The sequence below is a fragment of the Melanerpes formicivorus genome, unplaced genomic scaffold (genome assembly GCF_026170545.1).
Source record: "Melanerpes formicivorus ecotype bairdi unplaced genomic scaffold, bMelFor1.0.p_v2 SCAF_21, whole genome shotgun sequence".
In the NCBI taxonomy this organism is placed as follows: domain Eukaryota; kingdom Metazoa; phylum Chordata; class Aves; order Piciformes; family Picidae; genus Melanerpes; species Melanerpes formicivorus.
This window is the reverse complement of record NW_027142373.1, coordinates 6,050,022-6,283,922: the sequence shown is the minus strand read 5'-3', so window position 1 is coordinate 6,283,922 and position 233,901 is coordinate 6,050,022. Positions and strand designations below refer to the sequence as shown.

Sequence of the window (233,901 nt, the reverse complement as noted above, 5' to 3'; positions counted from 1 at the left end):
CGCTCCTTTTTTGCAGCATCTCAGCATTGGTGGCCATTGGGACATTAGTGGCAACCTACCCATGCCCTTCACTCCCCACCTGCAGCACTGTTAACTCCAGCCCAGCCCAGGAGAGCCCCTGGATGCAAAGGGGGCAGGGAAGGAGTATTTGAGATCACAGCCCCCTGGCACAGCTCTGAGCTGACAGAATGTCACTGCCTGGGGTGGTTTGCCAGACCAAAGCTGACCTGGGCACATGTAGTGCTGGGCATGGGTCCTTCCCAGGACTAGGAAGCTGGGCTTTCCATATCTGCAATGTTAAACTAGCAGAGAGGAGATGCTCCCTGCTGGGGAGTCCTGCTGGGGATTCCCATGGGTATGTGGCTGGAAATTGGCATCTTCCCCTGCCATTGGTCTGGGCTGTTGCATGGTCAGGACTGCTCATTGGTCTGGCTCTGGCTCTGCTGCAGGTGAGTGCTGGGGGGTGTGAACATCAAGAAGCTCAGGACACCTCCTTTCCCACTGCCTCCCCTGCTTTCCACACAGCTGACTCCTTCACCACCCACCAGGTATGAAATACCCAAAGCCTTGCTGACGCATGCCCGCAACGCTGACACTGAAGCCTTCTCCTAACAGAGGGCTTTGGTTGCAGCAGGTCTGGCTATCACCAGCCAGTATTTCTCTTTAGCATGACATGCTGCTCATGTTTGAATTCCTGCAGCATCAGCAGGGCTGCCTGCATTGCCTCAGAGCCACGTTTGGCTTTGCTTCCCTTCACGGAGCCGGTGCAGAGGCACTGGGTGAGCAGCTGCCCATACAGCGTGGTACAGGCAGCGAGGGCCAGGCAGGTGCCCGCTCAGTGCTGAGCCCACAAGGTGCCCCTGAGCAGACACATGTTCCTTGGAGGAGCAGCAGAGTTAAAAGCAAATAAATGCTGACAACGCCCCACAGAAAGTCCTCCCTGAGCCTTGGGCTGTGTCTCCAGTGCTGGAGCCAGGGTCCAAAAGAGCTGTGCCAGGGAGCAGGCATGAAGTCTGGCACTGAGCCTTTTTTTGGGGGCTGGTAGAGGGGCACAGGATGCTGGGGTGGCACAGCATCATGGGTGTGATTATCTGGGCAGAAATTCTCTGCAGGGGCCTGGCAGAGCCACAAGAAAACTTGTCCCAGAACTGGTGCTCTCAGAGCATTGACTGGGGGTATGTGGCTGAGCAAGGTGGTACCCCAAGGCCAGTGGGTGGCATCTCGTGGGCAACACTCATCCTTATCCCCTGCATGGCTAGGAGTGTGAGGCAAAAGCTCCGTGTCTGCTGGTGATGGAGCTGGTGTAAGGATGTCAGGGTGGGATGGGAAAGGGAAGAGTGAGCAGGACCCGGTTGTTTTCTCCACCTAAACCGCTGCGTTCCCACGGCAGGAGCCTGTGAACAGAGCCTGGCCTCTGGCACAGAGGCTGCTCCGGGTGCTCTGGCAGGAAGACAGCTCTTCTCCTGCTCCCCTGGGCTTTTCCTCAGCTCTCCTGCTGCGCTGGCCAAGGAGGGCGGCTGTGCCGGGATGGGAGCAAGGCGGTCAGGGCTCCTGAGCCCCGGGTTGTGTGCTGAGCTGGGAAAGGGGACAGGGACAGAACTGAGCGCTCCAGTACAGTCTTGAGAAGCTAAATGTAGTCGATGTCAGGCCAGACCCACCAACCTGACACTGAACTGCACTTCGTGTCCCCCCTTTTCCACATTGTGATGCAGTAAAGGGACTGGGGGGGCTGGACGCATGCTGCTCTACCCTTCCTCATGCCATGTTGCTGGAAGCCCTGTTGTCTGCTCTGCCTGGTCCCTTCAGCTCTGGGATAAGTCCCTGGCACACCCCACCTCTTGTCCCCATCCTCTCCATCACCCCTTCCTCCAGTGTGACTTGCCTGGATGGAGCAGGGCAGATGCCACCAGCGACGTCACCGGCAGCCAGTCAATGCTTGCTCGCTGCTTGCCGCGGGGACAGCAGCCCCAGGGATCCTCAGAGTCGGGGCAGGAAGATGCAGAAGCTGTTGGCAGTGGGATGTGCTGCTTCCCATACCAGCTTGCTCCAAACCCCCTCCCCCGGTGGTTTTCTGCTGTTTAAACGCTTCCGAGGATTTCCCACCAGGAGCTGGTGCTGGGTGATAGTGCTGCCGCTGCTCAGCCAGCCCGGCCGTGGCTCGCAGGGGACAGCAGCGATTTAGGCTGCTGGCACAGCGTGGGACTGACCCCAGGAAGGAGCAGCGGTTGCTGGGGGGGGAGAGAGGGGGAGATCCTCCATCCGAGCAGAAAACCTGCGGGCAGGTGACGTCACGGCGGGAGGAGGGAAAGGGCTCTCCAGCAGCGGGAGACGGTGGGGCTGGAGGAGGCAAAATGGGACTGTGGTGGGAGCTGCCTGAGCGGCTGAACGGTTCTTGATGGGGCAGCCACCTCCATCCTGGTCCTGGCGTGCCACCTCTGGGCAGGGTGGCTGTCACAAAGGATGCAGTCAAACAGCAGCAGAGAGGCTTCAGGGAAGGTGAGGGAGTAACTTAGAAGGTGGGCAAAATGCAGCCCAAATATCTTGTCTCCTCAGGGAAGGTGACTGCAGGTATCTCCAGGGAGCTCTCACCAGGTCTTGGCCATACCATAGTTAAGCTCTGCAGTGGCATAGGTGTTGGCACGCACCTGTGGTCTTGGTTCCTCCTGAGGTTGCCTTGCTCTGTGTGTGTGTCCGTGTGCAAACATCATCCTGGGGCAGAACACTCAAAACCAATCAGCCCCGAGGGCAGCACCAGGGAAACCAGCAGAGCCACCCTGGTGATACCTGTGGCCCATGGTGGCACTTTGGTGTTGGAATGCACTGCATTGCTACAAGTTGTCTTTGTTTTCCTGGCGAGGCAGCTCCTCTTGAACAGTAGATCCTTCCCAGCACTCGAAAGCCAACTCACCAGCAGCTCAGGAGGAGCCCAGCTGAGGACCCCACCGTCCATCAGTGTGTCACCACCATCCTCTGATATGGCTTTCCTGTCCTGACTCCATACATCCCACTGCCATTTGGGAGCAAGTGGGAAGAGGAGAGTGAAGGAAGGACAACCTTGCTGTCCTCTCAGATACTCGTCTGCAGGTCACCATTGAGCAGGGTCCTCTGGGTTTCTGTGGTCTCGTTGAGCCTGGATTTGTCCTGCTTGCTGTCACTCCGGTCTGCCTCGTCCATGCCGCTGACCTTCACCAGACAGAGGACGTTTTGAAAGCTCTTCTTGAAATTGTCAGACAAGAAGGCATAAAGGATGGGGTTGGCACAGCTGTTGGCGTAGCTGAGGACCACCACAAAGTCGAACATGCCCTTGAGAACAGGTGTGGGCACAATCAGGATGGAGACTGAGGAGACATTGAAGATGTAGAAAGGAAGCCAGCAGAAGATGAAGACAGCAACCACAATGGAGACCATCCTGGTGACTTTCTTCTCTGACTTTTTCCTCTTGGATGAGCCTACTCTGATGCCTGAGGACTTGACTTTGATAATGATGAACAAGTAGCAAAGGCAGATAATGGTGAGAGGCACCAGGAAGCCCAGGATGAAGGCATAGATGATGAAGCCTGTGTACCAGGCACCCGACTCTCCTGGCCAGATGATAGTGCAACTACTTCTGCCGTGATTATGCTGCACCCCAGCATAAATCATGATGGGCATGATCACCAACAGGGAGACACCCCAGACGGCCACATTGATCATTTTGGCTGTCCTGGGCCGCCTCCACTTGGCAGATTTAATGGGGTGGACAACAGCCAGGTACCGGTCAACGCTCATAACCGTCAAGCAGAAGATACTGGTGAACTGATTGATCCCATCCACTGTCATGACAATTCTGCAGATGGCTTTGCCAAAGGGCCAGTGCACCAAGGCAACCTGCATGGCCAGGAAGGGCAGACCCAGCATGAACAGCTCATCTGCAATGGCCAGATTGAGGATGTAGATGTTGGTGATGGTCTTCATCTTGGCATAACGAAGGATGACGTATATCACCAGGGTGTTGCCACACAGCCCTATGATGCAGACCACGAAGTAGATGAAGGTGAGGATGGCATTGCTGGTCAGGTCAAAGTGCTGGCCTGTGGCGTTCTGCGACGTGTTGGTGGCTGCCTCCACGGAGAAGTTGTCAAAGGAGGAAGCTGGGGAGAACCAGAATGCGGTGGCATTGGGCAGCTCATATTCCAGCTCCATGGCTCTGCTGGTCCTTGGGTACTGCTGGTTCAGAGGAGCCAAGATGTCATCTTCCCTTGCTCTGGGGATAAAGGAGAAGATTCTAGAAATCAGAGATGGAAGTGACAGGATTCCTGGGGAGGACTTGCCCACCCTGCTGTCAGGCTCGGTGGGAGAGATGCTTCCCACAGGGGCTTTCCCCAAACCACCTACCCCATGCCCGCTCCGGAGCCCATGCAATGCCAGCAGTCAGCTCCGGACATACCACAGCTCCTGCTGACTGGAGCTACTGGGAGTCCCAAAACCCAGCCGGGGAGTCCCCGACTGATGCCCGGAGCACCAAGTACGGGGCAAAACCTGCCAGTCCCTTTCCCTCCCGGCCACGACCCAAACCGGGACAGGCACACCGAGCCCGGACGACTCCGATGGGCGCTGAGGAGAGCAACCCTCGCTCCCCAGTACCCACCCTGCACTCCCCGCCGCTGTAAGGGGCACGGGGGCGGTGCTGTCCACCCTCCATCCCGGCTTACCTGCTCTCGCCGCTGCACCCCGGGCCGGAGGGCAGCGAGGGGGTCACCGGCAGCTTTCCGCTCTGAACAGCCCCGCACTGAACAGCTCCGCTGTGCTCCGCACCGCTCCGCACCGCGCTCCCGGCGCTCCCGACGCGGCTCCGCTGCTGGACCCAGCGCACCGGCTGCGCCCCGCCCCGTGCGGGGCGGCTCTGCTGGGCCGGGGCGGGGACAGCCCGAACAGCCGCTCTCTGCCCACCCTGCCCTGCTCTGCCCACCTTGCTAGTACCCCTCCCCGCCTGCACTGCTCTGTTGCCCACCCGGCCAGCTGTCCTCCCTGACCACCTTGTACCTCCCACCTTCCTCTGCTTTCCCTGCCTGCTCCTGCCCGCTCTGCACTGCTCTCCTTCGCCCACCTCGCCGGCTCCCCTCCCTGCCTGCGCCGTCCACCCTGCCTGCCTGCACTGCCTTCCTTGCCTGCTCTGTTCCGCCCACCCTGCCTGCTCACCTCCCTGCTATTCTGCCCACCCTCCTCTGCCCTGCCCACGCTGCCCACATTGCTCTGCCCACCCACACCCCCTCCCCTGCCTGCCCTGCCATGCTCACCCTGCAGTGCCCACCCAGCCTCCTGCCATGTCAGCAGCCTGTGAGCCAAGCAGGGCACCCGGGCTGCCTGTGGCTCTGCGGGCTGCTCGCAGAGGTCCGGCCGGCCATGCAGTCCCAGGATTTGTGCCTGGGAGTGGAGCATCTCTTTCAGCAGAGGCTGCTGATGTGTGGCAAAGGGTGCCCAAAACCAGGGGCTCACGGGGAGTCCAACGGACGTGTTCTGGAGGGGATGTGCAGGTGACAGCATGGGTGCAGGGACCCTGCTCCACCTCGGAGCATGGGACGATCTGTCTGGCTCCATGCGGCTTCCCACAGAAGAGACCCCACATGGCCATGTGTCTCTCGCTCTTTCCTTTTCTTTGCTGCCTGGCTCCTGCTGCAGAAGCTGACTATCCCCAGTTTGATTCTAATGGTGATGCAAAGACCTCTGCTTCCAGGGTCACCAGTGGGGAGGGATGGAGCAGAGTAATGGCAACATAATGGCCATGCTGGGACCCCAATCGGAACTCCCCAAGAGGTGTGTGGGAGACCCAAAGTCTCCTGGGCAGCTGGGAGCATCTTGACCTCAGGATTTTGGACCTTCCCACCAAAGGCAAGGCAAGGCAAGTCCTTGCTGGCTTGTCACAGTCTGGGGGGAGGTGAGAAGGTGAAGGGGGGCTGCTCACAGCTTTGGAGCCTCTGGGTAGTTGAGCAATACAGGTGGCTACTGCCTCAGCCTCTCCTTCTGCAGTTACCCAGTAACGATGACTAGAGGAGGAAGACCAAAAAAGAGAGGTTTGGGGCAGATAACCTCTGCTCTGGTTTGTTTGAGATCTTGAAAGCAATTAAATAATAGCTATTAGTTCCCTCTCCCCTTTCCATCACATACCAAAGAGACAATAGAAAGCAGGAAATTAAGAGTGACTTGGAACAAAGAGCCCAGAGCAAAGCTGCCGATTGCGGCAAGAGGGGCTGAGAGGTTCTCGTTTGCACTTAGCCATCCACTTCCCAAGGTGAATCTGAAGGCACCAGGTCCTGGAGCAAGAGTGAGAATCATGATCAGCCTCATAAATCTTTAGGAGACTGGGAGAAGCTGCTGAAGTAAATGATGTGCAAATTATTGTCTCAGTAAAAGTGTGCGAGGAGGGAGGACAGGGAAGAAGATGGTTTGGCTGGTGGAGGGGGGCTTGAGTCTCTGCAGGGTGCTATCTACTGGGGTTGGGGTGTCCCAATGAATGTGCAAGCCCTGGGGGCAGTTCCCTGCTCCAGGCAAGTGTCTACACATGGACCTGGGGACCACCACTGTGCTCTGCCTGCTGGAAACACAAGCACAGGTGCAGGCAGAGCAGAGATGTTCCCTCATGCCAGGGAGGAGGAAATGCAGCACACCAGCATGCCACAGGAGAGAGGGTTGATGCCTTGTGACCTTTTCATGGTTGTTTTATTCTCTCTTGGCTGGTTCCTGTGCCCAGGAGGGATGTCCTGACCGTGCCCTTCCCTCAGCGCTGCATCAGCAGCTGTTGCCAGTGGGGTTGGTAACATAGAGTCTTGCTGTGCTCCTTTCCAGTGCTGCCTCCTTGAATTTCCCCCCTGAACAGGTGATGCTGCCACATCCCTCCCTGGGGACCCTTGCCATGCAGCCCCTGCAGTTGACAAGTCTTGCTCGTGCTGCCATCCTGCCTTGCCCTGGCACCCAGCCCAACCCCCAGCCCAGCCCCCAGCCCAGGTTCACAGCAGTTTCTCCCAGTGTGGAGCTGAGAGTCATCTTCCCACTCAGCTGGAGGGCTGGAGCAGCAGGTGGCTGAGGCAAGATGAATGTTGAAGTCCCTGAATGCCTTCCACTGGCTGTGGGACTGCTCAGAGCTGCCTGCAGAGCCTTAGGGCTTCAGCCACCCTCTGCCCTTCACTTTCACCTCTGTGGAAAGCTGGTGTGGGAAGCAGGGGCCAGAGAGCTGCATGAATATGACCAGAAAGCTCATTTGGTTAAAATCAGATTTGAGCTTCAGCAAGAAAATACCCAAACTAATGAAATTATGGGCAGTGTGAATTAAGGGGCTGAGCTGAGCTGGTATCTACCCAGCAAGGAGCAAACAGCAGCCAGCTGAATTGGGAAGCCATGCTTGAGCCTAGCAAAGATACAGTTATTTATTTAAATTCTGCTTAGATTTAGGGCAGAATTAAAGCCTAGTGTGGAGTCTGATCTGTATCTCTGGGTGGTCCCTCAGAGATGTACCCCAGCAGCTGCTTTGGTGCTGGCAGATAAACTCCTCTTTGTCCTTTAGCCTGGGAAGCATTCGCTGCGCTGGCAGGGCTGGAGAGAGGAGAGGTGCACAGCCTCTTCCCACATGGCTTCAGTGGCCAATACAACCCCTGGGAGAGGGGCATGGGGATTACGTGACCACAAAGCGGTTTGTAAAGTCCTTCCAAGTTTTCTGCCCTCCTTTCCCAGCTGTCCTGCAAGAGTCCCCATGGAAAAGAGTGTTTTCGACCCCTGTCCTGGAAATGAGTGTTGTAAGGAGCTGGGCTTTGGCTGCCAACAGAGGGGTAGAGTGAGTTGCCCTTTCTCCCTGATACATGGAGGGGAGGCAGTGACATCTCCAGCAGCCTGCAGGAATGAAGGAGCCTGTGTTGGACCTGTGGGGGCTGTCTGATGATGAAGGGGAACTGGGGAAACTGGGCGGCAGCTGTCATTCCCTAGCAGTCAGGATTTACTCCTGTGTGCAGCTCACCCTGCAATTTGCTCCTCCTGTGCTCTGCTCACTTGCAGCGTCCTATGCTGCTGGGGCAAGAAATGGGGGGTGGGGGGTGGGGCCAGTCACACACTTTTGGGTCTCAAATGGGTGCCAGAGGCTCCCTGCACACATTCTGCTTGTCTCAGCCCTATCCATTGCTGTCCTCATGACTGCTCCACCCACAGTCCTTCTACTGGTCTCCCCCATTGCCTCTGTTAATGACTGATGGCAAAAATGACTCTGGATCCTGCATGTGCTGGGGGACAGGACCCTGCAAGTTGAAGCTTCCTCTCATCTCCTTTCCTCTGGGTACGTGGCTGCAGTGTCCCATGGTGTGGTGGGAGGGAGTGAAGCGATGCCACACAGCCTAACCGGCCCCACTCCTAGTGTTCAGGGTGCGGTTCCAGCCTGAGGAGCCCCAGGGCTTCTCATCAACTTGGAGAGAAGTGCCCCCAGGCAGCTCTGACTTCATGCATAGAGCATCCATGGCCAAGCTCACTGCCCTTAGAGAGACTCCACTGCTCCCTGTGGCTGTAGGGACAGCACAGCACAGGCAGAGATGGCTGAGCAATGGTTTTAAACTAGAACAGGGTAGGTTTAGATTGGTCATTAGCGAGGAGTTCTTTACTAGGAGGGTGGTGAGACACTGGAATGGGTTACTCAGAGAAATTGTGGATGCCTCATCATTGGAAGTGTTTAAGGCCAGGATGGATGAGGCTTTGAGCAACCTGGTCTAGTGGGAGGACTAGACATCTTCCTGGCAGGGATTTGCAACTAGATGATAGATGATAGATGTGGCAGGGAGGTTGGAACTTGATGATATTTAAGGCCCTTTCCAACCCAAGCTGTTCTGTGATATGACTGTGGTGTATCTTCTCCCATGAGCACTTCAGGTGGTACTACTCCTTCCCTACCCTTTCCCTTTCCATCTCCAGCCCAGCAGATCTGAGCAGCTTTGGTGGCTCTGCTGACGCCAGGCTGGAGGCTGCCTGGCTCAATTACAGAGCTGTCTGTGATGGGGGAGGCTTAGCTTTCTGATAATCATCCAGACAAACGGGCCTGGACCATCTCCCTGCAACCCCGAGGCAGGGCAGAACCTGGCTGGTTGAGGCTGGACAGACATGATCTCATCGGGCAGCAGTGATGGATGGGGAGGGAGAGGAGCTCCAGTCTTCACCTGCAGCCAGGATGGGCAGCAGCATCCAGACCCTGTGGGATGCAGCTTTCTTTGCAGCCCTGGAAGGTCGGAAGCTCTCCCATGGGAGCTCCACATCCTCCCCATACGGCTCCTTCCTCCCACTCCCTCCTCTTCCCTTCTCACCCGGCCATTATTTGCCTCTGTAATGACTTTATCGATCTCTCCGAGGGTACTGGGGCTGGGCTGCAGTGAGAGCTGCTGCACACACTCCCTGTGAATCATCTTGCTAAACCCTTGACGCTAATGAGCCTTTGGCAACCGCAACCCAAAACCTCTGCTCCTGCCTGTGCCTCTCCCCGCTGTGCTTGCCTTGTCGGAGGCTCATGTGCATTAAATAGGGACTTAACAGCTCTCTCTGCATTTGGCAGCCAGGCTCCCTGCTCCAGCCTGAAGTGTCAGGGTTAGTTACAGCAGGCACCCATCTGCTGGTGCCCACATCCCCTCTGGTTCCAAGCACCCATGGGTTGTAGCTCAGTTCTGGGGTGACTTAGAGCTTCCCTAGCCTTGCACCACGTCCATCAGATCTCTCATGTGATTTCAAACCCAGTGGAGAAGCATAAAGCTGTCACTTTGTTCTCTGTGCCCTTAGATGTGTCAAATAGTTTCCACTAGCTGGTGGGATGGAGATGGTGTGGTTTTGCCTGGTGCTGCCTTTGAAACCGCTCTCCTATACTCTGTCCTCTGGGATGGTTCTGGATGTTCTCATTCCCCTGCTCTCTCATTCTCCTGCCTTCATGCAGGTCCAAGCTGGCTCCATCCACTGCACCAGCTTGACACAAATGAATTTGGGTTGGGAAAGAGCCCAGCCATGAGCCTAGACTGCACAAAGGGAACACAGAATGGGAGCAGAGGGACCCTGCTTGCTTTGCCCTGTGACAGGCACCGCTGGGGCATCTCCAGACTTGCCTCAGCCTGCTGTGCCCTGAGCCATCACTGAGCTGAGCTGTGTCTCTCTTCACTTTCTGCCTGGCACAACTGCCCCAGACATCACCAAGGAGTATTATTGCAAGAGAAGAAGACATTTGGGTCTGTCTGTTGGCCCCAGAGCTCCCAGGAATCAGGGCTCTGGTGCTGCTCCTTTCAGCATCTCACACACCTTGAGGAGATTGCACAAGAATTTGTGCCCCTTTTGTTGTTTAAGATGTATTTTAGGGACTCCAGGGAACACAGGGATGTGACTTCAGTCTTGTCTTTCCTGGTGCTGCCCAGACAGGGGCCATGGAGGACTAACTCCCCATCTGCCTGGCGTGGGGAAGGGGCTAGACTGGACCCTGTCCCCATCCCTCTGTCATCCTGGAAAAGGTTACACAGAGGTGTCCCTGCATACAGAAGTTACACTGGGCAAAGTGGGCCGTGTGTTGTCTCTGCTGATGTTCTGCACCTGGCCTCGATGTCACCACAACTGTCCCCATCTCCTGGGTCTGCCCCTAAGTCCCCAGTCAGGGACATCATTGCCAGCTGCCCTCAGTCCATAGCAGTGTGCAGGGCAGGCTCTTGTGTCAGCGGTGTCCCCAAGGCCAGTTCTGCCTGCTCACCAGCTGTCCCCAGCCCTGCCAGAGCCTCTGTCACCCTGGGGCAGTGAGTAGAGCTGCTTGCCCTGTCCCCATGTCCCTCCCAGCTGGCACCTCGAGCTGCATATGCCTTGTTGTGGGAGCTAATGAAGGATGGAGGCAATTTCAGGGGCGATTGATTAAATCCTGAATCAGGGAGGTTTCAAATGGCCTTGACCTTTCCCAGCTGTGGCAGGGGAGGCTGATCAAAGGCTGTTAAGAGAGAAGCACTCTAATAAAGACGTGTTATGCTGCAAAAGAGCTGGATGTGTCCTTTGGCCACCCCCTTGTATCTTCTGGCATGGCACAAGTAGGAGGCACCAGCAAGCCCCAAGGCTGGGCTGGCTCCCTCTGTGCTGTGGCTGTCCTCTCCGTCTTGCCAACAGGGCTGTGCTACTAGGGAGGTGCTGGAGCTGCTTCTGCAGGCAGCCCGTCCATCCAGGGCTGCAGTCTTGGTCACTGTGTGGTCCCACGATGGGACTTTGAGAAGACATCAACGAGAGTTGGAGGACATGGTGGTGCCCAGTGCCATCTGAAGGCAGTGATAAGGACGGATGCCAGCAATAATGGGGGTGAGGGTGTGTTGTTTCCATCAGACTGCCATGTGCCGATCATTAAGGTACAACCCATGGGCTGTTGTGCATGGCTGATTGCGTTGTGTGGACACAACTCGTCACACCGGTGGCAGGGACATGCTTTGGGTGGCAGGAAGGGATGCTCTCAGGGCATCCACCCTAAACACCAGGAGCTGCTTTTGAGAAGCCCAGCAGGAAGTCCGGGGTGGGGGCGGCGGGGGCTGGAGGGGCAGTGCTGTGCCCTGGGGGGGGGCAGTAGCAGTGACAGCGCTTGCCGCGCCCGCCCGAGCAGCCCGCCCGCTTCACTTTCTCACCGCCTCTCGCGCCCGAACCGAAGAGCCGAGGGCGGCCCGCCCCCGCCGCGCTCCCATTGGTGGAGGCCGCGGTGGTGGGCGGGGCGGCGGCGGCGACACGTGCGGCGGCACCAGGAAGTGGCGGCGGGGCCGTGGTGGGGAGTGCCGGGCGGTGAGCGGGGACTGGAGGCTGCGGCCGCTTCGGGGGCAGCACGGCGGCTGCAGGGACCGGGGGACGGAGGGCGACGGCACCAGGGTTGAGGTGTCCCCGGTAAGGTTTGGGGAGAGGCTGGTGGGGTGTCCGTGGCCCCTGCTTTGGGGCCCAGGGGGGTGTTTGGGTCTCACCTTCGGGCCCAGGAGGGTGTTGGGAACTCCCTTTTGGAGCCCAGGAGGGTATTTGGGTCTCACCTTGGGGCCTGGTGGAGTGTTTGGGATCACCCTTTGAGGCCGGAGAGGGTATTTGGATCCCACCTTGGGGTATGGTGGGGTGTTTGGGGCCACCCTTTTGGGCTCAGGAAGGTGCTGGAGTCCCACCTTAGGGCCCTGTGAGGTGTTGGGGTTCCCCTTGGGGCCCGAGGGGACTCGGGGCGCTGGAGAGTGGGGGCTGTAGGAAGGGGAGAGTCCTTCTCTTTGGAGTCGGGCATCTGAGGGAGAGTCAGACCCACGCACCCACCCTACAGGGTTTGATAGCAACCCTGGGGCATGGTTGGGGGTCTGAGAGAGCCTTAGAGGGGTTAAGAAAGCATCGGTGCGTGTATTTCTGTTGTGTTTTTATATGAATGTATAAATACGTCTGTGTTTAGATATATTTATGTATAAACGTATAAATATTTGATATATTTCTATGTCTATTTTTATACACGTGTGTGTTTTGTCAGCAGTGCTGCTCCCTGGGCCCTTTTCCCAGTGCAGTGTGCTCAGATAACCTTCATCTGGTCCTCAGCAGCCACTTGGACACAGCCCTGAGCCATATTTCCCTAGGACTTGGTCCTGTTTTGCTTAGTCCCAGGACAGCTTTAGCCAGATGCTGTGGGGGTGTTCGCCTTCAGCACAAGCAAAATTGGGTTTCAGCACAAAGAAGTGCCACCAACAAGTGGAACATGACTCATGTGCCCAGAAACTGCCCCAGGGATGTGGGACAAAGCATCCCCCTCACTTGGTGAGGTTTGAGCACCACTTCTTCCTGCTCTGTCCTGGTGCTGGCTTGGGGAGCTGAGCTCAAAGTCACCCTGGGGTTGTGCACTGTATGGGTTGTAGTGGATTGCAGCCCTCCTTGGCCCCTCTTGCTCCTCTGAGCTTGGATTAAGTTGCAACGCCTTCCTTAGGGCAGCCGCTTAGACAGTGGGGGAAGGATGATTAGGCTTGTTCTGCCCTCTTTGGTATGGAGGGGTTCTTGGGGCACTCCCCCAATAGCCAGGGAAGAGTTTGTTACTCTCTGTCTTGAAACACCAGGGTCTCCTAATGCACCTTGTCTCTCCTAGGTCAGCATGATCCCGGGGCATGGGCCGGTGATCCAGTCGGTGCTGGGAACTTTCCTCACGTGGGGGCTGACAGCTGCTGGCTCAGCACTGGTGTTTGTGTTTTCCAGCGGGCAGGTGGGTGCTGGGATCGTGTCCTCCACCCCCCAGGAAGAGAACAAGGTCTGGGATGGAGGGCTGCACCGTGCTTGTGGGTGGGTTTATTGCTTGGTCCTAAGCATAAGGGACTTGATGTCCTGGGGCGGGAGGAAAGAAAAACCCAGTTTAATTTCTCTCCTGTGTCAACACAGAATAGGAGAAGGAAATCAAATTCCTGAGGCTGGGCTGTGGTATGTGCTGTAGCAAAGCTCATGGTGCTCAGGAGATGGGGCAGAGCTGCAGGCAGGGCTCTGTGTTTGGAACACCAGGTGGTTCTCCTTAACCTGGTTTTGCTGCCAGGCCTCCAGTGCCAGATCTGGGTCAGAAGCAGCAAAGTGCTGCTGGTTAAGGCATCTTGTATTCCAAAATTAGAGGCCTCTCTTGCTGCTCTGCTCAAAAGTTGCCCGGATGGATTTATTATTTATGCCTCTCTTGTGATGATTTATTCAGGAGTTCGTTGCAAAGTGAGATTCCCTCTGCAGCAGCACTTTGGTTTTCTTCCTGGGGGAGGGTGATGTGCTAAAGAAATAAAACTCTGCTGGGGTACTGGAAGAGTAATGGCTTTGTTTATAGCAGCCTCTAATCAGAGGAATTGAAATCTTCAAGAGGGGAAATGCAGGGCAGCCTGCATGGGTGGGCAGGGGAGCTTCTGGTTTGCCTTTCCGCGTCCTTTGATGTGGGCACCGGGTGGGCCAAGCCCGGTCTAGGGAGTGCTGGTGGGCTGAGAAAGCCAGGATGCTCTTGGTGGTCGTGGGGTGCCATCACCCCAGGATGCTGGCTCCGCTGCCAGAGCGGCATGGCTCTTGCCTCAAAGCACAGAGACCACTTGGAGTGCAGAAATGGGGAGAAGAAAGTCACCTGAGCGTGGCAGCAATGCAGCTGGCTTCACCCCTCTGCATGCTGGTTGCACTCTGCAGCCTCTGCCTGGAGCCAGTGGTGGCAGTTAGTAACTGGTGTGGTTTGTGTTTGTGTTTTTGCAGAGGCGGATTCTGGATGGGAGCTTAGGCTTTGCTGCAGGGGTAAGTACAGCATCCTGCTACTCCTTATCTCTGCCTGTGTTCTCCTGCCCACTCCTCTGAAGCCACATCATGCTTCATTTGGTTGCCCACTCACATTAGTGTTTCTTGGGTAATTGCCTGAGGTGCAGGTGGAGCAGGGAAGAGCACAGTGGCAGCAGTGGTGGTGATCAGGTCCTGTGATGCCTCTTTAGTGAGGGTGGTGGTGGCACGAGGAAGGTCATGAGCTGTCCACGCTGGATTTGGCTTTCTTGAATTAAACTCTTCTCATTGCCTTGGGTTTCTGTATCACTCTTGGGTTTCTTCATTGCTCTTGTGATGAAGATAGGCAGAAGAGGCTTTGTCCTGGAGGCTAAATGTGCAAAGCTTGCTTTGAGCTTCTTGCTGTCCTGCGCAACATTGGTGCTTTAAGCCCTTGGGCAAAGGGACAGTAAAGACACTGCAGCTCTACATCCAGACTGCACACTAAATGTGGGGATTATTGCATCTTCCTTGAAGGGAGATGTGAAATTTTGTGGCTTGGAATTGTGTTTGGGCTGGTGAATGTAGCTCTTCTCCTGCTGCCCAGCTGTTACCGTGATGGGGAGCAGGTGAAGGCTCATTCAGACTTGTTAGATCACATTTGTTTTCCTTCAGCAGAGCTCAGGGGATGTGCTCTGTGTGGAAGATGCATCTTCCCAGGGGGCATGGTGGGTGCAGAGAGCTCTGCCTGGTGCCACTCGCTATGTCCTGGCTGTGTAGCTGCCGCCTGGAACGTGAGTGATGCTGTCAGCTCTTGGGTGAACCACAAGCTCAGCAGCGTGGGTGATGTGTCCAGCAGAGCCTGGCAACTCTGCTCATGCCATGGCTGGGTGTGGAGCAGGGCTCCTTCCTCCCTGTGCCCCCCCCAGACATTGTGATGCCTCTAATGAAGGCACAGTTTGAGTGGTTGCAGCCCCGGAGCTCATAGATCTTCTGCTGTTCCCAGTGCTGGGAGCAAACCAGCTGCCTGCCCTGGTGGTTGACATGAAAGGCTACAAAGCTCTCTGACAAGCTTCCCTGGAACGTACCTGCAACCTGCTCATGGTGTGAATAATTCATCTTGCCTTCTGGATGGAGTGGATTCTTGTGCCATCGTTTGTAAATTAATCTCCCGCGTTAGGAATTGTCTGCTCCGGAGCTTTCCTCCCAGCTTGGGGTTTCTGAGCTGCGTGTCTCTGGAAGACACACCCTTGTGCCTGCAAGCCAACTCAGAGCCACTTCTGTGGTGCTTAGGAGATGCTGCTGGGGACAGGGAGGGGCTGGGCTGTCCTCTTGCTGTGGCATGCTGTCTCCTGGCACAACTGTCCTGCAGCCGGGGGGATACTGGGGCATGGCAAGGTGTTTGCCCTGGCTGAGGGCTAGCTCGGGTGCTGCCCCATCCTGGCATGATGCTGCTCTTGCTGTGGCCACTGTGTCACCCTGCCAGGCTACTGAGTCATCCCTACGTGGCAGAGGTGTGGCTTGGCTGGGGCAGCAGAAGTCCTGCAAACACTTGCTGTTCCCCCAGCTTCTTTTGATTTGCTGTGCTTGGAGCAGCAGAGGGGAGGTTTTTTCCTGGGGTTGCTGCAGTGTCTGGGTTGCAATGTCAGTGTGGACACCTTGTGATGCCAGGTCCAGCTGGCAGAAGGTGCTGCCACGCAAACCACCCACGAGCTGTGGCTTGTGAAGGTTTCTAGGCCATGTTCAAGGCCTGCAGGTGCTGGTTGGGGTGAGGTGTCTTTGTCACCCAGGGTTACTGCAGCCCTGCCCTGATCCTCTGTGGCCAGGACCAGCTCTTCCGGAGGAAGGTGCCAGGGACCCGGAGGTGATTGTACCAAGGTTGTTCCTAGGGTTGCTGTGCTCTCAGCTTGCTGTGCTCACAGGTCCTTGCTTGGTGATTGAGGGTTTGGGTGACAGTAATGTGGTGAAAGCACCAGAGTTTGGAGCTTTTATCCTCCTCCTTGCTTGGTTTGCTCCAGATGTTCCCCTAGCAGCTTGTGTCTGACAGGGGCTGGGTTATTCCCCAGCCTGGCAGGTCGGCTTCATGTAGTGGGGGAAAAAAAGCAGCTGGGTTTGATACCTGTTTGCGATGTTTTCTTTCTTCTTCACATGAAGTGTTTCTTCACACAGTGATGTTGCTCTGATTGTGGACACTGCTCTTGCTCTAAAGGAGTTTTGTTTAAAACACAATCACTTTGATGTAGATCTCTTGCAGCTACGGCCAGGCTGTTTCTCCAAGTGCTGGGATAGAGACAGAACTTTGTCTGGGCTCTGAAATCTGGGCTGCTGGGTTTAATTAAACTTCCTCTGTGCTCTGTCAGAGCCAGCAAATCTCCTTGTCCTGCACTTTTAGGGGCAGGTTGCTGCTTCAAATCTTGCTGTTTCAGTGCTTAGCTCAGGATCCCTGACAGTCTGTGTTCCAGGGAGTGAGCACAGAGCTTTCTGAGACCAGGATCACTGGGGAAATGGGATAACAGATCCTTCTCTGTCCTGTTGGTAACCATTTGCCTGCTTGTTTTCTGGGAGCTTGCAAAGCAAAATAAGCCCTGAATTACTAAAAATCTTCTCTTACCACTGCTGAGCCATGAGGAGGATATGTGACAGGGATGGCCAGGTGAGCTCAAGGAGGATGATGTGGGATGCAGAGTGTTGGTTTGGGATCCAGAAGGTTGTGGCTTGGTGCTGCCTTGACTGCAAATGCATCATCTGATCAGGAGGGAAGCCAGAGTAAGCCTGGGCACAGGGTCAAATAGCTGCATGCTGGGAGAGCTGCCTGCATGTGCTGGGAACATCCCAACCGCCAAGCAAAATCTCCTTTTGGCATGGCTCAGGCTGACCACATCTGATGGCACAAATGTCATCTAGGGTGATGGGGACCCGCGTGGCTGGTTTTAATGGCACAGAGGAGCTCAGCTTCTTCCAGCCTGGTACCTCTGCTCGAGTGTCTGAGCATTTAGCTCCTTGCTGCCTCAGTGTCCTCTCTGGAAATCATGGATAAGGGAGGGTTTGCTATGTGAAAGCCTCTGAGGTGATGTGTTTCCATGGAGACAAGACTTCACTTGCTTGGGCATCTGATGTGGGATTCTGGTTTTTATCTTAAATCTTGATATTCTGAAAGAAGACAATGCTTCAGATGTTCTCTGTTATCTTGGTGTTATCCTGGAGGTGCTGTTCTTGCAGTTCTCTTTGCCCTGCAGCCTTGCATGTCTGTGTCTCTTCCTGGGTCATGGTTTGATTTCTTCTGTCCCAGGTGAAGCAGAAAATTGAATATTTCCTCTCAGTGCTGCTTAAAACAGCATCAGCAATTTACAGGACTCTGCTGAGGCTGGCTTTCATTGTTGGAGCCTTAATGAAGTCAAGCTAAAAGGTTTGGTAGTGAAAGTGTCCTGCCCCTCACCTTCCACTTTTCCTTCCCACCCTGCCAAGGGGGGGGGGATCCTTCACTCGTAATCACCTTGAGTTTTCTGATCCACACCCTGTTGATGTGGCTGCTTGGCTTGAAGCTGCTGTTCCCATCTTGGTTGCACAGGAGTGTGTTGAGATGTTGCTGCTTCCAATGGACAGGATGAGGGCTTTAATTTGGATGCAGCAGTGTGGCCCAGCAGCACCAGCTGTGGCTGGGGATGAAGATGCTTGTCCTGTTTATTCTGCATTTGCAGAAGAGAAGCTCTGAAGCTGCATGGGATGAGCTGGGGCAGTGCTGGCTGCATGGTCTGGGTGGGGAGGAGTGTTGGCACCCCAGCATTTGGGAGAGCCCAGATAGGGCACCCACATGGAGTCCCTGCCTGGAAGGAGATGCTGGTGGCCAAGGGCCAGTGATGGAGACCTGGTGAACCTGGGGAGAGGCAGACTGTGCTTATAAATCCTGCTGCCTGCCCCATTTTGAAGGTTTTCCTTTGGGGGGGAGGACACAGACCTGGGTTCAGTCATTTTCTGTGGCACAAGGCAGTTGAGTTTTGTGCCCAGGGTTTGTCTCTGGTTATGCTGACGTGTCCTAGGGAGGGGTTTGGCTTCTCTGCAACCTGGAGTTGCTTTACATACGCAGCTGCCTTCTGAGTGCTTTTTCCTCCCCTATCTACCACAGTTTGTTCTCCCAAGAGCTGGTAGATTTGTAGTGTTGTTGCATCCTGGCTTTGGAGCACAAAGTCTCTTTGCTAAAATGTCCAAATCCGGTTTGGCAGCAGGTGTGTGTCCCAGTGCCAGCGAGCTGGTGCTGTGGGTCCCTTGCTCCCTGTCTTGGCTGGGCTGAGTGAGGGGAAGGCTTTGTGCTGAAAATTGGACCCTCTACCAAAGTGGCTTCATGGTTTATTGATCTGAGAAGAGCCCAGGCAGGATTTTTCTCTGTTCTTCCTGCCTTTGACAGCAGCTTGCTTGGTGACGTTGGTGGGCTCTGGGTTCCTGTCACCAGCTGGACGATTGCACAGACTGTTGTGATTTTTTGTGACTTCAGTCAGGTTGCTGGCAGAAGTCCCCACCCTTTCCTTAGTTCATCAGCATCATCTGATAAGGGATGCTGCTGAACCAGAGGGGCAAGTGCCAGCTCTGATGCTGAACAGGGTGGGCAGGAGCTGGCATCTTTGGGCAGAACCTTGGCTGCTTCTCTAAACCCACAGCTGAGCTCAGAGATGGATTGAGGGGAGCCTGAAGGACGTTTTCCCTTCTGTTGGCTGCTGCAGGTCAATGACTTCCAGATCCTCCATCAAGTAGGGTTAGGAAGTCCCTCTGCATAAAAAAGTGTAGGGCTTTTCCTTCCCAAACAAGGGAAGGTGCTTGCTGCATGCCAGCAGTTTGCTTCTCCAGCTGGTGAGGCTGGGGTGACTTTAAACTCCGTCATCTTCTTCCCCCGGAGCCTGTGTTCGGCAAAGCTGGTGGGAGCTCCACCTGACTTCAGTGGTGATGGGATCTGGAGGCTGAGCAGTGTCAGGCCTCTGTTTTCCGTGGGGAGATCCTATCTTAACTTAAGCTGACAACATAATTCTGCAAAGCCTTTCCTTGTTGCTTGTGTTTCCATGTTGGGGAGTGTGGTTGTTTTTTAAAGGAGGTGGCATTTGAAATATGAAGTTTGACAGCTGTGGTTAAGCCTGACTTGACAGCCTGCTTTCTTCTTACTCACAGTGAGCTGAGATTTACTCCATCCCTCAGGGACTGGTGTCTCCAGCAATTGGCTTCTCGTTCTTTAGTTAGAAGTGATTGAAAATGTAGTAGTTTATTATGCACCTCTCTCCTGCAGGAGAGGACTTGTGCTGTGCCCTGCAGCATTTCCTCTGAGCAGCCTGCAGATGGGACTTTGAGGGGTTCCTGGATGGACAGGTGGGGTCAGCTTTTCCTTGTAGCATCCCTCCTACTGCTCTCTCCAGGCTTGTTTTGTTTGTTCCCACTGGATCCTGATCCTGCACACCTTCCTTGGTGGTATCCTGGGATGTATTAAGGAGAGTGTGGCCAGCAGGGCAAGAGAGGTTCTCTTGCCCCTCTACTCTGCCATAGTGAGACTACATCTGGAGTATTGTGTCCAGTTCTGGGCTCTCAGTTCAAGAGGGACAGGAATAATGCTAGAGAGTATCCAATGGAGGGCTGCAAGGATGCTGAAGGAAGTGGAACATCTGTCTGAGGAGGAAAGGCTGAGAGACCTGGGGCTGGTTAGCTTGGAGAAGAGCAGACTGAGAGGAGATCTTATTCATGTTTATAAATATCTGAAGGGTGGGTGTCAAGAAGGGGACAGTCTTTTTTCAGTGGTGTCCTGTGATAGGACAAGGGCAATGAATACAAACTGGAACACAGGAAGTTCCACCTCAACATGAGGAAAAACTTTTTTACTGTGAGGGTGACAGAGCACAGGAACAGGCTGCCCAGAGAGGTTGTGGAGTCTGCCTCTCTGGAGACTTTAAAAACCCTTGTGGATGTGTTCCTGTGTGACCTGTCCTGTGTGATCCTGCTTTGGCAGTGGGGCTGGCCTTGGTGTTCTCCAGAGGTTCCTTCCAAACCCTACCATGCTGTGATTCCAAGAGTGGGCTGCTGTCCAGGGTCAAGGTCCTTGCAGTGTTGGCTCTCATTGCTCCCATTCTGTCTCCCAGGTCATGCTGGCTGCTTCCTACTGGTCCCTCCTGGCCCCAGCTATCGACATGGCCGAGGAGTCCGGCAGCTTCGGAGCCTTCGCTTTCCTCCCGGTGGCCGTGGGCTTTGCTCTGGGAGCAGCCTTTGTCTACATGGCTGACCTGCTCCTCCCAGCACTGGTAAGTGGATGTTCCTGGGCTGGGGAATTGTGCTCTTCCTTCAGCTCTGCCCTGGCAGGGGCTGCATTCAGATTGCTTTCTATCACAGGTTTAATAAACCCTGAGTTTTCTCCGAGCCCCAGGACGGCCTTGCCAGTGCCCGATGCAGCTTCAGGCTGGCTGCACTTGGATTTTTATTTACCTTTTTCCCCCTTTTCCTATTTTTTTTAAATTTATTTATTTTTTTTTACTTCCTTCACACTTCTGCTTTTGTTCTTTTCACTAGCAACACTTGGCAAACAGCTCAGGTGTGACCTCCTGTTTCAGCCCAGGGGTTTAATTTACAGTGCTTGCCAACCCTCTGAGTGTTTCAAAATCGAAGGAGCCATCCCACCCTTGACAAGTGTTGCTAAATAAATAACTAACTTGAAAGCTGATGTTGGGTTGGGGTTGGTTTGGTTTGGTTTGGGGTTTTTTTTTCTTTTACAGTTGAAAACACCAGAATGTCTTAGTCAGGAAAGATGCTTTCAGAAACTTTCAAAGAGCTGTGAACATTTGCTCTTTGTTTTAGTGGAAGGCAGGATTGCCTGTGGTTATGAGAAGTGTGAGGCTTTTGGTTTGAAGGGTGTTAAAGCTGTGTCCAGCCTGCAGCATCAGCTTGTCCTGCTGCCTTGCTTTCTGAGCCTCTCCTAACACCTGCAGTCAAACACGTCCTCTGCTATGAAGAAAATTGCCTGATGTTCTGGTGTGGCGCTTCCAGCGCAGATGGATGAATTAGAGTGAAGACCAAAGACATAACAGCAGTGGCAGATGGCTGAAAGCCTGGTCCTGCTCCTCACCCTCTGCCTACCCACGCCCTGCCTCTTTTCAGGGCTCCCAAACCCTTTGCAGGATGCAGTGTGGGGCTGGGGGCTGCTGCTGGGCAGCTGGAGCCTTTGGAAGGTGGTTGCTATCCCATCTGGACTTTTTCTTTTGCTGCCCCGAGGTCTCTTGCCTGTGTTGGCCCTGGCAGTGACCCTGGTTACATGGTGCTGGATGGGGCCCAGGGTGTATCTGATCAGCTTCCTGAAGCTGATGTTTCCCAACAGGGAGGATAAGCAGTTGTACCACAAACCTCACTTCTTCCTGATGCTTTGGTGTTCATCTCTGCTGCCTTTTGAAGTGGGAGAAGGAGATCAGGGGAGTGAAATTCTTTCATTGCAAAGAGCAGGATGGAGTGGTGATGAGGGTGGCCACCAGGTGTGGTGGGAGTAGTGCAATATATATGAAAAGTGCACAATTGTATCTTGCTTTAAATCCACAAAGATGGGAGAGAAGCTGTTGTGTCCTGGTTTCACAGAGCTCTTTGCACCATGCAAGGGAGGACATCCCACTGTATGCTTGTCCTGTGGGACTTACAGTAGATAGAGGGTCTACAGCCCCTGGCTAATGCTGCTGCCTGTGGCCTTTGCTTCCTGCCAAAGAGGTGTCCCTGCACTGGGGTGTCTCCTGCAGCCAGCCAGCAGGCAGGACCCACCTTGTCAGAGCTTGTACAAGTGCAAAACGCTGCTTATCCTTCCACTAGATCAGTTGGGCAGGGTCAGGAGAGATGAAGATAGATGAGCCTTCAGCTGATTCCCTGACCAGAGGCAGCAGTGATGGCATCTGGGGCTGTTCAGAAGCTCTACAATGGGCAAGGGGTGGGACTTTTGAGGTGCTTTAGGAAGAGGACAGAGTACCCTGAGACGTGGTGAAGTTATGTGGGATGCTGTGGAAGGGTAGAGCTTACAGCTGAATGTATTGAAATAAAAAAAATCAGCTGGTGCCTGGTCAGTTCTGAGCTGTCCTTGGGGCTGTGCTGGCTGGAGAATTTGGCTCAGGATACATCTCCCTTCACTTGGAGCTCAGACTTCTCCTTCAGGAGCCAGTGCTGTTCAGACAAGGATTGAACCATTGCCTTTTCACTTCTAACAAGTTCTGCTTCTTTCCAAATGAGCTGAATTCCCAGGGCTTTGTTTTTCTCTCCTCTACTTAGGTGGCAAAGTGGTGCTGGTGAGACCATAAGGCACAGTGCCCCTGGGAGGTCAGGGCAAGGGATCTGATTTTAGCAGGCTGCTCTTTGCACAGAGAGCTTGCTCTCTGCCTGGCAGTTCTCCATAATTGGTTTGCTGGATATCAACAGGTGGTAAGAGCTTCTAATGACTCCTTATCACCCCAGCCAGGCTCCCCAGGGAGGGAGCAAGGCTCTGCTCCTGCTGGAGCTCAAGGTAGTGCCCAAGTGTTTGCTTAATGTTTGAGCTGAGGGTTAAACCTCCAAGACAAACTGGTTAATGGTGCTGAACAGCTGCAGTCATTAAATTCCTTACAGAAGACAAATCTATTCAATTCCATCTTCATCTTTCACTGTTTCCTTCTGTGAAGCCTTTAAAGTGTTTGTTCACCCTTTATGGATGAGGAGATGCTGGCTTAGGAGTGCTCTGCTTAGCTGGTTGAGGACAACAAACCCCAGCAGGTCATTTGGGTGCATTTGGAGAGCAAGACCATTGCAGAAACAGACCTCAGGAGGTGTGATGAAGGGGCTCTCCTTTACTTTGGCCACTGTCTCCTGGCATGGTGTGTTCAGCCAAAGTGTGTCTTCACCAAAGTGTGTCTCCTCACATGTTGTGTGCATCAAGTGTCTTTACCAGCTGTGCTGGGTTTGGGGGCTGGGGAGGTGGTGACAGAGCCTGGTCTGCAGCAGGACATTGCTATAGTTCCTGGAATATCTTAAACCACTACTGAACAGCCCCAGCAGCCCATCTGTTTCCTCCCCCCTGGCCATGGTAATGCTGCAATGGCTTTCTCTCCTTCCTTCACTCCAGTTTAACCCTATGGCTGCTTTTTAAGTGAGACCTTGGCTTTCAGATGGTATTTGGGGAGGCTTCTGGATGGAGAGGGGCAGATGATGGAGTGGTTGAGATGCTATTGCCTTTGCTACAAAGGGTTGGGACTGAGGAGCTTCCATGTCAAGCCCTGAAGCCTTCGAGGGAGAGTTCACAACACTGCTCAGTGCAGTAGGTCCCTGATTGCTCAGTAGCTATTTTGGGTCTCCTGCACAAGAATGCTGGAATATTAAGTATTATTATTCTCATCCTTCAACTCTGTCTTGCAGCTCTGCTGACGTGGCTGGGTTTTGTTCAGAGTGGGGTGTTTTATTGGGTTTCCAGAATGGATTTCTTGCTTTGCCCTCTCTCTTCCTGGAGGAATCCAGCAAGAGCTCAGAGAATGCATTCAAGTTTTCAGACAGTCCCTGGCTGCTTTGGTTCCTCATATGCACATGTGTTGCTGTTGTCTGTGAGCTGCCAGGTCCTGCAGACCTCTCCTGACAGTGCTGTTTGAGTTTCCATGGGCATTGCCATGTCTCTGTGGTTGGCTTTGGGTGGGGTGCTGGGTCTAGGTACAGCAAAAGTGCCTGGGTTGAGGCTTTCAGGAGCTTCTTTGCTCCTGTGTTTTCCAGGTCGCTGCCTTTAAATGCTCCTCCAGGCAAGAAGGAATTCACAGGCACGAAGAGACACTGAGGTGCTGGAGTGGGTCCAGATAAGGGCAGCGAAGCTGGTGGAGGCTCTTGAGCCTAGGTTGTATGAGGAGAGGCTGAGGGACCTGGGGTTGTTTAGTCTGAAGAAAGGGAGGCTGACTCCCCCTTCTCACTCTCTACAACCATCTGAAAGGAGGTTGGAGCTAGGTGAGTGTTGGTCTCTTCTCAGACGTCATTACTGATAGGGCAAGAGGAAATGGCATCAAGTTAGGTTAGGGGAGGTTTAGTTTGGACATTAGGAAAAACATCAACACTGAAAGGGTTCTCAAAGACTGGAACAGGCTCCCAGGGAAGTGGTTGAATCACCATCCCTAGATGTAGTGAAAAGCTGTCTGAATGTGGCGCTCAAGGGTGCAGTGTAGAAGTTGCCCTGGAAGAGTTTGGTAGTGGTTGGTCTTTTCCAGCCATAGTGACTCTGTGATGGTGGTGGGGTTGGGAAGGTGACATAGACAGGGTTGAGGAGATGGCAGACTGCCACAGTGGGAGATAATGAGCCCCTCGTGGGCTGCACAGCAGCTGAGCCCTACCTGCCCACGTGCCCCCAGCTATTACCCGCCTGGTTCTTTCCGCTCCCGGCTGTGTGACGTCCTCCTGGCTCCACGATCATTACACTAAATAGCATAATGAGGCTTAATCAGCTTCATCTCCTCTACCTTGAGGCTTCATTTTGCTTGGAAGCATCTGTCCACATACAGAAAGTAGCTCTATCACTCCCACCATGCTGGCTGCAGGTCTGCAGCCAGAGCTGAGCTTGGTCCAGGAACCTAGATGGGTGTTGCAGCATTGGGGGGGGGGGGGGGGTCTAGGGTCAGCCCTGAGGTCTCCTCTGGGAGAGCTGATCACATTCTAAGGGGAGGGAGAGGAGGGCAGATGTTGCAGGAGAAGCAGGAGTTAATGTGTAATCCAGGGAGGGAGCTGATGGGCCATTACTCAGTTATAACTAGGTGCCTGCCAATACTTCTCATGTAAAAGATGATTGGGGATGGGAGTATGGGGAGCCAGGGCTGTAATTCTGTCCTGGAAATACCATCTCCATTGGACTGGCTTTTTCCTTGTCAGCAAGATGCAGGCTTTGTAATTTTGGGGCTTTTTTTTGTTTGTTTGTTTTTTCCCTCAGTACAAAGTAAATCAATAAAGCTGCATGTGGTGGTGGCTGGACAATTCCATGGATTTAAATCAAAGAGTAACTCAGTGCCCTTTACAAACCTTTCAGCTGGGTTGGTGGGTGCCAGTGCTGGCCCCTCATGCTGCAGGACAGACCAACAAGGCTGAAATCCCTTCCTGGGGGCCCAGAGGTTGCATTTCATATCCATTTGGAAATATTTTGGGCTGTGTTTTGCAGCTGGGTAATGGTTTTCAGGAGCAGGCTGGGGATCTTCACGTGGGATGGAAGAGAGTGGAGCTGCGTGTGTGTGTGTGTAGATGTTCATAGCAGGAGGCTGGATCCCATTAACCCTCTCCAAACGTAGCTGTGCTGTGCTCCTGCCCTCTTTGTCTTTTTTGCAAGTCAAGGCTTGCAAGCTTTTTTGGCATGCAGCCTGGGACTGGGCATTTTGCAGAGCGAATTTTAGGCTATTTTTGGTGAGCACCCCTGGGAAAGATTGGAGAACTTGATAAAGAGATATCTGAGGGGTACTCTCCTGCTGTAGAAGGAGGGGGGTCTCGTTCAGCTCAGCTCGTGCCTCCAGGATGTACATTTTGCCTTCTCAATCTGTGCAAGTCACGTATCAGGGGAAAGCTGAGAACAGAGTGTGGATGGTGAGGCTGCAGGAGGGGGAGGAGAGACCATCACACCCACTCCAGGCGTAGATGCACATCATTTAAAATTGTAATTTCTTTCTCAGGGCTGAACCACAGCTGGATCAGACCACGGCACAGTGTCTTGCTTTGAGGGGGCTCCCTAGATAGTGATCCCTAGCACATTCCCTGTGCCCTGGGGTAACAAGGCAGAGCAATCCTTTAGTGCCCTAGGTGTAGCTTGAGGATGTTAATGATCAGCTCAGCACTGGTAGCAGTGTGTGCTTCTACCCAGTGAAGACAGGCAGCTTTAAATCCTGCTCTGCCTTCTGATTTGCATGGAGCTGGATCTGATGGGTTAATTGTTTCAGGAGGCAGTGAAAATGTGCTGGGTCTTGTGGCTGGTGTTAATTTATAATCGGAATCAAGGTTTGTCTTAGGCAATTTGCTGATTCCTCCAAGACGTGCCCAGCACAAGTTCCCATTCTTAATGTGCCTCTTCCTGTTCATCTGCAACTCCTAGAAAGTTAATTAGCTGCACATCCTCATTGCTGTGCTAGGTAGAGGCTTTGTTGATTCCAGCATGAGCCAAGGGACATGCCTGTCTGTAGGGCAAGCTGTGTGTATTTTCTGGCTTATTAAATGTTTGAGTGGGGGATTGAAGCAGTGTCCAGAGAGCAGCCCAGGGAGCCAGGCATGGTGGCGTGGGTGGCATCTTGCTGAGCTCAGCCTAGCAGCTGCATGTCTTGGGTCTCATAACCTTGGGCATCATGTAATCTTGTGGCTCCAGTGAGGTGGTTTTGGTGGTGTTGGGGCATACAAAGTGACTCTTGACCCCTTTTTGACATGCAGGCTGTGTTCAGTCTCTCCTGGCATCGCCCTCCCGGTGAGAGCTGAGCTGGCATCAGATGATGCCTGGATGCAGACAGTGGGAATGGGCAGGTGGACAGCTGCATGGTTGCAAAGCTGTGTCTGCATCTCTCTCATGCTGCCCTGAGCTCCTCAAAGCAGAGACAATGCAGCCCTGCTGCCATCACTGCTCCCTCAGATCTCTCAGCAGATCAGTGCTGCACCAAATCCAGCTTGACCTGGGGTTTAGCTTGTGCAGGGGCTGCCTTTGCCCTGCAGGGTGGGTGAGGATGGACTGGAGGGTTGCGTGAGCTGCAGCTTGACACTTGCATTCCTGATTTGCTCTGATTTCCTTTGCTTAGGGGAAAATAAATAGCAGCCCTTCTGTTTGTTTTGGTTTGTGGCATTCTGGCCCTTTTCCACTGGCCATGAAAGGAAGGAAGGATCTGGTTCTGATGACTGAGGAAGGGAAACCTTTTTTTGGGAGACTCATAAGGCAGTGTGGCAAAGCCTTCTGTTGGGAAATGTCCTTCTCCTTCTGTGTGTAAGTAAACAGGAGTGCCTGGGCAGGAGGTTTATGATCTTCTCAAACAAACCCAACCCAACTCTGCCCTGAGGCTGGGTGTGGAAGGTTATGGATCTGTGTGGGACTGAGAGAAATACAAAATTGTTTTGGCTGGGAAAAAATCTCTCAGATCATCGAGTCCAATTGTTGACCTAAGATCACCATGGCCATTAAACAATGTCCCAGAGTGCCATGGCCACAGGTTTCTTGAACACCTCCAGGGATGGTGAGTCCACCACCTCCCTGGGTAGCCTGCTCCAATCCCTGACCACCCAGTCAAGAAATGTTCAAAATATCCAATCTAAACCTCCCCTGGTGCCACTTGGGGAGATTTCCTCTTACTCCATCACTAGATTCTAGGGAGAGGAGACCAACACCCACCTCACTACGACCTCCTTTCAGGGAGCTGTAGAAAGCAATGAGGTCTCTCCTCAGCCTCCTTTTCTCCAGACTAAACAATCCCAGTTCACTCAGCTGCTCCTCCTATACTTGGTTCCAGCTCCTGCATGTCCTGTTCCAAGGGGAGGATTCTGGACATGAAATCATCTCTGGTGCTGATCACAAAACCCACCCCTGGGATCCTCTGAAAGTGTCTCATTAGAGTCTCACTTCTTGAGGCCACCACCCAGACACCCCTAAAACTTTCTTTAAGGTCTGTTTGTCCCTATGATCCATGACAGCCTGCTGGCCTCCCACCCCTTTCCTGCCTGTGTGCAGTGGTTGTAGGGTTTGAAATCCAGTAGTTGCTGGGTAGGATGAAATTCTTTGCAGGAGGAAAAAAAAAAAAGGCATAAAATAGTAATTATCCTAATTTCTGGAAAAGCATTTTGTTTTATTAATGGAGGTAAAGAGTTATTTTCTTCCAGAGAGCAATTTGTCAGCTGCTCTTAATTATAATTCTCTCTCACTGCACATCAGGCATTTCAAAAAACCATTACATGGAAAGCAGCTCTGCAGAGAAGGACCTGGGAGTGATGGTGGACAACAAGTTCAGCAGGAGCCAACAATGTGGCCTCATGGCCAAGAAGATCAGTGATCTCCCAGGGTGCATGAAGAAGAGTGTGGCCAGCAGGCTGGAGGAAATTCTCCTCCCTCTCTACTCTGCCCTAGTGTGGCCACCCAAGGAGTCCTGGGTCCAGTTCTGGGCTCTCCAGTTCAAGTGAGACAGGGAACTACTGGAGGGAGTCCAGCAGAGGCTGCAAAGAGGGAAATGGAGCAACTGAGGACTAAAGGCTGAGAGACCTGGGGCTGTTTAGCCTGGAGAAGAACAGATTGAAAGGGGATGTTCTCAGTGCTGATCAATAGCTAAAGGGTGGAAGGCAAGAGAATGGGGCCAGATTCTTCTCTGTGGTGGCCAGTGAAAGGGCAAGGAGCAAGAGGCACAAACTGGAACCCAGGAAGTTCCCTCTGAATGTGAGGAAAAGTTTCTTTGCTGTCAGGGTGCTGGAGCCCTGGAACAGGCTGCCCAGAAAGGTTGGTTGTGGAGTCTCCTTCTCTGGAGAGATTCCAAACCTGCCTGGACATTGTGATCCTGGACAACCTGCTGTGGGTGACCCTGCCTTAGCAGGGCACTTGGACTAGATCTCCAGAGGTCCCTTCCAAGCCCCCCTGTGCTGGGATTCTGTGAGTACACAAAGCTAGAGCTAAAGAGCAGAGGAGTTTTGAATCCAGGTGCAGGTTAAATCCCTTTCCCTGTGTAAGGTTTGTGGGGACAATCCCTACCTGCTCTGGCAGCAGATGAGATGTGGAGCAGTTTGTTGGCAGTGTGGCTCTGCAGGGTCGCACAGGGAGCAAGGAGATGAAAAATCCTGTTGTGAAAAAGCAGGAATTGAGGAAACTTGGTTTAATACTTCATTCAATGAACTCCTGCAATAGAGAAATGTTTCCCTACCATTCCCTTCCTCACCCTCTGTGGGTTTTGCTGGCTGATAAAGGCTTTTCTCTCCTCCATGGCTCAGCCTTTGCTGATTGAATTTCAATTACTGCTTGGGACCTGGCTCAGAATTATAAAAGAGGATCAATTTCCCAGAAGGAAGAGCACACTGGAATAGCAGATCTCTCCTGTACCTGCCCAGGAGAGCCTGGCAGACATCACAGGGAAGGCTGCATCTCTGTCACAGAATCACAGAGTGATAGGGACTGGAAGGGCCCTCTGGAGATTGCCTAATCCAGAGTAGGTTCACCCAGAGCAGACTGCACAGCCAGGTGTCCAGGTGGGTTTTGCATGCCTTCAGAGATGGAGACTCCACCACCTTTCTGGGCAACCTGTTCCAGTGCTCCCTTAATGTAAAGAAGCTCCTCATCTTTAGATAGAACTTGTTATGTTCAAGTTTGTGCCTGTTACTGCTTGTCCTGTTGCTGGGCACCACTGAAAAAAGATTGGCCCCCATCCTCCTGATACCCATCATTCAAGTATTGATAAGCACTGATAAGATGTCCCCATCAAGTCTTCTCCAGGCTAAAAATCCCCAAGTCCCTCAGCTTTTCTTCCAAAAAGAGATGTTCTAGTCCCTTAATCATCTTTGCAGCCCTTTGCTCTACACTCTCAAGCAGTTCCCTGGCCTTCTGGAACTTGGGGGCCCAGAACTGGACACAGTACTCCAGATGTGGCCTCAGCAGGGCTGAGTAGAGGGAGAGGAGAACCTCCCTTGACCTGCTGGCCACGCTTCTCTTGATGCATCCCAAGATGCCATTGCACCTTTATACTTTTGGGGGCATTCTGGATCCTGGAGCTTTTTGCTGGTTGAATTTGAGCACTTTTTGTTATATTTGGTTGTGGACTGAGCAGAGAGCATGCAGCAAGCTGCCCAGGGAGAGCAGGGTGTGGGGTGGTGACCCACAGCTCACAGTTAAGTCTTGAGGGGATACGAGTGGTCAGAGTGCCCTGGGGTTGCACTTGTGTTTCAAGTTGGGTGGACACCTCCTGGGCTCTAAAAGCTGGTGGTGATGCTCAGGAAACATCAGTCTCCATTGTGACCACAATGCTGGTTTGTGGTAAAGATGCCCCAAGATGGCATCACCTGTTAGACTTGCTGAGGTGTCATCCATGCTCTTACACTGCACACCTGAACACAGGTGTGCCACAGGGAGCCACAGATGGTTCCTTGGCTGTTCTTTGATCTTAAATAAATCTGCCTTTGAATTTGCTCATAACATAACCCCAAATTAATGCCTCCCCTGTGAAAAGTAAACCTGCCATTAAAATGTCAAAGAAGCAGCAAGTGAGGTTGCAGTTGGTTGGGTGGTGAATGTCAGGGAGAGGAAAGCTGCTTTCATGTAGATCCCAGAAAATACATGTGCATAGATCTAGAACTGCAGCACAATGCCAGCTTGCTCTCGGGGTAAGCTCTGACTCACCCAGACTGACTTGAGAGTCAGGCAGTCTTGAGGGAGGTGCTTCTGCCCCACTGCTCCGCTGAGACCCCACCTGCAGTGCTGGGTTGAGCTCTGGAGTTGTCAGCATGAGAAGGACATGGACCTGTTGGAGTGAGGCCAGAGGAGGCCACGAAAGTGAACCTCTCTGCTGTGAGGCCAGGCTGAGAGACTTGCAGTTGTTTAGCCTGGAGAAGAGAAGGCTCCAGGGTGACCTTCCTGTGGTCTTGCAGTGCTAAGATGAGGACAGGCTTTTTAGCAGGGCCTGTTGTAACAGGACAAGGTGAGATGGTTTGAAACTAAGAGAGGGAGATTCAGACTGGAGAGAAGAAATGGTTTACATTGAGAGTGGTAAAACACTGGCACAGGCTGCCCAGAGATGTGGTAGATGTCCCATCCCTGGCAACACTCCAAGTCAGGTGGTTTGAGGCTCTGAGCAAGCTGCTGTACTTGAAGATGTCCCAGCTGGAAGTTCAGCCCTGCAGGGACAGTCCTGAGCTTCCAAAGGAAGGGAAATGAGTTAGCTTCTTGATGGTGGTAATCAGGAAGTGCCTTGTCCCTTATTATGCCTCTCTTCTGTAATGAATTAACAAATTAATTGCATTAGGTGCAGAGAAGGATGAGCCTCTCCTGTGGATTTATTGCTCTGTGCTTCAGGAAGGTGCTTGAGACTCCCCTGGCTCTGCTGCGGCTCCTGCAGACCAGCAGAGGAGTCGTTGTCTCTCCTGGGCTTTGGTGCTATTTTAGTAATTATGGGATGTGCAAGATGTGGAGAGGAGAAAATGAGCAGAAACCATGTCCTTGGGAACAGGAGCTGGCTGGGGCTGCAGTGCTGGAGGGGGCTGTGGGGAGAAGGGGAGGTGGGGAGAAGGGGCTGTGCACCAGCACTGCTGCTGCTCCAGACGTCTTCTGCACGGCCGCATCGCTAATTGCAGGTCCGAGGGAAGTTGTGCTTTAATGTGTTGTAATTAGGCAGTTCTGGCATGGTGTGGCTCTTCCTTTGAGGGTGATGGATTGATAGCCCAGCCCTCTGAGGGGCTCCTGCCATCCCACCCTGCAGCAGCAGCCGCCTGCTTTGTTCACCCTTTCCCATTAATTCCATCTGCACTGATAGCAAATCACTCCTGAGGAGAATCTTGTGTGAAAAATGAGCTGTTAATTGAAGTTTGCTCTGCTTTTTCTCTTACCCTTGGAAAAAAAAAGGGAAAAAGAGAGCCTTGCATAAGAGAGGACTGTGAAAATACATGTTGCCACGCTACGAATACACAAGGTGGGGAAGGGGGGTGGGGGACAGGGAGAGAGAAAAGAGGCAAAGCTGGACTCCATTAGACTTTAATAAGCATGTGGAGAAAAAGCTCTTGTTAATCCCATCCGAGGCTTAAAGGTTTATTGCTAACAATTAAAATCTCATCTTGGAGTGCTGACTCCGTGCCACAAACCGCTCTGCCGTGTCCTGCTGAGCAAAGCCTGCGGGCGTCAGGGTGGTGCTGATGCCGGGGGCAGGCCTTAAGAAAATAGCCCTTAGGAAAGGAAATATTCCTTAAGCAGATAGCTCTAAGGAAAAGCAAATAGCCCTTAGGACCTGGCTGTGACTCTTAACAGGCAAGCTTCCTCCCGGCAAAAACGACTGGAAGTGGATATAGATCCTAGTTGGTTTGGTGGCTGTCAGAGCCAGGCAGGGTTTGGTGGCTGTCAGAGCCAGGCAGGGTTTGGTGGCTGTCAGAGCCAGGCAGGGTTTGGTGGCTGTCAGAGCCAGGCAGGGTTTGGTGAGCTGCATTTATGAGCTCAAAAACTCCCTTTGGAGCAACCCTCCTTTGAAAAATGAATTTGGTGGCTGTGTTTGGAGGTTCCTTTAAGGGACAGGAGGTTGGTGACACAGAACCTGTCTCCTGTTACTGCTGCAGGGGTGGCTTTTGTTTGGTTAATCAGTTGTTTGTTTGGTTGTTTTTTGGGGGTAGGATCTTGCGGGCAAAAGCAGCAGAAACATTCCTGGGCTTTTGTTTTGGTAGTGGCGAAGGTTACAAAACCTCCCTCCTTTCTTGCCCTGTGAAACATCACTGTTGGAAAACATCACGTTTTGTAACAAACCTTCTGGGTTTCCCAAAGAGCCTGGGATTTACTGGTGTGTTCCTTCCTCCAGGCACTGCTTGTCCCGGCTTCATGCTGCTGGGGCTGCCTTCCCAGACCCGGTGCCAGCAACATTCTTGCTGTATTTTTACTCCCTCCTGGAAAGGCACAAGCCCCCATGTGCCAACAGGAAAAATCTGTGTGTTTGGTTTTAATATGAACGTTACTTTGGCCCAAAAAGATGGATTAGGCTGTGCCTGTCTCCCCTTGCAGCCTCTTGGTGGATCTGGGGCAGATATTGCTCTCAGGGGCTGGGGCTGGGGCTGGGGCTGGTGGCATGTACCTGCTCCATGGCACTGATGCTCTTGGGGTCCAGCCACCCGGGAGTGGGTACTCCAGCATCCTCTAGCTGGAAGGGCTGTGAGATACTTTCCTCTCACTCCTGTTGGAGGACAGATTTGGCTTATTTGAGGATTTGAGGTGAATTTTGATAAATCCACCTTCCTCCCTAGGCCTGCCAGACCTAGTTTCTGGGTGATCTCAGTGTTGTCAGGTCATGAGGTCACTGTGGGTTTTGGCACTGCCAAGGAGGTTTCCCCTCAGCTGCTGTCAGATGAGGCATCTCCCAGGGGAGCCCCTGTGGTTGGGACTGCTCCAGGTTCACCCTGCAGGACACTCTGGCTGTCCCCAGGCTCCTGGTGACACATCAGGTGGTGATTTATCCCTGCTGCCCTCACAGCCCCTCGGCAGAGGCTGGTTATTAAAGCTGCTCTTTGCAGTTTTCAAGAATTATGAGTTATCAAAGTGGCTGATAATTAGCAGTGAATAAAATGTAGTTGCAATAATATTACATTAGTAACAGATAAACTGATAGCAGCCTGCCTTAATATTCACTTAAGCTGCCCTGTTTGTGGTTATTAGGGAATGGCTCTGGTGTCATGTTGCTGCCAGCTGCACTGTCAGGACAAGAAAAGCCTCCCAGCCTCCTGTGCTCTGCTCACCAGAGAGGTTCCTGGAGCAGCTCTGCCATGGGAGTGATGAAATGGTTGTCTCTGGATGAACCTTCCCTCCCCGGCTCCCGCGGCAGTGCTGCCATAGCTACGAGCTGCGTGCCGGGCTGGGCTGGGGGAGGATGCGGGGCTGGAGGAGCCAGATGGAAGATGCTTGGTGTGGGAAGCAGGGAGCTCCCGGGCCTCCCCCTGTGGCTCTGGAAAAATGTTGGTGATCCCAGTGTGGGCAGCAGGGCTGGCACAGGGAGCACACACCAGTGAGCTGTGGGGAGAGCTGAGGCGCTTGGTGTGTTGCAGGATCAGGCCCTCAAGGTGTGTTCCTCCTTGGATGCGTGGATACTCCTGTGTTAATCAAGTACTGGACTGATCATTTGGCTCCTGGTGCCTCTGCTCAGGGTCACCCTGTTCCTACCTGGTGCTGAGCAAGCTGATGCTGGGGGATTTTCACAGGAGCTCCATCAAGCTTCATTCTTGTGGAGTCTCCTCACTGGTGGAGGAAGCAATCCAAGTCCAGCACTTGGCTCTGGAGTCTGCCTGATCAGAAGAGTTCAGGTGCTGCAGGTGGGGCCCACCTGTCACCCTGGGCAGCTGGACTGGGCTGTGTTGGGGATTTGGAGTTGTCAGGGCCCGTGGGAGTAGAAGTAAGGGAGATTTGCTTGTGTCCTTCAGCTACATATTGGATGTCATTAATCACAGCCATGACTGCACCCCCTTCAGCACAGAGAAGAGCCTTTTTTATTGTCAAGTACTTATTGTTGAGCTACCGATTTTAATGTTTCAAGTAGGGGGTTGCCAGTGGTCCTGGCTTTGAGAGGAGCTGCAATTCAAGTCTTCTTAAATGCATACCTGCTAACTCCTTCCCTTAACCCCTCCCTTTGTGCCAGGTTAATGTTGACCAAACTCATGCTTTTTGTCCCTCCAGAGAGGTGGAGGAGCACATGGTTTGGGGGATGCTGTGCTGGGAGAATGCAGAGCTGGCTGATCACCTGCCAGTGGGATACCTCGTGGCATCACGCCTTTGAACCCCATCCCTGGCACATCTTCACCTGCCTAACTCTTTCTGCTCTTCTAATGAGCACAGAAGATGCTCCAGAGCAGTCAGGTGGTGGGGGGCTGCTTTTTTTTTTTTTAATTTAATATTTTTTTTTCCAATTATTATATTTAAAATGTTGGTCAGCGATAGGACAAGAGGAAATGGCCTCGAGTTGTGCTAGCCAAAGTTTAGGCTGGGCATGAGGAAAATTTCCTTCCCCAAAAGGGTTGTCAAGCCCTGGCACAGGCTGCCCAGGGCAGTGGTGGGGTCCCCATCCCTGGAGGGATTGAAAAGCTGAGTAGATGTGGTGCTGAGGGACATGGCTGAGTGGTGACCTGGCAGTGCTGGTTTAATGGCTGGACTTGGTGATCTCAAAGGTCTTTTCCAACCCAAATGATTCTGTGATTCTGTGAAATGAGGATGGCTTTGCAGGGGTGTGGATGTGAGCAGGAGGAGTTGCCTTCTTCACTGTTGGTGGTGTGGCTGGGGCATGGTGCTGCTCCTTGAGAGCTTGGCACACCCCATGGGACTCCAGCTTCCTTGGGGATTGCTGGTGCTGTCCTTTTGGAACTTTGGGAACGATGTGAGCAGCTGAGGACTCAAGAGAAGAATCCAAAGGGTGCTGAGGGAGGGTGGGGAGCGGCTCTCGGTGGGTTACAAATGAGCGCTGCTTGCACCAGGGATCCGTAACTGATGGAGGCTCACTGGGGAGCATCCAGCCCTTGAGCTGCTGTTTCAAACAACAAAATAGCAGCTTGTGGTTTTACATGCAAATGGGAGCTCTCTGAGAACTGGGAGACTTCCAAGGGAGCTCTCTTCCTATCTGATCCTATTTCATGTTTTTAACATAAATCTGCATATCTGCCTCTGAAGAGCCAGGGCCTCCCTGCCTGGTGCCTGCACAGCCTCCCCACAGGCACAGAGCTCAGTCTGGATGTGCAGAAGTGAAGCTGAGGGAAAGATTGCAGTGAGCTCACTGGGGGCATGGGGTGTGGGGAGGTGGGGTGTCCCACAGAAACATGGGCTGGGGATGTGCAGCATCTCTCCTTCCTCTCTTTGCTCCCCAACCCTCTTTTCTTCCCCTTACAGCCTTCAGGTCTCTGATCTGTTATCACTGTCTCTCTTTTAATAAGTGTGAAATGAGGGCCTCTGGGCACCATGAAAGCATGGCTTGTTGTTGTCTTTTATTGCCTCTGTGTTAGCTCCTGGACAAGTGAGGAACATTTTTTTTTATATTTTTTTTTCTTTTAATACAGTAGTAAAATTTATTCCATTTCTTTTCCCTGTTGAGCATCTTTTTGCTGGTATTTGATGTGTTATGGTCTCTGTTTCCTGTGGCTTTTATGGAGCCTGTTCCAGGGTGTTTGCTGGGTTATAGCCAGCAGTAAGATATCCCAAGGGAAGAGCAGCATCATCAACCTTCCCAGGCAGGCAGCACCTCCAGATGGTGCACCAAGTGATCTGCCCAAAGCCAAACCATCAGCTTTTGTCATCATGATTCCTTTATTCATTTATTCTCCTTCACTGGCCAGGTGGGGAAGAGCAGGTTATTTCTCAGAGGTGTCACTCACTCTTTCTTTTCAAAATTGGATTCAGTTCAACAGGGAACTTGTGTAGGAGGTTGACTGGGCAGCAGGATGCAATCCAAGATCTTTGCTTTGTCTAAAAGCAAGTGGCTGCCTTCTCCTCCCTGCCTCCCCCTTTTGCCCAGCAATAGCAGAGTGATGCCACTGGTACTGGGGTGATGGATGCAGTGCCCAGGTGCTGGCATGAATCTTCATAGATTCATAGAGTGGTTTGGGTTTGAAGGGACCCAAAAAATTCGAGTCCAACCCCCCTGCCAGAGCAGGACCATAGGATCTAGCTCAGGTCACGGAGGAACACATCCAGACAGGCCTTGAAAGTTTCCAGAGAAGGAGATTCCACAACCTCTCTGGGGAGCCTGTGTTGAGGTGGAACCTCCTGTGCTGCAGCTGACATCCGTTGCTCCTTGTCCTATCACAGGCAGCAAGTGAGCAGAGCCTGTCCCCTCCCTCATGACCCCCAGCCCTCAGGTATTATAAACATTTATTAAATCTCCTCTAAGTCTTCTCTTCTCCAGACTAAAAAGCCCCAGGTTCCTCAGCCTCTCCTCATAAGGTATGTCCCCTAATCATCCTCGTAGCCCTTTGCTGGACCCTCTCTAGCCGATCCCTGTCCCTCCTAAAATGGGCAGGGACACCTGCCACTAGAGCAGGTCGCTCAAGGCTTCATCCAGCCTGACCTTGAACACCTCCAAGGAGGGAGCATCAGTGACCTCCCTGGGCAAGTTGTTCCTTTTGGGTAACAAAATCAGGATCTGCCCAGTTAGGGAGGCGCTCTTCTCTGCGAAGAGGCCTTCTGTTTTCTTGCCTGTGTTCACACGTGGGGGCCCTGACAATCTAATGACCTTTCAGTTGTCGCTCCGTAAGCAGAGCCGAGTGCACTGGGGGACTCCCGCATCCCAGAATAGTTTTCCTCCAAGATCTTCCTGTCCAAGTCTCTTGTTGCATCTCACTTTCTGAAATAATCAGCCTCCGTGGTTATTTCAGATAACGCTAATTGCTGGCAGGAACTAATTAATGTGGGTTGACTCTTCTCATTCTGGTGCTTTTTTAACCCACTGACACATTCCAATTAAGGGCCTCATGCAGGGACCCGACTGCAGTGACTCAGAACAGTCACAGTTGGAATAAATCCTGTGCTTCACTGAAGGTCACTGATGCTGCTTCAAACCACCAGCAGCCTGTGTGGCTACCAGGAAAGAGCTGACCTCAACCTTACCATAAGCATCTAGAGAAGAGAAGGCTCTGAGGAGACCTTATTGTGGCCTTCCAGTATCTGAAGGGGGCTACAAGAAAGCTGGGGAGGGACTTGTTAGGGTGTCAGGGAGTGATAGCACTAGGGGGAATAGAACAAAAATAGAAATGGGCAGATTCAGATTGGATGTTAGGAAGAAGCTCTTCACCATGAGGGTGGTGAGACACGGGAACAGGCTGCCCAGGGAGGTGGTGGAAGCCTCATCCTGGAGGTTTTTAAGGCCAGACTGGATGTGGCTGTGAGCAACCTGATCTAATGTGAGGTGTCCCTGCCCATGGCAGGGGTGTTGGAGCTGGATGATCCTTGAGGCCCCTTCCAACCCTAATGATTCTATGATTGCTGCCTGCTCTTCCAGCTCTTGCTCAGGAGCTGAGGTGCAGAGGTGCAGGTGTATCTCACGGGATGGTAGGATGGGTTTCCCTACGCCCAGGGGGATTTCAACAGGGCACCTCATCAGAGTTTCTCTGGGTTAATGGAGGTGAAAGCACCTTGATTAAACTGCAACAGAGAGCAGACAGCGAATCTGTGATTAGTATTAATAGTGGTGGTCAGACTGTGTTATGCAAATGATGGGAGGATAGACAATTTAGTTATTCATCTTTAACCTTTAGTTGTGTTGAAGGTGACCTTAACCCATGGAGGATCTCCTTACCCTCTCTGGCTGTTCGGTGTATGTTTGTTTAGTCTGCTGCCATCAATCCAGCAGCTAATGCTGCGTTCCAGCCTCTGATACCAGGTGTAGCCAGGACAATCCCTCCTTGTGCGTGCTCCTGGGGAGTGATTCCCAGCCCTACAAAGAGACAGGGGCTCAGGGCAGAGCTGGTTCCACTGGTTCATACAGCCACCGTGGTGGGGCGCATTCCTTTCTCTCAGCTGTGTGGTTATGCCTTTATTCTCATGTTTCCTACTGGTTTTGTGGGTTTGAGCAGCATGGGGACATCCAGAGACATCAACCTTCCTGCCTCGTGCCCAGCACTGTGGGGAGAGGCAGGAGCGGTGTTTGCTAGGGTTTGGTTGGGTGATGGAGATAAACACTCTGGCACATCCTTCAGCTGTAGCTGGTTTTGCTTGGAGCTGTGTCCAAGTTGGCAGAAATTGCACATGGGAGCAGCGTGGACGTCTGCTTGGGTTGCCTGCAGACTTTGCATGTAACTGGACAATGTTGACTTTGGCCATCTCTCTGCTTTCTGGAGGTCACAAATGGTGACAGTCCAAGTGAGTCTGAAGTTTCATTGGGCCATCTGGATGAGTCCCACTGAACTAACACTGGGTGGCTGTGAACATAGTGTCCCATTTGATGCTCACATGGATTCAGTTTTCAATGAACGAGTTCACTTGCAAGCTCAATCCATGTTGAAGATAGGGTAGCCTACTGCAAACTTTTTCTGGGGTTAACCCAGCAGCTCAACTGTCTGACAGCAGTGAATGTCCTTCCTTGTCTGCTGCTTTCCTTCAGGTTGATTTTGGAGGGAGTTGTGCTTATGGAATTGCATTTTTTTGTGCTTATGGAATTGTTTCTTGCTCTTAGTCCAGTGGAATTTTGGCTTTCTCTCTCTTCAGCCTCATGTTGCTGGGCCCACAGCTCTTGTTAACCATGTTCTTGATATTTCTGCTGGAAATGCATATTTAAATCTAGACAAGAGGGGAAGCCAGAAGATGTCCCCATGCAGCTGTTAGAAGCCGCTGTGCCGTGTGCCCTGATCAACTTCCCAACCAAGCAGATGCCAGAGTGGTCCCTCAGAATGGGGCTGGGAGAAGGTTGAAAAGGTGACTTGGGAAAGACCTTAAATTTCTCTCTTGCTTTGCAGGGTTTCAGTGGCCCTCCCCATGCAGCATTTGCCTTGAGCTGTGACCAACGAGTGGTGAAAGAAAAATCTGAGCATGACCCTGCCCAGCAGCTGGACTACGAGAGCGAGCTGTCCATCCGGATAGGTAGAGCTGGGCTCCATCCAGGCAAGCATCCTGTCATATACCAGCAGGGACAATATCCCTCTTTGTTACACTGCCACCTAGGCTGGCATGTATGTGATTGAAATTGGATTGGTTTTGACCTGTGCATGCACAATGCACCTTTTCCCCTCTCTGGGTCTGGCTCTCTGCTGGCTCTCTGGGAATCTTTCCTTCTCTCTTCCTACTTCAGTTCTCCAAACCACTTGCACGTCTGTCTGGGCCTATGAATTATTGATAATTAGAGATCTCATTCACCAGGGAAATAAAATCATCAGCTTGCTTGAGAAAAGCTTATTAGCTTATTTTCAGCGTGGGCACAGTGAGCACTAACCCTGCCCTTGCCAAGGTGCTTCACGACACTGACCCTTGGTGGCCCTCCCTAATTACAGAGTAGGACTGGCAGTCATGCTGTCACTCCTCGTTTTGGAGGTTAATAGAATTGTAGCTGCCAAAGTGTGGAATGAAATGTCTTGCTGACAGCTATTTCCTCTTTAAATAGGTTTTAAAAAGGGCACTTTTTAGGTAAGGTGGTGGAGCCTCCTGAGGTTTCTTCAGGTCCAGGGTGTCTATATGGGATGGTTGGTGACCCGCCTTGCACCCAGCTGTGTGTGGGGACACATCCTCTGAGGAACCACAGTTTTCTATTCCTCTGCTTAATGGCAGCTTTTCAGTAGACAAAGGAAGTGTAATTTAGTGAACTAATCTTATTGCTCCTCTAAATTTTCTTGGTTGGAGAGGAACTGAAATAGTGGCTGGCAGTATCTTGAGTACGATTGGGAGCAGATTGAGATGAAGAAATGCTCCTTCATTTTGCAAAGAATCCTAAATTGGGCTCTGCTATCTAACTGCATTGCTTAATTGCATGTTTGACAAAGTGATTCAAATCCCCAGGATTTTTTTTCAGAGCTCTAAATACCAACTTGACTTTTTCCAAAGGAGTGGAAGGAAGTTCTGTGGGGGACTCAGTGGGCTTTGCATCCTTGGAGTCTTTTGGCTCCTGTGACAAGTGCAGGTTTGAAGGCTGCTGCAGGGTTTTTTGATGTAGTTGTGAGGTGGAAATTTTACATCCCAGGTACAGCTTAATTTATTCTTGAAGTAAGAAGAAAAAGTAGGAAAGCCTGCAATTTTCAGAAACTTCAGCTGCTGGAGTTTTCTGGTTTGTCTTTGCTTAGTGGCAAACAATAACAGTGCAAATGGTTTTGAGAATAGAAAATTTCCATCAGACTTCATTGTTCTTCCTCTCTCTGGGGAAATGGTGTCAAGAATCTACAGCACATTAATTCTTTTATTGTCTCTTGCTATGGGGTTGGGGGGGGGGGGGGTTTGGTTTAGGTATTTTTTGGCTTACTGAAGTGAACTCAGTATTTTCACAAGATACCTCAAAGCCTTCCAAGAAAACAGCTTTCCCCAGCTCTGGATATTGCTTGGGTGTGCTCTGGGGAATGCTCTGGCAAAGTAAGGGGTATTTTCAAAGTCTAATGGGTACTAAGAGGAATATTTCAGACTTAATCACAGTTGAATCATTGACCCTTCCTTCATATTTCAGTCTTTTAAAATCGCTAAAGCCATGAAAACAAAGCAAAATCTCCAAGCACACTGCTGCCTTGTTTTGTGTTTGTCTTTGCTGCCTGGATGTGGTTGTGAAAAGCAAGGGAACTGGCATGAAGATGGTTGGAGGCTGTGTAAATGTGCAGCTCTCCAGGGCCCTGCATATCTGAGGTCTTTGCTGTAGTAGATGTACATGTGTGTTTAATATGGCTGCCTGAGACCTTGGGGGCAGAAGTGACTGTGGTCAAGCTTGGGTGGTGGGATCCTCATAGCTGCAGTTAAGCAGTGAGAAGTTTGTGGTTTGTTTCTCTTTTGTTTTTCAGAGCTGTAGAAAGGTGGAGGGGGAAGGAAATGCAATAGAATTACAAAATTGTTTTGGTTGGAAGAGACATCTGGTTTAAGATCATCCAGTCCAACCATTGACACAGCACTGCCAGGGCACCACCAAATCAGGTCCCTCAGCACCACATCTATATGGCTTCTTGATCTCTCTAGGGGTGGGAACTCCACCACTGCCCTGGGCAGCCTGTTCCAGAGCTTGACAACCTTCTGGAGAAGAAATTGCTCTTCATGTCCTATCTAAGCTGCCCCTGGCACAACATGAGAGCATTTCTTCTTGCCCTATCACTTGTAACTCAGAAGAACAGACTGCCTCCCATCTCACTACAACCTTCCTTTGTGGTGGATCTATCCCTCATCTACTCTGTTAGGAGAAAAAAGTTCTTATTCTGCTTTTTCCCTTAGTTAGCAGTGTATTGGAGTGGTTCTGTTCTTCTCCACCATCCCAAATCCTTTGGTTTTCCCATCCATGGTACATGGAAGCATGGTAGTCTAAACCTGGCTGGGAGCCCCTTTCTCCCTCCATGGCTGGGGCTCTGCTTCCCTTGTCTTCCAGCTCCTCTCCAACTTTCTGCTGCCCTGTGGTCAAAGGCAGTGTTGCTGGACTGAAACAAGAATTTTTTAATGGGTTGCCTCTTGGATGCCTGGAGTAAGGCTCAGGTATCCACGTGGAGTGGAGTATGGGCGGATTTGGTATCAATTGCAGTGCAAAGTCTGTGTCTAGACTCAGTATTTGATGAGTGGGATAATCACTAGGCTTTAATTACTACAAAGGAAAGAGAATCCAGCCTTGTCTTTAATATACCTGGGTAGGCAAGAGATGGAAATGCCTATTTCTCTGCTTCCCTTGGAGCAAATTGGGATGAAGCAGAGGAGGGTTTGTCTGTTTCTCTGGGTGCAGGTGTAGCCCCCTCATTGCTGTGAAGGGCCCCAGTGGGCTGTGACCTCCCTGCTGCTGGCTGCTCTGATCCCTGAAGCTCCCATTGCCAACACAAGGTTTTGGGTCAGCTCAACCTGCTTGTGTTGATGAACTTAAAACCAGGGGAAATAATTTTGGCAGGGTCACCGTGGGCTGTGGGGCTGGAAGGCCAGGTTTGACCCCTTGAATGGTAGCTACATGCAGGGTGTTCTTGGGTAGTTCTCAGAAAGGATTTACATATAGCAGTGCACCTTGAAACCTGAGCTGTGACTCATGCTCCTCTCAGCTGTATATTTAACAGCCAGGCATGTTGGTTCTTTATCCTGTCCTGGTGCTTAGTGATTCACGTTGCTCCAAATCAGATTACAAAGTGGAGTGGAGTGGGAGAGCAATGATGTTCCTCAGCAGCCTCCTCCGCTCTTGCTTTCACATCCTTGCTACCCTGTTGCAGGTGGAAGCTCTTCTAGTGTTCAGCGATGGACTTTCTAAGGTGTGCTGGGGCAGAGTTTACAGCAGCAGCATGGTTGTGAAGTACCCAGAGTAAAATAATCAGTATCACTTTAGTGACAAGCTGGGAGCATCCTCAGTGGTTGTCTCAACTCCAGCCCTGAGGAGTTAGAGTGGTAGTCTCTGAGCTGGCTGCTGACCCAAGCTGCAATTAAAGGTCTGCTGAACTACCTGGCTGACCAGCAGGACTTCTCCTAGCTCATTGTCCATCCCAGATGGGCAGACGTCTGTGCCAAGGGGGGTGTGATGTGCTTCTGGCATCATGCTGCCAATGCTGTTCAGCCACTGATGTTATTAAAGGGGATCAGGGTTTCTTTTAATAGCTCAATGGACGTTTGCTGTCAAATGTACTGCATGAATGTTCAGTAGGTGAATCCAAATGGGTTTAACAGTTGGAGAGATTCTGGTGTTTGAAATGGTGTGCTTAAGAAATTAAGTGGTTTGGAACTGCTTACTTTAAATGTGCCAGGGGGTTTGGAGGCATCGTAGAGAAACCTCATTACATAGAATTTGTATTTTCTTTCCCTTAAATCTGAGCTGCTGCATCAAAACAGCTGCAGAGTCACAGAGGCTTGGGTGATGTTTCAGCTGGGAAAGCTCTGGAGAAGAATAAAGGGCTGGGTTGGGGTAGCACATGAGCCTGGGGGGCCCTGGTGCCAGGGCAAAATCTCCTCCACAGAATTGGCCACTTCCCATCATAAGAGCACCACTGCTTTGCTGATGCTTCCCCTATACATTTTCTCCTTGTTCCCTTCTTCCCTGAGCAGAAGCAGAGGCCATGAAGGAGGGATGAGGATGATGTATAGTCTCTCCAGCCATGAAACTCATCTTGATTCATTGGGGAAATATTCAGCCAGAGCCTTGTGTGTGCATCCAAAAGGTTCATTAAGTCATCACAGCTTACATAATGCCAGGCTCCTCCTGCAGAGTGGGATGCTCACCAGTTTGAGATGGTTCCAGCTGTATTTGTGATAACATTGACACCTTCACACTGTACTTCATCTGGAAAACTGCTGCTTTCAAAAGGCATCAAGTCACGTTGGGGTTTAATAGCCAGGCTCAATGCTGAACGCCTCTGGCCATGCCTGCATTGATTTAGAAGATGTCCTAATGCCCTTTTCTGGCGCGATTCAAATGGTTATTGACCATCCTTGTCAGGCTGGGTTGTGTGCTTGGTTTTTATAGTCATGACTAAATGTGAAATTATATAGGCAGAGCTGCAAAAAGAAAATACTAAATAATTAAATAACATGGGAGCATGTCATGCCTCATGAGGTGATGGAATGCTGCCTTCACACAGAGATCTGGCCCCCATCCTTCTGGCCTTTCTCCTTGGATTAGGGATTTTGACTTCACAGGACTACACGCAGCCTGTGGGGGGCGGGTGTGTCATGAATCATAGAATGGCTTAGGTTCATCTACTCCAACCTCCCTGCTGTGGGCTGAGACACCTCTCAACTAGACTTAGTTGCTCAAGGCCTTATCCAACCTGGCTTTGAGTGCCCCCAGGGAGGGAGCATCCCCAACCTCCTTGGGCAGCCTGTTCCAGAGGTTTGTTCTCTTTTGCTCTTGGTCAGTGTTGTTACTGGGTCTAAAGATCTTCCCTCCTTCCGTTTTCCAAGAAGCACATAGAAATGTCTTGGTTGAATGTGCAGAGGACCCAGTTCTGCACTCCTACACTTCTGGCAGCCTGCTGTAAATAAACCACCCAGTTAAGCAGGTTGCTCTGCGTGTAAGTCATTAGGATTTTCAACTCCAAACAGCCTGATCCTCAAGGAAATGTCACCTTGGATCCTACCAGGAGACAGCCCTGGCTTTAGGTGTCCCATGCTGTGTCAGGACTGCCCAATCTCCATCTCAAAGGGCTCTCAAGATGGACATCTTTGTGTTTCATATCCCATCTGTTTCCTGCTGCTCGTTCCCACCTTGCTGGGGTGAGCAGAGCCTGTTTTCACACACTGTGGTGCTTATGTTATTACTACTAGGGAGGAGGAGAACCACCAGGCTGCAGCAGCATCGGCAGAATGACTTCCAAATTCCTTGGGTGGAATTCTTTCCTGTGAGGATGACTGAACTCTGGAGCAGGCTTCCCAGAGAAGTTGTAGAGTCTCCTCTGGAGAGATTCCAAACCTGCCCAATGTGATCCTGGGCACTCTGCTCTGGGTGACCCTGCTTTAGCAGAGGGGTTGGACTGGATGATCTCCAGAGGTCCCTTTCAGATCCCACCATGCTGGGATTCAGTGAATTCCTTAAGATACCTGTGAGTTAGCAGTAGGTCTTTAGGTTCAGCTGCCCTTTGAGAAGCCTTGAGCTGGAAGGCTGTCAGACCCATTGAAGAGAAGTCTTGAGTTGGAAAGTTGTCAGACTCTTTGAAGGGGAGGAGGTGTCTTGAGCTGGAAGGCTGGCAGAGGTTGGGGGCACTTGTGGAACTGCTCCCCAGGATGAGCCTGGCATAACGTTTGGTAGCTTTGTCCTTTGCTTCATTCTCAGTTGAACAGTGCTGGAATGGGTATGAGAGCTTCTGGCAAGTTCAAGCAGCTGCTTTAGCTGCCCAAAGAGGCATGAGCTGCCTCCACACTTGCTGCTTTAATGATTGCTTGGACAGGGAGAAGTGCTGTGCCAAGAGGAAACAACTGTCCATCCCTCTCTGCCGATGACATCTGCGCCTGTGAAGTGTGCTCTTGGCATCTCTCACTGCTTCCTGCTGTTCTTTGCAAGTGGTGTCTTTCATGACTTCTTGTTACTGCATCCTTCTTTCCTGGTCTTTATCCAGTGTCCTCCTAGAAGAAATGTGGCCAGAAGGGAATAGCCTAGCTACAGGCTTCTCTGTTTAATTCTGTTCCACTGTTAAAGTTGGAGGGGAGTTGCAGCCTTACTTCCATCATCTCCCTTTCAAGATGAAGACCCCGCAGTGAGGACCTGCAGGTGGCACTTGAGCTTTCCAAGGGAGATTGTGTGGGTGAAAGAGGCCAACACAACATTCATTTGCATGGGATTTGATGTACACCAGCACTGGTGGCATTGCTGGAGGATTGAGCTGTGCCCTGCAGGTATTGCAGTGGAGGGATGCCTCATGCTGGGCGTGGGGCACAGAAAGGGATAGGTGCTACCTGAGGACTGGAAGAGCTTTTGCCTTTGAGGTGGCTTTTCCTGTAAGCCTCTTATCCTGTCTGTGTCAACACAGGCACAGATTTAGCAGCACAAGGACATGGCTTTCCTGCTCTGCTGTTTGCTCTGGGGTCCAGCCATGTTTTTTGCCTGCAAGGATGGAGTTAGCAAGAGGAGAGGACCAGCCAGGTCCATAATGTGCTAAGGTGCCATGACGGTAGTGGAACACTGGAACAGGTTGCCCAGCGGGGTGGTTGGAGCCCCATCCCTGGAGATATTCAAGGTGAGGCTCAACCGGGCTCTAGGCAACCTGATCTAGTTGAGGGTGTCCCTGCTTACTGCAGAGGGGGTGGACCTTTGGAGGTGCCTTCCAACCCACACCTTTCTGTGATCTGCAGTGCTTGGTGGCAGAGGAGCAGGTGTCTGCATGCTGGCTGTGTGTGGTGGTGCTGCAGAGGGAGCTCCTGGGGAGACCTTCTCACCTGGCACCGTGACCTGCATGCCCAGCCTGCAAGACCGTGGGTGGTGGGATGCAGTTAGCACCATGCTATGTGTGCTTGCTGCTCCATTCTGTGCTCGTTTTGAGGTGAGTTGTTAGTCTTTGAGGTTTATTAAAGTCTGTTGAGTGATATGCTGGTTAGGATCCAGGCTCCAACATCAGCTGTGTTGGCAAGCTTGGAAGCTGCCCAGAGGCTTTCTGTGTGTGGTGCTCAGGGCCATTAATCAGAGGAGTCATTTCCCAAATTGAGCCTCGTTAACTCTGTGCAATGTTATCAAGGAGCTTTAATTTCCTGGCTATACCTGACAATCTGTTAAGTCTTTTTAATCCTCCAGCTGTATAAAACAGGCTACTCAAGCTCCTTCCCACCTTCAGCTTCTAGATGCTGGCAGCTCTGATGGCTTCTGTGTGATACTGAGGGAGTGGTGGTACTGGGGTCAGATGTGTACAGGCACTGGTGCTGTGATAAATCCTCTGGTAAGAACTCTCCTGGCTTAGCAAGGTAACAGGGTGTTAAAACATGCCCTGAGGAACATCTCCAGTTGCATGTTGAATCACAGATGGCTTGAGTTGGAAGGGACCTTTACAGATCATACAGTTTCAAACTCTCTGCTGTGGACAGGGACACTTCACACTAGACCAGGATGCTTGAAGCCTCATCCAGCCTGATTTTAAACACTTCCACAACTTCTCTGGACAGCCCATTCCAGTCTTACCACTCTCCTGATAAGGAATCTTCTCCTGATGTCCAGTCTAAATCTATCTTGTGTCTAGTGTAAAGCCATTGCCCCTTGTCCTCCCACCACAGACCTTTATGAAACATCCTTCCCTCTCTCTCCTGTAGCCCCCTTCAGGTACTAGAAGGCCACTAAAAGGTCTCCCCAAAGCCTTCTCTTCTCCAGGATGAGCAGACCCAACTCCTTCAGTCTGCTCTCATCAGAGAGGGGCTCTAGTCCTCTGATCATCTTTGTGGCTCTCTTCTGGACCCTCTCCAACAGATTCACCTTCTTCTTGTGTTGGCGTCTCCAAAGCTGGATGCAATACTCCAGGTGGAGTATCACAAACCCATATCTTGCCAGAGTTAAGGACAAAAATCCTGTCTCAGCCCAACTCCAGGCTGAAGGAGGATTAGCAGAAGTGGAGTTTGGGTGAAGCCCCTGTCCCTGCAGCTGCTTTCAGGAAATCCTGAAATTTCAAGGTTTATTAAACTGAGCTAACAGTCGGCATCCTTGCCTCCAGAGTGGGGATTGTTTTGGCTTCATTCAGTGAGCACAGTAATTCATTTATTTCCTAGCTAGAGTTCTTCACTTGAATGGGGATGGGAATATTTTCAGTTGCCCAAAGGAGGCTTTAAAGGAGTGAGATGAAAATCAGGAGCTCTAGCAGCCACCCTGTGTTATGGCAGTGATGTTAGCTGAGTTGCTGGAGCAGGTCCAGACAAGGGCAGCAAAGCTGTGGAGGGATCTGGAGAACAGGGCTGGGGAGGAGGACTGAGGGAACTGGGGGTGTTGAGTGTGGAGAAGGGGAAGCTGAGGGGAGACCTCATTGCTCCCTGCAACTCTCTGAAAAGAGATTTGAGCCAGGTGTGGGTTGGTCTCTTCTCTCTAGTATCAGGTGGTAGGATGAGATTAAATGGCCAGAAGTTGTACCAGGGGAGGTTTAGGTTGGATATCAGGAAAAATGTATTTCCTGCAAGAGTGGTCAGATACTGGAACAGGCTGCCCAGGGAGGTGGTGGAGTTACTGTCCCTGGATGGGCTCATAAAATGAGTAGATGTGGCACTCCGGGACATGGTTTAATGGCCATGGTGGTGTTAGGTGAATGGTTGGAGTCAGTTATCTTAGAGGTCTTTTCCAACCAAAGCAATTCTGTGATTGAGTGATGCCAGGGCATGTGTCATGAAGTGTAGGGAGGCCATCAGCTGTGCTTTGGAGGAAAGGGAATAAACTCCATTAAAAACAAACAATAACCAACCAAAAGGCTGTTCCCTGGATTCAAACTAAATCATCAATCATTTTGAGGGTAACAAAGTGTATCAAGAACCACAGCCCAGCTGTGTCACCAAGGATGCACTGAAGCTTTGAGTGGGGAAGTGCTTGTAATGGGTTTGCAAGGGATGGGCAGGGCTTGGAGCCATCCCAAAATGGAGCTAGGGAGGGCACTGAAGTGGTCCCCAGCCCCCTGCACATCTGTGCAGAGCAATTTGACCACATCATGGAGCCAGGCAGGTAGATAGTTCTATCTATACTATGTGTAGCTATCATATATATAGCAGCTTGCTCTGGGGTTCTGGTCATGCTTTTAGGTGACCTCTTTTCTTCTCTGCAGTGTGGCCATCAAGGGAGCTGTGTAGGTAGAAGCCTGTGCTGCTTTGGGATTTTTTAATTGGTGGTTTGAGCATGCTGGGAGCATCCTGGCTTCTGCTTTGAGTCCACTCTGAGCAAGTGCAAACCTGTGCAGCCAAGCTACAGCTGTTCTCTGGGTGCAAAGAGGGAGGTGGAGGAACACTATCGACCCTCTCTTTGTCTGCAAGCTTGAAGTGCTGGTGTGGGGCTTTCTGTCTCTGCAAGGCTGTGCAAATGGTTCCTGAGCTGCTGACAAATGGGAGAAGTTTGGCAGCACCCACTGAGGGGTTGGCACCCTGTGTCTCCTGACTGGGACCAGTGGGTATTTGGGTGCTCAAATGCCTTTGTAGAGCTGAGTCTACTCCCCCCAAAGATGGATGAATTAAGACTTTGATGGTTTGTGATTTGGAGCTGATGGGTTGGGGCTGGGAGCTCTTGGTGAAGTCTTCTGCACCACTGCTGCTGCACCTGATGGGTTTTGCTCTTGCAGGCCAGTTTAGCTCCAGTTAAATCAACAGCTGAGCAGTCAGGGAAGCTTCTGGGACAGAGCTTATCCTCTCTGGGAGCAGAGGGTCAGGAACCTTTTCTTTTCCTCTTCTGAAAGCAGTGGGTTTGTTTTCCCTAATCACTGATTCTGATGTGATTTGTGCTGGTGATTTCTTTACCATCTGATTTCAATTTCAACACGTTTTCATTTCAGTTCACTGTGTCCTGAGACAGTTGTTCATGTCCAGGCCTCTCTTTTATCCATTCCCACATGGTATATGACACAGGATGATGGAATATGCCTTTTCACTAAAAAAAAAAACCAAAAAATCCAAATAATCAATGCTTTATTTCCTTTTCCCTTGCCAGGAACCTTTCCCAGATACAAATATTGACTGTTCAGATAAAAGCTACATTTATCCTATAATTGCTCTTTAACTAGTGGGACTGGTGGGTTTACACCATAATTGCTCTTTAAATCAGTGGGACTGGTGGGTTTGTACCAAAATTGCTCTTCAAACCAGCACAATGCAGGGTGGATGCTACAGGATGGAAGCTCCTTGGATGAAGATGTTTAGACACCTGCCAAACGTTGGTGACCTGAAGTGCTTGGATAACGTTCTGAAGCAGCCTCTGCTGTTGCCCAGGTTATGCACAACAGGGAGCTGATGTGGCACATCCATCCCGTCCTGCACACCAGGGTGGCTTCAGCAGCAGCAATATTTTCAGTGTTATTTTCAGTGCATGCACACCCTGAGAGGACAGCTGGGCAGGAGAGAGACCCTGCAGTGGGAAATGACAGGGAGCTGGTGATGGTCTGCAGCAGAGGTAGGCACCTTCTAGGATCCCTGTGCCAGGATGTGGCATGGAGCCCATGGGTGTCTGCCCCAGTCCCTGTGGGGTGTGAGAGGATGGCTTCTGCCCACAGCCACGTGGGGTGGTGGTGTGGAGCCACAGAGGGTGTCTGATGCAGGAAGGCAGTATCAGGACCTTTCCAAATCATGCTTTTTACCATGAAAATCCCAGGGTGCTTTTCAGCAGCTGCTTCCACCCCTCCTCCAGGAAGGGTCTTGCTTGGTGTGGTTAATGCTGTGTGTGCACCCACTCCCAGCTGTGCAGGGCTTGGTGGCCTTTCCTGAACCAAACCAGGCTGCATTTCCCCTAGTTCTGGCTCTCTGACAGCACCCATGACCCAGGGGCACTGGGAAACCCAGAAGCAGTGGGATCTGGTCCATCACTCTCAGGATTCACACCACTCCCTGAGGAGCAGCACTGCAGTCCCTGTGTCAGGCAGGCTGGAGAGAGGGTGCTCAGAGTTGGAGCAGGAGATTCTCTGAGCTTATGGAGGGATTTTTAGGAATTTGAAGGCAAAAAGCTCTGTGAGGGGCAGAGGTAATGAGGGCTGTGCTCTGGCAGCTCCTGCCTTGTGCAGAGACCCTGCTGCCTAATAAGGCAGAGGCTGTGATTGAGGCTTTGTCAGCTCCTGCTCTTTCACAGTGCCTCGATTTCATTTGAATTTCTCAGCATCTAAAGAGAGGGAGCTCCTGCTGGTGCCGTTCCTGAGGAGGGAACTCAAACTGCAGAGCATCTTCCCCTTCATCTGCCTGTTCCCTTGAAAGGGAGAAGAGCTTTGAAGCAGCTGCTCTGCCTTCCCTGCCTCCAATCTTCCTGCTGCTGCCTGCTGCATCCCAAAGCCATTCAGTAATGTGAAAATGTGCTTTGTGGCTGGGACGTGAGGAGGGGGATGTGGACCCCTGCCCAAGCTGGGGTCCACATCCAGGAATCCCAGGTTCATGCACCAGGAATCCCAGTCTGCATGGGAGAGGTGTCTGATAAATACCCCCAATTAGAGAGTGTTTTTCTGCCTTTCACATCGGCACTGCCAGAGCAAAATGAGTTTTGGTTTCAAGCTGAGCCCATGTAATGAGTTAGTTGCTCAGACATCCTGTCCATCACATAATGTCCTTCTCAGTGGGCTGCTGTAAATAAGGGCTTTATTTCATCCCCTTACAGAGGGCAAACAGCTTTCAGCCTGGCTGGGTGGATGATTGTTTGGCTTGGGCTTGGTGTTTCCTTGATTTGCAACGTGGTACACATAGAATCAGAGAAAAATCCCAGAACCCCAGGCTGGTGGGCTCTGGAAGGCACCTCTGGAGATCTAGTCCAATCCCCTCAGGATTGTGTCCAGGCAGGTTTGGAATCTCTCCAGAGAAGACTCCATCACCTCTCTGGGCAGCCTGCTGCAGTGCTCCAGCACCCTCAGCAAAGTTTTCCCTTCATGTTCACATAAGAAATAGGCTGTTCCTAGCTCTAGCAGGATCTGGGGAAGTGGTGCTGTCCTCTTCAGGGCCTGTTCCAGGAGTTACTTCATCCAGGTTTGGATGCAGAATTGCTGCAACATATGAGCAGAGATCTCAAACCAGCCTTTTCTCTCTTATTTTGTAGCAGTGTGGAAGCGTGAGGATTGGTGAGGCTGGAACAGCCCCAGCACCTGGAGCAGGAGCCAAGCCTGGCAGCTGCCTGCAAGGGAGGTGTAATGGGAATGTGCTGCCCTGAGTGTCTCTGTCCCTAGGGCCTGGGCTTGGGTGATGAGGACTGATGGCAGCAGAGCAGGACTCGTTGCAGGGATAGATTTGGCAGTGGAATTTGGGTTAGATTGGATATTAGGGCAAATTTCCTCACAGAAGAGGTTATGAGGAATGGGAACAGGCTGGCCAGGGAGGTGGTAGAGTCACCGTCACTGGAAGTATAGAAGATGTGGTGCTTAGGGACACAGGTGGTGCTTAAGGATATGGTTTAGTGGTGGGATTATGAGCTCTAGGCAAGCAGTTGGGCTTGATCTCAAAAGTCTCTTCCAACCTCAACAGTTCTATAATTCTTGGGAGCTCAGCAGGAAAAGGTCTATTTTTTGCCCCCTGCTTTTAAAACACTTGGTGGTTTCTTTGTATCTCATGTAAGCTTCAGTTAAATCACTCTATTTTTTAGACTGTGCTACCTGCAAGTCCTAAAGCTCCAGCATATTCCTGGCCATCTGTGTGTCTCTGTAACAGCAGAGCACTTGCCCCAGGCCCCAGTTTTTCCATCCTGGTGTGAGCCAAGTGGGTGACGCCCTCTGGGGCGTGTGCTGCTCAATGATAACTCCCTTCTCCGGGGGTCTGGAGAGAGGGAGCAAAGCTGAGGCTGATTCTCTGCAAAGCCCTGGGATGTATCTGTGGCAGCAGATGGTGAGAAGTGCCTTAAAGTCAGGATGAAACAGCACTGAATTCCCAATTATCTATAATTAAAACGCTGCTTATTTATTTATTGTACTGCTGCTGGGCGGCTCCCCCTTTGTCAGGGGCTCTGACTGTGGGCTGCAGCTTGGTGCTTTCTCTGCACCTCCTGAGGGGAGTTTACAGCACCCACAAGCCATGCTCTGATTTAAAAAAATAGTCAGTAAATTGTTTGTTAGGCTCTTTCTGCACAGGAAGCTCTTCTCGGCGTGCAGGCCATAGAAGGGATTGAACTGGAAGGGTCCTTAAAGATCATCTAGTTGCAGATGGGGATTGTCTCCCAGTGCCTGTCCCAGGAACATGCAATTTGTAGAATAATTTTTTATTATTTCCTTCTAAGCTGCATATCCTTTGCTAGGTGGCCTTGGGCAGCTTTCCCAGAGTGTGACAAGGTCGGTGACACACTTGACTCTGAGCACTTCATTAGCTTCAGAGGAGAACTCGGCTTGCTCTGAGTCACAGCCGTGCCAGGCTCGGGGGTATTGGCCATGCTCAGGAAGATGCCTTGCTGCTGGGTGCAGCAGCCCTGAAAAACATTTGTCACTTTATGCACCATGTCAGTGTTTTGCTGGTGTGGTTCTAGGGGTTAGATTTGGGGAGAGCAGGGCTGGCCTCAGCACCATGTCTGCATGTTGTAGGCATTGGAGCCCTACTGTGTAGGGCTCAGAAATGCCTTCAGCTGGAAACAGGAGTTGCCTGGGAGGCTGAGTGCTGAGGGCTTTTCCATGGAAAGGCAGATAAAGGCTGCTTAAAATAATCCTTTAGTGAAATACTGGAGACAAATGTAAGAAATGGATGTTTTTCATGTCTGTGTGTGTGCTTCCCAGCTGAGCTCCCGTGTTGCAGTGGAGGAAGGAGAGCTTAGTGCCGTGCCGCCAGCTGAGTCATCCCTGGCTTCCCACCCTGGGCTGAGGGAGATCGATTTGCTTTGGATTCAAAGGAGAGAAAAACAGAACCCAGCTCTCTCCTGTCATAAACACCAGTAGTGGTTCAGATCCCTGATTTTTAAAAGTGATCCTTGAGAGGTCTTTGCTGCCTTCCCTTAGTTCCATGTCTCTGCCAAGCTGAGAGGATGGTCCTATGGATCTTCTATATACTGAGGAGCAGCAACGTGCTGGAGCATCCCCTCTGCCCCATCACCAGTGAATGCAGTGAGCTCAAGCCTGGTTGATGGGGAGGATGATGATGATGGGCACAGCTTTGTGCTCTGCATGGCCAGAGCTGTGTGCTTAACCCTCTGCAGGGGAAGATGTGGTCACACCTCTGGAAAACTGGCACATCTTTGCTGCAGGGCTTGGAGCAATCACAGAGGAGTTCTGGTGTGAAATGGACTGTCACAGAACCACAGAATGTTAGGGGTTGAAAGGGACATTGAAAGACCATCGAGTCCAACCCCCCTGCCAGGGCAGGAGCACCTAGAACAGGTCACACAGGAATGCACCCAGGTGGGTTTTGAATCCTGACCCCCCTCGAGCTGTCCAGGATGGCTGGCTTGGAGCTGAAGGCTGGAACCTGTTTCTACTTAAACTCTGCCAGAGACAGAAGGTTTTATTTCTGAGATGTTCATCCTAAATCCATAAATCAGAATTTATTGAAGGCAGAAAGCTCAGACCCTAAGCAGAGAGTCTCACCCTGAGGCTGTGGCTGAATGCTGCAGGGTGGGACCTGGTTTTGCTTTTCTGGCTTTACCCTAAGGAGTGCCTAAAATAGGAAAATGAAACATTTAAGAGGAGGCTGGATAGTGCTGTCACACAGAAGAAAAAGTCTGGGATCCTTTCAGTAACATGGAAGGGTGTCTCCTGCTCCTCTGGCTCAGTTCATATCTGTGTTCTTCCCTTTGGGCATTGCCCTGCTGCAATGGCCAAGTGCCTCAGAAGTGGGGTAAATGAAATCTGCTGCTGTCCTTTCTGGATGCTCAGCTCTCACCTGCTAAGGAGCATCCTTCAGGCATGGACTGGATTTTGGTGTGAGGGCCTGCCTGTGGGTGCTGTTGGGATCCTACCCCCTATGTGTTGGTGTCACTGCAGGATTTAGGGCAGGGTCTCATCACCTGAGTCCCTGCCAGCTCTATGTAGCAGTGGTGCTCTTCTCCAGACTCCTCTCCTTTCCACCCCACAATCCATTTAAAATGTGCTTTGTTTGCAAAAACCCTGTTGTCTGCTGGATTTTGTTCCTGTGGATTGAGGGGGTGGCTTATGTGTGATACCATCAGGACATCACACTCTGAAACTCTCCTGGCTCCGGCTGCGGGCAAGCGGGCGATGATAGATTGTGCTCCCAACAGCAGCCTGATGGTTTGGCTTTGCCAGGAGAGTTGGGCAAAAATCCAATCCTCTTATCCCTTCGGGAGGAGCTGGGATTGATTTTGTAAGTCCGAGGGCTGAGCTGCTGAGAACAAAGGAGCACTTTATTTATTTGCCTCAGAAATCGATTACTTACTCATTTTATTTCTCAGACTCAGAGTAGCCTCTTTTCCCAAGCCTGTGCTTGGGCTGCCCAGCCATGGCAGCCACAGATCCAAAGGGATCAGTGCCTTTCCCAGCTGTGGCTGGTGGGGGGTGAGGTTGGGAACACCAAATGCGTCCCTCCAGACGTGGGGTTATTGCAGAGTGTGTGGGAAGCTGCTGAGCAGCGAATGCAACCTGTGTCTTGGGGTAGTCTGTCTCTAGGAGCTGAGAAAACATCAGCATCTGCAGAAGTTGTTGCTTCACAACTTGACCCAAGTATCCTCCACCCCAGGAAGCCTCATTTTCAAATGAAAGGTTTGGGAAGATGCTATAAAGAGAAGCTGTTAGGGGCAGTCTTGCCCCTGACTCCTGCTAACAGTGTCACTTGGCTGTCACTATGGGCACTGCTCCGTTGTGCCTCTTGCATCTCTAGTTATCATAGAATGGCTGAGGTTGGAAGGGACCTTAGAGATCATCCACTTCAACTTCCCCATCACAGGCAGGGACAACTCTCATCTAGACTCAGCTGCTCAACATGTCCTTGAACAACCCCAGGGAGGCATCCACAACCTCCCTGGGAAGCCTATTCCAGAGTCGCACCACCCTTGTACTGAAGAACTTCTTCCTAAGATTCAGTCTAACCCTGCTCTTCCTCAGCTTACAACCATTCCCCCTTGTCCTATCCCTAGACACCCTTACGAAAAGTCCCTCTGCAGCCTTCCTGCAGGACCCCTTCAGTTATAGAATTGTTTGGGTTGGAAAAGACCTCTAAGATCATTAAGTCCAACTGTAAACCTGACACCCCCATGGCCATTACACCATGCCCCAGAGTGCCATGTCTGCTTATTTTTTGAGCACCTCTAGGGACGGTGACTCCACCACCTCCCTGGGCAGCCTGTTCCAGTGCCTGACCACTCTTTCAGTAATGAAATTTTTCCTAATATCCAAGATCTGGTTACAACCCTGGGCTCTAAGGCATTTATTCATTCCTTCTTATTTCCAGACAAAATTAATTTGCAAAGAGAACTTCTCTAGCTGAAGGCACTGTGCCCTTTGTGAACAGAAAAGGAGCAAGTAATGTTGAATAGTGGCTGAGCCAGGATGAAAGAGTTAGAGAAGTAATGGAGAGCAAGAGCTGAGGAGCTCATCTTGCTTGTCTCTAGTTTTGGTGTCTTGTAAGTGCTGCCAGGAGATGTCATGGTGGAAAGCAAGCAGCAGTATCCACCCTTCTGCTCTTTGGGATATTGATGGCATGGTCATGTTTGTACTCATAGCTGCTCCTGGCGGTGGTGCCAGCCTTGGTTTCTGCTCTGTGGATCTCCATGCTTTCATTCAGCTTGAATTAAAAGCAACAGGCAGCAGTGTAGAGGGAAGATGAGCCTGGGTATAATGTGGCAGTAAGAGGTGGATTGAAATGCTGAGGAGGTGTGGAGCAACTCTCTGAGGAGGAAATGCTGAGAGACCTGGGGCTAATTAGTCTGGAGAAGACTGAAAGGGGATCTTTTCAGTGCTGATCAATAGCTAAAGGCCAAACTCTCGGCACTGGTGGACGGTGAGAGGAAAAGGAACAATGGACACAAACTGGAACCTAGGAGGTTCCATCTGAATGTGAAGAGAAACTGATTTACTGTGAGGAATCTCTTCTCTGGAGAGATTCCAACCCCACCTGGACATTGTGATCCTGGGCAACCTGCTCTGGGTGACCCTGCTTTGAAGGGGGGTTGGACTGAATGATCTCCAGAGGTCCCTTCCAAGCCCCACCATGCTGGGATTCTGTGAAATTGAGGTTTGTGTATGGAGGGAACATGATGCCACAGAGCATCCTCGAGCAGGAGACAGAGGCACCTCCTTTGCAGGTGCAGCCCCAGCATGCCAGGACAGTGCTGGGACCCCTTAGTGATGGCAGCAGGGGTTTCTCCAAGCCCATGGTTGCATGCCACCATGCTGAGTTGCCTTGGGGCTGCTTGGAAGAAAGTGAGCCCCTTCTTCCTGTCTCTAAGATTATCATCTGAGCCCTAATAAGATAACTCCTGGTAAGAATCCCTGTTTTCTTTTTAATCAGGTAATGAGATTATTTACTTTTTTTCTCCCTTCAGAGATTTGCTGCCTCTGATCTTGCTCAGATCAGAAGCTGTTCCCTGCCAAGGATCAGAGACCCAAACATAGCTCAGCTACCTGAAATGATTAAATTAACTGGAATGTGCAAAACTTTCAGCATGAAATGATCCAGTGATGCACTTTATCTACTGGGAACTCTTTAAAGAGCTCTTGGAAGTTAGGATGAATTAGTTTGCTTAAGAGGACCTGGTGCATGTAATTGCAGCCAGCATCGTGCCGTTGCTCTCGCCCAAGAAATTAATCTTTAAACACCACAAACGTGGAGTGGGGAAGGTTTTGGCAATCCTCCTGTCTTCTGACGTTGGGCAATCTGTGTTGCCTAAGGGACTAGCAGCACTGTGGCCTTGCTGTTACTGCAGGTTGACACAATCTGCTTGGTTGTTTCCATCTCACCTCATGATCGCTCTGGTTTGGGTCCTTCACTGGGAGGTTAGTGGCACTATTCACTGGGAGGTCCCATGCCTTACTGGGGAAGCCTCTGCATGGTTTCTGAGGTTCTGGTGGGGTCTCCCTATAGAGCATTACCCATTCACAGTTGTTGGTTACTTGGGAGAAGATCACAGCAAATGATGGGAGATCATTTTCCTTCCAAACTTCTCCACATCCTTCTATTCCTTGCCCTTCCTTTGCTGCTGTAGCAGGAATTTATGGAATCATGGAATCACTAAGGTTGGAAAAGCCCTCTAAGATCGTTGAGTCCAACCATCCACCTAAAACCACCATGCCCATTAAATCAGGTCCCAGAGTGCCATGTCTATGTTTCTTGAGCACCTGCAGGGATGGTGACTCCATCACCTCCCTGGGCAGCCTGTTCCAATGCCTGACCACTGTTGCAGTAAAGAAATTCTTCCTAATATCCAACCTAAACCTCCCCTGGCACAATTTCAGGCCATTTTCTCTCGTTCTCTCGCCTGATAGTAGGGAGAAGAGATGAACCCCACCTCACTCCAACCTCCTTTCAGGGAGTTGTAGAGAGCAATGAGGTCTCCCCAATGCCCTGGAGCAGTTGCTGGGAGCATGGCAAGAAGGAGGTACAGAATACAGAATAAACCAGGTTGGAAAAGACTTTTGAGATCATCAAGTCCAACCTCCTAAGTGTCTCATCCCTTCTCTTTTTAAACACTTCCAGTTGTGGTGACTCCACCACCTCTTTGGGCAGCCCTCTCCAATGGCAAATCTCTCTTTTCTGTGAAGAATTTCTTCCTAACATCCAGCCTAAACCTCCCCTGGCACAGCTTGATTGATCTGGGGGACATGGCGGGGCTGGAAATGTGCTGGGCAGGGAGGCTCCCAGTGTGATGTTTGAGCTGGGGTTTGGGTATCAGACTCCCCTGATGCCCTCTTTGGAGACGGAGTGGAGAAAGGACCTGGGAGGGCCAATTCAGGGCAGGTTGGTGTGCTCCAGTCCTCTTGACTCCAAAACTTCAGACAGATCCCAGCAATGATGGTGTGTCTGGGAGCGAGTGGCAGTCAGTCATGCTGAATTAAACAACCTTTTATGAAAGCTCCTGTGCACGCTTAGATAAATGAAGGCGCCTAATAGACAGTGAGTCATGACACTCTATTTATCTTCCTTGCTGAAAGCCTGAGCAGATGCAGGGACCTCTTTTATCTGCCAGAAACATTGGAAAATGAATCTGTTACGTACGGGAGCAGGGTGGGGGGCTGGAGGGGGGAGATCATGCCAGCAGGCTGGGGCTTCAGTCACTGCAAACCAGTGTCCTGCTCCTCTGCCTGCCACAACCTCTGGCATAGTGATGTGGTTGGTGGTACTGTGCTCTGCTTGGACAGCCTGTGCTTGCTGCTTGAGCAAACTGAGCTTTTGGTAGAAGTAAAGAAATGCTATTTTTAATAATACATCCTTATTATGACCATAGTTGGGCAACTCCAAGGAGCTCCTTTTCCAGCAGCTTTTGTAGGAGCTGGATTTTTCCCTGCTTTGGGGACTCATTCCAAAGAAGAGAACCTTTTCCCTTGGCAGTTTTATTTCCAGCTCCAGCATGATTGATGCTGTCAGACCCAATAAGAGCAGAGATGTGCAACCTGGGACTCCTGCCTGCTTCCCTCTGCCTGGCTCAGAGCCTGTGGCACTCCCTATACCTACCTGTGAAGGGGAGAGCAGATATCCCTCAGAGGTGCTGTGCTTAATTACTTGCAGTAATTAAAACCTCTTCTGGAGGTGCTGGGTAAGAGCAGTGTGCCTGCATGGTGGCAGGGAGCAGATGCTCGCTAACAGCCATCTGCTCTTTAGCAGTGAGACCCTTCTGTGTTCCCTGAAACTTAGATTGGACATTAGGAAAAATTTCTTTCCTGCAAGAGTGGTCAGATATTGGAACAGGCTGCCCAGGGAGGTGGTGGAGTCACCACCCCTGGAGGTGTTCAAGAAATGTGTGGACATGGCACTTTGGGACCTGGTTTAATGGCCATGGTGGTTTGGGGTTGGTGGTTGGATTTGATGATCTTAGAGGTCTTCTCCAACCTTAGTGAGTCCATGATTCTATAAATTCTTGCTGCAGCAGCAAAAGGAGGGCAAGGAATAGAAGGATGTGGAGATGTTTAGGAGGAGAATGATCTCCCATCATTTGCTGTGATCTTCTCACAAGTAACTAACAACAGGTAGTGACCTCAAGATACACCAGAGAAGGTTTAGGTTGGACACTGGAAAGAATTTCTTTACTGAAAGTGTAGTCAAACTTTGGAACAAGCTGCCCAGGGAAGTGATGGAGTCACCAGCCCTGAAGGTGTTAAAAAAACGAGTTGGGACACTTTGGGTCATAGTCCAGTGGTCGCAGATGTGCTGGGTAAAAGGTTGAACTTGATGATCTTAGAGGTCTTTTCCAACCTTAATGGTTCTATGGTTAGCCTTAATTACATGTGTGTGTTATGGGATGGGTGGTTGGTGTCAGGGAGAGCAGTTGGACTGATGGCTTCAGAGCCAGGTGCTGCCGCTAATCCTTGAAAAAAAGCCTTTAAGAAAAGAATGATGAAATGAAGAAAGGTAATTGTGGTGTCCCCAGAAGGCAGAGTGTGCTGTTGCTGTAGTGCAGAGCGAAGCGTGGGTGCCGCTGGGAGCGTGCCTGTGTCTGGCTCCGCTTCCTGAGGGCTTGTGCTGTTGATTTTTGATGCAGTTCCTCTTCTGGGGCTTCCTCATGGTTTAAAAATGAAGGAAAATGAGAGGCTAGGGAGAAGAGGATGGTGTATGTACTGGTCTCTGTGTAGAGGAGCGTGCTGGGGAATGGTTCTGTCTGCCTCCTACAGGCACCACTGTGCTTTGTGCAGCCTTCAACCAAAGGAAGAATGCTCCTCACTGGCTCCTCTGCTCCCTTGCCTGGGGTCCCTGTGGACCCACAGAGATGCTCCCACTGCCTGGCTGTGGCCGTTTGCACCCCAGGTGAGCGGCGATGCCTTTGTGTTGCAGCGAGACTTGGAGCCTGGGGGGGATTTTTACGGAGTAGCAGCACTGATGGGACCTGTGTGCCACAGGGATGAAGCCCAACTGCCACAAAACATTTGTAACATCTGCTCAAAGTTAATGGAGCAGGGAGGGTTTACGGAGGGGAGTGGGGAAGGGGCTGGGGTTTGCTGAGAGAGTTGTTAACAGCGTCACGCTTGCAGTATGGCTGAGTGTTTCTGTGAGGGCTTGGATTGACTATCAGGCCTTTGGGAATCCTTGAAATTTTCCAAGTAATTTTGATTTATTTCAGCCATTAGGGGAGAGAATTTAATGTGCAATTATCTCCTGCACCTTGGGAAAGGGATGTCAGCTATTCGCGTTACCGTTTTCTTCAGCAAATTGTTCCTTTTTCCGCACTCCGCCCCTCCCAGACAAAGGGTCAGACTGAGCTTGTTCAGCTCTGGTTTTGAGGGAGCAGCTGTGGTGCATAATAGACATTTCCAGCTGCAAGCAAGCAGGTACTGGCAGTAGTGAGGGTGGTGTGGGGCTCAGAGGAGCTGAGAGGAATTTGGCAGCACGTTTGCTGGCGCTGAGCAGCTGCGGCTCTCCTGCTCTGTCCTGGTGCTTTGCTGTTACCTGGGCTTGGGGGCTGCTGCCCCGTGGGTGCAGTTAGAATGGATGATGTAGAAGGAGATGAGAGAGGCAAAGTGAAAGCTTTTGAAAGAAGAGTGTGTGATGCTTTTCTTCCTCTGCCTCGTCCCTGTGCGCATCAACGCCAAACCATTTTTACAACTAGCCGGCAAGTGACAGCTCATCGTAGATTTTAATAAGTCTATTGTGCATCCCTGCTTGGCACTATCTCTCCTTCCCTTCTCCCACACTTTCGAGATGGGAGCTGACAAATCTTTATAAATGAGGGTGCTATTTCATCCCTTGCAAGTTTAAACTGAAGGAAGAAACACCAGAGCTGCCAGCACGGGACTCACGTTGCTGTGAGAGCCTGGAGATCTCTGCTTTGGCTGCTGGCAGGTCCAGAGGCAGAGTCTCATTACAGGAATTTGATGGGGAGAAGATGGAAAAGGATTTTGGAGCTGTAAATGATTTTCCTTCCAATATCTTCAGCCAAGGGAGGCTCCAGATTCCTGTGAAAATGTTTGCTCCAGCATGGAGAAAGGAGATACTGGGATGCTGCTCTGGAGAGTGTTCCTGTGCCATGGCTACTGGCTTCTGCCAGCCCCCCCCCTCCCCCCCCCAAGCCCATCTGCCCTCTGGTACTATGGGGCTGGGCTGGAGGGGGAAACTTACAGCTGATGGGAGGCTGAAATGAGTCTCACAACTAAGAGGGGATGCACAGGCTCTTTGCTTTGCCAAAGAGTGAATTAAGTAGCCTCATCCTTGATTCTGCAGCCTGGTTGAGTCTTTGAGATCTGTCGGAGAGAGGCAGGACTAAGCCAGGCCTAATTAGAGGGGAGGAGGCGGAGAAGAGCTCTGAAGCAGATGTGAAAAGCTAGAGAGCTCCACAGACGTTCATTTGACTCGGGGAGCTGAAGTGCTGCAGTGAAGAGGGCTGGTTGTTTCTTTTTGTGAGCAGAGAGAGTAAATAGTGTATTCATCTGTTTGTGTACCCCTTCTGAGCGCAATAAAGCTGAGCTCACGGCTAATGCAAACAGTTTTCATTAAGAAATAATCAAAAATAAAAAGCCATTTCAGATGCTGATAAGAAGCCAGTTGGTTTTTATATTTCACCAGCAGTTTAAGCCATACTCAAAGCCATTTATCTTTTTCCAGTGCTGGCTGCAGAGGATATGAAAAATGCAGCAAGCTGCACACATGTAATTAAACTTTTGGCAGAATCTTTGCCCTGCAGCTTCACTAAAAAACTCAATAATGATAAATTGAGTAGAATCTATAGAGGACTCTCTTTTTGTTGGTGGTTGTTGTGATCAAGCTTTAAAATAATGTATGTGGCACAGATAATGATTTGCCACATAATAGCCTTGGCATCGTTCTTGCCATTCCCCTTGTGTCAGCTATTCTTTAAAAAGCACCCCTTGTCCTGCTCTTATCACTGCTCCAATTTGCTATTGAAGCTTTTCTGATTTCCAGCCAAGCCTCTGTTTAGCCCTAATTAGTGTTTTGTTCCCCTCAGCCCGTGCGCGATGCGGCGTTTCAAGCTGGGAGCGCTCTGGGTGCCGCGTGTTGTGTGACAGCCCCGTGAGTCCCCCTCCCATGCCGTGGCTGAGGCTGGGAGCTGGTACCAGCACTCCACTGTGATTATCCTTTTCTTTCTTAAATCTTTTCCCACACCACCTGAAGTAAAACACATCACTTGACCCGCGTGCTGTTTGTAGTTCTCCCTGTTAGATGCGACACTACTGGGAAAATAATGCTGCGGCTGGTTTTGGTGGTGCTGCCTTTATCCTCTGCTAATGCACTGCTAATTTGTACAAGAGGCAATTTTGTGTTCCACTTGTCCATCCAAACCACCCTCAGCACTTCCCCTCTAAAAGCTGCATCTATCTTGTTTATCCTCTACAGATTTTCCTCCCTGCTTGCAGCCGGTAGGAGCAAAGCTCCTCACCCCTGTGGGCACTGTGGCATCTCCCTGTCTTTTGTCACCACTGTCCTCAGAGGAACTTCAAATATGCTTGTGAGAAGTCTTAATTTCCATCAAAAGGTTTTGTTTTTTTTCAGTAGTAGCAAGCAGACTGCTTGTGAGTAAAATAAAATGATAAAAAGATATCTGGCAGAAGTAATATCTGTGTGAATGGATCCCTTAGCAGGTGGCAGGGTCATGCCCAGCAGTGGAGCTGGTCTGGGCATTGGCTTTTGTTAGTGAGAGGCCTAAAATCAATCTTTTCTGGTAATTTGATACTGGGTAGAGAGTGCTGTTGGAATGCTGTGGTAGTTCTTAACAGAATGGGGACATCTGCAACTTCCCCAGTTATGCAACGTGAGGAGGTGAATGTTGGTCATACATAGAATCACAAACCATGGAATGGTAGAGTGATTTGAGTTGGAAGGGACCTTTAAAGCTCATCTGGTCCAACATCCCTGCAGAGAGCAGGGACATCTGCAATTAGAGCAGGTTGCTCAAAGCCCCATCCAATGTGATCTGGAATGTTCCCGAGGATGGGACATCTACCACCACTCTGGGCAACCTGGGCCAGTGTCTCACCACTCTCAGCATAGAAAATGTCGTCTTTCTCTCTAGTTTAAATCTCCCTCTATTAGTTTCAACCCATCACCCCTTGTCCTGTCACAACAGGTCCTGTTCTGTCTGTCCCCATCTTTCTTATCAGCCCCTTTAAGCATTGAAAGGCCACCATAAGGTCTCCCTGGAGCCTTCTCTTCTCCAGGCTGAACATCCCTTGCTCTGCTCCCCTGCATTTTTGTCTGATGCTCTCAGGTATCTGGTTTCCACAGGTATAGACAGCCCTGAGCCACAGCTGTGTCACTCAGATGTTCATAGCTCCTCTCCAGGGCTTTTCCCCATGCCCATGTCCAGGCATTCAGCAAACATGCCTTTTCTTGGTGAAAATTCACCTACAAAGAGGAGTCAGGAGAGCTGAAATCAAAGCGTAGGCAAGGGAGCTGAAAAAGCTTCTCTTAGATGCTTAAATAGCAGCAAAAGCCTTGTTCTGCCTTGCTGCCAGAGTCCTGGGGGACACTTTTGTGGTGAACCCATCAAACCAGAGACAAGGGAAGTAAGAAGAAAGAACAACTGGAATAAGGCAATGAAAATCCCAATAAACCAGCAGCTCCCAGCAGTTCTGTGTGTGAGTGCATCACGATAGCTGGGATCAGCTGGGTCAAGGTGGCAGCAGGAGGTGGCTCTTCCCTTCCTGGATACTCCATGTGTGCCCTGAGGGGACAGCCACTGTTTCTGGGCATTGTGCCACCATGGGCTGTCCCTTCCCTGCTGCCAGCCCAGGGAGAGGTGCCATTCTGCAGGTAATGGTGCAGGAGGAATGGCCAAAAGGGAGAGAGAGGAGTGGCACAGCATGGGGACAAATGAATGTCTGCAAGCAGAGCAGATGCCAAGGCAGAGCTGTTCTGTTCAGAGACAGAAAGTTGGATTTTTGGAAGCGCTGATGACATTTGGTTTATCAGTTTTGTTAAGTGCCAAGCAAAAAGCAGCTGAGAGGTTTCAATTATGTTGGCTCATTATGTCTAAACCATCAGGACAGGAACTGAGACATCTGAGGTTTCTACCCATAGCTCTGTGGTGGATTTGCTATGTGGTTCTGGGTGAGGTTGTCCTGCCTCCCGTGCCTGTCCCTTGCCTGGGAGCGCACAGACATGAGCTGTACTCTTATAATCAGATCTTCCCCAACAAAATGAATCCCTTGGTTTGTTTATTTCGTTTAGTTTATCAGAGAAGATGAGGGTAATGTAGTCAAGGACTTGGCTGGACAGTGACGTGGGGTGATGGATGAGTCCTTGACTTGGCATTTTGTCTGTGCTGAGGCTGGATAAAGCCAGAGGAGGAAACTCTAGCCTGAGCCTGGTCCTGGAGCAGAGCTGGGGGCAGGTGAGAAAGAGGTAAGGGAAGATGTAAGATTGCAGAGGAGGATGTGTTGAGCACTTGCTTCTCTTGAGTCAACAGCCGGGTTTGGTTTTTAAGCCCAGAAAGAGTCAGAAACACTAAGGATGGACTGGGCCAGGTCTCACCACGAGGTGAAGGAACAGGAAAAGAAAAAATAAGATCTGCAGCAATGCAGTGCCCTGCCTGGTGTCAGTAACACCATTCTCAGCTGGTGCTGTGAGAGGTGAGAGCACAGCAGAGGTGAGGCTGCAGTGTCAACAGGCAGCCTGTTTTGGCCTGATGTAAGAAAACCCAAGTCACTCACAGGGCATTCTGCATTTTCCCTGCATTCCCCCAGCAGATACCTGAATGCCAAATGCAAAGCCTCCCCAGCAGCCATCAACACCTCTGCCTTCAGCAAGTCTCCTGTGTTTGTTCCTCCCAAAAACAGCCTCATGAGGTGACACTGCCTAGGCTGCCACAGCGTGGCAGTTGCTCCTGCTTGGATTGAATGCTTATTGCTCTCCATACAGGAAAAATATGGTGCTTTGTCACTTGGGTGTAAACACTCTTCACTAGATGTCACATAAACTGTTTTTCCTCCTCTCTGGAAAGCCCAGGATGCTGGAGGGGGATTTCTGCACCTCTCTGCATCCTCATATCGCTGTGGTTTTTGCAGCATGAGCAACATCATGAGCACAGGGGCAGCGTGGGGATGGTGCTGTGGTGCAAACCCTTGCAATGCAGGTCCATGGGTCAGTATTGGTGGCCAGAGCAGGGTCAGCTGAGGAAAACCCTGTGTGTGGGGCCAGGGGGATGTGTGCCAAGCAATTAAAATAATCCAGTGGCCTGGCAGAAGAGGAGAATTTCATCTATAAGTGGCTTCAGCCTTGGCTGCCGCATTGCTAAGGGTCTGCCGTGCCAGTGTTCCTGCGGTGAACTGGACAAGCCTCTTGGCTGGATCTGCTTGTCCTTGTTATTGCTTCAAAAAAATATTTACCCGTGTCCCTGCGGGCTGGAGTGAAGCTCTGCCATCAAATATTACTGCACATTATTGTCTGGGCTAGGGTTTGGGGACAGAAAGTGTCTGGCTCCATCCGGCCACCACCAATATTTATCTGTTTGCAGAGCGACAGCAGGCGTCACGGTTTGCAGCCCCGGTGATGCCGTGCGGGGTTCCTCCTGTCACACAAGAAGGCAGCAGGAGGGAATCCACGTGTGAGAGCTGCCCAGTCCTGCTGCCATCAAGTTTTAGTCTTTGCCTTGTTTGGGGTTTTTTTGGTACTAAAATCTGTTAAATCCTTGGGTTTATTTGCTGTGGTGTTGAGCACTGTTCGTGGGCTGCCTTCATCTCAGAGGTGGTAGGATGTGGAGTGTTGCTGACACTTCTGTTTTCCCAGGGTCACCTCCTGTGTCGGTTTGCATGGTCTCCCTTACCCTGAGGTCCTTAATTGCAGCACGAGGTGCGATGGGCAGGCATCATCCTCCTGGCACATGGCAGGGGAAGCACTTGGCATTCCTTCAGAATGCCTTCAGACAGCTCCTTGCACTCTGGCTGCAAGAAAAACATCTTGGAGTGGGTCAAGGGACGGGAGAGAGAGTTATGTAAATCCAGGGGGAGAGAATTATATTGTCTAAATGTCAAATATCTAATATGAAGCCACAGCTGTGTGAGGTTGAGGAATTTGTGCTCCTTGTTCCTTGATTTCCTGTTGCCTTTACATGCTGAAGGTGAATGGTGAAGGTCCTGGTGCGTGCAGGCTTTATTATGGTGCTGTCTGGGGCTTGTTCCACCCCTCACAGCCCTAACTGGGCTTGGGTTTTAGTGGTGTCGTTTTAAATAGCTGGTTAAAATAGAGCCGGTAGAAGTGGTCCTGCTGGGAGCAGAGGTTTGGGACAGCCTGGGGGTGTCTGGTGATGTCTTTGTAAATGGCAGTGGCAAATGTTTTGGTAGCGGAACAAATAGTTGCTAATTGTAGCTCAGTGCAGCCCTTTTGAGACCAGGGTGAAATCGAATGGAAGTGTTTGGAGCTTTTCCTCCAACTGCAAAGGCAGTGGAACTGCAGATGTGCCAGGGTTGGCCTGGGTGGGATGATGTCATTATGGGTCCCTGTGGCTGCTGCCTGGCAATTCTGTTGCAGAAACCCAGAATCCAGTCATGGTGGGGGTTGGAAGTGATCTCTGGAGAGGTTCTGGTCAAAGTGCCCTGCTCAAGCAGGGTCACCAAGGTAGTTTGGTCAGGTTTCCATCCAGGTAGGTTTGGAATCTCTAGAGAAGGAGACTTTGCAACCTCTCTGAGCAGCCTGGTCCAGTGCTCTGGCACCCTCATGGTAAATACATTTTTACTCATCATCCTCATCAATCACCAACTCCAGAGCTTGGCCCCACCAGATCAGGACTTTACAGGTGGATGTGAGCCTGGAGCTGGGGATCCATGTTGGGCCAGGACCAAGTCTCAGGATGAGGTGGCAGAGAAGGAACTTCTGTCTTAGAGTCTCCCTGGTGCTTGGGCTGTGAGATCTACATGTGGGGAAACCCCTTAGCCTGACCTGAATCAGCAGGGCCGATGCACCCCCCTGCAGCCCTGCTTTGCTCAGCGTTCTTCCTTCTCTGCGCTTTTTCCTTGCGGGAGGGGAGGCAGGAGGTGCCCAGCTGCCCATCTTGTCTCCCTCTTGGCTGACTTCTGGCTGTTCTCTGTACCCCCAGATAAAGGTGAGAATGGGGAGCCCTATCAGCGGAGAAGGGGTGCAGGGGCCAGCCTGCCAGACGCCCCCCCAGCATTCACTGTGCCCAAGGATGGAGCCCCCACGGCCGGCAGCAGCAGCTGGAGGCGAATTATGCTCATGATTCTGGCCATAACCATCCACAACATCCCAGGTGAGTCCTTACTGCTGTCTACAGCTACCTGAAGGGTGGTGGTAACCAGCTGGGGGTCGGTCTCTTCCCCCAGGCAACCATCGACAAAACAAGAGGACACAGTCTCCAGCTGTGCAGGGGGAAGTTTAGGCTGGATGTTAGGAAGAAGCCCTTCACAGAAGGAGAGATTGCCCCTTGGAATGGGCTGCCCAGGGAAGTGGTGGGGTCCACATCTCTGGAGGTGCTTAAGAACAGCCTGGATGAGGCACTTAGTGCCGTGGTCTAGTTGATTAGTTAAGGTTGAGTGATCAGTTGGATTTGATGATCTTGGAGGTCTCTTCTGATCTGGTTGATTCAGTGATTCTGTGTCCACCTGTCCATCCATCTCAACTCACAGGCAGCCCCTTCCTGGGCTTGCTGCCATCCTGGGAGGATTGCACAGGGCTGTTGCCTCCTCTCCCTCCTCCTTTCCCTTGCTGCTCGCAGATGGCACTCACCGAGTGGGTGCTGGGTGCCTTTTGACGAGGTTTAGCATATTAGATCTTCTGCTCTTGGTAGGGATGAACCATGTGAGGTCTTGGCAGCAAAACCCTGTGTGGGGAGGGGGTCGGGGGTGGGGGAGCTTGTGAGCTTGGGCTTGCTGCTGCGTTGTGAACATCTGCAGCCTCTCGTGCTGCTGCCAGGCTGTCGTGGGCGAAAGTGGTAAATCCAAGAGTATATTGAGAAAGATGAGATTGTAAAGATAACCAATTCTGGTCTCTCTTCCTTTCTCCTCTGGTCTGTGTACCAGCCAGAGATGCATTTTAAAGCGCTGCGCTTCCCAGCAGGAGCATCTGCAAATTGGGGTTTTCTTATTCAAGGGATGGAGTTTGCCAAGAGAGGGAAAGCTGCAGAGCCCTGAGTCTTGGAGGGCTGTGTCCTGCCAGGGGCTGGGCTTTGAGACTACGGAAAAAATGCCATAAAATAGAGATGAGATAAATCTGTAACAGCTGAGGACGTTTGGCTGCTCTGCAGTTCTTGGTGATATTGAGATTATTACAAGGGAACCTTTTCAAATGCTTGCTTTGCTGTTTTCTTCTCTCCTCCCTCTTCCTCCTCCCCTGTTCCTTTCTTTTGTTTTTCCTTTAACCATCAGAGCTGGGCAGGGACAGCTGCCCCATGTCCTCATGTGTGCTTGTTGATTTTGAGAGAAGCTTTTATCAGATTCCAGGGCACCCACCTTAAATCTCATCCCTGGGTGAGAAGCCTCTGTTATGGGTTTGCAGTCACAGATTCTGCGTTTCTCCCCCTGCAAGGGCACCTCAGGGTTGAATGGCAGGAGGAAATCAAAGCAAGCACACCATGAGCTGCCTTGGCGTTGCAGCTGTGCTGTGCGTGGGTGGTGTTCTCCTTGAGCACTCATGAGCCGCTGTCTCTTCCAGCCTCCCTGTGCTTGCTTGTCTCTGGGCAGGAACTGGTCAGCAGTGCCCAGCACGTTTGGGTGCTTCTGCTCTCATGGCTTGGGCTTTCCACCTTGTCAGGCTCTCATTTCTCCGATGAGAGCATTGCTGCACCTTCTGAGGGTTCTCTTCCCATGCACCAACAGTTTCTGTAAGTTAAGGCTGCTCTGGTCTTGTCATCAACAGCAAAATCCTTTTCTTGATTTCATCCCCTTTTTTAAATTATAGGTAGATAAATCAGATGCCTTAGTTCAGCTCCATGCATTGCCAAGAGAGGCGGATGCCTGGCAGATGAGGCAAGGAGGGAGCTTTGAATTAGCAACACACGCATACAAAGGGGGAAAGTGTTTGCTCTGAGTGAGCCATAATTGGATTTTACCCTTCAAATGAAGTGTCAAGGAGCTGAGGTGAAGAGTTAGGCTGTGTGTGCATCTTGCTGCCTCTGGCTGTGTCAGCTGGAGATTCCTGTCTCTGACACCAGCAGAGAAAGAAAGTTTTGTGGAGGAGTGAACAAAGTGTCACCTGTAGTGATAGGTTAATGGTGACACAGCCCTGGCTGCCACAGCGACGCCAGTCTAACCTTTCAGTGCTTCTGCAAGAGTACAAAGCCACCCTTGGAGGGCTGCAGAGGCTCAGAAATTCTCTCTTGCATCTTAAAGGTCACAGTATTAAAGCTTAATGTCCAGAAGGGTGTGTGGAAGTGATGGCTGCTGCTTGGCCTCTGCCCAGAGGCTCAGCTCAGTGAGGGTTTCTGAGTCGTGGTGGGGTGTCTGTCCCTGCCAAGCTCTGTCCCCAGAGTCTCCCTCCTGCTCTTTTCCATCTGGTCTGTGCCTTTCCAGCAGCACCACAGTACTGTTGTGGGGCTGGATGGGTGACAGTGGCTGTTTGTGCTAGTGGGGCCATTCACTGCCTGCAAAGTCCAATACCCCCCTTTCAACAAGGATTTGCCCAAAGCCATCCAGAGGTTTCAAGGTGCAGAGGTTGGACTTAAGCCTGTGGCTGCCATTGTGCTCCCCAGAGCACCAGTTTCACTGATTTCACCCTAATTAATAATTCAGATTAAAACAGGAGCTTGTGGCCTGCCCAGCTTGTCACCAGGGCCTCTGGTCTTTCATGTCAGGTAGTTACAGGACATGGAGGAATGGACCAAAAATAGAAATAGGTAGATTCAGATTGAATGTTAGGAAGAAATTCTTCCCCATGAGGGTGGTGAGACACTGGAACAGGTTGCTCAGGGAGGTGGTAGAAGCCTCATCCCTGGAGGATTTTAAGGCTAGGCTGGATGTGGCTGTGAGCAACCTGATCTAGTGTGAGGGGTTAGAACTAGATGATCCTTGAGGTCCCTTCCAACCCTAACGATTCTATGATTCTATGCATGAAGTAGAAGCTGGTCCAGTCTACGGGGTGAGGCTGGACTTGGCTGTCACCAAAGTCCTTCTGCCTTCCCAGCAAAGTCTCAGCAGTGCTGGTGGCACTTTCCCTGCGTACTGTGGAGCAGGGTTTGGCAACACTGTAATGTTCTCCCTCAATTAGCTCCCCGCAGGCGGGAGGGCTGACACTATAATTAGCACAGACTCCAGCAGCGTAATGACACCTCAGGCGGCATGGGGAGGGGGAGGCGGGAGGTGCTGAGCTGACAAGTGGGGGACGATCAGCACCTTGACACCTCGGCAGGGCTGCCAGACACGGGCTAAGGACTTGCCTGGCAGAATTGCTTGGTGCTGGTCTCAGCAGCGGTTATCTAGCTCTGCTTCCGCATCTGCCTGCTCCCCTGTGAGCCCAAGGCTCTGGTAGGGAGCCTGCCATCAGAGGCTGTCCAGGTGGTTCCCTCATCTGTATAAAGCTTCTTAATGGGGAGGAAATTTTTTTTAGCAGTTTGTCCTGTTGTGACAGGACAAGGGGTGATGGTTTGAAACTATAAGAGGAGAGATTCACACTAGATAGAAGGAAGAAATATTTTATGCTGAAGGTGAGACACTGCCCCAGGTTACTCAAAGAGGTGGTAGATGTATAGTGTATACATAGTATAAGATGTCCCTGCTGATTGCAGTGGGGATTGGACTATATGGCCTTTAAAGGTCCCTTCCAACCCAAACCATTCTATGAAACTTCACATCCCTTGGGTAGGATGCAGTAGAATAAAATAGAATAGAATTAACCAGGCTGCAGCAAGAATGATGCAACTGAGGCGTGCTCACCTTCGTGGACCTTTGGTCTGGCCAAGTGCCTCTGGATGTAGTCGTGCTCCTCTGACACCTGTGGTGTTTCATAGCTGAGCCCAAATTATACCTGGTTCCTCCCTCCAGTGATTAGAACCCTTGCAAGGACCAGATCTGGCCCTGTTCTCCTTAGTTTTTGGGGAACAGGCTCCCTCTTATTACTGAGGGAAAACTTCTCTACTTTGGGGGTAGTGCAACACTGCATGGAGGCTGCCCAGAAGTGTTGTGGAGCCTCCTTCTACGGAGCGATTCCAAACCTGCCTGGACATGACGCTGAGCAACCTGCTGTGGGTGACCCTGCTTTTAACAGTGTGGCTGGGCTAGATGATCTCCAGAGGTCCCTTCCAAGCCCCCCACCAGTCTGGGATTCTGTGATTGCCAGCAGAGAACAGTTTTATTTACTCTGAGCCCCGTTTAGGGTGAGCATGTTTGGGTTCTTGGCACTGCATCTCCCTCTGCTTTCAGGCAAACGTGCTGGAAGCCGCTTCATGTGCGGCTGAGATAATTGACCATGGAGCTCAGCCTGTGCTCACTTGAGCTCTGCCAGCAAGTGAAAGGTTTGTTAATTTGTTCCAAAGCTGGGGACTGTCAATGTAAAGAATAAATTGATAATGACAGGAGATGCCAAACTGCAGACTGTTCCTGCTAATTAATATTCATATATGCCAACGTTAGTGGAACATTAATTATGTATTTAATCAAGCCCTGTTTATTCCAGTTTATCTTTGTACCTTGGGTGGTTGTTATGCTGAAGACTTCAGATTAATTAAAACATAACTGGTGTATCACAAATAACAATTAGTGAGGTGTGAGTTGAACTGCCTTGCTCTTTGTGCTAATTTAGGAGGAGAACCTGGTAGGACACGGCTTGTGAGGCTGTGGGTCCACTGCTGGTTCCCCAGGGAGCTTCTGGAGGAGCCTGCTCTGCTTTGAGATGAGCTGTGGTGGTGTGTGGGCAGGGATGTCACTGCTGTGTGAGATCAGGGGGTTCTTCCAGTGTGGAGGTGCTGCAGGAGCTTTGAATTCTTACACCAGCCTACTTGAGGTGGGGGACAGGACCAAGGCCGTGTTCTGAGATCATGGTGGTTCTTCGTGGCGTGTTCTCAACCTTCATGTTCTTCATGCCTCAGTTCTCTCTCTGGAATCATGGTGCTTGCATGGGCTATGTAGGGGTCTGTGCCTGCCTGGGACCCATGGTGGCTTAACCAGAGCCTGGCTGGTTTTCTGGTGGGTATGTGGCAGTGGGCATGGGGGGAAAGAGTTGAAGATGTTGGGTTGTGGTGATACCCTGCCTTGCTTTCCTCTGGCAGGTGGGAAATGTGGGTTTCTCTTCCACAAAAACCACCCAGCTGATGGCAGGCACCTGGCTGAGATCCCACTGCTGTGTGAACCACCGGTGCCCCATCTCTCCCATCACCCTGAGGAGCATCTCCAGGCACACTCTTCTCTGCTGCCACTTGCTCTGGGGGCAGGCAGCAGAGCTGCTGCTGGGGCAGGTTGCTGACAGGCAGGAGGTGATGCTTCCAGCCACCCTAATGTTGCCATGGAAACCTGAATGTTCCTTTTTCTTTGCAGTGCTTTGGGGCTGGAGGGGTAGGCAGAGCAGGGTGGCCCCATCCCCAGGAGCTGTGCGGAGCCAGAGTCATTCCTGTCTTTCCTGCAAGCAGACATCTTCCTTCTCCATATTCAGTCCTATGCCTCCTTGTGCACCCTCCAGTTCCATTTCTGGGATGTTTCTGCCTCAAATGTCACTGCTAACTGAAGGTGTCCAGGAGCAGCAAATGGGATGTGGCAGCCTTGCTGTGGCATGCACAGAGCCACTGGGGCATGGCGTGAGGTGGCACTGATGTCCCCTGCTCACCTCCAAATCTCACATGGCTCCACCTGAGACTTCCTCTACCGTTGCCAGAAACCCATTAAGAAGCTGGAATTTATGATTTTTTAATGAGAAGGAATAAAGCAAGGAGCAGGACAGAGTGTGGGAGCTAAATATGGAACAGGTTCACCCTTGGCAGTGAAGGTGCTGTAGGCAGGAGGAGGAGAGGTGGTGGAGTGTTGCTTCGGGCAGGAGGGACAAGATTTCAAATGGAGAAACTTTCATGTCTGTGGGAAGGATGAATGAGCCTCCTAGGAAGCTGCACTGGCTTGGGTGGAAGGTCCCTGCACCCCCAGGTGACAGTGGCCAAGTTCATCCCCCTTGGAATGCATGTGGAGATGGCAGTGAGAGGCACTGGCTGCTGGCACCAACACCATGCTTTGGCATGTGTCAGGAATTCTGGGGACTCTCCTTCTCTGCTTGTCCAGGAGGGAAAGATTTTCCCCCAAAACTCATAGGCTGGGTTTTGGCCAATGTGAGATGATGCCTGGGGGAAGATGCAACACAGGGCTAGCACAGAAGAGAGGGTGCATGATTGCTTGTGTCACCCTGTCACCAGGCTGGCATCAGTGTCTTTGGGTGTCCTCACATCAAGGAGTAACCAAGTCCTTTACTTCAGGTGTTCCTTGTGTTGGTGATGGATTTAAGCCAGGCACCTCCTGCCCAGCCCTTTGGCAGCCCTGTGGCTCCTCTCCAGGCAAGGTGAAGGCTCTGGAAGCAAGTGCTGTCACCACTTTGTTTCATCCTGAGGGCACAGGGGTGGAAGGGATGTCTGCACCAAGGCACAATAAATGTCAGGCTGATGTGAGACAACCTCGTTTGCAGCTTCTCCTGGTAAGGAGAGGGACTCAGCTGAAGGACCTGGGGCCAGATGGCATGAGACCTGCCACTGTCCTCTCCACCACCTCTGCACAGTGGGATTTGGCTGAGCACAGTCCAGGCGTGAGAGCTGCCTGTTGAGAGGTGGGAGCTGCCTGGACACTTGCTTTGCTTTATGGCTTCCTATAGCTCGAACCAGTTTGTCCTTTGTGTCTCCTGCTTTATTGGTGTTGGGGGGAGAGGAGCAGACAGAGAGGTTTGGCTCTGGCTGTTGGCTGATGGGTCTGAGCTGCTGCCGTCTTGCAGTGCCAGCTGGAGGTGGGGGAAGCTGGTGGGAACCCCAGTGTTGTCTCTCCTTGACCCAGTCCCTTCTTGTGGACATCTCCAGTGGTGGGCTCCATCCATTGCTCCTTGCCTGACCTGTCAGCATGTCTGCTAAGCCCAGCTGCTGGCATTGAGGGCTGTAGGTGTCCAATTACTCTTTCTGGTGACCACCAAAGCCAAGTGTATCCTGGGCTGATGCTCAGCAGTGTGGGCAGCAGGTGGAGGGAGAGGATTCTGCCCCTCTGCTCCACTCTGCTGAGACCCCACCTGCACTGCTGGGGCCAGCTCTGGAGTCCTCAACACAAAAGAGATCCTTCCCTGCTCTCCTTCTGCCCTTTCTGAAACTTTTCTTCCCCTCCCACCACAGGCAGAGCTCCCTCATCCCTCCCAGGAAAAAAAAAAGAAATCCTATTTTCAGAAAGCACCAAATCACTGCTAATTTATTTTTCTTTCAAAATCCTCATCTTTTGTTTTTGAAGCCTCTCTGGTGTCGCTCCCCCCGAGCAAGGCAGGGGGAAAACCTTCCAAGAACAAAAGCAAACCTGATTGTATGGCTGGATGGGTTTTACCGCCTTCAAGGGCAGCAATTACCTGCCCAAGATGCTGGCAGCCACACGAGGGGACAGTGGGGACTCTTCAGATGAGTGTTCAGACAGGTTGAAAATGTCACTGAGGGTGTTTACCTGTGTACTGGAGGAAAAGGTCTCAGAAGAAAAGGACCTGTGTGTGTGTTTGTGGTCTTCTGAATTTCCAGTTGCCTTGGAAACACAGCATAAAAAGCAGCACTAACTTGGGTAATCACAGCATTTGCATCCTTGAGTCCAGGCCGAGAGCTGAAACACTCAGCGACTCCTCAGAGCCCTGATCTTGCGCCAAAGCTCAGGATGGGGATAGGGAAAATGACAGCAGCCATCAACCCTATGTTGACAGGGCAAGGAGAGTACAGATTGCTCCTAAAATACCACTGCTGGATGATAACTGCATCCAGTGAAACAGCCAGAGGAGCTGAGGCACACCCCGGACCCAGGAGGCATCACACACTTGTGCAAAGCTCTTGTGAAAAGCTCTCGCGCTACTCCAGCACCACTCACCCAGGAGATGACTTGCTGGTCTCCCAAGTAACAGTGACAGGACAAGAGAAAACAGCCTCAGGTTGTGCCAGAAGAGGTTTAAGTTGGACATTAGAAACTGTTTCTTCCCCTAAAGGGTTGTCAAGCCCTGGCACAGCCTGCCTGGGGCAGTGGTGGAGTCTCTGTCCTTGGAGGGATTGAGAAGTTGAGTAGATGTGGTGCTGAGGGACCTAATTTAATGGTGATCTGGCAGTGCTGGGTTAATGGTTGGAGTCAATTGATCTGAAAGGTCTTTTCCAACCTAAATGACTCTGGGGATGAGCACCTGAGGGCAGGAGCTGAGCTTCGGTGACTAAAGAGGTTGCTGATTGTGCTGGCTCTGGCGGATCTGCTCAGTGCAGCTCTGAGGCTGTGACAAAGCTCTTCCTCTGGCACTGCCCTTCCAAAAGATTTCCTTTGAAGTGAGACTTGCCCAGAGAGCAAAATGCAAGGGACAGAAGTGCTCCTTTGTCTGAATGACTAAAGGAGCTTTGACAGAGGGGAGGGAAGAACCACAAAGACTTCCCCCCTGCAAAGTGAGTCTCATGGAATAAGAAACTCAGCAGCACAATTAATGGAAGCAGGAATCACATCTACATGGAAACAAAGGATGGGGAATGAAAATCAACAGATGGTGTGTAGTGAACTGCTGATTTGGAGAGGAAGAAGCAGCCTGTGATGGAGATGCTCACTAATGTGGAGAGGAGGAGGTGACACAACAGCCTTTGGCAATGGGCTTGTCCAGGACCTCTCGTCCCATGAGAGCTGGAGCAGGATGAGTGGAACTACAAATCAGTCAACAGGCAGCTGACCCCAGAGCATCCAAAGGGACTCACAGACAAGAAAGCCTGGGGTTATGCAGGGTCCAGGGGCAGCATGGACCTCAACATGTCCCACAGTCATTGCTGAGGCTTGGGAAACCTTGGATTCTCTGCAGCAGACCTTGAGTGACACACTCAGCTCATTGCTGTGACTCCTTTCAAACATTCCATTTAGAAAAGCCTGCCAAGATGACAGAATAACTGCACTGCTTCAATAGCACAGGTTCAGCCTCTTTCAAAGAAGATGTCAAACCTCAAAATGACTCTGCTTTGCTGGTAAGCAAGAAGGTACACAAAGATTTACATGGGAAATGAACAGAAAGAGCTTGCTGCCAGTTTGCCCACACTCAAAGCTCACAGTCAGCTCAGCCTTCTGGTTGCAGCCCCTCTCGTGGGCATTCTGCACATACTCCAAAAATTGTAAGTGGCATGAGCAGATGCTTCAGGTGGGGAAAGACATAGAAAGAGAAAGGTTAATGTTTCTATGTCAGCCACTTACACATCCACTGCACTGGAGGCTCTGCAAATGTATAACCAGGACATTAGGTCACTGGAGATGGGTATGGGAAAGCAGATCTTACCCACTGAGGGCTCTGATGTCAACTTGAAAAATACACAGCTGTGTGCAACTTCTTTTTCTTGGCACCATCAAGAGCAAAGGCAAAGAGAAGCAGGGCCCTGAGCAACCCTGAATGGTGGAAGGATTTATGGTGGGCCACCACTCTGCAGAGGGCAAGGCAAAAGCCCCACAGCTTGGTGTGTGAGGGAGGGGGATAGGCAGGTGTGCACATCCCTCAGGAAAGCTTTCCATGTCAGAGAGAGGTTTTCCAAGGATTTCAGTGGCCGAAGCAGTTGTCAGCCCCTCTTGCAACCAGTGACAGAGCTGGGAGTCCACAGAACGTGGTGAAGGCACCAGGATGGGAGGGGGGGGAGGGGGCAGTTATTTTGGCATCTCTTTGCAGAGCTGCAGGACAAAGAAGATTAAAAACATGACCAATCTCGGCCACTGTCAGGAAAATGCTTCTATTTAACCCAAACAAAATGACTTTGCCTCCCTTGGGCTTCCTTGGCGTTACAATTCAAGATGCTTTATCCTGATAAGGCATTACCCAGGGATCAGACTAATCCTGCACTAACTTCAGGATCAGCTGCAAACCCTCAGTGGGCAGTGTGTGGCAGAGGCTTCTTTTCCTCTCTGCTTGTTTTCAGAGAAAACCACAAAACTTCAAAACCTGAAACTGCACAGAGATACAAGACCATGCTGGAGGGTCACCACAGAGCTTCCTCTTGTTAAGGCATGATGGTATGGAACCTGTTCGGGCAGCCTGGTGGTGGTGGTGGCAAGGGCAAAAAGCAGGATATCCTTACATGCATCTACCACCTGTCTGGGCAGCCTGGACCAGTGTTTCTCTACCCTCATGGTAAGAAGTGTCTTCCTTAGATCTAATCTATTCTCCTTCACACTCCCTTACCTTCTGGCAGGATCACCTCCCTCCTCTGCACCCTCAGAAGGCACATGCAGTGCCACATGGATGGTAGCCATGGGTACATCAGGAGAGGACCACACAGGAGCTTGGGACAGCAAGGACAAGTCCAGTGAGGATGCTGCCTGAAGCACAAAAAGCATCTTCCCAGGGAAGGCAGCCAGAAAGGAAAAGCCAAGAGGGAACATCACAGCAAGGAGGAGCCAGTGCAAAAGGAAGGGCCATGGAGAGGGGAGCAGAGCACTGAGTCATGTCAGGCCACCACGGGCAGACTGAAGGTGACAGTGTGGTACAACATGACAGCCACAGCAGGGCAGCCAAGGAGAGATTTACACAGTGCATGAAAAGTTGGCAAGGAGGACATCAGCCAAGGCAGCAAAGTGAGGGCCATGCTGCTCCCTGAGCACCTCCAACACCTTCATGCTTGGCTGGAGGTCTCCAGCTCCCCCCGTGCTCCTCTGCCAGCATTCAAACCCCAGTGAGCAGAGGGGACTGGATGTGTGCAGCAAGGTGCTGCAGCCTGGCCTTTGTTTTTACAGTAATTTGACTTCAGTGTCCCATCAGCAGAGCTGCAAACCAGCACAAGATGTTCTGTCTTGAGCCAGGAGGACAATGACAATGTTCCTGTCTGCTCTAATCCACAGGAGCACTCGAGTTGGCTGGGCTGGGCTTTGGGATGAGGCCCAGCACTGATCCATCTCTTCCTATTCACTGTGGAAAGCTTTGTATGGGAAAGCCTTCCCTTTTCCAGCTTTGCATGGAGAGCTTTGCATCCACACTGGGTTGTTCCTGAGGAGCCCAAAGCTCTGCAGCCCTGCTGGCATCATGTGGGCTTCTGAGATGCTGCATCACTGTGGTGCTCTGGGCTACAGGAGGCTGCCTTGCCTTTGGACTTTCCAGGGAACTCTTCTCCTTGGGAAGGAGGAGAGGAAGGTTTGCTCAGACAGGAGCAATGTGCTGGCATCAGTGCAGCCCACAGTAGATATGGGACAGTCCTGGGATATCTGGACATGGCTCTGTGATGCCAGTTCCTGATCAGCCCTGACACCAAAGGTCTGTATACACAAATAACTTAAAAAAGGAAAGATCAGCTGAGGAGTTGCTTCTATTTTGAAAGCAGAAGGCTCAGCCATCAAGAGACAGCTCTGGCCAGTCCAGACTTGCTGCTCTTGTTCTGTACACACTTGAGCGAAGGGGAGGAAACCCCAAACTAGGCAGAAGTTGGGAAGCCAAGAGACTGAACTCATCCAGGAAGCTTCTTTGCTTCCCCTGGTCTGAAATCCCCTTCTGCCACCACTCACAGCACTGAACATTGTTTCTTTGCCTTTGCACTGTCCAATATCTATTTTCCAACAAAACAGTTATTTTTTCCAGCTTCCAGGAGCACCCTCTCCCAGGCTCTCACCATGGCTGGGCTCATCCCACTGCACCTTGGCTGCCACTGCCACGTAAGCCTGAAGTTCAAAGGATCAACTTGAAAGCAGTGTGGCTGATCCCATCCCATCAAACCTCTCCCTTATCACCCACTGCCCGGGTCTGCAGGCGCTTGGCAAGCTGAAAGACTGGATGAAATTAAGGAGGCTGCAATTTTCAATCCTATTCAGAGCAGCTTAAGCAGCCTGGCAGGGATCACAACCCTCTGCTGCTGGCTCTCTGTCAGCAGCCAGAAACACCCCCTGCAAACCCAGGGTGCAGGCTTTGCTGGGCTCCCCAAGCTCCTGCCCTCATCACTCCTGTGCTGAGCATGAAATGAGCTTTGCAGCACTGTGGGAAGCTCCTCATAATCCTCACGAGAAGGCTTGTTCACAAAACCAACTGAAAATTAAAGCCCTTTAGAGTCCCTAGAAATCCAAATGAGTAAACAGCAAGCATTGCTCACGGGGCCTCAGTAAATTGCAGTGGCAAGAAGTTAACCCCAGTTATTGTGGTACTGATGTGCCATAAAGAGCAAGAAGATGCTTTTCATCCCAAGAGTGTGGATAGGGAACAATATCCTACAGGAATGTTAGGAAAAAAGTAAAATCCACACAACAGATTTGGGGCCCTGGCTCCAAGAAGGACACTGAGGTGCTGGAGCTGGTCCAGAGAAGGACAATGACGTTGGTGAAGAGGCTAGAGCACAAGTCTTGTGAGAAGCAGCTGAGGAAGCTGGGGTTGTTCAGCCTGGAGAAAAGGAAGCTGGAAGGAGATTGGAGTCAGCTGGGAGTTGATCTCTTCTCCCAGGGAACAGGCAATAGGACAAGGGGAAACAGCCTTAAGTTGCACCAGGGGAAGTTTAGGTTGGACGCGAGGAACAATTTCTTCCCCAAAAGGGTTGCTAAGCCATGGCACAGCCTGCCCAGGACAGTGGTGGAGTCCCCATCTCTGGAGTGACTGAGAAGCTGTGTAGATGTGGTGATGCAAGACCTGGTTTAGTGGTGATCTGGCAGTACTGGGGTAATGATTGGTCTTGATGATCTCTTCAACCAAAACAATTCTGTGATCCTGACTCACAGATCCCACAGTCTGAGTGAAGGCAAAATCTTGGTCTTGGCAGGAGGGCAAAGATGAGAGGAGAGAGGACGAGCAGGGTTTGTAAATGGCTTCTGCCTGCAGCAGCACTACCACAGCTCTGCCTGCCAGGGAGATAAGGTTTCTGGGGCAGATAAGGAGAGCACAGCTCAGTGGAGCTTTATGCCTGCTGAGCTTTGAAAACAATGGGAAGAATTCTGGATTCCACAGCAGTAATTGCCTGTCTTTGTGAGCAAAGGAAAGCACCTGCAATGATGACAATACCCTTTGCATGATCTAACACAGACCTGAAGAGCACAGGACCATGGGCACCAGCACAGATGCTGGGGCAGAGACAGTCTGGCAGGGTTCATCATGAAAGCATCCTCTGATTATCCTCTGAGGCACCTCTGCTATGAGGACAGGCTGAGGGAATTAGGATTGTTCAGCCTGGAGAAGAGAAGACTCTGGGAGGACTTCAGAGTTGCCTTCCAATACCTGAAAGGATCCTACAGGAAGACTGGAGGAGGACTTTTCATAAAGGTGTCTAGTGATAGGACAGGGAGGAATGGTTTGAAGTTGAGGAAGAGTAGGTTTAGATTGGATCTTAGGAAGAATTTCTTCAATATGAGGGTGGTGAGACTCTGGAACAGGTTGCCCAGAGATTGTGGATGCCCTCTCCCTGAAGGCCAGGTTGGATGAGGCCTTGAGCAACCAAGTCTAGTTGAGAGGCATCCCTGCCCATGGCAGAGAGGTTGGAGTAGATGATCTCTAAGGCCCCTTCCAGCCAAAGCCACTCTGTTATTCTATGATTAAAGAAAGCAAGTTCATAAATGGTTACTCGAGACCTTCTCCTTGGTCATACCAATCATCAAAAATGCTGGACTTGCATCAGTGCTCTGCACCCCCTGGCCCACACTTCACCTCCAGGCTGGGACCACACATCCCTCAGTAGCACCTCGAGCCTGGCAGCAGCATTAGCAGAGCCATGAGTGAGGTTAGCTCCCCCTGTGAGCATTACTGAAGCTAATCCTCCTGGGTCAGCAAATGAACACAGGAAGGTACTACAGATGCCAACATGTCATCAATTATTCATCCTGCTCTTTGAAGAACTGTTAAGTTCCTAGTGGGGAATTAATCTTGCTCTAATGAGGTTTGCATTGCTGTGAGAGTTTAAGCCTGTCCCTGTCGCCACTGTTCAAACTCTGTGGTTTTCCCCCTCCAACACTGAATTCCAGTTCCCTGTAGGTAACATCATTTTGCCATTACTGCACAAAAAAACCCCCAGAGATTACCCAATCTCAGAGATCTTCATGTTTCTAGATGTCCACCATTAGAAGAGGAGCAAGCAGGGGGCTGAAGTATTTTAGAAAGAGTTTTTTTCCCCTTTTCTAACTTAACCAAAGCAGAAAGCAGTGGATCTCCCTTTGATTTGAAACACAAATCATGTGGCTGCTCTGGAGGTGACCTTGCTCAGCCACCACTTGCACACACATGGCAGCACATCCCCCCAGCTCTGGTAAGTCTTGCGTTCCCCAAAGCTCCGTCTGCCCTCACTTGCACAAGACCAGAGGTCCTGGCACATCTGTGCCAGTGCTCTTCCTCTTGACCTGCTGCTCAAGGCAGGTGACCCAGCCACTCTCTGCATTGTGTTTTCTCTTCCACATCCATGACCACCGACTCTTCCGAGCGAGAGCACCTGGATTTCTGGCATGACTTCCCTATAAGAAGCTGCTTGGCTGGATCCCACCTCCCTGTGCAGCACATGACCCTTGGGACACCTCCCACTTCCCCCTTCAGCCCATGTGGCTGCTCCTTGGGGTGCTGACAGCACTCTCCCCACTTCCCAGGACTTCCAGCAAAATGCCTGGAAAAGAGAAGGTTCCAGGGAGACTTTCTGTTGGCCTTTAAGTACTTAAAGGGACATACAGGAAAGCTGGGGACAACTTCTCTGGGCAACCCATTCTGGTATCTCACCACCCTCCTAGTAAAGAACTTCTTCCTAATGACCAATCTAAACCTACCCTGCTCCAGTATAAAACCATGGCCCTTTGTCCTATCAGTAGATAGGATAGCCATGAAGAAGTCATTGTCCTGCACAGGCGCACGTGAAGAGGATCTGGGCAGCAGCAGCAGATTGTGGTGTGGACAGAGCAAACACACAGAGGTCCCTCCAGCATTACATTGCCATGAATTATTATTAAGTGGTGACAGAGTGCTTGACCTGAAGGCAGCCCTTCAGCCAAAGAGATCCCAACTCCAGCAGGAGCTGTGGCAGAGTCACATTGGCCAAGCAGGATTTCAGCTTGTTCTGTGCCTGCTGCCAGCTAACGAGGCCAGAGCGCTCCTAATTATTATCCCAACTGAAAGTCCTTTCAGCAGAGCACAAAGGCAAAATGTAAATGATTAATTTGCTGTTTATAGCAGAATGTATCATTATTTGTGGTATGAATTATTCACACGTCCCCTCTCCTCCACTGGGATCCTGACAAACAACAGCTTTTGTCTGAGGGGAGTGTGGGGGGCCAGGGAAGTGTCCTGCTCCCTTTTCCCCTGTGGATTTGCATACTGCAGCCCATGCAGTGCTTGCATCCCTGCCAGCAAACAGTGACAGGACAGAAAAAAAACCCCAAAAACCCAAGGCACCAGTGGGATTAATCTCAGACAAAGCAGTTCTGGGCAATCATTATTCCCAGGATTATTTGCAACCATGGGCAGATGCAGGCAGCAAGCAGGCAGAGCTGTGAAGCCTCACAGATCCCATCCAACAGAGTCCAAAGTGCTGACTGTGATAAAAAAGCAACAGGAGAAAAACACATTTTGGTGCTGTCTGCAGTCATAGAATTGGTTTGGTTGGAAAAGACCTCGAAGATCATTAGGTCCAACCATGAACCTGGCCATTAAACCATGTCCCAGAGTGCCATGTCTATGTATTTTTTGAACACCTCCAGGGATGGTGACTCCACCACCTCCCTGGGCAGCCTGTTCCAATGCCTGACCACTCATTCAGCAGAGAAATTTTTCCTGATATCCAACCTAAACCTCTCTTGAAACAACTTGAGGCCGTTTCCTTTTGTTGTATCACTTGATACTAGGGAGAAGACCAACACCTTACTCCAGCCTCCTTTCAGGTAGCTGAAGAGAGTGAGGAGGTCTCCCCTGAGCCTCCTTTTCTCCAGGTTAAACAATCCCAGTTCCCTCGCAGCTGCTCCTCACAACCGTTGTTCTCTAGACCCTTCATCAGCTTTGTTGCCCTTCTCTGGACCTGCTCCAGCAACTCAGTGTCCTTCTTGCAGTAACAGGGAGCCAACAACTCACACATGTGAGTGTGGCTGGGCATGTGCTGGGCACATGTGGCTGGGCAGAGTGCTGCCAGCTCCAGCACAGCTGGTGCCAATGGGAAGTGCCTGCTCAGGTAATCCCACAAATAAAAAAGGTGGGTGAGAGGAAAACCTGATAAAGGCTTGTGGGGTGACAGCAATAGGAAAGCACAGCAAAGCCAGGAAGATTGCAAATGGAGAGAAAGGACCTTTCTGGGTAGGGAACTGCAGGAAAGCCACCACAGAGCTGCCTCAGCATCACACATTGGCTCAGCCCCATTCTCCTGCTCAGGTACAGCTCTATGAACCACTCAGGAGTTCACCCAGAAGAGGCTTCACTAAAGCACCAATTCAGCAGTGTCTGAGGCCCATGACAGGCATGCACTAAGCTGAGGGAGGGTGAAACATCTCAAAAGCTTCTGACATGCCCAGACAGCTCAACCTTGCCACTTTGATTTCAAAGGATAACAACTAATGGTGCTTCCAAGTTTTCCAGGGATTCACAGATAGGTTCCATCAAGGTTATGCAAGAGGTGATGAAAACCAGCAGATGCTGACAAGGTCAAGCCAGCCATCACCTGGAAAAGCAAACAGCTCACTGGTGCTTTAAGAGCAGCTTGGGCGTGAAGAAAGCCAAACCCTACTGCTGTGTGTGACACTGTGGATTTAAAATGCCATTAAAAGGAGATTTTAAGCCCCAGTGGGCTACCAAATACCTTACTCTGGGGGACTGCCAGGCAATGCCACAGGAGTTTAGTCTGAAAAAGCCTCCAGAACTGGGTGTTCACACCGCTGTGCAAGCAGTTTGGAGGGGACCGGTGAACGAACCTGGTAGGATGTAACACAAGGTGACTCTGGGTGACCCATGGCAACAGATACAGGTGAAAAGCCAGCCCAAGAGAGGCTTGTCCATTCAACAAGGTGGAATTTGTGGAGCACAAGGCAATTTCCATAATCCCACCTCCTGGTTTACCCAGCGGGAGCCAGACCATTCATTTTCCATCCCGTTCCACTCTTCTGCCCCTTTCACCAAAGCACAATGAACGTGGAGCAAACTGTCACTTCAATCCGTCAAGCTGTGATGGCTGAACAGGAGCTGATGAGGCAGCACATGGCCGCTGCTTACCCCAGAGGTAGGTACCTGGTCTGAAAGAATTAAAGTAAGTGCCCAACATCCCAAAGCTCCTTCATCACAGAAATGCTTCTCTGGAAGAAGAAAACTCATTCCAGTATTAATAAAGCTAAAAGCAAGAGACCAACCTGTGCTGGAAAGAGGCTCTCCCTGACCCCACACAACCTGAATCCATCACAGATATTTAATGTTTCATTCCTCACACGCAAATGATTTCTCAGGCCACTGCTCACCAATGTTTAAATGCAAGAGACCTGTGAGATCTGATGGGGGAGAAAGAAAGAAAAGGAGCTTCCACATGCATATTTCAGCAGACTTTCATTCCAGCTGGTGAAAATACCACATTTAATAGGCTTTTGTCAGCTCGGTGGCTGTTACTGCTCACGAAACACTGATCGCCAGCTCAAAATGATGCTGCAGAGATAAATGGACATTATCAGTCCTCTGCTGGCTGTCCAGGTGCCTGCCTACAAATTGGTTTTTGAAATATGAGCTGCTGTCAGGAAGGTGACTCTGGTCCCCCTGCCCACGCTCTCCCCCCCTCCTTGTAATGGTGCCAGAGCGATGAGCTGTGACACCCCTGGGCTGCAGAGGAAAAACCTCCCAACCATGTCCACATAACACATGGAGTTACATTTACATCAGGCTGTTCTTGCATCGTTTCCTCAGGCACCCTGGACTTGACATCTCACCCTCTGTCTGCCCAGAAGGAGCAAGGGGAAGTCTAGAGGGACCTGAGCTGGTGGCCACAGAGCAGAAAGCAGCCCCAGGGCCTGGGCCCTTCCTGTCCCCAGGAGTGCCACAGATGGGCACCCAGCAGTGATGCACAGCACGCACAGGCTCCCAGGAGTGCCCTGCTGGTGCTTTTTCAGTTTCCACCTTTACAGGACCAGGTTTTTGCTGGTGGCATCTTTCCTTGAGCAGAGGAGTGGGACAGAGTTGTCCCACGGCTGCTGGGGCTGCCACTCACATCCTTTGCCTGTCTGCCGGCTCCTCGCCCAGCTGCCTCCCCATGCTTTCCAGCTTCTCACACAGAAGCTTAATGACTCTGAGCAAGCCCTTTCAAACCATCGAGCTGCTTAATAGATGAAAATGTCAAAATATGTGCTGATGAGGTGACAATTAAGGGGAGGTTTAATGAAAGGTTAAAGCAACCTTTCTTAGAGGAAGCGCATGTGGCCGAGCTCCTCCTGATCCCACATGAGTCATTGTCATGCCAAATGCTTCAGTTAACATTGAACACACAGCTCTGTCTTCATGGGCTGCATCCAGCCTGACCTTTCTCCTCTCCCCCTGGTTGCTCACAGGGCCATGGCAGCACAGCACCACTGCAAAAAACAGATGCCACATCCCTGATGCATCCGTGCCTGAAGGGTCCCTCTGGCAATCAGATCAGAGATGTGTTGGGCAGCAGCCTCAGAAAGCCACGTCCCAGACTGGTTTTCCTTCCCCAGAGCAGGAAACACTGTGAAAAATTAATGGCTCTTTCAGTACACTTCTTTCCATCCTTCTGGGTTTTGAGCACAGGCTGAGCCAGTCCCAGGGCCAGCATTCTCCTCTGCTTCCCTTGACCCTCTTGCAGCACTTGAACTCCATCAAACTGCTGCACAACAGATTCACCACACATAGTTTCATAGTTTCATAGTTTCATTCAGGGTTGGAAGGGACCACAAGGATCATCTAGTTCCAACCCCCCTGCCATGGGCAGGGACACCCCACACTAGATCAGGCTGGACAGAGCCTCATCCAGCCTGCTCTTAAACACCCCCAGGGACGGGGCCTCGACCACCTCCCTGGACAACCCATTCCAGGGTTTCACCACTCTCATGGTGAAGAACCTCCTCCTCACATCCAGCCTGAATCTCCCCACCTCCAGCTTCATTCCATTCCCCCTAGTCCTATCACTACCTGATATCCTGAGAAGTCCTTCCCCAGCCTTCCTGTAGGCCCCCTTCAGATACTGGAAGGCGACAATTAGGTCACCTCGGAGCCTTCTCTTCTGCAGACTGTACAGCCCCAACTCCTTCAGTCTGTCCTCATAGGAGAGGTGCTCCAGCCCTCTGATCATCCTCGTGGCCCTTCTCTGGACACGTTCCAGCACCTCCACATCCCTCTTGTAATAGGGGCTCCAGAACTGGACACAGTACTCCAGGTGGGGTCTCACCAGGGCTGAGTAGAGGGGGAGGATCACCTCCCTTGACCTGCTAGCCACACTTCTCCTGATGCAGCCCAGGATCTGATTGGCTTTGCGGGCTGCAAGTGCACACTGAGAGCTCATGTTGAGCTTTTTGTCCACCAGCACCCCCAAGTCTCTCTCCTCAGGGCTATCCTCCAGCCAGTCACTGCCCAGCCTGTATTTGTGCCTGGGATTGCCTCGACCCAGATGCAGGACCCTGCACTTGCTCTTATTGAACTTCATGAGGTTGGCCTGTGCCCACCTCTCCAGCCTGTCAAGGTCCCTCTGGATGGCCTCCCTTCCCTCCAGCGTGTCTGCTGCACCACACAGCTTGGTGTCATCAGCAAACTTGCTGAGGGTGCACTCAATGCCACATGAGAACTCCTTCCCTTGCCCACATCTTCCTTCTCACCTTCTCTGAAACTCAAGCTGCAGACAAATCTCCTCCTGTTTTTTCTCGCTGAAAACAATGCCTTTGAGCAGAAATCAAAGGTGCTCCAAGAGTGTCCAAGAACAGCCATTAAGAAGCAATGCAACCAGCAGAAGCGAGAGTGGAAGGAGCTGTTCTGCAGAGAGCAGCACCACACAGACGAGGCACAGATTAATTGGCACAGTTAAATGGCTTCCATCCTCATGCTCTGGTGAGCCCCAGTGGGTACCAAACACTTATTAAAATCAACAATTGTGAAATAGTCTCGATTTCAATAGACTACCACAAAACCCCTCATCATTCAACGTGAATGTTACCAACCTCTAATGGATCTCTGAGAATATTCATAGAAATAATCACTTGGCTTCCTAGTGGAGATGCAATATCACACTCATTGCTCCAGCCTTTCCCTCAGGAGGCTGAGTGCATGGGAGCACCTGTCCCAGGAGTATGAATTCAATCAGTTTTTGCTAATGACAAAGTAACCAGCCTGGAACTCAGCCCCTCCCAAGGAGCAGCAATCTGACAGCACAGTGTGCAACCCCTGCGCGCTGCAGCCATCTGCAGCCGTCCTCTCTCCGTGCTCTCTCCTCTGCAGCAACAAGAGATTGCATCCTAAATCCACCATCATCTGAGCACCAGCTCCACCACAGCAAATACCAGCTCTGCTTTCAGTCTGATGGACAAGCTCTACCTGAGTCTTGCTGTCTTGGTTTAAGGTTTAAAAACCTGGACTCAACCACTGCCACATGGCAGGAAGACGCTGCAGGGAGCTCCCCTGGGAGATGCCAAACCAACCCATGGCTTAGGTACAAACTTCAGCTTGAAGCTCCCTCCTCACCAGAGGGGAGATAATCCCTTTTGTTTTGGACACTCTTCACTAGCTGGCATCCAAGAAGCATATCACAGAATCAGAATATCTCAAGTTGGAAGGGATCCCTAAGGATCATCAAGTCTAGAAGTAAACCAAATGCCTAAGAGCATCATCCAGGCAGATACTCCTTGCACTCTGACAGGCTTGATGCAGTGATCACTTCCCTGGGGAGTCTGTTCCAGTGACTGACCAGCCTCTTGGTGAAGAGCCTTTTGGTAATATCCAGTCTGAACTTCCCCTGATGCAGCATTTCTGCAGGGCTGCTCTCCAGGCCTTCATCCACCAGCCTGTATTGATGCTGGGGACTGCTCTGACCCAGGTGTAGGACTTTGCATTTGGCCTTGTTGCACCTCATGAGAATCACCTGGGCCCACTTCTCCAGCTTGTCCAGGTGCCTCTGGATGAATCCTGTCCCTCAGATGTTTTATCTGCACCCTTCCCCTTGATTCCTAGGGCGGGCAGGCAGGACTTGCGCTTGGTGATTCCCAAAGGAGCTGCACAGAGGGGGCAGTGGTGGATCACAGGGCTCCTGCAGCTGCTGTTCTCCTGGGAAGGCTCCTCAGGTGGTTTTATTTGGAGTTTATGGGATTAACTGGAATCTAAAATACCCTGGAAGGTGGGAATTTTCTTGTTGAGTTTGAGTTTTCTTCTGCTTTGGAGGCTGTCTGTACAAATGTTGCACTGGTGCTTGTGCACAGGGTGACCAGAAACTGGGGAGGTGGCACTGAAGGGCTCCTGGTCTCATCTGTCCTTGCAGAGGTGACTTTCTGCAGAGAGGTTTGTTGATCCTGAACCTTTTTGAACAGACTTTGGTGGTTTGTACTGCTCAGCCCTTTGTTGAAGCAGCATTTTGGTGGGGGAGGGTCCTGATCTCCAGTGGTCTTACACATACAGAAACCTCTCCTCTCTGTGCTGGCTTCATGAGAAGCTGCTGGTTTGGGTGCATGGTGGGGAAGTACCTGGGCAGTGTGGCAGGCTCTGGCATTGATCTTAGATTAAATTGATTTAGATCTTAGATTAAATGAGAAGGGTAATGACCTGACCTGGAGTGCTGCTTTCCTGCTCTACTGGAGTGCAGGAGGAGGGATGGTCCCAGGGCTGTTGTAAGCTTTGACCTTACTGTTTTTTCTCTTCCCATTTCAGAGGGTCTGGCAGTGGGAGTTGGATTTGGGGCTATTGGAAAATCCACATCTGCAACCTTCCAAAGTGCCAGGTAAGCCAGCATGCTGCTTCTGCTCTCTGTGTCAGGTTCTGTGTGTGCCTTCACTTCTTGGAGGTTGTCTGTCTCTTCCACGTTGCTACTGAGCTGGGGTGGTTGGAGATGCATTGGCTGAAGCTTGTCTGGAGGTACAAGTGGGAGCAGAAGGAGCTGAAGAATTTCCTAGTGCTGCTGCATTTTCCTAGTGGTTTGGCTTGTCAGCTGTGACAGATAAATGCTGAGATTTTCCACAAAAGCAGCATCCCTGTGGGTAGGAGCAGCTGCTGGAGCTGTTGGAAAGTGTTTGGTGGATTTGATTTCCATCTCTGCCAAGGAGGGCCACTGAACTCTGGAACTGGTGGCAATAAAGGCTCTCAGTTCTCCTGGTGTCTCTGCCTGCCTGCTTCTGCCTCCTGCCCACCTGTTCCTGGCATCCCTGCCCACTTTCTCCAGCCCCACCAGCAGCTGCTCTTGACAGGCTGGTTTTGGCAGTGCCAGCCTTGGCCCCGTGCTACCAGGCAAACCCTTTTGTGCTTCTCCCCAGGACTGGTGTGAAAACAGGGAATTAATTCAGCTCCTCCAAACTCTCTAAGTGGGGGGCTTTGGTTGGATTTTTCACTCCAAGCAGAAGTAAAACCTGGGTGTACAGGCCGGGTGATGGCAGGCAGAGTCCTCCTGCTGTCCCACCGCCAGCCTCCCCCAGGCAGGGCTGAAATTGACCTGACTGGGCTATAGAAATGGGGTAAAAAGGAAGAAGTCTGGTGCAAAGCAGGAGCTGGAGGAGCTCTGGAAGAGCTGCTGGCACCTCTCTGTGGCTGGCTAGCAAACGGCACCCTCCTGCCCAGCCTCCTCAATGTGCTGCTGCTGAACACTTGTCTTTTTCTGTTTGAGTTTGACACTGGAGGCTCGTGGCATGACGTGGGCCCTCTGCCCTTTGTTTCCCAGCCCCATGCTGTAGTTGATGTGGTTGAGGAACACACAGCATGGTCAGGCTGTGAGTCACCTGCCCAGCCCTTACAGCTCGTGGATGAACCTGCTGTGCAAGACAAGGGATGACAGTTTGAAACTAAAAAAGGGAGATTTAGGCTAGAGGGAAGGAAGATATTTTTCACACTGAGGGTGGTGAGACACTGACCCAGGTTGCCCAGAGTGGTGGTAGATACCCCATCCCTGGAACCATTCCAGATCAGGTTGTTTGGGTCTCTGAGCATCCTGCTGTAGTTGAAGATGTCCCTGCTCACTGCAGGGGGATTAGACTGTGTGACTTTTTTTCAAGGTCCCTTCCCACCCAAACCATTCTGTGATTCTATGATTCTGTCTCAGCCACCTCATTCCTGCCAGATGATCTAGGGAGACCCAGGGCTGGTTGTGGAGCTTTCCAGGTTGTCCATCCCTTTCTCTGCCTGAGCACAAGCTGCACTTAGAAGGACTCCACAATGACAAGAAAAAAAAACTCCCTCCTGTACCCTCTTACATCCCTGGCTGATGGGGGACCCTCCCTGACAGCATGAGCCAAGCACCTGGATTGCAGCAGATACCCTCCAGATCTGTGGTGAGCCAAGTAGGATGCACCCACTCTAGACACCACATTTCTCTAACCTTTTGAAATCAAAACCTCTTCACAAAGTCTGCAGAGGCTCTAGAGATGCTTGAACAAAAGGACTTTTTTTTTCCCCATCAGCTGCTCAGTAGAAGCTAAGAAGCCAGAAGCAGCTGGTTCTTTCTCTGTATTTACAACAGCATTAATCATGTTAGATGAAAGGTGGAGCCCGCACCATGAAAATACCAATGCAAATGTAGTCAGCTGTGAAAGGAGACAAAACAGCTTCATTGCCATGAATCTGTCTGTCACTGTCATCTGTGGGCAGCCCAAAAATCACTCTGTGTAGTTGCTTCCCCGTGAAACCATTTGGAAATCTCCAAGAGTAAAGTTTTAGGTGGCTAATTGACGCTGTGCAGGCTTAAAAATAGCAGTGGAATGCTGTGAGCGGCTGTGAGAAATAGAGGCAAGTCTTGACACATCCAAAGGGCAAATTGCTCCTTGGCCAACCTCAGCTCTTAGGGGACATGACAGTTGTGACCCACTCGTGTCCATTATTATGCAACAGTGTTTTAACCTAGCAGCAGCAGGTCTTGATTTACCTCCTCCTTTCTGATCCTGCTTCCTCCAGGGTGTGACTAACCATCTTATCACCGAGCTGAGCTGGAGCTGGGGTGAGCAGCTTCTTGGGGAGCTTATTTAGAATCATAGAATTTATAGGGTTGGAAGGGACCTCAAGGAGCGTTTGGTTCCAATGCCCCTGCCATGGGCAAGTATACCTCACACTAGATCAGGTTGCTCAGAGCCACATCCAGCCTGGCCTTAAAAACCTCCAGGGATGAAGCTTCTACCACCTCCCTGGGCAAGCCTTGAGTTGTTCAAAAGTATTTTTGAACCCTCTGACTCTTAAGCAAAATATGCCAACAACATGGGGATGTTGGTAGGTATTTCCAAGGTTGGCTGTGATTTGCCCACACTACCTGAGGATCTTCCTTGCTGACTTGTGCTTGGAGAGTAAATTACAGAATAGCAGGGGTTGGAAGGGGTTTCTGGAGGTCATCTAGTGCAACCCCCCCTTCCTTAAGCAGGTTTGCACAGGAATATATTCAGGCAGGTTTTGAATATCTCCAGAAGAGGAGACTCCACAAACTGTCTGGACAGCCTGGTCCAGTACCCCAGCACCCCCAGAGGCTTTCCTCATGTTCTAATGAAACGTCCTGTGTTCTGGGCAGTGCCCATTGCTGCTCATCCTGTTGCTAGGCATCACTGAGAAGAGCTTGACCCCATTGCCTTGACATCTGTCTTTTAGATATTTATAAGTATTGATAAGATCCCCTCTGAGCCATCCCTTCTCTGGCTCTTCTGGCCTAGTTGGCTGGGGGAGCAAAGCTCTCAGGGTGAGCTCCTGTGCGCTGCAGCAGCTCAAATGTGGGTGCTGCAGGGTGCCTGCCTGCCTCAGCTGGATGCAGTGTCCCTGTGTTTTGATTTTTTTCATGAGGCACAGCAGTGCTCCCCAGCTTTGTTTGGTTAACACCTTGTTCCTGATGCCTTGCAGAGGTCCCACGAGGCTTTTCCTCAGCCGGGGACTTTGTCCTGCCCTGGGGGTTGAAAGGCTTCTTGAGGAGCTGTGGGGCTCCTGCCCCAGCTGCGCACTTGAGGCTTTGCTGGAGCAGAGATCAGCAAGATCTCCAGCATGGTGAGAGACTATTTTGGGATTTTAAAGCACGTTGGAGCCAGATGTGCTGCAGAGTCAGGGCTGTCAGGGAGCTGTGATGTACCACCATGGGTGGTGTAAGCAGAGCAGTGCAAGCACAGCCTCACAGATGATGATCCTAGTCAGGGGGATGCTGCAAGGTTTGGTTACAGTCCAAAACCCCCATGATTAGGAAGCAGGGTTTGCTTCTCACCTTCTACACTACTTGGTGCTTTGTATGTGTGGCGTCACCTCTGCCATTCCCCAGGAACAAGCAATAGGACAAAAGGACATGGCCTAAAGTTGGACTGGAGGAAGTTTAGGTCAAATGCTGGGAAGAATTTCTTCCCCAGAGGGGTTGTCAAGCCCTTGAACAGACTGCCCAGGGCAATGATGGAGTCCCCACCCCTTGAGGGGTTTCAAAGCTGTGTAGATGTGGTGCTGAGTGGCATGGTTTAGCGGTGCCCTGGAAGTGATGGATTAATGATTGGACTCAATGATCTTAAAAGTCTCTTCCAACCTAAAATACTTGATTCTGTGTCTCTCTGGACTCGGGTAGGGTCTTGCCTCACATCTTGGTGCTTGCAGGATCCACCAGCCCTCTGAGCTGCTCCATGCAGCTCGGTGCTGGCTGCCAGGCTCGTCTGCGTTTCTTTGCTGCCCCCGGGTGTGCAGGCTTCGTTCCTGCGACCTCGCTTGTCTGCCGGTGCCAGGGCTCGCCCCTGCATCACAGCCCCCTCAGCCTGAGAGGTGGTTCATGTGGGGCTTGTGGCATAGAACCCACTTCATCTGGCCTGTCCGGGGGTGTGGGTGAATTGCAGTCCTGTGCCCTTGCAGGTGGGGTCTCGGCGGTGGGGCTGGAGCTTTGCCGTTGTGGGCAGGCGGGTATTGGCGTTCCTTTGGCTGGGCACCACATGCAAGCCTTTCTTGGAAAGGTGACGTAGGTTTTATGGCAGTTTAGGTGGGGGTTAGGGTGACCTAATGTCTGCTTTTGGGGTGTTTCCCGTGGGGAGCTGAGCATCTGTTTGTCCTTGAGCAAGAGCAGGCTGTTGTAGAGCATCCCTCCCTCCCTGCTGCAGGACTGACTGCCTGCCTCTTTGTGAGGATGAAACCATCAGAAAAACATCAGGACTGGAAATAGTGGCTCAGGACAAAGCTGCTGCAGTGACAGAAAGGGAGCAAACCCCCAGTGCCCAGAGTGGAGAAGTGATGCCCATGCAGAGTAGCGGTGCCATGGGTGGGGTGTGCAGTGAGTCCATTCCAGATGTGTGCAGGGGAGCATGAGCTGCTCCTGGCTGCCTTCCAGGCAGGAAGGTAAAAAGAAGGGCAGCCATGTCTTAAAAAAGCTGTTTTACCTCCCCCCTCTTTGCATGCTGTAGCACAGAGGGAAGAAACTCTCTCCACCTTCTGTGGCTGATTTAACAAGAACCAGATGGGGCTGGAGCTGCTGAGATCAAGAGAGATTGAATGTGCACTTCCCGTGGCTGCTCTGGGGGGTGCAGAGTGGGCAGGGATTCAGGCAGGGGTGCAGACAGGGCTGTCCAACCCTGGTGCACTTTGTTGGTGGCTTCCTCAGGACTGGGTGCAGGAAGAAAAGGGCCAGGGCAGGTCTGTGCTGCTGGCCACACTCTGCACATCTCCAGTCCCCATGCAGGGGGAGTGTGTGTTGAGGTGGTTTTCCTCTCTCCCAGCCCCTGCTGTATCATTTAGAGGACAAAAGCCTCCAATACACCCTGGGGTGACCCTGAGCCCTCGTCCAGTGGGTTGTATGCCTGCAATGCTGGGCAGCTGTGATATGGAACTCAGGGCTGGCAGGGAAGAGATCCCACATGCCCATTCTGCCATCCCTTCCCTCGGGACTTGCTTTGCCGCTGTGGTATTGGCACGCAGGACCCTGCAGCATCTTCCGGTGTGCCCACGCCGCGTGAGCTCGTGTCTTGGCTGGAAACATGAGAGCAGATGGTGAGGTGAGGCCCTTGGGGACCTCTCTTCTTCTCTCCCTCAAAAGAGAATTAGCATGGGGGACCAGTTATCCTCTTCCCCATCGTGCCCAGAATCATCCCTTGGTGTGATGACTGCGCTTGGAGAGAGCCTGAGGGAGCAAAGGGAGGGCCTGGGGAAGGGAGCCTGGTTCTGCTTCTTGCCCCTTACAAATCCTCCATGTGCTGTTTGCTTTCTGAGAACAGGAGGCAGCTTGTACTCGTGCTGCAGACAAGCACACAAAAGCCAAATCCATTTTCTTACAGATTGTTGCCTCTTCCTGCAAATTCTTTTTCTGTCAGAGAGAAATTCACCATGAAATGAATTTCCTCGGTCAGGATTGCAGGAGCTGCTGAATGTACCTATGCTGTGCTGCAGAGGGAACAGAGAACTGCCAGAAAAACTCACGTTGGCAATTCTGATTTTTAGCAGGAGAGAGGTTTGGGACTGCCTTTAGGATGTGGACCCCAAGGAGGTTGCTCCATCCCCAAGGAAGATCATTGGAAAGCAGGATGGCATCAGTGGGGGGAGCCAGGGGTGAACAGTGAAAGCAGGACCACATCTGTGTCATCAATGCAGTGAGCTGTACCTGGACTCAGATAGCTCCATTGGCTGCTTAATTTGGGGAGGAAAAAGGGAATCTATTGCATAATTGCCTTTGAACTGTCTGGATTTTCTCTGCCAGTCCCTCTCTGGCTTCTCTGCTCCTCTGTAAGGAGTCACAGCACTGTGTTCCCAGCTGCTGGGACAGTCACTGGCTGGCAGCACAGGCAGGGGGTGATTCACCAGCTAGTATTCATGGCTTTCCCTTGGCTGAGCTGCTTTCCAGCTGGGATGTGAAACCTGTGCACTCAGGATGCTCTTCCAGTGGAAATGATCCCCATGTACCAGTTCCCTCTCCAGTGTTGGGTGCGCAGAGGCTAACCCCCACCCCAGTCTCTGTATGGTGTCTGTGTGGGTGTAACCTCCCAGCGCTTCATTCTGCAGCCTCATTGTTCTTTTAATACCATTTGTGTGTCTAATTTTTAAAACTTGATTAATCAAGTTTGGTTTTAAAGCTGGAAAATCAAGCCTGTAGCTCCTGGGAGATGCTGGAAACCCTGCTGGTTTCTGCAGAGCTAGAGCCATCCCCTATCCCCATTCCCACTCCTGGTCGCTGCTCGTCTCGCAGCTGACACTAGGTGGTAACATCCATGTTCCCACCAGCCTGTCTGTTCTGGCAGATTTGGAGCCGATTCCTAGTCTTGTCCTGCTGTAGGGCACGTCCTGGAGCTGACAGGGCTCCCAAAGGTGACTTTTTTTGCTGGCAAAGCACCTGCAGAGCTGCTCCTTCAGGTGTGAGAGAAGGCTCAAATGAGTGGAACAGGTATGAAGCTAAATGCAGCAAATTACTTGGAGCAGATGAACAATGGAAAGGGACTAAAGGTGTGAAACATCAAAGTGAGAGAGGTTCTGTTAAGCCCTGCGTGTTCTGGGCAGTGGCTCCTCTTAGGATGTCACCAATGCAAATCGTTTAGAGAAGATAAAAATGGTGTGTGCAAAGTTTTGGCAGAGCTGTGCCTTAGGCTGAAGCTGAGTACATGTAGGGATGGGGGCTGAGGGGCTGTCTCTTGCTGCTGCTGGTTTAAAGCAGAGAGAGCTGAGGGCTCTGTTGATGGTGATGCTGGCAGCTTCCCCTGTGTGGCTGGGGAGCAATCCGTGGGGTTCACGTGGATCCCCTTTAGCAGCTATCACAGTCAGAAGGAGAGCTGGCAGCAGAGGGGAACCCCTCAGCACTTGGGTGGGGAGCAGAGGGGTCTCCTTGCCCTGGCTGTCACCCCCTCAGCACCCTCTTTTCCACAGCTGGGTGATTTGGATCTAGATGAGTTGGACCTGCACCCAGTGAGCACCCAAGCTCCGTGGGCAGGTTTCCTTCTCCCTGCAGCAGCACCCAAATCCCACCAGTGAGTTTGCTGCATCCTCTTCTGCAGGTTGTGTTCCATGTGTGGGCTGAGCTTTGCTTACTGTGGATGCAAGGAGCGGGGGGAACTGCCTGGTTTTGTGGGTGCAGTGTTTAATCTGAGCTTGCCCTGCCCCAGCACAGCTCAACTTGCAAAGTACTTTCGGTGCTGACAGACCATAGCAGCAGAGCTCTCACCAGCATCCCACCTGCCCCAGCTATCTCCTGAATGAAAGCTCCTATTTAGGGCAGCTGGAGAGCGGGTGTGAGTGTGGAAGGGATGTAAACAGATATATATATTTTCTTTTTACCCCCTGCCCTCCCCCGACCTCGATGATGATGGTGATGTTTCCTCCACCGCAGCACAATGGTTCCCATTCATTGGCCCTTTTGCTGGGAATGTTGGCCTTGTTTTGATCTGTTGTGCCCACAGATTGTTTCCTGTCCAGCTTTGGTTAAAGCAGACAGAAAAGAGGCTTCGAGTTGACAGGCAGACTTTGACTGTGGCTTGGAAAATATTATTTCATGGGACAGCCTGTGCCTCCCACGCTGTGTCTCTCAGGCTGGAGGGGAAAAAAAAAGTGGGGGGAGGGGGGAAAAAAGGAGGGAAAAAAAGGGGGGGTTGATTAATGTAGGGAGATTGAAACCAGGCAAAATTTTTCTTTGAATGAATGGAAATCATTGTGGTCTGGGAGACAGCAGAAGACGCACTGAGTTTTTCTCTCCTTCACACACACACGCAACCTCTGTCGCCTGCTCGTGAATAGATCCTCAGTGCAGCTAATGAAGAGCTTGCTGGGGTGGGAGCAAAATGTGGGGTTGAATCCCAACCTCTTTATCAGATCGAAGTTGTGCACAGAAACACCTCATGGGGGGGAAAACAACCAACACCCACCTCCTGATGGTAGGTGAGGTGGGGCTGGAAGGGGATTTCCACCCTTCCCTGGGATCTCAGACAAGTGCTGCTCCCGCAGCCAGGCTGCTCCTGCCCTGCCTGCAGAACAAAGCCCCTGGTTACAAAACAAAACTGTTGGAAGATGCTTGTTAAGCACCTTTTAATGAGCCCCTCCTGAAGGTAATGTTTATTAAGCGAGAGTCGAGGAGTGGGGTATGTTTCTTGAGGGCTTTTCTTTGTGAATGGTCTTAAGCTGCGCCAAGAGAAGGTTTAGGCTGGGTGTTAGGAAGAAATTCTTCACAGAAGGAGTGACTGGCCATTGGAATGGGCTGCCCACGGAGGTGGTCGAGTCGCCATCCCTGGAAGTGTTTAAAAAGAGACTGGCTGAGGCACTTAGGGCCATGGTTTAGTTGATTAGATGGTGTTGGGTGATAGGTTGGACTTGATGATCTCGAAGGTCTTTTCCAGCCTGGTTAATTCTGTATTCTGATGGTATGAACCTGACATTTTCCCCATGGCTGATGCTCCGGAGAAGAAGATGGTGTGGAAGGGCTTGGTGAGCCACAGACCAAGACTCTGCTTCCTCTTTTGGTATCTTTCTCATCGGGGCAGCAGGGGCTGAAGGGATGGAGAGGAGGCTCTTGTTTGAAGCTTTAGCAGATGCTTCAGGACTGCTTCACTGTGCTTGGTTTGCAGTATGTGAAATCTCAGGAAGTAGTCCCTGGTGTGAGGCTGAACAGGGGATTGCTGTGGCCAGCAGAGCTCTCTAGGCTCCTTCCCCTCCCCTTCTCCTCAATACAGAGTTGCACCATCAGCAGACAGAAGCCAGGCTGGCCACAATGTCTTGGCTTCCTCCTCTATCCAAGAAAAATCATTACCATGTGGATAATGAAATCAGCAGGACACCAAACACCACAGTGTGTGCAGCTTCTCCTGGAGCAGCTCCAGAGCTACTGACAGCTCACATCACCTCTCAGGGCCAGGTCTGTGGGATGGGTAGAAAAAGTGTGGTGGGAAAGCTGTGTGGCCCGTGGTGGTTTTTACTGAGCTACCTTCAGTGCTGCCAGATGTTTTCCTCACCAGGAAAACATTTGTTCTCCTGCAGTGCTGGGACAGTCTATCATCCTGCAGATGGACCTGCTTCTTATTTTGGTGTGATGTAAGGAGATAAATCCAGGGTCTTGCTGCTCAGTCCCTGATGTGGAGAGGTGTGGACAGGGAGCAGAGACCTTGTTTTCCAATCTTTGGATCAGGAGCAGAGTGGAAAGATTTCTCTGAGCCTCAAAAAACTGAGGTATCTTGGTTTGGACACAGAGATCTGGGTTGCTGGAGACTGGGCTTGGGGTGAATTTAAATTTGGGAGGAGACTTCCCTGATGCACCCCAGGTCTTTGGATCCCAGCAAGGACTGTCACTTGCCTGCAGTGCCCCAGATTCCCTGGGTGATGTATGGATGGTGGGGAAGGCACATAACCCCTAACATCCTGTGGTCCTGTGTGTCCTACCATCAAGCAGACCAGCCCCCTTGGCAAAGGGAGCCCATTTTGGATCAGCAGCTGCTGTCAGGTGAGGCTCCAGCTGAGTAGCTCCTCAGTGGTTCTTGGCAGCAAACCATGTCTTGAATGGTTTACCTTGGCCTGATGATGCTGGTCCTGCCTTCTGCCAAGCTGGGGAGGTCAGGATGGGTCTGTTCCCCCCATCTCTGTGCACCAGTGCTGGGAAGATGCTTTTTGAACCTTGCAAAGTGGTCCTTGGGTGCATGGGGTGGGTTGTCCATTGCAGGGCTTCTCAGGGGCTGCTGCTCTTTCTGAGGCAGCTGGCAGTGAGGAGGTCACTCTTGGCTGATGGTGCTGCACATGAAGATGCTGAAGAGGGAATTGTGGAGTGGAGCTGTGCACCAGCTGCTGGGTCTCAGAGGTGCTGGGCAGGGAGGTGTGGAGCATCCTCCAAAAGCAGCCAACCTGGAGGGCTGCTGGAGAAAATGGGGGCTTTGTGCTGACCTGAAATTCAGAAACCAAAATGCAAGGTACTCAAAGTCAGTGTGCCTCAGCAGGGAAAACCTGCCTGGAGCAGTGCAGCCTGTGGTAGGGCCAGGCTGAGCAGAATCCCTTGGGATCTGTGGCTTCTGTCTGTGTTGGGGGTTCCTTCCCCACATAGGTGCTGGCAGGTTTGGTGGCCACCCTCCTTCTTCTTCACTTGTGTGTCCCTTGGCTGACATGGGTGGGTTGAAAGCCTGTAGCAACACAGCCTTCAGTGGGCCCCAGCTCCTGGGGCTGGATGGGTGTTGCAACCCTTTATTCATTGCCCCAGGCTGGAAGAGGGGAAGACCTCCCAAGTCAGCAGGGAGGTCTCCAAAGCCTGGCTGGGAGTTGAGCTCCTGGATACAAATCCCTTGCTGGCTGTTGGTGTTTACATCACCATTTGTATAAATAGTCTCCCTTCCTCTTCTCTCTTTTTTTTCCTTATCCCTTACTGAAGTGTCTAGACCAAGGAGGGTTTTTGGTTTGATTTGTAATGCTTAGACAGACAGCTGGCCTGCCAAACAACATCTGGCTCTGTGGAAAGTCTGTGTAACTGTTGCTTGCTTCACTTTCTGTGGTGGTCGCTGCATCTGCAGATACAACCTGAAGGACAGGGGATATGTGGAGGTCTTTGGTTTCTCATGTTCCTGAGAGAGGGCTTCACAGGGAGTTGCCTAGACCTTTCCTTGGCTGTACTGTTGGCCAACTGGAGTGGTTTCTGTCCAGCTATGGCTGGGTGCTGCAATGGCCCAGCAGCCTGTGGTAGCCCTGCAAGAGGAGAAAGCTTCAGCCCTGCATTTGCAAGAACCCCAGAGCTGTGGCTCTATGGGTTGCAATACTTCTTTGGGGCACTGAACCCCATGTTGGAGGTGAGGCACTCGTGGTTTTCAGTGCATCCATGTTGGGTGTCTGCATCATCTTCTGGTGTTATGCAGGAGAGCAGCTGGAGAGGCTGCCTGGAGTATGGGAGGACCATGGTGGGGTCCCACTCTGTGGTGGTCCAGGCTGTGTGTGAGGTTCAGAGGATGGCTAACAATGCAGACACTGCAGAGAATGGGCTAGGAGGTAGAGCTGGGGTTGATGGTTCCAGTCTGGGTAAGCATCTGCCATTGAACATGGTCCCTGCTCTCTCCAAAAGCCAAAGCCTGGCATTCACACGTTCTCCAGGCCCTTACCTCAAAGGTCTCTCCTGCCTAGCTTTGATCTGCAAAATGCACCCATTCAGTTCCTGTTCACCTTCAACTAAAAGAAAGGGCAAAGAAGTAAAAAGAGAAAGCAAAAGCCATTATTCTTGTTTATCTTACCCAGATAATGCCCAACAAAGCTCACTTTCAACACCAGGTTCATCTTTGCATCCCCAGTGGCCTATTCCTCTCTTTAGCAGCTTGTTTTAAAAATAAACCCTCTGAGGAGGGGAAATGATTTGAATGAAGACATTGTGACTGTACAGGGTGTGATAATGGGGCCTTTTATAGCTACAGCTGTTAGTAAATTGTTTAGTTCCAGGTTTTGGGGCTGCATAAAGGAGCTGCTCTGCTGCTTTCACGCTCTCCAGCTTGGTTTAACAGCCGTGCTGCAGGAGAGAGGGAAGTGGAGAAACCACTTCAAGTGCTTTTAGTTTTGCTCTTGCTTAATGATCCTCCATTAGGATGCAAACGTGGATGGGTGGAATCTTTGTGAGCCCCTCCACACACCCATGCCCTGGCCAAGCAGCTCTGCTTGTGTGGCCATTTAGCTGCCCAGGGTGGGATGGGAACCAGCAGGATGCTGAGCTCTGTCACCATGCTGCTGCAGGCACCTGAGAGAGGAGTAAATTATCTACCTGTATTTATCTAGACCTCTAGCTGGGCTTTGGCTCCCTTCAGGTTCTGTTCACCCCACAGCAGGGAGGAGGAATAATGTTGTTATTACCTACACTCATCCTTCTTCCCTTTCCTTGCTCGAGGCTTCTTTTTCTGGAAGCAGTGGGGGCTGTGTGTGTTGGCTGAATCTGGAGGAGAAGGCAAAAAACCCCACAACACCCAAACACCTGAAAAATACCCCTTGAACCATTCACCACCATCCCACCTCAGCCTGTTACTCACACTGAGGTTTCTATAGCAAGTGAAAGAATTCTTCTATGTGAAATGTCTTTACAATTTGAAGATTCATCTAGAAAGGAGAGGGCTGGGGGCGGGGGTTCTGTGAAGCTATCACCATTGCCTGGCACCTATTATTGGGAGGTTTTTATAGGGGAGGCTGTAAGCCCAGCCCTGCTTTGAGACCACCCAGCTGCTGCCTGTGTTTAATTGTTTAAAAAATATTTTAATAACCTTTAGGAGGTTTCTGTATCTCCCTCCAGCTCTAGCCCTGCCTGAGATCAATGCAGCCACATCGTTAAAATCCTGCTTTATTTATGGGTGTGTGCCTATATGAATATGTAAACATTTAAATTAGCTGCAGCCTGACACTGTTTTTAAAATAGACTAATGAGGTCTCACGTGAAGGTTGTCTTAAGGTGGCTAAAAATAGATGCTTCTGACTTGTAGGGTCTTAACTGGAGCCTCCTGATGATGCCTGGTGTGGGAAGGTGCTGCTTGCAGCTCCTCAGTGGCTGCCAGGGAAGGATGTTGTTGGTCTCTGATTAACAGTGGAGACATTTCTGTCCAAGTCATCATCTTTGGAAGTCAGCTCTAATGAGGTGTGAGCTCTCCCCATCCCTGCAAGTCTTCTCTTTGTGGTTGTTGCCATTCTGCTTGTATGGGTTTGGTGGGAATTACAGAGTGCCTCAGAGTTGGGTGGCTGCAGGGCTCAGGGAGGCCCCTAATGATGCCAAGCTCTTCTCCAAAGTTGCTTCTGAAAAGATGCTGTGAACAGTGGTGGGGGTCCTGCAACTCTGCATGCTGCTTTTTAAATGCTGCCTGCCTGTCCTTAAAGAAAAGTGAGGCAGAGGGGAACCCACTGCAGGAGCTGAGCCTCTCCCAGGGCTCACCCACCCATCTGCAGCCAGACCTTGGACAAGGTCCCTACCTCCCTGCAGGGCTGAGGACCACCTGCTGGGAGCCCATTTGTGTGTTAGTGATGCCAGGTCTGGGAATATTTGGGTCTTGTGCTGGTCCCTTTCCTGGGGCAGGAACTGAACCCAGTAAATACGATGGGGAAGCGATGCTGGGAATGGGGAGTGATGGCTCCATCCAGTCATGATAACCTGTTACCATTTTAGTTGGATAGACCAGAACTGTGCAGATGGAATTTGTCCTATGTTGGATCCTGCTTTTCATTATGTGCTGCAAGAGCAAGTAGCAGGACAAGGGCAATCACTCCTGGCTTGCATCTCCTGCCAAGGGGGTTTTGCAGGGAGTGACTCCTGGGTCTCGGTCATGTCTCCTGCTCGTTTTGCCAGATACCAACCTTGGAGAGAGAGAGAGTTGGGTGAGGCTCAGCCAAGGCTGGTTGGGTCCTGCACTCACAGGTCAGGTTCACACTCTTATCTGGCAACTGGAGAAAGCACCAGGGCTCCCTGAACCTTTCCTGCTGCGCAGCTGAGGTCAAAACATGGTGAAAAAGAGAGAGGAGAGCAGGGCCGCGGGGAGCTCGTGAAGCACCTCTTTGTGCTTCCCAGATCGGGGGAGCTGTGAACTTTTACCCTGTGCGTGAGGCTGACTCATAAATCAAACAGTTACATAAATAACCAGGTAGATAAGAATAAAGATTTTTTTTAAAGCCCAGAGGAAAAAAAAACCTAGTCACTAGACAATGGGAGCTCTCCGTGAGCTCCGGCAGTAGATCCTCACCTGCCCCAACGCGGCCAGGGCTAGCCGTGTGCAGCCAGCGCTCAGTGCTTATCACCCACCCTAATGGCTGTGACCTTGCTCTTGCCAGCAGCCACTCATGCCAGGGCATGGCTGAAATGGGTGTGTGGACGTGTGTCCTTTCATCTGAGCCTCCCCTTGCTTTGTAGAGATGGGGAGGAGGTGCCCCAGCCCCACAGAGCATCCAAGCCCAAACTGTTAGCGCTTGGCTGATGGCACTTGCTTGCAGCTTGTGTCTCGTGGGATCAGAGAATATTGGAATGGTTTGAGTTGGGAGGGACAGCTTTAAAGGTCATCTAGTCCAGCCCACCTGCAGTCCACAGGAACATCTGCAACTGAAGCATGTTGTTCAGAGCCCCAAACTACCTGACCTAGAATTGTTCCAATGATGGAGCATCTACCACCTCTCTGGGCAGCTTGGGACAGGGTCTCACCACCCACAATGTAAAACGTTTCTTCCTTAGTTACAGTCCAAATCTCCCTCTTTTAGTTTCAAACCATCACCCCTTGTCCTGTCCCTACAAGCCCTGCTAAAAGTCTGTTTTCATCTTTCTTATTGTCCCCTTTAAGAACTGAAAGGCCACCATAAGTTTTCCCTGGAGCCTTTGCGTCTTCAGGCTGAACAACCCCAGCTCTCTCATCCTGTCCTCACAGCATTGGAGTTCCAGCCCTTGGATCCATTGTTCTTCCACCCTTGGCCAGCTACATCCAAGGCCTTGCCCACCTTCCTGTGCCAGTCCCCATGAATGTATTTGGATACTTCATGCACAGACCCATCCTGATTGCCTTGGTGTGGAAGTGGCTGTGGAGGAACAGCACTGAAAGAGCCAGGCACCGGGAGAACAGGTGGTGTTTCCTTTGAGATGTGCCTAGCATGCACAGCTCTAGCAGAGACCTGACAGGAGCTTCTCTATTCCCAGGAGAAGGCTGGTAGAACAGCTTGTGCACAGGCCACATAACCCCATGCCCCTTTCATCTTCTGCTTTTGTGGGTCTCCTTGGAGATGTGTGTCTATGCAGCTGTCCAGCCCATTCCTGCCTCCAGATCTCTGCAGCTCTTCCCCTGGTTTGTGCCCCAGATTCTTTCCTGCTGCTTCTTTTCCCTTTGTTTCCTTTCAGATGCACTGGTGTCTTTGGTGCTGTTTGGAAAGCACCTTGCTCATGGCACAGTTTGAGTGGTGGTTCTGCTGTTGAATTCCAAATGAAGACATGGTGCCTGTTTTGCAGCTAGATAATCTTTAAGGTGCCTTGCAACCCAAACCATTCTATGATTTGGCTTTAAAACACCTAGAGCAAGAGTCCCCAGGAGCCCCATGTGCCCATAGGTTCATAGAATTGTTTGGGTTGCAAGGCACTTCAAAAATCATCTAGTTCCTACTTCCCCCCAGCAGGCAGGGACACCTTCCACTAGCCCGGGTTGCTCAAAGCCTCATCTAGCCTGGCTTTGGACACCACCAGGGATGGGGCATCCACAGCCTTCCTGGGCATCCTGTTCCAGTATCTCACATTCCTCACTGTAAAGAATTTCTTTCTAATATCAAGCCTAAATCTGCCCTTCTCAACTTCACTCCATTCTCGCTTGCCCTATCACTCCAAGTCCTTGTAAAAGGTCCCTTCCCAGATTTTCTATAATCCCCCTTCAGGTGCTGGAAGGCTGCTCTAAGGTTGGAGGTGTTCAAGAGGGGATTGGATGTGGCACTTGGTGCCATGGTCTAGTCACAAGGTCTGTGGTGACAGGTTGGACTCGATGATCCTCGAGGTCTCTTCCAACCTTGGTGATTCTGTGATTCCCTGGAGCCTTCTTGTCTCCAGACAGAACAGCCCCAATGCCATCCAGCTCATGTCTGGTTCAGGGTGGGATCATGGTCCAGCAAGCATCAGGGCCAGCTGTGGGGGGAACCACTACCACCCTGAGCAGCAGCTGCTGGTGGGAGAGCCTCCCATGCTGGGGGCAGAGCTGCATGGAACAGGTAGGGCAGGTCTGGGGGAAGCTCCAAGAGCCCTGCGCTCGCCGCCGAGCTCCTTCCCACCTGCCAGCGCTGATCAAACACCTCGACAGGCCGCCCGAGTGGGAGCCATGATGTAATCTTGGGAAGCCAAAACAATCAGGCCTTTCATGGCAGGCTGATAACAATCAAAACAGTATGTAAGGGCCTGCCATGCAAGAATACACATGCACATTATACACTGGAGGGAACTGAAAGCCGGAGTGAAAAGGGGCTTGTTAAGAATATGTAGCCTGCTTTCATAATCAGTTTGTAAAAGAATAGGCCCTTGAAAACAAGGGTTTAGGCTTATAGAAGGCTTTCTGTGCCTTGACCTTGCAAATATGCAGAGATGCCAACTTTTTTTTTTCTTTATTTTTTTTTTTTCTCTTTTTGAAAGTGAACTTGGAGTCTCCCAGCGTGGTGCCATAGCAGTTGGCAGGCAAGCTGGGGGTAGGAGGTCCAGCCCCAGTATGTTCCTGGGGGACATGGAGTGTTTCGCTTTTGCCACGAGGAGCTCCACCAGGAAGCTTTTCTTCCTTAAAACTGCAGCATTGGGCTCTGCTGCAGAAGAGGAGAAGCCAATGCTAGAGCAGAGCCATCCCAGCATTGCTGGTGCTCTGCAGAGCTCACGTGTAGATAGCACAGGTCCTAGCGGCGTTTCTCTTCAGTTTGAGAAGGTCATGGAGAATGTCAGTGTCATCACCACCATTTTACAGATGGGAAAGGTGAGGCAGAGAGAGGCAGAGAGCTGAGAACAGTAACATATCCAGTGCAAGTTGGCTCTTTGCTTCCAAGGACACTTGAGTCCATTGTGCCCAAATGGAAGAGACATCCAAGTGACATCCTGTACTGGCCAGGGTGCTGGTGGTAGAGCTGTTAGTAGAGCACACACATCCCCAGGCAGAGTCCAGTGTGCTTTCTCCTGGGATGCTCTTTAAACCAACGCACCTCTGTAGGCTGGGGATGAGCCACAGGTTATCCTCCTTGTCTGCAAAGCATCTTCTAGCATGGGTGACCCATCAGACCAGAAGGTACCTGCTTGTGACACCAATCATCAGGATGAAATGTTGAGAGACCCTGGGGGTCTCTACCTTCCTTGCTTTGGAGCCCCTAATGCCTCTGAACCTTTCATCCTGGTGATCATCCCTCTTGTTGGTTCCTCTCCCTGTTGTCATCTCCTCCATGTCCCATAGCTCAGAGGCTGAAGTCAGCTGGGCCAGGCTGCTCCAGTGTGTCTTTGTGCATGTGTTTTACAATGTATTTCTTTGCAGTGGGGGAAGCCTTCCAAGAATCCCCACCTATTTCCGTAATAAGGCTGCCTTTGTTTGCCTCCTACACAATGCAGCTTTGATTCAGTTGCTTTCTCACCGACCGTGTTGCCGTCAGCTCCGCACGGGAGCTATGGAGAAGGTGTGAGGTGTGCACGGCTCAGCGGCCAGTGGGGAGAGGAACATCCCTTGGGCTGGTTGTATTTCACAGTTGGAGGCACTGGAGGTAAATCTTCTTTGCTTGAGCACCCAGACATCTCCTGAGATGCTGCACTGGGTAAACAGAGGTGGTCCCTGAGCAGCAAGTGGAGATACCCTCCATGCAGTGAACCAAGGCAAGGCAAATAGGAAGGCTGTGTTCATGGCCTCCGTGTTGGCACAGAGGAGATTAGTGTCCCTGGGAGAGGCTCTAAAGGCCTCAAAGTCCAAGCAATACTCAGGGCTGTGGTGGGAGGAAATGCTGAAGGAACAAGTGGCCTTAGGAATAGGGGAATGTGGTCTCGGCAAGCAGAAGACCTTTGTGGGGATGTAGAGGATCTGGAAGCTGAGAGATGATATGGAGAGCTTCTCAGCCTGATGCTGAGCCCAGAGGTCCTTTCTGCCCTGTGGATGTGCTAAGGCAGGTAGTGAGAAGCCAGACATGCAGGGATGTCTGGTGGCCTTTGCCTCTTGCTGTGCCACACACTGAAGCTTCATGTGCCTGCACCTCATGCCCACCTCAACTGTCAGCAGCCACATGACATGATGCCATGGGGGGACAGGTTAGGGTCTTGACCTGGGAGGGAGCACACAGTGCTGCATCCCTTCCAAGGGCTGGGAGATGTGTGTGTCCTGACCCCAGCAGGTCCCCACTGGCATTGGGCAGATTGTGACCCAATGCATACTATTGCACGTTGCCTGCCATGGTGGGTGCCATGGCACATGGCATGTTGCTCACTGCAGCCAAGCTTGCTTCAGCCCTGTTTCTGGCACAGACCAGACCCACTGGGCACCTGGTGGTGGTATCCAGGTACCCCAAGCTGTAGGGCTATATCCAGTTCTTGCCTTCGGGGAGTGCTGATGGGTTTTGCTAGTGGTGTGCATAGGAAAGAGGAGGAGGAGGATAGCAGGGACAAACCCACCTTCTCCTGATAGATCTTCCCCTTGGGGTTTTCTCTGCCCTGGGGGCTGCTGCAGGGCAAGGGGTCAGAGCAGGGTTCTCCCCTCCCAGTGGGACCAGGGGGTGAGTTGGGGGCGGGGGCTGACCGCCCTTCCCGTACAGACCCCTCCATTCACACCTCCCTCTCCCACCCCATTAATTTGTTGTGGTCGGGGCCAGTAATAGCTGCTTTGTGCCGAGGCAAGGGAAGGAGGAAAAAAAAAAGCAAGCCAGGGCACAGACAGCGGCTCCAGTGTTTTCTAAAAGGGATGTTTTTTCCCCCCTCCGTTCTCTCTCTCTCTCTCTCTCTCTCTCTTTTTCCCTTGAATAATGTTTTTGATTGTAATAGGCTGTCCTGGTTAGGGAAACCCACAGCCTCTCCCCCTTCCCCCTCCCCTCTTCTGTAAACCCTGGTAGAAGTTTAAACAACCCAGAGAGATTTTTCTCACCAGTCTTATTTTACTAATAGGAAACAAGTGTTTAAAGCAGCAAAAGGAGCTTTCAGCTGCTGGCAAAGGAACAACTGACCTTGCAGAGAGGCGCTGGGGTCCTGCTTGCAGCTGTGGGCTGGGGTAGGTCACAGCCCAGCACCTTGTTGCTGGAGTTCTGAGCCTGTCCTGGACAGTCAGTGTCCTCCCAGAGATGGGTCCCAGCAAGCTCCACCAGCACACAGAGGTAAAGCCATGACAGAAGAAATCCTCCAACTGTGAGACAGGTTGTTGTTCACTCAGCCCAAGGAGCCCACTCCATAAAGCCCAGCCTCATTCAGTGTGATGCATGCAATGTTTTGTTTCTTTCAGTGAAGGAAAAAACCCTCCATCTCAAAAATCCCAAACTCCCACTGAGCTGGAAGGGACCCTGAAGCAGAAGGGAAGAACCATTCCCAAGGCTGGAGCAAATTCTTGCCACGGGTGGGCAACATGTGGCTGAGGGGTGCCAGGAGCAGCTTCTGCTCTTGGTGCCCAGAGCTGGGGTACAGCTTCCCCCAGTATAGAACAGTTAACAGACCTTCCCACTGCAAATCCAGCTTAGGTGAGTGATGGCTCTTCATGGAGTTGTTTCCATTTTGGGTGAGCTCCAGATGATGTATGTGGTGCTCCCATCATGGGAGCTGTGTGAGAGGCAGCAAGTGGGCACAGGGTGCTCTGAAGGTGGGTGCTGAAATAGGCGTTGGGTCTAAGTGTTGAAGGGGAGAGGGCAAGCAAGGAGAAGCCTCACCTAGTTCTCTGCCCTTATATGCTCCTTCAAACCTCTCCTGCCTGTCCTTCAGTTGCCAACTCTTAGAGCCATGTTTTCTGTTGCTGGGGATGTGGGGCTTTACTTGGAGCAGGTCAAGCTCACCATCCCTGCCTGCCTAGCCCCCTGTATGAGGCTTTTTACCTCTTGTGCTTGGAGAATTGGTCTTCACAGCAGCCTGCCTCCTCCTAGGCTAGTTTACTGATGAACAGAACAACTCTTCTGGATTTTGGTTCTGCAAGTCCAAGTGTTGCCTTTCTGTTGGATGCAAGAGGGGTCAAAGAGAGAGAAAGAAACAAAATCCTGTGGCAAAAAATATCCTCCTTCTCTGATGTACCCCAAGGCTTGTGCAGGGGTGGTTATGGTTAAGGACAATGCTGGTGAGAGCTGGAGCAGGTTATGAGAGAGAAACTGGCTTCACTGGGGCACTGCTAGCAAACCCCACTGGGAGGGGGGAGCCCCAAACCCAGGGCTGCTCCAGACACTGGGATCCAGTGATGCTACAGCTTCTGGGAAGCCTCAGGTTGGAAACACCTTGTAGGGCCTCCCTGGACAGGTCTTTTCTCCTCCATCTGGTCTCTGTTGCTCCCAGGGCTGATGCTGAAGCCGATGAAACACAGTGGAGCTCTTTGAAGATGAAATTTGCTGTGTTCATGTTAAATATGAGCATGACTAGCCCTGGGGCCAGCAGCACTTCTATTCAAAAGGCTCATCTTTAATAACAGCTTTTATTCTTTCTCCCCAGCTCCCAGCAGCCCACCCCAGGCTGTGCTTTCCAATTATTATCTGTACATATATTTGTGGGTTTTTTTTTGTTTGGCTTAGGAACTTAGCCATTGGGATTGGGATTCAGAACTTCCCAGAGGGCCTGGCTGTCAGCCTGCCTTTGCGTGGTGCTGGATTTTCAACGTGGAAAGCATTCTGGTAAGCCAAGTTCCTCTTCACTCCTCTTCATTCCTCTTCTCTCCTCTGCCAACAGTTCCTGATGGGTGGGTGCCTGCAGATTTCCTCCCCACATCCATTTGCTCCATTACTGAGCTGCCTTTGGGATAGGCTTGCTCCAGCCAAGAGCTGCTTCCCACAGTCTCTAGGGATTGGATGTTTTTTTCATGGGGCTGGAATTAAGTTTCAGACCTGCAAGGTTCCCTCCTGGCATCACAAAAGGCTGATGCTGGGAGCACTGCTGGTTTCCAGCTTGGAGGAAGGGCCATGAGCACTGCCCTGCTTCTGAGCCTGTAGTTCCCAAGGGATGCAGCAGTGATCCCAGTGGGTCAGCCCATCCCAACCTGCCTGCTGAGCACCTGTGGTGAGCTCCCAGATTCTGCACTAAACACAGGGCTTAATTTTTTTTTTGTTTATTTATCTAATTTTTTTACCCCCCTCTCACTTCACTCTGGGCTGGATTTCAACCTCACTTTTTATTATTTTTGCCTTTTCCCAGAGGTGAAAAAGCCAAGGGCATGAACTCTGCGAGCACAGGGCTGCGTTCCTGCCTGTGCACGTGTGCTGGGCCGGGTGATGGATGGCAAGGCAGGGGGGAAGCTTGGAAATGGCTCCAGCCAAAGCTTTGTTTTCTTTCCCTCCCACCCAGCTCCAGTTCTGTAAGTGCAGCCGGTGCTGGGACTTGCACTGGGATTGCTGCTGTTGGGAAGGGAGTTCCCATGGTCAGGAGAGTTGAAGCAGTCGTAGAGGGAAACAAAGCGAGAAGGAAGAGTGCAATTTCATCCTGGTTGAGGCTGTGGCTAGGTGTCCTCTTTGGGATTGAGCTGCAATCATTGGAGATGCTTCCTCTCTGACCCATCCCTGCCCAAGAGCTGGATCCCTGAATCACGGAGTTACAGAATTGTAGAACGGTTTGGGTTGGAAGGGACCTCCAAAAGTCATCCAGTCCAACCCCCTCTGCAACAAGCAATCCTGCAGAGCTCCTGGGGGAAGGGGTTGGATTGTGCTTTATTTCCCTTCCTGAACAAATCAGCTGGGTCAGATCAACCACTAGTCAGAGGTGATTACCTGTTGCCCATTTAAAATAATCCAGGTGGTTTGGCTTTAATGTGCTTGGGTGCCCGACTGCCTCCCAGACATGGTGGCACTAGAGAGGACCACGGAGATGAGGAAGTGCGAAAGCCCAGGGGAGGGCTCTTTTGCCTCTTCAGCCAGGACCCTGATGGCTTTTAGTCTTGGCCTTTTGCAGGTATGGGCAGCTGAGTGGCATGGTGGAGCCCTTAGCCGGCATCTTCGGTGCCTTTGCCGTGGTGGTGGCAGAGCCTCTCCTCCCCTACGCCTTGGGCTTCGCTGCTGGAGCAATGGTTTATGTGGTGATGGATGATATCATCCCCGAGGCACAGACCAGGTGAGACTGCTTGGTGACCACCACTAAAGGCAAGATAGACAGAAGGGGAAACACCAGGGACTCTGGTAGATCCCTTCCCTTGCCCAGATGAGAGATAAAGCAGCACTGCCTCATCCGAGAAGCCAACCCTGGCTCCCAGGAGCTCACACTTGCTCTTTTCTCCCTGCAGTGGCAACGGGAAGCTGGCATCCTGGACCTCCATCCTAGGATTTGTGGTGATGATGTCCCTGGATGTAGGGCTTGGGTAGGGCAGCATGCTGCTCCCCAGGAGAAGACTTCAGAGCCATTTGTGCAGCGGCATTTGGAACTGGACACACCTTACCCTCGGGACCTTTTTTTGTACATATTTTTTTCTTTTTGGATCTGGTTTGGTGTTGATTTCCTCTAATTTTATATCTCTTCATCCCCTCCAACGCCACGTTGATGGTTTTCTAAGCACAAATACGGGTGGTTCCTCGCAGGTCTTGGTTTCCTTTCGCCAACAGGATTTTCTTTTCCCTCTGGAGGGATGTTGGACAGGGTGTAGGTTGGGCTGCAGGTCACCCTCTCCTTCCCCTTCCACGCTGGGATGGTTTCTCTGAGTCAGGTGGCTCTGGGTTTTGATCATCTTTGTTCTGTAGAAGATTAGAAATTCACTGTCGTGTATGAAGCTGGTCTGTGGTTGGGTACCAAGGCATCTGAGTGGAGAAAACTCCTGACAGGGGCTCAATTTCCACCCTGTTTTCCAAAGGGCATTAGGGCTTAGATAACACCTCCAGCACTCAGTGGGATCACCCCTCTGCATCCTGCTGGTCTTTGGGAATGTTTTAGGGTAGTTGTTTTTATGGATGCAAATAGTCCAGGCAAATAAAAATGAATGTTCTTGGGATGTCTGTAAGAGGGAAATGTCTGTCCTTTTTTTCCCCCCTGGAATTTATTTCCTAAGTGGACCTTTATTCTAGTATGTTTTGTCCAGTACCCCAGGGTTTTCTCTGGGAAAAAAAAACCAAACCAGAATAACACAGGCAAGAAGGGCTTTTGTGTTTTCTAGCATGTCCACTTTACAAGGCAAGGTGTGGTCCCCCATGTTGTTGCTGATGTGCTGCCTGACTGGTGTGCAGCAGGACATGCTTCCACGTGGGCCCAGGACTGTGCCTGGCCTTACCAAGCAATTCCTGGTTTATATCTGCTGGTTCCAATGATCCATAACTCACCAAAGAGCCAGGGCAGGCTTTTCCTGGTGGTGGCCCTGGTTGCACTTCACCCCACAGGAGAGCTTGGAGCTGAGTCAGGATGGGAGTGTGCTGGGAGCTCTCATCTTCCTGAGCATCCTCAGGATGAAAAAATTCATCAAGGTGAATTAATTGTCCTGCTTGGGGAAACAGGAACATGCATGGTGTGTACCTGCCTCTTCACCCTCTGCTTTTCAAGCATCTCATGTTGAGCAGCCATTCCTGAGCAGGCAGGGTTGGTCCCTTCCAGACTGAGGAGCAAGCCCTGCCTGAGCCTCCCTGTGCTTGGAGAGTGAGCAGCCAAATGCTGAAGGTGGAAGGATGCTGCAAACCCACCTCAAGTCCATCTTCAGTAAGAAGGACTCCCTTAGACCCTTCAGCTGGAATAACTGGATCTTCTGGCTGCCACCTGCATCTCTGTCCCCCTGCAGCTGTGGGGCTTTTGGGGGAACAGTGTGATGAGTCAGGGGGGGCACAGACTGCTGTGAAGCTGCAGGAACAGCCTTGACCAAACTGAGCTAGAACCATGTGGATTTGTTTGGTTCCTTATTTTCTTTTGGTTGGATTTCATTTGTGGGTCACTCTGGATGATACAAAACTACTGTTTGCCAATGGATTTGACCTTTTAACTGTGATTGGTTTCAATAAATGGGAAATTCAGAGTTTGCACTGATAGATTTTTCTTGCCACAAACCCATAACTCTGTGTCTCTTCCCTCCGCTTCTTTTCTCCAGGCGAATTGTTCCTGGCTTGTGGAAGGTCCTGCCTCTCAACCAGGAAGCCAACCTCTGTGGGGAAGAAAATACAGGGCGGGGGGGAGGAGGGAAAGCTTTGCAGTGCCTCATCCAGGCACCCATGGGTGTGTTTTAGTGTTTACTGGGTTTGTTGCAGCCAGCCAGGTCCAACCCTGACAGTGCTTCACGCCTTGTGACTCAGAAAAGAGAAACCACAAGAAATCCCTGGGGATACAAAGCAGCATTTCTGCACCGACCTGGGCTGTGGGTGCCGCAGTCGCACAGGGGCTATACACATGGGCACACATCTGTAGGGCCATCCCTGGCACCACGTGGGAGGTTGTGACCCCATGCCACAGCCCTGGAGCAGGCTGCAGGGGTGATGCTCATTTGGGAAAGCCCAGAGTGCTGGATGGGGATCGAAGGAGGACCTGAGCTTCCTCATGGACCTGTTGAAGCAGGGCCGGGGGAGGCCACAAGCATGGTTTGAGGGCTGGAACCCCTCTGCTGTGAGAACAGGCTGAGAGAATTGGGCATTGCTCTGCTCAGAGAAGGGAAGACTCCAGGGAGAGCTTCTGTTTGCCTTTCAGTACTTAAAGGGGCTGATAAGAAAGCTGGGGACAGACTTTTAGCAGGGCCTGTAGTGACAAGACAAGATGTGACAGTATTAAACTGAAAGAGTGAGATTCAGACTGAAGAGAAGGAAGACACTTTTTTACGGTAAGGGTGATAAAACACTGGTCCAAGTTGCCCAGAGAGGTAATGCCCCATGGAGATACCCCATCCCTGGAACTATTCCAGGACAGGCTTGGGGCTCTGAGCAACCTGCTCTAGTTGCAGATGTCCCTGTTGACTGCTGGGGGGTTTGGACTAGATGACCTTTAAAGATCCCTTCCAACCTAAAGCACCCTGTGACATGGCAGGGGGGTTGGATGATCTTTAAGGTCCCTTCCAACCCAAACCATTTTGTGATTCTGTGGTTGTTTCTATTCTCCTTCCCAGTGTGACCAGTAGAAAGGTGGACCATCTCCCTTCACCTTTCTCTTCACCTTATTTCCAGACACCCTGGGAAGTGTTTTGAAGCTTTGAGCCCTGTTTTCAGCCCAACCCCTTCACCTGACCCTCCAAACACCTCAGGGGTAGCCACAGGCAGGAATTTCTCATGGGCTGCTGGGGATCTTTTCTTACTTAATTTCTGGTGTGTGGTGTAAGCTGGTACAAAAGGAAAAAAAAACCAAACCAAAACAACCCCAACACCTCAGTATAGATTTAAGGGCAGCCTTGTAATCAGAGTGCTGCAAGCTAATATCACATAAAGCATTTAATCCTGCTTGGATGTCACCAGGAGAGATAATTATGCACACTGGAGCCACGGGGAGCGAGCGGGGAGGGTGATGCAGAAAGCACACATGAAAAAATCCTTCTTTTTCTGTTTGTACCCTGGAGGTAAATGAAATTATATATCTGTTCCTTGGTGTGACTGAAAAGCTGGCTGGGGGCCAGGTCTGAAATTACCCACGGAAACAATAGCTGTCAATGGAGAGGTGGAGTTGGGAGCAAAGGCAACATAAACACAGCAAAATGGAGAGGGACTCCATTGGCCAGCTGGGAAACTGAGCTGGAGGGGAAAGAGAGAGAGGTTATCCCATGGCTGGAGCTGGTTTGAGGAGGCTGGGGGTCTGCTTGGCCTCAGTCTCTTGCCTGGATGTGATCTTCTCTAGGTGAACCTGCCTTGGCAGGGAGGGTGGATTGGATGATCTTCAGGGGTTGGAGTCCAACCCATACCCTGGGTAGGGGTTGGTATCCAGAGGTCCCTTCCAACCCCTACCATTCTGTGACTCTTGTGGTTCTGTGTGATGTGCATGCCAGGATGCACACAGGGCTTTTCCCTCCTGGGGGCTCTGGCAGCATTGTGGTCCTTCCCCATCACAAGCTGAGCTCCCTTGGTGAAGCTCTTCTGTGTCTCTGCCTCTGCAAAATGGGCACAAAGCTTTGGCCCTCAGCATGCAAATTGTGCCAGGGGAGGTTTGGTTTGGATAGTAGGAAAAATTTCTTTACTGAAAGAATGGTCAGGTGTTGGAACAGGCAGCCCAGGGAAGGGGTGGAGTGGCTGTCCCTGGAGGTATTGAAGAAACTTGTGGGCATGGCACTTTGGGATTGTGGTTTAGTGGCCGTGGTGGTGGTAGGCTGACGGCTGGACTCGATGATCTTACAGGTCTTTTCCAAACAGAACAATTCTGTGATTCTGTGGTGAGCACAGAATGAGGGAGGGAGGCAGGGAGGGAGGGGTGTTTCCTATCATTCCATCCTTTTGATGGATTGCAGATGGTCTTTGAAGAAGTGCCTGGACCAGCTGGAAATGTCCTTTGGTGGAGCAATCCACGGGGAAACTCCTCTGCAGACAGGAGAGCTTCCCAGGATGAGTGTCAAGTCATGCTTATGGCTAAGTGGTGGATGAAGAGGCTGCTGATAGCTCAGGTGTGCAGCGCTGTACCTGTGTTTGCCAGGGGATTAGGGCTGTGGAGAAGGGATTATCTGGGGCTGTGAGTGTGTAGTGCAAGGCAGGGGCTTCTCCTTTTGGACTTGCAGCTAATCCATCCTGCCCAGAGCTGTGGTGCAAGGAGAATCATAGAATTGCCCCATGCCTGCCTACCATGGGTCATGTCTGTCCACACCAGGAGTCAGGGAGGAGGAATGGGCAGCAGGGAGGAGGAATGGGTGGCAAAGAGCAGGAATGGATGGCAGGAATGGATGGCAGGGAGCAGGAATGGATGGCAGGGAGCAGGAATGGATGGCAGGAATGGGCAGTAGGAAGGAGGAATGGATAGCAGGGAGCAGGAATGGATAGCAGGAATGGATGGCAGGGAGCAGGAATGGATGGTAGGAATGGGTGTCAGGAATGAGTAACAGGGAGCAGGAATGGGTGGCAGGAATGGGCAGTAGGAAGGAGGAATAGATAGCAGGGAGCAGGAATGGATAGCAGGAATGGATGGCAGGGAGCAGGAATGGATGGCAGGAATGGATGGCAGGGAGCAGGAATGGATGGTAGGAATGGGTGTCAGGAATGAGTAACGGGGGCAGGAATGAGTAACAGGGAGCAGGAATGGGTGGCAGGGAGGAGGAATGGGCAGGAGGTCTCCGCACAGGTGCCGGCTGCTCGCCACCCCGCGTCTGGGTGCCGGGGAAGGTGAAGGCAGCTGCGGTTTGCAGGGCTGGGCGTGGGCAGCAGGAGCCCAAGCGAGGCCTTTGCACGCAAGCGAACAATAATCCCTTTCTTAGGGCCCACGCCGGCAAGCCAAACACGGTGCAGAGCGGCGGCCGGGCTTGTGAGATGCGCGCCCGGGGGAAGCTCGTAGCACCTGAGTCATTGCTTATAAAGGGATGGATTTCACCTCCCTCCCCTCCCCTTAGGAAAGGAACAATTCAAACCTCCAGACAAAATGACTTCTATTCTTTGGAGGTGGACTTTGTTGTACTTGGCAGCCAGGCTGCAATTAAAGCCGAGACGCTCGCTCTCGTGCACGCACACGCAGGCCCCCGGCTCCAGAGCAAACCTGCAGCTCCTCTTCCTGCTTGCAGCTTGGGAGGGTGGCCCAAGCACCTCATGCTGGCCTTTGCCATGCCACTTTGCCATGCTTCATCCACAGCTCAAGTGTTACATTAAGTTTCGGGCCACTCAGCTGCCTGGGGTCAGCGTCCCTGGAGGTGTTTAGGAAGTGACTGGATGAGGCACTTAGTGCCATGGTCCAGTTGATTAGATAGGGTGGGGTGATCAGTTGGACTTAATGATCTGGAAGTCTCTTCCAACCTGGTTGATTCTGTGTTGGAGTGGGTCTGGAGAAGGGCAACAAAGCTGGTGGAGGGTCTGGAGGAGAGGTCTGGTGAGGAATGGCTGACGGAACTGGGGGTGTGTAATCTTCAGAAGAGGAGGCTACGGGGAGACCTCGTTGCTCTCTACAACTACCTCAAAGAAGGATGGAGTGATATGGGTGTTGGTCCCTTCCTGCGTGCAACAAGCGATAGGGAAATAGGAAGTGGCCTCAAGTTGTGCCAAAGGAAGTTCAGGGTGGACACCAGGAAAAATTTCTTCACAGAAAGGGTTCTCAGGCATTAGAAGAGGCTGCCCAGGGAGGTGGTGGAGTCACCATCCCTGGAGGTATTTAGAAGATGCATGGATGTGGTGCTAAGCGACATGTTTAGTGATAGTGGCTTAGCAGTAGTGGTGGGATTGCAAGCTCTAGGTGATTGGTTGGACTTGATGATCTTCAAGGTCTCCTTCAGCCCTGGCAGTTCTATGATTCTATCCCCAGCATGGATCCTCTAACCTCAGAACAAGCCTGGTTTTGAAGAACCAGAGGGAAGAAGAGAAATTTGAGCTGAAGCTGCCCTTTTCCCAGGGCAGATATTATGGAAACATTGAGTTTCTAGTGGAAACTTAAACAAATTTGACCATAGGAAGTTCCATCTAAACATGAGGAGGAAGTTCTTTACTCTGAGGGTGGTGGAGCACTGGAGCAGGCTGCTCAGAGAGGTGGTGGAGTCTCCATCTCTGGAGTCATTAAAAACCTGCCTGGACACCACCCTGTGCAACCTACTCTGTGTGAACCTGCTCTGGATTGGATTAGATGATCTCCAGAGGTCCCTTCCAACCCCTATCATTCTGTGATTTAATTCCAGTCTCTCTTTTGGAGCACCCTCTAAGTACAAGTATTTAGTCTTGTGTGACCAGCCAGCCCTCAGAAAGCTGCATGCTCCTGTCCATGTTAGGTTGGTAGAGCTATAGCTCACAGATGAACCCCGTGGCTGCCCCATTCTCCTGATTGATTTAGTTAAGATACTCAATTTCAGCTGATTGATGGGAGGGTGATGACCACAGAAAAGTTCTTTGCTGCCATCTCAGAGGGATATTCTCCATGTGGTTTCTCGTGTGAGGTAGGAAAGGTTGACTTGAGGTCCAACAATGGCTCCACTACACATTTTTCAATCTAGAGGGTTGTTGCTAATGGGAAGGGAGAGAAAATGGCATGCTGTGGGGGCCTGTATTCTGCACAGCTCCATTCTTACCATCTCTTTTCTTGTTTGAAGGCTTTTACAGCATGGAGGGCTGGGGTTTGTGCAGGAACAGGGAGAAAATATTCTTAGTATGTCCTTGGTTGAGATTTCTGGGATATGTTTCTGTGCCTTATAATCCTACAAGGGAGTTCTTGGGAGGAGGAAATGTAGCCTGAAGGTTTATTTTAATATAATCTTACAAAATACTGATGATAACTGGAAAGCTATTTTTTTTTTCTTGTCTGGAGCTGGTTTCTATGAGGAATTGTTTAAATCTTTCTCTTTTGCTGTTCCCTTCTGGTGTTTTTGCAGGAACAAGGAAAGCATTACAGACCCGACACAAGCTCGCTCCCCATCCTGCCTCCTACAACCCTTCTGCTGTGCCTGAAGCAGAAAACAAAAATGCTGCTCCAAAAACCCCATGTGAGAAGAGGAGGGAAGAGAATGGCCTGGATCTGCTTTGCTTTTACTGCAAAATCATTTCCCTGCCATAAAACTACCAGTGAGAGCCAAGGGAAGATTAGGTCATAGGGAAAAATGCTGGTTGGGAAACAATGGAGGGAGGTGCTGGTAATGGCTGGGGTGCAGGACTCCCTGTTGCCCAGGGCTCACTTCAGGGACCCCCATCTCTGCTGGACACCCATCTCTGCCAGAATCCTAGCCTCTGCCAGGACCCCCAAGTGTGCTGGACACCTATCTCTGCCCAGACCCCCGTCTCTGCTGGACACCCACTTCTGCCAGGATCCCCATCTCTTCCAGGACCTCCAACTCTGCTGGACACCCATCTCTGCCAGGATCCCTGTCTCTGCCAGGACCCCCAAGTGTGCTGGACACCCACATCTGTCAGGATCCCCATCTCTGCAAAGACTTCCAACTCTGCTGGACACCCATCTCTGCCAGGATCCCTGTCTCTGCCAGGACCCCCAAGTGTGCTGGACACCCACATCTGTCAGGATCCCCATCTCTGCAAAGACTTCCAACTCTGCTGGACACCCATCTCTGCCAGGATCCTCAACTCTGCTGGACACCCTTCTCTGCCAGGATCCCTGTTTCTGCCAGGACCCCCTACCTCTTCTTGGACTCCTACCCCTGCTGTCCCCAAGCCCCAGCACTGCTGCCCCAGCTCCATGCAGGATAAGCAAACAGCATCGCCATACCCAGCCCTTTTTATTTCCCTTTCTTTCCCAAGGTTAAAATGGACAAACCCTCTTGAGGGGTTGGAAGTCTTTTCCCCTAAATCCTGAATTGCTATTGTGTCCCTGGAGGTCAGAGATCCCCAGGAATTTGGGGGAAATAGATGTCTTAAATCTTGTCTTGCTGCGGGTTTCACACACACTCTCCAGTGCTCTCCAGTTCTGGGTGGTGGCTGCCCAGTAAAATGTTTTAGAGACCCAGGAAGCAAATCCAGACAACAAGGGGGCCTCGGGGCCTCCCAAGTCATTAAACAAATTAAGTTGTTTAGAAGAAGGAGGCCCAGGTGACTGGGTGTGAAAGCCCCCCGAGGCCTCGGTAATTGCTGTGTAAAGGCAGCTCTGGTGGGTGGAAAAGAGACAAAGAGCTTTGGGGGGATTTTTCCTCCTGTCTGGTTGCCCTGGTGCTGCCAGTAGCAGCTCTAGCCCCGTTTGGCTTCATGGGGTCCTCAGGGACTTGATCACAATGGTCCTGGGAGCCTGTGCTGGGATGACTGACATGATGCTCTGGCCCAGAGAGGTCTTGTCCTGTCCCTGGGCTTAGGGATGGGGCAGGCAGAGAGATCCTCCCCCAGCCTTCCCAAGTGTGCTTCATTCCTTTAAATGGGCCTTGGCTCTGAGTCCTTTGAGGTGTTTTGCTGCCTCTGAGACTGATCCTTGCTCTTGCTGCTTCCCCAGCCTCAGAAGGAGCCCATCAGCAAAAGGGATTAAATAGTTTTTTCCTTGTCCTTGTGGAAATATTTCCCCCTTTTGCCTTGTGCAAAGGTGACCTGAGAGTCCACCTCCGGCCCAAACCACCAGCGTGGTTCACCTGAACCTCCTGTAGCTCCAGAAGGAAATAGAGGAGGTGCTGCCTGGGCTTTCCTTTCAGCCAAGGAAGACACAAAATTCCCAAGCTCAGCTCCTGATTTCCATGGTTAGCCACACGCTGTGCTCAGACAAGATGCCAAGTTGATAAGGTTGGAGCATTGCATTCTCTCTTGGCAAGATGCTGTACCTCAGAAGATGCAGGAGGGAGCAGGAACCTGAGGACCCCCAGTTCCAGCTTCCTCAACCCTGTGTGCCAGACTCTGAAGACATCAACCTTTCAAGTCCCTTTTCTTACTTGATCAGCACTTCTCAAATCAAGAAATCTGAAAATGCCAGTGGGGAACACCACCTTCTGCTGCAGGGCTGTGGGCCAGTGGGGGACAATGTCTCTTCCTGAGTCAAATGTTGAGTATTTAATCACAGCTATTGAATAAGGTCAGGACCAGCCCCACAGGGCTGCTCAGCCCCACATGCCTCAGCTCTGGCATAGCTGGGCTTGGCTTAGAGGTCCCATTTGCAAAGATTAAGATGTGGTTAACACTGAGAGGTCTCTGCAGGGTCTTGGGTTGCTGTTAATAGAACAAACCAATGTGGGAAGCACTGCTGAGCCCCAAGAAGAGCTCTGAGGTTCTTTCTCCAGTGGGCTTGGCTTCTCTCTCATCTTTTTCTTTTTTTTCTTCCCTCCCCCTCTCCCTGAAGCTCTCTGAAACAAGTGCTGTTTTATTGCAGATAATTTACCAGCTGCACAAAGGCTGCCTTGTCCTGCCCAGCTCCAGATGTTTAACATTTCACCAAAAACCTAATCATAAAGTACCTGTTTCACTGGAACTCCAGCTGACCTGGATGGGGAGAGAGCTGCCTTCCAGCCTTTGCTTCCCCTTCACAGGCAGCTGTTTGCAGATCCCAGCCTTTGACAGAGCAGGTATTACCTGGTTCAGCAGAGGTGACTTGGATATTGGTTTGTGCTGCCCTTGTTTGGGACTCGGGGTCTGCAGAGCTGAGCCAGCATGGCTTTGCCCGAGATGTGCTTTGAAGGGGCACCTTTGGGGTCTGATCTATTTTGCTGATCCCTTTGGCAGGGGCTCTCTGCAGTGGATCAGAGTGCTGTTGGAGGGTAGCTGCTGGTAGGGCCACAGGCAGGAACATCCATTTCCCATGCCCCTGCCTGTGAGAAATGGGTGTCTCCAGGACGGGAGATGCTGTCTCAGCAAAGGCTGCATGTCCTGCAAGGGGCTCCCAGGAGGAGAGCTGCAAGGGTTCATACTGGGAATTTTGTGACAATGGAGATAGTGGTCTGCAGATCTGGTTTGTCCTCAGGGGGCACAGCCATGGGTATCTGGCTACTCCATGACCCTGTGCTGAGGCTCTGTTCTTGCCATGATGCCAGAGGTGCCGGAGGTGCTGGGCTCCTTCAGGAGAAGGTGGCTCCAGACCCCCATCAGGACAGATCCTGCAAAGTCCTGTGGTCCTATGGGAGAGTGGTTACCTGCTTCTCTTCCATCCCCACCCCATTCCTTCGAGCGCAATCCCTTAATTGTTTCAAAACACCGCATGACAAAAGGCAGGGAAGTAATCACAGTCCCTAGCCCGCCCTTATCTCCAGGCAAACAGAGAATTAATTCTAGTGGTGGCTGAGGCTGGCAGGGCTGGCAGGCAGGGCTGATTTACTGACCATTGCAGCTATATTCAGCTTTTTATTGCAGCCATCACCATTGTTCTCATGAGGACCTCCCCGAGGTGTCACGCCAGCACCAGCTGTTGCCTGCTCCCATTAGCCAAGGGCTGGGCAGGTAGGGCTGCCCCTGGTATGTCCTGCCTGGGTGGAGGAGGGTGTGTGGCACTGCCTAGTGTCCCCTGGGGGCATGCTGGCTACCAGCAGTGACTGCCCCTGCCATGCCATGGGGCTACCCTGCTGATGAACTGGTGTTCCTGGGATGCCTTCTTCCCCAGAACCTGGGGCTGAGAGAAATGAATCGTAGAGTCATAGAATTGTTTTGGTTGGAAGAGACCTTTCAGGTCATCAAATCCAGCTGTTAACTCAGTATTGCCAGGTCACCACTAAACCATGGCCCTCAGCACCACATCTACATGGCTTTTCAGTCCCTCCAGGGATGATGACTCCACCACTTCCCTGAAGATGCAAGGGGCAGCCAGCCCTGGGCTGCAGGTCTCCTGTGCCCTGGACAAGTATTTTCTGTGGAAGGTTATGGTGAAGGGAGCAAACAAAGGAGGTGGTGATGGCCAGGGGAGCCTCAGGTCTTGTGTGGACAGGGCAGAGTCCAACCTATCCTTCAGCCAGATGAGGAATCTCAACTTCAAGCTCCAGGACCAGGACAAGAACAAGCCATCTGCTCTGTGATGGTGGAGGTGGGAACCTTCCAAGTCTCTCCACAACTCCCTGAAAGGACGTTGGACACAGGTGTGGGCTGGTCTCTTCTCCTAAATAACAAGTGATAGGACAAGAGGAAACAGCCTCAAGTTGTGCCAAGGGAGGTTTAAGTTGGACATGAGGAACAATTTCCTCCCCAGAAGTGTTGTCAAGCCCTGGCACAGCCTGTCAGGGCAGTGATGGAGTCCCCATCCCTGGAGGGATTGAAAAGCTGTGTAGATGTGGTGCTGAGGGGCATGGCTTAGTGGTGTCCTGGTGGTGATGGGTTAGGAATTGGACTTGATGATCTTAAAGGACCAAAATGCCTCTGTGATTCTAACCCTAGCACAGGCAGGTGCTGAGAAGGCGGGAGAAATGCTGCTCCATCCTTCTCATCACAACGCTTCACCATGGGCCAGCAGAAAGGGCAATCAGCTCTCCTGGCAGCTGGGAGGCCTCGGGAGTAGTGGCCTGACCCACTGGCAAGTGCTCCCCAGCCCAGCAGCCCCTCATTCTCATGCAAAGCGTGCGGGGGGGGGGGCAGGGAATGAATCCCTCCATTGGGGAGCAGAGCCGGGCAGCTTCCCGCAATGAAGTAATCCTCCCCCGGCACCCCGAGCATATAAAGCACCGCGGAGCACAAGTGCCTCTCTGTCCTGTCTCTTTCTTCCCTTTCCCTTTAATAATCTTACTCTTTTGTCCCCATACGTTTACCCTTCATGTCATTGTCCCCTCCTGCTCGGGTAGCTGACTGCCCATCGCGGGCCGACCCTCTGCCTGGGAGGTGCTCATGGTACCACCTGGGAGTTTTTTTTCCCCCCTCATATTTTCCAGGACACCTGATGGATTTATTTTAGTTTCGTTTTCTTTTCTCCTTTTCTTTTCCTTTCTTTCTTTTCATTTTTTATTTTTTAAACTATTTTTTTCCCCTCTGGTTTAGGGTCTATTAAGTTTACTCCTTCTTCCCCTGCCCTGGGAGCCCTGGTTAATGAGTAACCATAGCGTGCTTGGAGGCAGCTGTCTCAGACAAACTGACGGAGACTTTTTTGGAGCTGCATAAGGGAACGTTTGTTCTGCAGCTTCTCAATAGATCCTTGTGCAGGAGGCAAGAAGTGTGGGGAGAGAAAGAAAGAGACACTAAATCACTGGACTCCTTGAAAATCTCGCTGCGTGTGTGTGTGTGTGTTGTTTTTCTTCCTCCCTATAATAGATGTTAGATGAGTCACCTTTTCAGGCTGAAATAATGAATTTATCTTCAGAAGGCAGCACACAATGTACTTTTTAACAGCGTTTTCAGCTGGAAAGTTCTTTTTAAGTAACTTAAGTATAAACCACACAGCCTCATATACACACTGGCATGGGGCTAGCATCACATGAGTGTGGATTTTCTTTGTCCCAGTCCCAGCACAGAGCAGATTTTGCTCTTGCGGTTTAGAATTTTACCTGTTCCCTTCCTTTGCTTTTGTCGTACTGAGTTTTGGAGGTTTTCTCAGCTCTTTGCCCTGGTGGCTGGGGGCTAAAGGCTGTTTTGTCTTCCCCAGGATGCCTGGCTGATGGACTGGGCAGGAGATGGAGGACCCCACTGAAGAACAGATTGGGTGAGTGGGTGCTGTGCCCTGGATGTCCTGCGTGACCTTGGCAGTGCCATTTAAACCTCTCTTCCCTGCTTTGCTTTGTCACTATGCAAACAGGTGACGGATGTGCCTTCTCTCGTCCTGGCAGCAGCTTTTTCCCTCATAGCACCCAGGAAGCTTGTGGAGGGTGGATGGAATGTTGTGAGCAGGCAGAAAGCTGTGGGAACAGGGTGTGAATTGCTCTTGGTGTCTTCAAACGTCTCTCCCTCTCTCAGTGGCTTCATAATTCCTTGATTATTGTTAACCTCTGAGTTTCTTGTGGCCTGCTGTGCACCTCACATCTCCTGCATATTGAAAGCAAGAAAAAGACATTGAAATACTGGAGCAGGTCCAGAGAAGGGCAATGAAACTGGTGAAGGGTCTAGAGCACAAGTCTTGTGAGGAATGGCTGAGGGAACTAGGGTTGTTCAGCCTGGAGAAAAGGAGGCTGAGGGGAGACCTTCTCACTCTCTACAACTCCATGAAAGGAGGTTGGACACAGGTGTGGGTTGGTCTCTTCTCCCAAGTAACAAGTGATTGGACAAGAGGAAACAGCCTCAAGTTGTGCCAGGGAAGACTTAGGTTGGACATGAGGAACAATTTCTTTCCTAAAAGGTTTGTGAAGCCCTGGAACAGGGTGCCCAAAGGCTGTAGTGGAGTCACCATCCCTGGAGAGTTTGAAAAGCTGTAGAGATGTGGTGCTGAGGGATATGGTTTAGTGGTGACCTGGCAGTGCTGGGTTAATGGTGGCCAAAACAATTCTGTGATTCTCATCACGTGGCACTAGCACTTCAAGCCCCCATCATGCAACTGCCTGTGGCATCTCTTGTCTATCAGGACCAGTGATGGCAGTGAGATCCTTCCCATGTTCCTACTCTACACTTGTTTAGGACAAACTTCCCTGTACACTACAGCCCCACATCACTCAGTGTGGTTTGCACCTCACAGACCTCAGCCCAAGCAAACTGTGTTCGTGCCATCAGTGGTGGTACAGAGAGGAAAGGAGAGCTTCCCCAGGTGTAGCCATCCTCCCCTTACTCCTCCCCTGGCCAGATTCACTCCAGCTCCCTCTGAGGAAATTTCCCACTGCTCCTACAGCCAGATGAGGCAGCTGGAGCAGTGTCCATGCTGGAGCAGCCCGTCCTTCCCAGGGACCTGCTGGTGTGCGCCTGTGGTCCAGGCTGCGATCCAGCACCGGGGAGAAAACCAAAAACATGTAACCACACTTTTCCTCCTCTCCCACAAAACCTCAGGGTTGGTGTTGGTGTGGTGGGGTTTTTTTTTAACTTTTTTTTTTTTTTTACTTCTTATTATTTTGAATTTTGGGATTGGTTCAAGTTTTGGGTAAAGATTCAGGTTGTTTGTGTTTTACCTGAAACACAGCTCCCCGTTCCCTGCAGCAACAGCTCTTTACTGGCTCCCGCAGACACTTGGCACTCGCTGTGCTTGAAATAAAAAGCTTTTTGTTTCCATATTTCAATATATTTATATATATTTAACTGGTTTGAGGAGGGTATTTGCAGGTCAGAGGACTTTCAGAGGTTATGGTGCTGGCCAGGCCCTGGGAACTGCCATCCTGTGGGAACTCATTCCCAGCTTGCCCTTCTCGAATCTCTTTCTCTTTTATTTTTGCTGTTATGTGTCTTCTCTTTTATTTATTTGCTGGTGCCCATCACTAAATGCTTTTTAGGGTGGGTTTGGTTTTTTTTTGGTTGTGTTTTGGTTTGGGGTTTTTTGTTGTTTTGTTTTCAATTGTAAAGATCAACAGCAAAGTCCATGGTGAACTTCACAGATGTGCCATTCACAAACCAGTGTGGTGAAATTAACACAACCTCAGGCTGTCAACCCAACCCTGCTACCGAGAAGGTGTTTGGACAAACAAAACTTTTACAAGAAGCAGCAGTTTTGGGGCTCCACCCTCCCAGGGAAGGCTGCTGCAGCTGCAGGTTAGGGCAGGTGGGCTCCAGTCACCTCATGGTGCTTTCCCTGTTTATCTGGAGGAGTCAGCAACCCTCTTCTTTCTCCCTGCCAAAGACTGACTATTGGCAATTCAGTACCTCAAGGGTATTTGCAGCTGGCAAGAACCAGTGCCCACTCATCCCCCCAGTCCTATTTCAGCCCCATTCAGCAGTATAGGTGTGACATAGACACCCCACAGCCAGCCCTGGAGCAAGGTACAGAACTTGCCTCCCCAGCAAAACCCTCTTTCCTTTCCATTCACCATTATGCTGAGGATTTCCTCTGCTTAAAAGCTTTCACAAAACAACCCAGAGCCAGTAGCCACAGGCAGTTTTACTCTGTGTGAGGCAGCCCTTGGACCAAACTGCCCTGTCCTCCTCACCCTGAGTCCCTGCCTGGCAGGATAAAGGATGCTTTCAGCTGCTCTGAGTGGATCTGTTGGGAAACCACTGATTTTCCATGACTTGGAAACATCTGGTTGACATTCTTACATCCACAGGCTCTTGTGTAATTATCTTTATTACCCGGTCCCCATGCAGTTTATCTTGCTTTATGGGCAGCTCTGCTCTCCCTCCCTGCCCACACCACCCACCAGCATCACAGGAGCACCCGGGCCACTTTCCTAATTAAAACTTGGTGCTTTCTTTCCCTGGCTCGGGTCTCCCCTTCCCATCTCAGCAGTGGCTGAGGAATGTGAGACAGGAATGCTGTCCTCTCCAAAGGAGCTGGGGAAAGGTGGGGGCCTGGCCATCACATAAAAACAATGTCTTTGTGTTCCCAGCCTGCTGTAGTCAGGCAAGGCCATGCCTGGGTGTGCAGGGCCATCCATTCCATGCCAGCTCCCCTCCTGCCTCACCTGGCACCCACATGGCAGAGTTCAGCATCTTCCAAACCCTTTTACCATCACGTCATGTTCTTGCAAAACCAAGGCTGGGAGCATCCCATAAATCAATGCCAAGCAGCTCTGTGAATGAGTAGCTCACCTTTCCATTTCAATTCCTCCCTCAGACCAGCCTCAGAGGCTGGGTGTGGGGGGCTCTGTGTGGAGCAGAGGCATCTCACCAGCACCCAGGCACTTTGCACTTTGCATGGTCCTCTAGACCAATCAGACACAGCTGGCAAAAGCCTGGGGAACTGCAGTAGTCATTGTGAGTTGTTTCAAGTGATGATACCTAACAGCACCATGTCCTGTGGCCATGTGGCTCTGAAGGAAATGCCACTGGAAAAGGGAGCAAAGCTTCTTAATTAAGCTATAAAAATGGCCCTTTGCCTTCTGAGGTCCCAGGCCATCCAACCACACTGTGCTTCCAAGTGCTCAAACTGATGTGAGCCCTTTAAAAACCACTTTCAGGTCCTGCTGGGTCAGCAAGAGCCTTTCCACTAACTCCAGTGGAAAGTTTTGAGTCTCATCCTGCCCCTGAGCATCCCAGGTCCATGCACTCCTATCCAATCCAGCACAATGAATCTTTGCTGCAGAGCAGCTGGGCCAGTTCTGCATCCCTGTGTCTGTCTGCAACCCAGTCCTGGCTTTGTGGTTTTGAGACACTCTGGGGAGGGTGTTCCTGACTGAGACAGATGAGGGACAGTGCACCAGACTTTGGCCTGTCCAGCACCTTCCCCCTTGCTGTAAACAGCACGCTGCACTTGCCATTTGGGGTGCTGACGCTGTTATTTTCCACGCTTGTTAACCACCCCTGAAGGTTTCTCACCTCTCTGCCCGTGTTTCTCATTTGGTAGTTCAAATCCCACCACATTTAGGAAGGTGCAACCTCTTATGGGTGAAAAATTTCTAAAAGCAAAGGGAAGCTGGAGCCAAGCTGGGCTCTGGAGGAGATGGAAGAGGAGCAGGCAGCTCTTCTCCACCAGTGACTCAGAGACAGAGCAGTGAGCAGCTGCTCAGCCACAGCCAGACAGAGGAAAATCAGCTCCATCATTTTACTGACTCACGAGAAAAAAGGGAGCAAATGGGAACAGCCAAATTTCTGTGCTTGAGCAAAATCAGTAGAGGTCTTGGAGGCTGGAAGCAGGACTTTCCTGCTACTTTCTAGCAGTGAAAGCTCCTCAGGCAGACAGTGCTCTGAATCTGCAGAGACATGCAGAAGTGCAGCACTGGGCTGGCACAGGAGAACCCCAGGGGAGCAGCACCCAGGGCTCTGGGTGCTGCTCCCCTGGGGTTCTCCTGTGCCTCACAGCATCACCCCTTTGGCTCAGAGATAAAGCCTGGATGAGGTGGCTCAGGGGGGGCGTGGGGGCTGTGGCAGAGCCCAGCATCGATACATTTTCCCAGCCTGGCTCTTCGCTGCGAGTCACATTCTGCTGCTTGCCAAACAGGTTTTCGTTTCCACAACGTGGGGATGAAAAAGCAGCACCCCCCCCTCCTCCCCTGCACTAAAATATAATGTTTTTTTTCTTCTCCTTTTTAATATACCATAAACGATGACCTTTTACCTCCTTCAGAAGGCAGCCAACACAAGCACAACAATGTGATTTGTGCAGCATTTCAGCTGCGGTTTCTTCAAGAAATTCATCTGGTCGCAAGGTAATTAAGGGAAGGGAAGGGAAGGGAAGCATTTCCACTCCAGCTTTGGGCCCTGAAAACCTGCCAGAAGTAGTTTTTTTTTCCCCCTTCCCCCTCACTTTCCTTCTTTCTCCTCCAACCTTCCCCCCCCCCTCTTGCTCACTTGTCCTAGAGAACTTCTGTGGTTTCACTTTGGCAGCTCTCCTGAGCCTGTGAGGAAAAAATCCTGACCTGCTGCAGGTGGGAAGATGCTGGATCTGGATCCTTGCTGATGGGGTGGGACATTGCCCACCTGGAGCCAAGTCCAGTGGCCAGCTGGATGAGGGGTGACCAGGATTTTCCCCACTGACTGGCACCTTCTGCACACCCCACTCTCTCTCCCACCCCAAATTCAGTCTGGCAAAGGGACTGTCTTGGAGAAGGCATCAGGCATGGTGGTGCTGGCCCTGCCATTGCCACCTGTTTTGTGCTGGTGTCACTTTTAGAACATTTTCCTCTACAACCCCCTGGACAGAGTCAAAAGTACTCAGGGTTCATCAAGCAGCAGGGAAATGTGTGGGACAAGGAGCTTGTGCTGTAAGGACATAGGGGTGACTTTGCCGGGACTTGCAAGAATGAGCCTTAAATTAGCCCCAGAGCCAACAGCACAGTTAATTGCTCATTCATTCCATGGGTGGGTTAATAATTAAGTTAAATTATTAATTGGGACAATAATTAAACTAAACAATAACCAATACACGGGACAATTGAAGTGATTGCTCTCCGTGCTCAGGATTTGGTGGGGTTACTCATTTACCCAGCAGTTTATGGGACAGATTCTGCCCTCGATGGCCAGTTTGGTGTCAAACTGGTGCCAGTGCCGTTGGGATGTGACTCCCGGAGTCCCGTGAACTATGGGGGGGTGCTTTTCCATCCCAAACCACCGCCTCTTCCCGAACAATATCGGGGGCCCGGCGAGGAGCAAATCCAATCAGGACCCTGCCGCCTCCCTGGGACCTCCCCCACCGCTTGCCCCATCTCCTCCCCAGGGCTGCCGTCTAGGACAAGCGGAGGCAGGGAGAGAGGACGGCAGGAGGCGGCTCCCGGCCCCGGGAGGAGGAACTACAAGTCCCGTGAAGCCGCGCCGCCCGCCGCCGCCACCGGGGCTATATAAGCGGGGAATGGCTCGGCCGCTGCAGTCGGAGCGTTCTTGGCCGTGATGTCGCCTGTGTTGCTTATGTCCCCTGGCCACTTGCGGGCCCTGGACCTGCGGGGCCTCATCCTGCACCGGCAGCCCCGGGGCCATCACCCGCGGGGGCTCCTCCGTGCCAGGGAGAGGGGAGCGGGGCCGTGCTGGATCCCCGGAGGGGGATGTGGATATGGAGGAGCATGAAGCTGATGCCGGGGAACGCGGAGCCTCGGGACTGTAACGGTGCTGGCTGCGTGGGGCTGCAGAGAGGAGCGGCTCGGAGGTGCGGCCCGACGGAGGTGGGTGCACGGCCCAGGGGGGAAAAAAAGGGGACTACGGGGTGGGGAACTCAGGTCCCGCAGCCCATCCCTTGCTGCTCCCACCTGCACATGCTCCTGCTGCGGTTCTCCCAGTCCCGTTACTCGGCGTAGCCCCCCGGTGTGAGCCTTGGTGGGGGCTGATCCCCTCGGGTGCCCCCCAGTACCGGCACCTTTCGCTGCCCCCGTGTCGGTCCCCTTCCCCTCCCCACCTGCTTTTGTGCGCCACCGGGTCTCGGCCGTTCCCCGCACCCCGGGGGCTCGGGGCTCTGACCCGGGGATGCTCCGTGTCCATTGGGAGAGCTTGTTCTCGGCTGGCAGAGAGGATCGGTGCCTCTGCTCTCTAAAAAACCGCGTGGCTGTTATTTGCCTTTGGGATTTATTTATTTTCCCCTGGGAGAGAGAGGGGGTGCCGGGGAAGATGAGGCGCATAGCACAAGACTTTTTCCTTTTCCTTCCATGGGAAAACCTTGTTGGAAAGGCTGACGGTGACCGTGTGTGCCCGGGCACCTGCCCGTTGGGTTGATGGATGAGGTATGGTCCTGGGGACCCCTTCTGCAGTCCCTTCCCCTGCTCTGCTGGGGGGGCTGAGGGGGTCGCCTCAGCCTTTGGTGCTGTCTGGCAGGAGTCTGGGAGTGTGAAACACTTGATCGGGGTTGGTGATGCAAAGTATCTGTGATGCACAAGAGCACTTTTGTGTGAATTCTGGAAAAATATGAATGACTCCCTTCTTTTGCTCGCTACAACAAAAAGACCACACCAGTCTAGACCTGCAACCAATAACACACACAAAAATGAGTGCTGTCTGCTCTGAGGGACCCAGCGTGCTGAGAACACCAACCCTTCCAGTGTGGAGCCTGCTGATCCACATGGAGGGCAAGGGATGCCTGTCTGGGGAAAGGATGTTTGAGGTTACTTTGATATAAACAAGAGAAGCTTTTATTGCCGGGACATTGTTAGTGTTGCTCGCTGCTGGCTTGGAATGTGCTTCCTCTGAAGGGTTTGGAGACTAGAGGAATTGCTCAGCTCTTACTAATTGAGACATCTTTTTATGATCACAGTCACAGCTGGTGGGATGATGGTGGCAGGGGGGAGGGGGAGAGGCTGGTGTGCAGTGACTCAGGCCTTGGGAAGAAGCTGCATCTCTGTTTGCCTGGTAGTGTGAAGGGGAGGTTGCAGGTTGGAGGCTGAAGTAGAGTATGCAAGGACACCTTTCTTCTCTGCTGTCAGGCAGGTGATGTTTTCAGGACCCCAGCTTTCTCATTTACCTATAAAATAAAGGATGGGTGGGAAAAAAATTGTCCCAGATCTCTCCACCACACCTCAATCCTTCTCACAGGTGTGAGATCCAATATGTGTGGTGAGTTTGAGCCCCCCGACGGAGAGACATCATGGGGCAGAAAGGTATCGCAGTGGTTTTGTGCTCTCCTTTCTCAAAGGTTTGGCTACAAAGAGCCAGGACTGCCTGGACCTGCTCTTTCTGTAAAGCTGCTTGTTTACCACTTGCTTTCCATGTTTCAGGTGTCTCAAATGAAAGGTAGCTTTATCTGATGTGATGATGGTCACTTTTGTTGAATGGCAGTGAGGTTGCTCTGCAGTAGGGATATAAAGCTTTTTTTTGATGGGAAAAGGATCCCTCATCGAAATGTGGAGGTGCTTTGGAAGCACAATGTGTGCGAAGAGCAATACAATCCATGTCTTGCATTAGCAGGAGGAGGTAAACTTGCTTTTAGGGCCAGGAGCGTTCCCTTCATGGTGTCTTGAGGGCTTTGGGAGTTTGATCTCCACTTGCGTGGCAGAAACCTGCTGTGGAGCTTGGGGAAGCCTGAAGCTGGCAGGGTGAGAGGTTGGCTGTGGTGGGCACTGGCCACTGGTGGGTTCCTCTGCAGGACTCAGGTGGTGCACTCTGGCAGACTTCATTACAAGGGCTGGAGGTGCTGATGCTGCAGCTGCTTCTCCTGCTCAGTGGATCCAGAAAGGGTTGTCCTGCCTGTGACAGGGCTGGGAAAGCCATGAGGGAAAAAACGCAAAGGTTCTCAACTTCACAGCTCTTGGACAGTTCAGAGGCATTGAACTGGGGCTGTTCCTGGGCTGCTCTTCCTGACAGAAGACCCTGGCTTCTGTCATGGCCATGCTAGAGCTAGGAGCTGGGGAAGGTGGATTCCCCAGTTTTGACTGGATGTGGAAAGATGGTGTAAACCAGAAAACTGGTGGTCACACTGCCACTTCTAGTGGACATGAACTGTTTGAGGTCCAGCTTTAAATTAAACTGCACTTTACAGGAGTTTCAGTCGTCCCTAAACCAGATTCAGGTGCTGTCTCAACTATCCTACTGGACTTGGGGCACAGTGTGCTGGAGGATGTAGAATAGAGAGGTCCTGGGAGATGCTGGGACCTGGTTCTTTCCTAAGTAAATGCTTCTGCCTGCTGCAAAGCACAGCTATGAAATCTGGAAGCCCTGAGTTCCAAAGTGGCTCCTCTGAGGGCTGGGTCTTGGGGTGCATTCTTCTTGTGCTTGGTTTTAAATGTATGTGCTACAGTAGCATCACTTCTGCTCTTGATGGATGGTTTTAGTAGCAACTTGCTCAGATCTAGATTGCTTTGGACTCAAGCTCTTCTATCTGGGGATGGTTCTGTGTAAGAAGCGATCAGTGTGTCTTAAATTTTCACAGATCAAATATTTTGGGCCACACCCGCTCCCTCTTCCCCCTTCCCTCTGGCTCTCCAAGCCCCAGACAATGGGGGGATAATGCCAGGGCACAATGAAGCTTGCTGGGGGTGTGTGTGTGTTGTTTGTTTGAACTTTGAACAGAAAAGCAAAGCAACAAAGGAGAAGGGCAAGAGAAGCACAGGCGTTTGCCAGTTACCCAAGGCTGGCCAGAAAGTTATAACTGCATTACAAAGGGTGGCCTTGTTCAGAATGGCCTGTTTCATCAGAAAGATGGATTTAAAACCAAAACCAAGGGGCAAAGGCAAGAATCAAGTCCCCCGTGTTAGTATAAACACCGCATGAAAACACTTTTTATTACCTCCTATAACTTCCCAATAAATACTATTCCTTTTTGATGAAAGCTCTTAACACAGGATTAGGGTTCACAGTGCATTGCCTTATTAGTCCCTGGAGACAGAGCCCGTGTTCAGTGTGGCTTTGTGTCCTGCTCTGCTGCCTGTTTTCAGAGCTTTAAAGCTTCCCCTTTCCTTCGTTTTGGTTCCCCCCCCCCCCCACACCCTGTGGCAGCACCTGAATTGCAGGCAGTGCTTTCCTGGACTGCTACCCCAGAGGGAAACTGGAAAGAGTGTGGTCAGGGAGGTTATTCTTGCTTCTAGATAATCTCTAAGTGTGTCCTCTCCTGAACAGGGCTGATGAGGTGTGAATACCTTGCCTCCAGGGTTGTGCTGAACCCCTGGCCTAAGAAGGTAACGGTTTTCCTGGCTCTTTCAGCCAAGCCACAGATGGCTATGTTGGGGTTTTTTTTTTTTTTTGAGGGCTAAAACTTAAGCCTTTCAATGTGTTTGATCCCTGGGTGGTTGTGCAGCTTGCCTGAAAACAAAACAAAAAGCCCAGATTGAGTTTTCATGTCAGGAGTAAATGTTATCTAGTCAAGCTTTTTTCTCTGGGGCTTTCATCTTGCCTTTTCTCCCTGGGTGGGGATCAGAGATGTCATCTGTGGTATGGTTGCAGTCAAACTTTCCATGGTCTTGTGAGCAGCTGTGGCTCCTAAGCAAAGCTGAGCCTAAACCAGTCTTGAGCCTCACAAATGATGCGACTTGGTTGCTAGGACTGAAAGGTTTTTGTGTGATACTGAACAGGAGCTTTAGGGCTGCTTGTCTGTCCTGTCAGATGGAGGCAGGATGCTTTGGGACTTCAGTGTCACATCCTCTGCAGTCTGGGATGGATGGGGGCTTCACTTCAGCTCCTGCTGGTGGTACTTTAAAACTGTACTTCCAGGTCAGCCTGTGTCAGGAGTGGCTTCTGAATTCTGGGACACCCAGGATGGTGTGAGAAAACACATCCCTGGTGTGTGGGCTCATGCTGGCAGCCAGAAGGTGCAGGGGAGGACCCTTTAGGAGTTGTAGGTTGAATGCCTGTGGTGTTTCTTTTTCAGGTGGCATTCTCCTCTGCCCATCTTTGTTCTCTTCAGGTATGCTCAGCGTTAGGACTGGCACGTGCCCAGGTTGGCTGTGCTGCTGCTGGAGGGACAGGAACCTACTGCCAGCCTTTGGGACCTGGGGTGCCAGTGACACCAAGAGGCAGTCAGACAAGTTCTGTAGCTGCCTGGCCAAGTGCCTATCTTTGATGCAATGAACTTGGAAATAAATTGTAGGAAGGAGCTTCCCTACACTTCCAGCATTATGGAGAACAGGTTTCCTTTTCTGCTGAGCTGGAGTTGTGTGAGATCTATCAGCTTGCTTTATGGCCAGCTAGAACTTTGCTATGGATTTGAGTTTGCATGTGTGGTTCCAGCATCTCCTCAGCAAGTTGGAGATGAGGAGAAAATGAGGGACCTTGGTAGAATGAGGTCATGATGAGAAATTTGCACATCTGGGGTGTCAATGTGATGAGCAGGGCTTAGTTTTAGGGGTTGGAAAATGTCATCATTGTGACTTTGCTTCTGCTGGGTATGATACCAGAAATATTGCAGTGCAGCCCTTGGTGTGGGGGGCAAGTAAATGTGTCTTGCTTGGCTGTGCTTTGGAGGGGATTCAGCCACCAGTGATCATAAGGGTAGCAAGAGCTGGTAATGGTCATGCTGGAAGTGGTTGGGAGCTGTGTGGGTTCTAAGCTGGAGCTGAAACTGCTGTGTGACTTTCTCTTCTTCCTGCTCTGTGGAAGACGGTGCTCTGCGGAAGACTCTCCATCATTGTTGGAGAGGAAGAACTGCTCACCTTGAGCTGGCTGGCAGGTCTCATTCCATCCAGGTGAGTGATGGGCAGGCTGTGTTAGCTGTATAGTGCCTTCCTCTCCCTGCATGGGTATGGGGCAGGCTTGTGTCTCTGGGGCATGGGGGTGTATACAGTTGCTCCAGTATCACTGGCAGGACGGTGGCATCCTGGTCCATCGGTAGACATTTGAGTCAGATGCTATTCCTGGGAGATTCCTTTCTTTGCTGCTTATTGCTTCTGAGGCAGGAGGTCCTGGAGACAGCAAGCAGCTGGTCCTGAAGAGCTGAAGGTGGCTTATGTAACTGGTGTCTGTGGCAGGGAGGAGGACATCTCTAGCAAAGGGAAGCTAGATGGTGACCTTCGTCCTACCTCCTAATGGTGTGTGTCCAGCCTGCCCAGGGAAGGACGTGGGGAGGTGGGGGGAGGGCTTCCCAACCCAGCAGACTGGATGGGAAATAATGATCCCCTTTTTACAGCTTCTTCAATTGTTCCTGAAAATCCTTTTTAAAAGGAGGAAAGTTCCTTCCTTCCTTTCAGCTCCTGGTATCTTTAAGAATTCGCTCTATTGTGAGCCCTGGACAGAGACCCTTCTATGAAAGCTGCATAGCTGCTCTTCGAGGCCCCCTCCCCGCACTCCCTCCCACCCCATCCAACAAGCCCCCATTCTCCTCTGAAGAGGGTCCCTCTGTCTAACGCCAAGTAACTCTTAAGGGTAGCATTTATCCTCGGGCACTCAGCTCACAAAGAGTGCTGGAGTGTCAAATAAACTCACTCCAGCCTGCAAAGAGAAGAGGAAGAAAATACAAAACCCCCTTTATTTCCACCCCTGCAGGGAAACAAATACAGACTTTGTGCTGGAGAGCAGCAGTGCCCTAACGAAGCCAGGCAGAGCTCATACCACTCTATCTCTACTAAAACGGTGTGTGCCCGCACACGTGATGCTGTGTGCGTGGCCTGGCCACCGCGGACACAAATCAAAGCCCTCCAAGCAAGTGTGGGCCATCCCCTGTGCCTGCAGAGCTGGGCACTGCTGCCTGTGACAGCGTGTCCCCGAGTTCTGGGGGTTTGCTTTAGAAGAGGGGTGCAGGGAGGAAGGCGCTGGTTGTGTCCTGGGTTCTCTGGAGTTGTCAATAAAGGTAAGGGACAGTGGAAGCTGGGGCTGAAGCTTGGTCACATCTTCAGTCTTTAAGCTCTTGACATTTGAAAGGGTTGAGTTCAGCTGAGCTCTGCTGCAGGTGCTGACATTATGAAGAAACTCTTGCAGGAAGGGAATGCAGCTCCTTGTCCTGCTGTGGAGGACTTCACCGTGGGAGGTGACTGAGCTGCCATCGCTGTGATTCATCACCTCGCTGTGAGCCTGCTGCCTGTGTTTGCATTTGCCACTGCTGCTGCGCAGAGAAGATGCTGCCCTGCAAAGAAAGCATTGTCTCTTTTCTGTGCCTGGATTTAAACTGTAGTTCTGCATGTCTCAAACCAGTGAGACCAGTACTGACCAGACAACTGGGACACTAACCTCTAAGCAAGAAACTGGCCAGTGCTGCTTGCTCCCTGGGAATATGTCCAGCAGCAAGAAAAATCCTGCTCTGTGATCCTTCATCTTGACACAGTCCTGGCTGCTTTGTGCTGGATTTGGGAATATCTTGCAGCTGTGCTACATGGGATGCACTTGGATACCATCAAATGTTCCTGCAGCTGACAGCAGACCTGGAAAACAAGGTGCACCTCTGGCTGTGCTGTTGTAGCCAAGAGTCATGGCTGTTCCTTCATCCTCACACTTTCTCTACTGGTTTTGGTAGCTTGTCCTTACTGAAGGGGGCAGATGTCATCAGCCTTGATAATTGTTGGACTGTCCTTGCACCTAAAAGCAAGAAGGCAAGAGTCTGATCATGTGTAGGCTTTGGGACTTCTCCCCTTCCTCTGAACAAATGATTCTGAGCCAAAAGGATTTGTCTCTGGATGGTTTCTCTGCTGGGATCTCTCGTGGACTGCTGTGGGTTTTGGATGCTCCCTTCTGTCTGTAGTTGGGAATGTCACAGCTGGAAGGCTGCAGGCACCTGCTTCTCTCTGAACCTGGTGGATTACCCCATTGGGCATTACTCTGCCAAGTGCTGTGGTTTTTCTTGAGCTAGTGGGAACTGGCTTCATGATGTGAATTCTCCTGACTGACAGATGTGGAGAAGCAGCAGCTACAGCCCAATGCTGCTCTCCCCTAGTTGTGGCTGCTTATTCTGAGCATCGTGGCTCTGGAGGAGGAAGGAGGCCAGGTCCCTGTGTAGGACAAATCCAGCTGGTCTTAGGTGAGTCAAGAATATGGATTTTTTCTTCTCTTTTTCTAAGCATTTTTTTTCCTCAAGCTTTAATCTGGTGACCTACTACTCCAAGGGGAATAGAATGGATAGGTTCTTCCTAACAGCTGGAGTGGCTTTTTCCTCCTGTTTTAACCAAAACATTCACTTTTTAGTGCCATTTGAGCCTGAAATCCCTAATAAGAGTTTTCCTCCCAAAGGAACGGACAATGGAGTTGAAGTGAGGCAGCTCCCAAGCAGGTTTTTCTTTCCTTGGCAAGGAGGAACCCTGCTGGCTGTCCTCACTTGAGAGTGTGTCCAGGTCAGCAGTGGTGGCTCTGCAGGCAGCCTACTGCTTGTTGGGCTGACTGGGAACAGTGTGTGGCTTGTCTTGAGGGTACCACAGGGCTCCCAGTGGCTGGGCAGATGCAGGGCATGAGCTAAAATGCTCCTTCCTGTCTGAGGGGAGGGTGGTTTAAGCCTTGTTCAGGGAAACTTCCCTTTCCTGGGGAAGGAGAGGAACTGGTTTAAAATGCTTTGGATTTTGAGGGCATTTGTATCTGAATTGACATCTTGGGGACGTGATGCCCAAGGGGCTTTGCAGGAGCAGCTGTGGATGTGAGGGTTGTGTGGCCTGGGAGAATGAGAACTTGAGGGCTAAATGTGGGTACTTGTGCTTGGGGGGACCATGATCTGCTGATTTGTGTCTGGGGAAGGTGAAGTCTATCCCCACCAGCCCTGCGTGCTGCCTGTGGTCCAGAGGTAAACGGAATGGCCCTGTCTTGGCTTCCTTCTGGGACTGGCTTGCCAGTGACCCCTGGCTGCCGTGGTGCTGTGTGTTTTGGTGAGGATCTGCTTCGGTCCCTGCTCCCTCTGGAGGCTGGAAGCCTGCAGCTGCTGGGACCCTCTGCTCTGAACTAGGGATGCTCCAGCTTGGTTTGGGTACCTCCTGGGAAGGTGCTGTGGTTCACCCTGCCCAGACTGTCGTCTTGTGTACCTTTTTTTTGTAATGAGCTTTCCTCTGGGAGAAGGAGGCTGAGAAATGTGGTGAATAAAGGGAAAATTGCTGCTAAGAAAGATTTGGATCTTGAAAGTACACTTCTGGCTGTGGTTGGAGCTCATCTGGTCTTTGGTGATTGGTCAGCCCAAGAAGTCTGATGCAGGCTGGTAGGAATGTGGGGTCTACAGTAGTGTCCCTTTGGGAGCAGTACAGCTATGGCTGTGTTCTGCAGCAGCTGAGCAGTGGACTGTGTCAGTATGGTCAGAGGGAAATGGAGAAAAGCTCTAGAGCTGCTGTTCTTCCCTTTTGCTAGAGGCAGATCCAGGAGGAGCTGGTGTGTGCTCTCCTCAGAGGCAGCTCTGCCAGGTGGGTGCTCTTCAGGGTGGACAGAGATGGCAGATGCAAACCTGAAGAGCCAAGTGGCTGAAGCTCTGTTCTTCTGCACTGCAGACTTCCAGCTATTGAACAGAGCTGTGATGTTTTCATTTTCTTCCCTCCTCAGGCTCTGACTGGTGCTGCTTGAGCTCTTCCCAGACCCTTGGGATTGTGATGTTTTTCTTGAGCATCGGAATGTACCAAGTTCTTGACTTCATCTCTTTGCAACATGAGTCTCTTGGCTTCCTGGCCTCTGAGAGGCAGGGAGGAGGCATGAGCTCATGCACATCTTCTTCCTGATGGTACAGCAGTTTCTTGTCCAACATGGTTTGGAATGGTTCCAGGGATGGGGCTTCTGCTACCTCTCTGGGCAACCTCTGCCAGCACCTCACCATCCTCTTTGCAAAAAATGTCTTCCTTGTACCTAGCCTGAGCCTCCTCTCAGCTGCAGGCATCAATTCCATGTCATGCTCTCTGGCTTGTAAATTGTTCCTTGTCCAGAGACACTTTTGTCACTTTTTGTTCCTTAGTGGAGAGCAACTCTGTGTTCACCACAGAGCAGAATCTGTCCCCTGCCAGAGGTCCTGGTGAACAGTGTCCAGTACAACTGGTCTGACAGATGAAGCCCAGCACTGCTGGATGGTGGGTTTTGTGCCCAGAGAAACCCACATGTACAAGAAAGTTGTGGACCTGTTGGAGCAGGTCCAGAAATTATTAGGAGGTGGAACCCCTCTGCTGTGGGAACAGGCTGAGAGAGCTGGGGTTGTTCGGACTGGAGAAGAGAAGGCTCCAGGGAAACCTTATGGCTTTTCACTACGTAAAGGGGCCAATAAGAAAGCTGGGGACAGACTTTAGCAGGGCCTTTCGTGACAGGACAAGGGGTGATGGTTTGAAACTAAGAGAGGGAGCTTTAGACTAGAGAGAAGGAAGACATTTTTTACACTGAGGGTGGTGAAACACTGGCCAAGGTTGCCCAAAGAGGTGGTAGATGCCTGGTCCCTGGAGCCATTCCAGATCAGGTGGTTTGGGGCTCTGATCAATCTGCTCTAGTTGAAGATGTTGCTGCTGACTGCAGGGGGACTGTAGGGATGACTTTGAAAGGTTTGGGTTGGAAGGGACCATTCTGTGCTTGCAAATTGCCCCAAACCCTTCTGGACTCGCTGACCCAGCTCAGACTCCCCGGGGCTGCCCCAGTGCCTAGCCCCTGTCTGGGGGTGTCACCCCCTCTCCCGCGGGTCCCCCCGCTGGGCAGGGCTTTGCCGGGTCCCGGCCGGGACTCGCAGCGCTCCTGGGCGCGCGGTGACCCCTGCCGGTAGCGGCGGGCAGGGGCCGAGCAGCACCCCGCGGGGCCGCCAGGGGGCGGACTAGGGCAGGCGGCTCACGTAGCTGTCTCGCCGTAGGCGGGCGCACCGTGCTGCGGGCTCAGGACCGAGGGTTCGAGACCCATAAGAGCCGAAGTGGTTGGAGACGCAATTGGGGGATGCTTTGGGTTGGAAGAGACTTTAAAAATCGTCTCGTTCCACCCAGCGAGCGGTCGCTGTCTTCTGCGGCTCAGAGTTTCTGTTGTTCAGCATATGAATGGGAATTACAAATTCTAGCTGCTTTAAAAATCTGCCCATCCAGTTTTTACAGATGCAAGGGAATCACTCAGTCCTAGTGTGGCAGGAGGTGGAAAGGATCTGTGGAGATATTCCAGTCCAACTCTCTGCTAAAGCAGTGCTGCCCAGAGCAGGTTGCACAGGATTGTATTCAGGCAGGTTTGGGATGTCTCCAGAAGAGACTTCACAACCACTCTAGGTAGCCTGGTGCACTGTTCTGGCACCCCATAACTGCAGCCCCTGCTGAAGCCCAGGGGAGTTGTAACCAGGACAGTGTTTCACCAACCTCTCTGTAAAAAAAAAATAATTCTTCCTTATCTAGTCTAAATCTCCCTTTTTTAGTTAAAAGCCATCACCCCCGCTCCTGCCTTGATTAAAAAGCCTGTCCCCATCTTTCATTATCGGCCACTTTAAGTATTGAAAGGCCACCATAAAGTCTCTCTGGAGCCATCTCCTCTTGAAGCTGAGCAACTTCTAAAAAGTGTGCAAGCTTGCTGAGGGTGCCCTGGATCCCACTTGGTCATCGATAAAGATATTAAACAGCACTGGTGCCAGTATGGAGCCTTGAGGGACACTATCCTGAAGTGGAAAATTGTGTGTGTAAGACAAATACTGAAATGGTGTCCGCTATGGACAAAGTAGAGAAGGAGCTGGCAGTCAGTCACTTTCCCAGGTACCGCTGCCCGCGCCCGTCCCGCGGCCACTGGATGGCAGCGACGCTCCGCGGCATTCCCGGCCCTGCTCCCCACGCTCGGCTCCGCTGGTGGCTTTGCTCGCCTGCCCTTTCCCTCCCTCCCACCCGCACAAAATAGCTGGACTGCGGGGGAAGAGGGGCCCGACTGCTCTGCGTGGGAGTGGAGGGATGCTGCTGCTGAAGTTAGGCACTGCTGGAGCTGTGCTAAACCGGCAGGGAGACGTAATCATTCCCTCCGACTCCCCAAAAGGCTGCCAAGACTGAGCACACCCAGGGCACATGTGACATCTCTGCAAGGGTACAGCTGGCAAAGCTGGGCTTGGGGGCTTGTTTCCCTTTGGATGTGGCTGAGGACAGAGATGGAGAATGGCCGTTTGAGAGCAGGAGAATGGGAAAAGTAATTCTGGATTGGGAACATCCTTGTGCTGGCTGGAGTGTAGGATACACTGTGTTAGCTCCCAGGCTGTGCTTGGTAGGTAGCTAATCCACTGCTGAAGACACTCACTGGTGCTGTGAGACCATCTTGCTGTCTACAACTTCCTGAAAGGAGGTTAGAGCAGGGTGGGGGTTGGTCTCTTCTCCTAAGTAACAACTGATAGAATGAGAGGAAATGGACTCCAGTTGTTTCATGGGAGGTTTAAATTGGACACAAGGAACAATTTCTTCCCCCAAAGGGTTGTCAAGCCCTGGAAGTGGTGGAGTCTCCTTCTCTGGAGGGATTGAGAAGCTGTGTAGATGTGGTGCTGAGAGACATGGTTTAGTGGTGACCTGGCAGTGCTGGGTTTGCTGTTGGTCTCTTCCAATCAAAATGATTCTAGGAATCAAATCCCTTACAAGGGCACCTTTGTTAGTGGCAAGCACTCAAGTAGGCCACTCCAGAGTTTCTTCTTTAGGGGCTACCAGCAGTCCCTAATGTCCTAGGATGCTCATGGAAGTTCAACGGGAAAGGAAGTGTGCTAAGACCAGGGTGTGAAGGCAATAAGGGGTGAGGCTGGGGAGGGAGCAGATCTGGGGCTAAAACATGACATCTATGGATCTGGTTTTAGCCAACATCATTTGACACTTGGGGAAACTGTTCAGCTGTATCTAAAAAGCTGCTGATCAATGGCTATGACCATTGTAGTAACTTTGATACTTGAGGCATCACCTAGGGAATCAGGGCTGGTGCGTGCAGGGGTAGGAGGACACTGAGCTGGAGGCTGATGCTTGGGTGATGATTGCCTTAGGGGTGTGATGCAGAGGCACCTGCCTGTCTCCAGGATGCTCTGAGGAGGACTCCTACATGGCATTCCTGGAGCTGTGAGGCTGATGCAGGAAGGGTTCAACCTTTTGCCCTCCCCCAAAAGAAAAGTTGTTGGAAACCTCCTGCTCTGCCTCTCCTTTACTTGATGTCTTCCTCCTCCTTTCTCTGACTCTCCCAGGGATTGGGAGCTCTGTCTGGCTCCACTTCCATATTGCTCTGTCTGCAAGGGGATGAATTATTGCTGGATAAACCAGCACATTTGGCTGCCTTGAAAAGCACTTCCAGAGCAGTTACAGACTACTTGCTTGGCACCATTCAGGCTGAAAGGTTTCACTGTCCAGGCTGCCTCCGCGATAGCTGCAGCCAAGTGCAAATTCCACCCATGCTACCAGCCCCAGAGCTGGGTTTCCATGGTGAATGCATTTTGATTCTGCACCTAAAATCCTGGAGCTTTTGGGAAGCTTTTTGCCATGAGTGTCACAGTTTGCCCGTTGCTCTGTCCTGTGCTGAAGGAGGTCCTTTGGCTTGCCCTTGCTGGCTGCTCCCTTTGCAAGGAGAGCTGCCTGCCCAGCAGAGATGCTTTAAAGTCCTCTGACAGCTGATGCCTTGGGGACAGGCTCACCAGCTTTGTTCTCACGCTGCTGTGGGCTCCAACACACCCCTCTGCCCCTGGGGTGCTGCATGAGGCTCAGGTATGGCTCTGTCCTGGGACCTGTTTTTTCTCACGCCAGGACATGTCCCTGCCAGGACATCTGCCTGCTGCACCATGCTCCTCCTGTGCATGCCTTGTGCCTTCCACTGGCTGTTAGAAACCCCAGTAAGCTTGATTTAATTTCACAGAATATGTAAAAATCTTGACACCTGTAGTTTTCTATTCAAAGCATTAATTGAGTTGAAAGGGACCTTAGAGATCAGCTAGTTTCAACCCCCCCTGCCGTGGGCCCCTCGCAGCCTTACCTGGCCTTAAGTATTTCCAGGGATGGGGCATGCCATTTGCCAAGGTTCCAACCCTCCTGACACAGCTTGCATGAAAACCAAAGCACTGTTTATCCATTTCCACAGGGACTTTGCACTGAACGAGCTGCAGGTCGCACCTTCAAGGAAACGCAGGCGTGTGGGTGCCCGCTCCACCACTCTGCCCAGCCCTGCCTGGAGTCTCAAGCTGCCCTGCTGCTCCCGACTCCCGCCCAGCCTTGCATGTTATCAATTGTGAGACACAAAAAAATAGTTTAAAAACTTTATCTAGGCTTCCCATATGTTGCCTTGTGTGGTTTTGGTGGTGGTTTTTCTTGTTTTGGTTTGTTTGTTTTTTTTGTCTCGGTTTGGGCTTTTTTTTTTTTGTCTCTAATGCAAAGGAGGTTTTAGAGTTTCTCTATTTGCCCTTCCTCAGGGCTGCATCTGCCCAGCTGCTCTGCAAGGACATCTTGCGTGCCCTGGGAGCTGTGCTGTGCCCTTGTCCTCTGGAATGCTCTTTTCATTGATATTTTCTGAGGACAGAAAAAAAAACAAACCCCAAATGCCTGCTTTGTATCCACTGCCCCTTTCTCTCCCCACGCAGAAGGGGAGGGAGGTGAGGGAAAAAAAATGACTTGAAATATTTTCTAGCAACAAAAGGCTGAGGGCGAATCTAGATCAGCTGTTCTGATCCATTCGAGGCGAAATCTCCAGGGTTTTCAGCAGCGAAATTAAAACCCCTGGAACTTTCTCTTTTCTGCCGAAGAACAAACAGGAGCGGTTACCACTTCCTCTAGCTCATAAACAAAACCAGCCCAATGTCTCCAGGAGAAACCCTGCCAAGAGACTTTCCTTCCTAATTGTTTGATTTCCACCCCCCCCCTTCCTCCTCCCCCCCAAGTTCTGATTAGTATTCAGGAGTGCCTAGCACACAAGTGGGAAGCTTCAGGAGCAGGCTGTAGATCGGGCTTCGAGCAGATCCTACCTTCTTCTTTCTGTTGTTCTTTTCCATCCCTTGCCCTCCCTGTCTGTCCCACTCACCCTCTCCCTCCTCTCCCTGTCCTTCCTGCTTTCTTGTCCTTCATCTGCAGAACTTGGCTCCTTCCAGGGCTGGTGCCGGCTGCCCACGGTGCCGCCTGCTTTTCCTTTTGAAGCTTTGTTGCATGTGCAGGAACTGCAGCAGGGCTTTTCTTGACCTGCTCTGCTCCTCTCTGTTCCTTTCCTTTTGCTTTTGAGCTTTCTTCTGCTCCCAAGAGGGGGCTTTGGCTGCACCAGCTGCAGGGGGGGTACATCTTTCCCTGCAGCGAAGGGCACCTTGGTGCACAGACCATGCTTAATAAATGCTGTAGAAGAATAAAGGGTGCAGCTGCCTCAGTGTCCCCCAGTGCAGGGCTGATGTCTGGGATGGAGTTTGCTGCAGAGCTATTCCCACTGAGATGTCATCTACCTGCCCCAGCATCCTCTTTTAACTCTGAAACCAGTTAAAATCCTTTCAATGAATGGACAGAAACTTCCAGCTTGCCTCAGAGGTCCCTGGCAGGCAGTCCTGTGCAGCTACTCTGTCCTCTGTCATGGTACAGTTCCTCACTGGGGACAGTCCTGGTGGGAGGGAAGCTGTGAGAAGCAGCTTGGGTTTTTTTACCTCTGAGCTCCTTCCCCAGGCAGCCCGCCTGGGGCTGTGCCTGCTTCCAGTGCTCCTGGCCAAGGAGACGAGCTGCTGCCCTCATCCCACTTTCTCCTGTTGCTTTATTGTGCAGAGAAGAGCTTTTCCCACATCTCTGCTTTGTGGCTGGGTTTTGATGTGTAATGTTCTGAGTTCTGTTCTTGCATCATGTGCTGGAGATTAGGAAATCAGTAGCGATAATAAATATCTCTGAATGAGTGGGTGTGGGCAGGAGGGAGGGAGGGATAGGAGTGATTTAAAGGGCAAGGAAAATCGTCTGCTCCCCGTGGGCAACACTCTTTTCGCAGGGACGAGTCAGAGCTTTTATGTCCTCTCTTGTGGGAAGCATTTTGTGTGACAAAACAGCTCCTCTTGAGTGTGTGGTTGGAAATGCTCAGCTGTGAATCACAGAACCATTTTGGTTGGGGGAAAAAAGTCTTGAAGATGGAGTCCAACTTGTAGCCCAGCACTGCCAGGTCACCACTCATGCACCAGCACCACATGAAGCTGTGATGTGCATCTGCTGAACAGCCCACCTGCCTTGCAAGTGATGGCCCCAAAGCCTCCTTGCAGCAAGCTCCATTCCTGCCAAGGCTGGAGCTGTGCTGGTGGGCAGCTTGAGACACAGGGTTCTCATTAGCCAGGTGCCATCGTTCAATCCCTTCTGAGAAGAGCACCATTGAGGTTTCTCTGGAAACCAGTCTGGGTGCCTGCTGTGTGCTCCTTGTCTCTGGGAACACAGAGCTTTGACTCTCTGACTCAGCCTGAATTTCTTCATAGTAAAAACAACCATGATGTGCTGGGCTTTTCTCACGCCTTCCCTGCCATGCTCTTGCTGCCAGACCCAGACGGGTGCAACCCCTCTGGGCAGGCAGGTAAAGTGGTCTTTGCTTCTCTTTCACTGTTCAAGAGGGGAAACCAAGGCTCTGAAAGGTGAAGTAACTTATCCCAAGTCATGTAGGGAAATAGTGGCAAAGCACAGAGCCCTGTGGTCCTGGTGTGGCTGTGCTGATAGCTTTGCTTCTTGCAGACTGCTCTGCCCTGTGTTTAGGACAGAGGGGCAGAGCAGTGACCTTGGGTTGCTGTTCCTGGTGTCAAGCAGGGATCTCTGGATGCAGTTTTCCTCTTTCCATGGACACTGCTGGGACAGAAGTGTCTACTTTCCAAAGCAAAGGCACTGCTGAAACTGTCTGGAGAGCAGCTCCTTGCAGAGCTCTGTGCTCAGCTTGTTCCAAGGCTCTTATCACTGCAGGGTCTGAGCTGATGTTCCCTGAGGGCAGGAAGGTATTTCCCCCTTTTTACAGAGGGAAGGGGTCAGCTAATACAGTACAGAAGGATTAGGGCTGGGATTTTCCAAAGCCTCCTGGTTAAGAAGCCTGGGACTTGCAAGTCACTTAAGTTACTCCAGAGCCTGTGTGTAAAATCTCTGGCTAGAGCAGAAGCTTGAACTCAGGTCTGTGACGGTCCAGTACATCCAGGCTCTTCAGCAGCAGGAACAGTAAAGCACCATAAGGATTACAAAGTGCTGAAGACGTTTTCAAAACACAGTTTCTTCCTCCTTGACTTTCATCTGGTGAGGTTTCCATCATAATTTTTTCCCCTGATGTTTGTCCCATGACTGAGCCTGGATGGGGTGGGAGAGGCTCAGCAGGAGGGTGAGGAGGTGCTGCAGGATGGGGCTGATAAGAAAAATCTTTGAAAACAAAGTTCAGGGAAATATATGTCAGAGTGGAGAGTAGGTTCCCCTCACAGATGCAGCTCACCTTGGAACAACCTGAGCAATGTGTAAAGGCCAAGGGAGCAGCTCTGATAAGCTGAGGGAGCTGAAGTTGTTCAGCCTGGAGAAGAGAGGACTCCAGGGAGACCTAATAGCTGCCTTCCAGTACCTGAAAAGGACCTATAGGAAGGCTGCAGAAGGACTGTTTACAAAGGCCTGTGTGGATAGGATGAGGAGCAATGGTTTGAAATTAGAGGAGATTTAGGTTGGACATTAGGAACAAGCTCTTTACCATGAGGGTGGTGGAACACTGCAACTGGCTGCCCAGGGAGGTGGTTGAGACCCCATCCTTGGAGATATTTAAGGTGAGGTTCAAGAGGGCTCTGGGCAGCCTGATCTGGTGGAGGATCAGGGGGCTGGACCAGATGACCTTTGGAGGTCCCTTCTGACCCAAAGCATTCTATGATTCTTTGGTTGTGGGGATCTCTGAGCTGCAGCCTGCCTCGCTGGTGCAGGGCAGTTGCCCTCCTGCTCACTTCTTCTCATGGAAGGCCAGATTCTTGTGGAGTTGTAGGTACTATTTTATTATTATTATGTTTTAATCCCCTTGCACTTTTTTTTTCTCCCCCTTTTTATGTGAAAATTCAATATCTGATTTTCAGGACTGTTGTGTGCTGTTTTTTACAGCTGGTTTCTCTTTGGGCTGCCCCACTGAATCAAGACATCAGAGCTGTGTATGTGGCTTTGTCACATAGTAAACCTGAAGTCAGTTTTTAGCATGGGCTGTTTTTTCCAGCTGGGATAGAGGAATAGCTGCCCATGGAGCCAGGCACCCTGGGCAAGGAAGTGCTGTGTGGTGAGATGTTCTTTTCAGTTCTGCCGTGGGGCAGTTGTGGATGGGAAGAGTCCAGCTTCTCATTTCTGAGGTGGGAGGGTTTGGCCTTTTCCTCTTGCTGGGACTGGGTGAGAGGAAACAGCTGCTGCTGGCAGCAGTGAATCTGGATGTCTGGCAAATAACTCCAATTTATACAGTTAAAAACCCAAAGGGGTAGGGGTAGAGTAGTCTGCAGATGGGAGGGCAGGAGATTGGTGCTGCCAACATTGAGCAGCTGTCTTGTGTGTTCCTGCTGAGGCATCTCCTGGTCCAACACTTGGTAAAGTTGTTTGCCTAAGAGCTGTATTTTGTTTTGATGGCTTTTGGCATCAGTTCCAGCACTTGGAAGAGGGATGCTGTGATGTCAGTACAGGTAGAGTGAGCTCTGTGCTGACTTCCCCTTCTTGGCCAAGACTTTACTGGATGCTCATAAACCCTGCTTTCTCCCACACCTGAAATGAGTTCCAAGAGGCTTTGATGGTTTTGGGAGGCAAGACATCAAGGAACACTGGCTGGAGGGGTGTGGCTGGAGGGGGTCTTCCCACCCTTTGTGTGAAGCCATAACTGCTCCTTAATGCAGTCCCAGGTGACCTCAAATGTGCTGTTCCCAGAGTGGTGATGCTGGGAAGCTCAAGGTCAGGCCCATGGTAATCCTTGGAGCAGGACCTTGTTGTTGGTTCCTCTCTTGGATGTGGTCTATCTGCAGCCCCAAGTGGGAGCTACATGAAAAACATCTGACCCCCAGGGTTGCTTGCTTTTCTTTTTCCTCTCCTCCTTGCTTACCTCAAAACAGCAGCTGGTTGTTGAGCCCTTCTGGGCTGTTGGGGAGGCTGCTTGCTTTGTTTGTGCTTCAGGGTTTCTTGCTCAAGTTCCTCTACTGCTCTGTAGACCTGGTGGATTCCCTTGCTGCAGAGTAGTGCTAACAGAGGATTAATGGTTAATCACATGTTGGTGGAGGGTTATAAACAACCTGTTGGGCTCTTTAACACCTTTAGCTGATGTGCTGGTTGCCCTTCCTAACACATTCCTGTCTGTCTGATGCAGCCTTGTAACCTCTATTAATCACTCATTAGCTCCTGCTGCTGAATGCAGCTTGGATGGTGCTCAGCAGCCTGTGGACCTCAGCTGCTGTGCCAGGATTTCCTTTAGGAGACCCAGTGAGGGCTGTCAGAGGACCTGAGAGGGCACATGAAGAGTGGGGAGGCTTTGTGGACCTTGTGCTCAGTGCTGTGCTTTCTCCATGCTCCGCTCTTACCCAGGAGATGGGGATGGAGCAGTTGCTGGGAGAGGTCTTAGTGTGTGAACAATCACTTCCAAGGGCAGGTCCAAGGGAGGGCATTGAAGTGCTGGAGCATGTCCAGGAAAGGGCAGCAAGGCTCGTGAGGGGTCTTGAACACAGTGAGGAGCAGCTGAGGGAACTGGGGTTGCTCAGCCTGGAGAAGAGGAGGCTCAGAGGAGACCCCATTGCTCTCTACAACTATCTGAAATGAGACTGGAGGGAGGTGGGGGCTAGCCTCTTCTCCCAGGTGACAAGTGATAGGATGTGAAGAAATGGCCTCAGGTTGTGTCAGAGGAGGTTTAGGTTAGAAATGAGGGAAAAGTTCTTCCCTGAAAGGGTGGTCAGGTGCTGGAACAGGCTGCCCAAGGAGGTGGTGGAGTCACTATCCCTGGAAGTGTTTAAAAGATGTTTGGATAAGAAGCTTAGGGATGTGGTGTAACAGTTGTGCACAGGGAGATGTCAGCTTCTGGTTGGTTTCATGATCTTAAGGTCTTTTCTAACCAGATGATTCTATGTTTCTGGCTTGGCCCTACTGTCATGGGGATCCAGCACTGGAGGTTTCTGGATCCATCAAGTTGATGGACTGTGCTACTTCCTAGGAGATGAGTCCTGGCCCCATGCAGCTGGCTGCCAGAGAAGCCTCCAGCTCTCCTGTGTTTTGGTGCTCTCTCTTCCTGGCACGTGGAGTTTGGCTTGCACCCTTCCTCTGGGCTGCTGGGGAGCTCTCCTGGCTGAGCAAACACTGCTGGGCTATGACCTATCTGTTAAGCTGGCAGTGCTGGTTTGCAGCTCTGTTTAATCTTCAGGTCTGGAATTTTCCCTGCAGTTTCTTCCTGCCTACCCCCTCACCCGCCCCTTGCTGCCCCCTTCCCACGATCAGGGTAATTAAATATTGTCTGTGCCCTGTCACTTAACGGCCCAGGTGTTTGCCAAGGGCAGATAACTGAATATTTGCTCACTGTAGACCAAGGACATGGGCAGCTCATGCCCAGACAGGGCAAGGCAGCGGGCCGTGGGGTGACGCTGGTGTGTGACATCTGGCTGAGGTGGCAGAGCCCTTCCCACGGGGCACAGCCAGCACCTGCAGCCGGTGCTTGAAAGGGATGTGTCTGAAGCAACCTCTGCCCTTTGGATCTGCTTCTACTATGGCCTGACTAGTTAAATACCACCAGTCATGTGTCTTCAGAAGCCTGGGCTAAAGGAAAGGGAGCCTCCTTTCATGGCTAGACACTGACTAGATTTTTAAATGTCCTTTTTTTGCTTGTTTGAATTTTACCTTTATTTTTTCTCTTTCTGAAGCTTGAGGCTGTTGGTAGATGTTCCCCCGAGTCTAGGACAGAAGAGCTGACCAAGCAGTGCTGTCTCCAGTGTCCCCCTGCCCACAGTAGCCTGGGAGAGGAGACAGTACTTGGCTCTGGGTAAAGGAAGTTGAGACCAAATGTTCATCAGGAGCAAGGCTGGGGGGTCCCGGGCTCTGTTGCATGTCCTGTAGTTGTGTGCTGGGGTTCCAGCAGACAAGCTGGAAGCTGCACTGCCTGATGAAGGTGTGCTCCTCTTGCAAAGACTGGTCCCTCCTGGCTGGATTTGTGCTATTTGGTGAAGGTTGGTGGATTTTCCAGTCATGTGCAATGGCCCCACAGCCATCACACAGGCTGGGATCTCCCTCTTCTGCCTGCCCAGGTCCCTCCAGAGACCATGTAGTGGGGACACGAGCCACATCCTTCTTTTGTGAAATGGTGATGGGGCTTTCACAGCCCAGCATGCCTTATCCAAAGCCATCCTTAACCCCTTGGGATGGGACAGGGCACATGCTGGGAGAGCCCAGCTTGCCTTCCTGTACCAAATGGATGGATGCTGGAGAGGGGAAAAAATTCCCATGGGCCTCATCAGCCTGAAAGTGCATCCTGGTTATTATTTTTCCAGTCATGCTCAAGTCTTTGCCAGGTGTTAAGCTAAACCTGGTGCCTGGGGATGAAAGTGAGCTGCCCCATCTGGAGCACACCCGGTGGAGACCAGTGGTGATGGACCACAGCTGTCACCTACCAGATATGCAAACCACCCGCTCTGGTTTATTGCTGTTTGCTGTGCTGTGGGGTGATAAGACTCACCTGGTGGCATGGCTGACTTTGCCTCTGCACCATCCCTTCACCTTGCCCAGGGTCCTCTGCCTTGCAGTGCTGGTTTGTGTGTCTGTGGCTCTGTCTGAAGCACCTTGATGCTAGAGAGCTTCGTGCTTGGACAGCATGAAGAGGTTTATAGACCTGCTACTGCTTCTAAGTGAACAGGCAATTCAGGTTTTAAATCCCAGGAGCTCTGAACTCAGTGCACATGGTCTGCCCAGGAGGTGGAGTTTCCCTTGCAGAGGGCTTTGGGATCCTTTGGGATGATGAGCCATATGTCAGTGCTGGATTTAATACTTATTTAAGAGTCTCTGTGAAAGCCAACTTTTGTAAGCCAGAAACAAAGTCCTCTAGTGGAAAGCTCAGAAGGAAGACAACTCCCAAATGATGCTTTCTGGATACTCTCTAATTTAAAGGATTAGGAGTCCAGTTCCTGCCTTTCTCCAAGGTTACCATAAGCAGTTATAAATTAAAGTTGCTGCAGAACTGAAGGCTGCTGCCAGAGCTCTCGAAGCCTGGATGACGCTTGGCTGCAGATGTCCTTGCTTCACCTTTCCACAGAGGAGGGAAAAAACCGTTTGCACTTGGCTAGAGAAGAGAGCATAAACAGTGAAACACTGAGCTGGTGCCCTGTGAAACCCATCATGTAGCTGGGTCCCCCCAGCCTGGCCCCGCTCTGCTTGCTCAGTCTGGGCTCCCAGTGGGCTCAAAGCGAGGAGCTGGGCTGGCCCCAGAGCCTTCTCTGTGCTGGGGCTTTCTTCCAGTGCAGACCTGGCTCTTGGTTGGTGCCTGACCTGGCCCCACCACTTGAGATGGATCCTGAGACATAGTGATGCCATGGAGGGGTTTGCCCCAGGCTGGAGCTGCCCACACTTGGCTGCTCCTCAGTGTTGGGTGCTGGAGGCTGAAGAAGCAGCTGAGACCACCCAGCTCAGCCCAGCTCTGGATTCTTTTCAATGAAAGCCTCTTCCCACGCTGTGTTATCAGGGTCTGTCCTGTGATGCCAGAGCTGTGTCTGTGGGGCTTTCCTTGCTGCCTCTGACAGGCAGCAGGTTTTCTCTCTGGGTTTGAAAGGAGCCATGCAGCAGATTGAGTGAAGCAGGGACCCCATCCTCCCTTCACCCTTCTGCAGCTGCAGGGAATGCAGAGGTTAACCACCCCTGGTTCTCCTCCTGTAAGATGCTAAGCCCATAATTCCATGTATTGTGTTTTGGAGCCTGGGCAGTGGGGCTCTGCTCTCACAGCTCTGCTCCTGGCAAGATGAATGCTCTGAGTAAGCAGGAGCGACAGCTCTGTAGGATGAAAGCCCAGCTCAAGACATCCAGGAGCCACCTGGGAGGGGGCCAGTGGCTCCCCCAGCATCCCACTGCTGCAGGCAGGAAGCTCCACTAACAGTAACTTTTTCCCCATTCCCCCTGAGTCCTGTTTGGTACCTGCAAAGGATTCTGGCAGCCCCCCCCCCCCCCCCCCCCCCGCTCCCCCTGTCCCTGTACTTGAAATGAAGTTGCTGACTGTATGGGCTCCCTTTTGTCTCTCCTTCCTGAAGCTTGTGTTACCTCTTGAGCGGGCTCAAAGGCTCTCCTTCAGGGAGGCTCAATAGACACTACAGAGAAATGAGAGGAGGAAATTAAACACGGTGGGTGTTGGGCCAGCACCCTGGAAGCTGCTCCGTGACCAGGCTGCCAAAGACCCTGGGCTTTGCTCTGTGGCTGAGAAGTCCTTTGGTGGGGGGTGGTAGAGGGGGTGGTAGGGGGGGAGGGCGGGGGGAAAGGTGAGCAAAAGGCTTTAATTTAACCCTCAAGAGACAGCAGAAGTCTTCCCAGATGGCATGAGATGCAGCCAGATCCCCAAACCTGGTCCTCCAGCACTGCTTGAGGGAGATGGAGATGTTGCTGTCCCCATACTCAGGGATGGTGTGGGTAGGGGTCAGGCTGGTGGCTGAAGTGCTTTGGGCAGGACAGGTCTGTGCCTGAGAAAATGCACGTGGTTATCTTGCCTTGCATTTAGGATGAGGTCTTCGTACCAGCATGCTTGGGGGTGATGGAGGCTGGGCCCCCGTTATCGCAGCTGCCACACCCTCCAGTGCTCATGAAACTTCATCTTAAAAATAGCTCACCCTTGGCTTCGTGTGGTGCATTTTCCTCTTGCTCCAGCTTTCAGAGAAGCTTTGGTAACACAGGCAAGTTTGGGAATGCTGCTCAGGAGAGCTGTTGAACAGATGTCACTGCTTGGGGCTGTCCTAGCCCATATGGTCCATGTACCCTGCACCTCCCAGAGCCAGAGCAGCGAGCGCTGCAGCGATAGCAAGCTCTGGAACTTCATGCTCAGTAAAGGCTGGAAATAGTTACTTGTTCTTAAAACTTACTCTTGGGTGAGTGCACCATAATCTGACATTTTATTTATTTATTTATTTCAAAACAAAGGCAATGCTTACTTTTCAAAAGTAATTTCATAGCTCTTCTCTTGGTTAAAGTCGAGTTTGAAAACACAGCCCCGAAGTTTCAAGATCCATATAGCAAATGAAAAGGAATCTGAGCCTCATTTTCTGTATGTTCAAATCTCAGGATCTTAGTTTTGGGGTTTTTTTTTGTGTTTCTTTTTAAACCCATCTGATGATTTTTTGTTTTCAGAGCTTGAGTTTGTTTTCCTGAGCTTGAGGAATGATACAGTTACCATACTCTGGGGGCTGGTGGTATCCTCCAGTGCCTGGGGAAGTCTGCTCTGGATGTTGGGTTATCCTGGAGATACCTAATTAAGATTAGTTTAAATAAGAGCTGCTTTTACTGCAGTTGGCAGCACATTAACTTCCCTTTCTTATCCCACAAGCTTAAAAGTTCCTTGGAAGGACTTTTGAAGGATGTTTCTATGGCTGAGCACTGACATCATGCCAAAGAGGCAAACCCCCAGCCTGGCTTAGGCTGGTGTCACTGCAGTGTCTGGGCATTGTGGTAACCCTGGGGGTGCCCAAGCTTGGCCTCCTGCTTGCCCACCCTGGCAGGAACCATGTCTGTCTCAGCCAGCAACTGCTCTGCTGCACCAGCTTCCGTGCCAGGCCAGCAGAGGGGCTGCCTGTTTTGGGATGAAGTGATGTGTTGTGGCAAGGGAGGTTTAGATTGAATAATGGGAAAAATTGAAATACTTGAAAGAGTGGTCAGGCATTGGAACAGGCTGCCCAGGGAGGTGGTGGAGTCACCATCCATAGAGGTGCTCAAAAAATGTGCAGACATGGCACTCCAGCACATACTGGTGTGGGGCTGGCGGTTGAACTTCATCTTAGAGGTCTTGTTCCAACCTTAATGATTCTGTGATTCTCTGTGCCATTAGAGGTGACAGCCTGGTGTCAGAGGTGGCTGTAATCTCTCCACTGTCCCAAGGAGGAGCTCTTGGAGCCTGGGCATTTGCTTGCCAACACCGAGGCAGGCTGCAGGATTGCTCTGGGTTAATCATGGCTGGACCTTTCTCCCCAGATCTCTCTTAAGATTTTACTTATTTATTGCCCTCCCCCCCAAAGATTCTGTCTGGGGCTGTTTTAGAGGATTAAGGTCCCCAAGTGTGTGTTGCTCTGCTGTGGAACGGCAAGGCAGCGTGCGAGGCTGGCTTACCTGGTATGGCTCATTACTGGGGGCAGAGAGATTTTGGGTTTGCTTTCTCCCTTAGCCACGTGAGCAGCCTGGCTGGCACTGGATGATTAAATTAGTTTCTAGGAGAACAAATCCTGGATTAGCATAGCCATTTGCCATGCAGAAAGTGGAGCCCTGCTAATTAGGTTTATGTAACGGGCTCGCATGGCGTTCTGTAATCGGCAAGGGGCACGGAGGGGAGAGCTGGGGCTGCTTAATTGGGAAGCATGCTGGGGTCTCTGGTGGCCACTGGAGCTGCTGAAGGCAGGGCTGAGCTTCTGAGGCTGGCGGGGGCGGGGGGGAAGGCACTGCAATGCATTGCTTCAAGCTGTACTGAGCAACGTGTGCCGAGCAGCTGCTCTCTGCTTGTTCCTGAGGCTGGAGAAGTCTCTGACTTTTTGTTTTGGATCACAGATGCCTTTTCCTTGGGATCTTTAGAATCACAGATTTGGTCTGGTACGAAGAGACCTCCAATATCTCAGAGTATTCCTCTAACTTCTTCAGCTTAAGACCTCCATAGCCATTAAACTATGTCCTGAAAAATCTTCGTGGAGAAGAGGCTGGTGCTGCTCCCTGGTCGTGCTGGCCCTGCTCAGCATTGTTGAGCAACCTCTGCTTGTCTCAAAGGAATAGGTGTCTCTGCACCTGGGAGGTGGTCATTCCATTGGCTTCCCCTCCTTTTGTGGCACTGATGGAAGTGACCATGGCATGGCATCGGTGACATGCTGCAGTGAGCAGACAGGCTGCAGTCCAGCTCCCACCACAGGGCGAGGTCTGAGCTTTGCCAGAGTCCCAGATGTGGGCAGATTCCTGCAGGAGAAGCTTTGTTTCCCCAGGTCTGTTGGCACTCTTACAATTTCCTGGCTAGGGAGGCAGCGTGTGCAGCATCTGGATGGCCCAGCCAGCCCCCTCCCTTCTGCTGAACAAACCCCAGTAAAAACTGCCCAGCGAACCCCAGTAAAAATTAATGGAGTAGCCAAAGGCTAATTCATCCCAGGGAAATACAGATTAAATCCCTGCAGCAATGGGAGACTTTCCTTCCAGCTGGGATTGAATTGTGAATTTTCCCTTTTGCCTCCCCAGCTGCTGCTCCACCTCCTCTGCCAGCCCAGTGAGGGTGGCACAAAGGGATGGCCCTGTGACAGCGTGGTGGGATCTGTGGCTGAGCTGCTATTCCTGCAGACAATGAGGTAGAGACTGGGAGGAGCTGTGGTTGGGAACTGCTCATCAGGGCATGTTCTGGGGTCCTAAGGGGAGAAAAACCTTCGTGCAACTGGTGGTTTTGTGAGATGTAATGGGAGCGAGGAGATGAGGGGCTGCTGATGTCAGTGCATGGCAGAAATGCAGAGCAAACCACCCTGAGCTGACCTCTTCCCTCTCCAGGCATCCTGTGAGGCCCTGGAGTTGAGGTGAGGGCCCTTGAGGGATTTAAATTGGGGTGTGTCTAGGTATTGCAGGTCTGGTGGGAATGTTCCAAGTGTCTCCCAGGACAACGTCTCCCCTCTGGATGGATGCTTGCACAGGGATGAATGTTTAGTGTTTGCAGCCTGAGCTTTCCATGCTCCCTGGCAGAGAGAGGCAAGGTTCATCTGGGAGGTGGGTTTGATCATGGCAGCATATGACCAGCCCCTCCCAGAAGTGCCAAAGGGGCTTGAGCAGAAACTGGTGGCTGTGGATGGTGATGTCCCTGTTAATGGCATAGATGAGCTGTAGGTGGGAGCAGGGCCAGGCCAGCAGCATGCAACTCTCCTGCTGCAAGCATAAAGCATCGGTGGCAGCTTAGGAAGCAGGAGATGGTCTGAGCCAGAACCGCCTCCTCCTGGGGCTGGGTCCATTAGGCTGATGCTGTCATTGCTGTACTAGAAAAAATCAGGGTGCAAGGAGATCTCTGCAGCCCTGAGCCTTCACCATTGGGAGCACTGGTGGCTGGTCCTCCCTCTTTGCTGACACTTCAGTCCTTGGGTCCAGCCCTCAGCCCAGCTGGTGGCTTTGAGTCACAGGCAGGGACTGCTCAGCTCGAGCTCCCTATGTTTCCCATTGCACTGCAGAGCTCTAACATCCCACACAGAGATGATCCCCACGGGCAGGTGACATCCTGGGAGCACGCTGGGGCTGCTGCACGTCATCTGAGCTTTATGTGCTCCTCACACTTCCTCTGGTTTATCCCTGTGTGCCCAGCCCACCACCAATCGTGCTGCTGAGCTTTGATCTGCTCAGAGTGATTAAATTCATATCATCCAGACTGACAGCTTAATACACCTCAGCGAGGCCACGCTAAATTAGTTGTGTCTGTCTTGCCAAAGCTGCAGAAATACTTTCTGACAGCTACAGGCACTTGAGACATTTTTATTTTTTAATTCCTTGGGGTTTTTTGTTGTTGTTCTTTTCCCCCCTTGCTATAGAGCCCAGGTTGCCTTTGCTCTGTGAGGGCATCCTTCCTCGAGTTTCATATGAGCTGCTGGAGACACTTTTTCTGCCTGTTGAGTGGAAACAGCTGCCCTGGAGCTGCAGGCAGAGGGTCTGTGTCTGCTAAATACTCTGTCATCAGAGAATCATGGAATGCTTCAGGTTGGAAGGGACCTTTCGAGGTCATCTAGTCCAACCTTCTTGCAGTAGCAGGGTTGTCTTCATCTAGAGCATGCTGCTCAGAGTCCCAAACAACCTGAGCTGGAATGGTTCCAGGGATGGGGCAACCTGGGCCAGTGTCTCATTGTCATCCTCAGTATAAACAATTTCCTCTTTCTTTCTAGTCTGAATCTCCCTTGTTTAGTTACAAACCATCATTCCTTGTCCTGTCACAACAGGCCCTGCTAGAAAGTCTGTCCCCAGACAGTTCAGCAGGACCAGGCCCTTCTGGTGTTGTGGCAGCGGTAACCTAATGCCTTGGGTGCTGGGGATTCCATGGAGCAAATAGTGCCTTTCATCTCCCTGTGGATGCTCCAGGCTTTTACCAGTGAGCTGCAGCCATTTTGGGGTGAAATATGGCACTTTACTGGTTCCTGAGCCCAGTGGAGGAGCAATTAAACCACCTTTGATGAGGATCTGCTGGCAGCACATCTGTTCTGCGGCGTTAGATTCGTGTACCAAATGTTCTCCTGGGGCTGGGACAGCTTCTGCCTTCCTCTGACACAAACTGATCACAGCTTTGGATTTTCATGTGCACGATGACAGGCTGGGGGTGAGAGACAAAGGACATCCCTGTGTGCAAGAGGTTCCCAGGACTTTGATCTGAGAGGGGGAAAATTAAGACTTAAGATCCACTTTCCACTAACCTTTTTCAGCCAATTTGGAGAAAGTGTTCTCCTTGCTAAGACCTTAAAGAAGGAAGGGGGGGGGGGGAACCCAACAAAACCAACCCACAGCTAAACCCCAACCACCCCTTGTAATTGCCACATTTAGAGGAAGGAATTCTAAATAAAAAGTTAATCTCCTCCAAGGATTAGCAGAGCATGCGGCGTCTTGTCAGATGTGGAAGCAAAGTGGAGGCCTTAATTTTTTGAGACAAGATGTTTCTGCTGGAGCCAGACTCCACCATGTGCTGGCCAAGAGACCCATGCAGGCTGGATGGGTCTGAGGGCCCTCATCATGTCCAAGGAGGATGAGTTGTTGCTGTCAGGCTGTGTGCTGAGCTCCCTCGTCCAGCTCTAGCTGTTCTGCACTTACTCTGCTGGAGAATTCCTTGTAGGACAATGTAGGCAAGAGATGGGGATGCTGCTCATTGTACCAAGGGCTATCACCTTGTAAGGAGATGCTGCTGCAGCATCTTCTGGGCTCCAGCAGATTGGATTCTATGGTCCTGATCTGGCAGGGGGGTTGGACTTGGTGACCTTCAGAGGTCCCTCCCAACCCCTAACATCCTGGGATCCTGTGAGGGATGAACTTACTCCATCAACTGCAATCTGGGAGAGGTGGCCACTGGCTTTGGTTGTTGCTGGGGTTGGCAGCTGAGCTGTGAGGACCATGGGTATGGTTTGGCTTTCGCAGGGGCCTGAGCTCCAGGAGTTATTAGTCGCTGCTAATTGTGGCTGGAGGTTTGGGAGCTGCTGCCTGGATGTGGATTCATGCAATGAAAAGCTGCTGTTTCCAAACATGGGAGTGCTGGTGGAATTCCCACATTTCCCAGGTTGGCAGGGTTGCCTTCCAGCACAGGAACTGGGGGGCTGGCTCTTGTCCCCCTGTGTCTTCTCAAAGGAAAGTAGAAACTTGCTGTAGGTTTGGTTTGTTTCTAGGGTGTGGATTATCATCTCCAGCTCCACTTCACCCCTGGTACAGGCATATGCAAACCTGGGGCTTGGCTTCTTTAACACAGATGCAAATTGGACACAGATACCTTGAAGATAGTGTCTCCACCAGGCAGGAGGTTAGGTCCACCAGCAGCTTGGCATTCTAGGCACTAGAATGCCACAGGCTGATGGTGAGAGGTGTCACAGGAACTGCTTTTCTTCTACTCCATGACACAGCCAAGCATCAGTGATCTGCTACCAGCAGGAAGAACACAGTTCAGTGGAGTTTCTCTTGCTGTCCCCAAATCGCTGCAGCTTGCTCAGCATCCCTAGGAGTCAGCAGTGCCCTGGCCACTCACTGAGCTCTGGTCAGTTTAGTATCTTCTCTCTTCTGGGAAAGTCTGGATGAGCTGAGTTTCTCCATTCTGGGCATGGAATATTACAGAGGGAACTGTTCACCTCCACTGCTCATCCCCATGTTTTCCATCTCCAGCCCCTGCTCCAGCACCTTCCTATCACTGTATTTACTTATTTAATTACATTCACTCTATAGTTATTTACTGCTTACTATTGGTTGGTGCATGAGCTGAACAGGCTTGCAGAGGTAAGCATGTGCTGGTAGTTCAGGTTCTTGCTACAACGACATTGAGGTGCTGGAGAGCGTTCAAAGAGGAGCAAACAAGCTGGTGAAGGGCCTCAAACACAAGTATTTTGAGAAATGGCTGAGACAACTGGGGTGGTTTAGTCTTCAGAGGAGGCAGCTGAGGGGAGACCTCATCCACCTCTACAACTACCTCAAAAGAAGATGGAATGAGGCAGGGGTTGCATCAGGTGACAGGACAAGAGGAAATGGGCTCAAGTTGTGCCAGGAGAGGTTCAGGTTGCATCTTAGGGACAATTTCTTCATGGAAGGGTTTATCAGACATTGGAGCAAGCTGTCCAGGGAGAAGGTGGAGTCACCATCCCTGGAGGTATATAAAAGATGTGTAGATAGGAGTAGTGCTTAGGGACGTGGTAGTAGCTTAGTGGTAGTGGCGGAATTGCAAGCTCTAGGTGAGTGGTGATCACAAGTTGGACTTGGTAATTCCAACCTCAACAGTCCTACAATTCTGTGATGCTCAGACACAACCTGCCTTATCCCTGCTGAGGGCTCCCAGGGAGCCGTGCTGGGGCGGGGGGGACGCGGGGTGGACCCGGAGGAAGATGCTTTTGCTGCTGGTCATTTACACCTGGGCTTGGCTCGGCGGGGGAGAGCCTCTGCGACTGCAAGAGGTTAAAACTTTGCCCCTGTGTTTACTTTAGTTGGCTGCCACACTGCATAATAACCTGTCAGCACTTCAGGTGGGGATTTATTTGTGCATTAAAAATTGCCTGGGGCGGGCGGATGCAGACACTCTGCAGCATGCTGGAAAATGTGCCTCCAGCGTAAAAACAGCCTCTCCAAATATTTCACCCTTTTAATAAGTGCATTTAATTAAAGTCATATAACTCTCTTTTTTTTTTTTTTTTTTTTTCCCTTCTCTTTATTATTATTATTAAAAAGGAGGGGAGGGAAAGGGAGGTGGGGGTGGGGGGGGGAAATAAGTGAGGCCTGCTGAGGCTGCAAGCAAAGGCTGGAACATAAAGAGAAGGGTTTAAATGTGAGTGTTTAATGGAAAAGCCATCAACAACCATGTTGTGCTTCTCTTTATTTCCCAGCCTTGCTATTGATTGTGGATAGAAACTTGAAGGGAGGTTCTGGATTTGCAAGTTGCCTCCCTCCCTTCCCCCCCCCCCCCCCCAATCTGTTCTCTTGGAATTCTGCAGAATTATTAATTTTTCCAAATGAGGTTGCCAAATGATGTTGCTCTTGGATGGACTCGTGGTTGCTTTCTCTTTGCTTGTTTAACCTTCTAGTTCTTTGAGTTGGATCATCTGGGTGAATCTTCAAGCCTCTGCTTTTATTGTGAGCACTTCAAGGTCTTTGAAGAGCAGGTCTGTGTCCCAGTGCCTGCAGAGGAGAAGGAGGACTAGGAGGAGCATTGGGAAGGGGCTGTGAGGTGTTGTGAGATCTTTTGATGGGAGGGTCCTTGCGTGCATGAAGCTGTGCACTCATCCCCAGCTGCACTGATGATGTGTACCTGGGGTGCTCAGGGGCAACACAGTGCAACCAGCCCTGCAGGACAGGAGCTATGAGGTCGTTGTGGCTCTCAGCATGCCCACCCTGAGCTGAGGTCCTGTTTATTTTCTGTTCCTTTGCCTTGCCCCTAGCCAAGAGCTTAAGATGGGCTTAATCTTTCACGCAGGAGCATTGCTGGGCTGGTGATGCTGGGGGGCTGCTGGTGTGCTAGTCTTCCTTCGGTGTCACAACCGGCATCTGCAGTTGTGCTGGGAGCAGGGTTGGGGGGTGTGGGGTGTAGGGATTTCAAAGCTCTGCTGAGATAAGTCCAATTTGATCAAATTCCATATGGGGATGTGTTGAGAGATGGGTGTTACACAAAGCCTCTTTATCCTGGTGCAGATGGCATTAGCACGAGGAGTGTGGCAGGGGGGTATGGCCCAAGGGTAGGACAAAGCTGCTCCACAGGGGCTGGCTCACCTCTGCTGCAGCCACATGATGCCCTGAGGTGCAGCTGGGCAATAGCAGTTTTTAAGGATGATTCTGCATTTATTTATTTTTTTTTCCCCAGAGCTGGGTAGAGAAACTAAAGAGAAGAGACAGGAAGGACTACTTTTCCTAGCAAAAGGCCCACAAGGATGGTCACAGTGCTGGAGCTTCTCTCCTATGGAGACAGCCTGAGAGAGTTTGGGCTGTTCAGTCTGGAGAGGAGGTTCTGAGGAGACCTTCTTGTGGCCTTCTAGTATCTGAAGGGGGTCTATAAGAAAGCTGGTGAGGGACTCTTTAGGATGTCAGGTAGTGATAGGACTAGGGGGAATAGAGCAAAACTAGAAGTGGGTAGATTCAGATTGGGTGCTCATCATGAGGGTGGTGAGATGCTGGAACAGGTTGCCCAGAGGTGGTAGAAGTGCCGTTCCTGGAAGTTTTTAAGGTCTAGCTGGATGTGGCCCTGAGCAACCTGATCTAGTGTGAGGTGTCCCTGTCCATGGCAGGGGGGTTGGAACTGGATGATCCTTGAGGTCCTTTCCAACCCTGACAATTCTATGAGAAGTTGCTGCTACTCTTGAAAGGTGTTGCTGTTGCACCTACAAGCTTAGCAGAAGCTCCATGTTCTCCAGTGAGAGTCCTATATGCTGCTGCATCAACAGCGGGAGTGTGAAGCCATGCAGAAAATTGCTCTGAGATGTGATCTTGCTCCTGATCCCTGCAAGCATCACTGAAACGGGTGGCTGGAACTGGAGAAGGGCAGGGCACAGTGTTTCTCCTGCATGGTGATATCTGTGTGTGTAGTAGTGGTTGGGATGGGATGCTGTGATGATCACTTTCTTCTCCCTGCGAGGAAGACAAGACTTGCAGAAAATCAGTTTCCACTGCAGGCCTTTTCTGTGCTGCAGGATCACTGTGAGTTGTGCTTCCACACCCAGCACCCAAAGAGCTTTCTCTGGGTGTTTCTCTGAAATGCAGTATTGCAAGATTTTGGTGCTGTTCTTTCTAAGCTATCCTGTGCTGCTGCTCATTCTCTCCCTCTCTCTCTGTTTTGTTTCTGCCTTCCCCCCCCCCCCCCCCCCCCTTTACTTTTCTTTCCTTTTGTTGTTTTTTTTTTTTTTTTTCCCTTTTCTGGTGGATTTGAAATCTGAGGAAGGGCAGAAGGCTTGTGAGGTGCTGTCCTTGGGGCTGGAGCCGTGCTGGTGGTGAGGAGGTCTGTGGGAAAAGGAAGCTTTGCAGAGCTGTTGATACAAAATAAAATGCTTTTTCAAATGAGGGTTTTAAAACATTGGCCCAGGTTGCCCAGAGAGGTGGTGGATGCCCCATACCTGAAACCATTCCAGGTCAGATTGTTTGGGGCTCTCAGCAACCTGTCCTAGTTGCAGATGTCCCTGCTCACTGCAGGGTGGTTGGACTAGATGACCTTGAAAGGTCCCTTCCAACCCAAACCATTCCATGATTCTATAATTTAATAGCCTAGAGCTCAGATAAAGGTGGGCACAGTCCTTTGGCACCCTGCCCCCCTGCACTTCATCATTGTTGGCCCTGCCTGGTTTAAGGGTGGGATGTTGAGGACCAAAAGGTATTTTTGGAGTGCAAGTACATGGTGTGGATTTGATGCAAATCCTAACTCGTACTGGAGGGCAGGACCACTGCCAAGGAGGTCAGGGCAGGTGGTGGTGCAGGCCTGGGAGCTGCTGGGGACAGATGCTGCTGTGGTGCTGCTCTCCCCACCACAGCACAGGAGGTGGCCTTCCTGTGCCTGCTGAGTCCAGTCCAGAATAATGGTCCCTTCAGCCAAGATCCACAGAAGGATTTGGGCCCCTTGCAACTCACTCGTTTCCTTGGGAGCTGAAACACTGAAGGAGGAGCTGAGAGCCTCTCTGGTTGCTGTTGGCAGGCATTAAGTAGTGATTTCTTCTGAAGATGCCCTGTTGATGCTGAAAGAAGAATGTTTCCTCATGAGAGTAAAGCAGCAGGGATCAGCTGGATGCAGGAATAAGCAAGTGCCTCCTGGGCAACTGGAGCAGCATGTGGAGTTGTGGGATTGTGGAGGGCTTTCAGCTTTCCAGCTGGAATGGACCTGGGGAAAACTGCCTGGGAGAGAGGGAAGCCCCTGCTTTTTGCCTCTCCTTTGCAATGGGATAGGCACAGGCATGTATCCCTCTGCAGCTGAAGTTGGCTCAAGGCGGGTGGCTTCTCCATCTAGTGACTGGCTGGACTTAAAGGCCAGGGAGAAAACTGGATGGTTTCCTTCTGGGTAGCTGGGAGGTCCCTGCAGGTTGGCTGCTGCTGCAGGCACAGGGGGAACATTAATGACTTCCCTGAGGTGTCACAAGGAGCTCAGTGCTCCCAGCTGAGCAGGTTTTGTGGCCAGGGTGGAGGCTTTTGGGAGAAGACACCAAATGGGGCTGTAGCGGGGCAGGAGCGTGCAGCCCCTCTGCGGTCCTTGGGCAGTCACCAGATCTCATCCCACCCCAAAATCCAGGTCACATGAATCTTTATTTTTCTTTTCCCCTCCCTCCTGGAGTCCTCTCTATTCACTTTTGTTTCAAGTGACTGAACTCGCTGTAAAGGAGCCTTGCATTCCTCTCTAGACTCTTAGGCAAGCATGGCCTGGCTGCCGTGTCTCAATTAAGCACAGCTTCTCTTGCCTTTCATTCCCTGCCCCCTGGCATCCTAATTGGAGGCTCTGCACCCTGCCTTGCTGCTCTGCAGCTCAAGGGGGGCAAATGGGTGCCTTAGGTGTGGTGGTGCCGAGGGTCATTGCCAGCTGTGTTGGCACAAGGAGTGGGTTTGCCATCAGGGTGCTGCCTGCAGCCGTGCCAGGCTGTGCTGTGCCCAGCTGCTCCTTTGGGCTGCCTGCTCTGTTTTGTTTTCTCTCTGGCAGAGGGAACAACTTCCCTTTTGCACGAAGCTGAATTCATTTGGCCTCTCCACAAAGCCACCCTTTTGTCTTTCTCTCTCATGCAGGAGCCTGTGTTGCCTCTTGCTGAGCTGCTGGGCTGGAGCAGGGCTATGCATCCCTTCACCTCCCTCTTATCTCCCCGTTCCCCTTCAGTTAACTGCAGCAGTGAGAGGATCTCTGAAATGAGAAGCCTTGTGCCATGTGCTGATTATGTGCCCATCCCTGGTAGTGGCTTTTGCTGATGGGATGAAGATGGAGAGCCTATGGCAGCCCGAGTGCTCCTGCCTCTGAGTGCAGTTGCCCCCACCAGTGGCTGATGGAAACACTGGGAAACTGTAAAAACAGGGTTGGGAATGAGGTTGCTGACATTCAATGTGTGTCATGCCCTGGTACAGTTGCTGTAGTTGTACCAGTCCTGGTGACACATCCAGATCTCTAAGGGGCTGTAGGCACCATCCTGCCAGTGTATCCCACTGATGCTGCAGCTCTGGCTGGGTCTTGCCATGGCTGGGTTGTTTGCTCCTCTTTGTAGCAGCTTTTTCCATATTTGATGCTCATGAATCACAGAATGCCAGGTTGGAAGGGACCCCAAGGATCATCTGGTCCAATCTTTCTAGGTAATAGCAGAGTTGAAACAACATGGCCCAGCACCCTGTCCAGCTGAGTCCTAAAACTTCTCACTTGCAGGAGAATCCACCACTTCTCCTGGGAGATGATTCCAATCTCTAACAGTTCTCATGGGGGGGGAAAAATTTCCTCTGGAGTCCAATGGAAATCTTGGGAGCAGTGACTTGTCCCCATCACCCCTTTTCTGTTCCCTGGGACTCCTTGTGAAAAGGGAGTCTCCATCTTCTTGTCGCCACGCTTCCTGTACTGCCATATGAACTCATCTCCCTCCAGCTCACTTGGGCTGAGGGCACCTGAACCTGTCCATGCACATGTGGGCAACAAGGATGTGGCTGCCTCAGCCCTTGCAGCTGGGAGGAGAGCTTGTGGCCAGGGGTGTCTGCAGGGTCCAGCCATGCCTCATGATTACCACAGGGTCTGTTGGCTCCCCTGGCAGCCTCAGCTGCTCTGCTGGGAGCGCAGGGCTGTAGGGGATGTTCTACAGGACCCAGCCAGGTTTATGGGACTTCTTAAATTTCACCCAAACCTTTCTCTTCCCCTTCTTGCCTCCTTTCTAGCCCCCCTCCTCTTCCCTTCTTTTCTGTTGGACGAAATTACAAATCTGAGCCACCAAAAACAGTCCTTCCTTTTAAAAGGGAGCTTTGCTGCGGTGCTAAAATAAACACAGGGGCACCACTGCTTGCATGAAGCCATGCTCAGCTGCTGTGAAAAGAGAGTAGAAGAGGTGGTGTCAAGATTTTTTGGGGCAGGCATGTGCCCTAAAGGTCTGAAAATGTTTGCAGAGGGGCATTTGTCCAGGCACCGGCGTGGCAAGGCCGTATGGACCTGCAGGTGTTTGCTTGGCAGCAGTTGCTGGCTCCCTGTTGATGATATCCTGGCTCACAGCTTCCCCCTCCCCACAATTTGGGTATTTAGGTGGTTTAAGAATATATAAATATAATTTTTTTCACACCAGCAGTTTTTAGCCCCTTTCACACCAGCTCCAGGTTGTGGTTCTTCTGCACCCTTTGCTTTCCAAGGTTGTGGTGAGCTGCTGCCAGCCCTGGCATGAAGTTGCCAGCAGCGATGAGCTGTGGGGAAAGGGAAGGTCTTATGGCTGCTTTGCTCTGGGGAGGGGACAATAAATTCATGTTTTGGTTTCCAGAAGAGATGGGCTACTCTTGCAGTCTGCAACATCTCAAATGGACAGTTTCTTCTCTAATGTACTCCTAAGGAGACTCCAGATTCCCCCTGAGCTTCTCATTGCTCTCTGCTTCTGGGGAGGAGGGAGAGATGTGATGTTCAGTATCAACAAAGTGGATGTGACCTCGGAATAGAAACCCTTGATGAGAATGTGGGGAGAGAGGGAGCCTCTGCAGTTTGGACTGTTCCTGCAGAAAGCAGAGAGAGAGCTCTGTGTGTGTGGTCAGAGCAGGAGCTCTGTGGGATTTTTCCCTGGCCAGCAGGCAAGCTGGGAAAGATGCATCAACTGGGGAGGGGTTGGAAATGTTTAATGCTGTGCATGGACCAGGACACCAGTGATGAAGATGGCAAATGGCTGGGGTGTTCAGAATGAAGTTTTCCTTAAGTATGTGAAGGATGGAGAACCTCTGAAGAAGAGCTTTGGGATGCCCATGGGGACCGTGGGGTCAAACCTTCTTGTCCTCCCAGCTGGACACAGTGTGGAGCTATGTGGGTCTAACTGGAGTGGGTCAGAGGGAAGGCTGGGAGAAGGCAAGCCTGAGGTTTGAACAGGAGCAGGCTGGAATGCTGAGCCCCACCATGGGGCAGCCACTGTGTCTGCAGCACGGTGGCCATGCTGCCACTTGGCTGTGTGTAAATCACTGGAGTGTGTGGGTTTGGGATCTGCCTCCCCTGCCGCCCCACACTCCCAGCCTGCTGCCACAAGGGGTTATTATTCAGCCTGCAGATGCCAGGTCAGCTCTGTTCCTCCATAAAACTCAGGCAGGCGCTAGGAAAACACAGCTCTGCCAGGTCCATCTGCTCTGGGTGAGGGGAGGGTGAGTGCTATGGGCTGTGAGAGAGAGCTGTTCCTTCTCCATTGCCCCAGACAGGCCCCTTTCCCATCACTGCTACTGTGGGGAGCTTTTTCCCACCTAAGCTAGAGGAGCAGGATGGGAGAGCAGGAGCTGTTGCTCTCTGATGAGTGGAGCAGAGTATTTCCCAAGTTTCTCTTGGTGTGCTGGTGGGTGGCTGCTCTACAGAATCCCAGCATGGTGGGGTCTGGAAGGGACCTCTGGAGATCATCTAGTCCAACTCCCTCTGCTAAAGCAGTCATCCACAGCAGAGTGCCCAGGATCATGTCTAGGCAGGCTTGGAGTCTCTCCAGAGAAGGAGACTTTGTAGCTTCTCTGAGCAGCCTGCTCCAGGGCAATGTCACAGCAAAGAAGTTTGTCCTCACAGTCAGATGGTCCTGTTGCAGGTACCAATAAAAAGAGTGACCCCATCCTCTTGACACTCACCCTTTAGCTATTGATCAGCATTGAGAAGATCCTCTCTGTGTGCTCTTCTCAGCCATGAGAAGCAGCTTCACTGTGAGGGTCACAGAGCACTGGAACAGGCTGCCCAGGGAGGTTGTGGAGTCTCCTTCTCTGGAGACTTTCAAGAGACATCTGGATGCATTCCTGTGCAACCTGTGCTAGATTCTATGGCCCTGCTCTGGCAGGGGGGTTGGACTCGATGATCTTTGGATGTCGCTTGCAACCCCTAACTTCCTGTGATCCTGAACAACTCTCCCAGCCTGTCTTTGTAGGAGAGGTGCTCCAACCCTCTGATCACCATCAAGTGATGGGAAGACCCTGCATGAGTGGCCATGTGCTCTGCAAGCGACCTCAGCACGCAGGGGGCGCCTCTCCAGATGTTGCTCTGTGTTTTACGAGGAGCCACGGTTTTGGGCTTAGCTGATTTATTTATTTACCTAAAGGGACTAGCTGGGGACAAAACATTTTGGCTCCTGGGGGAGTTGGTGTGATGCTGGGAAGGACTTGTTGCTTTTATCCATCCCTGGCAGGGCTGGGGCAGGGCTGGGGCAGGGGGTGGGGGTGGCCGCCGCAGGTGTGGGTGGGCACTGCGGGGCGGGCGCTGAGGAGGCAGGATGGGAGCGTGGCCCAAGCTGCAGGTAGCGACAGGCAGATGTGCGGTTGGGCGAGGGAGGTGTGCAGATGTTCCTGGAATTCCCAAGCCGGATACGAAGCGGCGAACAGGATGCGTCGGGGGGGGGGGGGGGGGGGGGGGGGGGGGGAGCTTGCCAAGAGCTTGACATAATGAGAGGATCATTCTCTGCCCTTCCGACGGCTGCTGCTGTGCTCGGGGCAGGCTGGGGGAGTTGCAGGCACTGCTGTGAGTTGCAGGATGTGGTCCTGCAGCTCAGCCCCATCCAGCACCACTCTTGGGCATGACGCTGGGCTCATTCCTTTCCCCAGCTCGATCGCCCCTCCATATCTCCACTCTCTTATTTGTGTTAGGCTTCTTCTCTTTGTTTTCGTGTTGGTTTCTCAGGAAAACAAGCCGTGCTCATGCAAACTAAGCTGAGCTGCCAAGCAGGTTGCCTTGCCACAGAGCCTTTCTTGTCCCCCGTGGCTAAATGGCAGTGGGGAGCATTGTGGGCTGGGGCAGCCCTGTAGTGGGGAAGGGGCATGCATGCACATTTGTACTTTCCTGTGCGTGTTCCTGATGCTTTCTGCTTGGCTTGTCTGTGCCATCAAGGCTGTCTGACAGATTTCAGGCAGCCAGCTGCGTTTCTGGAGGTGATGCTCTGGCTCTGTGTCCTCTCTGCTTATGTGGGGCCATGACCAGAACAATTAGCAGGCTTCTGTAAAATGCAGGAAGTTGGAAATCCTGCAGTGGCACTAATTGAGTGGGGTTGGAGTTGTTGATCTCTGGAGGTCTCTTCCAACCCCTAGCATTCTCTGAGGAGGGCAGTTTTAGGCTGGTTATTAGAAAGAAAATCTTTACAGTGAGGGTGGTGAGGCACTGGAACAGGCTGCCCAGGGAGGGTGTGGATGCCCTCTCCCCGGAGGTGTTCAAGGCCAGGTTGAATGAGGCCTTGAGCAACCTGGGCTAGTGGAAGTTGTCCCTGCCCATGGCAGGGGGATTGGAACTAGATGATCTTTAAGGTCCTTTCCAACCCAAACCATTCCCTGAATTTGCTCTGCTTCCCTCCTGGGTGTTGCTTCAGAGGATGGTAGTGCTTGTGTGGAGCAGCCCAGCATGAGGGTACAGGGCTTCAGACATGTGTTCAGCCAAAGCCTGTACTTGGGAGAGTTTTCCTTAGTACCTCAGGGAGCACATTTGAGGTCCCTGCCAAGAATTCCACATCTGCACAATTGATACTTGGCAGGAAATTTTAAAATTCATGCATGGTCCCTGAGGTGGAGCAGGGGGGAAGTGCCTGGATCTGCAGATCCATCTCCACTCTGTCCCTAGGCCAGGATGGAGCAAGAGTGAAGTCTGTAGGGCTGAGGGACATAGGATGAAGCAGAGTCCCAGGGTGATTTGGCTTTCAAATGTCCTTCTGATTTATGAGCTGGAGTTTCTCTCCCATTTCAAGTGGCAGTGACATGTTTCAGTGCCTGAAGGGTGACACAGGAGGCCTTTTGCTGCAGCAGTGATGGAGAATAGGCTGTGACTTGGTGACACAGCCTGGATGCGTTAACAACTCCATGGTAACCCACTGCAGGGTCCTGACTCAAGCCCTTAGAGGCTCTCCCTGGGTAGGGACAGGACTCTCCCTGTCTGCTTTATCCTAGCCCAGGGCTGCTGCATGCTAGGGCGGGTCAGGTGCTAGGACAAAACTGTTACTGGCCACCACTGTTCTGTGTGTAAACGGAGGCAAGAAAAGCCAATATGGCTCCAGGGCGAGGTAACCTGGGGTGGAGACTAACTGTGATGGCATCTTGGACTCCATGTGCAGATTTGCCATGTATGTTGGTAGCTGGAGGCCCGTGGGATGCTAGGAGCCTGGCCAGGCTGTCCCCAGCAGCTGCAGCGCCTTTAAGACCCCCTGTGCTCTGACCACCAGGCTCTTGGCCAAAACAGGCTCCAGGGTGTTGCAAACCAGATGTTTTCAGACCGCAAAGCTGTCCCCTCTGCCCAGTGCAAAAACTCCTCTTTCCCAAATCATCATTCCCGAGGCTTCAAATGCAAATAGCAGCTTACTCTGTTGTTGTCTTGGCCTTGGAAAAGCCTCTGGCTCAAGTGCAGCTGGTGAATACCCTCCCTTTGCAAGAGGTGATTTTGTTCCTCAACTGATGTCCCTGCCCATGGCAGGGAGGTTGGAACTAGAAGATCTTTAAGGTCCCTTCTATCTCAAGACATTCTGGGATCTTGTGCTGGACCCAGCTGCCCAGTTCCTGCTCCTGGCCAGGTGGCAGGTGGGTTTTCTGCCACTGTCAGCTGGAGATGGCCAGGGTGATAATCCTTCCTGAAACAAAAATAGAGAGCAGAACCGGTTGGACAGAAAGTGCAGTGATAGAGGGGGAGTGCAGAGGGCAGCTGGGGTGTGTGTTGGAGCCAGCACTGCTCTTGGATGAGCTCAAACAAAGTAGCAGGGAACTGGTGCAGCATCTAATTAATAAGCGGATATTGTCATTGCTGTCATGCCCGGGGTGAGGTGAAGCTGTTTGCTTTAGGAGAGCTCTCCTGGCCTGCCGGGGTGAAACAAGCCCATCATGCCAGCAGCTTCCCCTGCAATGAACATGTCTGAGGTCTGTGGAGGGGTGAGTAGATGACTCTGCAGCCCTGGCAGCTTTTCTGGGTCTAGGGTAGATGTTCTGCACCATATCCCTGTGCCTCATTTTCCTTATCTGAATGATTGATGCTGCTGCCTCACCAAACAGAGAGGAGCTGGAGTTTTGTCTCTTGTCCAAGTGAAAAATTGGGGAAATTCAGTGACAGTGGAGGAAGGGGCAAAGAAAGAAGAATAAAAAAGTCTGGATTGAATGTTTTGGAGTGAAACAAGCCCATGGGTGAGAGAGGAGGAATTTTGTTGCATCACCTCTTAAGGCATGACAGCTGTGGGCTGGGCTTCAGTTATTTCTGAAAGACCATCACTGAATGACAGTTCACTTGCATTGTGTCCTGAAACAAAGGTGTGGAGGGTGAAAACCCATCCTGAGATACAATCTCTACTCATGGGGTGAAGGTAAGAGCAGAATCTTTACCACACTCCCCTCAAAACGGAGATGGATGTTGCTCAGGGTTTCCATGCTCCTTGTGCCACCTGCACGAGCAGAGGCTGCAGCACGGTGCGGTGGCCCTGGCTGCTGCGGCCCAGGGTGACCGATGTGCCAGGATAAACAGAGGCAAACGACTTGCAGGGTCTGCTGATGACTTTACCAGCAGTAATTAACTGGGACATAATAAAAACCCAAGGACTTTTGCCATTTCTGGGCAGTACAGCAATTTCCATGCTCTCCGGTGGTACCCTCCTCGCTGACCTGAGGCAAGGACATCTCAGCACATTGATGCCAGTTGCTTATTATCACCGTGGCTGCAGGAGATACAATTGCTTTAATTTCCCTAAGTCCATCCCTCCTGGAGCCTGTGGATGTGGGTAGCTCAGTCTCAGCAGGGCTGAGGAAGCATGCAGGAGCTTCTTGGTTCTTGAAGGAACAACTTCCTGAAAGGAAAAGCCTCCAGTCCCCAGGGCACCCTGTCTTCTGTAGGGTGTCAGAAGTGTTTGGTTTGTCCCCCTTTGCCTGGAGAGGTGGGAGTGAAGGGACAACTGTCATCTTTGTCTGCCGACTTGGGCTCAAGAAGAAATGTGAGCAGGGAATTGTACCATCCAGGAAAAATCCTCTTCCCCTTGACCAAACCACAGGGAGCTCACTGGACTCGTGACTTGGATGGAGCAACAGGGCTTGTGGGTTTTCCTTCTTTCCCTCTTGCTTGCCTTTCCAGCGTCTGTCTGTCCTGCCTGGCTTGTATTTTGGGTAAACCCCAAGAACACTGAGTTTGCTTTGAGATGTGTCCCCCTGGGTGGACCCAGCTGGAGAAGGACGGTGGCTGGAGGAGAACTGTGCCTCCCCTGTTCAGAGGGCTTGTTTGAAGGTTTCTGTGGTCTGCATGAAGGCTGCCCACAAGGACCTGAGGATGTTTGGTGTGAGATCATCTGGCTGCTTATTTAGGGACCACCAGTGAGCTGCTGAGCACCTCAGGAGCTGGGCTGTGGCCACCTTTTGATATCGCAAAGGCAAATATTGAGAAACCTTTTTAGGGTGGGGGGAGTTTGGCTGGGTGCTGGTAGGCACCATGCTCAGGGTGCAACCAGAGCAAAATGATTGATGTATTTTAGTGGGATGGCACATAAAAGGTGTGGAGTGGTCATTAAATGGGGAATCTGGAGCCTGTGGCTGGCTCTAGGAGACCACCAGAGCTCTGTGGGGTGTTTGGTGTTCGGACAGAGCAGCACGTATTCCTCCTCCTCCTCCTCCCTCCAACTTTAAATACCACCCCATAGATTTCAAGGAAAAAAATAAATGCACTTAAAATGGCATCACTTTGTGGTGCCTTGAAGACTATTTATATTTTTATTGCTCCCACAGTTTTGGTATAATGGCCTTTTTCATGAAAACATCAGGGGGTGGGGGTGGGGGAGTGTGTGCGTGTGCAGTTAATCTGTACATCATCTTCAAAAAGCAACTTTATGGCTGGATTTAGGGCAGTGGCACAGGGTGCTTGGGATCCCAACAGCCATCAGACCCTTCCTGTGCTCTCCTTGCCAGCTCCAGGCTGATCCCGAGCTTTTCATCCCATTCTGAGCTAATGCGAGCTTCTCGTTTTCAGACTGTGGTGGAGGCTCTGAGCTTGCTTGCATTTTCATAATGAAAATACATTTTTCAGTGGTGAAATGTGAGGAAAGGCTGGGAGAGTTGGGTTTGTTCATTCTTGAGAAGAGAAGGCTTAGGGGAGACCTTATTACCATGTGCTGGTACACAACGGGTGGCTACCAGGAGGATGGAGACTCCCTTTCTCAGAAAGAGTCACATGGAAAAGCCAAGGGGTGGTGGGGACAAGCAACTGCTGGGGAGATTCCCAGTTAGAGACTGGAATCATCTCCCAGGAGAAGTGGTGGATTCCTCTACGCTGGACAGGGTGCTGGGCCAGCTCATTTCAGCTCTACTATTACCTAGAAAGGTTGGCCAGGATGATCCTTAGGGTCCCTTCCAACCTGGCACTCAGTGATTCTGTGATACAAGTTCAGTGTCCAGGATGCTGGTTCATGGAGTGAAGCAAGCTTACTTCACACAAAGCAGGCTTTTGCCTGCAGGTTTTAAGGACAGAAAGTGGCATTTGGTATTGCTTGGTGTGACCCTTTCCTTAGCACAGCTCTGGGGCTGAGCCTGGCAGCTCTGATCTCTGCTGGCAGACTCACCTCTCCCATTCCCTGTGGAAAATGAACCAAATCTCCCCACTTCCGACTGAGATGTAAGATGTGAGATAAGCATTTACTGGAAGGCTCCCATTGCCAAATAGCCTGGAGCCCCTTTCCTTCCTCCTCCTTCTCCAAATAAGACCATCCAGGTGTCAACTGCATCTCTGTGAGTTGCAGTACTTAGCAGGCTCTGGTCTGATGTGAGATTTTCATCTTCATCACAATAGCCACTTTGAATGCTGTACAAACCCCTGGCGGTATTGAGTGTCTTCTAGCAGCTTCCATACCTCCTCTTGATGTTTGCTGGCAGGAGAAGCTGATGGTTCTGGCTACTGCACCAGGATCTCAGGAGAAAAGGAAATAAAATAGTGGCTTCTCCTGAGACAAACCAGTTCATCAGGGCTTCGTTTCTGCAAGACACGGAAGTGTGGTCCTCCCTGGATCAGCAGCCTGAGTCACACGGATGGTCCAGTTTTATGTTTGGGTGCTGCTGTTCCCCTCCTTCCTGTCATCCATCTGGCTGTCCTGGTGGCTCAGGCTGGGCAGAAGGGACCCTGTGCAAGCTCCCAGCTCCTCACCTTCCATAAAGACCCACCCTGAGACACGGGGGCTCTTGTGGTGGGGATTTCTTCACTCCCAGCTACAAACCATCCCTCATGGCTTCACTGCGAAGCTGCTGACAACTCCCTGCCACCACATGCATGGAAGAAATGAGGTGGGGATGCAATGGTGCTGCAGGGTGAGGTGGGCAGAGCTGCAAGCCTGGCTGCTGCTGTTTAATATATGTGGTCTAAGTGCAAATGAAGCAGGCTCCAGCTCCAGTATGTTTGTCTTGGAGATTAAATCTGGAGAGCCTCCGGTCTCCAAGTCCATGCCGGGAAGAGGGGCGAGGAGGGAGGGGAGCCCAGCCCTGCGGGTGCACACACACCTTTTTAACCCTCCCACAGCTGTTGGCTGGAAAATGAAGGGTTAGGAAGCAAGCACAGGGAGAGGGAGAAAGGTTGGGGGGAGCCCAGGTCTTTGAAATAGCTTTGAAAAGATTGGCACAGCCCAAAGCATTACACCTGCTGGTGAAGTTTTGTGAGTAAGGAACCATCCTTTGCTCATCCTGCAAGGTGAAGTGTTGCTGTGGGGGCCAGTGTTGCTCAAACCAGGAGCATTTGTTCTGCAAGTGCAGATGCAGAGCAGCTGCACCTCATGTGGGGGCAGTGTATGCCAGACACTTGGGTTTCACGTGGCTCTTGGGTACCTCATGGCTTTTCCTGCAGCAACTTTGTGTGCTCATCCAGAGACTTGGGTCCCCCTCTGCCTGCTCCACTCCATCCCAACCCCTTGCTGTGCATCACTTGCATCATTCAACCCTGCCTTATCAGGCATAAGCAGCATGGTGACTTCAACTGCGTGTCCTGAACCCCTGGGTGGCTGAGAGCGTTTCTGGCTGCAGGACTCCACCAAAGCCTCACGTCTGGGGCGAGGAGGGAAATGCTGCACCGTGCCTGGGGTTTCCTTTAAGAATGATGTGTGGGGCAGGCAGGAGGGAGGAAAGCATCTCCCCTCTGGGACCTGTTGCAGTAATGTTCCCAAACACTTCATCTTGTGTAGGGAACGTACTACAAGTGTTCCTCCAGCGCTCAGGGCTGTTTTTGCAGTGCTGTTTATATAAGAGATGGTGCACAGTGCCTACATGCTTCTGGCACTTCTAAACCTAGGTAAGGTTGTGTTTATCCTGGGGATTGGCCCCAGTTGCAGTCAGCTGGGGCTCAGCCAGCAGCACAGTGAGACTGATACATATATTATTTAAAAAAGCCCTGGCTGTTGAGAGGCCAAGCCTCTTGCTGCACTGATGAAAAACGTGGCTTCCAGCACTTTTACCCAGGCTGAACTGGTGGAGCTGTGCCAGGGGGCAGACAGGAGCTGGGGGATGCACCCACACTCCTCCCCAGGGTGCAAGAGCAGGTTTAGCAGTGCCATCCTCAGTGAGATGCTTGGAGGAGCTGAATGGCTGAAGGCTGGGGCTGGTGGGGCTCCCCCTCATCACAGAGGCTGGTCAGGGCTACAGGTTGGGGTAGGTTTCCAGTTTCCCTCTTCAGTTTGAGGCACCACACAATGCAGTGTCTTAATGGGCTAGGGATCTGTGATTGCCTGGTCCAGGTCTGGACTTGGGGAGAATCTGCAGAGGAGAGGACCGAAAGCTGGTGAAAAGCTGGAAAACCACAGAGCCTGTTCCCCACATGACTCATTTCATCAAGTCTTTTCCTGCCATCAGAAACCCAGCACATTGGATGGCTTAGCAGCATTGCATGTGGGTTGCCCTCAGTAAAGGATGGATTTTCACCCACCCGTGGGTCTCCAGGTCCTCTGAATGCCCTCTTGGATGCTGGGTGAACCTCTCCTCCAGCTCCTGCACCCATTGTGGGAGGGGAAGCCCAGTGGGCTTGGGGCTTGGTGGCTGGCCAGCTCTATTCCTCCAGCCCTTGGCTGGGCAAAGTCTTATTTGATCTAAAAGGAAAAATTTAATTAAATGAGATGTAGATCTCATCCGGTGGGAATTCTCTTGTGGGCACTGTGCCCTGGATTGTGCCCAAGGCAACAGTGGAAGCTGAGGGAGGAAGGCTGGCCAGTGCCAGGCTCCTCTTGCCTTCCTCAGGTTTCTTCCCTAACCTGCTCATCCTCATGTGTGATGCCATGGGCTTTGTTGCTGTGATGCTTGTGACTATTGGATGAGGATCATGAGGCTGCAGGATGAGTGATTTGGTTTCTTGTTGCTCTGGCACTATTCTATCTCTGAGGAAAGAGGATGGATTTTAAAACAACACAGAAGTGGGTGTAGCTTTGGAAAAAAAAATCATATTTTGTTCCTGCAGTTCTTTTGTTATCACATGAAAGCATGTTTCTTGGAAGCTTGCTTTGTTGTAGACTCCCTTTTGTGGTCTAGAGTGCAGGGAACTGAGAGCAGAGACCTGAAAGGAGCCTGCAAGTGGGGAGCCCTGCCTCTGGGGATAAGCAGGGCTGGACTACAACCTGCTATGGGTGGAGGGATGGATGTTGCAGTGGCACCTGGAGGTGATGCAGCTGCAGCCAATGTGTTCCTCTGCAAATCAAAATGATGATGTTGGGGACCAGCTCTCACTGCTGGGGAGCAGGAGAGGCTCTAACCTGGGCTGTATGTGGCAGGACACTCAAGCTGCAATGTGCGCAGCCTTCCTGCAGGAAACACTCCAGCTCCAGCAGGGAGAGCCTAGTAAAAGGCAATAGGCCAATGAATAAATCAGGGCAAATGAAAAATGAAGCCAGGGGGTGGGAGAGGAGGGTTTCTATGGTGGTTTTGGTTTTTCCTTTATTTTCTCAGTTAAACCCAACAAAACTCAGATGGCAGGAGGTGGCTGTGGCAGCAGCAGGCTAGGTTCCATGGTGGGTGCTGTGTGATAGGTCTTGAACGTGGACATGGCTGTGGGTGCTTGAATTAGCTCAGTAAAATTACAGCCAGGATATGTGAAAGTGTTGAACAGGGATCAGCTGTTCCCTGGCTCAGGAGGGGAGAGGCCTGGGGTGTGCCCCATGATTCCTGGGGCAATCATCTACATTTGTTGGGAAAAGTAGATTTCCTCCAAAATTCCATCTCTACGTGGATCTTGCGTTGGACATCAGTGATGGGAAGGTGATGCTTGTGAGGCTGGGTAGGTGAAGCTGAAGAGGTTTATCCCAGAGGTCAACACAGCATTGCTGCTGTTTGCTGACAGGGTTTAGGTGGCAAATACTGAGGTGAGTCCCTGTCCTAAGCAAACCCTGTTAGGTTCTGAGGTGGTTTTGGAATCTTTAGTGGGGCACATGAAACTCACTGCTGCCCCAGGTAGCAGGTTTTGGGGATCACACAGCAGGTGCAGATTCATGAATTCATGGAATGGTTTGGGTTGGAAGGGACCTTAAAGATGATCTAGTTCCATCCCCCTCTGCTATGGTCAGGGACATCTTCCACTAGCCCAGGTTGCTCAAGGCCTCATCCAACCTGGCCTTGAACACCTCCAGAGAGGGGACATTTGCAACCTCCCTGGACAACCTGTTCCAGTGTCTCACTATCCTCACTGTGAAGAATTTCCTCCTAATCTCCAGTCTAAATCTCCCCTCCTCAAGCTTCAACCCATTCCTTCTCATCCTATCACAGCAAGTGCCTGCCTGCAGGGGGGGTCAGACTATGATGACATTAAAAAGTCCCTTCCAACATAAACCATTCTATGTCTCTGTGCAATTCCCTGGTTGCATTTCATGTGTCAGAACATCACTGCCTTTCGGCTCTCTTCTCCTTTCTTTGCCCCAGGGCATGTTGAAAACTCCAGGCTGAAGTTGCCCTGATGATGGGAGCAGGCATTTACTGCTCTGCTGCAATCTGTGCTTCAAACTGAACAGCAGAGTCCCTGGAATAACTGGAAAAGATGCAGGAATTGTACAAACTTGGTGTCTGCCCTGTGGCTAAGGGCAAGCTGGGGCAGGCTGAGCATGCCCTGGCAGCAGAAGCCCCACTGTGGCAGCGCTGCCAATGTCCTCTCTCCACAGGCACTGCTCTGCCCTGTCAGATCCCCGAGGTTTGAGAGCTTTTCCAGGTGCACCTCACATCGATCCTTCCCCAAGCCTTTCACCCAGGGGTGGCACAGCAGGCTTGGTTGCTGAGGAACAAGGAGCTTTTCACTTGGATGCTTTTTTCTCTGACCTACTTCTTTTTTTTTTTTTTTCTTCTTTTTTTTAATATTCCTGCATCAAGTTGAAGGTTTAACCAGTTGGCATCTCTCTGCCAGTAACAGCTTCAAAAAATTCCTGACTAATTCTAGGAAATGCTCAGCTGAAAGTACATGTCTGCATGCCCTCTGCTGAGGTCACCCACATGGCTGGCTTGGCCAGTGGGTCTTGCCTGCTTTCCTTCCTGCTGGGAATGATCCCCAGGGACTTTCAGGTCACCAAATCCTCATCTTCAACCTTCCCCATCCCAGCACTGAATTTTGGAGCCCTCTTGCCTGGCACAGCAGTGCAGCAGTTCTGTGTTCCTGCTCTGCTGGGGGCCAGAGATCACAGATCACAGGATAGTAGGGATTGGAAGGGACCTCTGGAGATTGAGTTCAGCCCCCCTGCCAGAGCAGGACTATAGAATTTAGCACAGATTGCACAGGAGTGCATCCAGATGGGTCTTGAAAGTCTCCAGAGAAGGAGACTCCACACCCTCTCTGGGGAGTCTGTTCCAGTGCTCTGTGACCCTCACAGTGAGGAAGCTCCTCCTCCTGTTGAGGTGGAACCTCCTGTGCTGTAGGTTTTTTTGTTACCACTTGGGACTACCCAAGAGAAACACACCACAGCTTCACTGGGTGGTGCCAAGCCCAAATAGTCCCCAAAGTGGCCACAGATGATTAAGTTTCACTTGCAGGATGATCAGCAATAGATTTGTGTAATAAAAACATTAATTCTTTTTTTATTAAGTCCATTCCCCACTTTCAACAAATCTAATTGAAAACAAAGATATTTTTCTTCTGAGCCCCAGAGGGCAGGGTGTGGAGGATTAGTTTCTCTCTCTCTCTCTCTCTGGACATTGTTAGTTTTAGTCTGAGATCTGTGGGTGATGAGAAGAACCCAGGGTAGGACCCAAGGCAGTGGCAGGGCTCTGGCACCCACTGATGGGGCACATCAGGCTTTGCCTGTAGGGTGAGGATGGGTTTTGAGTTGTGGGTTTGTTTGCAGGGAGGTTGTTTTGTTCTTTTGGCTATGTGACCTTGGGTTGGACTGGGCCAGCTGTGAGACTTGTTTTATTCATAGAATCGTGGCATGGCTTGAGTTGGAAGGGGCCTTAAAGATCAGTTAGCTCCAGTCCCCCTGCCATGGGCAGGGACACCTCCCTCTAGAGCAGGTTGCTCAAAGCCTCACCCAGTCTGGTCTTAAACACTTCCAGGGATGAGGCATCCACAACTTCCCTGGGCAGCCCATTCCAGTGTCTCACCTGTTTTATTCTACTCAGAGGGACGTTGTTGAAATGTTGTGACTGAAAGAAAAGATCCCCAGTTTTTATGCCTTACCACTTGAAAACAAGCCACCAGCGACTTTGTGCCTCAAACTTCTGCTTTCATTTATGCACCTAAAGGATTTTTGTTGTTGCCCTCCAGTTTCCAGCATCCAGAAAGGACTAACATCCTGACTTTGCCCCTCTCCAAGGGCCATATTTTGGGTGATTCTGAAGCTTCCCACCTTGCCTCAGCAATAAACCCTAATCCTGACCTGGGGGCCCCTCTCACTGTGGGTGAGAGGTAATTTTATCTCTTGCTCTGGTGTTGAAGTCCATTGTGAGAACTGATCAGTGTTTTGCTGTGCTAATTTACCACCACAGATTGTGTAATTATCTTTTTATAGGGATGGGTATGCTCCAGGCTTTCCTGCTGCACAGGCTGTACCTGTGGCTGCTTGTGAGAGATGTTCTGGCATAGCTGGTCCTGCTCTGGGCTCACTGTGCGATTTGGGACAATTAACTGAGGATTGTTTAGGACACTGAGGTGCTGGAGTGTGCCAAAGAGGAGCAACTAAGCTGGTGGAGGGCCTTGAACACAAGTCTGGTGAGGAATGGCTGAGGGAGCTGGGGGTGTTTAGTCTTCAGAAGAGGAGACCGAGGGGAGACCTCATCACACTCTACAACTACTTCAAAGGAGGCTGGAACAAGGTGGTGTTCTGCCTCACAAGCAGTGAGTGGAAGTGGCTCAGGTTGTGCCAGGGGAGGCCCAAGTTGGATGCTAGGAAAAATTTCTTCACAGAAAAGGTTAAGAAGCATTGGAACAGGCTGCCCAGGGAGGTGGTGGAGTCACCATCCCTGCACAGATGTGGTGCTCAGGGATGTGGCGTAGTAGCTTAGCAGCAGCAGTGGGAGTGCAAGCTCTAGGTGAGTGGTTTGGCTTGATCTCAAAGGTCTCTTCCAACCTCAATAACTTGATGACTTTCTGTTGCAAGACTCTATCCACAGTGCAGGGTAGGCAGGGATCCTGTGGATGGGGTAGAGGACCATTGGGTGGGTAAATGTTTGGTGGCTCCCATGGGAAGATATCTAGATTTGAGGGGTATGGAAGTGTGTCTGGGTGCAAAGCTGCTCTAAGATGACAAAGGCTTAACCTGTCTTGGGTGAGCTGGGTGGCTCTAGCAGTGGGACCTGAATTTGGTCCAGATTTATGGGGAGAGGAATGACCAGAACTGGCTCTCATTAGGGATCAGGCTCTAGCATGGAGAGATCTGCAGGTAAAACTGCTTTTCTCTGGCTGCTAGAGCTAAATGAGTGAGGAGCCCCTTTGCAGTTGTGATGGTGATGGGATGTGGCTTGTCCAATTGGAGCCTGTCCCCAAACACCTGTGTCACTTCAGCAAAGACATGCCTGGAAGCCATCACTCTGCAGGGTCCCTGAGAGCTGCATTTTTTTCATCCACCAGTCCTCCTTCTTAGGAGCAGCAAACCCCACTGTGTGCTGGGCTACGTGCTGCTGCAAGCGACAGATCTTGGACAAGGAGGCTTCTGCACTCAGAAAGCAGCAGCAGGATCGTGCCAGGGCAAGTTCTGCTGCTCTTGGATGAGTCCCCACCAACGCCTCTGGTACAAGCCAGTTCTTTCCATTGCACCAGGAGAGTGATGCTGCTGCTGGGCCTCACCCTGACCGGCTGGGCTCAGTGGATGGGGAGGTTTCTCCCCTCCCTCAGGGCTATCGATTCCTTTGTGCTAAAAAGATAAAGATGGTGAAGCTGCAAGAGATCAAGATGGTGAAGCTGTGGTTTGAACCTGACCAGCACAGGACAGACAGATAGTGGTTCTGTAGGGGAGACAGGATCTGACCTGCCACAGGCTGTGGGAGCATCTTCCCTTTGCTCTGCTGGTGCTGGGTGTCTCTGGTGCTGCTCTCCCTGCCTGGCTCGGCCTTGCCACACTTTGCCAGCATTTCAGATCCTCTTTACTTTCTTTCTTTCTTTTTTTTTTCCATGCAAAAGGAAGGAGGGGAATAGGGGGAGAAGAATTAATCAGCTTAGGGTCAGAACAGGAAAAAACACTGCTTAAATTGGTAATCCCCAGGGGTAGAAATCAGCTCAAAGCTGCGAAACAAATGTGCAGCCGGATGGGTTTTCCTCCCTCACTCCCTCCCCGGCTGGTGGGGCTGGTCTCAGAGGCCAAGGGATGGTGGCAGGGATCCTGCCTCTCCCAAGGGTAGGACTCCTGTGTGGGAGCTTTTGTGCCTTTGTCTAGAATCACTCCCTCATTCAAAGCCTTCCAGAAAACACCTCGACCAGCTGTGAGGATTTTGAATATCCCCAGGTTATGGGGAGCAGAGATCATCATCAGGATGGGACCCCAGGAGTGACATAGCCAAATCCATCACCTTCTTGGAGACAAACAAGGAGGTTTTGCAGTGCTTTCCCCATCCTGTGAGCCAGTGCGCTGCTGCACCAGGATGAGAGCAGAGAGGTGTGTGAGAATAGGGACAGTACACCCCTGTAATCCCTTTTATCCTGGAGTTCCATCCCTGCTTACCTCTACTTGGATGCAGGAGGTGCTGCTGACCTGATGAAGGAGCGGTGCTGCCCATGTGGGGCTGCTCAGGGTTGTGGGAAGCCCTCATGTCTGCTCTGGAGGTCACACTATGATCAGCTGGGCTGCCTCTGCAGTTGGGGCATCCCCTTTCCCTGGGAGGCTCCAGGGTTTGCTTTTCCTGTTGGTGAGAAGGGGGAAATAGCCCTCCAGCTGATTTGGAAGAGCTCAGGAACCCTACGGTTCATCAGGGGCTCCTGCAGATGGCAGAAACCAAAGGTGGCTACTCAGCTCTCATCTGCCTGCACTGGGGGATTGGTGGAGTTCCAGCTGGAGAAGCAAAAATGCTGTGAGGTAAACAAAGTTCATGCTCAGGGAAGATAGTTTTTGCTGCTCAGACCCATCCATCAGGCTGTCAGAGGGTCATCACTTTGGGGATGCTTTTAATAAAGGAGCCACAACTGTCATCAGGCCCCAAGAGCCTGCCCGAAACCTGCCGCCTCGCCGGGGAGTCCACATTGTCTAAGCCCTGACACCGTTCTGGGCTTATCTCCTCGTTGCAAAAATGAAGGAGGATGGGACTTTCTTCATTCTTTCATCTGCCTGTCAGCCTCCCTGTGACACATGGCTCTGAAGGAAGAATGGCTTTTCTTGCAGGGAAGGAGGGGGCAAAATTGCTCGAAAGAGCCAGAGAAGGACACGGCCTCGTCCCACATGCAGAACAGGTTGGAGTACGTGAGCAAGGAACTTGTCAGAGGTGTTTCTGTTGGGGGTGGGGGGTTAAAGTTCTATTTTTAGTCTCACTTACTCTAGGATGAGTGCCTGTGGATGTTGATCAGGGCTGGTGTTAGAGGAGGAAACCTGCCCCTGCTCCTGGGAGTGATGGTTTCGGCTGCAGCAGATGCTGTGCTCCAAGCACATCCCGGTGGTGCTGAGCCTCTGCCAGCGTTAATGCATGGGATACCTCCATCCCCAGCTGGCCAAGAGCAACAAATATCCTGGATTCTCATCCTCTGGGGTGCATTGCCAATTACAGCCATTCCCTTTTTGTTTCTCTGATGGGAGAGCAGGAGGCTGCTGTGACCCTGGGTGCAGACATGGAGCCCTTCCTGAAAATTCTCACCCCTGCTGCTCAACCTTGAGAGTGTCTTTGGGGTGTTACATCTGAGAGTGACCTCTTAAATAGCCTTTACTACCTTTGGGTAGCAGGACTTGGTGCCAGGATTGAGGTGGGGGGGGTCTCATATAGGCTGACCCCTTCATGGTCCAGTGCTGAGCATCCCCAGTTCAACAGGGCAGGGATATACTAGAGATTGTCCAAGGAAGGGAGTGGAACATCTGTCTGATGAGGAAAGGCTGAGAGACCTGGGGCTGCTTAATCAGGAAAAGAGCAGCCTGAGAGGAGATCCTATTAATGTTTATAAACATTCAAAGAGTGGGTGCCAAGAAGAAGAGGACAGTCATCTCCTGTGATAGGACAAGGGGCAATGAACACAAACTAGAACACAGAATGTTCCACCTCAACATGAGGAAGAACTTTTTGATTGTGGGGATGGCAGAGCACAGGAAAAAGCTGCCCAGAGAGGTTGTGGAGTCTCCTCTAAAGACTTTCAAGGCCACTCTGGATATGTTCCTGTGCCCCTGCCCTAGGTGATCATGGTTTGGCAGGGGGGTTGGACTGGATAATCTCCTTTGGTCTCTTCCACCCCCCACCGCTCTTTACTACGAGGGTAGTTGAATACAGGAACGGGTTACCCAGAAGGGTGGTTGAGGCCCCATCCCTGGAGATACTCAAGGTGGAGCTTGACAGGGCTTTGGGTGACCTGATCTAGCTGAGGGTGTCCCTGCTCACTGCAGGGGAGTTGGACTAGATGACCTTTACAGGCCCCTTCTACCCTGGGTGATTCTGTGATCCCTGCTCACACCTGGGTGAGTGCATGAACATGTGCTGGGTTAAAGGGACCATCTCCCCATGACTCATGGCAGTTTGCACTGCTGCAGGTCGGTGACTCACAGCAGCTCTGCCACGGAGCTGACAGCACCTGTCTGGGCCACAGTTATTTATTAACACGTTACCAGCAAGGGCAGCATGGGAACAGAACACTTGCTTTGCTTCCTCTAGCTGAAGGAGCTTTAATGACATCTCTCCTGAGGCTGGCTGGGGCTCTGGCAAGGCTTTCTGTGGCGCATGCTTAGCCTTAGTAAACGAAGATAATCTCTTTGGACTGAAACTCCTGGAATTAGGTTGCCTCTTGCAACAGAGTCTGCTGGTTTAAGGAGAAGGCTCATTTGCTTTGCAGCCGTGGGGGAGGGTTGCCCTCAGCCTGAGGTCTCTTTTTTTTTTGTAGCTAAAGTCACATTGAATGAGACACTGCTCCAAAGTTGTGTCCGAGGAGGCAGGACAGGGACATGGGAGATGTTATTTGCCTGGGGGCAGGCTGGGCTCTCCTTCTGCCACCCTGCTGTTTTTTCTTCTGGATCACTCAACTTTCATATGGGAATGATCCCCTTGAGTGTGGTTTTCACACAGCTCTGGATGCTGAAATCTCATTGTGTGTTCATGTGCAGGATGGGGAGAGCGATGGGGCAGGGTCACACAGCCTGGGCACTGCTGGGCTCCTTTTCTCTGCTGCCTGAAGGTCTCCATGGGACTCTGGGCTGGGATTTACTGTCTGGGCTGAGACGTGGCCAGCTTGGCTACACACTGGAGGAAGAAGCCCTGTGGGATGGTGCTTGTAGGTTACTGCCATGCCTGCACACCCACCCACACTGGAGTGGGCTTCACCTGCCTCAAAGCAGGGCTGCCTGGTGGTTCACTTCCACCAGATGGAGCTGTGAGATGCTAGCGGGGGTGTGTGGGGGAGGTGGAGGTTGGGGTTAGGGTCCCCAGGACCAGCCTGAGCCCCCCATGGAGCTTAGCCAACCTGCCCCTGTGTGGGAGCATAAAGCTGGAGGCATCTGTTTCAGATGGAGGAGGAGTGCTGGACATCCCACCATGTGCCATGTGAGGACATGGCACACCTCGCAGTGTTGGTAATGGGGCAGACAGCATGGCAAGAACTTTTTCCTCAGGGTTCCATCCCAAATCATCTCCTGGGATTGTCACCTCTACTGTGCAGTGGTGGTGGGGACTGGGAGCCCTGTGGAGCAGGGCTGACTTGGCAGAAACAGCAAGCAGGAGAAGAGAAGGAACAAGTTGTGAGGAGCCCCAGCCCCATGTGAGATGGGACGTGTGCAAACAAGCAGAGAGTGATGGATAGGTCCCTTAGGTGGCACTGGGGTCACACCCTGCTCCAACTTGCCTGGGGGGCTGTCTGCAAGGGGGGATAGTGGTGGCAGGGGTCCTTTTGCAGGGGCACAGGAGGCTGCTGAGGCTCAGGAGGACACCACAGGTTGGCAGGCACAGGCTGTGACTCAACAGGTCTGTTTCATCTCTTCCTCAGATCTTTTGCTTTTTTCCTCTTTAATCCACTTGCCTCATTGACTTTATTTTACAATCCATTGCTGGGTTCACTGAAGAGCACTTTGGTCATTAAGCACGTTGGGGCATGTGAATAAACCTGCATCTCTAAACTCTAAATCACTTTAAAGCTGGTATGAAGTCACTGTCTGGGATGTGAAGAGCACAGCACAGCTCTGTCCCTCCTGTCATCCCTCCTCTCTATCCTCCCGCACCTCCATGTTTTGGGGGTTGGAAGGTGTCAGGCCAATCAGGGTGGGCAGGTACGAAGCTCCATCCCTTTGAAGATCCTTTAATTTGTCCAAGTCCCTCTTCTCCTCTGTAGGTCTGGACACATTGGGGCTCCTCTTACTCTTTGCAGGGGTTTGGGGCCACGCTGAGCCTGGGACAATGCAGTGAAGTGCTAGCATGGCTCTGCTAGGACTGGTTCCTGCAAACAGGCTCTAGCTCCCTAGCTGCATTTTTCTCAATCCAGCCCTTCAGATGGGAAGTGTTTTGACAGTAAAAGTGGAATTGTGAGCATGTCTGAGCAGGGCGAGGGGTCTGAGGGAAGGACACCCGGGAGAGGGAGCAGGAGGGAGGGATGAGTGCTCAGCGAGCCATAAGGAGAGTGCTGCCAGAATCGTTTCCCTGCCTGTTGGTTTCCTTTCCTGTTTGGCTTTGCTGCCCACACAGTTTATGCTCAAGCTGTCTGTAGCTTCAATGCTCCCACCCTCTGTAGCCAAAAGTCCTGTTTCTATTCCTGTGCTTTGTTCTGCTCCTTGCAAGTACATGATCAGGGGGACGGGACAGGAGGCAGATCCTCATCTTCAAATGCACGGGAAATCATCTGCTGCAAACTCAGCACCTCCTCCTCTGTTTGCTCTGGACTTATGCACTCTTCCCAAGGCTGCTGCTGTGCTTGGAGACAGCTCATGCCCTTGTTCCAGCACCTGATGTATCCCTTCTGCTCTCCTGGGATGTTGTGGTGGGCTGGTGAAGAGAACAACAACAGTGTGGGGGCTGATGTCCAGGAGGCACTTGTGGCCTTGGGGCTCGTGGTGTGTGGCCTGGCTGTGCTGCTCTTGCTGTTGCTGTTGCTTGTCCTCCTGAGGCCAGAGTGGTCCAGGGTGCAGAGAAGCAGGTGATGCCTTGCTGGCAAGCACAGGGTTTGTAAAGGAGGCAACTGGCCTGGGGAAAAACATAAATTGCACCTGGGATCTTACTCTCTGTGTAGGTTTAGTGCTGAGCAATGTGCAGATGGTGGGGAAGGAGGGAAGTTTGTCCTGAGTGGGGTTTGTTCAGGTCACAAGAGGCCAGAGAGGACGGCCCTCCATTGGGAGTGTCTCTGGGACAAAATCAAGTGCTCTCTTGTAAAGCTTGTGGTTAAATTGAGCCACCCACATGGCACTGAGCCTACCTGGGCTCCATTTTTCTGCCTGGAGGCTGACAATCATAGAATCATAGAATTGTTAGGGTTGGAAGGGACCTCAAGGATCATTTAGTTCCAACCCCCCCTGCCACAGGCAAGGACCCCTCACACTAGATCATGTTGCTCAGAGCCACATCCAGCCTGGTCTTAAAAACCACCAGGGATGGGGCTTCTGTCACCTCCCTGGGCAACTCTGATCCACACAGTAAGGACATGATAATGTCCCTACCATTAGGGAGGCTGTAGCTGCCCCCTCCCCTAAATTACTCAAGGCTACTTTAGATGAGGCCTTGAGCAGCCTGGTCTAGTGGAAGGTGTCTCTGCCCAATTAGATGATTTTAAAGGTCCCTTCCAACCCAAACTGTTCTGTGATTCTAACAAGGGGAAGAGGACATCTTGTAGTATCCACCTGGGCTGGACTCCTCACCTCCATTCCCAGTGCCTCCATCCCCATGGCTGCAGGAAGCAGGGCTGTGTGCTGGTTCCCAGACCAACAGCACATCCCCCAGTGCTCCGGCTGCATCCTGGCCCGAGGTAGGACCAAGCTGGCCCAAAAGCTTAGCCAGGGTGGAGCAGAGCAGGAAGTGCCTTTGATCTCTGGGTGCTAACACATTTTCAAATGAGCCGCTGCGATGCCTGCCCTGATGCCTGCCCTCCTCCCTGCCGAGGAGATAACAGATCAGAGCCCGGGCGCGGAGCGGCGGTACTGCGCTTTATGGAGCTTTGATTGCTACCAAACCATGCAGCTCCTCAGGGGAACTTCAAAAGCAGCGCCTTGGACCTGCAACGCCCTGTGCAAAGAGTCCCGAGCTGGGCTCCCTGCACACGCACGTCTGTGTGTGTGTGGCTACGCCCAAGGCTTGTTGACGAGGCTCTGTGCCCTGTCAGGTCGCTACCCCAGTGGCAGGTAGGTTTTGGTAAACCTTCAGGGCTTGGTCAGGTAGATGTGGCGTTCACAGAATAGGAGCAGACAATGCTTTTGGTTGGAAAGGGCTTTTAAAGGTCAACTAGTCCAACTCTGCTGCAGTCTGCAGGACTTTTTAGGGTGTCAGGTAATGATAGGACTAGGGGGAATGGAATAAAACTAGAAATAAGTAGATTCACATTGGGTGTCAGGAAGAAATTCCTCACCATGAGGGTGGCGAGGCACTAGAACAAGGTTGCCCAGGGAGGTGGTAGAAGCCCCATCCCTGGAGGTTTTAAAGGCCAGGCTGGATGTGGCTCTGAGCAACTTGATCTAGTGTGAGGTGTCCCTGGCCATGGCACAGAGGTTGGAACTGGATGATCCTTGAGGCCTCTTCCAACCCTGACAATGCTATGATTCTATGTCTGCAACTAGATTGGGTTGCTCTGACCTGGAATGGTTCCAGGGATGGGGCTTCTATCATCTCTGTGGGCAACCTGGGCCAGTGTCTCACCACCCTCAGCATAAAACTGGTCTTTGTTGTACCTAGTCTGAATCTCCCTCTTTTAGTTTAAAACCATCAACCCTTTCCCTGTTACAACAGTCCCTGCTAAAAAGTCTGTCCCCATTTTTCTTATTGGCCCCTTTAAGTATTGAAACTTCACAGTAAGGTCTCCCAGGAACCTTTACTTCTCCAGGCTGAATAACCCTAGCTCATAGGAGGTGCTCCTGCTCTTGGATCCATTCACTGAGACCAAGGGGCTTGGACCCTCTGGATCTTCTTGCTCAGCAGGTGGGCGGGCACAGGGTGGCATCACTGATGTGTTAGGTCCCTGCCCTGCCTCAGTCCCTGCTGCCAGTAGTCCCTAGAGCCTGGGCATTTGGGCTTAGTGCCTTTTGCAAAGCCCATGGTGCTCCTGAGGCAGGGAGATACTCAGAGCTGGAAGAAGGATTTGCAGCCACTCTTGGTGCATTTACCAGCAGCGTGGGAGTTAACAGAAGAAGTTGGGGGAAAGATGAGGAAAAGGGTTCGGACCTCCTCCACACCCCCCTGCTGTCCCCCTTGGCTGCTGCAGTTTCATTGAGGCTGCAGATTGGCCTCCGGAGGATGGAGCTGGGTAACACCACAACATAAACAGAACATCTGGAAGCTCTTAAAGGCTTTTATTTTTTAACACATTTACAAGAGCCAGGGACACTTATGCACAATGTTTTGCAAACCCAGAGATGCTGTGCTCCTTCTGTCCCCAAAAAAAGCCTGAAGCTGGTTATCATCAGGCTTTCTGCTGGGGAAGGGTCAGAGGGGCTGGTCTGTACCTCCACATCATATTGCTGAGGGTGTGATATCTTGGCCACAAGGTGCCAATCTTGCTTGTCTATTCCTTGTGAAGTCCAAAACAAACAGATGATAAGAGCTGCACAATAAATGAGCAGAAACCTCTACCCTTCTTTCTGTGTGCCCCTAGTTAATGCTGGAGCAGGACAGGGAGCTGGGCAGGGTTTGCCTAGGTAGAAAAGCTGTTTAATAATCTTATGGAGTGAGCAGCGTGAGAATCAAAGAGGAGAGCAAATGATTAATCTCTCTAAATAGCCCAAGAGCTTGTGTGAGTCAAATGGGAGCTGGTTGTGCCATGCTTAGCAGTGGAATTTGGATCCTGCAGTATGTTGCAGCTCATTTGAGAGCTGCTAGGTTGAGACCCCCCAAGCAGAGAGGGAGAAATGAGATCCATTCCCAGTCTGGTCACAGTGTTTGCTATCAGACTGTGTTTCCCTTCCCCTTCTCCTTCCAAATGTTTGTGGCAGCCTGGGAAAAAGAAGTTTCATTCTGCCAGCTCCTCTAGGGCTGCCCAGGACAGCAGCGAGGGCACAGGGATGGGCATGGGATGGCTGCAACCTCTCTAGTAGGTAGAGGAGGTAGTGCTCAGGCAGAGCTGCCTGATCTGCCTGTTCCCCTCATGGGGAGCAGTCCTCCCTGTGCAGTCCTTGGTGCTGGGGCTGTCACATTGCACCCCAGCTTGGCACTGGGATGTTGAATCGCTTGCACATCTCTTGGCCCATGTAATGCAGCCCATGTTCACACCAGCATGATGAGCTGCCTTCTCTCCCTCTGCATTTCCAGATGCTGTTGTTTTGTCTGCTGCATGGAAACAGCCACTTGATTTCCTTCCACCAGCCCCTATGTCTCTTATCCCCACCGGTGTTATCCTGCACCATGATCAGGTCCTGGTCCTGTGGGATCCCAGCCTTGGGGCTACCACTGCTTTTTGGCTCTCTGGAGCAATGGGGTTGATTTTCCCACGGATGTTGTCAACACATCCTCTGCTCCACCATCAAAATGGCAGTGCTAGTGACTCAGCTGTCACTGAGAGTTGCTGTGGATGGAGAGATCCTCCCAGCCTGCTTATATGTGAACTCTGCAACCACAGTGGGTCCTCACCAGCCCCCAAATGTCAGGGCTTGAGAAATGCTCCAGCCTCTGAATCACAGGGCCATTGGTGCTGCTGAGTGTAGGGTAAGCTTGAAGGCATCAATGCCGAAGGAGGGGGCACTGGAGCTGCTGGTGCATCTCCTCTTTTACATGTTGCTCCAAATGTGTCCTTTGGTGACAGAGAGGAACCACAACCAGCTGCCTACCAGCTTGGACCTTCCATTAACACTGTATTTCCTTTCACAGGGTCTGTGGTGAAGATTTGGAGTGAAGAAGCCTGAGAGGAGACAGCCAAGGTGCTGCAGCACTGATTATGGCCAGAGCAGCCAGGAGCACCCTTCCGAGGATGGGCACATCAAGAGAAGGACAGCAGGGACCAGCAGCTTGGCCTGATCTCAGCAGGGAGCAATAGAGCATCAGCAGCTGTGGTGAACTCCTTCACCCACCACCAAAAACATCTGCCCCACCAGCTGCCACCTCTGAGCTTGCTGGGCTCCAGTTTCCTCCCAGTGCTGACCTTGCTCCTGACTCCTACGCAGAGGCAAAAGGACTTAATTAGCTGCTCTCTGCTGGGCTTTGGAAATTATCCTCTTGGCTGGGAAGTGCTGGTGATGGATGGTGAAGTGCTCTTGGGTCAAACAGTAGCTTGATGCTTTTCCCTGTGAAGGACCAAGTGCTTGCCCTGTTCCAAGGAACTAGCTGTGGATTTTTTTTCTTTTCATTTTTCACCCCTGTGCTCTTCTATTTGATGCCTTTTGGGGTCTTGGGTTTTTCTTGAGGATGGCTGGGCCCAGCTTGAAGCACGTGGTGTTCACAAAGTACCGATGCCTGTGGTGAGAGCTGGAGGGGCAAAAGCCTTTGGAGGAGCTGTGGGGAGGAAGCTGAGCTGGTAATCGCAGTGCCCTGCATTTTTAAACTGTCTGGCAGAGTCTTATCTTTAGCCAGGGGTGTTGGATGACTGTGGAACCCCTGTTCCAGCCCTCCCCATGTGGATCCCAGCCCACCCCATGTGGATCCCAGCCCGGGTGGGGCTGGGGAGCAGGCACACGAGTGGGACATGCCAAACTGCAGTGAGGGGAATGTCAAAACAGGGGAAAATGTCACCCTCAAAAAGAATTAAACATCTTAATAAACCCCTTTGCCTGTGTGAGTGCTCGATGTTCTTTTCCGTTTGCCTTGGCTCAGCCACACTTACATCATGGCCCTATCGCGGGGCTGCCGAGGGGATGCATTTGATTGCACAGGAAACCAGGGCTTTGGCAAACTTCTCTGCCCTAACAAAGCCAGGCCAAGAGTTTAAAGACTTTGCTTTGCTGAAAAATCCTCCCCTGTCCTTTCCCCCTTCTCTTTCTGCAGTTCTGAACTGTCACTGCCTGACTGCGTGGCCAGAGCTGCCCCTCGCATGCCTCCTACTCCAAAACGTGTGTAGGTATGACACTTTGGGATGTGGTTTAATGGCCATGGTGGTGTTGGGTTGTTGGCTGGACTCAATGGTCTTCGAGGTCTTTTTCAACTGAAGCAGTTCCATGGTTCTCTGCAATGTCCATTAGTTCCCCTTAAATCATGTTGCTTCATGTCCCTGGACTGTGTGTTCCCTCCCCTCCTGCAGGTTTGGTGCAAAGCACTGGAAGGTGCTGTGTGGAAATACATCATGAAAGAGATATTTAGGTAATGGAAATAGTATTTTAAAATGAAAGATGTAGACCATTGTTAAAAGAAAAAAAAAAAGGTGCCCTTTGATTAAAAAAGCAGAGCAGCCTCCTGAGCATGGTTTCTGTATAACTGGTGTGCAGCCATGGTGCTCTCACCATGGTTACTCACTGCTGGGACTGGTAGGATCTCTTCATAACCCTGACTTCATTTCTCTGCACAGTGAGTTCCCCACTGGGACAAACTTGCAGAGTTTTGGGGTGCTTTCCTTTGAAACCCACTACTCAGCTTGTGAGAACCTCAGGGAGTGTAAGAACCAGATTATAGCCTTGGGCAAAAGTCTGAGAGAGCAGCAAAGCCCAGCAAACCATGAAACTTCACTTGCTTTTTGGGTTGGTGATAATGGAGTTTGGGAATCCCTAACAAAAGCAAATGTCAAGTTCATTTGCATCAATTAAATCACCCCAGAAGTGCAGGCGACCAGCTGTGTGCCAGTGCAGCCTTGACAGTGTGTGTGGACACCCTGGAGTGTGGTGGGATGGAGTCTGTCCTTCACTATTGCTTGTTTCAAGGTAGGTCTGAAGCAGAGGGTGACTCTGCTCTTCCTTTTCTCTGGGTAGCAAGTGGACCCTGAGAGGTGGTTACTGTGCCATGTGGATGTGGTTACCGTGCCATGGTGGTGCCATGCATGGCAACTGTGCTCTACTGTGCACAGCAACCAAACCACAGGAGTAAGGCTTGGTGCAACTGGGTGCTCTGAGCTCCCCTGGAGTCTGTCTCTCCTTATCAGTTTCTCCTCCCAGGTCTGAGAGTTGTGATGAAGTTTGGGCCATACCCCAGAGAGCAGCAGTGTGTAGGAGAAGCCCTCAGACAAATTACAGGGTTCCCAGACGTGAGTCAAGCCTTGGTTTTCAGACTGGCTCTGGGACCCATTGGCTGAGCTGCAGTGTGCCTGCTGAAAATGCAGTTGCTGGCTATGGGGAGACACCTCAGGTGATGGTTCCATGGAGAGTGTAAGAAGGGTTGTTGGCTGACATGGCACAGCCACGTGGGGTATTCCTTGTACCTGGTCTTGCCTCAGGCCAAGTTCTGTTTGCAGCTGCATGTGAATCACTGTGATGGGAGGGCTGAGGTGTGAGGAGGTTGAACTCTCCCAGGGAAGGCAGAGGTTCTGGGTTGCTCAGACCTCCCACCCTGATACACCCCGGCAATACCATGACCAATGCCACACTGTGGCATCCTTTTCCAAAGCAATTCCCTGCCTGAGAGCTGCTCATCACTTAACCCCAGCCTGCTGCTGGGTGCTGGTGGTATTTGCTGTCCTGCTCCACAGCTGCAAGCCCTGCTCTGGGGATGGAGGGAGAGAAGCTCAAGGCTCAGGTGCAAACCTTTTGGAGTTCACAACTAATATTCACTTCAAAGGTCGGTTGCCTTTAGTGTGGGTCACTCACACAGCCCCAGCTTGTTTAGAGACAGTGAGCAAACAGAGAGCCCAGGCCGTTAAAAAGGGGAAGGGTGTGGGAGCTGTATTGCTATTTACCTGTGTAACCAGGAGGAAAACCTGCCTGTCATTCTTCCTAATAAATACAAACTGGAAGCATGGATAAACTCATGGGGATTTATTAGTTTGCTTTACCAAATGCAAATATTAAGCCTCGTTGGCTCAGCCCAAGGGCTGCCTTTTGCCTTTTGTGTGCACTGCAGCGGCTGGCGCCTATGGGTGCTGATAAAGGTGTGCTCTGGGCTTAGCTCAAGGAGTTTCTTTTGAACTGCCTCTGTCTCCCTTTTTTGCTCAGGTCTGATCCTTTGTGGGGCTGAGCAGCCAGCAGGGATGTGGGGTGCAGTGCTGGCTGGGTTTGTGGTGCCTTGGCCTCCCCAGCCCTGATCTGCAGTATCTCCCTGTGCAGGGTGAGCTCCCCACTGGCGTGCCCTGACCCACAGTGTGCCTAGGACAGTTTTCAGCTGGTGTTTGGATTTGTAGGGCCAACCTGGAGCAGGTGATTTTTATCACCTGCTGATTTTCCTTGTTAAGGGTAACACAGGATTCTGCCCTGTCTGTTATGGCCCTTTTTACCCCTGCACTGCAGGCAGCAAGAAAAGCTTCTGGTCTGGCTTAGTTTGCACTTGCAGCTGTGCAAGTCCAGCTTTAAAGAACCTATTTTTGCTACCCTAGTGCCAAATTACTGCTTCTTTCCCCTCCCCATCTGTTCCCTGCCTAGCACCAGCTTCACTTTCGTTCATCTTGAGCATTGCTCAGAGCACATTTCCAGCTGCCTCTCTCCTTGGGTGTACCAGAGACAGAGGCAGACTTTACAGCTGGCTCCTTTGCTGGGAAAACCCAACCTGCAGCTCAGTAATTCCTACAGGGTTATAAGCCCTGAGCCTTAGCCAGCTCCTTCTCCAGAGAAGAATATTTGCAACACATCAGGCATGCTCCAAGGTACAGATGCTCTTAGGAGCAGGGGTGGCTCAGGGCTGGGATGTGCCCCAGGGCTTGGGTTATCAAGGTTGGCAGCAATAGTGCTGGGAACAAATGGACATGTGTGATGGCCTGGGGAAGCTGCATTTGTTTCTTCTTGGGTTTCTAACCTGGGGATCATGTTCCATAGAAAGCTCAGTGGGAGGAAAGCCCCTTGCTTATTTTCCTCCTACTGCTTGGGAAAAAGGGGCAGCAGAGTCCAGCTGGGATGGGGAAGGGCTCAGGGATGGGTGGTTAATTTTGTCTGCTTCACATCAAATAAATACAGTTACAAGTCAGGAGCCATTGCAGGGTGGAGGAGGAGGAAGCCAGGTGAGGAGGCAGAGTGGAGCAAAAACCATCCCCAGCCATCCCCTTTGCCAGTTGCAGTTTTCCATTCTCATGCCTGTGCCTGTCCCATTTCATCTGTCCCAGCATCATCTGGTCTGTATTTACAGGCAGTTGGAGATACTTGTCTAGATGTTATTTGTCCTCTGGGGCTTGTAAAACCCATCTGCTGGATCTGCTGGCCAGCTCAGGGGGAATTTCTAGGCCCTGCTTGGGTCCTAGAGCTGATGATGTGTGGATTTGGAGGCTGCCTGTGCTTTGCTCTCATGTTTGTTTTGACAGCTTAGCAGTGTTAGACCATGGCTGCAGGTGTGTGCAGGATGTGTCCCACCCAGGATGTGGACAGGGACCCGTTGTCACTGAGCAGAGTGCTTGGAGGCTCCCAGTAAACACCATCATGGCTGGAGTGTGGGTGGTTGGGCTTTTCTGAAGATGTGTGGGGGTTTCCCATTTCTCATTTCCCCCCCCCCCAGATTTCCTTGCCTTTCCTTGAAATAGGCAAACACTCAACAAACCATCAGAGTAGCTTTCATTTCCTACATGATTTTCCAAGCATGCTTGTGTGTGAAAGAGGTGGACCCTTTTTGCTTGAGCAGTTCACAGGACACAGCCCCTCAGCATCCTCCAGCATTCAGCCTTGAAACAGAGGGCAGAACCTAGGAATGAAATAGCTGGTTATTGGTTTTCATTCTTCAGACAACACAGCTGAGCAAACCCAAGCCTGCTGTCTGTTCATTAAGGGACTAATCCTTTGTTTTCCTCTGAAAAAACCCTTTCCAGGAATCCCAAGATTTTCTAAGTAGGGCCAAGCTTAGACAATGGAAGAAAATCTGTCCCTTTCCCATTACATCAGGTATTTCTCAGCTATTTCTGCAATTAGTTCCTCCTCTGTTCCACCTTCCACACAGAAATTAATCTGGGGAGTTGTGGTGCCCTGCAAGGGACAAGCTGATGTTTTAGCTGTCCCTTGGGCAGATCTTTTACCTCTACCTTGCTGGAGAATTTCTTGAAACTCATAAAAGTATCTTTGTCAGCAGATGTGGTGTTGGGAACTGGGCTGATTAAAGGATCCTTGCCTTGGTTGTAGCCGACCCAACAAAGGCTTGCCAAAAGAATTAAGGGCTGTGGAGGATGTTCCATTCCCATTCACCTCCTGATGCAATTTGATGGCACTTTTTTTTTGCCACATGCTATTCTCCATCACCTCTGAGAATAATCACAGAGGCTGAGCAGTCTGTGGTGCTGCTAGGTGAATACCTCTTGGTTATTTGAATTCTAAAATGCCTTCCTAGGGAGATGTTCCCCCAGTCATGTTTGGAATTGTAATAACTATTGGGTTTTAAAGCCCTAAGCACTATGTGTATGGTACAGAACTGGCCCTGCTTCATCCTCTGGGGCTACCCTGGCTGGTGTGTCCCTGCCTGCTGCATGGCTCTGCTGGGATGGCCAAAGAAAAGGGAGGTAAATATGGGGGCAATGTGTGAACTGAGTGGGAATAAAGGGTCTCTGTGGTGTTTTACTTGGCTTTCCTTTGCTAGTCAATGGGAAATGTTGTTCCAACTGGAGATTTGACATGGAGTAGAGCAATGTGTGCTCAGCTCTTAAAACACTGGAGAGCAGAAGGAAGGCATCTGCTCATGGCCTCTACCTGTTGCTGGGTGGTGCCTTGTGTCCTGCTCTGAGCTGGTGACACTGCAGTGGGCTGCAAAGCAGGACACAGAGCTGAGGCTGCAATGCCATCCATAACCCTTTTCCTCTAGGATGCTGGGGGACTGGGTGGTCTGCACTACCCAGCATTACCTTCCTGTTCCTCCCCTGGTACCTACTGTGGTGAAGGACATAGCTGCAAGCTCCATTCTGGTTCAGGTGGGTGTACTTGGGGACCACATTTTCCACAGTCTGCCCCAGAGCTTGGTGTGTGCTTGCTGTGCATCTCCATAAATCCTCTCTGTGGAAGGAGCAGGCCCATTGGGGTGCCTCCAGACCCAATCCCACAGGAATGCTGATTAGCCCAAAAGCTGCTTGGTAGCAGCTGCTCCAGACTTAAGCTAGTTTTCTCCTCTAAGCCTTCATGTTTCAGTTGCCTTCAAGGAGAGGCAATTCTCCTGCTGGAGTTCTCTCTGTCCCCTCCTAGCAGAGCAGTTTCTTGGTGCACAGAAGTCAGACCTTCCCATTTTGAGCAGGATGCATTCCCCTCAGCAAGAGCAGTTTGTTACTTCTGGGGGGGAGGCTGGCTCAGCTCCCCACAGCTCACACAGTGCCTGGTGACATGAGCTGGCTGCTTGTAATGGCAAAACCTTCCTGGAGCACGGTCTGAGCTTCTCCCCCTCCCCTTTTAAATTAACGTGCCAGCCGTGTCTCAACCTAATTAAAACCAGCAAAGAGGACTGGCCCAGGACATAGCTTTGGAGGCTGTAAAATTCTAGGACAGTTTTATGTAGTGCAATTAAAAGGAAGGTAAAAAAAATTGTTAAGAAATTAAACACTAATTACTTTTTTTTTTTCCTTCCCCCCCCCTTCCCAGCTGAACTCTTTTGCAGTGGGGGCTACAAGTGGGCTGCAAAGACCTGGGATGGTTGGTTCTCTGCTGCTGCCATAAATCAGATTGATCAAATATCCCTTTGCTTTTTAGCAGTGTAACTCATCTGCTGTCAATTAGCCTAAATCACATTTTTTCAATTAAACAGGCTTAGAGGCCTGATAGTGAAGTCTGGTGGGGAGGGGGAGAGGGCAAGGCAGAGCCTGGTTGTAGGCAGCGAGGTGGAAATATCTTTTTAAAAGGTGTGATCCCATTTTAGTGTTTTCCATATAAAATGTGATATTATCGTCGGGGCTCCGGGGAGCAGTAAGAGCTGGAAGCTCAGCTGAGGAGGAGCCTGTGAGGTGGAGGGGACCAGCACAGGCAGCCCCACAGTGGTGGCAGGCCCAAGGTAATCACAGAATGGTAGGGGTTGGAAGGGACTGCTAGAGATCACCTCATCCAACCCCCCCCTTGCTGAAGCAGGATCACCCAGGGCAGGCCACACAGGAACACATCCAGGCAGGTTTCAAAAGTCTCTAGAGGAGACGCCACAGCCTCTTTGGGCAGCCTGTTCCAGTGCTCTGCCACCCTCCTGGTAAAGAATGTTTTTCCCCATTTAGAGGAGGAACTGTGTTCCAGTTTGTGCCTGTTGCTCCTTGTCCTGTCACTGGGCACCAATGAAAAGAGACTGGTCCCTTCCTCTGGGCACCCAACCTTAAGGTATTTGTAAATGTTGATCAGTTTCCCTCTCAGCCTTCTCCAGGCTAAACAGCCCCGGGTCTCTCAGCCTTTCCTCATAGGAGGGATGTTCTATTCCCTTAATCATCCTTGGACTCTCCCCAGTAGTTCCCTGTCCCTCTTGAACTAGGGAGCCCAGAACTGAACTCAGTGCTGCAGATGTGGCCTCACTAGGACAGAGAACTTCCTTTGATCTCCTCTTGTCTTATGCCCCCCAGGAGACCATTGTCCCCCTTGGTCACAAGGGCACATTGCTCTCTCACGTTCAACTTGCTATCCACCACGACTCCCAGGACCTTCCTTTCCAGCAGGTCAATCCTTAACCTGTACAGGTGCAGGGAGTTATTCTTCCCCAGCTGCAGGACTCTACACTTGTCCTTGTTGAACTCCATTGGGTTCCTCTCTGTCCAGCTCCCCAGTTTGTCCAGATCTCAGTGAATGGCAGCATAACCTGACAGTGGCAAAAGTGTAGCCCAAGGGTTTAGATGAAGAATCTCACCTGGGATGCTTGCAGGCACGGTGGTGAGTTACAGGCTACAAGAAAAGTCCTTTGGGATGAATTTCAGATGTTCCCTTGAAAACCTGCCCCAATTCCTTTTGCTGGGACAGAGTTTTGCAGACTTGCACAGTGTTTGCTGGGCTGGGTGAAGAGGCTGCCTGTGGGGTGTGGTGTGAGGGCTCACTCCTGCTCCAGGGAGGTGAAATTACCCTTTGTTTGCATTCAACTGGCAATGGGAATGGGTGGCTTGCATAATAGGTGGCATAATTTGCCTTGGATGGTGAAGTAAACCACTGTTTCCTCTCCCTGTGTCTAGTCTTGCTCACCAAATGTCTTCTTTCTTGATTGGAAAAGGAAAACAGGCTGTGAAGTGTTTGGAAGGGTGAGAATGGGGAAAGCTTGGAGTAAATGACTCCTTTTATACCTGCATCCACCCCATGCCTTCAAAAGAAAAAATAGTAGTCCAAACCTTCCCAGACTGGAAAGAAAGCAACAGCTGGAGTGGGAAGAGGATTTGATCCTGGTCCCAGGAGGATGAGGTAGAAAGCTGCACATGTGGCCTGCTGATGGTTGTTTTGGTTATTACAAATATTGCCATGCTCCCTCCCCTCCTCTCAGAGCTGGGTCCCTGCCACAGCCAGCTTGTGCTGTGAGCATGTGGGTGGCTGGAGACTGAGCTGGCCTCTGGTTTGGCTGGGGAGTGCTGAGTGCAGGGGAGATGCAAGCATGAGGGCTTCAAAAGTCCCTACAGACATCTGCATGCTGGAAATGGAGCTTCATCTCCTTGGGTTTGTGGCTTTGCACGAGCTGATGCTTCCTGGATGCTCTGGAAGAGGGAAGGACACTGATGGTCCCTTCTGCCTTTCCCTGCATTGGGGCTGGGTGTACTCCCAGGACCTCTGGAGCCTGCCATGGTCTCATCCTGCAATGCCAAGATTTACCCATCTGCTGCAGAAAGGGCTCAGGCCTCCCAGTTCTGCCAGCAAGCACCTGCAGGTTATCCTGTTAGGAAAACCAGACTCATTTATTAGTACACATAATTTTAATTGCTGTAATTTGAAGGGTGGCTTCCCACTCCCAGGGATGTGGGAGTGTGTTGCTGGTGTGGAAAAGCCAGAGGAATGTTTCCCTGCTGAGCCCCTGTGGTGAAGGGAGGATGCTCCTGTGGTTATAATGGTGATGACTGGATTGTGTTGTGGGTTTGGGTTCAGGTGTTAGAAGAACAATGAGAAAAGCAAATGTATGTCCTTGTTGTAGGCTAGAGATACAGCCAGATGGATATTTGAATGTTAATTCATATAATTCCACCTTCACCCCCTTCAGCCCCTCCCCCACCCCAACAACCCCAGGCAAACCCGGCAGTTCAGAACAAGCTTTGTTCTTCCTCTGTGCCCTGTTAAATACTCTCTGCCACCTGGAAGAGCTTGATCCAAGGTGGTTCAGGCTGGGGTGAGACCCATAGCCTGCAGAAAGGCACCTCACCATCAGTGCCAAAGGAGCTGGAGGTGTGGGATCAAGATGACCCTTGAAACCTGAGTCTGGACTTTTACAGGCACAATTGTGTTGGTGAGGAGCAGAGGGAAGGAGAAGACTTGGCTCTCAGTTCTCAGCAGGGCTGGGCTCAGTTTTTCTGACCTGTCAGTGAAGTTATGGGATGGGGCAGGACTTCTCCTGCAATGCTTCTGCCTTCCCTCTTGAAGTAGCTCTTGGCCCCAGCTCTGTCCACATCTAGGTGGTTGTTGCAAAAGCAATTCCACAGCTCTGCTGAAGATAAATTAGGCAGCAGGACCTTGGCACCCTGAGGTCCAGGAGGACTCCTGGCTTTGTATTTTGCATCCCAGTAAAGGAAAAGAAAGTTATGGTCTTTATGTTCATCTGGCAATGCCAGCAGAAAGCCTGGCTCAGGGCCTCTGTTCCCACAAAAGCAACAAGTGGAGGTCCCTCAGTGCACAGGGGTGTTTCAAGCTGCACTTGGGAAGCAGCTCCTTTGCCAGGAGCTGCCTGTGTCCTCACAAGCCAGATCTGCTCTTCCAGCTCTCCTGCCCTGTACCAATGTTTGCTTTGGAAAAGTAGCACTGGTGGTTTCTGGAACGTGATCCATCTAACCCACCATCAGAAAACAACAAAACCAAACCCATAATTGCCTTTGGTCTTGAGCAATTTGAGCTGGGTGTGAATTGGCCATGAAGGCTTGAGAAGCGCTGCTGGGCTGCTGAGCTGGGCAAAGAGGCTGCCCTCAGCTGTGGGAGCAAGCTGGGGGTGTATGTGGTGTATGTGACCCAGGAGCAGCCACCCCCCTTTCAGCATCAACCCCCTCCTTTTGTTTTGCAGCCCTCCTTTGCTAGTCTACCCTACCCTGTATCCCACAGTAAGCCTGCTGGTGCTCTGCTGGCATCAAAGCTGGTGTGAAACCCCAGCTTGGCAGGAGCTGCCGCTGCCTGCGTTGGTGGGTGAGCGGCGCCACGAGTCCTGGACCTGCATGGGTGTTTTGAGCTCTTGTGGAGGATTATCAGAAGTGGAGAATTAAGCACAGCATTTCCTGATTTCTCCCCTTTCAGCAGGCGGGTGCAATGCTGGCAGCCCTTCCCCCCCTGCCCAGCCTGGCGCAGTCATTAGAATTCCTTTTGGGAAAAGGGGAGAGGGGGCGAGGTGTGTGTGGTGGGGGGGAGTAAATCTGATTTAATTACAATGACACAACCTGCATGGCCCCAGCAGCTTGGTGGGTTTAATCTGATTTGGAGCAGGGAAGGAGGTGCAGGAGCGGCTGCTGCACATGATGGGCTTAGGGCAGCACCAGGCGCGGGCGGTCCCGGCCTCCGGAAGCGGCACGGCGAGACCTGGGCTGCCCACCCGGCGTGGTGGGTCCTGGGAAGAGGAGAAGCATGGGGTCCTTAGCTTTTCAGTGCAGAGAGCTGATTTGGAATGCTCTGTTTTTCCATCGTGTGCTGTTCCACAGATGGTAGGATCCAGGCAGTGGGATGACTTGGTTAGAAGTGACAGAAGGAGAGGATGCAGTCTCAAGCTGCACCAGGGGATGTTTAGGCTCAGGGTGAGGAGAAAGTTCTTCACAGAAAGAGTAATTGGCCATTGGAATGTGCTGCCCAGGGAGGTGGTGGAGTCACCATTCCTGGAGGAGTTCAGAAAAAGACTGGATGTGGCACTTGGATCCATGGTTTAGTTGTCAGGTGGTGGTAGGTGATAGGTTGGACTTGATGATCTCACCTCCCTCACCAAGGATGTGGTGGAGTCACCATCACTGGAAGTGTTTAAAAGGAGACTGGATGAGGCACTTAGGGCCATGGTTTAGTTGATTAGATGGTGTTGGGTGATAGGTTGGACTTGATGATCACAGATCTTTTCCAGCCTGGTTGATTCTTTGATTCTGTGACTCATCTCAGCTCTCGAGGATACTGGAAAGCTCTGGGCTGGTCAGAAGCAGCTGTCCAGTGTGGAGGTGATTAGATGTTATTAAATCCCAATGAATGAGCTGCTTGTGGCAAATGGTTTCGAAGAACACCCAATATTAGCTCCAGACATCCTATAAAGCTGAGGCACAAATGGGTTCTGGCTTCTGTAGCTCTTGATGTGTCTACGGAGGAAAGGACCTCTCTGGATGCCAATGTTCCCTGCCATGGTGGCTTGAGCTGTGTGCTCTGGTGCATCTCCAGTTGCAAAGCTGATCTTTGCAAACACGCCCTTTGGGATTCTTTGTCCTAAAGCTTAGCAGATTGTCTTGGGCTTTCAGTGTCACTGTCACCCAGCTTCCTCATCACAAGTGTCCCCTCGCAACTGAGAAAGGTCATTGCTTCAGGGAGGAAACTTTCCCACATGCTGGCACTTTCTAGATGCTGCTGGTGGTGTGGTAGTCTGGAGAGCTACCCTGGCTGCAGGTGGCCTTTCCCTCTCCTATGTGACTTTACATAAAGTTGAAGGCATAGGTGGCTGGGAGAAGCACAGTTGCTTCTACGTGGCAGCTTTGGGGAGGGAGAGGCATGCCTTAGGTTCACCTGGTATGGTCTGCAGGCTACCCATGGCAATATGCAGCATGTGGGGTTCCAGCTTTCCATGTAAGTAGGATGTTTTGGCCTGGCAGGGAGAAGAAAAGATCCCAAGGATGCTGTAATTAATTGCAACCTTCTTATCAGTGCCTTGTGATGACCTCCTGGCTGCCCAGCTAATTAATTCCAGCCTGTGTCTACCCAGATTTGGCTTCTCCTCTGGCCAGTGTGCAAGGACATGCTTCTTGGTGGCACTGGTGTCTTTCAGGATGTCAAGATTTAATGGTCCACTGAACATGCTGCCCTCCCTCACTGTTCCCATACAGCCTTCTCTCCAGGAGCTTACTGCTCTGCAACTCCAGGGGCTGCAGAGAGGATGGGAGCAGGGGACATGGATGTAAATGTCACCTCCCACTCTGTGGGAGTTCTGTGGTGGCAGTTTGAGCAGTGCTCAAGTGAGGACAGTGGGCAGCTCTGCTGAGACCCTGGTGAGTGATTTCAGGGAAGGAAGAGTGAGAGAGCAACTTTCTTGTGGCCTTTTTGAGCTGAGCTATGTCTTGTTTGGAAAGTGGTGCAGTGGAGCAAGCCTGATGTCCCAGACCACTGGAGGTTTGCATTTCTGCTTTTAAAAGGCTCATTTTAATGTCCCCCTGAGAGGTAGCAGCCTTATCCTACCCCTCCCCTTGAGTGCCAGAAGGTGGGAAATGTCCTCTCATCTTGGAGAAACAGTAGCTGGTGCTAGAGCATCCCTGGGGTGCAAGTTGGGTTTGGAAATTTGTTCCATGCTGGTGCCTGAGGAGACTTCCATGGGACCTGACCCAGACTGAAGCAAGGTGTTTCTGCTGACACAGCCACCATGTGCTTTAATTGTGGATTATTAAGAACTGCTTTTATTTTAAGAAGCTGGCACCTCATTTCAGGGGAGTCCCCCAACCCTTTTCCCTACAAGAAGAGTGTTGTGGCTCTTACCTCTCAACATCACCAACTTTAATTTCATCTCACAGCCCTTGCTGTGTGATCTAGAGGTGGGGGAAGCTTTCCAAGTGCTCTCACTCAATAACTCAGCCCAGCCTACAGCATTAGTGAGGTATTTCACACTCTGCCAAGGCAGATAATTAATCATTCCTGAAGAATGAAGAAATGTTTCTGGACTTCCCTCTCTTCCTTTTAAAAGCAAAACAGGGATTTTTTAAAAAGTGATGCCCCTGCCAATAGGATGTTGGGGGTTAGAGCCTTCCAGTGGTCCTCTTCTCTTGTGTGTGTTCTTCCCTGTATCTAGCAACGCCTCTTGGAGCTCACTTTGGTAACGTGAGGTGATGCTGATGGCTCTCATTGAGTGGAATGCTCTCAGCTTCCCATGTTTCAGAGGAGCTTGTAGGCTGGAGTCCATGGATCACGAAGAAAACCCCCCTGGCAAAGCCACACCTGCCACATTTTCAGCATTTTGGATCTCCATCATCAGCATCCATCTGGGTGCTGGAAACACATCACTTCTGCTGAGAGCAAGCCAGCCCTTGAAATGATATTGTGGTTTACTTAATTAAAAACACAGAGCATTATTGTGGGAATGACAACAAATTACAAAGATTAAATCTGGGAAAGACCTATCTGGGCATCTAATCCAGCCCAACTCTGCTGTACTTTGAAGTATCCTGCGTCTTTACAGTTTGAGGTGCCTCAGGTGATGTGTTTGCTCCCTATTCCCCAAGGAAATCTTTCTGTGGTCTGTCAGAGAGCTCTTTGTAGGAAGGAGCAGCCTGGTTGCATCTCCAGTCTGCTGCTTGCTTATTCTCCCAGCTGTGTTTGCACCCAGCACTGGGTTTACTAACAAGCCTGGCAGAGAAGGTTCAGCTCTTCCTTGCTTAGACCTTGAAGATTAGTTGATGTGCCCAAAGACAATGCCCTTGGACAGCTGCTTCTTCAGAAGCTTCATATTAGCAAGTTCTGGGGTTAAACTGGAGAATATTTGCTGGCAGGCCAAGCAGCTCTCCCTGCATATGCACGTTTGAATTTGTACTTTGGGACATCCTGCATTTGCTTTTTGACTGTTTTCTTCTTTGGACTAGAAGTTCTGGGGCAGAAAACCTAACTTTGGGCTTGGTGGTGTTCTGGTAGAGCATCTGCAAATGGAGAAGGAGCAGGAGAAAACCCTTAAAGCAGCCTTTCCTTGCCATACCTGAGATATGCAAATGCATGTTGGGAAGCTCTAAAACTAGCACTGAGTTGGTCTGTGCTCTCTTCTTGGCTGTCATTATGGGCTCCCTTCTCCTCCTCCTCCTTCCCGTCACCATCCCACTGTAAACAGGTCCATCCCCAGCTGCAGGGCTCTGGGTGTTGCAGTGAGCTGGGCCAGGGGTGACCTTGTATAGTTGTTCTACCAGGGCTCTGCTCCCAGCAGGCCACTTTCCACTGTTTTGGGAGGGAATGTGGTGAAAATGGGAGATCTGCTGTTTCTGGGAAAGAAAGGAACACCTAATGGATGCAGAGGACAGAAACTCTGCTGTGGTATCCCTGCCTCCCTATAACCTAGGGCTGGATCAAGCCAAGTCACCAATAAACAGCTCTGAAGAGGAGGATGTTAGTTGGCTGGTGGGAAAATGCTTCATCTCTGTGTCTTGGTTCAGCATGGTGGGATATGTAATGGCTGTTCTGATGACAGAGCACCATGCTCCATGAAGCTACATGGTCCCAGTTCTGCAGCTAGCATTGGGGATGTGCAAATCTGAGCAGGTGCTGCTTAGGGCAAAACTGCCCAAGGGAAGATCCTGTGGTTAAGTGCTGTGAGAAAGAAAACACCACCACCACCATTCCCACTGCCCCAGGCCCCTGTTTGACCTTGGGCAAGTTGCCTTGTCTCCCTGGCCGCATCCTGGAAAGCTGGTGTGGAGCTGGGTCCTGCCAGGATGTCTGGGTGTGGGAAATGTGCCTCCCTGCACTCCACACGCCGCTGCCACCGCCTGTTAAACATGAACTGTTTGCTGTGCCTTGTCCCCGTGAGCTGTGCTGGGAGGGGGGTGCCTACTTTGCCAGGTGGTCTTAGCAAAAATTGGGCACTCTTTTCTTTCATTTTTCTCCCTTGGGAAGAGCCTTTCACCCTGCTGTGTCTCTACAGTGGGTGCCTGTGCGTTGCCCCATGTTGAGAACTGCCAAAATGCAAATCATTATCCAGGTTATGAACTGAGGTTTGCTCTTTGAAGCCTCACCTGCTGAGTGACACAAATCCCGTGGTGGTTTTATGCACACTGAGGAGTGAATGTTAGCTCTGATGTGATGTAGGAAGTGAAAACCTTGGGAGCTTCCTACTGAAAATATGCCCTTTGCAAATACTGTCGCTGCTCGTACTTGACGGCTGCTTGCTTGGCTGCAGGAGCAAACAAGGCTGCCCTGCAAAGTTCTCCAGCTCCATGTGATTTATTATAGATGAGATGAGCATAGAAACCCAACAGGATTTCTTTCTGAAAGAGAACTCCTGGAGTTCCTGACTTACCTTCCACATGGCAGCCCTTCAGGGTGTGTTCCAGGCACCCAGAAAAAAAAACAAAAAAGGAATCAAAACAGAAATGATCCTGGCAGCCTCTCCCTGCAGAAATGTCATCTCTTAAAAGCAGCTCCTAGAGATGAGATTCTTGCTCATTGCCAGGGCTTCGGGAGTTGAAGCTTTCCAAAGAGCTGCAGGTTTTCCACCGCTTTCTATTGGTCCTGGGAACTGGCAGTTTTGAAATGAGTATCTGCAGACCCTCCCCTCCCTACCCCTGCTTTCTCCTCAGTGCAAAAAAAAAAAGCCAAACCCCAAAGCCCCCCAAACCCCTCTCACCTCCAGCCTGACTTCCCAAGTACGTGATTGAGAACATGTGAATCCACAACGACTGAACTGTGAGTGACCTCCGGGGAGTAAGTGGGTTAATCAGAGCTGGGCTCTTCCCCACACTTCAGTCGCTAAAGCTCCTGCATTTCCTCCTGATGACTGATAAGGAGGGATTGAATTTATGAAAGAGATGAAGATGTTTGGATAAGCTACAGCACCAAAGCAAGGCTGCCTGACAAGTTGGGGCCTGAAGGAAGCCCATGGAGTTGGAGGGAGTTTGGGTTGTTTCTGGCTGGTGGTTTTTTTTCCCCTTCCTTCCCCAGGGTTGTTCCCCCAGCTGGGATTGTGTCTGTGGGGATCCATCCAGAGATGTGGCTGAGTGCCCTCTGGGTATCCTGGCTGAAAGGATCTGCTCAGAGTTTTGGCTTGGTCCTGGGCTGTGTGAGGCACAGCTGGGGTGTCTGGCAGCTTGCAAAGCCCCAGCCTGGCCTCGCTACCCTCCCTTGCAGCCATGTACAGTAAATGGCATCTGCCATTGTCCCTGTGCCACTGTTAAATGTGCTGCTCCTATAGCAGAGGTGCTGCTGTGCTGGTGTACTGGGCACTTGTGCCATGAGATCTGAGGCCTCACAGAAATGTGTCCCAGCTCTTCTTCCTCATCCCTACCTCTGAGAGGTTTTGAGGCACACTTGGCCAGCTTGATACTGTCCCACAAGCTCCAAGTAGTTTGCTGCAGGCAGTTTCCCTGGCAGGAAGAGCTGGTGTGCCAGCTGGTGTGGCAGTGACATTCTTTCCAAACCCAGATCCTAAGTGAGAAATGTGGGTTCAGGTTATTGAGCACAACTTTTGGTTCTCTCCCTGCTGTTCTTCTGCTGTGCCAGAAAGGCCAACACCTGTGTCTCGGAGATCTTTATCTCAGTGTATTTTTAGACATGGCTTATCAATGCTGAAAGAAGGTGAATCATGTTTGGGAAAGAGAGCTGCTTCTCCTGTTTTGGAAAACAGAACCTGAGCTGCAGAGGGAGGGGCAGGAAAGCAGCAGCAGGGAATGACCCAACACAGCAACGCAGCATCTCCCCAGCTGCCTGCAGGGAGGACAATCTGTCCCCTCTGGCTCAATGGTGCTTTGCTGGGACATAGTGGCTTCTCGTGGGGCACTGAGAAGTGTGGTTCCTTCAGTGGGAAAGGAGGTGACAGCTCTAAGGGTTTTCCCAGAGCTTATACCTGTGGCTCCCTTCCCCGGTCCTAGACCAATAGCCAGTACAATGGTGGATACAGGGGAGGTTGGCCACCTGCACATTGTGGCTCTGTCTGTAGTGCTGCATGATGGACAGTCTGTTGGGCACCTGCTGTAGCCTTGCTTATGGCCATAGTACCTTGGTTGTCCTCTTGGAGCCACCTGAAGAGTTCTCCACTTACTTGCAGAGCTGTGGAGTGATGAAACCCTGAGAGAACAAACTGTGGCTTTTTGCTGCTCTCTGCACTGCTGCCTTCATCCCAAAGGGCACTATTAAAGCTGGAGACCCTGGTTGCAGGGCAGCTCTGTGAGTGGCCAGGAAGGCTTTTTGCCTTCAGAAGGCTTGCAGGTGGAGTGGGGAAGGTTAAACCTTTGGAGCTCCGGGCACAACTGTTGCCCCCTCCTGATATCCCCCCTCCCCCCCCAACCTCCGCAGGAAAAGAAAGTAATTCGGGTTGATGTCTCCATTAAAAAGCTGCAGCAGTAAAGTGGTTGTTTGTGCTGAGAGGGGAATGCCCAGGGGTAATTTATCTTGACATTTATAGAAAGCATAAGGGTTTACTCATTCATAAAATGAAGGAACAGGGTGTTTTTTTCTGCACTGCCTGGGCTCTGGAGCTGCTCGAACATTATTGTAGCTGATCGTAATCGTTTCCGGACGTGCCCCAATATGCCTACGGGGGGTTGCATGGGAACAGTAACAATGTGGGACAGGAGCACAAACCTGTTGGACAGGAACGGGCCCGACTGCAGCTAACAAATCCTCTTCCTCCCCGGGCTTTTCTGAATGGCAGGCAAGAGAGAGAGCCAAGGGGAGGACCTGCTGGTGGCTGGCACCTGGCGTGCACTGGGCTCTCTCAGCTTGTTTTAGCTGGAGGGAGTCCTGCTGCTGGGGGTTCTCCGTGCTCTGTAGCTCTGAGGAACGCTGAGGAATGCTTTGTGTTCAGAACAAGCTGGTTTTAGAAAATTCTGGTTGGTGCTTTTTGTTCAAGCACAGATAGGGAAAGCTGCTCTGGTGCAAGATGGAGCAGAAGTGCAGCCTTGGAGAAGAGAGGGTCATTAGATGCATCTCAAGATGTCTTCCTGTGTTGATAGTTGTTTGTAGCTTCCCTTAAGCTTAGACCTGCCTGCTGTGTGGACAGTGAACCTGTTTGTGTGGCTGGATCATGTTGGAGCACCCAGACTGGCTGTTGGTGCTTTGGAGAGGTGCAGAGCTTTGTGTTCGAACGCAGTGGCTTGCAGAGCTTTCCTCTTCCCCACAGTGCATCCCTAGGCTGCTCTTGGCAAACCTTATTTAGCAGGCCAGGAGATTGTGGAGGTGCTTCAGACCATCTGTCTTTGCCGTTGAGATGCTCATATCTCCTCTCTTGGCAGAGGACCAGGTCTGTTAGGTTCTCATGGTCTGTGATGATATTCCAGCTTTTTATGGCTGACCTTGTGGCACTGGGCTGCTGAACAGCCCTGCTATCAGAAGAGTTATCATTGTTAATCCCCTGTAATCCAACCTGCTAACAAGCCCCACTTGCTAAATTAGCCACTGTGGCAAAACCATCTGCGAAGGATCAGCAGGGGTGATGTAGAAGACCTGCGGGTGTTGCTTTGGACAACAGAAGCATTGGAGTTTGCAGGCTCCAGTCCTCAAGGGCTGGAGGTGGCCCTTGGCTGACCATCCCTAGGACATAAAGCAGTGAGTTTAGAGCAAGGAGAGTAAGATATTTCCTCCTCATGTTTTTGAAGGCTAGAGGATGTTAAACAGACCAAGCTGCAATGAGTGTGACTTGTCTCAGCTGATGGAGAGCCCAGGGCTGTACTGCAAGCAGCAATGTCCTCCCCATGGGCACATGAACTGCCCCACGCTGCTGCAGCATGGATGTGCTGAGGACTCTGCAGCCTGGGGGGGTGGCTGCCTGGCTCCCATCCAGTCATCTTTGCTTGCAATGGGTTTTCCCCGCTCTGATTGCTGCCAGCAACAAGTGCCCAGTTTGGGACTGATTCTTAATGCTGGGCAACTGGTGCTTATCGATCCATGGCAGCCACCAGCCTGGAAATTGTAGAGGCCAGGAGAATGTGATACTACTTTTCCTTGGACAAGCAGTGGAGGAAGCAGCTTTAGCTGCAAGACAGCCACAGCCATGTTCAGCCAGGTGCTGCTGGCATCTTGTAGCTGGAAAGGACAAATACGGATCCCCAAGCCCCTCCCTGCGAACCAGAGCAGGCTCACCCATGCTTTGCTGGCCTGCCTGGGTGTTTATTAAACAGTGGGACTGAGGAGGAGAAACCTGCCCAGAGTTGTCTTACAGTGATAAAATTCCTGTGCTGCTTGAGCACACTGATTAGTGTGGCTTGATGCGAGGTGATGCTGGCTTTGGCTCTGGGTCTCTCCCTCCCCTCACTGTGTCTCCTCTGAGCACCCCAGCAGCTTTTTGGCCTTGGTGCCCCATCTGCTTTCATCATCATTGGGATGCTCTGTGAGAGATGGCTCCAAGTGCCACCTGTCTGTCCCACCTCCAGGGCAGTTGAAGAGGGGTGGAGTGAAGGGGTTGGGTGGTGGAGTGAAGGGGTTGGGTGGTGGTGTGAAGAGTAGCAGCTTGCCCCCCGCACCCATCCTCTGCACCCAGCCAGGTTTTCCTCCTGTCTCTTGGGAGTGGCTGAGCTGCAGTTTTGGCAACAGCGACTCTCGGGGCATGACGTGCTCGAGTGTTTGAGCAGGTGAGCCTGAGCAAGCGCGGGCCGTGGTGACTCAGATCCACCCGGCTGCTGCCGGCACCCGGCCAAGGCCACCCGGGGCTGCGGGGGTTGCTGCCAGGCTGGGGGGGTACGACAGGGTCCTGAGCCTGCTGAGGGGTATGGTGCCTCTCACTGCTTGACTCTTTAGGAGCCTGGGTTAATCTAAACCTTAATTGAAGTGCTTCAGCAGTGGCTTGGCTTGAGGTGGGTGAGTCACCCACTGAGTCACACCATGCCCGTGCCAGGTGGGGGACACTGCCCGTGCTCAAGTGTGACTGGGGGGAACGAGAGGGAGCACTGCCTGTGCTTGGGTGTTACCAAGCTGCTCATCAAGAACTCTCCTGACACTGCTCTCCTGCTCATCTCTCTCCCTATGTGTTCCTAGGACTGACACCCATGCTGACTGGAAATGCTGCCCCTGCCCCCCCACTCCTTTTCCTCCTTGTGATCTACGCTTTGGGTAGTCATTTGGTACCAGTAAATCTGAGCCCCCAAGGCGTGGTGTGGACCTTGTGTGCAGCTCTGGTGGCTGCTCTCACCGTATCACTGGGACTTTCCCCAGTCTGATGCTTTTAGAGTTACAGCTTGTGGCTGAACATAATGATGTGGTGTGGGGTGGGGGGGTGTGCTGACCAGGGCTGCCCAAAGCCTTGATCCTAGCTTGGGCTAAAACTGAACAGTAAAACCAAAAGCTTGGCATTAAACCCCTCCCCCAGATCTCAAGGTGCTGAAGCTCTCCTGCTGCAGGACCTTCAGCCTAATGAGGAGGGAGAACACCTGTGTGGTTCATGTGGGCTTCCCTCCTGAAGCTTCCTTTCTGCTGGGTGATCCCGTGGGTGAAACGCTCCTGTCCTCTCCCCGAGGCTGTCCCCACAGCCTGGTCTGGGAGACGCTGGAAAGGGATGCCTCATCCCTGGAAGTGTTAAAACCTCTGGAGGAGGCTTCAAGCAACCTGGTCAGAGGGAGGTGTCCCTGCCAATTCCAGGGGAATTGGAACTAGATGATCTTTCCAACCCAAACCGCTCTGTGATTGTGACATCCGCGTGGGTGCCCCGAGCTGGGGTTGTCAGGGTCAACCCCTGGTCTCCACCGTGATCCTCGGAGCTGGGGGCGAGGCCATGACATCACCACGGCTGCTGCCTGTTGGCTGTCCTGCTGCTGATGTCATTGCCACTCCTGCTCCTTTCCCGGCCAGACCCCGCGGGGATCGGGCGTTGCCATGGAGACGAGCGGAGCATTCCCAGCCCATGGCCACATCCACAGAGGAGGATCGGTGGAGATGTCCCTGCTTCAGACGGGGCAGAATAATGCCTGTGAGGAGTTATGGCACTTAGGAGACATATTTATACATTTTAGAGTCCTAGAACGGCTTGAGATGGAAGTGACCTTAGAGATCACCCAGTTCCAGCCCCGCTGGGGACACCTCCCACTAGATCAGGTTGCTCAAGGACCCATCCAGCCTGGTCTTAAACACTTCAGGGATGAGGCATCCACAACTTCTGTGGGTAACCTGTTCCAGTGTCTCAACACCCTCATAGTAAAAAATTTCCTCCTAATGTCTAAATCTACCCTGCTTTGGTTTAAAACCATTGCCCCTTGTTGTTATAAAAAGTCCCTCTTTTAAAAAGTAAAATAAAATCTGGATGCACTGAATCCTCTTCACTCAGAGAGGGATGGAAGCAAGGATGCTTGTCTGGGAGCTAAAACTCCTTGCTGACACCTGCAGCAGATCTGGGAGCAGCTTTTCCTATGCTCTGGGTCTCCAGACTCAATCTTTCACCAGCCCAGAAATAATACTTATGAAGGACCTGGCTGCTGTCTCGCTGGAAGGAGGAGAGTTAATGCTAGGACAGAAACTTTTCTTTCTTTTTGTTAAAGCAAACACAGACCAGAGGTTTCAGGGATAGGGTGGTTAGAGATGTCTATTTGGAAAGTGAGTTAAAAGCAGCAGGTCCCTCTGAAGCAGCCCTTCGGGAGCAGGGGCTGCCCTGCTGCCCAGCTCCAGCCCACACTCCCCATTCCTCCGTCCTCTGCTGCTGGCTGCATGTTCTTTCCAAGGACAAAACAAAGGCTGTTACCCCAGAGTTCAACTTTGACCTTGCTGTGGCAGGATTAAACTCTCATGAAGATGAATAACTCAATTGCAAAGAGTTAATTTCCACCCCCTCACACACCCCACTCCCCCTCTCTGTTTTTTACTCCTTTTCTTTCCAATTGGCCTGGTTTGCTGCTGAGAAATTGGGAAAACAAACAGAAAAGAGACCTCAGCCTTGTGGGTGCTGCTGTCTGGAGGATGACGCGGTGCTGCTGCAGCCCAGGCTTGGTGCACATGGAGATGGGGGTTCATTTGGTGGGTTTGGAGCATCTCTGAAGAAACCAGTTGTAGGGGGAGCCCCACAGTCTGCAGAGGGGCTGTTTGGAAGTGCAGGGATGAAATGCATCCTGCTGTGGATGCACAGTGTGGGCTGGCAATCCTCTGGCTAGCTGGCATTGCCAGCTGCTGGCACTGACCTCCAATTTTGCCCATGGAGAGGGCAACTTGGCCTGCTCCATTAAGGGCTGCACCTACTTAAGTGGGGACACCTGTGCCTACCATGGCCTCATTTCCATCCCCTGGCTGCAATTGCTACTTGTTTCTCATAGCAGGAGGGAGGTTTTGCCCAAAGGATGGTGATGTTGGAGTCCCTGTTCTGAAGCTACTGTCAAGTACTGCTGTGGAACCACCACCACTGCCTCTTTTCTCAGGGAAGGGAAGTTATTCCCTAATGCAAGCTAAAAAAGGTTTGTCCTTTGATTTTATTTTGTACTCAAGTCTGGGTTTAATTTTGGTGAAAAGCTGAGTTTTGCAAGGGTTAGGACTGCCTTATTTGTATATACCCCCCCCCCCCCCCCAACAACAACCTAAACCAAAGTACTACCTCCTAAACCTTTAGTGACTTTAACAGCAGCTTTCTAAGCACCTGCTGCTTCCTTTTGAAGTTAAAATTTTGTCTACACTTTTCCTCAGCTGACTCCCAGCTCACTGAGTCAGAGAATCATGAAATGTATGTGTCCTGGTGGGCTCAGACCTGTGCTCTGTGTTGCAAGTTCCCACTTGCTGTATTGCTGCTGGGCTGGTGTGACCCAGCAAGGTTGGTACAGAGGATGATTTGAACAAAGAAGCTGATTGCTGGCCAGCTTGGGACATAAAGATGTCTCCTTACTCTAGGCAAAGTAATGCACAGTCAGTATTTAAATGGAGATTGGAGAGGCTGAAATAAGTGAAAGCAAAATCTTGTCTGTGCTGTGAGGCAGCCACCTGTTAGCTAACAGACAAGGGGAGGAAAAAAAAATGGACTTTTGCTGCTGGTGTGGTCTTACCCTTAGTGGGAAGCTGAGGGTGCAGCTTTGCTTCTTGCCAGCCCTGGCTCCTGGCAGTGCCCTCTTTTGCCACCCAGGCAAATGCATTTTTCATTCATTATATAACTGCTGAGTGGGACTGACAGAGCTGGCCAAGAGTTGGAGCAAACCTCTAACTGAGAGGCTCCCCCAAGCTTCCCGAGAGGGAGGGTGATGCAGCCGGACAGCTTCCCAGCTCTTTGCCAAACTCAGCTGGTCCCTGCCAAGCAGCAGGGATGTGGGGGCTTGGGAGAGCGGGCGGGTGCCCGGGATGCTGCACACAGGGCTTGGGTGTAAGTGGAAGCAGATGTTGGATCTCCAGGCAGGCCAGGAGCATCACCAGAGCTGCTCAGACTGGGTGTCTGGGAGGATGCTGTGAAGTTGAGGCCAGATGTACTTAGGCGCCTAACTCCTGTTGAAGTCAGTGGGATCTGGGCTTTGGAAGCAGAAGCTGTGCCAGACCATGGACTACAGAAGCCTCCTGACCCATTTAAGGCCAACCTGAGGATTAGTTTGCCTGCAAGCAGGCTGCCAGGAGCTGTTTCAGATGGCCTATGCTGGCCCTCTCCTTGTGGCTGCTGCTGGGACCCTGCAGCTTCGTTCATGGTACCCAGGCCAAGAGCATCGATTGTGTCCTCCTGGACCATCCCTAAGGTTTAAGTAGGGCAGGCAGGGTGGGTGTTTTACTCACTGCTTGTACCTGGCTGGTGCAAACCTGTGCTCACTCATGGCTGCTCTGGAGCTGTGAATTGCAGAGCAGTGCACTTGGTGACTCTTGGTGACCTTCCCACCTGTGACTTGCTTGCAATGAGTGCTGAGGTTGCTCAGGGACACAGACTCCAGCACTTCCATCTTGAGCAATTCCTTTGTCTCCCACCCTGGCCTGGTGCCACAGCTTGTCCTCCCCAATGCAGTGTGGAGGGTGCTTGGAGGAGGAGCTGCTTCATGGGAAGGAAAAGAGTTGAGCCCTGATGTTGTTTCATGGCTGGCATGGTTCAGAGCATGTGGCTTTCAGGGCAAGGGTAACTGCTGGGCATCAGCATGGGTGTGGAGGGTGTGGGATGGTGCAATTTATCCCTGGGGAAAGCAGAGGTCATGGAAATACAGGCAGGGAGGGCACAGAGAGCCCAGGGGTTTCATGCAGGCATTGCCCCAGGGATGTGGGCTCAGGGGCAAAACTACCTCCAGCCCCTGGGTGAGGGGGGTTGGCCTGGGGGAGCCCTCGCTTTGGCAGGGGATGTGGAGCCTGGGTTTGGGGCATTCAGCATCATGATGCTTTGGGAGCATCCCCAAGAGCAAAGGGAGACAAGGTGGCTCCTGGAGGAGGGATGGAGAGAGCATCACCACTGCACACAAATCCAAAATATCAAGGAGCAAAAATCCTCTTCAGGAGGTGTAAATCAGCCCTGTCCTGCCTTTGGATTTCAATAGCCTTTCATGCATTTACTTATTTAGGATGAACCCTTTGCTATCCTCTGAGGACTGAGGAGCGCAAAGTGGGAGGACAAACCTCCTGGTTTGCAGCCCACTATTACTAAGCAACCATGTCCTAAAATTCACAGCCCAATGGACAGAACTTTGTTTACCAGGAAGAAAACACTTGAAAAGGGGAATCTTTGGCGGAAGCACGATGGGATTAACGCTGGGGTTTCTTTAGGCAGTTTTGTTGTTTTTCAGGGCCTGACCTTAGTGCTCTGATTCGTTTTTGCCAAGCGACTCTTTCCCTGACTAATTTAGAGTGTGGTATTGTGCTGGGATGGGAAGGGGTGGGGGGGGGGAGGAGGGAGAGCCAGGTTTGGCAGCACAAATAGAAGCCTGAGATTATCTGGTTTAGAGCAGAGGGAGTCGATCATTAGATGCCTTGCTTCTGAAAATCCCGCTGTAATTAATTTTCTCCTGAATTAATTAGGAGAATTGTGAAGGGAGCCTGGGCTGGGAAGGTGCAAGGGAAGTTTTTTGGGATGATATATAGGTTGTTGGCAGGCATTAAATTGCCTTCCTCTCCTTTCCTGGGCTGATTGCTAGAGCTGCTCTGAGCTGGTGCAAGGTGCTACATGTGATGTGCCACCAGTGGAAACCATCCTGAGCTGGTTCAGGGCATCTTTCCCTTTTTCCTGTGTGCCTTTGGCACAACCAGCACTGGATGAGATGGACAAAGACAGACAGCCCATTGGGGCTGGCATTGTGAGGCTGAGCACTGCTGGGCTATGCAAGGGACCATCATCTCCAGGTGCTGTCCAGGGTGAGCTCCATGGAGGAGGAAATTCAGTTTCAACCTCTGGCTCCAGCAGAAGGGAGGGTTTAGGAGATGTTGGTTTGTTCTCAGCTGTGCTATGTAGTGAGTGCAATCACTGTCTCAACTCCACTTGGAAAAGGGAGCAGTTAGGCATGCCATGAGCCTTTAGTGCACGATAGCTTTGCAAGCAAGAGGAGGTAGGAATGGAGGGGCTCTGTCTTGGGGTCCCTGTGCTCAGCAGAAAGGTCTCCAGCATCATCCCCATCTTGGCTTCCTGCATCCAACACTCTGCTGGTGTCAAGCAGCAGAAATTCCTGGGCTAGTGGATGTCCATCATTCTCCAGAGCTCACTGCATGTGCCAAGCTGGGCTGGAGCCCCTGCCTGCCCATGGCCCCCAGCTCGGGTGCTCTGCGGTCAGCGGTGGCTAATCCTTCCTTCCCAGCTCGGGGCTGGTGGAGGCGGGTGGGAGGGAAGGGCAGACTGACGAGCATGGGAATCTGGAAGGCTATTCAGTGGTAATTATCAGCCTCAATACTGAGCGTGGGGGAGGAGGGGGGGAGCTGGGAGAGAGGGGAAGATCCATGGGGGAAAGCATCGTGGGGAGGAAATTCCTCCCCCTCTGTCACTGCAGAAAAGAAGCAGGCTGGGGACAAGGGGAGGGATGCAAGGGGTGACAAATCCTCCCTCCCCATGTTGAGGATGAGGTGGGTGCTGTGGCTCTGCTTGCTGTCTCCTGCAAATGCCATGCTAGGTAGCTGGTCCCCAGGGATTGCAAGCTCTGAGCCCAAGTCCCTGACCTCCAACCAGTCCCTGATAAGCTGGTCCTTGTGGCATGAAGCAATGTGCTATTGCACCTGCCTAATTAATCCCAATTAGTCCAAGTGCTGTTGCTTCTTCAGGCAGTGGTACCTCCTGGGGGCAGAGGCTGAAGGGAGGGGGGGCACTTTGCCAGCAGCTGGTGGGACTTGGGCAAGGAGCTCCTGAAGTCTCCTGTGGTGACATTTCCAATGTGTCTGATTTGAAAATGAGTTTGGCATATCCAAACTCGCAGCTGAAACTGGGCTCAAGCAGCTTACATTTGCAAGGCACTTTGTACCTCTGTATCAGCCCTGCACAGACCTCAGGGGTCCTATGACAGCAGCTAGAAGAAATCAGTGATTTTCAGGTCATCCAATCCATTTGGGAACCCCTGCTCTGAGGGGGTTTGTTTATCACTGGCTATTCCAGTTTAGGATATTTCTGAAGTAGGCACCAAGGATGCTGGATCCAATGTCTTGTGTGGGGAATGACCTATGGCGCTGCAACTGAAAACTGGATTGCTGTTTGCTTCAGCTCTCTGCCCATTACCTGGCAAAGGGTTTGCTCTCCTAGCTTAGTTTCACCTTCTCAAATGACTATCAAATATCTCTTTCCCTGAAATGTCAGTACAGCTTTTCTTTATCAGAAATTTGGGATAGCCTTCCTGCCAGATTACACGTAGAAGGTACACTTTGAGGTTTAATCCCATCCCTAACAAGCTGTGGCACATCATTTGGCTCTGGCATTACCCTTAGATTTTATGATCTTCAAGGTCTTTTCTGATCAAAACAGTTCTGTGATTTGCATCATCCAAATTTGGTTGCCACCACAGAGACCAGAGCTGGTTTCTCCAGTAGCTTCCACCCCGTGTGCTGTCAGGGCCCCCCACTCTCCTGCTTGTATTGTCCCAAATCTAAGAGATTCTCAAGGTTGCATTGAGCAGGGGCTTGGGCTGCACTTCCCGGGGCTTGGGCTGCACTTCCCAGGGCTTGGGCTGCACTTCCCAGGGCTGGGCTGCCACCATTCTCCAGTGGTGGCTTTTCCATGATGTTCTGCTACAGGTGCACTGCCATCGGCATTACAGGGAATGCAGGACCTGCTCCTCTCCCTGCCACTGCATCTTCGGGGCTACAATACTGAGGGTAATAAAAGCCCTGAGGTCCCTCTGCCCTACTCTGAATGGGACCTTTGTCTCTGCGAAGAAATGACTTGAAACTGATCTGGGGAAAGGCGATTGTTATCTGAAGGCTCCTGAACTGTTTGGATCCTGACTTTGTTAGAGATCTTGTAATTTAAACTTCAACCTGCTTATTAGAAATTTGAGATAATAGTTTAATAATAAAAAGCAGATTTTTTTTTTTCCTTGTTCTTCTTGGTTCCTGTGTTCCTGTCCTCTTTCTCTGAGCTGCTGGAGATATTTAATCGTGTGATGTATCCCCCCCCCCCCAACTCCCACCTCCCTCTTTGCTTTTGTTTTCTGAAATCGTGGGATGAAGTGGTGAGATGTTTCTTTTCGAGGTCTGCCAGGGAAAGATGATGCAGGCCTGTCCCTGTGCGTGCACTTTGGAGCATGCCCACAGAGAGGTGAAAGGAGCTGGAGGGCTGCTTGGGAGTTGTCCTCAGTTCGTGTGGGTCCCCTCCCCTACCAGAACCTAGAAATCCACCCAGGTTTGGGGGGAGAGAGGGAGGGGGCAAGGGAGGATGGGGGTTTCCCTTCCTCGTGGGACTGCCCTCTGAGAAGATCCCTGCACACCTCTAGTTGCTCAGCACTTGTGCTCAACCCCCTGCCCTGCCCGGCAGGGCACTTTGGGGTGGGATTTGGGACTTCTTTCCAAGAATGATCCTCATCCAAATTCCCCCAGCTGGGTAGCGGCTCCCCGGCCCCAAAAGCACCCAGAGGAAACGTGTTTGGACATGTGCAGGGTGTATCAGCATTCCTGCCACAGTCCCCCGCTCCCTCCCTGCTCTGGGGGTGGCCACTTGCTATGGGGTTGGAGGTGTCGATCCGCAGCCCCCTGCCAAGTCTGGGCTCGCGGCTGGGGTGCTGTTGGAAGAGGCTGGCAGCCCGCTGGGCTCCCCCGGGGACCCGTGCATGTGGGCAGCAGCCGTGGCACAGCCCCGCTCTGTCCTGGCTCCCTGAGGCTCCCCCCATGAGCGGATGGTGTCTGCAAGGCAGAGCTCGCTTGCTGGGAGCGCGGTGCCAGAGGCTGCGTCCGGCTGCAGCGCCGCCGGCTCCCTGGGCGCAGGAATGCGGAGGGCTGGGTGGGAGCCCACCCGAGTGACCCCAGTGGGTGTGGGACCGGCCGTGGCGGAAGCCACCCCGGCAGACCCACGTTGCTCTCTGCACTCCAGTACCTTCGGTTCTTGCCCTCAGCTGCTCCCGGCCGTAAGGAGCAGGGCTTTTTGCTTCTGCCGCTTCCTCCTGTGGGAGTAAAAGCTGCTTGAGCTGAATGGCCCTGGCTGAAGTGCTGTGGCTCTGTCCTGGTTTGGAGGTGACCACCGGGCAGTTAGTCACACATATGGCACAGACCCCTCCTGCCACCCCCTGCTCTTGTTCTGCTGTGCCTGGGTGCTCATTCACACGAAGTTATCTGGGGCTTTGTGCTCAGAAGTTGGAAGGATGTGTTAGGACAAAAGACAGGGTTCTGGGTGTTGGAAACTTGCAGCTCTGTGGGCTGTGTTTTGGCTCTGCCTCCTGCTGAGCGCCTCGGGCTGTGAGGATGCTCTAGGTGGTCTTCATGGGGAGTGAGGATCCTGGGGGGTCTCACCATCATTGCACAGCAGCCCTTTCCAGTTGTGCATGGTGCAGAGAAAATGTGAGTCCAACCAGGCAGGGTTTGACAGTCCCACCCAGAGCAAAAGGCTGGGTCTTAGCCAGGAGGATTCTGGCAATTTTAGCTCTTACAGAGGTGGTTGGATACTGCTGGCTCCCATGGCTGTCGCTGGCTGAGAGGAATTACAGGGAGCCAGAGCTCAGCCGGAGCCACAACCAGTCTGCAGATTTGGCAAACTTGCAGTTTAATGACTGTAGCTGGGCTTGTTTGAAGGCAAAGGCCCCAGCTTCCAAAGTTACCTGTCTGAAGTCATGTTTGTGAGCTCTGGATTTGCTCAGGCGCTCATGTGGTGGCACTTCAGCTCTGGGCTTCTTTCTAGGCTGGGAATGTTTGGTGTGGGTGAGGGGACATGCTCCTGCTCTGTGCCCCTGTGCAGGTGATGGCCAGCCCAGGGTGAGAAGGGGAGTTGTATTTGATGTGTCTGTGGGTGCTTCTGAGCAATTTCCTGCTGGGCCCAGGTTACCTTGGTTCATATTGGCTCCTGCTCTGGATGCCACTTCCATGACATCATTTGGCTCTTGAAGAGTGGAGGAGGTGAGACACTTCTGAGTGATTATCTAGTGCAAATAGCCCATGGTAAATAGACTCTGGTGAAGTATTGACACTGAGACTGTTTCTCTTCCTAATTTCCTGCTCTAGGTGTGTTTGCCAAGTAGCCAAAAATAGAGGGAGGGGGACCCAAACCCTTCAATCTCAAGCTCAGACCAAGACACCAGTTTTCAAGTCAGGGCATGTAACTACTGTCATCCAAGTAATTGTGTTAGCAGTTAATGACATAACTTCCACATGGGATCTTGGATGAGGACTAATTTTAGGAAATGAGTCTATTTAGCTTGTTTGTGTTAGTTTGGAATCTTCCTCCTGGACCAGTGCCCTGATGTTCTCACCATTATGCTATCAAACTGGTGGTCCCTGTCCTGGGACAAAATGTCCTAAAGAGACATTAAAATTAGTTCCTGCTGACATGCCCCATGGTTGCCTCTTGCCCAAATGGCACCCAGGGTGGATGCATTTCCAAGGTGAGGAGGGATGACACAGTCTGTGAAGGCTGATGCACCTAAGCTGTGACAACCAGCAATTTTCCCATCAGAAGAGCACTGTCTATGCTCCCTGTCCCTTCTTGCCCTGTGGAGAAGGTACTGCCACCCCCTTTGCCTTGCTCTTCTCTTGCAGCACCCTCCTCACCAGCCGTGTACCATAGCAGTGCCTGATCAAGTCTGGAGCTCACAAACGACTGCACACAGGTAACTTGAGGAGTTTGAGCCTTTGCCTTCAAACGAGCTTCATCCCCAACTCAACGAGCTGGCTCCAGCACACATCCCAGGGCACAGCAGATACTCAGTGCTCTCAGGCTGGCAAACTTTAACTAAGAGAGCCCGTTTTTTATTAACCTGCATTTCCTTCTGGTTCCCCTATTACCTCTGCAGAAAAGAATCTGACCCCTTGCTTTCAGCATAACCTTCACTTTTTTCTCTTTTTCCCCTGTCCCCTCCCTGCTGTTGCTTTGTGGTTTGGGTGAAACTCTGCAAAGCTCTTCTGAGGTTCCTTGTGCCGACCAAGAGATCCCTTGGCTGTGTCAAATACTCCCTCTTGCCTTTGTGCCTAAAACTCCTGAGAGAGCTTTTGGGCTGGCACAGCAGCAGTGTTAAGCCCATCATAGGTCCCTCTTAATTAAATTTGAAAACTGCTTGGATAAGAGGGCTTTCTGAGCCAGTCAGGTGCTGGGCCATGGGCCTGAATGACTGCCACAGACTAGCACTACCACCCACAGTCCTGATCCCCATGACATGTGTACAGATTATGGAGAAATCCCTCAGCAATGAGGCTGCTTTAACTCTTTCGTGCTCTGGGGCTTTTTGCATGGAGTTCCAAGATGTCCCCAGAGCCTGGTCCTGGCTGGGAGTCATGCTGGTGGCTTTGTGCTGCTTTTCTAGGGGCTTAGTCAGCCAATGGTGTCAGTAGCGGTGGCACAGATGTTACCTCCATCACCCAGTGCCAAGGTGGAGGACTGCTGCAGACTATGCTGGGTATGTGTAACCTGCCTGAGGAAGCTGCCATCTAAATATTTGTTTGGTTGGCAATCTGGTCAGCAATGAAAAAAGGAGCCTTAGGGTCACCATTTTGCCAGGGAGGAGTGAGTAAAGGGGTGGAAGCTGAGTCCCCCATGGGGAAGCTCTGTGCAGTGCCATGGGATGAATTGCTTTCTTCTGGGAAGGGCCCATGCTTGCTTCATCCTGGTCCATCTGCATCCAGCTTCCCAGGCAGTTGTGTCTACCCAGCTTGCAAAATAGGGCCATGCTCCCTGGCAAAGAGAGCATGAAGAAGTAGGCCAGAGCTGTGCTTTAATCCATCCTGCTCAAAGCAGACCTAGCTCCTGCTGACTCTGAGACCTGTCTTGTGTCCCAGCTTCGAGCTCTCTTGAGCTCTCCAGCTTGTGCACCCACCTGCCTTAAGCATCTTGTCACCATGTCTGTCCTGCATAGAGCTGACCACACAACTGCTGGAGGTCTTAACAAAAGAAAAAAAAAACGTTTTTCCATCTTGGAGGGGAAAAATACCCCACCCCAAATGTGAGCAACTCACTGCCTGTCCTTTGGGCACCTGGGTTCTGCCTGGGAGGTTTCACAGGGGGCTTTTGCCAGGTGGTATTGAAGCTGTACCCTGCCCATCTTCCCAAGGTTTCCCATGCTGGTTTCCAAAACTCAGCACTTCCCTGGAATGGCTGAGAGCTGGAAAAAGCCAAGCAGGGCTGTAGACATGCAGAGCAATGTTTGACTTCACTGGCAGCAGCAATGGCTTCACCTTCTGTAACAGCTCCCAGTACTTGACATGCACTTTGGTCTAATGGCAGCGGGTGCTTGAAGCAGGAGGGAGAGGTGGTTGAGGAGGAATATTAAAAAGCAATAATGCAGCCTGTTGAAGTATATTGAAGCCTCCTTCCAGTCTGGAGTTTTGCTGGAGTCAGGGTATTTTGTCTCCTATTAAATCACACGTTCCCAAGGAGCCTTCGAGCCTGGCGCACTGGGCACATTTCAGAGGCAGGCCAAAACCAACAATTATCTCCAGTTTCAGGAAATTTGAAGCTGTGGTTAACAGTGTCTTCTTGAGGACTGACAGATGACACAGGTGGCTTAGCGTGCGGCCAGCGCTAACCCTGCGTGTCGATGGCATTCATCATCTCGACAGGTTGCTGTGTGGCAAATTGCTCAAGGTAGGGCTCCTGGTTGGGAGGTCAGAGGTTCAGGTCTTGGAGGAGGTTTCTGTGAGCATGGGCTTGCAGCTGGCCTTGCTCATGGATCAGCTTTGCTGTGTTGGGTCGAGGTGATCCCCGGAGCTCTGCTTCCCTCCATGGCTTACTGTTGTTATTTCCCCAGGTGACAGGGAAATCACTCTCTTGCTTCCTGCAGAGAAATGGAGGTAGCAATTTTTATAAGCTGTTACTAGGTCTTTACCATGAAGTAAGGGCTGAGGGAATACTTTCTTTGCTGGAAAGTTGACATTTGTGTGTTTTTGTTTTTTTTTATATCTGCTTTGATCAAATGTATTGAGAACTCAGGGCTCCTGGTGCCCCTCTGGAAGCTACCCAGTCTGTTCCTCCGAGTTCTGACCCCAGGTCCTCTTTTCTTCAAGCTCTGCTGGTTTTGGGTTCATGAGGAGAAAAGGGAATTGTCTCAGCTCAGTGAGTGAGCCAACAGCCAACAATTTTCCAAGCCCCGTTGGTAAGCCCTGGGATCTGCCAGCCTGAGAGAGTATTTGGCATCTCTGTGTGACTGGAAAGTCCCAGTCTCTTATCCTAGGGGAATAAGGATCACAAGCTTGCAGGGGCTGCTACTCAAATGCCTGTAGTAGGGAGGAAGGATATGTTTCATCAAAGTGAGTCCCTGCTGTCTGAGTTCCTGGTCAGGATCTTGATAGCATCTAAAAACCAACATGAGGAAATAAACAATGGCTCTGGTTTTATTTTAGCCCTCTTTTTCTTTCTCCCATTATATAATCTTTTGATTACTTCAGGAGTAGCTGAAACCCTAGGTCCCAAGAGTGATTTGTTTGTTGGGGAGCCACTGCTGCTGGTTCCTTCCTGTAATCTTGTAAAAGCCCCAAAGAGGAGGAAATATTTCATTAAGGCAGCTGCAATGAGTCCTTCTTTGGCTTTTCCCTGTTAATAATCCAAGGTGTGAAAAACCTTCTGGTATTCATAAGCAGATGTGATTGAGGAATAGGAAAGAAATAAGAACCTGTCAGAAGATGCTGTGGATCAATGAGTCATCTGCCAGACATGGCAATTCTGCACATCAAGCAACATACCTGAAACTGATGCTATTTTTGTGGTGGTGTCTGGTGACAGTGGGACTTACAGTCATTGAGCAAGTCCAAAGTGCCCTCAAAATGGAGACAGACCTTGCTGCTTTAGAGAGGCTTCACCAGGAAAGAAACTTGACAGGAGTCACCACTCTGTGCTGTCTGCAGCTTTGATGAGGAAATTTATATTTCTGTTGAGCCGTGCAGAGAAAACAAATCTCACCCCCAGCAGCTGCCTTCAGAGGCACCTTCCTGCCCCATGGTTTGCCTGTGGGCTGCAATGGTATGGTGACAGCCTGGGGAAAACCTGCCTTTTGCCCAGGAGGGACCTGGAGGAGGACAAAGATGTGGAGTCACCCTGAGCCATCATCCCTGGATCTCTTGGTCTGCAAAGGGATTTGTGTTCTTTACCTGGTACTGGTAGAGAGCTGATGAAACAAGGCTCCCTGGTCTGTCATGGAGTCATAGAATGCCTTAGGGACCTTTCAAAGTCATCTAATCCAGCACCCCTGCAGTCAGCAGGGGCACCTTCAACTACAGTAGGGTGCTCAGAGTCCAGTCCAACCTGACCTGGAACGGTTCCAGGGATGGGGCTTCTAACACCTCTGTGCCAACTTGGGCCAGGGTCTCACTACCCTGAGTGTGAAAGAAGTCTTCCTCCTCTCTAGTTTAAATCTCCCTCTTTTACTTTAAAACCATCACCCCTGTCACAACAGGCTCTGCTGAAAAATCCGTCCCCATCCTTCTCATAGGTCCCGTAAGTACTAAAAGGGCACCAGAAGGTCTTTCTGGAGCCTTCTCTTCTCCAGGTTGAACAACCCCAACTGTCTCAGCCTGCCCTTACAGCAGAGGAGTTCCAGCCCTCGGACAATTTTTGTGGTCCTACCTTCATTTTACATCAGCCTTGAAAAGTTTGGTGCTGCTTTTACAAAAGCCTTGCCTTGCTTCTTGTCTTCCTTTCTGTGGTTTTCTTCCCTATGCTTTCTCCCCTTCCCTCTTCTGCTCTCCTCTGCTTGTAGTTCAGGGAAAAATATGCACAGCCTTCCCAAGAGAACATTTTGGCATAGTCATAACTTGTTAAATGCTGTAATTAAAATATTTTTCTCATTAACTTGGAAATAATGTTTCCTCCTAAATGATACTGGAGACTTTTTTTTCCCCCCTCTTTCTTTCTTGCTAATTAGTTGCCGTTTTCAACCAAACCGCTTCAGAAGATCCTGGAGTGGTGAAGCTGCTTCTGCTGGGTCCCTCTATCTGCTTCCTACAGACAGTGTCATAGGCCAAACAGGGAGAGGTTGTCAAAGGTGATTTTTAGAAGGGATCTGTTGTGCTTGGGTGGTGGACCCAGCTCAGAGGTGTGGATGTAGGAGGCTGTTCTTGGTCTAGTAATGTCTTTTGGCATTTCCTAGCTCTCTCAAAGTGATGTGAATCCCTTGAAAGTCTTGGTCTGGTTTTGTGTTGGGAAACTGAGGCTTGCCATGGAGGTGCTGCTGGAGCCCCCATTCTCTCGGGCTGCCTGGGCTGGTGGAGTGAACCAGCACAGCAGGCAAGACTCCCAGACTTCTGGGGGCCTGCTCCCTGTCCTGTCCTCCACTGGTTGTGTGGCACTTTCTCTCCTGTATTAAGCTTAAGCAGCATCAGGACCCAAGGGTTCATAGCTGTTGGGACTTGCACACAAAATAAGGAACAGTTTCCAGTGGCCTTGGTGATTTTCTGCTTGTTCACAGTTTTCCCTACAGGAATGCAGAGGGGAATTTACTCACAGGACTCCTGTGAGTGGCTATAGGAGCTGAGTCCTGCAAGCTACTGAGGAGCTTTTTCATTAAGCAAGGTACTGGTCTGGTTCTGTCTTGGTTTTCCAATCCTGTTGTCCCTGCTTTGGTACTGAGAAGGTTTGTGTAATGGTCCTGGGAGCTCAGTGTGGTGGATTACACAGGCTGGGTTAATGCTGTTCACTTGAACATTTTCTAAATTAGCTTCTAAATTAGTTCTCAAGGCTCACTTTTGAGCATTGCCCCAAATCCATCTCCCTCACGTGAAGGGGTCCTTTGCTGCTGGTGAAGGCTTGTTCTGTGGGTGTAACTGCATCCCTTAAACTTCTAGAGAAGGGCTCAGTCCTACTTCTCAACATGCTGCAGTCAGGGTCCTTGCTGGTTATGGCTGTGGGGAGCTTCTGAGGAGACTTCTCACCTCCTTAAAGAAGTTTGTTGTTTGATGTTGTGAACATGTCCTTCAACAAAGCAAAGTTCTTCCCTGCCCATTCCCATGTGCTCCTCATGCCGATCTCCTCTCAGATGTGGATGGGTTTGAGTCTGTGCAAAGTTGGGTGGTGTCAGCCCAGCTGTCCCACAGGCTCTTTCTTCCTGTGGTTTGCAGGGGGGCGCAGGAGCTGTGAGTGCTCCAGCAGCAGCTGCCAGGATCTCTCTACTTCCAACCCCACCAGAACTCCTTGCTCTGCTCCTTGACAGTTACCTGTCCACAGATCCCAGCTGGGTGTTTTCTGTCAGGCTGGTGATTGTGGTTCAGAGCAAGGACAGACTTATGTACACATCACCCTGGCAACGTTTAGGTAAAAGCCTCCAAGAGGCACTGGGGTGCATATTATGGGCTGTTGCCCTTTTCTGCTTCTGCGCATGTGGGCTCTTTCCCTGACATTAGCCTGAGGTGCAGGGAACACCCGAGATGGTTTCATCACCTTCTCTGCCTCGTGCTTTTGAAAATCTCTACCCTGTGTGGCTTTCATTTATTTATTTATTTTATTTATTCTCATCATTCTCCCTCTCTTTTCTTTTTTTCTTTTCCTTTTTTTTTTTTTTTTGACTCTTCCAAACCCCTGTTCCAGACCTGTACCCAGCCCATGTGAACTAACCCCAAAGCAAGATGTGAACACAGAGGACCTGGCTTGGGCTGGCTGATGCAGAGTGCTCCAGGGCTGTGTGAGGAGGATGGGTGGCCCTTGGGTTTCCTGAGTGTATCACCGGGGTTAATGCAGCAGCGTCTGCAGAGCCTTCTGCATGAGGCTGCTTGGATGTAACTCAGGCCAAACTTGTCACAATGGTTTAGTCATGTAGAAATAAAGAGACTGATCTAACTGGATAAGTCAAGCCACCAGCCCTGGACCTTTGTTTTAGGATGGGATGTAGGCTACCAGCTTTCTCTTTTAACTCCTAAGGGAAGCAAGATAGTAGTGACTCCCCTGCCTGGAGGGAGGTGCTCCTCACCCAGGAGCTGACAAGGTTTGGGACACTGCTTGCATTTATTTCCCTGCTTGTGTCCTCATTTTTTATGAGGTCTTTCTGAATATTCAAATAGCTTTTTAAAGAGCAAAGAGGATTATACCAAACCTAGACTGAGCTTAAGGTTAGTGTTTTACTGACCTGCTGTTGTCTGACAATTCTCAAATCACCTTAAACTTTAATCTGTGTGCTGATGGGATCATTAATTTCAGGGACAGCCCTTGTGTGCTGCTTTCTGAAGCTATTCTAAGTTTTGAATTTTTTGGGGGGGCTGCTGTCTTAAAACTATGATGCTGTGCTAGACTTTAGCAGTGCACAGGAATGCAGAGGCTCCTGAGTTTTCCCTTTGCTGCTGGTGGTCTTCAGAAGCTCTGGGCTGATCACTTTATCTCCCTGTATCCCTCTTTCTCCTTGTGCAGAACGGGAATATTGCCTTCCCTTCTGCCAGCACAGGTTGCAAAATGTGTTTAAAGTTACTTCTACATTTGGGAAATGAGTAAACCCTTTGAGTCCTGGTTGTCTTGGGCAGGTTCAATAAAGGCATTCTCCAGAGAAGTGCTTTTTGGCATCTTGGTGCATCTCAAAGAGGAAGCGACATGTTCGGTCTTGCCTCGTGCACAGCGTTTGCTTACTGCAGCCAGCTCCTGGGAGAGTGTACCCAGTGCCACCAGGCACCTGGAGTGCTTGTGGCCAGGGCATGTGGAGGTGCTTGAGCCTGAGAACAGACCAAGCAGTTCTTGTTTGTGCCTTCAGCTCACGGTGAGGTCCCCGGCTCTCAAGGGGCAGTTTGCATTCGAATCAGTGTTTGGTTTTCCTCGCTGCAAAGATGCAGAATTTTGGAGGCTATCAGCTAAATGTTTCCCCTCCACCCTGCCACTGATGCTGCACCTCGAGGCTTGTCCATCTGTATCCATGAGCAATGCCTTTTGTGGGTGGCAGCTCTGGATTAGCTGATGGAATTTATTAGCTCTGGTGGAACCATTTTTTAGGCAAGATGTTTTTGCAAACAGTATTTCATCATAAAACCCTGCTGTCAATCACCTGTAGGCTAATGACTCTCAAAAACCCAACCCTAGATTGGAGGAAATGATAAGTTCTGCTTGTCCTAAGAGGTTTTTTTTTTTCTTTTCTTTTTTTTCCCCTTCCCTTCTCTTTATTTAATGTTGCTGGGTAAATAATTATTGGCCTCCTGCACTGCAGAATGGGTGTGGAGGGTCAGCAAGTGTCTTGAAAATGGTTTTAGTTCTGCCTTTGATAGCAAAGCCAGACATTTACATGAGCAAACAGCACTGACCATGCTGCATTCCTCCAGCCTTGTTGGTGAGTTGGTAGTTAAAGGCAAAAATGCACCTAAGCTGCTGCTGGAGCTCTCCCAGGCCTGGAGAGGTGAGCTGGTAGGGCTGGGTCAAACCTTCAGTGATGCAGTGATGGTGATGGACAGACCTCAGCTGAGGCTGCCAGATCAAAATGCAGAAAGCTGGAGTTTCCCTGTGGCTGCATGGAGGGAGGGCCTCTGATCTTCTGTAGGTGTTATTGGAACAAGTTGACTTCTGTAGCAGGGATCATCTGTGAACTGTAGTCTGAGAGCAGCTTCTTCTTGAAAGTGTTGTCTTGGCTGTGCAGCTGGAGGTTAAGTCTTTAATTGGGCAGAAAGCATCAGAACTCAAATACTAATTTACATGCCTGACATATTGGTGGCAAATATTTTAAGGATTGACTCAGTATAGAAGCAGCACCTGAGCAGGGTGAGTGGTAAGGGATGAGGTGATGCACCTTTCCCAGAAGGTATTTGATACATGAACACTCCCAGTGCCAGGAGAGACAGAGACACCCAGGGCTAGAAACAGCCATCAGCCAATTTCACACTGGAAAAGAAACTGTTGGGGGTGGTGGTTATGTGGAATTTAATTAAGTTCTGTATCTGCTGGTGAGGAGGAGGGAGAGGTACTGTGGAAGGGCATCCCTGGAAACAGAGGGGACCAAGGGATCAGAGATATGTGCAGGGAACTGGAACTGGGGACTACCAGCTCCTGGGGGACCTGCTCTGGGATAGCTTTGCTTATCCCACACAGCAATGGGAAACTGGCAACTGCTGGGTCAAGAGCATCTTGCCCTATATATCCAGCAGCAAGGAGCAGCAAATGGTGCACTGCTAAAACCCTGCTTCAGCAGTGGGGTTGATCTGGATGATATCCAGATGTCCCATCCAACCCCTTCCATTCTGTGATTTTCTGACCATAGCAGCTACTGGTAAAACATCTCCTGGGGAGGCTGTGGGTCCATCTCAGGGGCCAAATGACCCCCTGTACCCATGGCAGGGCTGCAGAAACTGGGTGATGGACCGTTAGCTGGGGCTGCTGTTCTCCAGGAACAGGGCTGGTTACGGCACACGGCCCTTCCCACCTCCTGACAGCATCTCATCTCCAGCTACTTTCACCACCTCTGTTGTTTAACCACACTGTCACTTTTCTTGCCTGCTTGTTTTCAGTGTTTTTTTCCAACAGTTGCTTTTTATAATTATGACTTTAATTATTTAATTTCCCCCCCCCCGCCCCCTCTCTGTTGCTACCTGTTCTAGCCCTTGGGCACTGAGCTGGGAAATGCATTCGCTGGGGTTTGCCCTGGCCTGTCTCATACATCATCCTACAGAGGCTGGTGTGTGCATCTGTTTGGCATTTAGTCATCTGTGCAGCCTGTCAGAGTTTTCTGCTTCTCGCAAGTTCTGTTCCAAAGTTATCTGCCGCAACCAGTCGAGCAGCGACCGGAGGAGGAAGGGTGATCTCCGTGTCCTTGCATGGGTTTCCTGGGTGTAAGGAACTAAACACCTTGCTTGGAAACTTGGTGCCTTTGGAAATTTGCAGAGATGCAGGTGGTGCCCACCCCCTGCCTCCTCATAAAACAAGACAGTGGTGGCCAGGGTGTAGGATTGGTACAGTGGTGTCTGTTCATCTTTGCTCATCAGGGGAGAATGAAATTCAGATTAACAGAGGCCAAGACTTGCTGCTTAATATCTCCCTGTGCATACTGCCCTTCTTTGTTACCATTAAGAAAAAAGCAGCCTTTGCCTCTGACTGCCTTTGGGTGACCATTTGGGACACCCCAGCACCTAATTTGTGAAAGTCTAGAGAAAATGGTGCTCTGATGTGATCCAGCTCTGCTCCCTGAGGCTGGTACACTGTGGGTTTACTTCCAAGAGCCCTCAGACCCCCTTTGACTTCCCCAAACCCTGCCTGCCTGTACTCACTTCAAGAGCTGAACTCCTATGTCAGATCCTTCTTTAGAAGTTTTGAGACAAATACAAATCATAAAATGTGCCCTGAACTGATGTTATTTGAGGACAACCTGCCCTGATTTTACTCTGCAGCCTGTGACTTGTCAGCAAGCAGAATTTCCTCTCCAGTTAGTAGCCCCTGGAAGATAGATGTTCTGTTGGGAGGTGAGGCACACCCTGGATGCTGTAATGTTGCTCATGAGCAACACCCTGGAATTTAATGTTGGATCTTGAAAGTTTGGGATTTGCTAGAGGTAGATTTTGGTCATCCTCTAGAATTGCTCTTGTGATTTGAACTCCTAAGTCTTGGGCATCTGGGGGATGTTATTTCACACCATGTCATTGCCTATCTTTGAGTCCGTGACTGGTTGGAGACTTTCAGGTGTTCCACCACCACCTGCTCTGCAGGACTCATGGGCAAGTTGTTCTACTTACTTCAGGATACAGATGTAGGATGAGAATGATCTTTCAGGTCCAGCTAGTGACCTGCACGGCATCTGACAGTGTCTTGTTAGCACCAGGGAGTCCTGTGACTTGGACTAAGAAGGTAGTGAGTAACCAGCTTAATAAATGTAAAGGTAATTGGTGAACATGGGAGAGGCAGGGAAAGCCAAGCTGGTTAAGTAATATATTTGGTAGTTATTTTTTCCCCTGTCATTTGAGTGATTGATAGGGGAAGGATGGTTTGTTGATGAGGGCACTGGTTCCTTCCTTAAAAGGGAGTTAGTGTTGTTCTCTGCCATTTCTGTCTTGCATACATTTGGCCAAGTCACTTCATCTTTTTATGCTCCTCATGTTTTGAGGCTAATTATAATAAATTCAGTAATTTCTCTGTCTCACAAGGGGAAGAAAAATGTTCTGACACTCCAAACGGAATGCTCTTCATATAAATGAGTCAATGTATAGCAGGAGTGGTGCTAACTACAGTGAAAAGTTTCAGTTTAAAAAAGGTGGTTTTGAATAGAGATACTTAAGGAAGATATTTTTGGCTTGTTGGTATTTTTTTTCCCAAGACATTCGTGAAGGGTGCCCAGAGAGGTGATGGATGCCCCATCCCTGGAACCGGTCCAGGTGAGGCTGTTTGAAGGGGCTCTGAGCAACCTGCTCTAGTTGAAGATGTCCCTGCTGACTGCAGAGGGGTTGGACTAGTTGAGCTTTCAAGGTCCCTTCCAACCCGAAGCACTCCACGATTATGTGATTAAGATGCTTCAAGCATATATTAACCTATTTGTATGTTGCTCCTGTGCAGGTGGTGTGTGGACAGGCAGCATCCTTCAGTAGAGAAAGTGAACACAGGCCATCTTGTGCTATCACAAAAGCTCATAATGAGCGTTAATAGCTCTCATTTATAAACAGACACAACAAGTTCAACACATGCTGTTAGCAGAACGATTATCCTTTGGAATGGGCTTTCATCTCTGTTTCTTGACATCTCTCACTCAAGCCTGGAACTAGCTCCCTATAAATGTTCAGCCCTAGTGTTGGGCTCTGTGCAGACTTTGCAGGATGCTGACAGCTGGAGAAATGAGAAGAGAACCTAAAACAGGATAGATGTGCTGCCTGCTTCAAGGAACGCTGTTGTTAAAAGCAAATCACCGAAACCACAGGATTTATCTCATGATTTGCAGTCTGTGGCCCTGTAAGGTCCCAGATCTTTCCAAACACCAGGTCTCTGCATCCTCACAAATGAGCCAAGAGACTGCAAAGGTGCTGGGGGCTTCTGGCTGTGCTGGAGCCCTGCAGGCAGCCATGTCCCCAGGGCTGAGAGGGGGAAAATGCAGCTCTGAATTGCAAGGAAAATGAAGCTCTTTAGGACAAAATTTCAGCAGGACACTTTTTGATATTTTCTTACTCCCTTTGTCGCAGGCATTGGGTAAAACTCTTCCCTTCTGCACCCTTTAATTTTAAGCTGTCTGTTGTTTTGTTTTGTTTTGTTTTAGGCCCTGGAATCGTGAGAACTTCGAATGACTTGGCAAATCTCTGTGAATCACTGACGTTCTGCTGCCACCTCCACCCATGCCTGTCCCTTGCTTGCTCCCTTGCCGGGTGTCAGTTCTCCAGCCTACGTGCTGAGAAGAAAAGTTAAAAAGGTAAAAGTCTGTAACCTGATTCCACAGTGACCTGTCTAATCGTGTTCCCTCGTACAGTGAGAGCTGAAATACTTGTACTGCAAAACAATGGCTTGAGGAGACTGCAGAAGGAAGATGAGAATCTGCAGGGATTTATTTTTAGTGTTGGTTGGGTTTCCCCCCACCCCCCTCCCCTCTTCAGCTTCTGTCTCTTTATTCTGACCAAAAGCTGTCAGCTGGAAAGCAGGAGGGGAAGGGAAGAGCCTGGGGCTGGATGCATGGGTGGCAATGCATTGGGTTCCTATTTGTAGGACAGCAGGGGTCTGCTTTCAGGCACTCCAGACTGAATGTATGTGGTAGTGGCTGCACTGAGTTGTGCCAGAGGTGAAGTGCTCAAATGTGATGAGTAAAGCACTGATGCTCCACACAGAGCAGCTGGCTGTGTTGAGCTTTGTACCAGTGGAGCTCCCAACAACTTTGACATGTTTCCACCTTGGGCTGAAAAGGAGGTTTTTGATATGTGGTTGGACTGTGGTTGGAGTGACTGAGCTTTCCAGGCTCCTCTGGGACAGCAGTTCAGACTTTTGCTCTGACCCTGGCTGGTTCACACCTGGATTCCCAGGCTGCTGCCCTTCTTGTAAGACCAGGGTTGGTTATTGGGTGTTTCCTGCTCTTTGGCCTTGTGTTGGATGTGGGAGTGGAGCACAGGCTTCCAAGTCCAGTACAAAGGCTGTGGCCATGGGACCTTCCCATTGTTCCTTATGCTGTGTGTGCAAAATCCTTCCTGGACACTTTTGGGCATGTGGACATTTTTTTTCCCCTCTAACTTGTTGTTGAGAAAACCCTTCCCTGCTGCAAGCCTTGATGCAGGGTCCCCTGACCCCACCTGCCTCTGCAAGAGCATGTTTTGGAAGAGCAGCCTCTTCAGATGAGAAACAAGTTTGTGTTAATGGGTTCTGCTCTGTTGTGTGAGCTGTGGGAGGTCTGGATTGCAGAAGTTATGTTTTGAGTTTGCTGTTGTGTTGTCATAAACCACTTTGTCCTCTCTCCTAGAGAGCCTCCTCTTGTTGAGGCTCTGCTTTTTTTGCTTTACCAAAAGCTCTGCTTTGCTGCTGCATTGAGCTGAACTTCCAGCTGGGAACCCAAGTGAGCAGTTCCTCGAACTTCCTTTCTTCTCAAGTCTTTTGGCTAGGTTGCATTATTTTCCTTCCTTATTTTCTTAGGCAAAGAACCCCTCCAATCCACCTGACATTGCCAAGGCTGTTGAGGCAAGTGCCATAGTGCTGTAGAAAGGGAAGGCTTGGAGAGAGATGAAATCAGTCCAAGGTCAACTACAGCAGCACTGGTGTGTAACACTCAGGGTGTTCCCCTGCAGAAGGAGCCTCTCTGCAGAAGGCTGTCACAGTTTGGAAGGGTGATTTGGGGTTAGAAAGCTCAGGCTGGAGCGTGGATGACTTCTGTGAAAGCTGCATCCAGCAGAAAACGCTTCTCATGGAATTCAGGCAACCAGGGCTCTGTAATGGAAAATCTGCCCCACCTTAAGCGCTATCATATTACTCATGAGTGCAATACTGGTAATTAACCGAGCTAAAAACCAGATTTATTGCATGTCAGTTATCACCTAACAAGTTGGCATATCTGAGAGATGCATCAGAGGCCGGATGTGCTGGTTTCCCACCTGAGGTAAGAGAGGTCACCTGCCTCGCCACCTCTGGATCTCGCCACATTTAAATAGAATCTTGCTCACGTACAAGAATGTGTCTAACACCACTGGG

General features: G+C 51.3%; 2 protein-coding genes and 1 long non-coding RNA gene across 4 annotated transcripts; 2 read left to right on the top strand and 1 right to left on the bottom strand.

The window, feature by feature from the left end:
• Nucleotides 1–748: 748 nt before the first annotated feature.
• SSTR2 (somatostatin receptor 2) lies at nucleotides 749–4,953 on the bottom strand. The gene is made up of 2 exons (XM_068151176.1): nucleotides 4,692–4,953; nucleotides 749–4,243 (listed from the first exon to the last, which is right to left on the bottom strand). Exon 2 carries the CDS (start codon nucleotides 4,180–4,182, stop codon nucleotides 3,067–3,069), a length of 1,116 nt encoding a protein of 371 aa, XP_068007277.1. The 5' UTR covers nucleotides 4,183–4,243; nucleotides 4,692–4,953; the 3' UTR covers nucleotides 749–3,066.
• Nucleotides 4,954–11,739: 6,786 nt separating this feature from the next.
• SLC39A11 (solute carrier family 39 member 11) lies at nucleotides 11,740–113,216 on the top strand. Of its 2 annotated transcripts, none has more exons than XM_068151186.1 (10): nucleotides 11,740–11,874; nucleotides 13,085–13,198; nucleotides 14,200–14,238; nucleotides 20,307–20,465; nucleotides 39,277–39,400; nucleotides 67,635–67,805; nucleotides 89,441–89,510; nucleotides 109,808–109,906; nucleotides 111,174–111,332; nucleotides 111,502–113,216. In XM_068151186.1, exons 2-10 carry the CDS (start codon nucleotides 13,091–13,093, stop codon nucleotides 111,578–111,580), a joined length of 1,008 nt encoding a protein of 335 aa, XP_068007287.1. In that variant the 5' UTR covers nucleotides 11,740–11,874; nucleotides 13,085–13,090; the 3' UTR covers nucleotides 111,581–113,216. The 2 variants fall into 2 exon arrangements, with proteins under 2 accessions (XP_068007287.1, XP_068007286.1); XM_068151185.1 differs by having other exon boundaries at nucleotides 39,277–39,421.
• Nucleotides 113,217–135,104: 21,888 nt separating this feature from the next.
• On the top strand, nucleotides 135,105–191,425 carry LOC137447559 (uncharacterized). Its single transcript, XR_010988886.1, has 3 exons — nucleotides 135,105–135,192; nucleotides 136,421–137,453; nucleotides 190,270–191,425. It is a non-coding gene; the product is annotated as an uncharacterized lncRNA (long non-coding RNA).
• The last annotated feature ends 42,476 nt before the right edge of the window (nucleotides 191,426–233,901 follow it).

Coding starts and splice junctions, on each gene's coding strand:
- SSTR2 (XM_068151176.1), bottom strand. CDS start 4,182: ATGGAGCTGGAATATGAGCTGCCCAATGCCACCGCATTCTGGTTCTCC.
- SLC39A11 (XM_068151185.1), top strand. CDS start 13,091: ATGATCCCGGGGCATGGGCCGGTGATCCAGTCGGTGCTGGGAACTTTC. Junction 14,239..20,306: donor GCTTAGGCTTTGCTGCAGGG/GTAAGTACAGCA, acceptor TCTGTCTCCCAG/GTCATGCTGGCTGCTTCCTA. Junction 67,806..89,440: donor AACCATCCACAACATCCCAG/GTGAGTCCTTAC, acceptor TTCCCATTTCAG/AGGGTCTGGCAGTGGGAGTT.